At 42.2% G+C, this 265,562-nt stretch overlaps 2 protein-coding genes, 2 long non-coding RNA genes and 2 pseudogenes across 41 annotated transcripts, besides 8 other annotated features; 5 read left to right on the top strand and 1 right to left on the bottom strand.

Annotated features, from left to right (window-relative positions):
• Positions 18,233-18,362: an enhancer, noted in NCBI's record as "active region_6811". NCBI's record gives its function as "activates an Ori minimal core promoter by ATAC-STARR-seq in GM12878 lymphoblastoid cells {active_cell/tissue: GM12878}" and the evidence as "EXISTENCE:reporter gene assay evidence [ECO:0000049][PMID:35858748]".
• Positions 40,806-75,927, top strand: USP44 (ubiquitin specific peptidase 44). Of its 28 annotated transcripts, none has more exons than XM_011538800.3 (8): positions 41,011-41,215; positions 57,061-57,114; positions 58,161-59,658; positions 63,485-63,680; positions 67,699-67,807; positions 70,370-70,462; positions 71,285-71,490; positions 74,134-75,927. In XM_011538800.3, the coding sequence occupies exons 3-8, from the start codon at positions 58,231-58,233 to the stop codon at positions 74,331-74,333; spliced, it is 2,232 nt and encodes a 743-aa protein (XP_011537102.1). In that variant the 5' UTR covers positions 41,011-41,215; positions 57,061-57,114; positions 58,161-58,230; the 3' UTR covers positions 74,334-75,927. The 28 variants fall into 28 exon arrangements, 21 of the variants coding, with proteins under 21 accessions (XP_047285601.1, XP_011537105.1, XP_011537102.1 ...); XM_011538802.2 differs by lacking the exons at positions 41,011-41,215; positions 57,061-57,114 and adding exons at positions 43,685-43,716; positions 57,301-57,360; XM_011538801.2 differs by lacking the exon at positions 41,011-41,215 and adding an exon at positions 43,685-43,716.
• Positions 49,377-49,876: an enhancer, noted in NCBI's record as "H3K27ac hESC enhancer chr12:95936387-95936886 (GRCh37/hg19 assembly coordinates)". NCBI's record gives its function as "activates a minimal SCP1, AML or CMV promoter by ChIP-STARR-seq in naive H9 embryonic stem cells {active_cell/tissue: H9 hESC(naive)}" and the evidence as "EXISTENCE:reporter gene assay evidence [ECO:0000049][PMID:30033119]".
• Positions 69,305-69,805: an enhancer, noted in NCBI's record as "H3K27ac hESC enhancer chr12:95916458-95916958 (GRCh37/hg19 assembly coordinates)". NCBI's record gives its function as "activates a minimal SCP1, AML or CMV promoter by ChIP-STARR-seq in primed H9 embryonic stem cells {active_cell/tissue: H9 hESC(primed)}" and the evidence as "EXISTENCE:reporter gene assay evidence [ECO:0000049][PMID:30033119]".
• Positions 73,227-73,427: a silencer, noted in NCBI's record as "peak1899 fragment used in MPRA reporter construct". NCBI's record gives its function as "represses an SCP1 promoter by STARR-seq MPRAs in K562 erythroleukemia cells {active_cell/tissue: K562}" and the evidence as "EXISTENCE:reporter gene assay evidence [ECO:0000049][PMID:32103011]".
• Positions 76,648-118,335, bottom strand: METAP2 (methionyl aminopeptidase 2). Of its 5 annotated transcripts, none has more exons than NM_006838.4 (11): positions 118,157-118,335; positions 116,309-116,416; positions 109,207-109,272; positions 106,506-106,608; positions 98,270-98,431; positions 97,349-97,530; positions 96,389-96,483; positions 88,326-88,422; positions 80,489-80,592; positions 79,571-79,686; positions 76,648-78,835 (listed from the first exon to the last, which is right to left on the bottom strand). In NM_006838.4, exons 1-11 carry the CDS (start codon positions 118,305-118,307, stop codon positions 78,583-78,585), a joined length of 1,437 nt encoding a protein of 478 aa, NP_006829.1. In that variant the 5' UTR covers positions 118,308-118,335; the 3' UTR covers positions 76,648-78,582. The 5 variants fall into 5 exon arrangements, 4 of the variants coding, with proteins under 4 accessions (NP_006829.1, NP_001304111.1, NP_001317175.1 ...); NM_001317182.2 differs by having other exon boundaries at positions 106,506-106,539; NM_001330246.2 differs by having other exon boundaries at positions 116,309-116,413.
• Positions 118,119-118,518: an enhancer, noted in NCBI's record as "active region_6810". NCBI's record gives its function as "activates an Ori minimal core promoter by ATAC-STARR-seq in GM12878 lymphoblastoid cells {active_cell/tissue: GM12878}" and the evidence as "EXISTENCE:reporter gene assay evidence [ECO:0000049][PMID:35858748]".
• RPL29P26 (ribosomal protein L29 pseudogene 26) lies at positions 124,611-125,214 on the top strand (annotated as a pseudogene).
• Positions 139,415-139,639: a silencer, noted in NCBI's record as "fragment chr12:95846624-95846848 (GRCh37/hg19 assembly coordinates)". NCBI's record gives its function as "represses an EF-1alpha promoter that drives an FKBP-Casp9 reporter gene in an ReSE screen in K562 erythroleukemia cells {active_cell/tissue: K562}" and the evidence as "EXISTENCE:reporter gene assay evidence [ECO:0000049][PMID:32094911]".
• LOC107984545 (uncharacterized) lies at positions 143,788-184,548 on the top strand. Of its 7 annotated transcripts, XR_001749267.2 has the most exons (7): positions 143,788-144,996; positions 148,969-149,100; positions 150,041-150,054; positions 155,661-155,733; positions 155,845-155,928; positions 176,389-176,488; positions 184,350-184,548. It is a non-coding gene; the product is annotated as an uncharacterized LOC107984545 (long non-coding RNA). The 7 variants fall into 7 exon arrangements; XR_001749269.2 differs by lacking the exons at positions 143,788-144,996; positions 148,969-149,100 and adding an exon at positions 176,250-176,285 and having other exon boundaries at positions 150,003-150,054; XR_001749268.2 differs by lacking the exons at positions 143,788-144,996; positions 148,969-149,100 and having other exon boundaries at positions 150,003-150,054; positions 155,845-155,924.
• Positions 153,644-153,750, top strand: RNU6-735P (RNA, U6 small nuclear 735, pseudogene; annotated as a pseudogene).
• Positions 180,519-181,035: an enhancer, noted in NCBI's record as "NANOG hESC enhancer chr12:95805228-95805744 (GRCh37/hg19 assembly coordinates)". NCBI's record gives its function as "activates a minimal SCP1, AML or CMV promoter by ChIP-STARR-seq in naive H9 embryonic stem cells {active_cell/tissue: H9 hESC(naive)}" and the evidence as "EXISTENCE:reporter gene assay evidence [ECO:0000049][PMID:30033119]".
• Positions 184,549-186,988: 2,440 nt separating the features above from the next.
• Positions 186,989-254,917, top strand: LOC105369917 (uncharacterized). Its single transcript, XR_001749265.1, has 11 exons — positions 186,989-187,132; positions 195,487-195,672; positions 200,021-200,164; positions 203,699-203,948; positions 209,915-210,035; positions 211,529-211,629; positions 215,118-215,252; positions 233,880-234,105; positions 249,595-249,711; positions 251,998-252,114; positions 254,829-254,917. It is a non-coding gene; the product is annotated as an uncharacterized LOC105369917 (long non-coding RNA).
• Positions 256,650-257,566: an enhancer, noted in NCBI's record as "H3K27ac hESC enhancer chr12:95728697-95729613 (GRCh37/hg19 assembly coordinates)". NCBI's record gives its function as "activates a minimal SCP1, AML or CMV promoter by ChIP-STARR-seq in naive H9 embryonic stem cells {active_cell/tissue: H9 hESC(naive)}" and the evidence as "EXISTENCE:reporter gene assay evidence [ECO:0000049][PMID:30033119]".

Genomic DNA, 265,562 nt, shown 5'->3' with positions numbered 1-265,562 from the left:
CATCTAAAATACACCTTTACAGCAACATCTAGACTGGTGTCCAAACGTCTGGACACACTAGTCAAGTTGACCCATAAAATTAACCATCACAGGTCTACCCCTGGTCAATTTGGCACCCATAGACATCTCTTCAAACCCTACTTAATCTCCAAATAAAGATAGTAACAAGATTTTACTTCTGCCTAATATGATACAACTACCTTGTATACAACTGAAATTGTACTAACCCTCTCCCCAGAAGAGGATGCAAAGCCTTTAGATGATGTGCACTCATCTTGATACAATGTAACTTAAATTCTACAATGCAAAGTCAATAAATCCTATGCTGTATAATAAGTGGATAAGAGAGGGGAAGAAAACAAAGATAGTTGTGTATATATATACGTATATACATATATATATATATATATACACACAAGTGCATAAACATATTCATAACAAAGTAAGGAAGAAATACTCATGACACAGTTCTCATTTCTGTAACTGGTCACATGGTCAGAGCTGTTATTTATAACTACCTTCTTCCAAGACTTGTTCTGTATTTCCTTTGCCTTCAGCAAGCACCTCAGCTGGCTGTGGGTCTTCAGCTAGTGGAGTGACTCAAACGTTCATTCCTGAAGGGTCTAGATCATTAGTAGTCCTGCCTGGATGGAGCTGTTGTAGTTTCCCATTGACCTTAATCACAGGACATAGTGATACTAAGGGACACCCTAAAAGAGCTCCCATATTCCAGACATACTCCTCCTCACCTCTACTGTGATCCATTTTCCCCTTGGTAGTGAGGATCAGTTACCCCAGCCAGCGCAGTTAACTCCTTTGCCTTTTGATTCAGAGGTCTGAGGTGTCTGCAGTGGTCAGGTAGCAGTCTTAACTTCCAGTTCAATGAAATCATTATTGTGTCTCCTAGTGGAAGCATTTATCCCTTTGGAACTAGGATTTCTAGGCCAGCAGAGAAGGTCATGGAAACAGAAATAAAAAATTTGGCCAGTGGATCATTACAGGTAATGGTGAGTGATACCACTCCCATTTTCTCCCCTCAATACCTGGCCTCATGAATTCAGGCTATGGGAGAACAGCATCATATATTGGACACTGATTCAGAGCATGCACAGCCTCCTGGGAACCTTGTCCCAGCCCTGCAAAGTACTGCCACCTGGCTGGTGCTGTAACTGAGTCTTCAAAAAGCCATTCTACTATTCTACCAAGCTGAGTGCTTCAGAATGATAGAGAACATGGTAAGAATTCCTTGAGCATAGGCCCATTGTGACACTTTGCTTGAAATGAAGTGAGTTCTTTGGGCAGAAGCAATGCTGTATAAAGTACTATGATGGTGGTGTGAATAGGCATTCTCTAAGTCCACAGATGGTAGTTTTGGCTGAAGCATTGCATGCAGGGAAGGCAAAGCCATATCCCAAGTAAGTGTCTATTCCAGTAAGAGTAAAATGCTGCCTCTTCCATGATGGAAGCAGTCCAAGGTAATCAACCTACCACCAGGTGGCTGGCTGATCACCCCAGGAAACGGCGCCATATCAGGGACTCATTGTTGGTCTCCACTGCTGGCAGATTGAGCACTCAGCAGTGGCCATAGCTGTCAGCCTTGAAAAGTAGAAGTCTATGCTGCTGAGCCCATGCTTACCTCCAGCCTTGCCATGAAGGCCACTATTTTCATGCACCTACCAGGTGATGACATGGGTGGCTGAGGAAAGAGGCTGACTGGTATCTGCAGACCAGGGCATCTTATCTGCTTGATTATTTAAATACTCCTCTGCTGGCTGGGCATGGTGGCTCACACCCGTAATCCCAGCATTTTGGGAGGCTGTGGCAGGTAGGTTGCTTGGGCCCGGGAGTTCAAGACCAGCCTGGGTAACACAACAAAACCTTATCTCTACAAGAAAACTACAAAAATTAGCCAGGCGTGGTGGCATGCACCTGTAGTTGTGGTTACTCAGGAGGCCGAAGTAAAAGGATTGCCTGAGTCCAACCTTGGTGATCCCACGTTCTTGCTTTACCTAAACCTGCAGTGAGCCCTGATCGTGCCACTATACTCTAGCCTTGGCAACAGAGTGAAACCCTGTCTCAAAAATAAACAAATTAATTAAAAACCTCCTCTGGGCCAGGTACGGTGGCTCACGCCTGTAATCCCAGCACTTTGGGAGGCCGAGGCAGGTGGATCACGAGGTCAGGAGATCGAGACCAGCCTGGCCAACGTGGAGAAACCCTATCTCTACTAAAAATACAAAAATTAGCTGGGTGTGGTGATGCATGCCTGTAATCCCAGCTACTTGGGAGGCTGAGGCAGGAGAATTGCTTGAACCTGGGAGGCAGAGGTTGCAGTGAGCGGAGATCGTGCCATTGCACTCCAGCCTGGGCAACAAGAGTAAAACTCCATCTCAAAATAAATAAATAAATTTAGTTCATTCATTTTAACAACTGAATTACATTCCATTGCATCCTTGTACCATAATACAACTTTCCCATTATAATATATTTTCAGCTTGTCTCCAATTTCTAGTTTTTAAAATGTTCCAGTGAACATCTTTATACACATGTCCTTGTGTATCTGTGAGAATTCCATAAAAACTGGATACTAGAAATAAAAAACAAGATTTCTATTAATGTGATGATGAGATTGGCCACCCTAGAACAAAGATACCTCAGGATACTCAAAGGACTATTTTCAACACCTATTAAAGAAGGTTTCCTGGCTGGGTCCAGTGGCTCATGCCTGTAATCCCACTACTTTCAGAGGCCGAGGTGGGCAGATCACTTGAGGTCAGGAGTTTGAGACCAGCCTGGCCAACAAGATGAAACTCCCATCTCTACTAAAAATACAAAAAAATAGCTGGGCATTGTGGTGCATGCCTGTAATCCCAGCTATGCGGGAGGCTGAGACATGAGAATTGCTTGAACCCAGGAGGCAGATGTTGCAGTGAACCAAGATGCTGCCACTGCATTCCAGCCTGGGCAACAGAGTGAGACTCTATCTCAAAAAAAAAAGTTTCCCTGACTACTCAGAAAATAAACTAATTGAAACTCTCAAGAAAATACGTGTGCATGTGTGTGTGTGTGTGTCTACATACTTTATCACTTATGTATATTGTTGAGCTAAAATCTAAACCAATATAGGAGCAATTGTTTTTACCCACAATTTTGAGGTGGCTTAGTAATTATTGGCACCAAATGACTTTCGGGTATTCAACAGCCAGAATATAGTCCAAATTGTTTAAAATTACTCTGTTAGCTGCAAGTACAGGTCTACAAATTACCTAGCAAATCAGTTAGCTAAAATACTTCTAGTATTCTTTTTTTTTTTTTCCACTAATTTCTATTACAGAAGACTGTTCAATCTTGGGGATAATTGTTTAAAGAATGCATTTCAAATTCAACAGAAGTCTTATTCTTGTACTTTTGCATAAAGATATATCTTTTCTAACTTTGCCAAAGTAATGATCTTAAAATTTACACTTTATAAGTCAAAGAAACTCATTTCATCCCAGCCAACAGTCATTTTTCCAGCTTCTTTCTTGGTCTCTCTCTGTCACTCAGGCTGGAGGGCAATGACACGATCGTAGCTCACTGTAACTCAAACTCCTGAGCTCAAGCGATCCTCCTGCCTCAACCTCCCAAGTAGCTGGGACTACAAGGGCATGCCATCATGCCCAGCTAAGGTTTTCTGTTTTGTTTTAATTTTTCGTAGAGATGGGGTCTCACAGAGGCTGGCCTCAAGCAATCCTCCTGCCTCAGACTCCCAAAGCACTAGGATTACAGACATAAGCCACAGTGCCCAGCCTCTAGTTTCTTTTATGAAGGACTTCTAAGTTTCATATTTTAGTGGTTGGTTATATTTCACTTGACTGAGCTGAGACAAGCTGTTTCATACATGGGCAGCTAAAGTGTCTACCACTATTTACAGTTCATTGAGTTAGTAGAGATTTCATCTCTCACACAGCAAAAACTTCAGGCAAAGTGCCCTAAATCTTTGTCAATTTCAAAAGAAACCAATGCCTAGCCAGAAGGAATCTCTTCTTTGGTTGGTCTTCTACAAGCAGTGGTTGCTTGTTACTTATAATACCTTACAAGTAAGCCATCTTGTGAAAAATGGTCTCACATTTCTCAAAAATAGCTTAAATTCCATCATCTGAGATTTTATTTGGGGTCTATAAAGCCTTTAAGTTTCCTTCAAAAAAATCTCTTAAAATACAAATTCCTGGAAGAATTAACCCCTTAAGCTATCACCTTCGTTAAACAAATTAGAAATGAGATGCAGGATTTTGGCAAGACAATAAAACCAGAAGGGAAGAGGGCATAGAGCCAAAAGCTTTTTTTGTCAATTTTATAATTTTACCTATAATCTACCCTTGTAGGATTTCAGGTAAATATAAACCCCTACTACAAGTTAGTCTTGGATATTAATTTTTCCTCTAAATATTTCAAAATATTGACCTCATAACTCTAGAAAATATCTTTTATTTTTTATCTTTTTTTTTTTTTTTGAGATGGAGTTTCACTCTATCACCCAGGCTGAAGTGCAATGGTGCGATCTCGGCTCACTGCAACCTCTGCCTCCCAAGTTCAAGTGATTCCCCTGTCTCAATATCTTGAGTAGCTGAGACTGCAGGCACCTGCCATCACGCCTGGCTAATTTTTGTATTTTTAGTAAAGACGAGGTTTCACCATGTTGGCCAGGCTGGTCTCGAACCCCTGACCTCAAGCGATCCACCCACTTGGCCTCCCAAAGTGCTGGGATTACAGGCGTGAGTCACTGCACCCAGCACTAACTTTCATCCTTATCATATTCTTCCTTTTCTTCAGTTTTACTCCCCATAAGTATATCCTTAAATAATACAGTTTTGCCCACTTTTGACATTTCTTTAATGGAATCATACTGTATGTATGCTCTTATTTCTTTTGCTTCACATCATTGCTTGCAGCTGTAGTTTGTTTTCATTTCTGTATAATTTTCCATTTCATTTTTATTAATTTTTTTTTTTTTTTGAGAAAGGGTCTCCCCGTCACCCAGGCTGGAGAGTAGTGGTGTGATCATAGGTCACTGCAGCCTCAAACTCCTGGGCTCAAGTGACCCTCCCACCTCAGCCTCCCAAAGTGCTAGGATTACAGGCGTGAGCTACCATGCCCAGCCTCCCCATTTTATAAATACACCCCAATTTATTCCTCCCTTGTACAGTTAATGGATATTTATGTTTCCATTTTGGAGCTACAATGAACAATGCTGTTATGAACATTGTAAAACACAAACTGTAATAAACATAAGCACACAGTATATACTTAGGAGTGGAATTATTGTCATAGGATATGCTTATCTGCAACCTCATTTGTTAATGCAAACTAATTTCCAAAGTGTTGTGTCAGTGTCCACTGCTACTAGAAGTGTATGAGAGCTCCTACTGCTTCCTATCCTGGCCAAACTTTGATATTGTCAGACTTCCCAATTTTTGCAAATCTAGGGGGTATATAAAAGTATCTGAATTTTTGTGATTTGTTTTTTTATTTGTTTGTGGGTTTTTTTTTTTGTTGTTGTTGTTGTTTTATGAGACAGAGTTTTGCTCTTGTCGCCCAGGCTGGAGTGCAGTGGTGGCAACCTCCGCCTCCCAGATTTGAGCAATTCTCCTGCCTCAACCTCCCAATAGCTGGGATTACAGGCACACGCCACCATGCCCGGCTAATTTTTGTATTTTTAGAGGAGACAGGGTTTCACCATGTTGGCCAGGCTGGTCTTGAATTTCTGACCTCAAGTGATCTGCCTGCCTCGGCTTCCCAAAGTGCTGGGATTACAGGCGTTAGCCACCACGCCCAGCCTCAAAAAAGAAAAAAAATAAATCAAAAATCAAAATGAATTTAAAAGACACTGATATACCAAGGGCTTAATTTTGTAACAATTTTACAAGATAGATATTATTTTTATCCCCATTTTACAGTTAAAAAAACCCTCAGTGTTCAGGGTTAAGAAACTTGCAGTCTGCCTGGGTGCAGTGGCTCACTCCTATAATCCCAGCACTCTGGGAAGCCAAGGCAGGTGGATCACAAGGTCGGGAGTTTGAGACCTGCCTGACCAACATGGTGAAACCCCCCATCTCTACTAAAACTACAAAAATTACCCAGGTGTGGTGGCACACACCTGCAATCCCAGCTACTCAGGAGGCTGAGGCAGGAGAAATGCTTGAACTTGGGAGGTGGAGATTGCAGTGAGCCAGGATCACGCCACTGCACTCCAGCCTGGGTGACAGAGTGAGACTCCATCTCAAAAAAAAAAAAAAAAAAAAAAGCAAAAAATAAATAAATAAATTTTAAAACATTTACAGATGGGAAGGCAGGGCAAAAAAACAAATACTGAGGCTGGCCGGGCATGGTGGCTCACACCTGTAATCCCAGCACTTTGGGAGGCCAAGCCTGGCGGATCACGAGGTCAGGAGATCAAGACCATCCTGGCTAACACGGTGAAACCCCGTCTCTACTAAAAATACAAAAAATTAGCCGGGCGTGGTGGTGGGCGCCCGTAGTCCCAGCTACTTGGGAGGCTGAGGCAGGAGAATGATGTGAACCCGGGAGGCGGAGCTTGCAGTGAGCCGAGATCGCTCCACCGCACTCCAGCCTGGGCGACAGAGCAAGATTCCGTCTCAAAAAACAAAACAAAAAAAAACAAATACTGAGGCTAGGCACAGTGGCTCATGCCTGTAATCCCAGCACTTTGGGAGGCCAAGGCGGGCAGATCACCTGAGGTCAGGAGATGGAGACCATCCTGGCCAACATGGTGAAACCCCATCTCTATTAAAAATACAAAAATTAGTTGGGCATGGTGGCGCATGCCTGTAATCCCACCTACTCAGGAGGCTGAGGCAGGAGAATCACTTGAACCCAGGAGGCAGAGGTTGCAGTGAGCCAAGAATGTGCCACTGCACTCCAGCCTGGCGACAGAGCAAGATTGTTTAAAAAAAAAAAATGCAAAAACAAAAAAAAAATACTGAAAACATTTTTTCCTTTCTGTTTTAGTTTTTCACCATTTGATAATCTCCTATGACTTCTAATATTAAACTCTTAAAGAAAGTCTTTTCCTTAGGATGTTCTGTTGTAATCAAGAGTCTAATATGTGAGTTTTTTTTTCATGGGTGGGAAAAACAAAGGAAATACAATTTTAAACCTAAAAATTAAGGGATAGAAAAGCTCATGTACATTTTCCTTTAACAAGACTACTTTTTCCTCTTTTGCTTGTATCACCTCTAGGAAAAATAAAAACACACCCCATAAAGAAAACCAATTCTGGGAAATGAAACTTAACAAATATTTAAGAAAAATGTTTTTAGTTTTTTTTGTTGTTTGTTTTGTTTTTGAGACAGAGTCTGGCTCTGTCCACTCAAGCTGGAGTGCAGTGGCACAATCACAGCTCACTGCAGCCTAGCTCTCACAGGCTCCAGTGATCCTCCCACTTCAGCCTCCAGAATAGCTGGGACCACAGGTGCACACTACCATGCCTGGCTATTTTTTGTATTTTTTGTAGAGGCAGGGTTTCACTGTGTTGCCCAGGCTGGTCTTGAACTCCTGACCTCAAGCAACTGCCTCAGCCTCCCAAAATGCAGGGATTACAGGAGTGAGCCACTGCTCCCAGCAGGAAAATGTATTTTTTAAAAGTAGGTATTGGCAGCTGGTTGCGGTGGCTCACACCTGTAATCCCAGCAGCTTGGGAGGCCGAGGTGGGTGGATCACCTGAGGCCAGGAGTTCAAGACCAGCCTGGCCACATGGCGAAACCCCATCTCTACTAAAAATACAAAAATTAGCCGGGCGTGGTGGTTCATGCCTGTAATCCCAGCTACGCGAGAGGCTGAAGCAAGAAAATTGCTTGAACCCAGTTGGCAGAGGTTGCAGTGAGCCAAGATCGTCCCACTGCACTCCAGCCTGGGAAATAAAAAAGCGAGACTCCGTCTCAAAAAAAAAAAAAAGTAGGTATTGGGATGAATATATCTTGAACTTTTAAAAAGTACTGGCATAACAAGGATACTAAAGACCAATGACTAGACATTAGTCTCTCATAAAATCTCCCAAGTTAAATTATGTAAATCCTCAGCCAAATTTTCATTTTGTATATGGAGTTAAATGCTCATGAAGATGACTAAAGAAGCTTCATCTGCTTTTGCCTAATGAGATGAGTTCAGAGAATGTATATAGAGAGAACTGCTCTCCATAAGCAAAGGTGTAACATTCCTCCCAATCCCTGTGCTGTATACCAGGGCTATTTGTCACTCAGATTGGAAGGAACCAGCACCTTCAAACATGCTGCTGTCAACCCAGGGAATTCTTTTGACCAAACATTGAGGACTCCCTATTCCTGCCTCCATATTGTGGCCATTTCTCCAAATGTCCTGTTGGTGGCCTTGACGAGTTTGTTGCCCTTCACAACATCATGTGCTTAGAATAGCTGATTGCTACTGATTGCCTCTCCCAAGTACTCGCAAACAGAATTGAGTTTCCTTTCCACCTCCTCACCCCACACAATTAGACAGGAATAAAACCTAAAAATTGGTCAGGCATGGTGGCTCATGCCTGTAATCCCAGCACTTTGGGAGGCCGAGGTGGGCAAATCACCTGAGGTCAGGAGTTCGAGATCAGCCTGACCAACATGGAGAAACCCCATCTCTACTCAAAATACACAATCAGCCGGACATGGTGATGCATGCCCGTAATCCCAGCTACTTGGGAGGCTGAGGCAGGAGAATGACTTGAATCCGGGAGGCAGAAATTGTGGAGAGCCAAGATCGCGCCATTGCACTCCAACATGGGCAGCAGGAGCAAAACTCCATCTCAAAAAAAAAAAAAAAAAAAAAAAAACACACACACAAACCTAAAAACTGATTCATAAATGTGACAGAAGTGAGAATGAAATTACTTTGTAATTCTTAATTCCTATGCTTTTCCCCAAGGATGGGTTAACACTGACTGAGCTTTGTAAGAAAGCAATTTCAACCATAATGAATCTCCACAGCATCGGCGGAAAGATATAGTTAACATAATGCTACCAAAAAAATAACTAAAGTAAAAGGACAAATGCAAATCCTTTATGGCTTTCTTCTCCTAAACCAGAAGAAATCCAGTGCAGCTTCAGTTCACTGTGACTCTAATCTCTCTCTCTCTTTTTTTCTTTTTATTTTTCTTTTCTGTTTTTGTTTTTTTGTTTTGAGATGGAGTTTCACTCTTGCTGCCCAGGCTGGAGTGCAGTGGCATGGTTTTGGCTCACCGCAACCTCTGCCTCCTGGGTTCAAGCGATTATCCTGCCTCTGCCTCCTGAGTAGCTGGGATTACAGGGATGTGCCACCATGCCTCGCTAATTTTTTGTGTTTTTAGTAGAGGATGGAGTTTCACCATGTTGACCAGGCTGGTCTCAAAATCCTGATCTCAGGTGATCCACCTGCCTCAGCCTCCCAAAGTGCTGGGATTACAGGCATGAGCCACCACGCCCGGCTCTAGCCTCATTGGATATTGAGTTCCCCTATTTATTTGAGAAAAGCATCCTAATTATTAATCTACAATTGCCTTATACTAAAGGCACAATATCAATCCCACCATAGCAGTGTTCCTAAAAGGTCAGCTCTAGCTAAGGAAGTCTGAGCCCTACAAGAGTTTTCAATGTTTGTCTTTTCCTTAGCAGTCAGACACTGGTTGTTTACATTTTAAATAGTTTTCACTAATTGTTTTTCATATTTTTAATGTAAATGGACACGTTTTGAAAATTAGTGAATACAGAAGGGATGCAGAATTAATAAATGCTTGCCTTTTTTCAGTTAACAGAGCAGAAGAGACCACTGCTGTGCTGAAAAGTATTATCCCAGAGCACCCCCTTATGGTAAAATGCACTAAGGAAGTAAATCCATGGGAAAAAAAAAATCACAAAGTGTTTCGATCTCAGGAGACAGATGCTGCTTTCCTACTCTTAAGAACGTTTCACCTTTTTTTTTTTTTTTAAAGAAACAGGGTCTCACTGTGTCACTCAGGCTGGAGTGCAGTGGTGTGATCATAACTCACTGCAGCCTCGAATTCCTGGACTCAAGGGATCCTCCTGCCTCAGCCTCCTAAGTAGCTGGAACTATAGGTGCATGCTACCGTACCTGGCTAACTTTTCTGGGGGGACGGGGGTAGAGATGGGGTGTTGTTGTCCAGGCTAGTCTTGAACTCCTGGTCTCAAGCAATCCTCCCACTTAGGCCTCCCAAATCACTGAGATTATAGGCATCAGCCACTGTACTTGGGCTGAACCCTATACTCTAGATCCATTCAGTCATGGCAAACCTAAACTAGCATAGTTGTTAAACTCCTGATGAGCTTAATTCCCAGATGGATTTCTTCTACCACCAGCTGGACTTGAAGTATTTTGTAAAGTGTAATTTTTCATTAAGCCATTCATACCCACTTAACTCCTCTTGGATGCCACTTCATAGCCAGCTCATGTTATGAACACTGTATGAACTGTTATTCACTAGTAACAGTAAGCTGTTATTCACTAAACAGGATCACTGATTTCTATTGTTAAGATCATCAGTGGCCATAGCTGTAAACATGGTTCTCTGGAGGATTTTTGCTGCAGCTGGAAAGACAAGAAATGAGATAATAATTCTGACCCAAGCAGGCAAACATCTATAATAATTTAGCACATCAGGAAATTCACACATAGCTTCTTTTTTCCTGTTACATTTTAACACATTGTTTAGACTTTTCAAGTGTTCTGTATGTCTTGAGAATAAATCTCCATGTTCTTGTCTTATTCAAAAAAGGCATCAAATTTAAGCATGCTTGGACAGTAACTAGTATGATAGAACTTGGTTTACTAGCATATTTAAATGCTAATAAAGATAATAATATTAGATATTGAGTTCCCCTATTTCTTTGAGAAAAGCATCCTAATTATTAATCTACAATCGCCTTATAGTGAAGGCACAGTATCAATCCCACCATAGCAGGGTTCCTAAAAGGTCGCCCTAGCTAAGGAAGTCTGAGCCTTACAGAGTTAAATGTGGTCTACATGTTAAATATGGGATCAACACCAGCAGTGGTGACTTGAAAAACTGTCTCACAGGTACAAGACTAAATATCAGGATACAGGGGGCCAGGGGAGGAGGGACTGCTATTAGACAAAAGACGCAAACCAAATATCCAAACCAGGCCAGGCGCAGTGGCTCATGTCTGTAATCCCAGCACTCTGGGAGGCCAAGGTGGGTGCACTCAAGGTCAGGAGTTCGATACCAGCCTGGCCAACGTGGCAAAAACCCCATCTCTACTAAAAATACAAAAATTAGCCGGGCATGGTGGCGCATGCCTGTAATCCCAGCTACTTGGGAGGCTGCGGTGGGAGAATTGTTTGAACCTGGGAGGCAGAGGTTGCAGTGCACCAAGATCATAACACTGCACTGCAGCCTGGGAAACAGAATGAGACTCCTTTCAAAAAAAAAAAAAAAAAAAGAGTTCCCCACTGTAAGAGTGAGCCAGTTGCTGCCAGGGTTTGGGTCCTCATGACCAGAGCTGGAGCACGGTATCTACCTCAAAGCATCTAGGAGTAAGAACATTCTGAAAGGTAAGTCCAAGTTCTTAAAGAGTTCTAAGAATTCATTTGGGGTAATCAAGATCAATGCAAGTCCAAATGGCAGGAAACATTATCTAGAGCAAGAAAAGGAACCAGGGTGGACACACCCTGGGCAATACATGTGAATGGATCTTGTCTTTTTTTCCTGGTTGTTGAGTTGGGTTGCATAAAAGGTACAGAGTTAGGGTGAGAGAGAAAAACAGAGACTAAAAGATTGAGAAACTTTCATTTCCTTATAATCTCCTTTCCCCACCTACATATACATAGACACAACTACTAAGCACAGTGCCTTGCACATAGAAGATACTCAATAAAGAGTTGTTAAATTTTATTTTATTTGTTTGAGACAGGGTCTCCCTCTGTCACCCAGGCTGGAGTGCAGTGGCGCCATCTTGGCTCACTGCAGCCTCTGCTCCTCAGGCTTAAGCCATCCTCCTAACTCAGCCTGCTGAGTAACTGGGGCCACAGGCAGGGGCCACCACACCCAGCTATTTTTTTGTATTTTTCGCAGAAGCAGGGTTTCGCCATGTTGCCCAGGCTGGTCTCCAGCTCCTGAGTTCAAGCAATCAGCCCACCTCGGCCTCCCAAAGTGCTAGGATTACAGGAGTGAGCCACTGTGTCCAGCCACATTTTTAAAAATAACTTAAAACAAAAATCAATGTCACTGGCCAGATGTGGTGGCTCACACCTATAATCCCAGCACTTTGTGGGGCCAAGGCAGGTGGATCACTTGAGCTCAGAAGTTCGAGACCAGCCTGGCCAACATGGTGAAACCGTGTCTCTATTAAAAATACAAAAATTAGCCGGGAGTGATGGTGCACACTTATAATCCTTGAGCCCAGGAGGTGGAGGTTGCAGTGAGCTGAGACAGCACCACTGCACTCTAGCCTAGGCGACAGAGTGAGACTCCATCTGAGAAAAAAAAAAAGGTCAGTATCCCCTAGAGTTCCATCATTGACTTTCTTATCTTGTCACTGGGTGATCTCTCACCTTCACTTGTATTTTTCAAGTACCTCTCTTACACTAACGACAAAATCTCTATCTTCAATTCTAACCTCTTGCCTATTAGGTTCACCTGGATAACCTAGAGGTAACCAGATTTACCACCTCCCAAACGGAATTCATTAACTTCAGTTGTGACTTCCTCCTCCAGACCCTCCTCAAGTATTTGTGAATCACTCATTTATCCAGTTAGAAATCTGGAAGTCAGGCCAGGAGCAGTAGCTCACGCCTACAATCCCAGCCCTTTGGGAGGCCGAGGTGAGGGGATCACCTGAGGTCAGGGGATCACCTGAGGTCAGGACATCACCTGAGGTCAGGAGCTCTAGACCAGTCTGGCCAATATGACAAAACCCTGTCTCTAAAAAATACAAAAATTAGCCGGGCGTGGTGGTACTCTCTAAAAAATACAAAAATTAGCTGGGCATGGTGGTGCTTGCCTGTAATCCCAGCTACTCTGGAGGCTGAGGCAAGAGAATCGCTTGAACCCGGGAGATGGAGGTTGCAGTGAGCTGAGATCACACAACTGCACAGCAAAACTGTCTCAAAAAAAAAAAAAGAAATCTGGAAGTCATCTTGAACTCTTCTCTTTTACTCACCCCAACAAATAGTTACCAGATGCCATCATTCTGAGTCCCTGTCTCTCGAAATCAACCCATCTTTATCCCCCCTGCCACTACCTTAATTCAGGTCCTGATTTCTTTCCTGGATTACTGTGATAACATTTCAATATTGCTGCTTCTAGCTTCCAGCCCTCATCCCCATCCCAGTCATAATCTGCATCACTTGGGGACTTTTCCAAAAGGCAAATGTTTATGTTGCTTTCCCACTTAAAATCCCTCACTAGCTCCCACCAGTTATAAGAAAAAAACCCCTAGATGCTGTAGCATGGCATAAAATCCCAGCCTGGTCTTTTTCTCCATTCATGCATCTATCCAACAAATATTTCTTTTTGTATAAACATTATATTACATAAATATTTATACAAGAGCACCTTTTGTACTCCAGACACTGTGCTGATCACTGGGGATAAAATGCTGAACCAAGGCCAGGTGCGGTGGCTCATGCCCGTAATCCCAGCACTTTGGGAGGCCATGGCAGGTGGATCACCTGAGATCAGGAGTTCGAGACTAGCCTGACCAATATGGTGAAACCCCGTCTCTACTAAAAATACAAAAATTGGCCAGGCATGGTGGTATTCATCTGTAATCCCAGCTACTCAGGAGGCTGAGGCAGGAGAATCACTTGAACCCAGGAGGTGGAGGTTGCAGTGAGCCGAGATTGTGCCACTGCACTCCAGCCTGGGCAATAGAGCAAGATTCTGGCTCAAAAAAAAAAAAAAATGCTGAACCAAACAGACCTGGGTTTTGCCCTCCTAGTTCTCATAGCCTAGTATGTCCTAGAAAGGAATAGAAACCCAGTCCTGGAAAGGAATGAAAAGCTGTCTTAGGGGGCTTTACACCTCGGTTCAGAGCTGAAGGATGAGTAGCGCGTTAGCCAAAGAAAGGAGGCAGAGGGAACAAGCATATGCAAAGGCTCAGAAAAGAGGTGATCTTGATATGAGAAGAGGAGAAAGAATTAAGACTGGAGAGGTAGACAAGGATAGAATCATACAGGCCTGGAACTCAGCTAAAGGTGTTTGGAGTTAGTCCTAAAGGTCATTCAGTAGGTTTAAGGAGAGAATAACTTAATCAGATTTGTATTTTAGAAAGTCACTCTAGCTGTTTGATGGAGAATGGCTTGTGGATGAGAGGCAAGACTGAAAGCCTGCAGAACAGATAGATATTTAAAGGTAGAATGAATAAGACCTCGTGATAGACTGGATGAAGGAGGGAGGAGTGAGGAAGAGAGAGAGGCAGCTTGAATGGCCTCCAGGTTTCTGGCTTCAACAACTCAGGATGTGGCACCACCATTCTTCAAGATGGGAACAGAGGAGGAGGCAGTTATTTTGGGCATGGTGGAGAGATGATGAATCCAATTTTGGACATACTAGTTTTAGGTTTGAGGCACCTATGAAGTCATCCAAATGAAGATGTCAAGTGTTTTATACAAAGGTCTAAAGTTAAAAAAAACCAATCTAGACTAGAGATAATAAATTTGAAAGTCATAGTCTCAACTACTGGAGAGGCTGAGGTGGAAGGATCATTTGAGCCCAGGAGTTGAGGCAACAGAGCAAAACTCTGTCACTTTAGGAAAAAAAAAAAAAAGAGAGAGAGAATCAGCTATTTTTTATTTATTTTTATTTTATTATTATTATTATTTTTTTTTTGAGACAGGATCTCACTCTGGAGTTGCCCAGGCTGGAGTACAGTGGCACGATCTCAGCTCACTGCAACCTTCACCTCCTGGGTTCCAGAGACTGTCATGCCTCAGCTCATAGCTGGGACCACAAGTATGTGCCAACACTCTGCTAATGTTTGTATTTTTAGTACAGACAGGGTTTCACCATGTTGGCCAGGCTGGTCTCAAACTCCTGTACTCAAGCAATCCGCCCAATTTGGCCTCCCAAAGTGCTAGGATTATAGGCGTGAGCCACTGTGCCCAGCCTAAGAGTCAGCTACTATTGATTTGAATAAGAATGCCAAAAAAAGTACAAGAATGAAATAAAGACAAAGATCAATACAAGGTTAAAGCTGGGCAGAGAAAAGAGAAATAAAAATTGTTTTAGACTGGAGATAGGGGTTTGGAAATCAATCAGCATAGAGATGGTAATGGAAGCAGTCAGGTAAGCATATGAGTGAGAGCTCTCAGGAAGAGTGCATAGAAAGCAGAGAGGGGAGCTAGCACACAGCCCTAAGCTACAGGAAGAACTCAGAAGTAGGTAGAAGAGAAGCCCTCAAAAGAAACTGAAGCAGGCCGGGCGTGGTGGCTCACGCCTGTAATCCCAGCACTTTGGGAGGCCAAGGTGGGCTGATCACAAGGTCAAGAGATCAAGACCATCCTGGCCAACGTGGTGAAACCCAGTCTCTACTAAAAATACAAAAATTAGCTGGGCATGGTGGTGCAAGCCTGTAGTCTCAGCTACTCGGGAGGCTGAGACAGGAGAATCGCTTGAACCCGGGAGGCAGAGGTTGCACTGAGCCAAGATGTCACCACTGCACTCTAGCCTGGCGACAGAGCGAGACTCTGCCTAAAATTAAAAAAAAAAAAAAAAGAAAAGAAAAAAGAAACTGAAGCCATTGCAGTGGCTCATGGTTGTGCTCCCAGCACTTCAGGAGGCCAAGGCGGGAGGATCCCTTGAGCCCAGGAGGTCAAGACCAGCCTGGGCAACATAGGGAGACCCTGTCTCAAAAAAAAAAAAAAAAAAAAAAAAAAAAAAATTTAAGTAGCAGGCATGGTGGTGTGTGCCTATAGTCCCAGCTACTTAGGAGGCTGGGGCAGGACGATCACTTGAGCTGGGAGGTTGAGGCTGCAGTGAGCCGTCATTACGCCACTGCACTCCAGCCTGAGTGACAGAGTGAGACCCTGTCTCAAAGAAAAAAAGAGAGAGAGACTGAGAAGTAAATGGAAATATAGAAAGAAACAAAGAGAACTTTATCTCTGAACATTTCTACATTGTACTGATTCCAGCCATACAGAGCTGCTTTTGGTTCCTTGTCTGTTTCATTCCTCCACTATGCTTTTGACAGGGTAGTCCCTCAATCTAATAAATTCAAACACCTAGTCTTTCCCCCAGCACATTTCTTTTTCTTTTTTTCTCTTTTTCTTTTTTAAGACTGAGTCTCACTCTGTTGCCCAGGCTGGAGTGCAGTGGCGTGATCTAGGCTCACTACAATTTCCAAACCCGGGGTTCAAGCAATTCTCCTGCCTCAGCCTCCCAAATAGCTGGGATTACAGGCGTGCGCCACCATGCCCAGCTAACTTTTATATTTTTAGTAGAGACAGGGTCTCAACATGTTGGCCAGGCTGGTCTCAAACTCCTGACCTCAAGTGATCCACTCACCTTGGCCTCCCAAAGTGCTAGGATTACAGGTGTGAGCCATTGCACCCAGCCTCCCTCCAGTACCTTCTTAAAGACATTTCTGCAATGACCTGTGTTGTCCATTAAAGTAGCCACTAGCTGCATGTGGCTACTGCGTACTTTAAATGTGGCTAGTACAACTGAGGAACTGAATTTTTAATTTATTTGAATGAATTGAAATTTAAATACCCACATATGGCTAGTGGTTACTCTACTGGACAACACAATAGCCTGCACAAATGTTCATTCCTTTCTGATGCTGCTCCTCCCCCTTCTCTCTCCCCAGGTAATCACAGCATTCCTGGGTCCCTATAGCACTTGATTGAAGAGCCTGTCAGAATTCATCAAATCGTATGCAATAATTTATTTGCTGGAGATGATACTAAAAATAAAACTACCTCTCAGACATTTTATGAAGATTAAAATAAATGTTTAGCCCTCAGCTGGAACTTTAATAATATTAGTTTCCTTCTCTTCCTCCCACCTAAAGTCCCACCACTCAGAACATAAAATGTGGAATATTCACTCCATTGCTTTTACCTAAAATGTACATCATGACTTCAAATTATTCTTACTGCTTACTATTTCAAAGAGATGGTTTTTTGTCCCCCAAAATCAATCCAATGGGTTGGTCTATTCATGACCTAATCCTTGATCTTTCTTTAGAGAAATGTTAGTTCCAGGGTACTCAAAGTCTCTTGAAGCCACTTTGAAACAATGATGAATCTTGCTTCATTCAAATGTAGCCCCTTCATCTGCCCCAGACTTGGCATTGAAGCTGACCTTTTGCAGCCAAATAAACTTCAGTGCCCAGCAGATCTGATTTCAATAATCTGTCCCTCTACCCACAATTGACAGCTCCTTATTCCAGAATTTTCTATAAACTACCAGGAAAGTCCACTAGAGGTCACTTTACTGCCACATGCAATGAATGGGAATGTTGGAGCTCCACTTCCTCTAAAAAGGCTATGAATTAACAGAGTGTTGGTGTTGATGTTCTAGGAAAATATGAGAGCCAGTTGGAGAGTAATTACATATTCCCATGCCATGGCACACAGTGCTCCCAGATTTTCTGATATGTGAGGCTGAAAATTATGGAAAACTGAGAGGAAATCAGATTATTCCATCTCAAAAGCCACATTCACTACTGAGGTCTTCATACTAGATCAGATCTCAGAACTCCAGAAGTACGCTAGCGCAGGCAGGAATCCTAATTTGGAGACAGTACATTCATGGATATCAGAAGGTCTGTGAGTCTCTAAAATTGTGTGCATTTTTCTGAGGACAGAAAGAACCTCAAAAAGGTCTAAAAGATGAGAAGGTCTGTGAACCTCTAAAATTGTGTGCATTTTGCTGAGGACAGAAAGATCCTCAATAAGGTTTTAAAGAAGAGGGAGAAATCTGATTCAGGGCCATCTGACTCACGGCCACCATTGGAAGAGCACTTTTTTGTCTTTAAATCTTTTCTGACACGGAAGAAAATTCAAGGAAAAATCTGGACTGAGAAATCCCCTCCAACTCTAAGACATCTTGTTAGTCAGAGACTGGGTAAGCCCCAGTTTTTTTTTTTTTTTTTTTTTAGAAAGAGGCTGAATGGCGGAACTGAAAGGCTAGCAAAGCCTCAGCACTCACCACCAAGCTAAAAGGAACAGAATAAATGATAATTGTCAGTAGTTAAGGCAGAAAACAAAAGGAAGATAAATGAGAATGGCTCACCAGGACCTGAAACCCCAAGCACTTGGGACAAATGGGGATCATTGACATAGAAAAAGGGGTGAGACCCCCCAGGGTGATGCAGATTTGTTTGAGGCTGGGTGACCAGCCCCAGAGATAGGAGTCCTCACTGGCCAGCCCTCCCCTCCCCGGCAGCCCAGCGCGAGCTCACAATTTCTCTTCCTTCCGATGGCAGTCGTCGGCTCCTAGGGAATTAAACTGATCAAAATGGAAAGCTTGGGGTGAGCAGAGCCTGCCACCACCCCGGAGCCTGATAGTTCAGAACAGTCTAAACTGAGTAGACAGGCAACGCTGAAGGGAAAGAGAATTCGGGGAACTGCGATGTATTTCTGTTCCTTTAGAAATGGAAGGTTTGGGCTTTAATGTGATCTCAAGCCATTTGGGGGAAGTTTGGAGTTTAGAATGATTTGAAGAATAAAGGCCTTGTTTTTGACTGACTGTTATTTCAGATCTTACCCATCTATCAATTAAATCTGACTTATTAACAGTATCTGGCAAAAATTCTGTCCGTTTGAGGATGGTGTGTGGTATTCTTGTACCTAACTATTCTCCTTAACCTTTTGGGAAAATGACCATATCCGTTTGTCTTAGCACTGGGCCCCCTCAGGACTTGCAAGGCTTTTTTTTTTTTTTTTTTTTTTTTTTTTTTTTTTTTTTTTTTTTTGAGCCAGAGTCTCGTCTCACTCTGTCACCCAGGCTTGAGTGCAATGAAGCAATCTTGGCTCACTGCAACTTCCGGGTTCAAGCGATTGTCCTGCTTCAGCCTCCTGAGTAGCTGGGATTACAGGCGCACACCACCATGCCAGGCTAATTTTTGTATTTTTAGTAGAGACGAGGTTTCACCATGTTGGCCAGGCTGGTCTTGAACTCCTGACCTCATGATCCCCCCGCCCTGGCCTCCCAAAGTGCTGGGATTACAGGTGTGAGCTTCTGCGCCCGGCCAAGGACTTGCAGGGCTTAAGGAGAGAATTGTGTTTTCTATTATGTCTTAAAAGCCAGCAAACTGTAAATCCTAGAGAGGAATCATTTTCAGGAAACTAGAGATGTAGTCCAGCCTTGGAGTAGCTTGCCATCCATACAGTCTTAAAGGTACTATCAATTTCTTTTTAAATCAAAGCATCAAACAGGCACCACTGTTTGTAAGGACTTGGGGAAAAATGAGCCCAATTGATACTTCTTTTCAAGCAAGTAACATCTAGCAAACTACACAAGCAAATAGGAACAAAATCAAGACAACATAAAACTGATTCCAGCTCCAAAACTAGTTCTGTGGCCTTCTGAAGTTTCTTACCTTTACCACAAATATTCCATGTGATCAGACACGCAGCATATTACAGTGAAAAGAGCAAGGACTTAAAGCCAAGGCATTCATCCCATGGGAATTTTTAGTTCTAATGCCACTGTAGCCACTTTCTAGCTGAGTGATTTTAAAGAGTTATCTAACCACAGATTCCTCATCTGTAAAATGGGGATAATAAAATCTAACTTGTAAGGATTAGGAACATTGTAGATGTCCAACAAATGGGGTGTGTGCATGTGTATATGCATAAATTACCTCAGCCTCCCTCTGAGATGAGAGAGTGAGATAAAACACAATGTACTAGCCCAGGCACAGTGGCTCATATATGTAATCACAGCACTTTGGGAGGTTGAGGCAGGAGGATCGCTTGAGCCCAGGAGCTGCAGACCAGCCTGAGCAACATGGAGAAACTCTGTTCCTACAAAAAATTCAAAAATTAGCTGGGCATGGTGATGGGCCACTGTGGTCCTAGCTACTCAGGAGGCTTTGTCTTTAGATTGCTTAATCTTCATTTGTTTTTATTATAACAAAAATAAGCTTTGTTTAGAAGTCCCTTGGACAGCCAGGTGCAGTGGCTCACACCTGTAATCCCAGCACTTTGGGAGGCTGGGGAGGGAGGATCGCTTGAGGCAGGAGTTCAAGATTAGCCAGGGCAACCTAACAAGACCCCATCTCTACAAAAATTTAAAAACAAAATAGCAGGGCATGGTGGGGCTCCCGTGTAATCCCAGACACTCAGGAGGCTGGGGTGGGAAGATCACTTGAGCCCAGGAGTGTGAGGCTACAGTGAGCTGTGATGGTACCACTGCACTGCAGCCTGGGTGACAGAGCAAAACCCTCTATCTGGAAAAACAAAAAGATTCTTGGTTGGTGATGTTTCCTCAGAAATCAAATCCACTTCTGACCCTAAGCTGCATAAGACATATGCAGGGGAGACAAGGAGAAAGTCGTTTGTTCAATGCAGACTTGGAGGGCAAACATAGGCCCAGAGGGTAAATATCACAATGAAGCAAATTTTGGTTTTCTCTAAAGGAGAAATTTCTAGTAACAGGAGGAGGTTACTAAGTCACCAAATCCTGGAGGAAACAGCTCTGCCTTGGTATCAGGAAGCTAAGTAACCCACTGTGGCTCAGTCATTTCACCCTCAACTTCAACTTTCCCAACTGCAAAATTCAGACTAAAGCTTTTATCTTTACTGTTTTGGGTGCCAGTGCTTACCAGGACACTTCCTGTATCACTGAGTCTACAGAAGAAATTGATATATGACCATCAATACATTTCACATCAAATAAAGATAGAGGAAATGATGATACAGTTCAGATCAGGAAGAGGAAGTAAAACCTTGTTTATAAACCAGTTGATCCCCACCTGCATCCTTATAATGAGTAGTGTAGAGAACACATACATCTCGGTCTCTTTTTTACATTTTTTTTTTAGAGATAGGGTCTCACTCTGCCACCCAGCTGGAGTGCAATGGTGCAATCTTAGCTCACTGCAGCCTTGATCTCCCAGGCTCAAGCGATCCTCCCATCTCAACCTCTCAAGTAGCTGGGACTACAGGCGTGCCACCATGTTCAGCTTTTTTTTTTTTTTTTTTTTTTTTTTTTTTTTTTTTTTTTTTTTTTTTTTTTTTTATGTTTAGTAGAGACGAGGTCTTGCTATGTTGCCCAGGCTGGTCTCAAACTTCTAAACTCAAGCAATCCTCTTGCCTGGGCCTCCAAAGTGCTGAGACTACAAGCATGAGCTACCATGCCCAGTGAGAGCATATACATTTCTCTTTCTCCCTGAGCCCTTTCTCATCTGTTATTCTGCTCATTCTCCAAGGTCATCAGTTAAGAAGTAAATTATGGTAGAAGAGATTCTATAAATTATGATAGAAGAACATCTCAATCAATTTGGACACCTTAACATGTAAGTCAGGCCGGGTGTGGTAGCTCATGCCTGTAATCCCAGCACTTTGGGAGGCCGAGGCGGGCGGATCATGAGGTCAGGGGTTCGAGACCAGCCTGACCAACATGGTGAAACCCCGTCTCTACTAAAAATACAAAAATTAGCTGGGCGTGGTGGTGGGCGCCTGTAATCCCAGCTACTCAGGAGGCTGAGGCAGGAGAATTGCTTGAACCCGGGAGGCAGAGATTGCAGTGAGCCGAGATCGCGCCACTGCACTCCAGCCTGGGCGACAGAGCGAGACTCGTCTCAAAAAACAAAACAAAACAAAACAAAACAAAACAAAAAACCCATTATTTTCACAAGTAGATACATTGGGGGGTGAGAAGTTGTAATAACTATTCCACAAAAAAGTCACTTTCATGCCATCTATAAGGTAAACTATAAAAGAACAATGGCTGGTCATGAGAAGACTTGCTTTCTAATTCCAGATCTGATGCTTGCTGTGTGGCTTCAGACAAGTCACTTAATACTATAATTTCCTCAGCTATATAATGCTAAGTATGAAGAAAGAGGATCTGTATGAAAATCCTTTGCGAGGTAGAAATTGCTCTGCAATGAAAAACATCATTACTAATGCATAATTCTTCTTTTCCTCATTCCATTTATATTGGAATAATGCCATTAATATATCTTTGGGATAACTCATATTTCTCTCTTCCCTCCATTGATTTATTCATGAAATGACTGAAGGCATTTTGGTAGATAAAGAAAAGACAAGTGACAATAACCTGTTACAGGATTAAAGCCAAATGGCTGTGTAAAAAAGGGTACATTAAATGATCAAATCAAAGACTATACATTTGCTATTTGTAAGACAAATACTGCATCTTTATGGGTTTTCAGATCCATCAGTTAAATAACAAAGTAGTGGTATAACATACTCAAGAGGTTTAATATAACATTAAATGAAGGCTGACAACCATGAAAACCATTTATCATTGTATTTAAACCACTAATTTCAGATTAAATTTAAAACACTTAATTCCTAATTGTTAGCACTGACATGCCAACAAAAATCTTAAGGAAATATTTTGTAGCTAGATCACACCATTGTTACACATTTGCTTGAGAAAACAAAGTATGTATGTAATTAAAGTATGTAACTAAATCCTACCTTATCATTATGGTGCCTTCAATAAGATCCACTCTGCCAAAAATTGAACAATTTATAATACATAGTTTAATTGGAAATTTTTATTGTCATCTGTCAAATTCTGAGACTATACTTTTTGATGTAGTGTATGTGGTTAGAGCATTCTCTGAATAAATCCAAGGTTGCATGGCCATTCTTACAGGAGCCACTTAACTTGAAAAGGGAGAAAAAAAAATCAGTGGCATATCACAACTTGCTATCTAGCCACCTTCTCTGATTTTGGTGAAAGTGATTCAAAGGTGACCAGGTAATTGTAAATGGACAGCCTGGGTAGAAAAATTACTTGAAATGACATCTTTCCAAATGTACAGTACTTCCCAAAACTACAGATAAATGGAATAAAACAAAGTCTAGTTAATCTAAATATAAACAACATAGTATGCTGTGATCCAGTTAGAAAAAACTTTTTCTTCTTTTCCGTTGCAAAATCTAACATTTCCCAGAGCAGATCCTGTTCTGGTGTGTGAATTTGAACCCGTTGATTAAATTTTGAGCATGTTTCCTCAACTGTAAAATGGGGATAATAATACCGATCTCCTCAGGGTTGCTGTGGAAATTACAGTAAGCAGTGAAGGAAAGATGACTACTAAGTAAAAGGAGTAACAATTACAGTAGGAGCAGCAGCAGCCACAGTTCTCATTCTGTCCGGATGCATCCAGGATGATGTATGGTCTGACAGTGAAAATGAAGAGAATGTTTCAAGAAAAGAAGCACGATCAGCGTTGGCAAATAGTGAAGTAAAATCAGTGGCTTTTGAATTTGACAAGAAAGGAATTGTTGGTAGCTTTGTTTCAAGAGAACATTTCCAAAGCAGTAAGAGGGGAAGCCTCAGTGTAGGCAGCTAAGGAAGAAGCAAACATAAAGAAAATGGAGGCAGTGGCCGGGCGCGGTGGCTCACGCCTGTAATCCCAGCACTTTGGGAGGCCGAGGCCGGCGCATCACGAGGTCAGGAGATCGAGACCATCCTGGCTAACATGGTGAAACCTGGTCTCTACTAAAAATACAAAAAATTAGCCAGGCAAGGTGGCGGGCGCCTGTAGTCCCAGCTACTCAGGAGGCTGAGGCAGGAGAATGGCGTGAACCCGGGAGGCGGAGCTTGCAGTGAGCCGAGAGCCGAGATTGCGCCACTGCACTCCAGCCTGGGTGACCGAGCGAGACTACGTCTCAAAAAAAAAAAAAAAAAAAAAAAAAAAAAGACAGAAAAGAAAGAAAAGAAAAAGAAAACAAAATGGAGGCAGCAGGTATAAACCGGAGGTTTTCAACATTTTGTATTCACCAATAACTATTATAGAGTCATGATTTTAAAATATCAGAGAAAGGCTGGGCGCGGTGGCTCATGCCTGTAATCCCAGCACTTTGGGAAGCCGAGGCGGGCAGATCACTTGAGGTCAGGAGTTGGAGACCAGCCTGGCCAACATGGTGAAACCCTGTCTCTACCAAAAATACAAAAAAAAAAAAAAAAAAGAGAGAGAGAGAGAGCCGGATGTGGTGGCGCACTCCTGCAGTCCCAGCTACTTGGAAAGCTGAGGCGGGAGAATCAGTCAAACCCAGGAGGTGGAGGCTGCAGTGAGCTGAGATTGCACCACTGCGCTCTAGCCTGGGTGACAGAGTGAGATTCTGTCTCATAAAAAAAAAAAGAAGAAGAAGAAGAGAGAGAGAGAGAGAGAAATGTATGTTTCTGAACTTTTTTTGTTTTTTGTTTTTTTTGAGACGGAGTCACGCTCTGTCGCCCAGGCTTGAGTGCAGTGGTGTGACCTCGGCTCACTGCAAGCTCTGCCTCCCAGGTTCACGCATTCTCCTGCCTCAGCCTCCCGAGTAGCTGGGACCACAGGCGCCCGCCACCACGCCCAGCTAATTTTTTTGGTATTTTTAGTAGAGACGGGGTTTCACCGTGTTAGCCAGGATAGTCTCCATCTCCTGACCTCGTGATCCGCCTGCCTCGGCCTCCCAAAGTGCTGGGATTACAGGCGTGTGCCACCACGCCGGGCCTGAACTTTTTATTAAAGCTCTCGTTTACAGAAAGTTACAGGATTGAGAAAAATACGACTGAGACCGTCTTATTGCCATGGCTGTAAGTCATAAACAAGAAAAATGTTCCATTAGTGGTTGACAATATATAAAACTATTGAGGATATATTTTGCTGTCATTATTACTTCAGAGCCCATTGATAATTAATACAAACTGGTAAGTGAAGTCGGCAGGGGGAGGCGAGCCATATCTCTAAGTAGATTGGAGATTGAAAGAGAATGCATTTAGGCCGGGCGCAGTGGCTTACGCCTGTAATCCCAGCACTTTGGGAAGCCAAGGTGGGCAGATCACGAGGTCAGGAGATCGAGACCATCCTGGCTAACATGGTGAAACCCCGTCTCTACTAAAAATACAAAAAATCAGCTGAGTGTGGTGGCGGGCGCCTGTAGTCCCAGATACTCGGGAGGCTGAGGCAGGGGAATGGCGTGAACCCGGGAGGCGGAGCTTGTAGTGAGCCGAGATTGCGCCACTGCCCTCCAGCCTGGGCGACAGAGCAAGACTCCGTCTCAAAAAAAAAAAAAAAAAAGAAAAGAAAAAGAAAGAAAGAAAGAATGCATTTGTAGTGAAACACAGTATGCCCACTAGATTACTGCTATACCACTGAAATCTGCTAATACAGTTTTCTCACTGATGACGTAAGGAAGAAGAGGAATAATGTGGTTGAGACAGGAAGCAATCGGCCAAGCAATTTCTTTCAAGATATGGATAAATATGCATGCTTGAAAGCCGAAGGTAAGGGGCCAGTGAACAGGAAGAGAACGCAGAGAAGAGGAAGGGTATCTGCTTGAAGGTGATGTCTGTGTGTGGGGCGGGGGAGAGGAGGAAGGGGGAAAGCTTAGCAACAAAGTATCTCATGTATTAAGACAGCATAAGTCTTAATTCAGTAACAGTAGCAACTCCATATATTGAGTACCATTACCATATTAAAGCAGTGTCAAATATCTGTCTTATGCATAGTAACAGGTAGTGCTTAAAAGGTAATTCACATTTTTTAAAAGTCTGTTTTATCGTCACAACATATGTAATTCACATTTGATTTTTACTGGTGTAAGTATAAATCGCAAATTAAGTAGTAACATCATTTATTCACCTTTTGGACCTCAAAATATACCTCAAATTCATGGGACATTCATAGTTTACAAAAGCTTTCACAGAATCCTCACAACTTTGTGAATCTGCAGAGTCAGTTGAGTCTCCCAGGCTGGAGTGCAGTGGCACATCTCAGCTCACTGCAACCTCCACCTCCGGGTTCAAGCAATTCTCCCACACCAGCCTCCCAAGTAACTGGGATTATAAGCATGTGCCACCAAGCCCAGCTAATTTTTGTATTTTTAGTAGAGACCAGGTTTCGCTATATTGGTCAGGCTGGTCTCAAAATCCTGATCTCAAATAATCCGCCTGCCTCAGCCTCCCAAAGTGCTGGGATTACAGGCGTGAGCCACCGTGACCGGCCTATAATTTTCATATTAAGATAAAGAAATTGAGAGTCATGAAGGTTAAATGACATGCGTGAGGTTACACAGCTAGTAAATAGGAGAGCCAATATGCAAATCCACTGCTTTGAAATATCCCCTCATTCTTCCTCTCTCCATTCCTCCAGCAATAAACTCTGATTTTCCCCACTTCAGCTAGCACCCCGATAGAAAAGACGAAAACAGTAAGATATCAGCAAGACATAAAAATCAGGTTATTCCCACTCGTCAGAAAATAGATTTTAGCCTGTAAAAAAACTTCATTGATTCAAGACTAAAATGTAAATCATCTCCGATTGCACTATATCCACAGGCTTAGCAAAGGGATCAACCAGAATCAAATAGAGTGAATCTGCATTCATGTATTAAGTCTCTACCCTGTGTAATATATCTATCAACATGTCAAGTTATCTTTGAAATTTTTAAATATATATTGTTATATTTTTAACACATATATTAAATTATATTTTTTTAATTTGCCAATACTTTATTTTTGAATTTTTGTATCATTATTGTCGAGTAAATTGGTAAATAATTTACTTTTCTGGTAGCTGTATTTGGCCTTTTAAATTAGCCAGGCGTGGTGGTTCATGCCTGTAATCCCAGCTACTTGGGAGGCTGAGGCAGGGAGAATTGCTTGAATGCAGGAGATGGAGGTTGTTAATTAATTAAATGCACACGAGTTTCTTCATGTGAATTAGGAAGCTCTTTTACCTCACTCTATTATTTGTATTTATTTGTGTAGCTTAGAAATGTCCATGCTTTGGCCTGCAGAAGATCTTTTTTGGCATTCTTCGATTCTTATTCTGTTGATGATTTGTATATTGGTGTCCTACATTCATGGCTCTGAACTTTTCACTTACGATTTCCATTAATAGGTTTTCTTTGTCTTTGCTATTCTTTTTTTTTTCTTTCCTTTTTTCTTTTTCAACTTTTATTTTAGATTCAGTGGGTACATGTACAGGTTTGTTACCAGCGTATATTGGGTGATACTGAGGTTTAGGGTACAAAGGATCCCATCACCCAGGTACTGAGCACAGTAACCAACAATTGAGTTTTCAGTCCTTGGCCCCCTCACACCCTCCCCCGTCTAGTAGTCCCCATGTCTACTGTTGCTTTTTTTTTTTTTTTTTTTTTTTGAGACAGGGTCGCCCTCTGTCACCCATGCTGGAGTGCAGTGGCGTGATCTTGGCTCACTGAAACCTTCGGCTCCCGGGTTCAAGCGATTCTCCCACCTCAGCCTCCTGAGTAGCTGGGATTACAGATGTGTGGTACCACAGCCCGGCTAATTTTTGTATTTTTAGTAGAGACAGGGTTTCACCATATTGGTCAGGCTGGTCTTGAACTCCCGACCTCAGGTGATCCACCTGCCTTGGCCCCCCAAAGTGCTGGGCTTACAGATGTGAGCCACTGCACGCGGCCTTACTGTTGCCATCTTTATGTGAATGAGTACCTGATGTTTAGCCCCCGCTTATAAGTGAGAATGTGCAATATTTGATTTTGTTCCTGAATTAATTCACTTAGGATAAAAATAATTTGAAGAAAAATATGCACATTCAAATTTAACCATGGCTCTGTAACATTTTTAATAAGCAAATTTTCAAATAAGTGATAATTTGTAGAGGATTGTAATCCTAAATGCATCTGTTGAACCTTAAAAAGCAGTTAGATTACATAATTAAGTAGGGGGGTAGTTTTACCCATAAAATGCTTGTCTATAAATTAAATCATGAATATGGCTTTGAGGAGTAAGTAGGCAATCTTACTCTGACTTATCAGTTGCTTATTTATTGATAGCAAGCTATGGAGAAGCATAAATGTATTCAAGGATGCACAAATCAGAGTTACAACTTGAGCACCAAAGTTCTCCCAAAAGACAGGTTGGTGAACAAATTCCTTCCCCTTTATTAACACTTATATCACTATTTGCTAGGTACCTTATACATACTGTCTCATTAAATTTTTCACCATACTCCTGGCTAAACAGATGTAGAACCAAAGCCATATTTGAGAAAACTGAGCCTCAGAGAAGTTAAATAACTTGGTCTATTAAAACTTGCTTTACCCAATAACAGAATTTGAGATTACCTCAAAACTTTCCACTGAACCATTCTGCCCCCACCCAACGAACCTTACAAGGATGATTGTTTGCTTCAGAGCCAAGAATGACCCTGTTGTAAGAAGATACAGTTTGTTTTTGGGATTCTATTATTTTAGTACATTTTTGGAGTAAATTTGAGCTTGAAAAAAGAAAATAGGACTGGGTGCAATGGCTTATGCCTTTTTTTTTTTTTTTTTTTTTTTTTTTTTTGAGACGGAGTCTCGCTCTGTCACCCAGGCTGGAGTGCGGTAGCGCAATCTCGGCTCACTGCAAGCTCCGCCTCCCAGGTTCACGCCATTCTCCTGCCTCAGCTTCCTGAGTAGCTTGGATTACAGGCGCCCGCCACCACGTCCGGCTAATTTTTTTTCTTTTTTCTTTTTTTTTTTTTTTGTATTTTTAGTAGAGACGGGGTTTCACTGTGTTAGCCAGGATGGTCTCGATCTCCTGACCTCGTGATGCTCCTGCCTCGGCCTCCCAAAGTGCTGGGATTACAGGCCTGAGCCACCGCACCCGGTCAGCTTATACCTTTAATCCCAGCACTTTGGCAAGCCAACGTGGGCAGATCACTTGAGCCCAAGTTCAAGACCAGCCTGGGCAACATAGTGAAACCTAGTCTACAAAAAATACAAAAAAAAGAAAAATTAGGCTGGCACGGTGACATACACCTGTAGTCCCAGCTACTTGGGAGGCTGAGGTGGGAGGATTACTTGAGCCTGGGAGATCGAGGCTACGGTGAGCCATGATCACACCACTGCACTCTGGCCTAGGCAACAGAGATCCTGTCTCAAAGAAAAAAAAAAAAAGAAAAAGAAAGAAAAGCGGAAGTAGATCTGCAGCTATCATGCTACCACTATTATAGGGCTTGCCAACTATGGATTTGGGGGAGATACCCCTAAAGCAAATCTGTATGTATAAATGAATTCAAGTATCTTTCACCAAGATATATTCAGGTATGTGGGAAAAGTAATTGGTATTGGAAGAAAAAAGTAAGAGAAATTAGTAATTGAGATTCAAATATGCATACATTACTTTTTTCCTATCTTTCAGGGTTCATGGGAAGACAAGAGAGCCTCTGTAGAAACGTTTAGAAAATATTTAATTCAGGCTTTTAAAAAAATTACATGCCTAAATAAATAGTCACTGATACGTTTACGGCAGATCTATTGAGAAACAGAGATTCTGAGTGTGCTGGACTGTAAGCAACCGAAAGAGAGAGCCTTAATCCTCTTTCTACAGTGTCTGGTAAATTACTAGGCAAGGTGGGGCACAGTGGCTCATTCCTGTAATCCTAGTCCTTTGGGAGGCTGAGGCTAAAGGACTGTCTGAGGCCAGGAGTTTGAGATCTACCTGGGTAACACAGTGAGACCAAGAACCTATCTCTACAAAAAATTTAAAAGTTAGCCAGTTCTACAACTGTGGTCTACAGGTGCACGCCTGTAGTCCCAGCTACTTGGGAGGCTGAGGAGGGAAGATTGCTTGAGCCCAGGAGGTTGAGGTTACAGTGAGATATGATCATACCACTGCAATCCAGCATGGGCAAAAGAGTGAGGCTCTATCTCTTAAAAAAAAAAAAAAAAAAAAAAAATTACTGGCTGGCCCAGTAATTTTTTACAGGATCACACCTGTAATCCCAGCACTTTGGGAAGCCAAGGTGGGCAGATCACCTGAGGTCAGGAGTTTGAGACTAGCTTGACCAATATGGAGAGACCCCATCTCTACTAAAAATACAAAATTAGCCGGGCTTGGTGGTACATGCCTGTAATCCTAGCTACTTGGGAGGCTGAGGCAGGAGAATTGCTTGAACCCAGGAGGCAGAAGTTGGGGTGAGTGGAGATCGTGCCATTGCACTCCAGCCTGGGCAACAAGAGCGAGACTCCGTCTCAAAAACAAAAAAAAAATAAAAATTACGAGGCAAATAGAATGTACTCAACAAATACTTGTGGCTGGGCACAGTGGCTCATGCCTGTGATCTCAGCACTTCAGGAGGCTGAAGTGGGAGGATCGTTTGAGGCTAGGAGTTTAGGACCAGCTTGAACAACTTTGGGAGATCCCAACTCTACAAAAAATTTAACATTTAGCTGAGTATGGTGGTGCACGCTTGTATTCCCAGCTACTTAGAAGGCTGAGGTAGAAGGATCATTTGAGCCCAGGAGCTCAAGGCTAGAGTGAGCTATGATCGTGCCACTGCACTCCAGCCTAGGTGACAGAGTAAGATCCTGTCTCTTAAACAAAACAAAAAAAAAAAAGGGAAAAAAATGAAATAGGAAATACAGCAGTGCCAAGTCATGTGAGCCCTTGTAGGCCACTGTAAAGGCTTTGAGACAAAAAGCCTTTGGAGGATTTCAAGGGGAGGAGTGACATGAAAATGCCTACTGTGTTGAAAACAGAATGTTGATAGATGGTGTCTAAGGCCAAGAGAGGGAGAACATCACAGTACCTCTGATGATCATGGAACATCACCATACCTCGTATCTGGATTACTGTGATAACTTCCTGCCAAAAAAAAAAAAAATTAGCCAGGCACAGTGGCATGCACCTATAGTCCCAGCTACTTGGGAGGGCTGAGGTACTGCTGCTGCTACTACTACTACTACTACTACTAATATTAAGGGAGGAGACCACCCCTCATATTGTCTTATGCCCAATTTCTGCCTCCAAAGAAGGAAGAAATAAAAACTAAAAGGCAGAAATGAAATCCACAGGCAGACAGCCCGGCGCCACGCCCTGGGCCTGGTAGTTAGAGATCGAAACCTGACCTAATCAGTTATGTTATCTATAGATTCCAGACATTGTATAGAAACGCACTGTGAAAATCCCTGTCCTGTTCTATTCCGATCTGATTACCAGTGCATGCAGCCCCCAGTCACGTACCCCCTGCTTGCTCAATGATCAAGACCCTCTCATGCGGACCCCCTTAGTGTTGTGAACCCTTAAAAGGAACAGGAATTGCTCCCTTGGGGAGCTCAGTTGTTGGAGATGTGAGTCTTGCCAAAGCTCCCAGCTGAATAAAGCCCTTCCTTCTTTAACTCGGTGTCTGAGGGGTTTTGCCTGTGGCTTGTCCTGCTACACTATAACTTCTTAAGTTATCACAGTAATCCACATAAGAGGTACGGTGCCTTGGACCAAGATGGAAGTGATGAGAAGTAATTGAGTTTTGGATGTATTCTGAAAGTAAAGCTAACAGGATTTGCTGACCAGTTGAATATAAAGTGTGTGAAAAGGAAAAGCTGGGATTTTGGCCTGAGGGTGGAGGTGCCATTTACTGAAATGGGGAAGACTCTAGGAGGAACAAATTTGGGTGGAAATACCAATATCTTTTTGTTACATATAGGTAATAGTTTCATAGAGCTACCATAACAAAGTCCCACAGACTGGTTTGCATAAACAATAGAAATTGGCCGGGCGCAGTGGCTCATGCCTGTAATTCCAGCACTTTAGGAGGCCGAGGCGGGTGGATCACAAGGTCAGGAGATTGAGACCATCCTGGCTAACAACAGTGAAACCCCGTCTCTACTAAAAATACAAAAACATTAGCCAGGCATGGTGGTGGGCGCCTGTAGTCCCAGCTACTCGGGAGGCTGAGGCAGGAGAATGGCATGAAACTGGGAGGCAGAGCTTGCAGTGAGCCGAGATCGTGCCACTGCACTCCATCCAGCTTGGGCGACAGAGTGAGACTCCGTCTCAAAAAAAAAAAAAAAAAAAAAAAAAACAGAAATTTATTTTCTCATAGTTCTGGAGGCTGGAAATCCAAGGAGGTATCAGCAAGTTTGGTTTCTTCTGGAGCCTCTCTCCTTGGCTTTCACACAGCCACCTTCTCACTGTGTCCTCACGTGGCCTTTCTTCCTCTGTGCTCAAAAGCCCCTGGTATCTCCTTTTTGTGTGTCCAAACTTCCTCCTCTTAGAAGGACACCAGTCAGACTGGATGAGGGTCCACCCTAAGGGCCTCATTTTAACTTAATCACCGTTTTAAAAGACCTTTTCTCCAAATATTTCTAAATCTCGCATCCTGAAGTACTGGGAGTTTGGCCTTTACGTATGAATTTTGAGGGGACAAAATTCAGCTCATAATATTAAGTGGGTTATGTGAAGTGTGAAGTACTTGTTAGATATCCAAGTGGAATTGTAGAGCAAGTTTTGAATAGATGAATCTGGAGTTCCTGGGAGATGTCCAGGCTGAAAATATAAGTGTTCGAGTGATCGATGTATAGATGATATTTAAGACCCTAAGACTGGAAGAAGTCATCAGTGATCTCATTGATCACTGTGAGCAGAGAGAGTGAAGAGAAAAAAAATTAATAACTAAACACTGTAAGAATGTCTAAATGTCAGAACATCTAATAAACAACAAACTTTGTTATGACATTTAGACATTCTTACATCCAGGAGCAATTTTGCAGTGGCTAGGATTTGAGGAACCTAGACAAGGAGACCCCAGAAGAAGAGGAAGGAGGAAATCAGAGGAGCGTGGTATGCTGGAAACCAAGGGAAGAAAGTATTTCCAAGAGGGGTTAATGATGTGTCAAAACATTTGTCACATTGTGGATTTATAATGTGGAGGTCATTACTGACCTCCACAAAGTAGTTTTGATGGCATTTTGATGATGAGAGAGGGTTCAAGAGAGAATGGGAGGAGAGGGAAGCAGAGAATGTAGAAATTAATTAAAAGGGGACCAGGCACGGTGGCTCACACCTGTAATCCCAGCACTTTGGGAGGCTGAGGCGGGCAGATCACGAGGTCAGGAGTTCGAGACCAGCCTGTCCAATATGGTAAAACCCCATCTCTACTAAAAAATACAAAAATTAGCTGGGCATGGTTGAACATACCTGTAGTCCCAGCTACTTGGGAGGCTGAGGCAGGAGAATTGCTTGAACATGGGAGACGGAGGTTGCAGTGAACTGAGATTGCGCCACTGCACTCCAGTGTGGGTGAAAGAGTGAGACTCCATCTCATAAAATAATAATAATAATTAATTAATTGGAAGAGATAGGTCAAGAGAGGGGTGTGTGTGTGTGTGTAACATTTGTTTGCTGTTGGTAATGAGTCAATAGAGAGGGAATATTTGATAATACAGAAGAAAAAAGGAAATTGCTGAAATAACATCTTTGAATAAGTTTAAAAATGTGTGATCTAGCAAAAATGGGAGAACTGGCCTTAAAAAGAAGCATAACTGGAAGTGGTGGCCTGTAATCCTAGCACTTTGAGAGGCCGAGGCAGGCAGATCATCTGAGGTCAGGAGTTTAGGACCAGTCTGGCCAACACAGTGAAACTCTGTCTCTACTAAAACTACAAAAATTAGCCAGGCATGCTGGTGGGCACTTGTAATCCCAGCTACTTGGGAGGCTGAGGCAGAAGAATTGCTGGAACCCGGGAGGCAGAGGTTCCGGTGAGCCAAGATTGCGCCACTGCACTCCGGCCTGGGCGACAGAGCAAGACTCTGTCTCAAAAAACAAACAAACAAACAAACAAAAATTAGCCAGGTTTGGTGACATGTACCTGTGGTCCCAGCTACTTGGGGTGCTGAGATGGGAGGATCACTTGAGCCCTGAAGATGGAGGTTGCAGTGAGCTGAGATTGCACCACTGTACTCCAGCCTGGATGTCTCAAACCAAAAAAAAAAAAAAAAAAAAAAAAAGTAGCATGGACAGTTAATGCATAGTAACAGCAGGATGGAAGGCTAAGTAGAAGGGCAGAGAAGCAAGTAGTGAGTATATATGGGGATAAACACCCTCTTGCTTCAATTTTCAAAATGAAGAAAGGCTATCACCTGAGCGTGAGGCTGAGAGAAAAACTGTTAAAATGTTGGTGAACGACTTGAAAGTATGAAATAGTCATCTAAGAAAATGGAAGAATACATAAACTAGAGGTATACAGGAAGATTTCCAGGCAGCATGATGGGTTCACGTAAAGTGGGGTCAGTCATCACATCATGGTTGTTTTTTTCTAGCCTCATCAGCCTGCTTGGATGGAGCTGTAGAGCAGGTGGGAGAGTTGAATTTAAAGAGTATAGATGTTTGTCAAGAGAAAGGCACAAGGGAGTTGATGTATGTGTGAGAGTCATTGTAATGATGGATCATAGAATTTAAACACACATATCACTCTCATAACATTTTCCGCACTGTGCTAAAATTACTGTGTCTTTCCCACTGTTCCCAAGGCAGAAGCTGTGGCTCTTTGGTCCTTTAATCCACAGTTCACAAGCCAGGGATGAATGCACAAAATCCATCCCACAGATGTGTTTTGTTTGACCCATAGAGTGATGGAAAAAAAAAATTTGAGCAAATATTTGACAAGTAGTAAGTTTGATATCAATGAATTCATTTACATGAGCTTTTTCAGGGCATTACTACTTAACAATGTATACACAGTCACACCCAGACTGATTCACTCATTTAAATCACCTGCCTGTAGCCGAGTGTGGTGTCACATACCTGTAGTCCCAGCTACTCAGGAGGCTGAGAGGGGAGGATCACTTGAGCCTGGGAATTCAAGGCTGCAGTGAGCTATGATCATGCCACAGCACTCTAGCCTGGGTGACAGAGTAAGACCCTGTCTCTAAAAAACTAAAATCAATTATCTGCTTGGCACAGAACGAAAATTCAAATGGTTGGTTTTGCCGAAGAGAAGGGTTAAAAAAAAAAGAGTCTGGAGAACAAGGTGACCGACAGGTTCGTATAACTTTTCCTAGGGTTGGCTCTATGAAGGAACATATATTTTGACATGTATAAATGCATAAAACACCTCAGATAACTTTCAAAGGAGGCTGATCTTTTCCCTAAGCACAGAATTGATCACAGAGTCATTCTTCCCAGAGAACTGTTAGGTTGTTAGGTTTTCAGTAGATATTTAAAATGTTTAACTTCAAGGCGGGTGGATCACTTGAGGCCAGGAGTTCGAGAGCAGCCTGGCCAACGTGGCAAAACCTCATCTCTACTAAAAATACAAAAATTACTGTAATCTCAGCACTTTGGGAGGCCAAGGTGGGTGGATCACCTGAGGTCAGGAGTTCCAGACCAGCCTGGCCAACATGGTGAAACCCTATCTCTACTAAAAATACAGAAATTAGCTGGGTGTGGTGGCAGGCACCTGTAATCCCAGCTACTCAGGAGGCTGACGCACGAGAATCGCTTGAACCTGGGAGGTAGAGGTTGCAGTGAGCCGAGATCGCACCACTGTACTCCAGCATGGGTGACAGAACAAGACTCCGTCTCAAAACAAACAAACAAACAAATACAAAAATTAGCTGGGCATGTTGGGGTGCACCTGTAGTCCCAGCTACTCGGGAAGCTGAGGCAGAAGAATCGCTTGAACCCAGGAGGTGGAGGTTGCAGTGAGCCGAGATCACACCATTGCACTCCAGCCTAGGCGACAGAGTGAGACTGTCTCAAAAAATAAAAATAAAATAAAATGTTTAACTTCTTGATTATAGGTAGTCCTAGATTAAAAGTTTTGCATCTCACTGAGATCCCTCTTTGTATTTCCCCAAAGACGCAGTGAGTGCCCCAATCTTGATCTGGCCTCCCACAGGCAGCCTACTACCCATACACCTTTCTCACCCTTCCCTCTCCCTCCCAATCACAATGTAACAACATGCTTCCAACTTTCTTCAGGACATGACAAACTTACCTAACTCATTAATTTGTACTAAGGTATTAGCACTAATAAGGATTTACCAAATTATCTCCTCCCAGATTTTCATTTTACCCTAGGACCTTAAGTAGTTTAGTAATATGGGCATTTTTGACCCCAAAAACTGGGCCAGGGACATTTGGTCTCTCCTAGCATCCCATCACACCAACACAACAAAGGCCTACTGCGTAGGTTCTCTTGTAGGAATAAGTCTAGTCTTAATTACCTGTAGACTGATATTTAACAAAACAATAAGGGGAAAATTATTCACTATGAGGCTAGTCAGAATTATAATTGTCTTACACAGTTTAATTTTGTGACTAATGATAAGACCACATTTTTGTCTTAAAAAAATTTTTTTTTTTTTTGAGACAGAGTTTTGCTCTTGTCGCCCAGGCTGGAGTACAGTAGCATGATCTCGGCTCACTGCAACCTCTGCCTCCCAGGTTCAAGTGATTTTCCTGTCTCAGCCTTCCGAGTAGCTGGGATTACAAGCACCCACCACCACACCCAGCTAATTTTTGTATTTTTAGTAGAGACGGTGTTTCGCCAGGTTGGCCAGGCTTGTCTGGAACTCCTGACCTCAGGTGATCCACCTTCCTCAGCCTCCCAAAGTGCTGGGATTACAGGCGTGAGCCACTGCACCCGGCTCTTTTATCTTAAATTTAATACAATGTTATGGGCATAAGCAAATAAATGTTTAAGTCATCCTTTATTACTACCATTGATTTTTAAGAAGAGATTATTTCATAGGCATTTAATGGTAAATTTATATAAATTTCCTTCTGTGATCATTCCTGTGGCATTTTGGAGTTTTCATCCAAACAGACAAAATAAAACTTTATACTTGTGAAAAACATCCCATTACATGTCATATTTCAAGCTTTTTTTCCCCCCCCTACAATGCTTGGCTCATCCTTCATTATTTTTCTAAAGATTAGGAGCCGCATATTTAGGACATTTAAAAAAATCCAAGGACCAGACACAGTGGCTCACACCTATAATTCCAGCACTTTGGGAGGCCGAGGCGGGTGAATCACCTGAGGTCAGGAGTTTGCGACCAGTCTGGCCAACATGGTGAAACCCCGTCTCTACTAAAAATAAAAAAATTAGCCGGGTGTGGTGGCAGGTGCCTGTAATCTCAGCTACTCAGGAGGCTGAGGCAGGAGAATCACGTGAACCCAGGAGGCGAAGGTTGCAGTGAGCCGAGATTGTGTCATTGCACTCCAGCCTGGGTGACAAGAGTGAGACTCCATCTCAAAAAACATCCAAGAAATTAATATCAAGTATTCATTATGCTTAATTCTTTAAACACTAATTTCAAAACCAAAAATAAAATGAAATAGATAGGGACTATCTAACTTACACACAACCTCCCTTCCCCCAAAGAGTTTCCCTCAGAAATGTGGTTTTCAAGGCTGGGTGCAGTGGCTCACACCTGTAATCCCAGCACTTTGGGAAGTCCAGGTGGGTGGATCATTTGAGCTCAAGAGTCCAAGACCAGCCTGGACAACATAGTGAAACCCCATCTCTACAAAAAATACAAAAATTAGCTGGGTGTAGTGGCATGTGCCTGTAGTCCCAGCTACTTGGGAGGCACAGGTGTGAGGATTGCTTGAGCCTGGTAGGTCAAGGCTGCAGTGAGCTGAGATCACGCCACTGCACTCCTGGGTGGCAGGAAAAAAAATGTGGTTTTTCTAGGAGTTAATCACTGGTTAGCTAAGGAAAAGAGGCTTACAAACACTATTTACAGATGACTAAATCAATGATTGCTACCACGAGGTACCTTGGCCTAAAAAGAAGCAACCTTAAGATGGCAGAGAAAAGCAGGTTGATCATCCTAGCTCTTACACATGAAGAATTGTTAGCTCTTTTTATTGTATGCATACATCCTGAATAGACAGTTTGTGGTTTCTTTTAAATGATGCAATATCACGTTGTATTAAGGGGGCCTTCTATTTACTTTTCTTATCTTTTACAACCCAGGAGCGACACTGCAGGATTTCAATTTCCAAATGGTTTGGCAAGATGTAAATAATTATACAAATAGCTACAGTTATCCATCTACACTTTCCTCATTCTATTATTTTTTTTTAAAAAAAAGAAATGGGTTTAAAAACATGTATAGAGTATAAAAACAAAACTTGGGTACCCCAATAATCTCTTCCTCATGAAAAGTTACTAGTATCTTTTTGGCATGGTTTACTAAAACTTTAAGAGTTGAAATTTCCACCTGTAGTGCCTTTTCTTTTCTCCCCCTCTCTCCCTCTGCCTTTCCAGATCCTTTCCCTCCCTACTATGAGAGAGGAAGACTAAAATAGTATTGCCATGTTTCTCAGAGTAATAGAATTAATTTTAACCTTTATAGCACTTGTCCTTGAATTGACTATTACTTTAGTACAGAAGTAAAACTTGATTTAAGGGAATACTGCTTATCTATCCTGAGTGAGGTTCTGTATTAATTGCTATAGGGGTTGTAAATATGAACAAAAGTCTGTTTCTGACTTCAAAGAACTTTACAGGGTAATAGTAAACCTAAGAGAGAAATAATGATAAACACACTGACTTTTCTCCTTACAGTTTAGGCAGGTTCCATGGACAAAACCTCATTTGGTCCTTAAAACATTATTGTGAAGAAGATAGGACAGATACTATTTTCCAAACTCTACAAATGAGATAGAAATTTTAAAAATCCTGAAAGGATTGCAAATAACTAGATGGACAAATTGTTATTATAGCTAAATGAGTTCTAATTATATATGTGCATATGAGTATATATATGTGTGTCTGCGTGTATTGTGTGTGTGTGTGTGTGTGTGTATTCTGCTGTCATCACCTCCCATAGCTTATCCTTGGAAAGGAAGTACCTTGGCTTAGCAAAATATCTATCCCACTGATCTGTCACAATGTTTAAAATGTCATTTTAGAAATTCCAAACTCTGGGTGTCTACAGGAGGTAGAACAGTCTGAGAGAGAAATGGAAAAAAAAATACTAAACACTAATAATACAAAGTAGATAACTTTACTTCATAACTGAGCTCCTTAGATAATGACAGGTTGGGGCCAGGCATGGTGGCTCATGCTCGTAACCCCAGCACTTTGGGAGGCCGGGGCACAAGGATTGCTTGAGGCCAGGAGTTTGAGACCAGCCTGGGTAGCATAGGGAGAACCCCCCTCCACCCCCACATCTCTACAAAAAATCAATTAGCAGAAGTTGTGTCGCATGCCTGTGGTCCCAGTTACACAGGAAGCTGAGGTGGGAAGATTGCTTGAGCCTGAGAGGTCAAGGCTGCAGTGAGCCATGATCACGCTACTGCACTCCAGCCTGGTGACAAAACCCTGTCTCCATTTTAAAAATAAATAAAAAGAGAGAATGAAAGGTTGGTGTACCTGTCCTGAACAAAATGGGAAGAGTTTTGATGGGAAGGAAGAGAGACAGACTGCAGTAAAGCCCTGGACACAGCATCCTGAGGATCCCTGTAAAAGTGAGTATAGAGTGGGCCAGGCGTGGTGGCTCACGCCTGTAATCCCAGCACCTGGGGAGGCCGAGGCGGGCAGATCACGAGGTCAGGAGTTGGAGACCAGCCTGACCAACATGGTGAAACCCCGTCTCTACTAAAAATACAAAAATTAACCAGGCGTGGTGGTGCATACCTGTAATCCCAGGTACTCAGGAGGCTGAGGCAGGGGAACTGCTTGAACCCGGGAGGCGGAGGTTGCAGTGAGCCGAGATCACGCCACGGCACTCCAACCTGGGTGACAGAGCGAGACTCTGTCTCAAAAAAAAAAAAAAAAAGAAAAGAAAAGAAAAGAAAAACTGAGTATAGGGTGGAGGTGGAGTGGATGTTTATGTTTAAAAAGGGGGAGAAATGGACTCACTTCACAATTTTGCTTCCATTTATACCTAAACCCTGGGGCTCAGGGTTTCAGTTTCCAGTAGGCCTATGTTGGAAATTCACCTGCAAGGTACAAGTTTCCCTGACAGACCACCAAATAAACAATGGTCTTTTAAAAACAAATCAACTTTGGTACCATCTACTCAGCTGGCATTTACCTTCCTTACCTGCTACCAACCTCATTCTTAGAATTAAAGAAAAAAGGCGAATTCTAAAGCCCCTTCTACTCACTTTCCTCCACTAAGGCCATAGCTTACATCTGCTGCTCTTTTTTCCATACTCCTTTTTTCTCAACTCCTTTCTTTCATATTTGCCAGAAATTTAAGGTCGTTTGGGTTCCTCTCATTTAAAAAGTTCAACTGAAGTGTGTTGCTACACCTTAATCAAAAGTTTATGGCTGAGTTATTTAGCGTTTCTTTACCCACTTCCTCTGCTCAATCCTTCATCTCCTCATAACCATTGAAATGAATGCTATGAATATCTCAATGCTTAGCATGGTGCCAGGCATTTAGGTGTTGAAAAAAATGTTAAGCGAATATTAGTTATTAGGTAAGAGCATTGTCTGTAAAACTCTGAAAAGTCTTAAAAGTGATTCCTAAAATTTCACAAGCTCATAAATTCTTTAGTCTGCAATTATGATTCCTGAAATATTCTTCGATTCATGAAAGACTGGACTAGGAAATTCTAAAAATCGACATAAAGCATAAAAAGCCACTCTGAGGTTTATGAAATTTACAATGTTTTGTCTTCTTTTAATTCATTCGTACTTTTCTCTCAGGATACAAAGGGCAAAACTGTTTGTGTAGTAACTCAGAATTGAGTAGTTACACATCCATTAGGTTTCAGAATCGTTAAAATTTTATCTGGTTTAGGAAACTGCTTACCTTGGAAGGGCAAATTGCCATTTCTCTCCATCTGGGGATCAGGGAAGCAAGGGAAGCCCCCCTAAACATCACTTCCACGCTCCTATATTATGCTAAGGAACTTCTGGTTGATTCATTAGGCATTTCAGCAGTGTTTTTGGCCGGTACTAGGAACTGTGGAGAGGTATAGAAAGGGAGCAAGTGCACAGTCCCGGCCCCCAAAGAGGTTACGATGCAAATAGAAGCAGGCTCAGAACTCGGAACAAAAGCAGTGACTGCATAATAATGCACTGCTGGGGGTGGGGGATGGGGATCTGCACGCCCGGTTTGTGACTTCAGGAAAGCAGTTTCCAGGAGGTGAGAGTTTAAGCCAAACCTGAAAGAGGTTGATTTGTAATGATTTGCAGGGGGGCACTGGAGGCAGCCGCCAGGACTTTTCACTTAGGAGATCAGCATTTGCCCTGATGGAAACTGGGCGATCCTGCAGGGACTGACCTCTGAGTTATCCAAAGGCCGACCTGGGGAAAGACTGATTTTGAGGTTTTAATAGGTAAGTTTGGGGACATCATTGATGAAGGTGGGCAGGGAAGGAGGCTTTTTTCTTTTCTTTTTTTTAATGTTACAGTAAAAAGCTTAGATTCGATGAGACGGGTTAAAAAACAAATAGGAAAATTTAAGGAGAAGAATGACTATGATTGCTATGTAAAAATAAAATTGCAATAGAGAGGTTCTGGAGCTCAGGAAATGAGCTAGAGCATGCTATAATTTAGGCCTAGATAGTGAAGATCATGAATAAAATGGTAGCTGAGGAAATTTCAAAGTTGAATAAGTAGTAATAAGTATGAAGAAAAAGCTAAACTACAAACATCTGCTCTTTAATTACTAACACTAGTAATGAGAATTTGTCTCCAGCCTCTTCCCTTCCCACTCCGCACCTCTTCCTAGCTTACATCATTGTATTAAGGCATTTTATTGAAGACACTATTCAGCACTCTCCACCTATGCCTTACACAGCTTGCCTTTGCTTTTCTTCCCATTTCACTTTTTCTCTTCATTTATTCACATCATTTTAGTCCTTAAAAGACCCCGCCCAATTACTAGATCAGAGGGAGGCAACTAAGACTCTTCCTATCTCCCAAACGACCTTCCAGAATGGTTTTATGGCATTATAATAGGAAAGCAAGAGTTTTGATTTTTCTATTATTAATATTTTGCTTTCAAGGAATTACAGGAAAAACCATATTGCATGCCAGAAATACTTAAATTTTAAATATTTCATCTTAAGAGATGCCCTCATGTAATGCTTTTAATGCATTTGAGAAATTCAGGTGGTGGGCAAAAGTACAACATAGAGGTTAGATGTTTTGAGTGGGAGAAGTGCACTGGGGTCATTATTGAATCAGAATTATTATGCACTTAAATATATAGAAAAAAGAACAAAATGAGTATTAAACTATGCAAATTCATCCCTTTAATCTTTATTTGCATGACTACATTTTATGCAGTTGTAACCTTAATGTACATATTTGGTATTTTTTTCAAACATGAATTGATTAGACATTGTTGCTATTTTGTATCTATTTTGTTAACATAAGAACTTCCTGTGTTATATCAGATTTTTTTTTTTTTTTTTTTTTTCTGAGACGGAGTTTCGCTCTTGTTGCTGCCCAGGCTTGAGTGCAATTGTGGATCTAGGCTCACCACAACCTCCGCCTCCTGGGTTCAAGCGATTGTCCTGTCTCAGCCTACCGAGTAGCTGGGATTACAGGTGCCCGCCACCAGGCCCGGATAATTTTTGTATTTTTAGTAGAGACAGGGTTTCACTATGTTGGCCAGGCTGCTCTCGAACTCCTGACCTCAGGTGATCCACCCGCCTTGGCCTCCCAAAGTGCTGTGATTACAGGCGTGAGCCACTGCGCCCGGCCTCTATGTCAGACCTTAATTAGCCATTTCCTGTTAGTTAGAATCCTGTGCCGCTCCTTCTTGCCTTTTACGGTGTTTGGATAATATGCTGTGAATACCTTTGTGCACTCATTTCTTTATTCAGGTCATACCACTGAAACATACTCCCCAGAATAAAACTGATGATGAAAAGATAGGAACAATTTTATACCTTGTCTTACATATTGCAAGATTTTGCACTGCATTGATGTATTGTTAACTTTGCATGTTTGTCTTCTTTTTAAGCTCTCCTTGGAGAGTTTTTAAATTTTCAGTACACTCCACAGGGTGGCCAAAGTAGAACTGCTTTGTCATTGAGTATAGGTTCAGTTAAAAACAACAATCTGGCTCAGAGTTGAACACAAAGAATCCAATAAATATTAATGGGTTAATTTTCAGGTACCTTAGCCTTGACTTTCCTGTTTTCCAGATTTCCCCTCCTTTTCCTTTTCGGTATGTACTTCATTATTTAAATGGGCAATTTCGGGTTAGGCAGTTCTAGATAGCGGTTCCCTTCCTGTGCCCGTTCTGGAACCTCTCTCGCCCTTCTGCGGTGCGAAAAAACCCAATTCACAGCCGTCATCGCCACTGAAGTTACACCCAGGGGTCGCTTCAAGAAGGAAACGTTTTCTTTAAGAATTTCTATGCCAGTGAATTGGGGAAGGTTTTAAAGATAACGGAGTTTGCCACGCGTTTCTGCCAAACAATTCGACGTTGTGTAAATCGCAGAAATTCCAGGAAGGACTAACGACGTCCGTGGATGATTCTGCGGCTCACAGGCACACAGGACACGCTGGGTTTACCCTCCCGTGTCCCGACGGCACTACAGGTGCGAAGCCCGCCCGGGGAGGCAGTGCTTGTTGTTCGCGCAGACCCACTTGCGGCGCCGGGGACCGTCCGTGGCCCCGACCCCCCCACGAGGCGCGGAAGGCGGCCACCGGCAGGTTCTCGGTGCCCGCGAAGAGCCGGCGCAGGGGTGGGGCTGTGGGAGGGGGCGGGGCCTGCTGCGCGTCACGGCTGTCGTAGCCGCCGCACCGGGTCGTCGCGGCCGCCGAACCGGGGGGCGGGGGGCCGGGGTGAGCGCTAAGATGGCCGCCCCGGCTCGGGCTGGTGAGTGTGCGCGAGGGCGCGCGGCCGCGGCGATTGGCGGAGTGAGGACCCCTGCGGGAGCGGACGTGCGACGGCAGCCCCCGGGGCCGGGAGGCACCTGGGGGCCTATTCTCGCCGCGCAGGGCGCTGGGGGGTCCTGAGAGAGGGAGAGCCTGGGGCTGCGGGCGCGCGGAAGGGAATGAGCCGAGGGGCGCGCGGCGGCGACGCGTCCGGCGAATTTTGAATTGCCCCCCTGGGAAGTTTCGGTGGGTTCTGCGGCGCTCCGACCCTGTCCCGGCGGCAGCCTCAGAGTGCCCGGAGATGCTGCGGCAAGGCGCAGCGGGCTGGAGGGGGCGAGCTGGGGGAGAACGGGCGCGGGCGAGGGCTTCGGGGACTGGAAGGGGCTTCGCGCTGATCCCGGCACGAGCGTCGTGGAGAGGTGGGCGCGGGGCTGGCACGGGCTGGGCGCTGTGTGGAGCACGCAACGCCCGGGTCCAGCCGCATCCCTCCACCCTCCCGGATTACCGCGAGGTGATGCTCGAAGCCCCGGGGCACTTCGGGAGGGCGGTTGTGGCACTCGGTTGAGGAGGAATGCGCTTCCCGGCGTCTTGCCCGCCTTCTCTCCATCGATCGGTCCCCGCGCTGCCGGCACCTGCTGCCGCTTAAAGCTTGAAAATCAGCTTCCTAAAGCCATTCCCGATGGCCTTCGATGGGAAAGAATGCCATATGGCTGAATTCATTATGGGGGATAAGAAATATGTCAGTGTGCGCGGAGGGGAACCTGTTAATACGTTCAAATTTAAGAGTAGGTAAGACACCATACCCCGCCCCCATGAAAAAAGAAAGTGAACTATATAGTAACTGTTCCAAATGCAAGGTTGAGCTGTTGTTAAATTCTACTGGTAGCTCGCAGTTTTTATACTGGAAGCAAAACCATTTAGGAACCCTTGGGAGATTCACTTTCTCCTCAGACCAGTCCTCAAGTCCCCCACTCCCGCCACCTTTTAAGCTTTAATTGTTGTATCTGGGCAAGTAACGGGGATTGTGAAATTTGCATGGAAATAAGACCTTCAGGTCCTGCACTTGAATTCCTTATCTGTTAAGTAGCTGCCTGTGGGGGTGAAAGTAGGGGTGGTGACTTTTGGGCCTGGAATTCCATTTTGAGTTGTGTTCAAAACGAGCATTTGGTGTAAACAAGGAAAAAGAATGGGCTGTTCACTGTGGTGAAATGCGGAAAGCCAAATAGAAGTTAAGCACATGCTTAGAGAATATTTCATAATCTCAATGAGATTCAATATTCAGTTGAATCTTGAAAGAGATGAAAATTTGTATTCTTGGAACTCTAATCGTTTTGTCCTTAATTTAGCATCTCAGGATATTTTAAAGAGCGTTTAAATGTTTTGGCACATTCAAGTTTTCTCTCCCCATTCTATCTTTTTTCATAGTAGCCATTAGTTTTGCATATGTTCGATGTCAGATTTTTCAGTCCAGTATTTATCACTGTGGGCTATCCAAATTCAAATGTAGAGATATTCTAATATTGAACAGTTAGTCCAGTGCATACAGTTTAGAAAGCTGAAATATTTTGACTACTTTGTGTATCAGTCCTGTTTTTCTTCCCAAATGTTAATTGTTTGAGATTTTTTAGCTTAAAAATTTTTAAGTGATAAATGAACCTGCATTTAGTATAATATACAATGGTACACTTTTTGGAATATTTAAAATGGAAAATCTGTTGAAGATTTGGGTTAGATATTTGAAATAAATTTTCTACCCAGTTGTCTTTCTCCCTTTTCTACAGATTTATCTTTTCTGTACTACAAAGAAAGAAAGCGTCATATCCACTCTACCAAACTTCTCCTCTACACACTTGAATCTATTACAGCGTTTTGGTGCCTAAGAGAATTTTCTGCTCATTGGGTTGTTTGAGGGCAGAGTCTGTGTTTTATATGTGTATCTCTAGTACCCGACTAACTGCTTAACGTGGAGGAAAAACCCCCGTGTAAATTTGTTGAATTGGGGTTTTGAATGGTAGAGGATACAGAAATTTGGCTTCTTGGTAGCCAAAAACAAAACAAAAAAACAAACACGTGCTTTGAAGTCTCTGTCCTTCCTGCAGTGTTAGGCAGAACAAACGTGGGTGCCAGATTCTAATGGAGTTGTCTGGTCCAGGGAGATTAGCGAGAGGCTGGGGCACGGGCTCAGGAGTCTAATCAAGATAGGAAATAAATCGTGTGCCCGAATAATTCTCTGAATTCAGTAACGGGGGACAGTTTTGCTATTAGGCCCAGCCTAAATAGGTGACAAATAACTGAAATACAGGAGGATTCTACAAATAATGGCTTTCTGGCTAAAAGGTGATTGTAAAAGGTGTAACATTCACAGCAATTTTAGACGCCATAAAAAACTTTATTAGGAAGAATTCATTTTTAATGGAGTTTTACACGTCATAGGAAAAAGGTAATTTGTAGTCTAACGATATACTTGCTAGATCAGATCATAGATGTGCTGGAATGACAGAGTCTAGGCATTTTACACACAGAGTATTTGAATTCAATTTTTCAGACCCTTGGTAGGATGCTCAGTATTATTCTGAATGTTTCTCCCATTGTTACGAAGTTAGCTGCGGTAGATTGATGTGTAAATTTGTTGATGTGACACTGATGATAAATGTTTTGGAACAAAATTACTTGTTAAGTAGGGATGGGGGTGAGAAATTCAAATAACCCGGAGGCAGAAACTGCTTTCAGGAGCTTTATCTTACAACGTGTTCAACTAGATTCAATCTCTGCTTCAGGAGAGGCATGTTAGAGACATGAGGAAGGCCCAAGGGAAAAGGGTGTCCTTTATTGTTTAATGAGGAGTTCCAAGCAAGATCAGGGTAATTATAGATTCTAGATCTCTAAAGGAAGAAAGAATAACCAGGGCCTTTCTAGGGATAAAGGAAAGGAAATACATCATGATTGACATGGAGAGGTGCCAAAGCACATAATGGACATAATAGCATACCTAAGAGGGAGTAGGGGAGGGTTTGAGAGCCCATTGTGTTCATTCGCTCAGTAATTTGTTCATTCAAAAATATTGAACCCCTTTCTGTGAACCAAGCACTGTGCTTGACCCTTGGCGTTTCACAAACATTTCTTAAGAGGACAGAATACTATGGTGGTTCCGTGAAGTAAATGGAAAATGGAAAATTGCTTATACGAGTGGGTAAGATTTACCCTAATTACTGCAAACTATGGATAAAGTTGTTTTCATTCTTATCCAAATGCATTGTGGTGGTTAGTAATTCCTAAGGCCTACTTCCTACCGAAATTACCATTTCCTCCTATCTTTTATTATGGAAAATAACAAATCATACAACTTTTAATAGCCTGTAGAGGATCTGTTTGGTTTGTTACTGTTTAAAGAAAAATGTTTTGTTACAAAAATTATCTTCATTAAAATAGTCAACATATTCTCCCTCTGGGAGATTTCAAGTTTTTTTTTTTTCGTTTTTGTTTTTAATGAGATGGTTACTGTGACACTTTTATTTTTAAATGTGTTCTATTTTATGCCCAGTGGTACTTATATTTCTTCTTTCTTTAATAGAGTTAGAATGTATATGTGTTCCTGTAAAATATGAATGCCCATTTCTTATGAAAATCGTTTATATCCCAATTATGAAGAGTTTTAAAAATTAAACATTCACAATAAGATTTGTTAAAAACATCTTAACAAAAGATGTTTGGGAAGTAGTTAGTCATACATGAGAGTAGAAAAGTGTATATTGTTCCAAAGTTCAAAGGCTTTTATGTGCCATGTTAAGAAGTTTAGATTTAGCTTGTGGTCTTTCAAGACTTTAAACAATCTTAATATTTATAAAATCGTGGCTATTTTAGAAATACCTTAATATTGATAAAATTGTGGTTATAAGACACTAAGACATATAAAATGTAAATATTGTATGATGATTATTTGACTAAATATGAGCTATGGCGGGGGGAAGCTTCTTAATGAAAATGTTATCTCAGTGTCTATTCAGATTTTAACATATAGATTAATTCTTTTTTTCTTTATTTTTCCACACTATACAGATGTATAGACTAATTCTTTTTAGGAATGTATTTTTGCCATTTCCCTCATTCTGTCACTTTATTAAATAGTAATTTAATTTGACTTTTTTGTGTGTTTATTCATCATGGTAACTTCCTGACTTTCATTAAAATATTTTTTTAAAGAAGGGATCTGAAAATTGAGCTACTGATTACGCCAATTAGATCTATATTACATTATTCATACCATTGACCTTTGGTACCTGATATCCTCTTGTAAGAACCTCCAGGGCTTACAGCTGTATCGTCCCTTTCCATGCTTTCTTTCCAAGTGTCTTCATAAACTGAGGTTGAAAGAGAGTGGCTGGCTGAAAAGTTTATTATGTCAAAGATAACTAAAATTGGCTGGGCGCGGTGGCTCACACCTGTATTCCCAGCACTTTGGGAGGTCGAGGCGGGTGGATCACAAGGTCAGGAGATCGAGACCATCCTGGCTAACACAGTGAAACCCTGTCTCTACTAAAAAATACAAAAAATTAGCCGGGCATGGTGGCGGGCGCCTGTAGTCCCAGCTACTTGGGAGGCTGAGGCAGGAGAATGGCGTGAACTCGGGAGGTGGAGCTTGCAGTGAGCCGAGATCGTGCCACTGCACTCCAACCTGGGCGACAGAGCGAGACTCCATCTCAGAAAAAAAAAAAAAAAAAAAAAAGATAACTAAAATTTACAGTGGAATGTCCGTTTGTTTTTGTTTTGTTTTGGGTTTTTTTCTTTTTTTTTTTTTTTTTTTTTTTGAGATGCAGTCTCCCTCTGTCTCCCTGGCTGGAGTGCAGTGGCGCGATCTCGGCTCGCTGCAAGCTCCACCTCCTGGTTTCACGCCATTCTTCTGCCTCAGCCTCCGGAGTAGCTGGGACTACAGGCGCCCGCCACTACGCCTGGCTAATTTTTTTGTATGTTTTGTAGAGACAGGGTTTCACTGTGTTAGCCAGGATGGTCTCAATCCCCTGACCTCGTGATCTGCCCGCCTCAGCCTCCCAAAGTGCTGGGATTACAGGCGTGAGCCACCGCGCCCGGCCTGGTATGTTAGTTTTTGAAGTAAAAAAAATTTAGCTACCCTTCTGATTTTTCAGTAATTCTTGTAGCTTTCAAGTAGCTGGGGACTATAGTCATGCACTGCCACGCGTGGATTTTTTAAATTATTTGACTAGAGATGAGATCTCACAATATTGCTGGAAAAACATCCTTCTTGTCTCTTTTTTTCTTCTTTTTTTCTAGAGACAGGGTCTTGCTATGTTGCCCAGTTTGGGACTTACTATTTTCTTTTTCTTTTTCTTTTTTTTTTTTTTTTTTTTTTGAGAAAGAGTCTTACTCTGTCTCCCAGACTGGACTGCTGCAGTGGCATGATCTCGGCCCACTGCAACCACCACCGCCTCCCAGGTTCAAGTGATTCTCCTGACTCAGCCTCCCGAGTAGCTGGGACTACAGATGCGTGCCACCACGCCCGGCTAATTTTTGTATTTTTAGTAGAGACGGGATTTCACCGTGTTGGCCAGGCTGGTCTTGAACTCCTGACCTCAAGTGATCCACCTGCCTCAGCCTCCCAAAGTGCTGGGATTACAGTCATGAGCCACAGTGCCCGGCAGGACTTACTATTTTCTTTCTTTTTTTTTTTTGAGACAGAGTCTCCTTCTGTCACCCAGGCTGGAGTGCAGTGGTGCGATCTAGGCTTACTGCAAGCTCCGCCTCCCGGGTTCACGCCATTCTCCTGCCTCAGCCTCCTGAGTAGCTGGGACTACAGGCGCCCACCACCATACCTGGCTAATTTTTTGTATTTTTTAGTAGAGACGGGTTTCACCATGTTAGACAGGATGGTCTCAATCTCCTGACCTCATGATCCACCTGCCTCAGCCTCCCAAAGTGCTGGGATTACAGGGTGAGCCACCATGCCCAGCCAAGGACTTACTATTTTCAACCTCTGGTTGTTTTTTTTTGTGTTTTGGTTTTTTTTTTGAGATGGAGTCTTGCTCTGTCACCCAGGCTGGAGTGCAGTGGCTCACTGCAACCTCCGCCTCCAGGGTTCAAGTGATTCTCCTGCCTCAGCCTCCCGAGTAGCTGGGATTATGGGTGCCCACCACCACAACCGGCTAATTTTTGTATTTTTAGTAGAGACAGGGTTTTCACCATGTTGGCCAGGATGGTCTTGAACTCCTCAGGTGATCTGCCCACCTTGGCCTCCCAAAGTGCTGGGATTACAAGCGTAAGCCACTGTGCCTGGCCTACTTTCAACCTCTGATTCAAATATCATAAAGAGGATGACCTGCAGTTAATGCTAGTTGGTTGCTCCAAGAATTTGGTAGCCTGAAAAAATATAGCTGTACATCTATACAATCTTCATAAAGCCCTGAGAGAATTTTTAGGTTAAAAGATGATGTTTGGGATATAGTCTTTTCCTGACCATAAGGAGCCTACCCAACAGTTAGGTGGCAAAGTAAGGATGTATGCACACATAACACAAGGATTCACATTTGGCAAGTTGGCATAATGTTAGCACAATCCAAAGTCCTTTAAGAAATTAAAGAAGGCTGGGCATAGTGTCTCATGCCTATAATCCCAGCATTTTGGAAGGCCAAGGTGGGAGGATCACTTGAGGCCAGGAGTTTGAGACCAGCCTGGGCAAAATGATGAAACCCCATCTCTACAAAAAATATGAAAGTTAGCCAGGCATGGTGTCACACGCCTGTAATCCCAGCTACTTGGGAGGCTGAAGTGGGAGGATCACTTGGGCCTGCAACAACGGAAGTTGCAGTGAGCCAAGATCACACCACTGCTGTCCAGCCCGGGCAACAGAGCAAGACCCTGTCTCAAAAAAAAAAAAAAAAAAAAAAATGGAGATGATATTATTTTTGACTAAAAAGATTTTATGAAGGAGTTGGACCTTGGAGGATGAAGATGAGTTCTGGAAGTTAGCTGGGGCTGACTTTTGGCTGGCGTGCACATGACAGGTAGAAGGGTCATGAGGCAAAGATAGGTTAGAATCTGATTGTGGAGGATTTTGAAAGCAAGACTGACAAATGTATACGTTTTTATTGAAATATTTGTCAAACTATTATGAAATTTGTCACAATCAGCATTTTTTAAATGAAACGGAATATCAGCATACTTTTTTTTGTTTTGTTTTTTTGAGACAGGGTCTTGCTCTTTTGCTGAGGCTGCAGTACAGTGGCACCATCATGGCTCGCTGCAGCCTCGACCTCCCCATGCTTAGGTGATCCTCCCACCTCAGCCCCCCGAGTAGCTGGGCTTATAGGCACACGCAACTGTGCCAGGTAAATTTTGCATATTTTGTTTCACTATGTTGCGCAGGCTGCTCTTGAACTCCTGAGCTCAAGCAGTCTGCCCACTTTGGCCTCCCAAATTGCTAGGACTTTGTATTCTGAGCATGAGCCACTGTGCCCAGCCAGAATTAATTATTATTATTATTTTTTGAAACAGAGTTTCACTCTGTCGCCCAGGCTGGAGTGTAGTGGCGCCATCTCGGCTCACTGCAACCTCCGTCTCCCAGGTGCAAGCAATTCTGCCTCAGCCTCCCAAGCAGCTGGGATTACAGGCACCTGCCACCATGCCCGGCTAATTTTTTGTATTTTTAGTAGAGACGGGGTTTCACCATGTTGACCAGGCTGGTCTTGAACTCCTGACCTCGTGATCCGCCCGCCTTGGCCTCCCAAAGTGTTGGGATTACAGGCGTAAGCCACTGCGCCTGGCCAAAACAAATGTTTTAAATTGCTACTTCCGTATGGTGAGATCAGGGGGAATTTTTTTTCCTCTCCCAATTTTTGTGTAATGAATATGTTTTGCTTTCATAATGAGGAAATTAAAATTATAATTTTTTCATCAAAAAAAGAGTTAAAGGCTCAGAGCAAACTCAAAGGTTAATTTGGTGGGATAGTATGCAGGAGACAATCCAGATGATGGGAGACCAGTTTGGAGGCTACCAAAATATTGTACTCTAGGAACAATATAATAAAATCCATTAGAGTGATAGCTGTGGAAATGAAAAGTAATAGAGACTTAGTGAACAATAACCCTAAGTATACAGTAGTAAAAAAGATGGGAGGGAGAGCAGGGTGTGGTGGCTCACGCCTCTAATCCCAGCACTTTGGGAGGCTGAGGGTGGTCAGATCACCTGAGGTCAGGAGTTTGAGACCAGCCTGGCCAACACGGTGAAACCCCATCTGTACTAAAAATACAAAATTCGCCTTGCGTGGTGGCATGTGCCTGTAATCCCAGCTACTCGGGAGGCTGAGGCAGGAGAATCACTTGAACCCAGGAGGCAGAGGTTGCAGTGAGCCAAGATCACACCATTGCACTCCAGCCTGAGCAAAAACACTGAAACTTCACTCAAAAAAAAAAAAAAAAAAGATGGATGGAAGGGAGGAGTAAAGAAAATCCTTAAGATTTCTAGCCTAGGTCCTAGAATGATAATATAGTATCTGTTAGAGAAAAATACCCGATAAAAAGCTAATTTGGGAAGGTAAGTTGCGTAGGTAAGCTGACTTTGGGTTGTGCCTGAGACTGGTTCAGAAAGGTTAGGGCTAAGGGTAAAGTCTGGGTAGTTAGCTGTCTAGAACTGATGATCAAACCTCTGCTGGAACCTCTGTAGGATGAGTTCATTATCAGAAGAGGTTTGAAGAGCTACAAAAATACAACAGGAAGGTATTACACTACATGCGAAACTGTGGGTTGTAGGTTACAAAGGGCTGTAATTTGAGTTAATAGAAATTAATTTCAGAGAGTCCTCACTGTGGTGAGTATAAGCTGTTTTATGCTGTCGAACTGTAACAAGTTAAATATATTACCTGTGATATTTGATTTTGGAGTTTGATATAAACGGTTGATTAAAAATCCCTTATAAGATCATCTATTTCTCTCCTAATCATTTTAGCTTTTTGTTTAATAAGTGCTTCAATGATATACTAATTCTACATAAAATTAGCTTTCAATAAGTCAAATATAGTTATTTAACTTTAGAGATTTGCTAAAGGGAATTTTTAAAATGCATGCTCAGTCATAGGTGTGAAAAGTATGAAGAGCTTGAATGGCTTTGTTTGAACAAATTAAATGTTTTATTGTCTTTTTGCACTGAAGAATGACAAAAAAGCTTTTAGAATATTTGTAAATACATCTGTCTTTAAAAATGAAAATAGTATACTTGGTGTTTAAAAAGCCATTTCATTGGGCCGGGCGCGGTGACTCATGCCTATAATCCCAGCACTTTGGGAGGCCGAGGCGGGCAGATCACAAGGTCAGGAGATCGAGACCATCCTGGCTAACATGGTGAAACCCTGTCTCTATTACAAATACAGAAAAATTAGCTGGGTGTGGTGGCAGGCGCCTGTAGTCCCAGCTACTCAGGAGGCTGAGGCAGGAGAATGGTGTGAACCCAGGAGGCGGAGCTTGCAGTGAGCCTAGATCGCGCCACTGCACTCCAGCCTGGTTGACAGAGCAAGACTCCGTCTCAAAAAAAAAAACAAAAAAAAAAGCCATTTCATTGACAAGTCACACTGGTAAAAAAAGAAAAAAAAGCCATTTGATAGCTACTGATTTGAATTTGGAGTGTGAAACATTTTTTAAATGCATGAGAATTATAGCACAGATAGTTTTAATCCTTATAGATTTCATTTCAAGCATCCTATTTGTAAGGTGCTATTATATTGGTACAGGTAATATTTTGTCAGAATCTGCATGAGGGATATAAAAATGTTTTGTCAGGTAATACCTCTTTAAAATGAATATACTGCCAAAAATCATACATCCAATCTGCTGACGCCAGAGCGAATGCATAGCTTCACAGCGGTGGATTAGCAAATGAAAAGAGGTGCTCTGAACCCAGTAGAGGAATATAGGAAGTGTCAAGAAAATACTCCCATCCTCCTTTCTTTCCTCCAAGCTCTTAGATCTTTGTGTGATGAGACCCCTTTGGGGATACCCTAGTTACTGTCTGAGTTACTGGAGATCTCTAGGGACAGCAGCCTGGCTCTGCAGCTCCTGCTTTCCACGGTGCCCTTGCCTCTGTCGTCTACCCCTTACTGATTTCTTTCATAAGTAGACAGGGTAAGTGGGCCCCCTGAGCTAAAATATTAATCTCGTGATCCGTCATTCCACTATTCTGGTTTCACGTCTATTTTTAAAAAGATTTTATCTTTGAGAGACCCCCCCCTTTTAAAATGCAAATTCCCCTGGGAGAGGTCAGACCTTAGTTCTTAGCTAACATCTTGATTATCTGTTAGCACCTTAGTTGGGCTTAGTACACATTTGGCTGAGAAGAAGGAATCCCTGGCTAAAAGTGATCAACTAGAAGGAAACTAGCATTTATAATAATAATTTATTATTATTTTATTACTATTGGCAGCTAAGATGTACTCAGGGCCATATTATTAAGTGTCAGGAGTTGTTCTAAGTTAATTCCCTCAACAACCCTATTGGTATTATTACCACTGTTACTTTACAGATAAGAAAACTGAGGTATGTAGCACGTAATTTATGGTCACATAGTAAATCCTGTCAAGTGTTAAACTCGGGGATTTAGATTCCAGTGTGTGCTCGCTCACCGTTTTACTGTAATCCCTCTCTTCTACCATGATGTCTCAGATAGATGACATCTAATCAAGATTTCACCCTTTTCACAATTTTGTATCAAATAGAATGATGTGTTTAATTATAGATGCCACTTCCCTTTGAAGGTCAAGTACTTTGTTATTATCTAAATAGATTTTTTAGCAATAGCTTCAATGAAACAGGTACTTTTTTTGTATTCAAGGGAATTTATTTGCAGAGTAGAGAAAGGAGTAAAGAGGTTAGTGTACAATTTAGCACATACTTAACACTATCTGAGCTGTTTTTATTTAAAACATGTTATTTTTACAATTTTGAAAGTATAGATTAATAAAGAAAGTACAGTAATTTTCAGTCCCATTACCCAGAGGTAACCTCAGAATAAATGTATTCTCACCAGGCTTTTTCCTACTGATCCTTTTCTGAAAGTGTTAACTCATTCTACGTCTTTAAAATTTTGGAATGAAATGATCTTTTTTGCTGGCATTTCCTTCTTCACCTCTGCAAGGATGTTGAACTAATAATTATTTTCGGCCTGGCGTGGTGGCTCATGACTGTAATCCCAGCACTTTGGGAGGCCAAGGCAGGCAGGTCACGAGGTCGGGAGCTCAAGACTAGCCTGGCCAACATGGTGAAACCCCGTCTCTACTAAAAATACAAAAATTAGCTGGACATGGTGACGTGTGCCTGTAATCCCAGCTACTCGGGAGGCTAAGGCAGGAGAATCGCTTGAACCCAGGAGGTGGAGGTTGCAGTGAGCTAAGATAGCACCCCTGCACTCCAGCCTGGGCGACAGAGTGAGACTCTGTCTCAAAAAATAAAATAATATAAAAATTATTTTCTATGGTTTGCCAGAAACATGTTTAACTAAATTTTCTCTGTATTCATTTTATCATTTTGAATAAAAGGTAATACAGAGCCCTAGATCCTTCCCTTAACCTCCAAATTGAGTAAATTCTCTCAACTAATGTTTGTTAAGCACTAATTCTACCTCTGCCCCCTTCTTCAAAACTGCTATACTCCTGCAGCTTTAATTTCCTTATAATTTCTGGACTGCTAGTCTCTCTTAATCACTCGTCCCTTCTCCAGAGCTCTTTGTAATTCAGATCCCTCTGTAACCCACAGATCTGATCATATCATTCTCCTCTACAGATTTCTTCAGTGGCTCTGTGTTGCTCATAGGCCCTAGAAGCAAGCTTGGGGATGATTAGGGCAAGTAATTCTCTGAGTCCCAGGTACCAGCGAGTGGCCTTAGAAGGGGAGTTGCTGGTGTGTGCAGACTTCAGGTGGCCACATGCCCTTGGCCTTGCTGACTACACATTAATAGAGGAGGGTCACAGCAAGGATCCCCTAAAGTGGTTGTTTAGGTCTAGATGCAGACCATGCTACTGTGTGTTGAGAGTAGACTGTTGGTGGCAGTAAGGACAGAAGTGGAGAGACCATCTGGGAGCCTTACTGCAGTAATCCCGGTAAGACTTGATTGTAGCTTGGATCAGGCTGGTGGCAGTAGAGGCACTAAGTAAGTCAGATTCTCAGTATATTTTGGAGGTAGAGTCAATCATTTTTCCTGAAGGATTGATTTAGAGAGAGAGAGTCAAGGATGACTCTAAGGTTTCTTGCCTCAGTACAGAAAGATATGGGATAGTGGAATATATAAATCACTGATGTCTCAATTCTGCCATTAGCAACTATTGTCAAATCCTAGGTGTTCTAATAAAGTACCATATTTGACCAGATTTTAAACCTCTGGAAATTTTTAGAGAGAGGAGTAAATTTAAAATGTGCACTTAAAACGTGTGAAATGGGGGCTGGGCACGGTGGCTCACGCTTGTAATCCTAGCACTTTGGGAGGGTTAGGCGGGTAGATCACTTGAGGCCAGGAGTTCAAGACCAGCCTGGGCAACATGGTGAAACTATGTCTGTACCAAAAATACAAAAATTAGCCAGGCGTAATGGCACATGCCTGTGGTCTCAGCTACTGGGGATGCTGAGGTGCGAGAATCGCTGGAACCTGGGAGGTGGAGGTTGCAGTGAGCTGAGACTGCACCACTGCAGTCCAGCTTAGGTGACAGAACAAGACCCTATCTCAAAAAAAAAAAAAAAAAAAAAGGAAAAAAAAGGAAAGAAAGAAACATGTGAACATGTGAGATTTGGGACTGGTCAGTACCTGATACCTAAAAATTAAGGAACGAATATGAGATTTTACAAAAAGAGGTGGGAAGGAACCAAAAATCAACTGCTTTTGCAGTTTTCTTAAGGCCTGGAGGTGGCACTTGCAGGTACCGTTGAAATTCACAGTTTCAACTGCCCTAAAAATTTAATGCCTTGGTCATGATACATAGGGTGTTTTTAGTGTTCCGTAACTAGGTCTCCACCCAAACCCTGAAATTTGTCTTTGATTTGTATTAAATCAATGAAAAAAGTGTTTGTGATCACGGCTTTTTAAATAAGATTTCTGTTCATTACATGTAAATAACTTACAGCAGAAGTGTTCCTGACTTTAACTGATAAAGGAACAAGTTCTGTGTCAAAAATCACATAAGCTTTTTTAAAAAAATAAGCTTATAATTTCAGATAGGTTTAGGCCTGCTAGAATGTAATAAAAGCTTATTGCCACCCACTTCATATTCTTCCTTTTTTTCTCTTTATTTCCTTGTATGTTTCTGAGAATATTCAAATACAAAAGCACATTCTCCTCTTCTGTCTTTCTCTTTCCCTAAAGCCAACTGTCAAGTCTGTTCGGCCTCAGAGTATGTTATAGAGCCATGAATTAAAGGTAATTATTGATTTACCAAATGGAAAAAAATAAGTTTAATGGTAATATGATTTATTTAAATAGGGTAATAAGATTCGTTCACTATAGATACAATTAAAACTACCATTTACCATGTGTCAGATAAATATTATCTCTCAGTTCTTCAACAACTCAATTGAAGTTGGTATGATTTTCCCTCTTTTACAGATGGTTTAGAGAAGTTAAAACATTTGCTCAAAATCATACATTTAACAGTGTGTGGCAAAGGTACAATTCAAACCTATGTTTTTCTGCCTTAAAACTCACCTTTTCATCTTTGATTATGTTTTATTAACTCCACATAAGGCTCATAATGTTTATAAATATTAGTGAGATATATTTGGGTCTTGCCAACCCCTGTCATTAAGAAAAGGGGCCAGGCACAGTGGTTCACGCCTGTAATCCCAGCACTTTGGGAGGCCAAGGCGGGTAGATGACCCGAGCTCAGGAGTTCAAGACCAGCCTGGGCAACATGACGAAACCTTGTCTCTAGTAAAAATACGAAAAACAGATTAGCTGAATGTGGTGGTGCACTCCTATAATCCCAGCTACCCGGGAGGCTGAGGCACAGCAATCACGTGAGCCCAGGAGGCAGGGGTTGCAGTGAGCTGAGATCGCACCACTGCACTCCAGCCTGGGCCACAGAGCAAGACTCTGTCTCAAAAAAAAAAAAAAAAGGGAATGCAGTTTTGGAAACTGCCCTCAGACTACTGGGTAAAAAAGGATAGATCTTAAGCTATTTCAGTGGAAAGTGATTACTACCCATTTTTCACCACTAGATGGTGGCAGAAAGTTAAAAACAAAAGCTAAAGGCGCCTCATTAGAGAAAGTGAAGTGTCTGTGCTTTCAGAGCAAGGTGGATGTGAGGTTAGGGAAGTTTAGAGAAAGGGAAATGGGAGAACTGCCAATGGTATTATGATAAGCAGCCTAGAAATTGGGAGCAGAGGACACAAATCTTTATTATTCTTGGGAAAAAATATGAAAAATATTAGCATCTTGTTATTAACACTTGACATTGTTCTGTTTAGTTTTCAGATGCTTCAAGTGTTGTGAACAGAGACTTGTTTGGATTATGCATTTCTCAGCTAGACTAAATAAATGCTAGCAATGGATACGTGCAAACATGTTGGGCAGCTGCAGCTTGCTCAAGACCATTCCAGCCTCAACCCTCAGAAATGGCACTGTGTGGACTGCAACACGACCGAGTCCATTTGGGCTTGCCTTAGCTGCTCCCATGTTGCCTGTGGAAGATATATTGAAGAGCATGCACTCAAGCACTTTCAAGAAAGCAGTCATCCTGTTGCATTGGAGGTGAATGAGATGTACGTTTTTTGTTACCTTTGTGATGATTATGTTCTGAATGATAACACAACTGGAGACCTGAAGTTACTACGACGTACATTAAGTGCCATCAAAAGTCAAAATTATCACTGCACAACTCGTAGTGGGAGGTTTTTACGGTCCATGGGTACAGGTGATGATTCTTATTTCTTACATGACGGTGCCCAATCTCTGCTTCAAAGTGAAGATCAACTGTATACTGCTCTTTGGCACAGGAGAAGGATACTAATGGGTAAAATCTTTCGAACATGGTTTGAACAATCACCCATTGGAAGAAAAAAGCAAGAAGAACCATTTCAGGAAAAAATAGTAGTAAAAAGAGAAGTAAAGAAAAGACGGCAGGAATTGGAGTATCAAGTTAAAGCAGAATTGGAAAGTATGCCTCCAAGAAAGAGTTTACGTTTACAAGGGCTCGCTCAGTCGACCATAATAGAAATAGTTTCTGTTCAGGTGCCAGCACAAACGCCAGCATCACCAGCAAAAGATAAAGTACTCTCTACCTCAGAAAATGAAATATCTCAAAAAGTCAGTGACTCCTCAGTTAAACGAAGGCCAATAGTAACTCCTGGTGTAACAGGATTGAGAAATTTGGGAAATACTTGCTATATGAATTCTGTTCTTCAGGTGTTGAGTCATTTACTTATTTTTCGACAATGTTTTTTAAAGCTTGATCTGAACCAATGGCTGGCTATGACTGCTAGCGAGAAGACAAGATCTTGTAAGCATCCACCAGTCACAGATACAGTAGTATATCAAATGAATGAATGTCAGGAAAAAGATACAGGTTTTGTTTGCTCCAGACAATCAAGTCTGTCATCAGGACTAAGTGGTGGAGCATCAAAAGGTAGAAAGATGGAACTTATTCAGCCAAAGGAGCCAACTTCACAGTACATTTCTCTTTGTCATGAATTGCATACTTTGTTCCAAGTCATGTGGTCTGGAAAGTGGGCGTTGGTCTCACCATTTGCTATGCTACACTCAGTGTGGAGACTCATTCCTGCCTTTCGTGGTTACGCCCAACAAGACGCTCAGGAATTTCTTTGTGAACTTTTAGATAAAATACAACGTGAATTAGAGACAACTGGTACCAGTTTACCAGCTCTTATCCCCACTTCTCAAAGGAAACTCATCAAACAAGTTCTGAATGTTGTAAATAACATTTTTCATGGACAACTTCTTAGTCAGGTATGGATTTTTAAGAATCTTATTTTCATCATTGGGAGTTCATAAAGTGTAGCCTATAAAAAGGCATATTCTATGTACATCTAGTGTGTTGAGCTAGTACCATTTTCAGGTCAAAATAGATTGTTTTTATAAATATGTATAGAGAAATCAGCTCACTCAATTCCTTCTTTCATGAATCATTGGAAGTAGTTTTACATCTATGGTAGCAAAAGCTTTTGGAGGGAGGGAGAAATCAGGAGACGGAGCTCTCTAGGTTACCAATATTACATTCATTATCTGAGGGATTGAGAAGAGGAGGGTTTAATCCCAGAGGGAACGGATTTAAAGATGCTGCTATTCTCGGGATGAAAATGGTGCACATGGCCGGGCGTGGGGGCTCACACCTATAATCCCAGCACTTTGGGAAGCCAAGGCGGGTAGATCAGCTGAAGTCAGGAGTTCAAGACCAGCCTGACCAACATGGTGTAACCCCATCTCTACTAAAAATACAAAAGCTAGCTGAGTGTGGTGGCAGACGCCTGTAATCTCAGCTACTTGGGAGGCTGAGTCAGGAGAATCGCTTGAACCCAGGAGGTGGAGGTTGCAATGAGCTGAAATCACACCACTGCACTCCAGCCTGGGTGACAGAGCGAGACTCCGTCTCAAAAAAAAAAAAAAAAAACCCAAAGAAAGAAAGAAAATGGTGCACACTTGAGCAATTTCAGGGACCAAGGAGTAGCCCTGGAGGACTTCCTATAAAATCAAAGGGTCATGGTCTGAGAGCTTTAACAAGTAGGTAGGGAAATTTTAAGGTAAACAAATGTGATTTCATCTAGAATAATCTTATATGATTTTCCTTTATTTTAATTACTACTCAAAAGTTTCCTTTGTCATGATAAGGTGGACTATAAAACCAGAATCTTCGAAGTAAAGGTTCTCTATACTGAGTGGACTTATTGGTGAACTGTTAATAGACATAAGGTTCTCTACTTTCCCATAACACACAAATTTAAACAAAATTTTTTTTATAACTGAGGCTATTAGGCTTTTAGGTCATTTCCTTCCCCCTGCACACCTGCCTCTGTTCTTCAGTTCAACTTGCATTGTAATAAGGCCATCTTTTGTTTTTATAGCATACTTTCCTAAAATGTTGTTTAAGTATTTCAGATGTAATTCTTCTTAAGGAATATCTATGAAGTTTATTTTTCAGTGTTTCAGAAATGCAAAGATTTTGTGTCAATTAGCAAATAAGAATTGTACTGCAATTTTACTTCTCCATCTTTCTCTGTCATTTCCTTTTTATGCAAAAGTTTTAAAATACACTGTTACAGAGTGCAACATATAGTTGCAGGAAACCTATATAATATAGGAAATCTATATAGAAGGAAAGAAAAATCATTCTCTAATCCTATAACCCCACAATCCATTGGTAAAACTATTTATATTTTGGTATATTTTCTAGTCTTTTTTTCTCCTGCACATGTATAAATATTTTTTCCCATAATTGGTCATTTTGCATTTATCTGCTTTTCCCATTTAATATTGTAATTATTTTCCAATAATTAAAAATATTTCATCATTCTTTTCAAAACATTTCAATGTTCATAATTTTTTTGTGTGTTTTTTTTGGTATATGTCTGCTATTTAACATCATATGTTTTTTTTTGTTTTTGTTTTTGTTTTTTTGAGACAGAGTCTCACTCTGTTGCCCAGGCTGGAGTGCAGTGGCGCGATCTCGGCTCACTGCAAGCTCCACCTGCTGGGTTCACGCCATTCTCCTGCCTCAGCCTCCCAAGTAGCTGGGACTACAGGCGCCTGCCACCACACCCAGCCAATTTTTTGTGTTTTTAGTAGAGACGGGGTTTCACCATGTTAGCCAGGATGGTCTCGATCTCCTGACCTTGTGATCCACGCGCCTCGGCCTCCCAAAGTGCTGGGATTACAGGCATGAGCCACTGCTCCTGGCCACATCGTATGTTTATACCGTAACTTAACCATTCCCCTATTGTTGACTGTTTTTAATTTTTTTCATTATTATAATGTCATCAATTAATTTTTCTGACTTCCTTATGACAGAGTCTTAGAAGTTGACTTTGTCAGAGTAAGACTTCTGATACTTGGTGACAAAGTTCTTTCCAGAAAGTGTTTTTCTTTTATATCTATCTATCTATCTATCTATCTATCTATCTATCTATCTATCTATATTTCCAGTAGTATGAAAGTTGCTATGTGCTTATTTTTTCCTTTATAAATGTATTTTCAAATTAATAAAAATTATTGTACCAGCTTTTTGCTTCTCTTTCTTTAATACACTCTTAGGGAACTGGTTCTCAGGAGATTTAAGACAGTTGGTTGCTGTAATGGCTTTTCCTTTCTATTTTTTATTTTTTTTATAGAGACAAGGTCTCACTGTGTTGCCCAGGCTGGTCTCAAACTCCTGGGCTCAAGCAGCCCTCCCGCTTTGGCCTCTCAAAGTGCTGGGATTACAGGCATGAGCCACTACACCCAGACTGGGATGGCTTTTTGTGTGTTTTTGCTTTTGTTTTTGTTTTTTTTGTTTAATTCAAGAAAATTCTCAAAATGTCTGGCCCTGGCACTACTGAGTCCTTAGACTATAAACGCCAGGAGAGTTCTTTGTGTCAATTTGTGAAATCTAAAATCTGTATTACAACTGGCTTCTTTATTTTGTTGCCTGTGCCAGGACTATAGCTTGTATGAAAGAGGTTCTTTATAATATTTCATATCATATGTGAATTGTTAGTTCATGGAGTCTGTCTTCAATTATGTGCAGTGTTTGTTGGCATTAAATCCTGCTGAATGTTTCACTGAAGTTACTATTCATTTCCTTTCCGGTTGCTACATTGCCTATGTAAGTTGTTAAAACAGCTCCATGTTTTTCGTGTTTTCTGTGTTTGGATGGGGATTTTAATGTTATGTTTGCTTTAAGTAGGAGTATGACATCATTATTTATGTCATATATCTTGTCTTTTGAAATTATCAGTTGTCAGGGCCTTAAAATCTGCATAATGAAAAGATAGTATTTTACTTGTAATATGGTTAAGATTGGATTGGGTTAAGAGGTTATAGGATTTGGGGTTAGGAAGAAAAATCAGCAAAAGATGAAGGAGAGGCCGGGCATGGTGGCTCACGCCTGTAATCCCAGCACTTTGGCAGGCCGAGGTGGGCGGATCGCCTAAAGTCAGGAGTTCAAGACCATCCTGGCCAACATGGCGAAAGCCCGTTTACTAAAAATAGAAAAATTAGCTAGGCGTGGTAGCTGGCACCTGTAGTCCAGCTACTCAGGAGGCTGAGGCAGGAGAATCGCTGGAACCTAAGAGCCAGAGGTTGCAGTGAGCCGAGATTGCGCCATTGCACCCTAGCACTGGGGACAGAGCGAGACTCCATCTCAAAAAAAAAAAAGATGAAAGAAACAGTGAGGAACCTCAAGCCTAATGACATAAATACATTAAACTTAATGCATGTGAATGTACATCATATGTATATATCTATGTATACATAGATATATGTATATATGTATATATGTATACATAGTGTGTTTCTATTCAGTGTGTCCACAGTTTGGATTTTTACCTAAATTTAATGCCCTTAGAGCTTTTTGAATGCCCAGTAGTTAAAGCAACCAATTCATGATGGCTCTGATAACAATCTTTTGGAAGGAAAAATCATAATGAAAGATTTCCTGACAAGAATATAAAGCAGATTATTCAGAATCCTAATGGTGCATTTTCATGAGAAAAGTTTATTTAGTGGCAGTGACCTCTAGTGAAAAGAGTTAATGTTTTGATGGAAAGATTATAATCTTAGGAACTCATATTCTCATTTGCAGGTTACATGTCTTGCATGTGACAACAAATCAAATACCATAGAACCTTTCTGGGACTTGTCATTGGAGTTTCCAGAAAGGTATCAATGCAGTGGAAAAGATATTGCTTCCCAGCCATGTCTGGTTACTGAAATGTTGGCCAAATTTACAGAAACTGAAGCTTTAGAAGGAAAAATCTACGTATGTGACCAGTGTAACTGTGAGTAAAGACGTTGTGTTCTTGGTGCTTTCCTAGGAATGATAAAGAGAAACGCAGATGAGAGGAAGCTGAAAGAAATCTTTAGCAGTTATGAAAATGAACTTTTTTTCAGTTCATCAAAAGAAACAGACGTTTTCACTTTATAATTGGCATTTATGAACTATGCATTTGTTTGGCCATATTGATGGAATTTAAATTGTTTCTGATCTTGTAGACAATTTTGGAGAGAGAAGATTCATAACAAGTTTAAATATGATATGTGGAGCAAAATAAAGTAGCAAAGAGGAATAATGAAAGGAAAGCATGTCATGTAGCATGAATGAAACACTTGCTTTATGAGCTTTTTTGGCTACATATCAAAGTGATATGTAGATAAATGCGTGTGTGTATGTCTATATACATAAAATAGGAAATAATATATGCAGGACTGCTGCTGTGGAGATTGGCTTCATCAAAACAAAGATTTATTCAAAACCATGCACTGTCTCTTCTGTGTTAGTTATTCCCAGTGTCTATAGATAGAGGTGAGATACTGTCAAGGTGCTTACATTCCTAATGGAGGAAGCAGATAGACAGGATCCACTATGATAAGTGCTCTAATGGAGGAGAGCACAGGAACCTGACACTGGGGGTGAAACAGCCACTTCAGTTAAAAGAGAAGCGTCTTCGGCCAGGTGCAGTGGCTCACGCCTGTAATCCTACCACGTTGGGAGGCCGAGGTGGGCAGATCACCTGAGGTCAGGAGTTCAAGCCCAGCCTGGCCAATGTGGTGAAACCTCGTCTCTCCTAAAAATACAAAAATTAGCTGGGCATGGTGGCACGCACTTGTAATCCCAGCTACTCGGGAGGCTGAGGCAGGAGAATTGCTTGAACCCAGGAGGCAGAGGTTGCAGTGAGCTGAGATTGTGCCACTGCACTCCAGCCTGAGCAAGAGTGAAACTCTGTCTCAAAAAAAAAAAAAAAAAAAAAAGCATCTTCCTCCAAGGAAACAGTGTATAAAACCACATCAGATCTGCTGTGTTGGCCAGGTGCGGTGGCTTACGCCTGTAATCCTAACACTTTGGGAGGCCGAGGCAGGTGGATCGCTTGAGGTCAGGAGTTCAAGACCAGCCTGGCCAACATGGCGAAACCCCATCTCTACTAAAAATATAGAAATTAGCCGGGTGTGGTGGAGTGCATCTGTAATCCCAGCTACTTGGGAGGCTGAGGCAGGAGAATCTCTTGAACCCAGGAGGCGGAGGTTGCAGTGAGCCAAGATCGTGCCACTGCACTCCTTCCTGGATGACAGAACAAGCCTCTGTCTCAAAAAAACACACAAAAACATCTACTGTGTCTTTATTTCCTCTGTTGATGTGTATATGTAGTGGGAGTTAAGCTATGAGGATGCAAAGGCATAATAATGATCGAGTGTGGGCTGGGCACAGTGGCTCACACCTGTAATCCCAGCACTTTGGGAGGCTGAGGTGGGCAGATCACCTGAGGTCAGGAGTTCGAGACCAGCCTGGCCAACATGGTGAAACCCCATCTCTACTAAAAATACAAAAATTAGCTGGGCATGGTGGCGTGCGCCTGTAATCCCAGCTATTCAAGAGGCCGAGGCAGGAGAATCACCTGAACCTGGGAGGGGGAGGTTGCAGTGAGCCGAGATCGCGCCATTCCACTCCAGCCTAGGCAACAGTGCGAGACTCTGTCTCAAAAAAAAAAAAAAAGAATGATCCAGTGGACTTTACAGATTCAGGGGAGAGGGTGGGAGGGGTGAGGGATAAAATGCTACACATTGGGTACAGTGTACCCTGCTCAGGTGTTGGGTGCACCAAAATCTCAGAAATCACCACTACAGAACTTATTTATGTAACCAAACACCACCTGTTCCCCAAAAACCTATTGAAATTAAAAAAAAGAATAAGATATACTTACATAGCATCTTAGTATTTATACTATATAAACATATAGTGTAGTATAGTGTAGTGTATAGTAAACTATGCTATAGTTTATACTATGCTATATATATTTTTTCAGGTATTCTCCCTAATTTCCCTATCTCGCAAATAGATTCTAAGGCTTTAAATAACTAAACTTTTAAGGTAAACAAAAAATAGGATATTCCCACATTGAAGAAATGTTATATCAATTGATGGTTTCCTGGAATGACTTTAACACTTTTGTATAAGTGCTGTCTAATGTGAACGCATAAAGTAGCCTTAAATTTATAAGGTTTTTTTTTGTTGTTTTTTTGAGACAGAATCTCGCTCTGTCACCCATGCTGGAGTGCAGTGGCACAGTCTCGGCTCACTGCAAGCTCCGCCTCCTGGGTTCAGGCCATTCTCCTGCCTCAGCCTCCCGAGTAGCTGGGACTACAGGCGCCCGCCACCACGCCTGGCTAATTTTTTGTATTTTTAGTAGAGACAGGGTTTCACCGTGTTAGCCAGGATGGTCTCGATCTCCTGACCTCGTGATCCACCCGCCTCTGCCTTCCAAAGCGCTGGGATTACAGGCGCGAGCCACCGCGCCCGGCCTATAAGGTTTTTTTAAAAAATAAATCTTTGTCAAAGTTGTTATGATGAAGTATTATTTTTTCTTGGACATAAATGTGGTGAGTGCCAAATGCTTTCATCACCAAATTTGGGGGTGATGTTATGAATGCAGAATATGGTTTTATAGCAAATTTCTATGTGTTTACTAAAGCTACCAAATACAGGCCTAAAAGAGCTGCTTTAACACAGCAGTGCAAATGTTTACAATTATATGCCGAGGAGTTGATATCCCCTATCTGGCTACCCTTGGACCGATGTGCTAGGAGACAATCCAGAGGTAGGTCCAGGACATTCAGCAGCAGCCAGATACCTGGATCGCAGGGTTAGACACCTGGAAGAAAGGCCAGCGAAGGTGGCTTAGAGCTCAGCTTCATGGTGGACTGAGCCTGCTTCCCACATGAGAAGCAGCTGCTGCCATGGCTGGAGTCGGAGCTGGTGTACAAGTTGAAGGATAGCTCCTGGACATCAGGAGCAAACTGTAGCTGATGGCCCAGCTCCAGGACAGTCCATAGGTGGACCTCTAGGGAAGCAGAAGGGACAACAAGAAGAATCCTGAGTTCCAGCTGTCTAAGATCTAGTGCTAAAAGAGCAAAAGCAAAACGCTTGAGTGAGGGAGGCCTCAGAACTGGTAAAGTCCTGCTTTCCTAGGCCGTTGGCCAGGGCTGAGGTGGTCCCCAGGAAAAGTGGAGGGATGTTCTGGGCAATCAGGACCTTCCTCTGGGTTTCTGACTAGCCTTGGTAAATGAACTGACCACTCACTTTTTTTTTCTTTTTTCTTTTTTAAATCTTTTGACCACAAACTTTTAAATTAAGAGTTTGGGAAATGTATATTAAAATGTTTAGGGAATGTTGTAACTTTTCCTATTAATTGGTATAGCCAGTTCCATTTAAAAATATTATTATGGCTGGGTGCAGTGGCTCATGCCTGTAATCCCAGCACTTTAGGAGGACGAGGCAGGTGGATCACAATGTCAGGAGTTCGAGACCAGCCTGGCCAACATAGTGAAACCCCGTCTCTACTAAAAATACAAAAATTAGCCGGGCATGGTGGCACGCACCTATAGTCCCAGTTACATGGGAGGCTGAGGCAGGAGAATTGCTTGAACCCAGGAGGCGGAGGTTGTGGTGAGCCGAGATTGTGCCACTGCACTCCAGCCTGGGCAACAGAGTGAGATTCTGTCTCTAAATAAATAAATAAAAATATTATAGCAGTATACTTTGTTCTATCACATTATATGCAAGATTATTATTAAATCATGTACTTGATTACAGATCTGTCTAACTTGACTAGCTCCTAAGTTTTTTGGTTAATTGTGGATCATGAGTTTCTTGAGGGCAAAGCCCATGTCTATCTCTAGCACAGTACAATGCCTGGAACACAGTACATACTTTTCATTTCTGACTTAATTAAAAAGAAGGTTCACTCAGCTTTTCCCTGAATCTTTAAATGAAATTTGATTTTTATTCTTTCTTTGATGTTACAGCAAAGCGTAGAAGGTTTTCCTCCAAACCAGTTGTACTCACAGAAGCCCAGAAACAACTTATGATATGCCACCTACCTCAGGTTCTCAGACTGCACCTCAAACGATTCAGGTCTGTAGTAGGACCAGTTGCAAAGTTATCATTCCTTGTGCTTATAATGCTTCAAAACTTAAAGAATGCATGTTATAATTTTTTCCCCTTACTTTAATCACCTTTCTGACAAATGAATTAACTTTTAATATCATATACTTGGCTAGTAAATGACTTACATTTGCTTATTTGTTTATTTATTTAGAGATCGAGTCTCACTCTGTCACCTAGGCTGGCGATAGGGTTTTACCATGTTGCCCAGGCTGGTCTCAAACTCCTGGGCTCAAGCGATCCACCCACATGGGCCTCCCAAAGTGCTGGCCGGGCAAGGTGGCTCACACCTGTAATCCCAGCACTTTGGGAGGCCGAGGCAGGTGGATCACCTGAGGTTAGGAGTTCGAGACTAGCCTGGCCAACATGGTGAAACCCCATCTCTACTAAAAATACAAAACTGTAGCCGGGCATGGTGGCGCATGCCTGTAATCCTAGCTGCTCAGGAGGCTGAGTCGGGAGAATCGCTTGAACCTGGGAAGTAGAGGTTGCAGTGAGCCGATATCGCACTGTTGCACTCCAGCCTGGGCGACAGAGTGAGACTCCATCTCAAACATACATATGTACGTACATACATACATAAACATAAAAATAAAAATACAAAAATTAGCCAGGCGTGGTGACACACGCCTGTAATTCCAGCTACTTGGGAGGCTGAGACAGGAGAATCACTTGAACCCTGGAGGCAGAGGTTGCAGTGAGCCAACATCATACCATTGCACTCTAGCCTGAGTGACAGAGCGAGACTCTGTCTCAAGAAAAAAAAAAGAAAAATGTTGAGATGACAGGTGTGAGCCACCGTGCCCAGCAGAATATTTCTAATACCTTTGATGTCCCCTGTGTGTGCCTGTCAATCTTGTTCCTTTCCCCTCTTCAGAAGCAAACCATTATGAATTTTGAGTATAGTGTTACCTTATTGTTCTTTATCAGTTTATTGTATCTCTTTTTTTTTTTTTTTTTGGTAGAGACAGGGTTTTGCCATGTTGCCCAGGCTAATCTGGAAACTCCTGAGCTCAGGCAATCTGCTCACCTCAGCTTTCCAATGTGCTAGGATTACAGGCGTGAGCCACCGCACCTGGCTGAGAGATATTGGAAAAACCGAACTCAGTTTCTCCTACCATACTCTTACAACAGAGAATACGAATGTGACCTCTGCTTACCAAAATGTGTAGGAGATTTCTCCCCACCAAGCAAGTCATCAGTTCTGCAGTGGATGCGAGCTGGGTGTCCTCTAATTCAATTTAGTTCTGACACTGTCTACCTGGAGGTAGCATCAGATCCCACAGATGGAGAGCTCAGTCCCACAAGACTGACCCCCACTTCAGACCCCAGTCATAACTCCAGGTTTGTGGAAATTGTGACCAACCTGTTGGCTGTAAATGTAATGGGATTCCCACAAGCTGCTCCCCTGGTTTGATTAATTTTCCAGAGGGCCCCCACAGAACTCAGGGAAACCTTTGTGTTTACCCATTTATTACAAAGGAGAGTTTCAAGGATCCATATGAACAGCCAGATGGAAGTCATGTGTAGGGCATGGCTTGTGGGAAGGGGCATATAGGTTCCACACCCTCCCTGGGGGTGCTGCCCTCTGGGGACTTCAGCATGGTTAGCTATCCGGAAGCTCCAGAAGCCCATCCTTTTGGGTTTTTATGGAGGCTTCAGTACATAGGCATGACTGATTACATCATTCAGCCCCATTCCCTTTGGGGGTTGGGGGCAGTGTTTGGAAGGAAGCTGAAAGTCCCAATCCTCTAGTCATTCCCGGGTCTTTCCTGTGACTTGCCCACATCCTGAAGCTATCTAGGGGTTGCCAGCCACTAGTTGTCTCATTAGCATACAAAAGACACACTTTTTTTTTTTTTTTTTTTTTTGAGCCAGAATTTCGCTCTTGTCGCCTAGGCTGGAGTGCAATGGCGCAATCTCAGCTCACTGCAACCTCTGCGTCCCGGGTTCAAGCGATTCTCCTGCCTCAGCCTCCCCAGTAACTGGTATTACAGGTATGCACCATCAAGCCTGGCTAATTTTTGTATTTTTAGTAGAGACGGGGTTTCACCATGTTAGCCAGGCTGGTCTTGAACTCCTGACCTCAGGTGATCCACCCACCTCGGCCTCCCAAGGTGCTGGGATTACAGGCGTGAGCCACCACGGCCAACCAAGACACTCTCATCACTCCAGAGATTCCAAAAATTTTAGGAGATGTATCTGAGGAAACTGGAAGGAAAACCAAATATATATTTCACAACCCCACAGAGAGATTGGAATATGACTTATGGTCCAGCAGATAACATAATTTGAATGGTTCATCTTTAGTTCCGTGCCATTTTACACTGGACTAAGCATTTTCACTTTTTTTTTTCCATCATAAAACTATGTTCTTGTCTCTCCCTTCTCTACCTGCTATTGGTCTGAACCTCATGTTTTAGTACTTTACTACTATATTTTTATCTATGTCTGCCTTGTCTCTCTACCATACTACCCCAAACTGGATTATAATCTCTTGAACTACCATGTTACATTATTTTCCCCTCGTAGCACCAACTCATTATGCATATTGATAAACACATTGCTTGCCATGCTGAGATCCAGTAATGGGAAGTATGACCAGCAGACTGAGAAAATAACAGGGTAAGGGCATTCTTTCAGTTCTGTCACCAATGGGCGGTTGTGCTGACTTACACACAGCGAGGGGACACAGTTCCTGTTGTTTTAGTCTGAAAATCTCTGAAGTGTTCTGAGGAAATAGAGATGCCCTGTTTTGTTTTCCTCCATACCTGGCCAAGAAAGATCCAGATTGTAGCTCCCATCTGGGATAACCCTCTTCATATCCTGGCAAGACAGTAAGGAATTAAAAACCCTTCGGTGGGGCTGGGCACAGTGGCTCACACCTGTAATCCCAGCGCTTTGGAAGGCCAAGGCAGGAGGATCACTTGCAGTCAGGAGTTCAAGACCAGCCTGGCCAACATGATAAAGTCCTGTCTCTACTACTAAAAATACAAAAATTAGCCAGGCATGATGGCACACAGCTGCAGTCCCAGCAGGAAAATGGCTTGAACCTGAGAGGCAGAGGCTGCAGTAAGCCAAGATCGCACCACTGCACTCCAGCCTAGGTAACAGAGCAAGACTCCGTCTCAAAAACAACAAAAAACAAAAAAATCCCCAACCCTTTCGTGGCCTTGACTTTTACCTGTTAGGGGGTAAATGCCCCCATAAGGCAATACTTTCCCAAAAGTTAAATTTTTTTTTCCTACATTATCATCTAACTACAAGAAGGCAAAATAAGCCAAAATGTCTCCATTTATAGCCAGCTTCAGCATTGACATCATTTTATATTACATATGATACTTTGTATTCCATGCTGCCTGGGGTCATCTGTTACAAGTGTCTAGACCTAGTACGTGGTTATTTTCCCTTAATTGTGTGGATAATTTTACACTGGTTTGTTCACAGGTGGTCAGGACGTAATAACCGAGAGAAGATTGGTGTTCATGTTGGCTTTGAGGAAATCTTAAACATGGAGCCCTATTGCTGCAGGGAGACCCTGAAATCCCTCAGACCAGAATGCTTTATCTATGACTTGTCCGCGGTGGTGATGCACCATGGGAAAGGATTTGGCTCAGGGCACTACACTGCCTACTGCTATAATTCTGAAGGAGGTATAGATAAGAAAAAGTATTTTATCTTGGGTTGGACTTGGAGGCTGGAGTTCAGGCTTTAACCGATTTCTAAATTGACTACTAAATCATAAACAAAGCTACTCGACCACTTATTTTCTTAGGGAGAATGCCTCTGCAGGTACTAAAAAATGAGAGTTAATGCATGAAATATTTTCTGTAGGTTTTGCAGTACTTTTGACTAAGGGCTGGAGGGATATAATAATGAGGATAGTCTTGTTGCTAACTAAAAGTCAGAGTGTTAACTTTTCTTAAAGACACACTTCAAAAAGCAGATCGTATGTTTACTGGTTTACTTCAGTTAATTTCGTTAAAGAAATAGGGTACCTAATGAACTGGGGGATCATAGATATTTGGAACAAACACTGCGTTCAAGTTTAACACACAAAACTCACTTATTTTCTGCCTTCTAGGATAGTCTAGTTCTAGCAAAAGTGATTGGATTGAGATTTTATTTTTTACTCCCCCCAACACCTTTTTTTTTTGTGAGATGGAGTCTCGCTCTGTCGCCCAGGCTGGAGTGCAGTGGGACGATCTCAGCTCACTGCAACCTCTGCCTCCCGGGTTCAAGCAATTCTCCTGCCTCAGCCTCCCAAGTAGTTGGGACTACAGGCACATGCCACCATGCCTGGATAATTTTTTGTATTTTCAGTAGAGACGGGGTTTCACCATGTTAGCCAGGATGGTCTCAATCTCCTGACCTTGTGATGCGCCTGCCTCGGCCTCCCAAAGTGGTGGGATTACAGGCATGAGCCACCACACCCAGCCTTACTTCCCCTTTTGATACTTACTGTTGAACAAAGAATGAAACTCCAACTCCCCACCCCCACCCAACACAGCCCAAACAGAAAAAGAGAGGTGAGGACAAGAAGCCCAATAATCCACCAGGGTAACTCAACACTGAGCTACCAAAAACTACCAAGTTAATTGTACACTATTGGCTTTTTTTTTTTTTTTTTTTTTTTTTTTTTGAGACAGAGTCTCACTCTTTCCCCTGGGCTAGAGTACAGCAGCATGATCTCGGCTCACTGCAACCTCCGCCTCCCAAGTAGCTGGGATTGCAGGTGTGCACCACCACGCCTGGCTAATTTTTGTATTTTTAGTAGAGACGGGGTTTCACCATGTTGGCCAGGCTGGTCTTGAACTCCTGGCCTTAAGTGATCTGTCAGCCTTGGTCTCCCAAAGTGCCGGGTTTACAGGCGTGAGCCACCATGCCCGACCCAATTTGCCTTTTAATACAGATTGAGGGCCGGGCGCGGTGGCTCACGCTTGTAATCCCAGCACTTTGGGAGGCCGAGGCGGGTGGATCACGAGGTCAGGAGATCGAGACCACGGTGAAACCCCGTCTCTACTAAAAATAAAAAAAAAAAATTAGCCGGGCGTGGTGGCGGGTGCCTGTAGTCCCAGCTACTCGGAGAGGCTGAGGCAGGAGAATGGCGTGAACCCGGGAGGCGGAGCTTGCAGTGAGCCGAGACTGCGCCACTGTACTCCAGCCTGGGTGACAGAGCGAGACTCCATCTCAAAAAAAAAAAAAAAAAAAAAAAAATACAGATTGAGTATACCTTGTCTGAAATGCTCGGGACCATAAGTGTTTTGAATTTTGGATTTTTTTGCATAGACATTATGAGGTATTGTAAGGATGGGACCCAGGTTTAGACATGAAATTCATTTGCTTCATATACACCTTGTACACATAGCCTAAATATTTTATACAACACTTTAAATAATGAAACAGTTTCATTAACAGAGTGCATATAACAAAGTTTGTACATTGAGCAATCAGCAAACAAAGGTGTCACTATCTCAGCCACTCATATGGACAGTCTGGTGGTTTGGCATCACCATAATTCCTGGCTGATTTTTATATGCTAATATAAGCAGTCATTAGCATACTTATGTGCATGTAATGTACATAAGTGCATTATGCTTATGTGCCCATAAGTTTCACAGTAAAAAATATTAATACAGTGGAAAAAAATGTGTTCAGGGTTACTTATGACATCATGTTGGCACAAAAAGTTTTGGTTTGGAATTTTTTTTTTTAAGACAGTCCCTCTATCACCCAGGCTTGAGGGCAAGCTGCGCCATCCTTGCTCACTGCAACCTCTGCCTCCCAGGTTCAAGCCATTCTCTTGCTTCAGCCTCCTGAGTAGCTGGGAATTCAGGTGTGCACCACCACGCCTGGCGAATTTTTGTATTTTTAGTAGAGACAGGTTTCACCATGTTGGCCAGGCTGGTCTCTAACTCCTGGCCTCAGGTGATCTGCCTGCCTCGGCCTTCCAAAGTGCTAGGATTACAGGCATGAGCCACCATGCCTGGCCAGATTTTGGAATTAGGGATGATCATCCTGTATGATTAGTGGCAAAAGCATTAACTGGTAGATTTACACAAAGAATAAATAGTGTCAGGTACTCTAATCAGTCACATGCTGTGAAAAACTTAAGCTACTTTTAGAATAAAGGTAGATAATTCCAGGGTAACACTGCCCAATCTATATTTCTCATTAAAGAAAAATGAATTGGCTAGAAAATTATTTTCCCTTCAGAAAAAGCTTCTCACTCAATGCCTTTCATACTAGAATTTTCTAAAGTCCCTTCATAAATGTATTTCTGTGCTTCACTCTAGGGTTCTGGGTACACTGCAATGATTCCAAACTAAGCATGTGCACTATGGATGAAGTATGCAAGGCTCAAGCTTATATCTTGTTTTATACCCAACGAGTTACTGAGAATGGACATTCTAAACTTTTGCCTCCAGAGCTCCTGTTGGGGAGCCAACATCCCAATGAAGACGCTGATACCTCGTCTAATGAAATCCTTAGCTGATCCAAAGACAATGGGGTTTTCTTCCTGTGATTTATATATATACTTTTTAAAAGACTGATGTACCATTTTAAACTTCATTTTTTCTTGTGAATCAGTGTATACTACATTTATACATTTTATATCTAACAATTTTTTTTTTTACAAAGTATAAATGTATATATCAACTGAAGGTAACTACTTTTTTCATATTTGGAGTTTTAAACTTTTGGTGTTTACCTCAGACTGATGTTACCTCTTTTATATTTTTATGTCTTAATTGGCTCGGATGATGAACTTGTGCAATCTTCTACCAACAAAGTTCAAGTGGCATCATTTTATATACATGTATCTTTTTCAGGTATTTTCTATACAAATTCTTAATAGATGGAAAATTAGACTCTACTTTGGTCACTAATAGTCTTTCATTTGTATATTGAAGTTACCTTGCCCCTTGGAGTTATTGAAGTGACATGTCAAGGTATCACCTAAATATTCTTCAGTCACACTCACTGGTATTTCTGAGGCTTTGTGTGTTAACAGGCCTTGTAATTGACATTATTTTGGTTAATGTAACCCCAAAATTGCTTTAGTAATTGCTCTTTGGCATAGTCAAACTATAAATGAAAATGGCAGCTTTACAAATAGTATATTTAAGTGAACTCTGGAACTATGGACATGAAAAAAATGATGGCTGGGATTTATGATTTTTGTCTGGCAGCAAACAGGTTTGTCCAGAAGTCTAATAATTAAGCAGTCATAAAAAGTCTGAATTTAGTAAACCAGTGTATGATGTTATTCAAATAGTTTACCTTGGGTATGAGTTCATTTTATAATGTCTGATGACATTAGATCTCTTAAAACTTTATGTATTTTTTTTAGTTCAAAGGAATAGAGTCTTGAAGAGAAAAAATTATAGGGCAGAAAAGATAAGTGTTCAAAATTGGCAACTGGACTATTATTATGTCTAGCATCTCATTCTAAATAACTAAAGCTTGATTTACTCTTGCTAGGATTATGTGACTACTAGGTAGGAGCCTCTTAAAACACTGGCCCTGAGCATTAAAAAAAAAAAAAAAAACTAAAAGCTATCTATCTAAACTTGCACAAAAAAAAATACAGTGTGAGTCACTCTTTTTCTTCTTCTGATAATCTCACTGGGTTTCTTTAAAGTCCTGTTGCTGCTAACTTTATCTTATTTGGAGAGGGTAGAATCAACTAATCTCTGTAGACCAGCTATGTATCTAAGCTCTGTTAACCACAGGAAGATCATGTATCCCTTTTTTATAAGTGGGTTTATTTGCAGGTTGAAGTCTTAGTGAAAGATAGTATCCTGTAGAATGCTGTTCACCACTAGTGATCATCTGTTAAGTACAAACTTGAAAGAGGTCTCTACCAATAAATTTTTCTTAAATTTCACAAAACAAGTCATCTGGGTTAGCTGATAGTGAGGTGCAGTGAGACTTTTATCACTGAATAGACAAATCATTTGTGCCGAAAATACATCTGGAATATTAAATGGCTATGTTTAAAATTGTTCATAATACCTATGCAAGTTGTTACCTCAACTGTTACACACTTCTTAATACCTCATTAAAAATTTACATGGTCAAGATAACCAGAGTCTACTCTTTTCTAATTTCAAGGACTATTTTTAACGTTATACATTTTAGCACGTCATTTTAATGGAACTGTAAAAACTCCTGAGCTATTTGTAATGGTATCGTTGCTTGTACTTATTTCAATATAAAAACATACAAGAGGCCGGACGCCATGGCTCATGCCTGTAATCCCAGCACTTTGGAAGGCCGAGGCGGGCAGATCACAAGGTCAGGAGATCAAGACCATCCTGGCTAACACAGTGAAACCCCATCTCTACTAAAAATACAAAAAAAAAAAAAATTAGCCAGGCGTGGTAGCATGCATCTATAGTCCAGCTACTCAGGAGGCTGAGGCAGGAGAATAGCTTGAACCCGGCTGCAGTGAGCTGAGATCGCGCCACTGCACTCCAGCCTGGGTGACAGAGCGAGACTCCCGCTAAAAAAAAAAAAAAAAAAAAAAAAAAAAAAAACAAAGTGACTTAGCCCTTTACTTTTTAATCCCTTAAAACTAACAAACACCTATGGGGGGAGGCTTGGAAAAGGGGGATATTATTGGGGGGGGGTCTGGGAAATCTGTAGTACTTTCCACTAAATTTTAGTGTGAAAAATGTCTCAAAATACCAACAATAAAATTAAAACCTAAACAATAAACAGAAACTTAGATTTCTTACTATTTATCTTAAATCTCAACATGGACGTCTACATTCTGCTAAGTTGATCTAACAAAAAACAACATGTTTTAGTTGTAAAATAATTTACTAAAGGCACTATTGTTAAACATCAAACTAATAACTTGTTGCCAATAAGGTACATCGTTGTAAACATAACAAAATTTTAAGAGATACATGGCTAATAAGCAAACAATACAATTTTTAGTTACAGCTTTCCTACTTACAAGATCATGTCCCTTCCAGCCATTACAAGGGCATACAGTGATGCCATTGCTCCCAACAGTTACCTGGGAAGGGAGCTTGGAGCTCCTAATTGGTTTGAGATCATGACTGCCAAGGTCTTTAAAAGCTCCAAAAGTCTTCACTCATAAAGGTCAATTCTAAAATTGCTGGGTTTAGAAATCAAGATACTTGCTTTATACTTCCACATCAAAAAGATACGGACTCAACCCCAAAGGAGCTAGCTGGAGGGCCCAGCCCTGACAGTATGTCCAGGCATGAACTGGCGAGCTCTGCTGCTAGCCACAGCATCACAGAGAATGGAGACATTAGTCAAATGTGGCTACTGAACATTAGCACCATAATAAACATAGCTCATACAGCTAAAACCTAGATTGTTTCCCGACAAGGTAACATTCATTTATAGCTCTAATGCTGAAAGAGCAGCTTTTTAATGTAACAGATGATCTAGGTACACAAGTCATAGGTTTCTCTTCCTAGGATAAAAACGTTCAACAAAATACAAACTAAACAGCATCCCAGAGGCAATAAAATCTCATTGTACTGAAACATATACAAATTAAGGCTACCTTGATATATAAATGATTTAGAAATTATGATGGAACATTCCCATAAAATTATTTAAATATAAGAATTCAATTTGTCAAAGAATCAGTAGTGGGCCTCAGTTCAAACAAATTAATATTACCATCGTTACATTCAACTTAATACACTTAGCCGCTATAAGGAAAGTAACTGTAACGTCACTTCCTGAAATACCACTAGTAATGTTAAGAATCCAAACCTGTCAAAGGGGAAGGTATTACAGCATTTGCCTCATGAATGAAAAAGTCCAAGAATTTCAACTTAATTTTTCTAACTAGAACAAGATCCAAACATGGGAAGTTTTTTTTTTTCTTCTTTGCTTTTGTGGCTTTAATACCCTTTTGGTTTTCTGAGCAAGCTGAATACATTCCCTGATAAACACCACCACTGGACAAAGGATCTAAACATTGAGATTTTTACTAAATCAAGGTTTTGAGTTGGCACAATGTTCCTACTAAGTCAAGTTTCAATTAGCACATCTTTCCAATGTCAGGAGAAAAAAAGACAAGGACTACTATGTCCTACAAAGAATGGTGAAATATTCCTAAAGCTGTATATTTATGAAGAAAAGGTGATTGTCCCTTTTTATGCATGTGTAGATCTTGTTTTAGCCACTATGCCAGAAAAGTCTCAGTGTAGAGGTCTACATTTCAGATAAATGTCTCTGCATTTGCCTACATTAAGTTTAGCTATTTATCCTGTCCAGAATTATAACCACAGACATTGAGATGTAGCTCTCAGATCTGAAAATGTCTTTATTTTTTAGAAAATGGATTCCAGGAAGGTTAAAAAGCAACACCAGAGGGTATAGGTGCAGAACTGGATGTAGTCATTCAAAGCATTCAAGTAAGAATATGGCAATATAAATATCCAAAAAGTATCTCTTAGGTATTCAAAACAAAACGTATAAGTCATTCCTAACTAATTTGAGCTTTATAGCATTTTCCTAGACAGGAAGGGGAAAAACAGTTAGCATTTAAAAGTCCGGAAAGCTTTTTCGTTGGTTAATTACATTAGACGGTTTGCCTTTGTCCAAATTCCTTCTTTTTTAAACATGGATAAAAGTATTACATGGGTCCACTGTTAAAACAGACAACATGTGGCAAATTAATTCTGGTATCATGTTTTCCAACAAAGCTCAGAAAATAAAGGTGTTGAGGTGGCTTTGGACTAAGTTTAATAGTCATCTCCTCTGCTGACAACTTCTTTACATGTTGGACGCAACAGGATGGTATGTTCAAATTGCGCTGTATATGATCCTTTAATGTCACATAATGGTGGATATGGATCTACAATGCCCAAGTCACACAGATTCTTCAGAGCCATCAAGTATTTACTTTCTCCCAAGCGATCCAGCCATCTGCGGCAGAAGGCAAGGGTTCCAAAGTTTTCATTGATGACATTTAACAAGTGTTTTGTTCTTGGAAGCCTAAGAGGAGAAAATCCAAAATTAACTGTTGGCAAAAGAGTTACGAACTGATTTCCCTCATTAAGAAAAGCCCAGACCTTAGCTGTGTCCTAGTAGTTGAAGTCCAAAAACTTTTATTGTTGCTCTTTCAACAATCAAAAGCCAGAATGTATAATAGCCCATACCTAATTATAGATGGCAGCTGAATAGGACACCAGCTGGAGGCCATCTTATCATGTTTACGTGTCTACGTGCGCGCGCGTGTGCGTGTGTGTGTGTTATATTCCCCACTAGAGACCTACTACAGGGTATTATGATGTGAATTTCCTTTTGTGTGCAGCAAGCTCAAAGACCTGCATATAAAAGATGTAAATGCAGATTTCAATCATCTTCAAATGTTAAAAAATTTCAATGTAAATTGAAAGACGCTGTAAATGGAAGTTTACCAATGGAAAAATATTAAAGCAAAAACCTAGGAATGCTAGCAAAATAATCTCTGACATTTATGATTATCAGAAACCGGACTTGAAGAGAGCACTTGTGTGTGTGTGTGTGTGTGTGTGTGTGTGTGTGTGTGTGTGTAATTTTTATCTCAGTTAAAATGTTTAACAGGCTATTTTTTTTTCTTATTGTTGGGCTACAGAACTCTACATTCATGAATATACTATTTTGTATGTATGCCACATTTTTTAGAAATGCTGTTAACTCAGAAGAGATGCTAATTAGCCACATAAAATCAATCGTCTCGTCTCTCACCTTATTGGCACATGTCCAACATCAAAATTTTTCATGTAATGTGAACATTCCATATCATCATGAACAACACCTTTTCCTGTACTACCAAAGGTTTCAATTGCATATACTTCTCCTTCCTGAAAAATAAATAAGGGTCAAGGGGAGAGAAAGAAGAAAAATTCAGAACGAATCACAATTACCATCTCTCTTTCTCTCTCTCTCTTTTTGAGACAGAGTCTCTCTCTGCTGCCAGGCTGGAGTGCAGTGGTGAGATCTTGGCTCACTGCAACCTCCACTTTCCAGGTTCAAGCGATTCTCCTGCCTCAGCCTCCCGAGTAGGTGGGACTACAGGCACGTGCCACCATGCCTGGCTAATTTTTGTATTTTTAGTAGATACAAGGTTCCACCATGTTGGCCAGGATGGTCTCAAACTCCTGACCTCACTCAGGTGATCTGCCTGCCTTGGTGTCTCAAAGTGCTGGGATTAACAGGCCTGAGCTACCGAGCCTGGCCTACAATTACCATCTCTTGAAGTCTCTACCTGATTAAGCAGCAACATGAAATAGCCCCTGGCGGTCCTTATCTAGCCTTGCCCTGCTTTATCTCCTTAGCACTTTTTGGTCTTTCTGCTTCCCCCTATGAATTATGTTCACAGCTCTACCCCTAGAGCCTACTATAAAGAGACTGGCACCTGAGAATGCTCAATAAATATTCATTAAATGTTGAATAAACAACCCTTTCACAGCCCCAATTTCCACAACTGATTTAGTGCTGACTATACACAATTTGCAAATTCAAATGGCCCAATTCCTGGCAGGGTGAATATGGATGATAAGCAGCTAATTCTGGTCAGTATAACCATATATTTAACTACCATGACCTTCTGCTTGGAAGAAAAAAATGTCTTCCATGGAAGTAAAATGTTAGTGACACACATACCTCCATTCTTGTTGCCTCCCCTCCTTTCACAATCGGCACTGTTTTTCCAGCATGTATTCTATATTGCCCAATTGAATGTCCATTTAGATTACGGATTGGTTTCACTGTTATAAAAAATAGGGAAATAAAAGTCATTCAGGATCTCAAGAAGCAAAAACAGATCTCTTACATTTTGGTACAGAGTTCAAGCATTTATTCAAAAACCAGGTATGGCTTTACTAAATAACCTTACATTAAGGTAGTTTAATATAAACTGGAATCTAGTGGAATATAAAAAGTAGTTGCAGTGTTATTAATACTAGAAGTAGGCCAGGTGCAGTGGCTCATGCCTGTAATCCCAGCACTCTGGGAGGCCGAGGCAAGCGGATCACCTGAGGTCAGGAGTTCGAGACCAGCCTGACCAACATGGCGAAACCCTGTCTCTACTACAAATACAAAAATTCGCTGGGTGTGGTGGTGGGGGCCTGTAATTCCAGCTACTCAGGAGGCTGAGGCAGGAGAATCACTTGAACCCGGGAAGCGGAGGTTGCCGTGAGCCAAGATCACATCACTGCACTTCAGCCTGGGCGAAAGCAACTCCGTCTCAAAAAAAAAAAAAAAAAAAAAAAACGGTGCTAGAAGGGAGGATGGAAGAAAGAAATACAGGATTAAGGGCACAAGGGAGGTCATCTAAGGAGGTATAAGGAGGTACTGTTAACAACAAATAAAATGCCATGTACACAAATTATTAGAAACATAAAAAATACATATTTGTATTGTTACAGACCAAAAGATAATGTGAAAGATACTGTTAATATGACAGTATTATAAAACTTTATATCAACATTTCAAATGTTCAAAAAGAAAACCTATGTGGCTGAGACACAGTAATTAAGAAATAGAAGTAAGAAAGAAGAAAGAAAATCTAAACATCCCACTGTCATGACAGCAAGGACAGAATAGACAAATTGTGGCATATTCACGAGGGAATAACATTCAACAATCAAAACAAAAAGCTAGGAATACATTTAACAACTGGAATAAAACGTCTAGCTTTTTTATTCCAGTTGTTTTAAAACTGACAAAATGAGCAGAAAAAGGCACAATTACATATATACTGTACAATTCCACATATATATAATAGTTCAAAATTAGGCAATAAAACTAGTTTAGGGATGCATAATTAGGTAGTAAAGACATAAAGAAAAGCAAATGAAAATCCTTTCATACTTGCAGTGCTGATAAGCTAAATATATTTTAAAATTCAGACATCATTACTATTTCTCTAAGACCTGGCAAACTGACCCCACAAGCCAAGATGGTGGCTCACTAGAGGCAGGCTGCTGTAATTGGAAAGCAGTGTATTGCTGCTATGGTTTGAATGTATCCCCCAAAGGTCATGTATTGGGAATTTCATCCCCAGTGTGATGGTGTTGGGAGGTGGGACCTAACAGGAGGAGTTTGGGCCATGGAGGCACCACTCTCATCAATGAATTCAAGCCATTATCTCAGGAGTGGGTTCCCTGTAAAGGACAAGTTTGACCATTTCTTGCTCTCTCTCTCAAACTTCTCATTGCCCTTCTGCCTAATGCCATAGGATGATGCAGCAAGAAGACCTTCACCAGATGCCAGTCCCTCAATCTTCCCAGCCTCCAACACTGTGAGAAATCAATTTCTGTTCTTTATAAATTACCTAGTCTCAGGTATTCTGCTGTAGCAGCACAAAACGGACTAAGAAAATGAGACTGAGCGTCTTCTGGAATACTGGCAATATTCAATTTCTTGAGGAGTGAGGTTACGTAGCTTCTGCAATTGAGAAGCTGAGTTTTTATGCTTTGTGCATTTTGTGTTAATATTTCAAATTTTAAAAAAGGGCTAAAAACGGCCAGGTGCAGTGGCTCACGCCTGTAATCCCAACACTCTGGGAGGCCAAGGCAGGTGGATGACTTGAGGTCAGGAGTTCAAGACCAGTCTGGCCAACACAGTGAAACCCCATCTCTACTAAAAATATAAAAATTAGCTGGGCGTGGTGACACACCTGTAGTCCCAGCTATTTGGGAGGCTGAGGCAGGAGAGTCACTTGAACCCGGGAGGCAGAGACTGCAGTGAAATGAAACTGCACCACTGTACTCCAGTCTGGGCGACAGAGTCTCAAAAAAAAAAAAAAAAAAAGGTTGGGGGGGAGGTCTTAAAAAAATTTAACTCTATAACTCTAGAATCCTCAGTATGAGCTACCTTTCTTCTAGAGCAGAGTTAAGTAGTCTGAAGCAATGAACAAGTATGTTACAAACTTAGTGGGACAGCAAGAAAAACAAATCAATTCACTCTTCACAACAACCTTCTTATATAAATGTGTCAAAGTTGTCAGACTCAAACAGAGCTAGGGAAAGCCATGAAGAGAGGGTTCTCATGCTTATACACCTGATAATGAAAATGACTATGAAAACCATAACCTTGCACAAAGCCCACTGCAACCTTACACAAAAAAATACTTCTGCAAGGACATCTGCCCAACAACTGCCTGCCCAACCTCCGACTGGCGTCACTTTTGTTATTAATCTTTGGAGCCAAGGATAATTATTTCAAAACAATTATGTCATCCTCATTTTCGTCTTCAAAAACCTCTGTCTTCCTTACCTCCCTGAATATGCACAAGTTTACTATGGCATTCCCACTGCAATGCTCTATTCCCAAACATCATTTTCTTTTAGAGAGCCTCTGTTTGTTATTTAGGTTGACAAGTAACAAGCTTATTTTAAAATTCAAACTTTGCAGACTGACCCTTACAAGCCAATCAATTTTTTTAAAGAAAGTTTCTTAGCCATACCAACCTAATATGTTAGTTACACAGAAAAATGAGGGTACAGGGGAATTCATTTTTTACTTATGCAGGTTGTAACAGCACAGGCTAATTCTGGGACCAGTAATTTGTTAACAATCACTTTTTAATTCTATTGCTTCCTGATCAAAGGAGATTAAGATACTCCTTTGATGGCCCGTTTGTGCTATGTGTTTTGATTTGTTCTGGAAAGTTCAACCCGGAATCCATTTCTTCATCTCCCTATTATCATGATTTTTCCACATCCTCTCTGCTTAAACTATAAAAATGGATTGTTGCCTTAAACTAAGAACACTGATCAATAAAATAACAGGGATCAAAAGAGGGGTACTGAAATAATGAAACCAAAAATGCTGCACTAGCTTAATGGAAGAGGTAAAAGGGTAGATATTAAAAATCCCGATGTTGCAGGCTGGAATTATTATGCAGTGACTAAAACATTAAGTCAAACTGTCACCTACCATACCTTGAAAGGCAGACCACATACCAAACAAGTTGTAGAATTAGGAGAAAATGAAAGGAAAAAGAGAAGACATTGGTATATGTTGGCTAGTGTTGGAATTTACAAAAATTTCAGCAAATTCTCAAAAAAGAGAAATAACTAACTCTAGAGGTAGTCCCCCAAGCAGACTGCTACAGTGTGTACTCCAAGTTGACATAAGACTCACGAATTTGGAAATAGATTCTGTTCATTTGTAGCAGTGAACCTAGAAATCAGAAGGCCCATGTTCTAGTCCCATAAATTCCTCAAATTAACTTGGCATTTATGCTCTTAATCTCAGCTTTCTTTGGGTTAAGAATCTTGCTTCTGGGGAGCTCATAAAGTGTTAATAGAAGCAGCAACTCCTAAAACTGGTTCTAAGCTATTTAAAGAACTGGACAAAACATTTTCCAAAGAAAAGCACACTGGAAATGAGATCTTCTAAATTCTAGCCTTTAAAAATCTTTTGCTTTCCTTATGGCTTTGGCTAGGATACAAAGAAAAGTATGTTTACCCTTACTAAGGAACATAGTAAATTTAAATCATGTCTTAATGTAAAAATAAATTGTAAAAATTTCACATAACAGTAAGTAAAAGCCAAAAGTAGAATATGTGAATCGGCTGGGTGCGGTGCCTCACGCCTGTAATCCCAGACTTTGGGAGGCCGAGGCAGGCAGATCACCTAAGGTTGGGAGTTCAAGACCGCCTGACCAACATGGAGAAACACCACATCTACTAAAAAAAAAAAAAAAAAAAAAATTGCTGGGCGTGGTGGCGCATGTAATCCCAGCTACTCGGGAGGCTGAGGCAGGAGAACTGCTTGAACCTGGGAGGCGGAGGTTGTGATGAGCCGAGATCGCGCACCATTGTACTCCAGCCTGGGCAACAAGAGCAAAAGTCTCTCTCAAAAAAAAAAAAAAAATCATGAGAATCATGGAAGGTTATCTAATGCTATGATTTTTATTCTCCTCCACATGTGCTTTCACACTGAGAGGAGCCACTAGGGGAAAGGCTGAGTATGTAGAGAAAAGGCGTAATAAGGTGGTATCTCAAAGGAGGTGGAGGATTAACACTGAAAAGAAGATCCTTAACGCAGTGTTTGAGCTAACAATTTAAAAAAATTTTAAAGAAAATACTGTATAGAAGACAGAATATTTCTTCCTTGAAGAACAGAGATAAAAACATAAGAATAGGGAGAAGATGGGCAAATCCCGGCATTTGCCAATCCTGGTATTTTGCCATGTTCTTTATGCAACGTGGAAAAAATGTTAAAGAGTGTTAGGCTTGTTTGGCTATTTTTCTCATCAGGTAAGTAATTTCCTGGATGCGAAGAGCGATTTGGAAGAGCCTGAATAAGCACTGTATTTGTGGCACTAATCCCAGAATTGGGGTGAGAAGGGGACAGAATGACAAATATTTGTTGAATACTTAATAAATTCCAGGCACTATCACACAATTTACATTTCTCAAAATAAACTAGATACCATTAACCCTACTACAGTCAAGAAACTTGGGTATTCAGGTTACAGATTTATCTAAGACTCCAAGTAAAAACTGCCTGAACCCCAAAGTGTGTTTTCTTCATTATCCCACACCTCCTACCTAAGTGTGAGTAACATCAAGAGTATTCTGGGCCGGGTACAGTGGCTCACGCCTGTAATCCCAGCACTTTAGGAGGCCAAGGTGGGCAGATCGCCTGATCTGGCCAACATGATGAAGCCCCATCTCCACTAAAAAAAAAAGTCCAAAAATTAGCCAGCATGATGACACACACCCGTAATCCCAACTACTCGGGAGGCTGAGCTTATAGTGATCCAAGACTGCACCACTGCTCTCCAGCCTGGGTGACAGAACGAGTAAGACTCTGTCTCAATAAATAAATAAATAAATAAATAAATAAATAAGTATTCTGCTTTGCACTTGTGTTCACAGGATTAGAGATCTTAAAGAGAATATCTGAAAATCAAATAACAAAGAAGTTAAAGATATAGATGAGAGAAGAATTAAAGCTGCCAACACAGGGTCTAGGCAGGAGGAAGGGAAATGAAACCTTGAAGAACAATGAAATGGAAGAATATCTTGATATCAAAAAACATATATAGGCTGGGCACGGTGACTCATGCCTGTAATCCCAGCACTGTGGGAAGCCGAGGCGGGCGGATCATGAGGTCAAGAGATTGAGACCATCCTGGCAAATATAGTGAAACCCCGTCTCTACTAAAAATACAAAAATAAATTAGCTGGGTGTAGTGGCGCATGCCTGTAATCCCAGCTACTTGAGAGGCTGAGGCAGAAGAATCGCTTGAACCCGGGAAGCGGAGGTTGCCGTGAACCAAGATTGCGCCACTGCACTCTAGCCTGGGCGACAGAGTGAGATTGCGTCTCAAAAAAAAAAAAAAAAAAGCATATATATTAGAAATAAAAATAAATATTTTTTAAAAAATACAAAAATTAGCCAGGTATGATACTGTACATCTGTAGTCCCAGCTACTCGGGAAGCTGAGCGCACTCCACCGAGTGCTTGAGCAAGGGGGTTGGGCTGCAACCGTGCCACTGCACTCCAGCCTGGACAACAGAGGAAGACTCTTTTTTATTTTTTTCCCCAGACGAAGTCTCACTCTGTCGCCCAGGCTGGAGTGCAATGGTGCAATCTTGACTCACTGCAACCTCTGCCTCCTGGCTTCAAGTGATTCTCCTGCCTCAGCCTCCCGAGTAGCTGAGATTACAGGTGTGTGCCATCACGCCTGGCTATTTTTTTTTTGTATTTAGTAGAGACGGGGTTTTACCATGTTGGCCAGGCTGGTCTCAAACTCCTGACCTCAGGTGACCCACCCACTTTGGCCTCCCAAAGTTTTGGGATTACAGGCGTGAGCCACCACGTCTGGCAGACTCTGTCTAAAAAAAGAGTTGGGCACGGTGGCTCATGCCTGTAATCCCAGCACTTCGGGAGGCCGAGGTGGGCGGATCACCTGAGGTCTGGAGTTCGAGACCAGCCTGGCCAACATGACAAAACCCCGCCTCTACTAAAAATACAAAAAGCAGCCAACTATGGTGGCACACGTCTGTAATCTCAGCTACTCAGGAGGCTGAGGTAGGAGAATGGCTTGAATGGCTCGAACCTGGGAGGCAAAGGTTGCAGTGAGCCGAGATCGTGCCACTGCACTCCAGCCTGGGTGACAGAGCAAGACTCCATCTCAAAAAAAAAAATTTGGCCGGGCGTGGTGGTGGGCACCTGTAATCCCAGCTAATGAGGAGGCTGAGGCAGAATCGCTTGAACCCAGGAGGCAAAGGTTGCAGTGAGCCGAGATTGCATCATTGCATCCCAGCCTGAGCAACAGAGCGAGAGACTGTCTCAAAAAAAAGTTTAAGTCTGGTAATAAATTTCAGTATTTAGACATGAAAGAGGACTGTTACGTTGGTGGTAACTGTCTATATAGAAGGCACGGTCAGGTTCCAGAGGAAGAATCACTTCTGCTCTTGGTAGAAACACATAATGGGCAACAGGAAATGCAAAGAATGCTGAATGGTGTGAATTTACTAAGAGGCAAGAAAACAACATGAGAGTCTCCACTCACAGTCTACAAAGAGAGACAGAATTCTGTTAAAGGAAATATAGAAAATAGTCTATAAGGAAGTTATTACAGCAGGATCACAGAGAATAATGAGCACAGATGAGGGAGGAGGATGGTGGCTGGGGGATGGTCAGACAGACCTGGGAGCCAGAGGAGGACTGGACTGACAGAGGTTAACGTACAGCACCAGAAAGCACAGGGGACTCTGGGAGTATATACTTGAGGTAGTCACTGGTAAAGACTAGAAGGCAAAGGAACTTGGGAATTAAAGTGATACAGAAGGAACTGGCCTCCAAATTCTGAATGTGATTCCAAAAAACCACAGGCTAGGAGCAGTGGCTCACACCTGTTATCCCTGCACTTTGGGAGGCTGAGGTGGGAGGATCGCTTGAGCTCAGTAGTTCAAAATCAGACTGAGCAACACAGTGAGACTTCGTCTCTACAAAAAAATTAAAAATCAGCCGGGCATGGTGGCCCACACCTGTAGTCCCAACTACCCGGGAGGGCTAAGGTGGGAGGATCGCTTAAGCCTAAGCCTGGGAGGTTGAAACTACAGTGAGCTCTGGTTGCACCACTGCGCTCCAGCCTGGATGACGGAACGAGACCCTGTCTTTAAAAAACAAACAAAACAAAAAACAACAACAAAAAAAATCACAATGAGAAGTCATCAATGGCAAGAGACCTGGCTTCTCTCAGCCTTGATTTGACTAGTCACAGAAAACTGGCTGCACATTTTGGCTGCCCTAGGATATTTCCTCAGGTGTTTTCTTATCAGCTAACAGAGTGGCTTGGCAATAGTTTCCAGTTAGTTACAACACTACTCCTACCATGCTCTAAGCAGGTCATTTCCCGTCTTCTTTCCTTGAATTACCAAGATAGAAACATGAAGCAGCTGACCCAAAGAAAACACTCGACAATAGTTTGTAAAATCAATTTCAAAATAAGATATATTTTAAAAGAACATACCTTGATATGTCTTCCCATCTATTTCAACTTCATAGGACTCCATAACTTCTTGGATGGCCTCACCAACATCACACAGACGAACATCAATTCCAGCACACTAAAAAAAGAGTAACATATGCTTTATTATTCAAAGTGCAAAATTTTCATAGCAACTTAATTTTGTAACATTTAAAAACAAGGGACAATCAGAAAAACTGCTTTGTACATTGTAACTTCCTGTTTAAAATACTTTGCAGAGGATTATGGGAGGATAGTGAAGTATTAAGCACCAGGAATCTGCCTCCCTAAATAGACAACAAGTGCACTGACAAAATCTGTCTAATGTAAGTACTTGGGAACTCTGGAGTCTACTGAAGCCTTGCAACTTCCAGGGGAATAATGGGATGGTCAAGTGTGGTTATTTCCATCCATTTTAGCTCTCAGCACAGTAGCAGCACTGCTACATACCGTTCCATAAACTCATGGTTGGCTCGTGTTCCTGGAGCAACACGCACACAGCTTGGGGGTATGGGAGTGGGCAGAACAGTCTATGTCCTAAACATCAGGGATCTGTGCTTTGATCCCTGGTTGCTGCTTCTGGTCACATAGGCGCAGATACAGAAGTGGCCACTGTTGTTGCATCTCCCCTCATAGTTGCACACCTCAGCGCTTACACACCCCTGTGGCTGAAGTGACTTTCAGAGGATTTAAATGGTGAGCACCCCTTTCCCCTCCACTCCCTCACACTCAGCATGGCCTCCCGTCCATACTCATTTTTCTTGTTCTCCCCCTCTGGGGCCCAGATATTAAAGACTAGGTCATTCAAAAACAACTGCATATATGAGAAAATTCTAAAAGTGAGCACACATGCCCAGGGAAAGACCTGAGAAAACCTGAAGTTCACACCTCAGGTGGATCCTTGGCAGAGATTGGTTACAAGAATGAAAAACAAAAAAACCAACACAAAAAATCTGAAAGAAATGCTGGGGAAGGGGGAATATCTGATTTTCAGAATTACCATATCACATTGAAATAGGCAGTGTTCAACATAAAGTCACAAGGCATACAAGGAAATAAGAACACCCATCAAAGGAAAATAATAAATCGACAGAAACTATCCCTGAAAAAACACCTGATGGCAGATCTACCACTACACAAAGCCTTCAAAACAACTCTTCTAAAGATACTTAAAAAATTAAAGGAAGACATTGAGAGAGCCAAAAAAAAAAAAAATGTATGAACAAAATGAAAATATCAAAAAAGAAATAGAAAACCTAAAAGAAAAAGAAATTTCTGGAGCTGAAAAGTACAGTAACTGAAATGAAAAATTCACAAGGAGAATTCAAAAGTATTTGAGCAGGCAAAAAAAAGAACCAGCAAACCTGAAGATAAGGACAAGGGAAATCACCAAGTCTAAGAATAAAAAAGATTAAAGTGAACAGAACCTCAGGGACCTGTATATCAAGTATACCAATATATGCATTATGGAAATTTTCAGAAGAAGTAGAAAGGTAAACAATAATTGAAAAAGTAATGACTGGAAACTCCCCAAATTTGATGAAATACAAGAATATAGCATCCAAGAAGTTCAAAGAACTCAAAAAAAGATGAACTCAAAGAAACCCCCCCACACACACACACAAAATGATAATCAAACTTTCTAAAGGACAAAGAAGGAAACCTGAAAGCAACAAGAAAGAAGTGATTCACTATATAAAAGGGATGCTCAATTAGACTTCAAGCACATTTCAAACTAGAAACTTTGAAGGCTAGAAGGCAGCAGTGCAACATATTCAAAGTGCTAACTAAAAGAAAAAAAGCTGTCACCCATGAATCCTATCTGGGAAAACTGTCCTTCAAAAGTGAGAAAGAAATCAGGCTAGGCGTGGTGGCTCATGTCTGTAATCCCAGCATGCTGGAAGGCCAAGGTGGGAGGATCACTTGAACCCAGGAGCTCAAGACCAGCCTGGCCAACAAAGTGAGACCCCCATCTCTACAAAAAAGTTTTAAAAATTAGCAAGGTATTGTGGCACACGCCTATAGTCCCAGCTACTTGGAGAACTGAGGTGGGAGGATTTCCTGAGCCCAGGAGGTCGAGGATGCAGTGAGCCATGATCATACCACTGCGCTCCAGCCTGGGCAACAGAGCAAAACCCTGTTTCAATTTGGAAAAAAAAAAAAAAAAAATTATATTAAAAAAAAAGTGAGGGGGAAATTAAGATTCCCAGACGAAAGCTGATGGAGTTCATTACTACTAGACCGGGCCTGCAAGAAGTGCTCAAGAAATGCCCTGCAAAGGATACTATGTAGTAACTTGAAGCCATATGAATTTTTTTAAAATCTCAATAAAGTAAAAAAAAAAAGGCCAATTGTAACAACTAGTATTATTCTAACAATAGTCTGCAAACACTATTTGTTTTCCACATGACTTAAGGAACTAATATATTTACTTTTTTTTTTTTTCTTTTTGAAACGGAGTTTTGCTCTGTCGCCAGGCTGGAGTGCAGTGGCGCAATCTCAGCTGACTGCAACCTCCATCTCCTGGGTACAAGCCATTCTCCTGCCTCAGCCTCCTGAGTAGCTGGGACTACAGGCGCATGCCACTAAGCCTAGCTAATTTTTGTACTTTTAGTAGAGACGGGGTTTCACCACGTTGGCCAGAACAGTCTCAATCTCTTGACCTCGTGATCCGCCCGCCTCAGCCTCCCAAGTGCTGGGATTACAGGCATGAGCCACCGCGCGCGGCCAAAATTATTTTTATTCTAAAAGCTAGTATTATTATTAACTTTGGTTTATAATTCCATATTCTATTTTTTACATAATTCAAGAGACTAATGCATTTAAAAGAATTATTAGGTCGGACACAGTGGCTCATGCCTGTAATCTCAACACTTTGGGAAGCCAAGGTGGGAGGATGGCTTGTGACCAGGAGTTCCAGACCAGCCTGGGCAAGACAGCAAGACCCTGTATCTACAAAAAATTTAAAATATTATTTTATTGTTTAAATTAGCTGGGTGTAGTGGTACACGCCTGTGGTCCCGGCTACTTGGGAGCTGAGGCAGGAGTCTGCTTGAGCCCAGTAGGTCAAGGCTGCAGTGAACTGTGTTCATACCACTGTACTCCAGCCTGGGTAACAAGGGAGACCTGTCTCAAAAAAAAAAAAAAAAAAAAAAAATCCCAACAAAGGAAAACTTTGAACCTGATGGCTTCCACTGGTTAATTCTACCAAACATTTAAAGAACTAATACCTCCTCAAACTTTTCTAAAAACCTCAAGAGAATACTTTCTAAGTCATTACATGAAACCAGCATTACTCTGATACCAAAGCGAGGCAAAGACACTATAAGAAAACTATAGGCCAATATTCTAATGAACACTGATGCAAAATCCTTAACAAAATATTAACAAACCAAGTTCGACTGCATATTAAAAGGAATACACACCATGACTTAGTGGGATTTATTCCAAAGATGGTTCAACATAAGAAAAACAGATCAATCTAATAATACACATTAACAGAATGAAGAAAAATAACCATATGACTGTCTGAATTGATGCAGAAAAAGCATGACAAAATTCAACACCCTTTCATGATGAAAGGCTCAACAAATTAAGAACAGAAGTCAACCACCTCAACGTAATAAAAGCCATCTATGAAAAACCTACAGCTAACATCATACTCAATGGTCAAAGATGGAAAACTTTCCTCTAAGATCACAAACAAGTCAAGGAAGGATATCCACTTTTGCCGTTTTTACTCAACACAGGTCAGAACAATCAGGCAAGAAAAATAAAAAGGCATCTAAATTGGGATGGAAGTAAAACTATCTCTGTTCACAGATTATATGATCTTACCTAGGGAAAACCCTAAAGATTCCACACAAAAGAAGTGTCAGAATAAATTAATTCAACCAAGTACAAGATACAAAGTCAAAACATAAAAATCAGTTGCATTTCTACATACTAACAATGAACAATCTGAAAAGGAAATTACAAAAACAATTCCATTAACAATAACTAAAAAAAAAAAACTTAGGAATTAACCCCAAGAAGGTGAAACACATTAAAACACATGTACAATGAATACTATAAAACATTGCTGAAATAAATTAAAGACATAAATGGAAACACATCTGATACGGTTTGACTCTGTGTCCCCACCCAAATCTCCTCTCGAATTGTAATCCCCATGTGCTGAGAGAGGGAGGTGATAGGATCATGGGGGTGGTTCCCCCATGTTGTTCTCATGATAGGAAGTTCTCATGAGACCTGATAGTTTTATAAACATCTGGCACTTCCCCTGCTTGCAGTTCTCTCTCCTGCTGCCATGTGAAGAAGGTCTTTGCTTTCCCTTTGCCTTTTGCCTTGATTCTAAGTTTCCTGAGGCCTCCCTACTGATGTGGAACTGTGGATAATTAAACTTCTTTCCATTATGAATTACCCAGTCTCAGGTATTTCTTTATAGCAGTGTGAAAATGAACTAACACAACATCTCATGTCTATGAATTAGAAGACTTAGTATTATTAAAATGTCAATACCATCTGAAGCCATCTACACATTCAACACAATCCCTATCAAAATCCATTTGGTGTTTTTTGCAGAAAAAAAAAATCCTAAATTCGTATGGAATCCCAAGACATCCTAGATAGACAAACAATTTTGAAAAAGAACAAAGATGGAGAATTTACACTTCTCAATTTCAAAACTTACAACAAAGCTACAGTAATCAAAACAGTGTGGACATCAGACACAATAGTTCATGCCTGTAATCCCAGCACTCTGGGAGGCTGAGGCAGGAGGACTGCTTGAGGCCAGAAGTTCAAGACCAACCTGAGCAACACAGTGAGACTTGTCTCTATAAAAAACAAACAAAATTGATGGGTACGGTGGCATGAGCCTGTAGTTCCAACTACTTATGAGGATGAAGTAGAAGAACTGCTTAAACCCAGGAAGTACAGGTTGCAGCGAGCCAAGATCACACCACTGCGCTCCAGCTTGGGTGACAGAGCAAGACCCTGTCTCAAAACTAAAACCAAAACCAAAACAAACCAAAAAAACCCAATGTGGTATTGACATAAAGACAGACATATAAACCAATACAATAAAATGAACAGCCCAGAAATAAACCCTCACTTACAAAAACAAATGATTTCTTTTTTTTTTTTTGGGACAGGGTCTTGCTTTTTTACCCAGGCTGGAACGCAGTGGCGTAATCTTGTCTCACTGAGGCCTCAACCTCCCTGGGCTCACGTGATCCTCCCACCAGAGCCTCCTGAGTAGCTGGGACCACAAGGGTGCACCATCACACCTGGCTAATTTGTTTAATTTTTGGTAGAGTTGGGGTCTTGCTATCTTACCCAGGCTAGACTTTAACTACTGAGCTCAAACGATCCTCCCACCTCGGACTCCAAAAGGGCTGAGATTATAGGCATGAGGCACTGTGCCTGACCCAGATGAGCTTTGACAAGGGTGTCAAAACCATTGAAAAGCAAAAGAACAGTCTTAACAAATGGTGCTGGGAAAACTGGACATTCACATGCAAAAGAATGAATGTGGACCCTTACTTAACACCATATAAAAAATTAACTCAAAATGGATCAAAGACCTAAGTTGAAGACCTGAAACTATAAATACCTTAAAAGGAAACGGAGTAAAAGCTTCATGACATTAAATTTAGCAATGATTTACTGGATATGACACCAAAGGCACAGGCAACAAAAGAAAAAATAGACAAACTGGACTTCATGACAACATTTTATGCTTCAAAACACAATATCCGGAGTAAAAAGGTAACCCACAATATGAGAAAAAGGATTTTCAAATAATATATCTGATACAGGATTAACATCCAGAATCTATACAGAATTCCTAAAACTCAACAACAAACGACTCAATTAAAAAGCAGGCAAAGAGCTGGGCAGGGTGGCTCATGCCTGTAATCCCAGCACTTTGGGAGGACAAGGTGAGGGTGCAGCTTGAGCTCAGGAATTCAAGATCAGCCTGGGCAACAAAGCAACACCCCCAATCTCTACTGTTTTTTTTTTTTTTTGAGATGGAGTCTCGCTCAGTCGCCCAGGCTGGAGTGCAGTGGGGCGATCTCGGCTCACTGCAAGCTCCGCCTCCCAGGTTCACGCCATTCTCCTGCCTCAGCCTCCTCAGTAGCTGGGACCACAGGCGCCCGCCACCACACCCAGCTATTTTTTTTTTTTGGTATTTTTAGTAGAGACGGGGTTTCACCATGTTAGCCAGGATGGTCTCCATCTCCTGACTTCGTGATCCACCCGCCTTGGCCTCTCAAAGTGCTGGGATTACAGGCATGAGCCACCACATCTGGCCTACATTTTTTAATTAAAAAATAAATAAATAAAAATGGGCAAAAAACTTGAATAGACATTTCTCCAAAGATTAAAAACAAAAAACAAACAAAAACTACCCAGAAAATAGTGTTGGCAAGGAAATGGAAAAATTGGAGCCTTTCCTTGCATACTGTTGGTGGGAATGAAAATGGTACAGCCACTGTGGAAAGTAGTAGAGAAGATACTCAAAAAGTTTAAAAAGATATAATTACCAGATGATTCCCAAATCCACTTCTGGGTATATACCCAAGAATTGAAAACAGACCTTGAAGAGGTATCTATACACCCGTATTCATAGCAGCAATATTCACAATAGCTAAAACATCGGAGCAATCCAAGTGTCTATCAGTGGATGAATGGATAAGCAAAAATGTGGTATATACACACAATAGATTATTTAGCCTTAAGGAAGTAAATTCTGACACATGCTACAACATAGGTGAACCTTGAGTACATTGTGCTAAGTGAAATAAACCAGTCACAAAACAACAAACACTATATGAGGTACTTACAGCAGTAAAAATCATATATAGTAGAATGGTGGTTGCCAGGGTAGGGGGAGAAGAGGAAAATGGGAGTTACTGTTTAATGAGTATAGAGTTTCAGTTTTATAACATGAAGAGTAAACAGAGAAGAATGGTGATAATGGCTGCACAATATTATGAATGTACTTAATACCAATGAACAACATACTTAAAAATGGCCAGGCGCGGTGAATCACGCCTGTAATCCCAGCACTTTGGGAGGCCAAGGCGGGAGGATCACTTGAGATCAGGAGTTTGAGACCAGCCTGGCCAGCATGGTGAAACCCCATCTCTACTAGAAACATAAAAATCAGCCGGGAGTGGTTGTGCGTGCCTGTAATCCCAGCAACTCGGGAGGCTGAGGCAGGAGTATCACTTGAGACCAGGAGGCAGAAGATGCAGTGAGTCGAGATCGTGCCACTGCACTCCAGCCTGGGCAACAGAGTAAGACTCCATCTCAAAAAAAAAAAAAAAAAAAAAGAAAGAAAAAGTTAATATGGTAAATTTTATGTAATGTCTATTTTAACTGCACCTCCCTCCAAAAAAAAAAAAAATTTGAGTGGGTGGGGAAAAGCTGGGCTGTACCAGAGTTTGGTGGACAGAGAGGGATGAATCAGTTGAGCACAGAAGATTTTGGTGGCTATGAAAATACTCTGTATGATACTATAATGGTAGATGCGTGTCATTATATATTTGTCAAACCCCTTATGTATATTACTAAGAATGAACCCTAATGTTAACTATGAACTTTGAATAATTGTGATGTGGTCAATGCTAGTTCAAATGATTTTAACAAATATACCTATGTGGTGGGGATGCTGACAATGGAGGAAATTGGGGAGGGGTGGGTATAAGGGAAATCTCTGTACTTTCTGCTCAATTTTATTATGAACCTAAAATTGTTCTAAAAAAGAACCACAAAAAAACCACTGCCAACTGACAGGCAAAAATAGATCCAAACTCTGTTTTAATAAATTTTAGCAAAGTTCAAGGGAAACAAACAAACAAACAAAAAAACAACCTTTGGTACACAATCATACACTTACCCGCTTAAAACCATAAGGGAAATGGATCAATTTTATTCCTCTTAATTACCCAAAGCCCTTAAACAGGCCTTAAAAGTGCTTAAATGCTGTTAAGTGTTTAAAAGACCTTAAAGTGCTCAAAATATTGGGAATGAAATGGTGCTTACAGTTCACATACCTTTATTCCAGTGTTAGTAGCATCTTTTACAGCTTTTAATAACGTATCATATTTGGGATTAAAAGTGACAGTAAAAGCACAGTCAATAATCCTACCTGAAAGAGAAAATTCCTCTTTTAATTTTACTTATCAGCTAGTCAATTTATCTACTTTACAGCATTTAATCTATTAATCTTGCTAGTTTAACAGAAAAATAGAATGAAGGCTCAAATGAAGGCTGCACTCCAAATACCCAAAGATCATTCATAATCAAAGAGACAAAATGTAGAAGTATATAAAGGATTCAGAATAGAAAGAATTACAAGGTTAGTATATATTACCCCAAGACAGCACCAGTTCAGTGCTCACCCTGGCAGTTATACAAACATATAAACAGAAACAAAATGAATACAAGAAAAGACTAGGGAAATGAGAAATAGTAACGCAGGGCAGAGAAAGTATACAGGGCTCTGAATATACTTTTACTTTTCCAAGGTAGTGAAACCTTAGGCAAGTATTTATTCTAAGCTTGCTTTCTCACTTGTAAGTAAGATAACAAGGTGCTTACCTAACCAGGTTTTGGAGAGAATTCAGAAAAGCAAACATGTATATTAAGGCTGATAAACTTAAGTATTTTAAATAAATGTTATTATTTGAATAAAAGAGATATGAAACAATGACCTAAAGAAAGGTAGGATAATGTCTTTCATGCCTTGATACAAAGGGTAATAAACCTCAACTACCCAACAGTTTTCATTTTATTCTACTTAGTAGTATGCTTTCAAGTAAATGTCACAACTGCCTCTCTCTCCTATAAGTGCACTAAAATTTTTTTAAAAATCTGCCTCAACACACCTTTCCTAATGAAATGAGGAAGCAAGAACAAAATTTGGGAGTTCAGTATTTATCACTCCATTTAACAGAGACAAAAACTAGTTTTTCAGGAGGAGGCTGGGGTAGGAATTTTCTGCAAGAATTTACCACTTATATGTGTTCCAAAGTCTATTTTACAGATGTCATCATACTGTAATACTGTTGTGTCACCGGCATTGGGAGTATAATGGGCAGCACAATTATTGAGAGAACATCCAGTAGGAAATGCCAGGCCTGCATTTAATCCATTCTCTTTTATTAACTTGCGTGAACAGTCTTCCAACTTTTCACTAAAACAAAAAAGCAAAGGGAACTTGTTTACTTTTACATTCTTACTTTTATATATTAATACCATATAGTTCATCAAGTCCAGAAAGTTTACTAAAAACCTTAAATACCTTCTGGGAATGATCTGAGCACTTTCTGAATATAAATAAATAACAGTTCTCTGATGCTATGAAAATAGCATATCTTTAGAAGACAAGGAATTTGATTCTGCTAGAAAGTCAGAGAAACACAATCCACTTTTAACTAAATTTACTAGAAAATAAGAGTCTAACTTAGACCAATTTAAATGCTGATCTTATTTGTTCATGTTGTATATTTTTTAAATTGTAGGAATCAGAGAATTACATGTTATACTAACCATTTATCAAAAGGAAAAACTAGAGAATAATTACTTGAATTGGTTTTGTTACTGTATTATCATCATGTTCTGTATTTGGGCAATTGCTCCAATACTTTCTTATTTCTTAGTATGACTTGTTAGATAGCAAAATAACAGATTTCCAGATAGAAAATAACAATCAGTAATGACTACATGTGCACACAAAAGGGTGGCTGAGGTGCCAATGTGTACTCCTCTTCATGGTTTTCTCATAGTGACACTAAAATAATCTAGAAGGCATTTCTACAACCTTTACTTAAAGATTTAGCAAAGTGGTAATGAAAGCCAAACATTATAATTGGAGAGTTAGTACTTAATAAAACATTTTTTATCATGTTCTTACGAAGAAGTATTCCTTTTACCAGATTTCTATCATTGTCATCCCAGGCTTGATCCAGCTCATTACGTATTTTCTAACTTGTCGATGTGCTTCTGCAGCTTCTCGAAAATCATTCCAAATCTCTTCACTTGCCTGATCTAATGCTTTCTTTTCTTCACTTGTAGTTCTCCAAGCAGCTGTTCGCCTTTAGAGTGGGCATAGAATACTATTAGTGATAAAACAGCAGAACAAGCATAAAAGCTGACAACTATACTAAGTAACAAGACAGTTCAAATAAAAATACAGTACATATTCAGTTTATGTCAATAAAGTTTCTGAAATACAAAAAGCCAAACACTTGCAACCAACTCAAATGAAATTAAAAACTTTTTAAGACTCTAAGGGAGGGAAAAAAACCCTCATGTGAGATTTCATTCATAGTCAGAGGAACTAATACCCTGACAACACAAAAAGATAATAAAACAATCAGAAAAGTCTGAAGAGTCCTAGAATCAGAGTAAGTAGGAAAAAGTCATCCTTCCACTTGAGGTCATATATACTTTAGACACTTCAAAGGAGCACAACAACAATTTGCATTTAATTTTGCCAACAGAGTAACTACTAACCCAAGAAACTGACTTGGAAATCTGCATATACTTCCTCAAAACACATATTACATGCGTGTGCTGGGTTTTCCTAATTGTATACATAAATATAAGAGGTATTCTTCCTTGAAAGACATGGCTCACATTTTAAAACTGCCAGTGCTAACGAATTTCTTTTTTAAGAGACAGGGTCTTACTCTGTTACCCAGGCAGATGCAGTGATGTGATCATAGCTCACTACATCCTCAAACTCCTAGGTTCTTCCTGCCTCAGCTTCCCAAGCAGCTGGGAGTATACAGGTGCATACCAGCACACCCAGCTAATTTTTAAAAACTTTTTCTTTAAAGAAATGGGGTCTTGCTATGTTGTCCAGGCTGATCTTGAACTCCTGCCCCGAAGTGATCCCCCTGTCTCAGCCTCCTGAGTGGCTGGGATTACAGGCGTGAGCCACCCCAACTGACAGAATTTTTTATTCAGTATCTGGGAATAAGATCCATGACTCCTGTAGTAGGAAAAACATTAACTGCCTTAAAATGATATTTAAAAAAAAAAATCTAAACAATTTTCACACATTCTTAAATACTGAATATACAGTTTGCAACTTAGTGACCACTGAGTATAAATTACACAAGTGTAAAAGTGATACCTTCAAGGAATTGCTATTTGCCTCCCCTGTTTTATAAATAAAATTTTATTGCAACATGTGCCCACTCATTTATGTACTGTCTATAGCTATTTTCATGCTACAATGGCAAAGCTAAGTAACACTCAAGGCCTAAAATATTCACTATATGCCCTTTGAAGAAAAAGTTCACTCAACTCTGCCCTAAACTACAGACCCTGGCCAAGGTGGGAGGATCACTTGAGGCTAGTAGTTCAAGACCAACCTGACTCTGTCTCTGACTCTGTCTCTACCAAAAAAAATTAGCTGGGCGTTGGGCTTATCCCTGTAATCCCAGCTACTCAGGAGTCTGAGGCAAGAGGATCACTTGAGCCCAGAAGTTCAAGGACACAGTGAGCTATGATTGCACCACTATACCCCAGCCTGGGCAACAGACCAAGACCCTGTCTCTAAAAACATAAAATAAAAAATAAAAAATAAAAATAAATAATAAAGAAAAAAGAAACAGAATTAAAGAAATTCTTTTGCTCAAAGTCTCGAGTTCAGATAGAAAGTTATTAACAATAAGAAAAACCCAGCGTCAGGGTCTATAATTCCAGACTCCCCCAAAACTCCTTATAAGTGGACTAAAAATTTTTTTAAAATCTGCCTCAACACACCTTTACTAAGAGTATTATTTTCCTATATTTTATCTTATTTAGTTCAGTCAATTAAACAAAAGTATAGCAATTAAAGCCAGGTACAGTGGCTTACTCCTATAATCCCAACAGTTTGGGAGGCCAAAGTGGGAGGACTGCTTGAGGACAACAGTTCAAGACAATCCAGGGTGACACAGTGGGACCCTGTCTCCACCAAAATATATACACACACATATACATACACACACACACACACACACACAAACACACATATACATACACACGATAGGCCAGGTGCAGTGGCTCATGCCTATAATCCCAGCCATTTGGTAGGCTGAGGCAGGAGGACTGTTTGAGCCCAGAAGTTCAAGGTCAGCCTGGGCAACATAACAAGACTCCATCTCTACAAAAAGAAAAAACAACTTTAGCCAGGCAAGGTGGTACATGCCTGTAGTCCCAGCTACTTGGGAGAAGGGGTAGGAGGATCACTTGAGCCCCAGAGGTCAAGGCTGAACTTAGCTAGATCTCACCACTGCACTCCAGCCTGGGTGACAGAATGAGACCCTATCTCAAAAAATAGTAATGACCAGGCATGGTCGCTCACACCTGTAATCCTAGCACTTTGGGAGGGCAAGGGGGACAGACTGCATGAGTTCAGGAGTTCGAGACCAGCCTGGGCAACATAGAAAGACCCTGTTTCTACTAAAAATACAAAAAGTTACCCAGGCAAGACAGTGCACACCTGTAGTCCCAGCTACTCGGGAGGCTCAGGCACGAGAACTGCTTGAGCCTGGGAGGCAGAGGTTGCAGTGAGCCAAGACTGCACCACTGCACTCCAGCCTGGGCGACAGAATGAGGCCCTGTCTCAAAAACATAATAATAACAATTAAAATGTATGCATGTATCACATAAAATCCTTCCTCTAAAAACTGGTACTTAAAGGGTAAGAAATAAAGCATATTTTAACTCTGCCTATAAGAAGGAACTATAGTTGATTCCCAGTTGACAGAGAAAATTCTTCTTACAGAATAGTATCACCTAATAAATGTAGAAGGAATGAAAGAATCAAAAATCCACCATTTTGCAGTTCCCAATGAAATAACCCATAAAAGCAAGGATCATCAATGGATATTAAAAGAATTAAGTGAAAAGTTGTTAAGAAAAGGATATTCCTTTCTTCTCAAGTTTGTATAAACTAAATAGGAAGAAAAGGAAGGAAGATAGATATTCCAAATGATACCAAAGTAGCCCCACAGATTACTTGGAAACTGCAAAAAGCAAAAAGTACCTTTAAAAGAAAAAAAAAAAAAAAAGAGTTGGCTGTCACATTAATCAAGAGGTCAAACACAATAAAACTAACAGTAGGATAGCCTGAGATTACATCTAATGTAGCAGAATATGGTACAATGTGAAGGTCATAATCACTTATTTTATACCTCTGTCAAAAATGTTTAACCTAAATCTAATCTAAGCCCATTAACACCTAATTCCAGTTTACGGAAAACACAGAAATAGAGAAAAAAGTTTAACCCCCAACAAGGAAACAATCGGAGAAATCCCAGAACATGAGACCTCTACAACTGCCTGGTTTCTTCAAAGAGATGGGGCACTGAAGAGAAAGAGAAAAAGGTGAGGCCTCTAACCATATGCAATGAGAACCTCAAGTGGATCCTGGTTTTAGAAAGTAAACAAACATTACTATAACTACTAAAAATTAGTTTCAAAGCTACTTGGGAGGATAAGATGGGAGGATAATTTGAGCCCAGAAATTGTAAACCAGCCTGGACAATACAGCAACACCCCATCTCAAAAAAAAAAAAAAAAAAAAATACAGGCTTCAAGCTATGTGTGAGAAGAGTGTTCACAACAGTCATCTGGATACACTCAAAACAACTACCCACAACTTAATAATTACAAGAGGAAAAAACTAGTAACAATACACTTGAGAAACTGGCTAATACTTTAAACGAACGATAAAAATTAAATATCACCAATAAGGAGCAAATTGACAATGTATGCCTCTAGATATAACACCCTGAAAAGGATACTGTATATACATTATCTAGTATTCCAGCCGAAAATGCAGTCTGATCTCAAATGGCTCAGAAAAAAAAAAAAAAAAACTACTATGCCGGGTGTGGTGGCACACGCCTGTAATCCCAACACTTTGGGAGGCCAATGCAGGAGGATTGCTTAAGCCCAGAAGTTCCAGGCTACAGTGGGCTATGATCACACCGCTGTATTCCAGCCTGGCTGACAGAGTGAGACCTTGTCTCAAAACAAAAAAAAAAAGAAAAAAAACTATATATATACAGACTCACCAATTTAACATTTTTCACATTTGCCTTATATCTGTCTTCCAAGGAGAAAATGGAATGTTATTTGTATATGACAATATGCATACTTGTTGTATTTCATTGAGATAAAGAATAAAACAAATGTGGCAAAACAAAGGAAATCTAGGTGAAAGGTATGTGGGAATTCTTTGTACTATGCTTGTAGCTTTTCTGGAAGTACAAAATCATTTCAAAATAAGAAGTTTTTTGGGTTTTTTTCTGAGACAGAGTTTCACTCTTGTTGCCCAGGCTGGAGTGCAATGGTGTCATCTCAGCTCACCGCAACCTCCGCCTCCCAGGTTCAAGAGATTCTCCTGCTTCAGCCTCCCAAGTAGCTGGGATTACAGGCATGCGCCACCATGCCCGACTAATTTTGTACAAAATAAGAAGTTTTTAAAAATACACTTAACCTAGAGTAGTTTCAAAGGTGAGTTGTGATAATTCATTCAATTTCTAATAAAAGTTTATTAATAAAACAATGAAGGAAAGATACAAACTATACCAAATCTGTAAGAATACTGAATCTGATCTATTTGCAAATAGTCAAAACTGGTTATATGAATGTAAAAAGTATTGAGATTTATTAAAAAGCAAACACACCACACTATCTTATACTTATTCTGTATTTCTCCAGGATAACATACAATAATGCAATATTTAAGAAAATTACTTTGAGAAGTATTATAACATGTAATTAATATCTTCCTCTATTATTTCAAAAACAGAAGTTATTCTACTTATTTAATTTCAATAGAAGCTTAGAGTAAGGAAAAGGAAGTTTTTGAAGTTTACAAAATCTCATTTTTTTCATGTATTAAATACCACTTCAAGTGTTCCATAACATTCACATTGTTAAAAGTATTAACAATCTGTTAACAAGTATAAGAAATCAATGGCTTTCCTCCACTCTAGCAGCAAGTATAAAGAAACAGAAACGGGATTGAAATATTTAATTCACATCACTAACAAAAACCATAAAACACTAACAAATTTAATTAAAAAGGGCTAGAACCTACCTGGAAAAAATAAAATTGAATAAGTGAAAAAATATCAAAAACATCCCATGACATTGGATAAGACAAGGTGATAAACTGTCAATTTTCAGAAACTAATACATAAATATAAATGCAATTCTGATGAGAATTCTAACAAGGACATTTGTGTGTGTGTGTGTGTGTAAGGCTATATGACTGAGAGTAGCTAAGAAAAGTATTAAAAAGAACTGTTTGGGATATCAAATCAAAATAGTATTAGCCTAAGAAGAAACAGATCAGTGGAGCAGAGTAAATAATCCAGAAACTGATTCCATTATATACATGGGAATACAGCATGTGACAAAGGTGGTCATTCAATTCAGTAGGAGGGATTATTTAATAGACAATAAACTGACTCTGCACTGGAAAGAAAAATAAAATAATTAGTGCTCCCAACCTTACACAAAAAATTCCAGATTAAAGATGTAATAACACACAAAATACGTGTTCAAGAAAATCTGAGAGACTACTGGGAACTCAGAAGTATTTTTTTTTTTTTTTTTTTTTTTTTTTTGGTGAGACAAAGTCTCGCTCTGTCACCCAGGGTGTAGTGCAGTGGTGCAATCTCAGCTCACTGCAACCTCCATCTCCTGTGTTCAAGCGATTCTCCTGCCTCAGCCCCCCGAGTAGCTGGGATTACAGGCACGCACCACTGCACCCGGCTAATTTTTTTTATTTTTTTATTTTTAGTAGAGACGGGGTTTTACCATGTTGGCCAGGCTGGTCTTGAACTCCTGACCTTAGGTAATCCACCTGCCTCAGCCTCCCAAAGTGCTAGGATTACAGGCATGAGCCACCATGCCTGGCCGGAACTCAGAAGTATTAAACATGGACACATAATGCATTTAAAAATTTAAAACTTCTGGGAAGAGCAAAAGATATCATAAAGCCTACGATCAAAAGATGCTCGAAATCACTAATAGTATAAGAACTGGAAATTATTAATATATTCTTTGGTTAATCAATCTCACTCCTAAAAACGTATTTCAGAATATAACTACCAGTACATGAGAAAGAGAGAAAAATACCTACATATCCAGCTACCTATTTACCTAAGGAGGTTTATTGCAGAATGGTTTATAGTGGCAAAAATTATTGCAGACAAAGCAAATGGCCATCAGCTAAAGAATGGTGGAATAAAGTGTGGTACACTCACACCACGGAATATTATGAAGCCATTCAAGATAATAATAGAACTATTCTAATTGACTTGGAGGAACTTCCAAGAGTTAGCACTGAATGAGAAAAGGTGGAGGAAAGTGTGCCTATGATTCCATTTTTGTAAAACAAACAATGATCAAACATTCCCTTACATAAACAGACAGATGTATACATATATGAGCATAGAAAAAATATGGAAGGCTACCTGCTAGGTGGTTAACATGGGTCTGGAAGGAAGGAAAAGAAGAGGGAACAAGCAAAAAAAAAAAAAAATTAAGAGATTATATTTAAAAATAAATGTGATCACATCATATGTACTATAAGAATTTATTAATGTAAAATTATCTGTATCTGTGGCATTTTAAAAATAAGTGCTTTTAAGATAGGGACAATTGACGATTTCAAATTCAAAGAAAAGAAGCCCATGTCATACAATTCCAGAACTTTACACTTATTCCCTAAGAACATTCGTAACTGGAAATGAGGGAGCAGGTGGTAATGTAACAACAGTATGTTCTTTCTTTTTTTCTATGTTTTAAAAAAAAAAATGGTGTCTTTACAGGCCAAGAAAACAAGAGCTACAGTAGAAGCTTTCTTAACCAACGACTGCAACCACTGGATTAAGCAATACTCTTAAGTCCCTTTGTAAAACACACTGATCAATGTCCATGGTATTATAAATATTGTGGGTGACAGGTTATTACTTTGAATAACAGGAACTAGCTTGCTTTATGTTCACTATGCATCTACTCTTCTAAGTGCTATGCATATATCATTCCTCACAATGACCCTGCAGAGTGCCCATTTTATGGATGAGGAAATAAAAGCACAGATGTGATAATTACTTGCCCAAGTCACAAAGCTAATAAATGTCAGAACTGGGATTCAAATGCAGATAGTTTGGCCCCAGCTTCCATGCTCTCAATATGTCTTCATAATGCCACTTCTGCTAACCATTTTAAATGTATCCTTACAGAACACCTTGAAGAATCAGGTGAATTTGTTTCCAAGACTATTTAAGTCATCTGTACTTGTTATGGTAATTATGTGATTTAATAATGGTATATTGGCTGGGCGCAGTGGCTCATGCCTGTAATCCCAGCACTTTGGGAGGCCAAGGTGGGCGGATCACCTGAGGTTGGGAGTTCAAGACCAGCCTGATCCACATGGAGGAACCCCGTCTCTATTAAAAATACAAAATTAGCCAGGCATGGTGGTGCATGCGTGTAATCTCAGCTACTCGGGAGGCTGGAGCAGGAGAATCACTTGAACCCGGGAGGCAGAGGTTGCAGTGAGCCGAGATCCCAGCATTGCACTCCAGCCTAGGCAACAAGAGTGAAACTCTGTCTCAAAAAAAAAAAAAGTAACATTAAAAAAACTGTTTCCATGAAAACTAACTACCCTGATAAATCTCACTAAGGATAAGTGATCAAAAAATACTTCTGTCAAATTAAGTGTAGGTAAGAACTATCAAAAGGTTTCAGGAAAAAAAAAGTAAAGATATAGTAGACATCAACCCTTATATCACTCAGAAATCCCAAATGGAATTGTAGATAACGCATTATGAATACATATGAGGGGGGAAAAGTACTAAACCATACCCAAATTTCAAGAGAGGTGAAAAACAAATTTGTTTAAGTTAACCTTTATCTACAAGAATTTTTATTTTGTGATCCTCAGTTTAATATACTTTTTAAATGACCAATAACCTGCTATTGGTCCCAATCATTTTGGATAAGAGGGCTTCTACTGTATCTTCTTTATGACAAATTTATAAGCATTTATTAAAGTAGTGGAGCAAAGTTCTGAGAAATGTCAAATCTGCTTTATTGCTAAGCTATAACTGTCAGAAATTAAACTGGAAGTGATTTGATGATCCTTACCCATCTTGTGTGGGTGGGTATTCGCATTCTTGTCCTTTGGGAAATACACCATTAGGATACAGGTCACATATTGGAACTGAGGGAGGGTCTGTTTGAACTTTTGCTGTGAGATACAAATAAAGCATTAACTTCTGTAGTTAAAAATAAAATTAAGCAGTTATTAGAGTTTTCTCAGTTCCTAATGGTTGTTATATGTTCTGATTTTAAGGAAACTCCTTGCTGCCACAGTTAAAAGCAGAAGACACTTCATCATGCTGGCCACCTCCTCAATGATTTATTGCTGCTTGGGAAAAAGAAATTTTTAACTCCTCAGAACTCCATTATGTATTTAAACAGTATATGCCTTGGCAAAAGGCACACTTCTAATGTCTTCATCTTCACTCACTATACTAGAGATGGAACAGCATAGAGAGGTTGGCTTTCACAAATACAAACCAAAGTAGTAAGAAGTCCTATAGCAATAAAATAAAAATATAAACCTAATATATATTAATAAAATAAGAAAAACTATTATTTCAAGAGTATATAAGGTATAAAAGTTAAAAGCATACATAATCAATCATGGTTTTCTGAAATCGTAACTTTTGTCAAAGTATTTATCACTCCAACTTTATCTCATCTACAAATCTGATAAAGATGCCTTTTATATTGTGCATAAATTACATGACAAGGGACTTAAAAAGATCATTAGAGAAAAAATACACAATTTGTAATCAGAATATCAAAGTTGAAGTCTAGCCTTTACCACTTATTAGCTATGACTTGAACAAATGGCTAAATAGTACCAATCCTCAGTTTCCTCATCTACAAAATGAACGATCAGATGAAATCCTGGATAACCTTCGAAAATTATAATGTATTACATCCAAGTCATTATATAAAACTATGAATTATCTGTAATAATCTGTACTATGGTTATCATTAACTAACATTTATAATTTTCCCACTGTATAGATGAGGAAAATGAGGGCAGTGAACTGCCCATGATTATATTATTTGGCTTGTTACAGAAATGATTCAAGAAGTCTACCAGGATATAAAAAATAAACAAATAAAGAGACATTCAAAGTAAATTAGTAAAAACCAAAACAAGAACATAGAATAGTACCTGAAATGAGGCCAACACAAAAACCACACATTTGGCTCTAAGCCCTTTAGTAGCCAACATTAAAAAAAAATTATTTGCACAGGTCACAATGGTTCTGAGATGAAACAGACTGATACTCAGAAAAAAACACAATTATCCTTGATACTAAGCAGAAAAAAAAAAGAGTACCTCATAAAGAAATATAATGAACAGTACATTCAACAACATCCTCAGAGGAAGCAGAACAAATGTTAATGGCATCATACTTAAAACATCTGTCAGAAGAATTCTGTCAAGGGCAAATATAAAACAGTCCTCTAACAACACTCCTCCCTGCTGGTCTGCCTTCAGAAGGGAGCAATTTAGAGTATTTGAAGAAATAGTTATCTTTTTTTTTTTTTTAATTTAAGAAATAGGTATCTCTTAATTCATTCTCAGGTAACACTATTTCTTATAGCCAAACTTTTAATAATTTTTTTTTAATGGAAAGAATAGGACAATATAGCCCCTGGAAGATTCCTGGAATGCAAGTATCCTGTGCTCATCAAATACAGACTCATGGGCCCTCACAGGCTACGAGAATAGCTGACATCCTCTTCTTAGAGTGGAAGGATCTAGTAATGATGGACGCCTAAATGCAAAGAAGGCTATTCCACCTCCACCTGGAGACCAGGGGAATCACTACCAAGCCCCCAAAATTCTGATTCATAAAATTTTAGCCTGAAAAATTTTAAAGGAAGGCATAACCAGACATTCAGTGGTCTACAACAGCCCAAATGGCATCCAAGATTAAAACTTACATGTTGTGATTCTCAACCCAACCTTTCTTCCTCAACACTACGAAATCTCCCTTCAGCCTCCTTAATATATTTTCGGGCACCTGATGATGTTTGGTTGTGGCACTTACAGAAACTCAAAACAAGCAGGATATTTTATACAAATCTGATCGTACAATATAAAAGTTATTATTAATAATAAAGTCTCACCATATGCACACATCTTAAATAACGGGATTCCTCATTAAATACTCATCAAGAATCTCATAATTTAAAAGCTGGAAGGTAAATTACAAACAACGCTTACCCTACCACCACCATGGCACCACTTCGGCCATTCTTGACAGAATTATTCTTTAAATTATGCAAGTTTTAAATCATAAAATTTTTAGAAACTCATCCCTAACTTGCAGTAAAATGCAACCAATTCATATCGACATCCCTTAGCTAACAGCTAAAGAAAATAAAGGATTGTTAAACCAAAGTTATTAAACTAATAAATAATTATTAGTTTCACTAAATTCTGCTTCTATTAAGCCTAAGTTTATTTCCCTAACATATATCAGGACCTTAAGCAACTTCAAACCTACTCTTCAAACCTGTCAGTGAATAACCACTTCTTTTTTTTTTTTTTTTTTTTTTTGAGACAGAGTCTCACTCTGTTGCCCAGGCTGCAGTGCAGTGGCACAATCTCAGCTTACTGCAATCTCCGTCTCTTGGGTTCCAGCAATTCTCCTGCCTCAGCCTCCGGAGTAGCTGGGATCACAGGTGTGAGCCACCACACCCGACAGAATAAACACTTCTAATATATCAATTAACATTAACTTAAGACACTAACGTCCTCTCTTCTTCTTCTTCTTTTTCTTCTTCTTTCCAGTTGCTCCATCTCCATCGCCATCTCCATCTAAGAAAAGACATTTCAAGTACATGTTCATTTAAACCTCATAAGCAGAGGGACAAAGCAAGTACAAGGAGACAAGTATTTGCTCTATTCAATAAATGAACAAACGTTAGTTTATTTTATCTTGTTTACATTTATTCTTTCACTGAAATAAGAAATAGGAAGCAGCTACCAGGTGTGGTGGCACATGCCTATAGTCCCAGCTACTAGGGAAGCTGAGGTGGGAGGATCACTTGAGCCAAGGAGTTGGAATCCAGCTTGGGCAACATAGTGAGACTCCAACACTAAAAAATTTAGAAACAGGAAGCAGCAGTTTAGCAAAGTGGGAGGTAACGTGATCTAGGACTTACGTGGGTTGAACCATATGAAAATGCCAATACTTGACCATTTTTGGTCAAAATTGCCACTTCTTTTCTTTCTTTTTTTGAAACAGGGTCTAGCTCTGTTGCCCAGGCTGGAGTGCAATGGCGCAATCTCAGCTCACTGCAACCTCCGCCTCCCAGGTTTGAGTGATTCTCATGTCTCAGCCTCCACCTCCCAAGTATCTGGGATTACAGGTGCATGCCACCATGCCCATCTAATTTTTTTTTTTTTTTTTTTTAGTAGAGATGGAGTTTCGCCATGTTGACCAGGCTGGTCTCGAACTCCTGACATCAAGTGATTTGCCAGCCTTGGCCTCCCAAGTCCTGGGATTATAGGCGTGAGCCACTGTACCCAGCCTCAAAATCACCATTTCTTATGTTCAATCTTATGAAATTATCAAAAACCTAGCAGGCAGAAGAGAACAGTAGAAGTACAAATATTAGGCTAGGTAAAGTGGTTCACACCTGTAATCCTAGCACTTTGGGAGGCTGAGGCAGGTGGATCACTTGAGCCCAGGAGTTTGAGACCAGTCTGGAGGACATGGTGAAACCCTGTCTCTACTAAAAGTACAAAAAATTATCCAGGTGTGGTGGTATGCGCCCATAGTCCCAGTTACTTGGAAAGCTGAGATGTGGGAGGATCACCTGAGCCAGGGAAGTCAAGGCTGCAGTGAGCTGAGATCGAGCCACAGCACGTCAGCCTGGGTGACGGGAGGGAGATCTTGTATCCTAACAACAACAAACCCAAAACACAAATATTGCTGACTTATTCATTATGGATTTTTAGATTCAAAAGCCTAACAAAAGGCACACGAAAAATTATAATCTAATTCACATATCGTGCACTGTAACGTTAACAGTAACCTTCTTCACCCCATTAAATGTTTGTTGGGCTCTTAAGTGCCAGGCAATAGGGACAGAAAAATAAGATAGTTTCTGTTCTGGAGAAACAATAGTTTTTTCCAGACTAAAACTGGTTATGAATCTTGAAGTATTTGTTTTAGGTTGTGACTAGTGTATGTAGCACTATACCTAGTGTATGTAGCACAACCTAAAACAAATACTTGAAGATACATCACCAATTTTAAACATATACTAAAAATCTTTCCATCTGGGTGACCTTGGGCAAGTTATTTAGCCTCCCTCTACCCTGGTTTCTTCATCTTTAAAATGGAACAAAAAGGTCCTTCTTTGATACTTTCATCCTTTTGAGGCTAATTACCTTATTCAATGTCCAATGTCTGTATTCAGTACAGAAAAACAGCCACCATTTATAGAACTTTGTGCCAGGATGGCAGCAGAGCCAGGATCTGAGTATTAATCTATATATGTTTATAGTTCCAACCATTATACCATGTTGAAATTTGTGCTTTTACATGTCTTTTCTTCACAGTATCCCAGCATATTCTTCATAGGCAGAGATGGTTGGTTTTTTTGGTTTTTCTGTGACAGGGTCTCACTCTGTTGCCCAAGCTGGAGTGCAGTGGCAGGATCACAGCTCACTGCAGCCTCAATCTCCCAGACTCAGGAAATCCTCCCACCTCAGCTTCCTGAATAGCTGAGACTACAGGCACGCACCACTATACCTGGCTAATGTTTTTTAATCTTTTGCAGAGACAAGGTCTAAGTTGCCCAGACTGGTCTCGAATCGCATCTCAGCCTCCCAAAGTGCTGGGATTATAGGCATGAGCCACCAGGCCTGGCCAGCAGAGGCTGCTTATGTTTATTTGTGTTACTACTATGCCCAAATCAGTTGATATCTGTTGAATGACAACTGGAAATCATATTTTAAAAAAAAGAGTCTCAAGCTTTTAAGCTCTGCCTTGCACTATCTAGAAACATTAATTCTAAATGAACCATAGACCTAAACATAACAGCTAAAAATATATAAAACTTCTTGAAGAGAACACAGAACATCTTTGTGACCTTAGAGACAGCAATGACTTAACTTTTTAGACAGGACACAAAAAGCACTACCCATAAATTTAAAAAACAGATAGATTGGACTTTATCAAAATTAAAACTGTCCTATAAGCAATACCATTAACCAGGTGAATAGCCATCCCATAGAAATATCTGTAAAACATATTATCTGATAAAGAACTTGCAACCAGAATATACAATGAACTATTACAATTCAATAGGATGACAAATAACCCAATAAAACATGGACAAAAAATGTGAACAAACACTTTACCAAAGATAAAGGAAAAAGCAAATAAAAACATGAAAAGATGCTCAATATCATTAGGGAAGTGCATATTAAAACCACAATGACAAAGCACTACATACCCATTATCAAAGACTAAAATTTTAAAACAAATACCAAGTCCTTACAAGGATACGAACAACCTGAAACTCTCAACCATTGCTAAGAGGAATGCAAAACAGCATAGCCACTTTGGAAACCAGACAGCTTCTTAGGAGTTTAAACACATACTTACCATATGACAGGCAACCCAGTCCTATTTACTCAAGAGAAATGAAAACATATCTACACATAGACCCATATGCAAATGTTCATAGTAACTTCGTTCACAACAGACCAAAACTGTAAACACCCCAAATATTGTTCAATGTAAAAGGGTAAAACATATTAGGAATACTACTTGCAATAAAAAGGAATGTGCTATTGATAAATGCACAACTCGATGACTGTCAAAAGTATTATGCTAAGTAAAACAAGCCAAACACAAAAAACTACATACCGAATAATTCCATTTATAGGATACTCCAGGAAAGGCCAAAACTAGGGTCAGAAAACGTATCAGTGATTGCTAAGGGTTAGGTATAGTGCAAGAGAACCAACTACAAGAGACACAACTTTTTTCTGGAGATGGAAATGTTAAATGGAAATAGTCTGTATCTTCCGTCGTGGTAGTAGTTACACAATTGCATACTTTGTCAAAACTCACCAAACTATACACTTAAAAAGGATGACTATTGGGGCCAGGTATGGTGGCTCACGCCTGTAATCCCAGCACTTTGGGAGGCTGAGGCGGGCGGATCACTTGAGGCCAGGAGTTCGAGACCAGCCTGGCCAACATGGTGAAACCCTGTCTCTACTAAAAATACAAAAATTAGCTGGGAGTGGTGGCGGGCACCTGTAATCCCAGCCACTCAGGAGGCTGAGGCAGGAGAATCGCTGGAACCCGGAAGGCAGAGGTTGCAGTGAGCTGAGATCGTGCCACTGCACTGCAGCCTGGACAAGAGTGAGACTCCGTCTCAAAAAAAAAAAAAAAGAGTGGTGACTATTATTTTAGGGAAATTATATGTTAATGAGCCTGACTCAAAATGTATTGAATGAATTACCTCCAGCACACTGTCAGATGACCACAGGATCAACTTTTTATACCAATACCACAGTTTCCAATTCAGCACATCTAAAATTAAACTTAGTACCCTCTTCTTTGCCTGCAAACCTCTCCCCCAATGTCTAACTGGCTCTTTCCCAACTTCACTATTTCAGTCAACAGCACCAACATTCTGTCACCCAAGTGCAAACTCCCAGAGTCCACTAATGCCTTACTCCTGCTCCCAGAATGCAAGTCTCCAAGTCTTTTGAATTCTGCTTCCACACTACTGTTCACTGGATCCTTCCTCTCCATGCCTATTTATGACTATCAGTTTACATCTTCATTACCATATGCCTGGGCTATTTCTAAGAGGCCTCCAAAATGATCTCCTCCTTGCCTTTCCTACACACTTCCTCTCCTCTAAACAACCCTGTATACAGGTAAAGCCTAAATTATTATTTCATAACATTCCTTTTTTGTTAAGAGACAGGGTCTTACTATGTTACCCAGGTTGGAGTGCAGTGGCCAGTCACAGGTGTTTTCGTAGCATACTGAAGCCCCCTGGACTCAAAGATCCTCCCATCCCAGCCTCCCAAGTAGCTGGGATTACAGGCACCAGCCACTGTGCTTGGCTCATAACATTTCTTAAAAATCCTCTAAGGCTCCCTCAATCTATCACCTCATATGGCAAGCTTGTATTACCACAATGCTTCAAATGTTTTCTCAGCATTACCCCAACCCAAAATAGTTCCTTTGTTTGGTTTTACTCAAGTTCTATTCCTTCCAATGAGCCTTCCTTCGGCATTCAGCCCACACTTATACCACCAAATTTCAATAAATTTTATTACAGGTACCCAAATACCTTTTCACTTCTAGGTTTTGTCTGTCTACCACATCCTTAGTTTTCTTTATTTTTTCTTATTTTTTGAGACAGAGTTTCACTTTTGTTGCCCAGGCTAAAGTGCAATGGCGCAACCTCCACTGACAGCAACCTCCACCTCCTGGGTTCAAGCAATTTTCCTGCCTCAGCCTCCCGAGTAGCTGGGATTACAGGCACCCACCACCACACCTGGCTAATTTTTTGTATTTTTAGTAGAGATGGGGTTTCACCATGTTGGTAAGGCTGGTTTTGAACTCCTGACCTCAGGTGATCCACCCACCTCAGCCTCCCAAAATGCTGGGATTACAGGCGAGAGCTAACACACCTGGTCTAGTTTTCCATTAGGAGAAAGATCTTGAAACACTAGCTTTCCATTCCCTCAAAGACCTAACAACAGGTAAGTAGTATTGACTGACTCTGATTACTGAAATAACTACAAATATTCCTAAAATCTTCTTTAATACATTGAAGATTTCCAACCTGATGGGCAACTTTGTAGAGATGTAACAGAACAAGATAACACTTCAAGATTAGCACTGTGATTTTTTTTGGGGGGTGGGGGGAGGTGGACGGGTATAGACATAGGGTCTCACTATGTTGCCCAGGCTTGTCTGGATTACAGGCATAAGCCACCACACCCAGCCAATATTTTTTAACTAGCCTGACAGGCCCAGGAAGCATTATGATACCATATACACAGTGGGTCTATAGCAATCTATTATATTGCCTTGAATTTACAAAACATTTTCTTGTGAAGAGCTCAAAATAAGTTCATAATCTAAAGCATAAGCCAATGTAGAACAGAGGTTTAAGGAAGAGGAAAAGCTAGTAATTCCCTTGAATCTTGGCACTTTTTTCCACCAAATGTTCACTATAAGCTTCTTGAAGGCAGAGAACATACCACTCTAAAGGAAAACAACTACTCTACATTACCCTAACACAATAATTACAGCCCCAACTAATGGTTAAAGACCTAACCCCAGGCTGGTGGTGCTTGAGGGGGAGCAGATGTTCTCAGTAGTAGGCAGCTACAAATAAAAAGAATGGGAAAGCCCCATTTTTCCTCCGCCAAAAGAGGCTGGAAAAAAGTTAAGTTTTCTTACCTGTCTCTTCCTTCACTGTTTTACTGATAACATCAATTAGCAGTTGCTGTCTTTAAAAAAATCTTATTGTACCCAAACACCCAGAAGGAGCTAGGGTCAAGGAATTTATAATAAAACTTAGTGCACTCCTATACGATTCTTTCAGAATGAAAAGAGTTAATTTTGGTATAGAGAGTAAAAGGAACAGGCCGGACACAGTAGCTCAAACCTGTAATCCCAGCACCTTGGGAGGCTGAGGTGGGCAGATTACTTGAGGTCAGGAGTTCAAGACCAACCTGGCAAAACCCCATTTCTACTAAAGATACAAAAAAATTAGTTGGGCATGGTGGCAGGCGCCTGTAATCCCAGCTACTCGGGAGGCTGAGGCAGGAGAATTGCTTGAGCTCGGGAGGTCGCAGTGATCCGAGATCACGCCACTGCACTCCAGCCTGTGCGACAGAGCGAGACTCGGTCTCAAAAAGAAAAAAAAAAATAGAGAGTAAAAGGAACAAACGTGCAGTCAGGCACTAGGTTTGAAATTCTGGCTCTATTCTACACATATTAGCTATGTCACTTTGGGTAAATCATGTAACTACCACTTCCCTATCTGTAAAATGAGATGGCTGGGTAAAGCCATGAAGGGCTGGGTAAAGTCAAAATAAATAGGAAAAGACAGTCCATTACCAAAAAACAAAATGGATATCTAAGCACAAGTAGGTTACTTTGCTTGGTTTTGTGAGGTTAAAATGTGAATGTATGTGAAAATAACCTAGGAAAGTATCTAGTACATAGTAGTTCTTCAGTAAGTATTAGTTAAATAAACAACCCCTCAATCTTATTAATACTCACTACTTTGCCTTCTACCAAGTATATTTTTAAACTCTGAGATCTGTCCTATCTGAACAGCTAATTAACACATTGAACTTTTTCAAGACTTGCTAATAAATACCTTTTCCTTTTTAATCTGTGACATTAATTGAGGTAACAAGTGAAATGTCAGAGAAAACACTATACGAGTAAATAAATTTTGATTAAGGAATATCACATTTTCTAGCTTTTCTTTCTTTCTTTCTTTCTTTCTTTTTTTTGAGACAGTCTTACTCTGCTGGCCAGGCTGGAGTGCAGTGGTGCAATCTCAGCTCACTGCAACCTCCATCTCTCGGGCTCAAGCAATTCTCCTGCCTCAGCTTCCCAAGTTGTTGGGATTACAGGTGTGTGCTACCACACCCGGCTAAATTTTTTTTTGTCTTTTTAGAAGAGATGGGGTTTCAACATGTTGGCCAGGCTGGTCTCGAACTACTGACCTTATGTAATCCACCCGCCTCGACCTCCCAAAGTGCTGGGATTACAGGTGTGTGCCACCACACCCGGCTACATTTTCTAGCTTTTCTAACCACAAAGATCAAATTAACCATTTACCTTCATCATCTTCATCTCTTTCTTTATCTTCCAATGCTGATCTTTCCAACTGTCTTGCTACTTCATCCACTGAGGCTCCTGATTCTTTATCAGGTTCCTGTTCCCCTGCTGATCAAAATAAAATAGCAGAAATCAAATCTAATACAGACACTTTCCCACTAGAATATGCTCTAATGATCTTGGAAAACTTACAAATCCTTTCCTCAGGAAACAAAAACAGAAACATTATTGTGAACATAACAGAATTCGTTTAATGACAGAAAAATCTTCCATACCTACACAGTATTGTCCATTCATTAATTTACTCAACAAAATATCCATTACACACACTAGCAGCTAAAAGATAAACAGCGTGAACTGGTCTCTATCCTCAAGTAGTTTAACTTGTAATAGTGGTCAGCAATTAGACTTAACAAATACTTAAACACCAGATAGGTAATAAATGCTGAAGGCCTTAGGAAAAAGATTCATGTGCAACACCCCGGGGCAGCCTGGTTTCATGAATAAGGATATCACGATGGGCTGGGTAAAGTCAAAATAAATAGGCAAAGACAGTCCATTACTAAAAAACTAAAACGCTCAAATATCTAAGCACAAGACCAGGCCCCTGCTCTGGAAGTGATTATAACCTACCTATAAGAGCAATATGTTACATGCATTAATAGTATCAGGTAGCACGAAATGAAGTGACATTCTGGCTACTGGAGAGAATTCATATTAAGAAATACAACTGTTAAAAATACATTAGGATCAGTCAGCTTAACACCTTACAAGACAAACAGCAGTGTTTGAATTTCACTCGAAATCCAGGAACAGCCACCAGAGTAACAAATTTTGCTCTGGAAGAGTTCCAGCAACGCTACAACTCTCCTTCCATTCCTATCTAATCAAAATTTCAGAAAGATGAAGATTAGCTCTCTTCGACCTCTCTCAATTCCATCTTAATCGCTTCTGACTTCTCCATTTTCTGTTTCTCTGGCGATTTTAATTAGAAACAAGTAAAAATAATTTTTATTAAGGTGAAGGAGCTTGTGCAGCAAAAACACAGACTTCTCAAAATATGTAAGTTCCTAGTTCATAATATCCAACTGTAAACTCTCAGCAGTTCTCCTTGCCTTACCAGTGGATTTAGAGGTTAAGACCTCAGAAGTTCCATTCTGAGCCACAGAATATCCTATCTGCACTGCCTGCAATTGGTATCATAATTCAGGTCTAAAGGCCCTAAAGCTTGGCGATGCTATGGGATTAGGCAGGTGAAAATTCGTTATCACCACCACAAATTCTGCAATTAATGACATGAGCGCGCGGGCAAACACACATGTACACACACCCCAAAAGTGCAGGCTGCAACAACCCCAACGTGAAACGGGATAGTGGGAGGAGGTGTGCTCTCCATTACATTTGCCCACCCCCAAAGAAAATAAGTCCTAGCTTGCTCCAGCAAACCAGCAAAGACGCGGCAATACGGATCAGAATCGGATTTTTGAGGCGGCGGCCAAATCGCGCGAAAGATGGTAGGGCTGTGCTCTGCGCACAATCTCAAGACCGTGCCACGATGTGCGTGGGAGCTGAGTTCTGGTAATACAGGGGCTCGGGCCCAGCGACCCCAGAGGTACCACACGCCAACCTCAGGCACTCTTTTCTCCCCCACCAGCCCTCTAGTCCCACAGGAGGAGATGACGCCTCTTCTCAGACTAGGAATCTATAGCCCGGCTTTGCCACCCTGTCAGGCCCAAGAATCAGTCTAGTCGGGGCTCTGGGGCCCCGGTCCCGGCCCCCTCAACGGGCCTGAGCCAAACAGTTCAGCCGTTCCCGGAGGGGACTGGGAAAACATAAAACTCTCTTTACCTGCAGAAGGCCCTTTGCTCTTCTTCTTCTTTCGTCTTTTTTTCTTGGCTGCTTCCTCAGCCGTAGAGGCAGCTCCTTCTTCCCTGTCGTCTGGATCCAGGTCGCCATTCAGGTGGCTCCCGGAGGCCGCTACCTCCTCCACACCCGCCATGTTGCCCGAGAGAGCGCGAGGGAATGAGACAGAGCGGCGAGGGCCCCGATCCTTCTCCACCCGCCTACACCAGCCACGCCGGAAGCTGCTCTCGATGGTAGGGACGCAGGGAATGCTGGGACGGCGGAGGACTCAGCTGAGGGTGTCGGGCTAGCTTCGGGCCGGGCGTGCAGGAGTCTCGGCTTGGAGCCCCGCCTGGCTGGAGTCGACTGGGGCCAGACCCGACTGCTTCGTCCGGTGCCTCGGGCATTCCCGAAGCAAATCGGCAAGCGCAGGGTGAAGTTTAAAGGGGAAGTTGAGCTCTAGAGTCAGCCGGAGATACCTGTGGAGACGGGCAACCCGCCGTAGCAAGCGGCGTCTCTGCTGGAACGGAAATATTTTATATTTGCGTTTTTATAAATCACACAGGCAGTGGGGAAACGGGCTAAGAAATGTGTTCACTTGTACACATTTCTATTGTCATGACTCCACATATCTCTTAAATCTAAGAGATTTAATCAAATCTGCGTTGACATTCACAATCACAGCTCTCCGCGAGGCTCTGTAGGCACTGGAGAGAATTTTGGAAGCTGGAGTTCCGTGTTAGTTTATTGTACTACTCAACCCCGGACGGTTCAAGATGGGAACCCGTCACACTCCGCTCACTTTCCAATTCAGGACAAGAATGACAGGTTTTAACACACGGGGACACGGTCTCTCTCATTAATGCAAAAGATCACACTCCGTTTTCTCTATTTCTGGTCACCTTTCTTTTGGATTTAGGACGTTTCACCAGAAACTAATTGAATTTTGCCCATTTCTTTACTTCTTATGTTTTGAGCCTCATGTTCAAACCGCAGTTTGAGATTTAGTTTGTGGCGTAAGTGGATTGTGATTGGCTGCCTGCACCAACTCCTTCTCAATTTCTCCTGAATATGGCTTTGTCCACCTGGAGAGTTTAGGTGTTTTCATTAGTTTTAAACTAGGCACCAAGCTTCATGGGCATCAAAATGTCGTTAAGAGCCTTATTGCCAGTGAGTTTACAGTAAACCTCACACAGGCTCTGACTGCAGCTGCATAAATGTACATTCTCTGTCTTAAAGCTTCAGGCAGCACCTATCCAATAGTAATAAAAACTGTTCCTCTTATTCTTGTACAGATCTTTATCTCTTTAAATCTATCCCTATTTAGATTTTAAATTGTTTTCCCTAGTTGATTGCTGGCAATATAAAAGTTGGTAAACCGGCCGGGCGCTGTGGCTCACGCCTGTAATCCCAGCACTTTGGGAGGGCGAGGTGGGCAGATCACAAGGTCAGGAGTTCGAGACCAGCCTGGCCAATATGGTGAAACCCCGTCTCCACTAAAAATACAAAAATTAGCCGGGCGTGGTGGCAGGCGCCTGTAGTCCCAGCTACTAGGGAGGCTGAGGCAGGACAATCGCTTGAACCCCGGGGGAGGTTGCAGTGAGCTGAGATTGCGCCACTGCACTCCAGCCTGGGCGACAGAGCGAGACTCCATCCCCCCCAAAAAAGTAAATAAAATAAAAAATAAAAAGTTGGTAAACCAAACATAATACCACAAAAATAAAAATAGAAGTAGCTTCCATGTGTCCAAAATCCTTTAAAATGCCCGGCAAGACCCAGCCATATCTACTTCTCCAATGTCTCCACTCTCTTACTATTATAGCTCCAGCTCTCAAAGCTCTTTCTGACCTTGGAGCATTTCAAACTCACTGTTACTTTTATCTGGGCTGCTCTTTGCTTGGCTGACATATTCACTTATTCACTCATCCATCCATTCGTTCAATGCCTACTATAAACCTAGATCTGGCAATATTTAGAGAGCAAAAACAGAGATGATCCTTGTCATCATAGAGCCAGTTAACAAAAATAGACATCAAGCAATGATGCTAATAAAAGCAAATTTACAACTGCTGCTATGAGAGCATATTACAAAGGGACTTGCCTAGGTAGGATGGCCTGGTAGAGTTTCCTGAGGAAGTAGCAATTAGGCTGAGATCTGAAGGATAAATAGGCAAAGGGGAGGGGAAAGGTTTAGAGAGAGTATTTTTTTTTTTTTGAGACGGAGTCTCGTTCTATCACCCAGGTTGGAGTGCAGTGGCCTGATCTTAGCTCACTGCAACCTCCGCCTCCCAGGTTCAAGCGATTCTCCTACCTCAGCCTCCCAAGTAGCTGGGATTACAGGCGCCCACCACCACACCCAGCTAATTTTTGTAGAGACGGGGTTTTACCATGTTGGCCAGGCTGGTCTCAAACTCCTGACCTCAGGTGATCCACCTGCCTCAACCTCCCAAAGTGTTGGGATTACAGGCATGAGCCATTGCGCCTGGCAGAGTATTCTTGGCAAAGGGAAGGTAAAGAAAAATTTAAGAGGTATTTAAGAGGAGACATGGATTCTAATACTAGAATGGTCATTTGGCTATAATTTTGTGACTCTGGACAGCCCATATATTTTTGAGCCTTGATTTTCTCATCTGTAAAACAGTAGGGAGTATAACACATTTAAAGAACTAAAAAACATCCAGAATGGCTGGAATGCAAAGAGGTGGAGAAGGGAGTGAGTGTGATGAGATGAGACTAGAAAGGTAAGAGCCTTGCAGGAAGGAAAGGGTAGGAGAGCTGACAGAGCCTTTTAGATCATACTAAGGGCTTTATACTTTGTCCTAAGAACAATATAAAACTCTTAAGTATTTTATTTTACTTTTTTTATTTATTTTTCAGACAGGGTCTCATTCTGTTGCTCAGGCTGGAATGCAGTGGCGTGATGTCAGCTCACTGCAACCTCTACCTCCTGGGTTCAAGCAATTATCCCACCTCAGTCTCCCAAGTAGCTGGGACTACAGGCACATGCCACCACACCCAGCTAATTTTTGTATATTTTGGTAGAGACAGGGTTTCACCATGTTGGTCAGGCTGGTCTCAAACTCCTGACTTCAGGTGATCCACCTACCTCCCTTAAGTATTTTATTTTTATTTTTTATTTTTTTCTGAGATGGAGTCTTGCTCTGTCGCCCAGGCTGGAGTGCAGTGGTATGATCTCGGCTCACTGCAACCTCCGCCTCCCGGATTCAAGCAATTCTTCCACCTCAGCCTCCCGAGTAGCTGGGACTACAGGTACGCGCCACCACACCCAGTTAATTTTTGTATTTTTAGTAGAGACGGGGTTTCACCATGTTGGCCAGGCTGGTCTCAAACTCCTGGCCTCAGGTGATCCGCCCTCCTCAGCCTCCCAAAGTGCTGGGATTATAGGCATGAGCCACTGTGTCCAGCCCCCTTAAGTATTTTAATGGTGAGGAGACAGTTAACCTGATGAGAGTTGCAATTAACATGATTAGATTTTTGAAAAGATCACCATGGCTGCAGTGTACAGAGTAGAGTTGAGGGTGGCCAGAATGAAAGCAGGGAGATCAGTTTAGAGGCTATTACAGTCAATAGGTTATAGTGGCTTGAAAGGGAATGATGATGGGTATGACCAAAAAAATGAATAGATTTAAGAGATATGTGGGAGATAAAATGGGCAAGACTTGGTGATGAATTGTATAAGGGATTTGAGAGAGAAGAAGATATCAAGGAATCCCCTTCGGTGTGTGCTGGTGAAACTGGATTGACTGGTAATGTAATGTAAATAACAGAGATAGAAAAACATTTCAGATTTGAAAGGGAAGATTATGAGTTAGATGTGAGACATGCTGAGTCTGAGGTGTCTTGGGGCATTAAAGTGGAGCTGTGAAGAAGGTGGATAACTATAAGGAACTGGAGATCAAAAGAATAGTTGGAGCAGATATAAAAATTTGAGTCATCAACTAATAGATGGGAATTGGAACTTTGACACAGATAAGATCATCCAGCAAGTGGATCTAGACATGAGAGTCTACCTGTACTGCACAGCATGGTGGCCACCTACCACGTTGCCACTGAGCACTTAAAATGCTGCTAGTTCAGGCCGGGCGCGGTGGCTCACGCCTGTAATCCCAGCACTTTGGGAGGCCGAGGCAGGCGGATCATGAGGTCAGGAGATCGAGACCATCCCGGCTAACAAGGTGAAACCCTGTCTCTACTAAAAATACAAAAAATTAGCCAGGCGTGGTGGTGTGCACCTGTAGTCCCAGCTACTCGGGAGGCTGAGGCAGGAGAATGGCGTGAACCCAGGAGATGGAGCTTGCAGTGAGCGGAAATGGTGCCACTGCACTCCAGCCTGGGCGACAGAGCAACACTCCATCTCAAAAAAAAAAAAAAAAATGCTGCTAGTCCAAATTGAGTTATGCCATAATTTAGAATACACACTGAATTACAAAAACTTAATACAAAAATACTAAAGTTTCTCAATAATGTTATATTTATTGTTGAAATGATAATTTTTATATAGAGTTAAATAAAAACATCATTAAGATTGATTGTTACCTGTTTCTTTTTACTTTTTAAAATGTGGCTACTAGAAAATTTAAAATTACGTGAGTGACTATTGGAAATGTAAATTGTCAACCTTAAAAAAAAGACACTAGAGGCTAGGCATGGTTTCTCACACCTGTAATCCCAGCACTCCAGGAAGATCACTTGAAGCCAGGAGTCAGAGACCAGCCTGGGTTACCAAGCAAGACCCCCTCTCTACAAGGAATTAAAAAATTATCTGGGCGTGGTGGCATGTGCCTGTAGTCCCAGCTACTCGGAGGCTAAGGTGGGAGGATTGCTTGACCCAGGGGAAGTCAAGGCTGCCATGAATTATGATCACACTGTCACAGAAGGGCTGGGCTCCCAGCTAAACCCCACCCTTAAGCCTGGAACCATGGCCCTAAGTGAAAACAGCTGACCCCATTTTTCTGCCCAAATGTTGCTTTTTTGGCCTGCCCCACCCCATCCTGTGCCCATGAAAGACTTAAGCTGGCAAAGCAACATAAGCGGCTGAGCGTCGGGAACACGAGCGGCTGAGTGGCAAGCAAAGAAACAACTAAGTGTTAGAGAGTAGATGCAGCTAATTTTGGACGTGCAGCTTCCGAGAGGGGCCTAGCCAGAGATGGGTGGGCTTCAGGTAAAGATCACCTTCCCACCCCCTTTCCAGCCTCTCTTTCCGCTGAGAGCCACCCACTGCTCAATAAAGTTGTCTGCATTCATTACCTTTCAACCCGTTCATGTGACCTGATTCTTCCTGGATGCCAGACAAGAACCAGGAAGCCCCTGAGAGTATAGGGGCTGCCACCCTGACCCTCCACTGAGCTGGTTGGCACTTGGCCATCCCTGGAAGGCAGAGCGGACAGAGCATTGGCTGTAATATGCTTGGATGCTGCTGCAGGGCCCACATAGAGCCTGCTCCCACCAGAAAGGAGCAACTGGCTGGTTCCAGAATTCGTTCACTCCAGTTCCCACACTCGCTCTCTCGCACACTCCCTCCCGTGAGGAGTGGCCAGCAGTGGGCTTAGTGAAACCAGTCACTCCACTTCCCACCCACCAAGGGGGTCAAGGGAACTATCCCATCTCATCACCACTGCACTCCAGTCTCGATGACAGAGTGAGACCTTGTCTCAAAAAAAAGAAAAAACGGCCAGGTGTGGTGGCTCACACCTGTAATCCTAGCAATTTAGGAGGCCGAGGCAGGTGGACCATTTGAGATCAGGAGTTCGAGATCAGCCTGGCCAACATGGTGAAACCCTGTCTCTACTAAAAATACAAAAATTAGCCGGGTGTGGTGGCATGTGCTTGTAGCTCCAGCTACTCGGGAGGCTGAGGCAGGAGAATCACTTGAACCCGCAAGGCAGATTGCAGAGGGCCGAGATTGCACCACTGCACTCCAGCCTGGGTGGCAGAGTGAGACTGTGTCTCAAAAAAAAAGCAAGAGAAAATTATCTCTAACATGTTGGGTTTACTTGGGAATAGAAATAAGGATTATAATCCAGAATGCAGGAAATGGCAAGCCTCCAGTGCACTCAGTGAGGGAAGGGGAGCTTTTATTAACAAAAAAGAGATTTATATAAACTGCTTAGAAACAGATCATTGTTTCTAGAGGCTCAAAGCCAGAGTTGTCATTTCATTGGTGGAGACACCTTACTGGGTAAGTGTTCTGAGAACATTTTACCTGAATTACAGCAGTCCTAAAAAATGTCTAGTGATAAACCTTATCAAATCAGGAGATGCTTGAAGGATGCGGAAGAGCTTTTTGAACATCCTTGGAAACAATTCTTAGACATATAAGCATAGGCCTCCTCTCCTTTCAACCTTCCTGGCCCTTTTTTGTCTGTGTCTGACAAAACCGATTTCATTTTGGCATCTTCAACCTTCACAAAGTCTAGAGTAAGAAGTATGGAAGTTGTCAGCTTAAGGTGCAGACATGGCCAAGTCCAAGAACCACACCACACACAACCAGTCCTGAAAATGGCACAGAAATGGTATCAAGAAACCCCGATCACAAAGATACGAATCTCTTAAGGGGGTGGACCCCAAGTTCCTGAGGAACATGCGCTTTGCCAAGAAGCACAACAAGAAGGGCCTAAAGAAGATGCAGGCCAACAATGCCAAGGCCATGAGTGCACGTGCCGAGGCTATCAAGGCCCTCGTAAAGCCCAAGGAGGTTAAGCCCAAGATCCCAAAGGGTGTCAGCCACAAGCTCGATTGACTTGCCTACATTGCCCACCCCAAGCTTGGGAAGCGTGCTTGTGCCCATATTGCCAAAGGGCTCAGGCTGTGCCGGCCAAAGGCCAAGGCCAAGGATCAAACCAAGGCCCAGGCTGCAGCTCCAGCTTCAGTTCCAGCTCAGGCTCCCAAAGGTGCCCAGGCCCCTACAAAGGCTTCAGAGTAGATATCTCTGCCAATGTGAGGACAGAAGGACTGGTGCGACCCCCCACCCCCGCCCCTGGGCTACCATCTGCATGGGGCTGGGGTCCTCCTGTGCTATTTGTACAAATAAACCTGAGGCAGGAAAAAAAAAAAAGAAGTATGGAAGTTGTCAAAATCAAAATGGAGTCACTAGTGTTAAAAAACTCACACAAAAAGAGCTGAGGAAGGCTATAAAAAGAGGGTTCTCACACTTGGATGCCTAATAACAAAAACTATCACAAAAGACTCTGCAAAAACCACAACTTTGCATAAAGGCCATCCCAACTGTACACAAAAAAATACTTCTACAAGGACATCTACCCAGCAACTGCCTGTATGACTCTGGACTGGCATCACTTTTTTTATTGATCTTTGTAGCCAAGGATAATTATCTCAAAACAATTATCCTTCTCATTTTTCCTTTAAATACCTTTATCTTTTTTTAAACCTCCCTGGATATGCACATAATTTACCACATATCTTTTTCTTTTACAGAGACTCTCTCTGTTATTTAGGCTGACAGAAAAAAAGCGAACCTGAGACTAAGCCTTGGGGAACATTTAATGAATGAGTGGGGTAGATGAACCTTCAAAGAGGACTGACGAGGTAACCAGAGAGGGAGGAAATGATCAGGAGGCATTTCTTATTAGAGAAGCCAAGGGAAGACCTTCTCAAGAAGGAGGGCATGATTAACTGTGTTAAGTGTAGCTAGGAGGTCACGCAAGAGGACTGATGTACATAGTAATTTGGATGCCATTGGTGACCTTAGCAAGAGCTATTTAGGTAGAGAGATGGAAACCAGACTAAAGAGTGTTGAGGAGGCTGGGCGCGGTGGCTCACGCCTGTAATCCCAGCATTTTGGGAGGCCAAGGTGGGTGGATCATGAGGTCAGGAGTTCAAGACCAGTCTGGCCAACATGGTGAAACCCCGCCTCTACTAAAAATACAAAAATTAGCCAGGCATGGTGGTAGGTGCCTGTAATCCCAGCTACTCGGGAGGCTGAGGCATAAAATTGCTTGAACCCGGGAGGCGGAGGTTGCAGTGAGCCAGGATTGTGCCAAGGCACTATAGCCTGGGCAACAGAGCGAGACTCCATCACACACACAAAAAAAAAGTGTTGAGGAATGAGTTGGGGGGGTGGGGAAATAGAGAACCTCCCCATCCTTTAAGTTTCAGCTTCAGTGCCACTTTTTCAGGGAATCCTTCCATAATTTTCTAAATCAGGTCCTCCTCTCACAACCTTTCATTGAATTCTTAACTTTTTTTCATGGTACTTATCACAATGTGTAATGAATTTATTTATGTGGTTATTTGTTTTATGGCTGTCTCCCCAGGAGCCCTGCATATTACATTTCCCTTTCCTTTTCTTTCTTTCTTTTTTTTTTTTTTTTTTTTTTGAGACAGGTAGTCTCACTCTGCCATCCAGGCTGCAGTGTAGTGGTACAATCACAGCTCACTACAGCCTCAACCTCCTAGGCTCAAGTGATTCCCACTTCAGCGTCCTGAGTACTGGGACTATAGGTACATGCCACCACACTTGGCTAATTTTTTTTTTTTTTTTATTTGAGATGATGTTTCAACACATTGCTCAGGCTGGTATTGAACCCCTGAACTCAAGCAATCTGCCCACCTCGGCCTCCAAGTACTGGGATTACAGGTGTGAGCCACTGCACCCGGCCCCTGCATATTTTCTGCACTATCACCAGCACCTGCCTCAAACCTAAGGCATAGTAGGAGCTCAGTAAATACTCACTATATAAATAGCACTTAAGCACCCAGCATATTACATTCATTATCTCATTTAATCCATTTCTGAGTTGAGGAAATTACAGAGAGAGTTTAGGCAACTTGCCCCAGGTCATACAGCAAGTGAATAGTGGAGTCAGAATCCAAAGCCAGGTTATCAGATACCAAAAGTTTAATGATTTTGAATTCTACCTTCCCAGTTGAAATTTCAAATCAATTCAGTAAATATTTATTGAGGTTGCAGTGAGCCGACATCACACCACTGCATTCCAGCCTGGGTAACAGAAACTCCATCTCAAAAAAAAAAAAAAAATGCCAGGCACGGTGGCTCACACCTGTAATCCCAGAAGTTTGGGAGGCCGAGGAGGGCGGATCACGAGGTCAGGAGATCGAGACGATCCTGGCTAACACAGCAAAACCCCGTCTCTACTAACAATACAAAAAATTAGCCGGGCATGGTGGCAGGCGCCTGTAGTCCCAGCTACTTGGGAGGCTGAGGCAGGAGAATGGCGTGAACCCGGGAGGCGGAGCTTGCGGTGAGCTGAGATCATGCCACTGCACTCCAGCCTGGGCGACAGAGCAAGACTCTGTCTCAAAAAAAAAAAAAAAATGTTTCTTGCCTGTAGTCCCAGCTACTCAGGAGGCTGAAGCAGGAGAATTGCAGACTGGGAGTAATTTTGCTTGGTGAAAAACACAAAACTGAATAAGACAGAAATCTGTACGCTCAAGAAAGTTTAGAATTCAATGAGACAGATGTGTAAACAAATGAAATAAGATGCTAACACTTTACTTATTTATTAATTCTTTTTTATTCTAAGATAGTCTATCACAAAGCTGAGGGATTTTTCCTTTCTTTTTTTTTTTTGAGATGGAGTCTCGCATTGTCACCCAGGCTGGAGTGCAGTGGGTGCGATCTCAGCTTACTGCAACCTCTGCCTCCCAGGTTCAAGCCATTCTCATGCCTCAGCCTCCCAAGTAGCTGGGATTACAGACGTGAGCCATCGTGCCCGGTCAGCTGAGGAATTTCTCAAGGGATCTAAAAGATCTTTAGACTCAGGGCAAAGATGTGCCTGGTCAGCCTCAGGACAAATCTCAAAACTTTGGGAGGCTGAGGCAGGAGGATCACTTGAGCTCAAGAGTTCCAAACCAGGCTGGGCAACATAGTAGAGACCACATCTCTACTAAAAAAAAAAAAAAAGAAGAAAAGATGAAATTAACTAGGCATAGTGGTGGGTGCCTGTAGTCCCAGCTACTTGGGAGGCTGAGCCGGGAGAATGGCTTGAGCCTAGGAGATAGAGGCTGCAGTGAGCTATGATCGTGCCACTGCACTCCAGCCTAGGCGATCCTGTCTCAAAACTAAAAGAAATAAAATAAAAAGCCAAATATATTTAAAGAACTGTCTTCTGAGAGTATGGTTTTTTTTTATTTTTTGAAGTTAGTCATTTTACATTATTATTATAAAATGACAGTGATAATAGATACTGTTTTTCAGTGCCTTGACAACATTTTTTAAAAGGCAAAACTATGTTAGTTCTCAAAACCACTTTTTAAACATTTCTTAATAGTGACATCCCTAAGTCCGATGGTCTCTATTCTAAAGAAATAATTGGAGATGGGAGAGCCTAGTGTTATGGGAGAACTGCCAAATTATTGCTGATAACAATATTGATGGGAACTTATGCAAAGGCTGTGGTTGGGGTCTAAGAGGAGAGGCTGCATCACAGAAACTTTTTTTTTTTTTTTTTGAGACAGTCTTGCTCTGTCGCCCAGGCTGGAGTACAGTGGCGTGATCTCAGCTCACTGCAACCTCTGCCTCCCGGGTTCAAGCAATTCTCCTGCCTCAGCCTCCTGAGTAGCTGGGACTACAGGCGAGAAACATTTTTTTTTTTTTTGAGATGGAGTCTCACTCTCTTGCCCAGGCCAGAGTGCAGTGCAGTGCAGTGCTGCGATCTCGGCTCACTGCAACCTCTGCCTCCCGGGTTCAAGTGATTCTCCTGCCTCAGCCTCCCAAGTAGCTGGGATTACAGGCGCCCACGACCACGCATGGCTAATTTTTGTATTTTTAGTAGAGACAGGGTTTCACCATGTTGGCCAGGCTGGTCTGGAATTCCTGACTTCAAGTGATCCACTTGCCTTAGCCTCCCAAAGTGCTGGGATTATAGGCGTGAGCCACTGCACCCGGCCTCCACAGAAACATTTCTAAAGAGATATTAAGAGAACTTAATAGTGCACTGAGCACAGAGAGAGAGGAGTTGAGCATGAGACCCAGGTTTCTGGCTTGGGTTGCTGGGTGGAGACGGGTACCGCTCCCTAAGATAGAGAATGAAGGAGGAGAGGTAGGTTTTGGAAGAAGTGGAATGGAAGATAAGCTTTGGGTATTCTAAATTTGAGATGCCTGCAGGGCACCCAGGCAAAGATATCTGGTAGTCAGTTAGAAATATGCATCTAGAGATACAGACACGGGAGTAATTAGGCCCTCCGTGTGGCAGAGGCTATGAACAAGACCATTCAGGAAGACAGGAAGGGGACCAAAAAACAAAACACAACCCACAAGGACACTAATGTTTTGGAGATTTTGTTTGTTTGTGGGGAGAGTGGGACACTACAAGGGAATGGTAAGACAAGAAGGAGAAAATGCTGTAGAGAAAAATCACATGAAGGTAAGGAGAGAAAATGTTTCATGAAATAGTTTGATCACCTATGTCAGCTGTTGTAGAAAGATCAAGTAGTACAAAGTCTCACAATAGACTGTTGACTTCAGATAGAGCAATTTTGTTAGGGGGCATCAAAACAGGCTACGTAGGAGAGATTGTGATGTACTTTCCTGGACACCAACTCAAGGGACAAAGTGTGAAAGTTGTCAGAATCATAATGGAGTCACTTGTGTTAAAAACCCTTACAAGGCCGGGGATAGTGGTGCACATCTGTAATCCCAGCACTTTGGGAGGCCAAGGCTGGCATAACATTTGAGTCCAGGAGAGTCCAGGAGTTCAAGACCAGCCTAGGTAGCATGGTGAAACCCTATCTGTACAAAACATACAAAAATTAGCTGGCATGGTGGCCCATGCCTGTAGTCTCAGCTACTTGGGAGGCTGAGGAGGATGGTTTGAGCCTAGGAAGTGAAAGCTACAATGAGCTATGATCGTGCCACTGCACTTCAGCCTTGGGGACAAAGTAAGACTCTGTCTCAAAAAAAAAAAAAGCCAAACAACAAAACCCTGAAAAATAGAGCCTCAGAAAGCCATGAAGGGAGGATTCTCATGCCCAAAGTCTGATAACAAGAATTACGGTAAAAGACTGCAAAAATGACAGCCTTGCACAAAGGCCATAGCAATCTTGCAAAACTAAACAAAACAAAACATTTCTGTGAGGACACCTGCCCAGCAACTGCTTGTCCATACTCTGACTGGCTCCACCCTCGTTATTGATCCTTTTAGCCAGTGATCCTCCTCATTTTTCCTTTAAAAAACTTGTCTTCCTAGGCCGGGCACAGTGGCTTACACCTTAATCCCAGCACTTTGAGAGGCCGAGGCAGATGGATCACCTGAGGTCAGGAGTTCAAGACCAGCCTGGCCAACATGGTGAAACCCCCGTCTCTACTAAAAATACAAAAAATAGGTGGGTGTGGTGGTGGGCACCTGTAATCCCAGCTTCTCGGGAGGCTGAGACAGGAGATTTGCTTGAACCCCAGAGGTGAAGTTTGCAGTGAGCTGAGATCGTGCCATTGCACTCCAGCCTGGGCAACAGAGCAAGACTCCGTGTCAAATAATAATAATAATAAAATAAAAAGCTTGTCTTCTTTTACTTCCTTGAAATACACATTCTTTCTCAATCATAGTTGTATCCAATAACATCCTAAATTACTTACTTTTTTTTCTTTTCCATTCAAGGTGACAGAAGTGGAACTAAATTACTTATTAATCTTATAATTTATCTCCTTTTGTAGTTGGAATAAAGTTAGATACCTAATAGTAGAAATTTACCTTCTGTGGTGTCCACGTATTGAGGCTTACGCTTTGGGGAAAACATATATGGTTCAAAGCAGTATTCTTTTTTTTTTTTTTTTTTTTTTAGTAGAGGCGGGGTTTCACCATGTTGGCCAGGCTTGTCTCAAACTCCTGACCTCAGGTGATCCACCCACCTTGGCCTCCCAAAGTGCTGGAATTACAGGCGTGAGTCACCGCGCCCAGCCCAAAGCAATATTCTTATGCCCAAGATGTCAGGAGTATCGTTACCCACATGAAAGTTTTCTTTTTTTTCTTTTTCTTTTTTTTTTTTTCTGAGACAAGCTCTTGCTCTGTTACCCAGGCTGAAGTGCAGTGGCACGATCTTGGCTCACTGCAGCCTCCACCTCTAGGTTTAAAGTGATCCCATGCCTCAGCCTCCCAAGTAGCTAGTAGCACAGGCATGTGCCACCACACCCAGTTAATTTTAGTATTTTTAGTAGAGACAGGGTTTCACCATGTTAGCCAGGCTAGTCTCTAACTGCTGACTTCAAGTGATCCTCCAGCCTCTGCCTCACAAGTTGCTGGGATTACAGGCATGAGCCACCACACCCAGCCCTCATGCAAATTTTCAAGTGCTTATTGGCCAGGGCTGTGTAGGATTTAATATCAAGTGTTCATGAAAGAAAGCTTAGAGCTAGATGAAATACTTTGCCTAGACTCATGGAGTCTTTCCCCGAGCAGATTTCTGGAGTTCCTTCTCTCTATTTTTTTTTTTTTTTTTTTTTTGAGACAGAATCTCACTCTATCACTCACTCTGTCACTGTAGTGCAGTGGCACAATCTTGACTCACTGCAGCCTCAGCCTCCTGGGCTCAAGCAATCTTCCCACCTCAGCCTCCTGAGTAGCTGGGATTACAGGCGCATGCCACTGCAATCGGCTACTTTTTTTTTTTTTTTTTTTGAGACGGAGTCTCACTCTGTCACCCAGGCTGGAGTACAGTGGTGTGATCTCAGCTCACTGCAACCTCCACCTCCCAGGTTCAAGCAATTCTCCGCCTTAGCCTCCTGAGTAGCTGGGATTACAGGTGCATGCTACCACACCTGGCTTATTTTCCTATTTTTAGTAGAGATGGGATTTCACTATGTTGGTCAGGTTGGTCTTGAACTCCTGACCTCAAGCAATGTGCCTACCTTGACCTGCCAAAGTTCTGGGATTACAGGTGTGAGCCACTTCACCTGGCCTGGAGTTTCTTTTCTGTGCAGCTTCTTTCTCTCTGATATGTCTCCTCAGCTCAGAGATACCACCACACAAGACAGTGTTTCCACACAAAGAGCCAGGGTGATTGTGAATCTTGCATCATTTCCCTGTCATCTGGTATCACAGTTCTGTGTTTCCTATTGGTGGATGTCTAAAAGGACTTATTTCTTTTTCCAACTTTGACAGCTGCGTATAATGGGAAGTCTTGTCCAGTATCAGTCCTTTTCCTACATCAAGGCTGAAAGTGGAAGCACTTCCACATTGCAGGCTTTCTGTCAACATCTGGTGGGCTTTGCTTGCCAGTTTTTATTTATATTTATTTATTTATTTATTTAGTGAGATGAAGCCTCACTCTGTCACCCAGGCTGCAGTGCAGTGGCACGATCTCAGCTCACTTCAACCTCTGCCTCCCGGGTTCAAGTGTTTCTCCCACCTCAGCCTCCCGAGTAGCTGGGACTACAGGTGCCCACCACCATTCCTGGCTAATTTTTCTATGTTTAGTAAAGACGGGGTTTCATCATCTTGGCCAGGCTGGTCTCAAACTCCTGACCTCAAGTGATCCACCCCTGCTTCAGCCTCCCAAAGTGCTGGGATTACAAGCATGAGTCACTACACCCAGCCCAGTTTTTTGTTTTTAAATGATGCAGTAGAAAAACTGACTGGGAACTCAGTATTTTTAGGTAGAGCTTTGTCAATTAGGAGGTTTGCTTTAGTGTGAATGGATGAAAAGCAGACCATGTACTTTGGAAAACAGACATTGTTGGATGCTTACCCAGAATTCATTTTTAGTTTTTCCCTTGCTAACATAATCCTTCTTTGGGTTCAGGTGTCCACGCTTTTCTGCCTAGCTAGGTGAACCTGTCCTTAACTCAAGGGTAAATCCTGATTTGGCTAAACTAATACATGAGAATTCCAATTCCTCTTGCCAGTGGTTTGTTTAGGCATCGGCTTGTGTTGCAATTTTGGTCAATGAAACATGGAGGGCCAGGCATGGTGGCTCACACCTGTAAACCCAGTGCTTTGGGAGGCTGAGGTGGGAGGATCTCTTGAGCTCAGGCATTCAAGACCAGCCTGGGCAATATAGCGAGACCCAGGCTCTGCAAAAAATACTTTAAAAATTAGCTGGGTAGTGGCACAAACCTGTAATCCCAGCTACTCAGGAGGCTGAGATGGGATGATCACTTGCACTCAGGAGGTAGAGGTTACAGTGAGCCAAGATTGCACCACTGCACTCCAGCCTGGGTGACAAAGCGAGACACCCTGTCTCAAAAAACAAAAACAAAAACAAAAACATGGAGGTAAAACCGTTGGGAACTTCTGGAAAAAGTGCTTCAAATTAAAAAAAGAGACCAAAATATCGTTTCTTTTCTTCTTTAGATGTTTTCAAGTCTATGAATAATCCCTGGGGATATGAAGAGCACAGGACAGAGAGGTGGAATGATGCTGGGCCCTTGATGGTGTCATTCAGCCATTGAATTGGGAAATCCTAGTCACTCTACATTCAAACATGTAAGATATCACATCTCCACATTTTTAGAATTAGAGATTTCTGATACCTATAAATAAAGTCATCCTAAGTGATGCAAACTCCAGAATACACAGGACTTGGTGCTTAAATGTGAACTTCCTTTCTAATTTCCATAATGCTTCCAGATTATTTGTTAAATTTCTTAGAAGAGAACACTCTATTTTTTTTAGCTTTGTTGCTGTTGTTGTATTTTTTCCTAGAAGATGGAGAAACACCTAAACTGCAGACATTATGCTTGTAAGAGTAGACTTGCTGACTTAATTCTTGATATAAACTTTAAGTTAATTCTTCCTTTTTAAGCCCCAGGTCCCACTCTCTGGCCTGCTTAGTGTTTCCAAGTCCTGAATTTCTCAGAGGTTTTGCAGGGCTAATTGGGTCCCTTTTCAAAGCATCTTATTCTACTGACTTCTTGGCTGTGCTTCCTCCACACTATTTCATGACTTTTCTCTCCTTCATCAAATTTCAGTCAGAACTTTTATAACTCTCATCCCCAGAAGCCCTGCTCCTGTCTTATGTGTTGTGGATTGATTTAAAAAAAAATTCCTTTAGTATCATTTTAATAAGGTCCTGGTGAGAGGTGAGGCCAGCTGGACTTCCTGGGTCGAGTGGGGACTTGGGGAACTTTCCTGTATTACAAGAGGTTTGTAAAATGCACCAATCAGCACTCTGTAAAATGCACCAATCAACGTTCTGTAAAACGCACCAATCAGTGCTCTGTAAAATGCACCAATCAGCGCTCTGTAAAATGCACCAATCAACAGGAGTCTAAAAGTAGCCAATCACGAGGAGGATTGAAAAAAGGGCACTCTGATAGGACAGAAATGGAACATGGGAGGTGACAAATAAAGGAATAAAAGCTGGCCACCCCAGCCAGCAGCAGCAACCCGCTCAGTTCCCCTTTCATGCTGTGGAAGCTTTGTCCTTTTGCTCTTCACAATAAATCTTGCTACCACTCACTGTTTGGGTCCGTGCCATCTTTAAGAGCTGTAACACTCACCGCAAAGGTCCATGGCTTCATTATTGAGGTCAGCAAGACCACGAACCCACCGGCAGGAACCAACTCCTGACATATCTTGTGGGCTCGTCCAGGATATTGCCACGTGGTGAGTACCATCAGACCCCTTTCACTTGCTATTCTGTCCTATTTTTCCTTAGAATTCAGGGACTAAACACTGGGCATCTGTTGGCCAGTTAAAAGCAACTAGTGTGGCTGCTGTACTAAAGACACGGGTGTCAGGCTTTCTGGGAAAGGGCTCTCTAATAACCTCTGACTCTTTGGAAGCGGAAGTGTTGGTTTGCCTGCAACCAGCTTCTGCTTTTCCTGCACTTCTGGGCTGAGCCAAGGGTCAACAGAGAGGAAAGCCATTCAGCTCCAGGGTCCTGACAAAAAGTGGTTGACCCTGCAGCCATGAGTGGAACTCTCAAAGTTATGTCACCCAAGCGAGACTTGCCCACCTATCCTATCTATCCTGACCCTTGCCTCCTGGGTCCTAATGCCTGTCAGACAAACTTCCTCCCACCTCTCTTTTCTGAGGCTAGTCCTGAGTCTAAAAACCACTCCCTGTCCCTGGTGCTCTTCTAGTTTCTCCTATAAGGATGATTTATAATATAAATTTCGGGATTCTGCTCCCTTTTTTAGGCACCTGGGCTCACCAATCAGAAAGACATAATTTTTGCCTGAAGCCCCATCAGTGGGGGCACTATCTGGAATTTTAGGATCCCTCGTCAGACTAGCAGGCCTAACAAAGCCTATTCCCGAAGCTAGGATATGGGGAGCCACAGAAATTACAGACTCCAAATTTGGGGGGATATCCTTCCTATTCATATGATGAGAAGTGAGGACAAAAGGAGTCACTCTTCCAACCCTGGAGATCCCTTCTCTCCCTCAGGGTATGGCCCTCCACTTCATTTTGAGGCATATCATCTTTATAGGACAAGGGTAAGGTCCCAATACCAACAGGAGAAATCGCTTAGGACTTTAACAGGTTTTTGAGAATACATTGGTAAGGGCCACTAAATCCAACCTTTCTCAGTCCTCTTTGTGGTCTAAGAGGAAAGGCAAGGGTGCAGGTTTTCAAGAATGCATCAGTAAGGGCCACTAAATCCGAACTTCCTCAGTCCTCTTTGTGGTCTAGGAGGAAAACTAGTGTTTCCACTGCTGCTTCGGTGAGCACAACTACTCTGAATAGCAGGGTCTAGGGACTGTTGTGGGTTCTTGGGCGGGGAAAAAAAAAGCAGACCAAAACAGGGGCAGTTTTTTCTTTCAGATGGGAAACACTCGGGCATCAACAAGCTTACCCTTGAGATGCATCCTAAGCCATTGGGACCAATTTGACCTGCAAACCTTGAAAAAGAAGGGCTTTTCTTTTTCTGCACTATGGTCTGGCCCCAACATTCTCTCTCTGATGGGGAAAAATGGCCACCTGAGGGAAGTATAAATTACAATACTTTCCAACGAGAAACAAGCCACCCCCTCGCTCATGTCCACTATGCCAAGGCAATCACTGGAAGGCACACTGCCCCAGAGGACAAAGGTTCTCTGGGCCAGAAGCCCCCAACCAGATGATCCAACAACAGGAATGAGGGTGCCTGGGGCAAGTGCCAGCTCATGCCGTCACCCTCACTGAGCCCCGGGTAAGATTAACCACTGAGGGCCAGGAAATTGACTTCCTCCTGGACACTGGCGTGACCTTCTCCGTTTTAATCTCCTGCCCTGGACGGCTGTCCCCAAGGTCCGTTACCATCTGAGGAATCCTGGGACAGCCTGTAACCAGGTATGTCTCCTACCTCCTCAGCTTGACCTTTTCTGTAAGAGGGAAGGCAAATGGAGTGAAATACGTTATGTCCAAGCTTTCTTTTCATAGAAGGATAATCCAAAACTATGCAAAGCTTGCAATTTACATTCCACAGGAGGGCCTCTCAGCTTACCTCCATATCCTAGCCTCCCTACAGCTCCCCTTCCTATTAATTGTAAGCCTCCTCTAACTTCCCCCACCCAGAAGGAAACAACCAAAGAAATCTCTAAGGGGCTACAAAACCCCTCAGGCTATCGGTTATGTCCCTTTCAAGCTGTAGGGGGAGGGGAATTTGGCCCAACCAGGGTACACATCTCCTTCTCTCTCTCTGATTTAAAGCAGATCAAGGTAGACCTGGGGAAGTTTTCAGGTGATCCTGATAGGTATATAGATGTCCTACAGGGTCTAGGGCAAACCTTCAACCTCACTTGGAGAGATGTCATGCTATTGTTAGATCAAACCCTGGCCTTTAATGAAAAAAATGTGGCTTTAGCTGCAGCCTGAGAGTTTGGAGATATCTGGTATCTTAGTCAAGTAAATGATAGAATGACAGCTGAAGAAAGGGACAAATTCCCTACTGGTCAGCAAGCCATCCATAGTATGGATCCCCACTGGGACCTAGACTCAGATCATGGGGACTGGAGTTGCAAACATCTGTTGACCTGTGTTCTAGAAGGACTAAGGAGAATTAGGAAAAAGCCCATGAATTATTCAATGATGTCCTCAGGAAAAGGAAGAAAATCCTTCCGCCTTCCTTGAGTGACTACAGGAGGACTTAAGAAAATATACTCCCCTGTCACCCAACTCCCTCGAGGGTCAATTGATCCTAAAAGAGAAGTTTATTACCCAATCAGCCACAGATATCAGGAGAAAGCTCCAAAAGTTAGCCCTGGGCCCTGAACAAAATTGGGAGGCATTATTAAATCTGGCAACCTCAGTGTTCTATAATAGGCACCAAGAGGAACAGGCCGAAAAGGAAAAGCGAGATAAGAGAAAGGCCACAGCCTTAGTCATGGCCCTCAGGCAAACAAACCTTGGTGGTTCAGAGAGGCCAGAAAACGGAGCAGGCCAATCACCTGGTAGGGCTTGTTATCAGTGTGGTTTGCAAGGACACTTTAAAAAAGATTGTCCAACGAGAAACAAGCTGCCCCCCCACCCCCGTCCACTATGCCAAGGCAATCACTGGAAGGTGCACTGCCCCAGAGGACCAAGGTTCTCTGGGCCAGAAGCCCCCAACCAGATGATCCAACAACAGGACTGAGGGTGCCTGGGGCAAGCGCCAGCTCATGCCATCACCCTCACTGAGCCCCAGGTAAGTTTAACCACTGAGGGCCAGGAAATTGACTTCCTCCTGGACACTGGCGTGACCTACTCAGTTTTAATCTCCTGCCCCGGATGGCTGTCCCCAAGGTCCGTTACCACCTGAGGAATCCTGGGACAGCCTGTAACCAGGTATTTCTCCCACCTCCTCAGTTGTAATTGGGAGACTTTGCTCTTTTCACTTGCCTTTCTTGTTATGCCTGAAAGTCTTACACTCTTATTAGGGAGGGACATATTGGCCAAAGCTGGAGCTATTATCTATATGAATATCGGGAACAAGTTACCCATTTGTTGTCCCCTACTTGAGGAGGGAATTAACCCTGAAGTCTGGGCATTGGAAGGACAATTCAGAAGGGCAAAAAAATGCCCACTCAGTCCAAATCAGGCTAAAAGACCCTACCACTTTTCCTTATCAAAAGCAATATCCCTTAAGGCCTGAAGCTCATAAAGGATTAAAGGACATTGTTAGACATTTAAAAGTTCAAGGCTTAGTAAGGAAATGCAGCAGTCCCTGCCACACCTCAATTTAGGAGTACAAAAACTGAACAGTCAGTGGAGACTAGTGCAAGATCTTAGACTCATCAATGAGGCAGTAATTCCTCTATATCCAGTTGTACCCAACCCTTACACCCTGCTCTCTCAAATACCAGAGCAAGCAGAATGATTCACTGTTCTGGACCTCAAGGATGCCACCTTCTGCATTTCCCTGCACTCTGACTCCCAGTTTCTGTTTCCCTTTGAGGATCCCACAGACCACACATCCCAATTTACATGGACAGTCTTGCCTCAAGGGTTTAGGGATAGCCCTCATCTGTTTGGTCAGGCACTGGCCCAAGATTTAGGCCACTTCTCAAGTCCAGGCACTCTGGTCCTTCAGTATGTGGATGATTTACTTTTGGCGACCAGTTCGGAAGCCTTATGCCAGCAGGCTACTCTAGATCTCTTGAACTTTCTAGCTAAGCAAGGGTACAAGGCATCTAAATCGAAGGCCCAGATCTGCCTATAATAAGTCAAAAATCTAGGCCTAATCTTAGCCAGAGGAAGCCTGGGCCCTCAGCAAAGAACAAATACAGCCTATACTGGCTTGTCCTTGCCCTAAGACATTAAAACTGTTGCAGGGGTTCCTTGGGATCACCAGCTTTTGCTGACTATGGATCCCTGGATACAGTGAGATGGCCAGGCCACTCTATACTCTAATCAAGGAGACTCAGAGGGCAAATATTCATCTAATAGAATGGGAACCAGAGGCAGAAACAGCCTTCAAAACCTTAAAGTAGGCCCTAATACAAGCTCCAGCCTTAAGCTTTCCCACAGGACAAAACTTCTCTTTATACGTTACAGAGAGAGCAGGAAGGGCTCTTAGAGTCCTTACTCAGACTCGTGGGACAACCCCACAACCAGTGGCCTACCTAAGTAAGGAAATTGATGTAGTAGCAAAAGGCTGCCCTCACTTTTTACAGGTAGTTGTGGCAGTGGCCAGCTTAGTATCAGAGGCTGTCAAAATAATATAAGGAAAGGATCTCACCGTCTGGACTACTCATAATGTAAATGGCATACTAGGTGCCAAAGGAAATTTATGGCTATCAGACAACTGCCTGCTTAGATACCAGGAGCTACTCCTTGAGGGACTGGTGCTTCAAATATGCATGTGTGCGGCCCTCAACCCTTTTCTCCCAGAGGATGGGGAACCAATCGGGCATGACTGCCAACAAATTGTAGCCCAGACTTATGCCACCCGAGAGGATCTCTTAGAAGTCCCCTTAGCTAATCCTGACCTTAACCTACATACCAATGAAAGTTCATTTGGGGAGAATGGGATACAAAGGGCAGGTTATGCCACAGTTAGTGACAGTACTTGAAAGTAAGCCTCTTCCCCCAGGGACCAGCACCCAGTTAGCAGAACTAGTGGCACTTACCCGAGCCTTAGAACTGGGAAAGGAAAAAAGAATAAATGTGTATACAGATATCAAGTATGCTTATCTAATCCTACATGCCCATGCTGCAATATGGAAAGAAAGGGAGTTCCTAACCTATGGGGGAACCCCCATTAAATACCACAAAGAAATCATGGAGTTATTGCATGCAATGCAAAAACCCAAGGATGTCACAATCTTACACTGCTGAAGCCATCAAAAAGATGAAGGAGAGAAGGCAGAAGGAAACTGTCAGGCAGACGCTGAGGCCAAAATTGCTGCCAGGCAGAACCTCCCATTAGAAATACCTATGGAAGGACCCTTGCTATGGAACAACCCTCTCCAAGAGATTAAGCCCTAGTATTCCCCAACCAAAACAGAATGGGGACTTTCACAGGGGGCACTTTCATCGTTTTCTCCCCTTGGGGTGGTTAACGACAGAAGAGGGAAAGGTACTCATACCCGAAGCCAGCCAGTGGAAAATACTTAAGACCCTCCACTAAACTTTTCATATGGGTATTGCGAACACTCATCAAATGGCCAAATCCCTATTTACAGGGCCAAATCTCCTCTGGACCATCCGACAAGTAGTCAAAGCCTGTGAGGTGTGCCAAAGGAATAATCCTTGGTCCATTGTAAGGCCCCTCTTGGGGAACAAAGAATAGGGCACTATCCCAGAGAGGATTAGCAGTTAGACTTGACCCATATGCCTAAGTCAAGGGGATTTCAATACTTGTTGGTCTGTGTTGATACCTTTACAAATTGGACAGAAGCCTTCCCCTGCAAGACAGAGAAGGCTCAGGAAGTGGTTACAGTCCTAATTCATGAAATATAGATTTGGGCTTCCCTAAAGCTTACAAAGCAACAATGGTCTGACTTTTAAAGCCACGGTAACTCAGGGAATTTCCAGGGTGCTAGGGATACAATATCACCTTCACTGCTCCTGGAGGCCACAACCCTCAGGGAAGGTCAAGAAGGCAAATGAAACACTCAAGAGGCACTTAAGGAAACTAATACAAGAAACTCATCTCCCATGGCCTACTCTTTTTCCCATGGCCTTGTTAAGAATCCGAAATTCTTCTCACAAAATATGGCTCAGTCCATATGAAATGCTGTATGGACGACCTTTTCTCACAGATGACCTCCTACTTGATCAGGAAACAGCCAACTAGGTCAAGGATATAACTTCCTTGGCAAAATATCAACAAAACCCTAAAAACCTACCCGAAGGATGTCACAGAGACAAGGGAACAGAATTGTTCCAACCGGGAGATCTAGTGTTGGTCAAGTCCCTCTCCTCTACCTCCCCATCCATGAATTCCTTGTGGGAAGGACCAAACTCAGTAATCCTCTGTACCCCCACTGCAGTTAAGGTGGCAGGAGTGGAATCTTGGATTCACTACACCCAAGTTAAACTTTGGACACCCCCTGAAGAACCTGCGGGATCATCAGCTCAGGCGTCCCAAGTTCAGCCAGACCAGCCTCGATACACCTGTGAACCATTGAAGGATTTGCGTCTCCTATTTTGGAAGGAAACGTCCCAGATTAAAAAGGCTCCCACAGCTGATCCTGAGGAAAAACCCCTTCCTACTTAAAAAGATAAGTGAAAACCTACATAATCTTTAACACCTCTCCTTTCCCCTTTAATGGAATCCTTTTACTGTTTCATCACGTTATTAAGCAGTATATTAACCATACTCTTTGCAGCAGAACTATATACTGTAGCTCCTGCTGGGACAAAAATCCTAATCACATCAACCTTTTTTCTATCGTCCTTCCCTCTAACAGCAATTTACTCCTACCTTTAACTCAGACTGAATAAAATGACCTCATCTTCCAGGGGACCCTCTTTATCTTCCTACTTACTCTTTGCCTATGTATCCCTCCTGCTTCCTTGGATACCCCACATAGTCGCCCCTCCCCTTCCACTAGCTCCTAATTACCTCTACAAGACTCTCAACTTAACCCACTCTCTGTTAAACCAGTCCAATCCTTCCCTGGCAAATTACTGTCAGCTTTGTATCTCTCTATCAGCCACTGCTTACGTTGCCACTCCCATTCCCGCAAAAAAAAAAGGGGGGGTTTTTACTAACATAACCTACCACCCCCATTATGAAAGAAGACATCCTTTCCAACTTCTAAATATATAATCATTAGCCGACTTCCTCATCTTTGATAGGACCAAAAATACCGTAACAGGATGTGTAATCCAGCTTTTATGTTCTTACGTTGCCAACCTCACCTATTACACGAGCAATGAAAAGCCCATACACGGCCCTGTAACCACGAATATGTCTTAACTTTCCAAGCCCCTTTATGCATCCAAAGCAACCTGTTATCAGGCCTGCCCCTGGAGCATCTACTATCCCATCAGTGTAATTACACCCTACAACTTCAAGCCCCAACTGATCATAGTAACTTCCGAGTCACCCAAACAGCTCCATTCAGATGGCTTGTCTGGTTCTCAGGGCCTCCAAAAATCATCACCTCCTCCCTGCTTAACAAACAGTCCAGGTTTTATAATGGCAAACATACTCCCTGCACGACCATTCACCCCTGGACCCCCTGCAGCAACGCCCCCACCACTAGTGAATGTCTTCTCATCCCCTCTTTCAGCTACTCTCTTGAATGGTTCCTAGTAGATAACAAAATGGTTTTTTCTCCAATGGGAAAATAGAACACAGGGAGCCACTCAGTTTGCTCCCAACACCTCTTTCCAGCCGCTCACCAGAGCTACCTTGGCAAGTACTCTATGAGTATGGGAAAATGAAAACAACAAACTCACACACCTTTTTAACATACACAGTCATTTCTGTCTACCCAGCCAAGGCATATTCTTCTTATGTGGAACTTCAACCTATATCTGCCTCCCCACCAACTGGACAGACACCTGCACCTTAGTCTTCCTAAGTTCCAACATTGACATTGTCCCAGGAAATCAGACCCTATCAGTGCCCCTCAAAGCTCTAGTCTGTCAGCACAGGGTCATACAACTAATACCCTTACTTACAGGGTTAGAAATGGCCACAGCTACAGGAACTGGAATAGCCAGTTTATCTACTTCATTATCCTACTACCATACACTCTCAAAGGATTTCTCAGACAGTTGGCAAGAAATAACAAAATCTATCCTTACTCTACAATCCCAAATAGACTCTTTGGCAGCAGTGACTCTCCAAAACCGCTGAGGTCTAGACCTCCTCACTACTGAGAAATGAGGACTTTGCATCTTCTTAGGGGAAGAGTGTTGTTTTTACACTAATCAGTCAGGGATAGTATGAGACGCTGCCCAGTGTTTATAGGAAAAGGCTTCTGAAATCAGACAACGCCTTTCAAACTCTTATACCAACCTCTGGAGTTGGGCGACATGGCTTCTCCCCTTTTTAGGTCTCGTGACAGCCATCTTGCTTGGGTCCCGTATTTTTAACCTCCTTGTCAAAATTTGTCTCCTCCAGGATTGAGGCCATCAAACTATAGATGGTCTGACAAATGGAACCCCAAATAAGCTCAACTCACAGCTTCTACCAAGGACCCCTGTACTGACCCACTGGCTCTTTGACTGGCCTAGAGAGTTCCCCTCTGGAGGACACTACAACTGCAGGGCCCCTTCTTTGCCCCTATCCAGCAGAAAGTAGCTAGAGCGGTCATTGCCCATTTCCCAACAGCAGTTGGGGTGTCCTGTTTAGAGGGGGCATTGAGAGGTGAGGCCAGCTGGACTTCCTGGGTCGAGTGGGGACTTCGGGAACTTTCCTGTCATTTTTTTTCTTTTTTTTTTTTTGAGACAGAGTCTCACTGTCCCCCAGGCTGGAGTGCAGTGGCGCAAACTCGGCTCACTGCAACCTCCACCTCCTGGGTTCAAGCCATTCTCCTGCCTCAGGCTCCCAAGTAGCTGGGATTACAGGCACCCTTCACCACGCCCAGCTAATTTTTGTATTTTTAGTTAGAGATGGGGTTTCACCATGTTGGCCAGGCTGTTCTCGAATTCCTGACCTCAGGTAATCCGCCCGCCTCAGCCTCCCAAAGTGTTGGGATTACAGGTGTGAGCCACCATGCCCGGCCATGAACTTTCCTGTCTTACAAGAGGTTTGTAAAATGCACCAATCAGGAACTTTCCTGTCTTACAAGAGGTTTGTAAAATGCACCAATCAGTGCTCTGTGAAAAGCACCAATCAGCGCTCTGTAAAATGCACCAATCAGCAGGATTCTAAAAGTAGCCAATCGTGGGGAGGACTGAAAAAAGCACCCTCTGATAGGACAGAAACAGAACATGGGAGGGGACAAATAACAGAATAAATGCTGGCCACCCCAGCCAGTAGCAGCAACCCGCTCCGGTCCCCTTCCATACTGTGGAAGCTTTGTCCTTTTGCTCTTCACAATAAATCTTGCTACCAATCACTTTTTGGGGCCACGCCATCTTTAAGAGCTGTAACACTCACTGCAAAGGTCCGAAGCTTCATTCTTGAAGTCAGCAAGACCACGAACCCACTGGCAGGAACCAACTCTGGACACACTGGGAGCAACAAGAAAGTTACGTGTGCTCAGTTCAAGTTTCTCTCTCTTTTTGTAGAGATTGGGGTCTCGCTATATTGTCCAGGATGGTCTTGAACTCCTCCCCTCAAGCAATCCTCCCACCTTGGCCTCCCAAAGAGTTGGAATTACAAGCATGAGCCACGGCACCCGGCCTTCAAGTTTCTTTTTTTTTCCTGAGATGGAGTCCTGTTGGGATTCGATCAGGCTAGTTGGAAAAATATTAGTTATGATAGCCACAAAATCCTTTTGGAAGGCCTGAGGGTTTTCGTATGACTTTGGTAATAGACCAGGCTGAAGGCGGCCTGGTCCCATTACCTTTAGTTAAATAAATTAGAGTAGTCAACAACGGGATGTGGGGAAGTTATCTAGTTAACTTGTTCACTCACGTGGTCTTAAGCCTTAAGCCTTTGATGTATGCTTCTCACTCAGGAAGTCCACAATGTCAATTACCCTCTAATGGTGTTGACTCAAGTTTTTGTTAACTATTTTTAATGAATTAATGCAAGCCTGCCCAGCTGAGGCCGGCCGCAGTGACAAACCTCTCTTGGTGTGCAGGTGGGTCGGACACTCAGCAGGACTGGCAACACAGAATATCTGTGTGTCAATGTACATGTTATTCATCCATCGTTTGGGTCAGGGTCTGTGGGCAGACCCCCGCAGCTAACGCCCTCTTGTGAGGAGCAATACCTCAATTGGTGCCCCGTGTGAGGAAAGTCAGCGGTCTGCGGAAACAGACCCCCCACAGTTGGAGCCCCTTGTGAGGCAAGCTGTGAAGGAAGTGTGAAGAACGCGATGGACCCCCGAAAAAGAAGGTGAAGAAGGACCACGCGGTCAAGTCAGTGAGTAATCAGTAAGTCGTTGGTGCCCACTCGAGGTTACCAAGTTCTTGGGGAAGTTGGTTCAAGCTGAGTTTTCATTATGAGACAACAGTTATCAGCTCAACAGAAACAGTATATAGAAGTGTTAAAACACTGTTGCTTAAGGCTAGTGGAGCATCAGTTTCGCAGGCTCAATTAAGGGACATAATAATACAAACTGCTGTAATCCCAAGACCATGGTTCCCAGAAGAAGAAACGAAAGATGTAGAACTCTGGAACAAGTGGGGAGAAATCTTAAGCAACATCATGCGCAAAGGCAACAGGTCCCAGTAAAATCTCTATAACGTTATGGGCTTTAATTAGAGCACCCCTGGCTCAGTTACCCACAGAAGAGCCTAAAAACGGGAAGGAGGAGGAAATGTCACCTGCCTTATCACCTCCTCTTCTTTCGGCCCTAGTATCACCCGGCCGGCCGAAATAACAAAGAGGAAACGGAGTAAAGTCTCCCTTTACCTGAGCCTCCTCCTCCAATAGATAAGAAAAAAAAAAACCAGGGATACGCTACAGCTATCAGTCCCTATCTTAAGCAGGCGGAATTAAAAGGAGAGCTTTTAGCCTGCCCGGTAATGCAACATTAACGAGGTAATCAGGTACATAAAGAAATAAGAAAAAGCATTAGAGGCTGGAGCTGCGCGGCCAAGCGAGCAGTAGAGGGAAGGAAAGGCTCAGCATCAAGGAAGCTCCCAAACACTGAGCTGGCGGATCCTCCTGGGAACTAGGCCTGCGCTGAGGCAGTAGCAGCGGGGAGCCAGGCCCAGTGCGCCAGTGTTAGCCTGCTGGGGTGGGGCAGGAGGCGCGCGCGCGAGTCCACCCAGCCGGGGACAGCCGCGCCTTGGCAGTGGGAGGGGGCGGCACAAGCGAAAGAAGTAGCACAAGCTGAAAGTGGCCGCTGCCCCAGGGCCCGCCCTCTCAGCTCTCTAGCTTCGCAGGCGGCCCAGGACAAAATTCTGTGTGTCCCTTGTATACAAAGGACGTCCCAGATTATAACTCTCTGCTAAGATTTAAGTAAAACGTAAGAATTTGGAAAACCTCTTTCTGATCATGGCAACTGTTATCTCTCTCCTACCCTTAACGTGATTTTCTCAAAAACCAATTTAAGTAAAACAGTAACCTCTAAAGGGAGAGACATTACAAAAGGCCCATGAGTTAGTTTAGGAGCAATTAAAAGCAAACTTTGCTCCCCAGTAGAAAAAAAAGTTTCGTAATTTCAAGGTTATTCATTTTGCAGGTAATATTCTACTACCAGCCCTTGGAATTTACCTATTTTCATAATTCCCAAAAAGTCTGGTAAATGTTTTACCTACACAAATAGTTCAGTCCCCCATACCTAATGCTTTAACACTGTTGACTGATAGGGCTGGTAAACATGGAAAAGCGGCAATCTGGTGGAGACCACACAATTCAATCACTCTATTTGGATGTACTAGCACTCAGAGAGCTACGATTGGGGCTCTGATTTTGGCCTTAGAAACGTTTTCCACTCAGCCCATAAATATAGTTAGCGATTCTGCATACTCCATTTAATTTATTACAAAACATTGAAACAGCTTTAATTAAGTCCACTTTGGAGCCAGCCCTGTTTACTCTTTTTCTCCGACTTCAGTAATTGCTAGATCAATGTACACATCCTATTTTTATTACACACATTCGAGCCCACAGCTCTGCCTGGCCCATTGGCTTATGGCAATGATCAAGCATACCTTCAGGTTATGACATCACTGCTAGACCAAGCCACCCAATCTCATCAATTTTTCCACCAAAATTAGAGAAACTTACCTAAACAATTTTAACTTACTCAGAGGCTGGCTAAACAAATTATCCTACAATGTGCCCAGATTGCCAGCTCACAGGGATGTCCCCTCCTTCAACAGGTGTTAACCCTAGAGGATCAGAAGCTAATCATTTGTGGCAAACAGATGTTACACACATCTCTGAATTTAGGAAACTAAGATAGGTGCATGTATCCATTGATACTGAGAGGTGAAGCCAGCTGGACTTCCTGGGTCGAGTGGGGACTTAGAGAACTTTTCTGTCTTACAAGAGGATTGTAAAATGCACCAATCAGCACTCTGTAGCTAGGATTGTAAAACGCACCAATCAGTGCTCTGTAGCTAGCAAGAGGATTGTAAAATATACCAATCAGTGCTCTGTAAAATGCACCAATCAGCACTTTTTAAAACGTACCAATCAGCACTCTGTAAAATGCACCAATCAGCAGGAGTCTAAAAGTAGCTAATCACGGGGAGGATTGAAGAAAGGGCACTCTGATGGGACAGAAACAGAACATGGGAGGGGACAAATAAGGGAATAAAGCTGGCTACCCCAGCCAGCAGTGGTAATCCACTTGGATTCCCTTCCATGGTGTGGAAGCTTTGTTCTTTTGTTCTACGCGATAAACCTTGCTGCTGCTTACTCTTTGGGTCTGTGCCACCTTTAAGAGCTGTAACACTCACCGTGAAGGTCCGCAGCTTCATTCTTGAAGTCAGTGAGACCACCAACCCACCAGCAGGAATCAACTCCTGACACAATACCAACACTCATTTAATTAGTGCACATGCTTTGCCTGGAGAGTCTACTCGATATGTCACTAAACATCTTCTTTTAACTTTTGCATTTATGGGGCAACCCACAAAAATTAAGACTGATAATGGTCCAGCTTACCAGCTCACAATTTCAACAATTTTGTCACATGTGGAATATCCAGCATTCCACAGGCATCCCATATAACCCCCAAGGACAGGCAATAGTAGAATGAGCACATTTCACCCTTAAAAATATGCTCAAAAAAATGGAAAAAAGGAAATATAGGTAAGTACACTGCGACACTACTGGCATAAGCTTTATTTAACCTTAATTTTTAAAATTTATATGACAAATTTCAATCAGCTGCAGAAAAGCACTTTGCTAAAACCTCTCAAGGCATAAAACCTACAATTTTATGGAAAGATGTGAACAGTAATAAATGGCGTGGTCCAAGTGAATTATTAACATGAGGAAGAAAGTATGCTTGTGTCCACAGCTAGAGAGAGAAATAAAAGGAAAGAATGAGTAAGAAAGAGACTAGAAAAGACAGAGATCAGAGAAGAACACAAAAAGAAGTACTAAGGAGAGAAATAAAGCAGGAAGAAGGGAAAGGAAATATTAGAAAAGTTATAAGAATGCACCTTTAGTAAGGAAGGTTATAAAACATAGAAAGGTAAGGCACGTTGAAGATTGTCTGTGAAAGTCATGAAAAAGTTATAAAAAGGAATTTATGCAGGAAATGTACGATTTTTGTTTTGAAGGTCTAAACAAGTTTTAAAATGTTAATTGCAAAAAAAAAAAAATTCTGTGTGTCAACATATTGGCTAAAGTTAGAAAGTATCATCCAGTTTTTCTGTAAACTAGACATTAAAATAAAGCACAACTAGTTTTTCTTAAAGCACTAACCTGCTCTTTAAAGAATGTAAAAGGTCTCTTAGCACAGGCAACACCCCTAGAATTTCCAGCACCAGCCTGGAGACTATGTCCTCATCAAGGGATGAAAAAAAAGAAGAAAAAACTCAAGCCAGCCTAACAAAAACCCTACAGGACCCACAGCCTCAACAATGAGGCTTCCACGAACAACACAGGCCCCAGACATTATGCTGAAGAAGCAGAAGGCTAAACCAGATAATTTACTCATTTTTATTCTCTCACTTTGCCTACTACCTATAGCTGCTAGACTCTATTAAGCTCCTCTCTTAAATCTGCCTTTTTTCAGCCCTGTTATCTAAGCAGACACTCCCTTTCCAGCTTCTGACAATGTAACTGCCTGGCTGGAAGGAGTTAACATACCCCCAGTGGGGTTCCTTAGTAATGGCACACATCAAACTAAGATGCCAAGTAACACATGTCACTCTTTGACTAGAAAAGAATGTTGCTAATTGTACTCATGATTGTTTTGTGTTATTTGCTAATCCTAGGATGCAAAGCCGGAATAAGAGCAGTGACCACCTCGCCTGACAAACCTGTGGCTGCACCTATCTGCGCTCTCCAATCAAAAAATTTGATGTAGCAAACAAAAAAGGGGGAGATGTTGGGATTCGATCAGGCAGGTGGGAAAAATATTAGTTATGATAGCCACAAAACCCTTTTGGAAGGCCTGAGGGTTTTCATATGACTTCGGTAACAGACCGGGCTGAAGGTGGCCTGGTCTCATTACCTTTAGTTAAATAAATTAGAGTAGTCAACAAGGGGATGTGAGGAAGTTATCTAGTTAACTTGTTTACTCATATGGTCTTAAGCCTTAAACCTTTGATGTATGCTTTTTACTCAGGAAGTCGACAATGTCAATTACCCTCTAATGGTGTTGTCTCAAGTTTTTGTTAACTAATCTTAATGAATTAATGCAAGCCTCCCAAGCTGATCGAGGCTGGCCACAGTGACAAACCTCTCTTGGTGTGCAGGCGGTCGGACACTCAGCAGGATTGGCAACACAGAATATCTGTGTCTCAATGCTCGTGTTATTCATCTATTGTTTGGGTCAGGGTCTGCAGGCAGACCCCCACAGCTAATGCCCTCTTGTGAGGAGCAATACCTCAGAGTCTCGCTTTGTCACCCAGGCTGGAGTGCAGTGGTGGCATCTTAGCTCACTACAACCTCTGCCTCCCGGTTCAAGTGATTCTCCTGCCTCAGGCTCCTGAGTACCTGGGATTACAGGCGTCTGCCACCATGCCTGGCTAATTTTTGTATTTTCAGTAGAGACAGGGTTTCACTATGTTGGTCAGGCTGGTCTCGAACTCCTGACCTCAAGTGATCCACCCACCTTGGCCTTCCAAAGTGCTTGGATTACAGGTGTGAGCTACCGCACCCTATCAAGTTTCTCTTGATCCAGAAATTCCAAGCTTACACTTTTGGTGACTGAGGATCACTAAGACAAAAGGCATGAACGGAATCAACTGGTCTTGAGGTTCTGCATGGAACTCTGGTATAAAGCAGTTTTGGGGTCAGAACCAACAGATCTCTAATATTCTTTGGTCTGAAAACTGGCAGCAGCTGGTGATCCAGAGGTAGGTAATTTTTAAGGTGCTCAGATGTTTTCGAGGAGCTGATCTTTGGCAGTTCATATCTCTAGATGGGTATGGGTGGAAGCTGGAACTGGCTGAGATTCTTCAGTACTCCTTTAAAACAATTATGATAATTCGCATGTAAGATTCACCATTTTAAAGTTTACATTTCTGTGGTTTCAGTATATTACAGGTCATACGACCGTCACTACTACCTAATTACACAACATTTTCATCAACCCAAAAAGAAACCCTTTACTGATTAGCAGTCATTCTCCATTTCTCCCTCCCTCAATCCCTGGAAACCACTTATTTACTTTCTGTCTCAATGGATTTGCCTATTCTGTATATTTCATATAAATGGAGCCATGCAATTTGTGGCTTTATGTCTGCTTCCTTTCACTTAGCATAATGTTTTCAAAGTTCATCTACGTTGTAGCATATATCAATACTTCTTTCTGTTTTGAGGCTGAATATATTCTGCTGTGGCCAGGCATGGTGGCTCACACCTATAATCCCAGCACCTTGGGAGGCCAAGGCAGGCAGATTGCTTGAGCTCAGGAGTTCAAGACCAGCATGGACAACATGGTGAGATCCTGTCTCTACAAAAAAACACAAAAATTACCTGGGCATGGTGGCGCACGCCTATAGTTGCAGCTGCTTGGAGGGCTTAGTTGGGAGGATCACTTGAGGCTGGGAAGTCGAGGCTGCAGTGAGCCAAGATCGTGCCACCACACTATAGCCTGGGGGACAGAGTGAGACCATGTCTCAAAAAGAATTAAAAATATATATATTCAATTGTATGGATATGCCACATTTTGCTTATCTACTCATCAATTGGTGGACATTTGGGTTGTTTCTACTTTTTGACTGTTGTGAATGATACTCCTGTGAACATTCCTGTGCAACTTTTGTTGTGGACATCTTTTCATTTCTCTTGGGTATCTATATAAGAGTACCATTGCTAGGTATCTTCGTCTGTTTGGGCTGCTGTTAACAAAATGCCTTAGACTGGGTAATATATAAAGAACAGAAATTCATTTTTTCACAGTTCTGGAAACTGGGAAGTCCAAGATCAATTCACCATGAGATTCAATGTTTGATGAGGGCCGGGCACAGTGGCTCACACCTGTAATCCCAGCACTTTGGAAGGCTGAGGCGGGAGTTTGAAACCAGGCTGGCCAACATGGTGAAACCCCATCTCTACTAAAAATACAAAAATTAGCCAGGAGTGGTGGTGCATGACTGTAATCTCAGCTACTCGGGAGGCTGAGGCAAGAGAATCGCTTGAATCCGGGAAGCAGAGGTTGCAGTGAGCTGAGATTGTGCCACTGCACTCCAGCCTGGGTGACAAAGTGAGACTCCAGCTCAAAAAAAAAAAGAAGTTTGATGAGGGCTTACTCTGCTTCAAACGTGACACCTCTTGCTGTGTCCTCACATGGCAGAAAAGGCAAGGGGGATCCCTGAAGCCTCTTTTATAAGGCACTGATCCCCCTCATGATGGCTCTGCCCTAATGATTTAATCACCTCCTTAAGGCTCCAATCATACTATGACATTGGCAGTTAAGTTTCAACATACGAATTTTGAAGGAACACATTCAGACTATATAGCACAGTTGATAAACTGCCAGACTGTTTTCAAAAGGAACTGCACGATACTACATTCCCACCAGCAGTGTATGAGGCTTTTAATTTCTCCATATCCTCATCAACACTGTTTCTTGTCTTTTTCATTATAACTATCCTACTGGATATGAAGTGGTATCTCTTTGTGGTTTTGATTTGCATTTATCTGATGACTCATGCCATTGAGCATCTCTTCATGTGTTAGTGACCATTTGTATATATTCTTTTTTTTTTTTTTTTTGAGACAGAGTTTCACTCTTTTACCCAGGCTGGAGTGAAGTGATATGACCTCAGTTCACTGCAAACTCCGCCCTCCAGATTCAAGCAATTCTCCTGCCTCAGCCTCATGAGGAGATGGGATTACAGGCACCCGCCAACATGACTGGCTGATTTTTGTACTTTTAGTAGAGACGGGGTTTCGCCCTGTTGACCAGGCTGGTCTTGAACTCCTGACCTCAGGTGATCTGGTCCACCCGCCTCGGCCTTTCAAAGTGCTAGGATTACAGGCGTGAGCCACCGTGCCTGGCCCATTTGTATATATTCTTGGTAGAAGTGTCTATCCAAATCATTTGCCCATTTTTACATTTTACATTGGCTTGTCTTTTTTTTTTTTTTTTTTTTTTTTGAGACAGGGTCTCATTCTGTTGCCCAGGCTGGAGTGCAGTGGTGCACACTGCTCACTGCAGCCTCTACGTCCCAAGGCTTAAGAGATCCTCCCACCTCAGCCTCCTGAGGAGCTGGGACAATAGGCATGTGCCGCTACGCCTGGCTAATTTTTTATTTTTTTGTAGAGACAGGTGGTGAGAGGATGGGGGAGCTCTCACTATGTTTCCTAGGCTGATCTTGAACTCCTGGGCTCAAGTGATCCTCCCACTTCATCCTCCCAAAGTGCTGGGAGTAGAGACGTGCACCATGGGGTCAACTCTTTTTTAAAAACTCAAACATTAAAAATGAGCACTAGTAGCAAAGCCTCCCTCCCCAGAATGGTGCACTCCCAGTCTTCCACGGCTCTCTGATTCTGGCAGGTTTCACTTCCTTCCCTGCCCACCTTAAAGTTGAACTCACTGGCAAGGAGCTCCACTTCCATCCACATTATCTCAGTACCCATAAGTTTGCATTTATACTCTGTTGATTTTTTTTTTTTTTTCATATCTCCTGAAGCGGTCTCTGGCCACAACCGGCTGCCTGGACTATCTAAGTTTCTCCTGCCATACCAATTATTATTTTCCTTTTGTGCTCTGGTTACAAAGTGGCATAGGTTTTCCGTGGTCTGCCCTCACACTACTTTTCCTATAAGTCCTATTAATTTCAGTGCACACAATTTTGCAGGATGTGACGTTTTTCATGAATGCATACAGCATATTATAGCATAAATGCCTAAATTTACATTTTAATCAGGGATTTTGGAGATATGGGATTCATGCAAAGTGGAATCTTCAGTTACAGTGGCAAGACAATGAGATAGGGAACTTATTTATTTATTTGAGACAGTCTGGTTCTGTCACCCAGAGTGTAGTGCAGTGGTGCTATCTTGGCTCACTGCAACCTCTGCCTCTCAGGCTCAAGCCATCCTCCCATCTCAGCATCCTGAGTAGCTGAGACTACAGACATGTGCCACCATGCCTGTCTAATTTTTGTATTTTTTTTGTAGAGATGGGGTTTCACCATGTTGCTCAGGCTGGTTTTGAACTCCTGAACTCAAGTGATTTGCCCCCACTTGGCCTTCCAAAATGTTGGGATTACAGGTGTGAGCCACAGTGCCTGGCTGAGAAATTTATTTTTCCCTCTCTAGAGAGAAAAATTTAGATAAACAGAAGCTTTAGGTGTCCCTTAAATTTCATTTTAAAGCTCTTCCCAGGCCGGGCATGGTGGCTCATGTCTGTAATCACAGCATTTTGGGAGGCCAAGGCAGGAGGATAGCTTCAGGCCAAGATTTTGAGACCAGCCTGGGGAACAAATAGAGTTTCTGTCTGTACAATGAGCACATATAGTAAAATTGGAATGATACAGAGAAGATTAGCATGGGCCCTGCACAAGGATGACACACAAATTCGTGAAGCGTTCCATTAAAAAATAAAAAAAGAAAAAAATAAAGGTGTTCTCCTACTCCTCTTTAAGGAAGGGCTAGTTTAGTCTGAGCCTTAAAATTTTCTTTTTTTTCTTTTTTTAAACTTTTTTGGTATATTCGCAGAAAATGATTATTATTAATAATCAAATAATTATTTTTGGTTTGTTTTGTTTATTGTTTTTGTTTTTATTTTTGCTTTTTTGAGACAGATTCTTGCTCTGTTGCCCAGACTGGAGTGCAGTGGTGCGATCTCGGCTCACCACAGCCTCCACCTCCCAGGTTCAAGTGATTTTCATACCTCAGCTTCCCGAATAGCTTACAGGCATGCACCACCATACCTGGTAAATTTTTTGTATTTTTAGTAGAGACGGGGTTTCGCCATGTTGTCCAGGCTGGTCTCGAACTCCTGAGCTCAGGCAATCCGCCCACCTCAGCCTCCCAAAGTGCTAGGATTACAGGCATGAGCCACCACACCCAGCCAATAATCACAATAGTTAATAAGCCTCAGTCCACCATGTGTCCCAGTCCTCATGTTGTTGCTGGTGCCCTGTCCTCCGCTGGGTGGTCACTGCAAATCCCTGAGGCCATTTAGCTCTGGTTTAGCCAGCCCCTCAGTTCCTCTCCAATCACAGTCATGTGCTTTTCACAACCTGCTTAGTAAAATGTGTCCCTTTTTATTGTCTTTTTCATTATAACTATGCTAGTGGCTATGAAGTGCTTAGTAAAATGTGTCCCTCTGGTTAGGACTTTGCAAACTTGAGTGTTCTCAGAATCCCATGGAGGGCTTGCCCACACATAGATTCCAGGTGCCACCTGCAGAGATTCTAACATTAGGTCTGGGTAAGGCCTGAGGATTTGCATCTCTAACAAGGTCCCAGGTGATGCTGATGTTGCTGGTCCAGGGACCACATTTTGAGTGTCACTGCTTTAATGACCCTGCCATCATCAGTGCCACCCATCCTCACAGACAACAGTTCCTCTTTTCACAAACCTTTTTTTTTGTTTGTTTTGGCCATTGTGCAGTGTTCTCAACCAGGGGTGATTTTTGACCCCCAGGAACCATCGGCAATGTCAGGAGACATTTTTTGTTGTCACAACTGGGTGAGAGGTTATATTATGGCATCTGACGAGGTAAAAGCTAAGGTTGCTGCTAAACATTCTGCAATGCACAAAGCAGCTCTTTGCCACAGAGAATTATCTGGTCCAAATGGCAGTAGTGCTGAGGTTGAGAAAGTCTCTATTAATATGCCATTATTGCTTTGTTTGCCAATAGCTTTCAGTTCTGATTGTATCTATGTCAAGTCAATAGTGTATGAAATAAAGTTGGAGATAAAGGAACAGTGGCGTCCCTCTCCCCCCAGTGTTTTTATACTTCGATGAAAATAAAACATTTGTCTGGACATGATGGCTCATGCCTGTAATCCCAGTGTTTGGGAGGCTGAGGTGGGAGGATTGTTTGAGGCCAGAAATTTGAGATCAGCCTGGGCAACATAGTGAGACCTCATTTTTTTTGAGACAGGGTCTCACTCTGTCACCCAGGCTGGAGTGCAGTGGCACAATCGCAGCTCACTGAAGCCTCGACAACCTCCCAGGCTCAATTGATCCTCCACCTCAGCCTCATGAGTAGCTGGGAATACAGGTGTGCGCCACCACGTCCGGCTAATTTTTGTATTTTTTGTGGAGACAGGGTCTCACTGTGTTGCCCAGGCTGGTCTTGAACTCCTGGTGTCAAGCAATCAGCCTGCCTTAGCCTCCCAAAATGCTGAGATTATAGGCATGAGCCTTGGCACCTGCTGAGACCTCATCTATATTTAAAAAAAAAATGAAGAGTTAAACTTTAAAACCATAAAGTACTTTGAAATATCATCCATGAACATGATCATTTGTCTTCAGATTTTCAATTGCTCTGTCTCAGGTCTCATGGCAGAATGAAGGAATTTACCAAAGCCAAGCCCTTTGACTCTGGGCCTATCTATTTCTTTGATCAGGTAATAATACTGCTCCTTCTCATCAAATTATAATTTACTTTTTAAAAATCAATTCACTTTTGACCAGTGTTTCCCCCTACATTTTACTCAGAACATTTTATTTTATTTTAGTTGAAACCTGAACGGAAAGATGGGAAAAGATAACCTGTGAAGAAAGTTATCCCACCCAAAATGCACCTCAAGAGCTAAGTGTAGGTAAAACATTTGGAATCATTCTTTAATTGTTGGTGTTACTTTACATCTTTAGAGGCTCGTAAGATGCTCAAGACCAATGGTTTCCCATTCCCTCATCCGCTGAAAAACTATACCAAGGAGTTGCCATTTCAGATTTGACCATGCAGTCATTCAGAGAGCTTTATTTAAGTCAGGCCAGTGGTTACTTTAAACATAATTGTTCATATTAACCACTCATCCTGGTTTCCCAGCTATTTTGCAACAAACCCAGCTCTGCTCGTGCCTTAGGGAGTTTGCACTAATGTTCCTTCTGCTTTCTGCACAACTTTCTCCCTATTCCCTTTAACTCTTTTCTTAAATATTACTGTTGCAGTAGGACTCTATTTTAGATTTCTTTTTTTTGAGACAGAGTCTTGTTCTGTCACCCTGGCTAGAGTGCAGTGGTGCGATCTCGGCTCACTGTAGCCTCCGTCTCCTGGGTTCAAGGAATTCTCCTGCCTCAGCCTCCTGAGTAGCTGGGACTACAGGTGCACACCACCACGCCCAGCTAATTTTTTGTATTTTTAGTAGAGATGGGGTTTCACCATGTTGGCCAGGCTGATCTCGAACTCCTGGCCTCAAGTGATCCACCCACCTCAGCCTCCCAAAGTGCTGGAATTACAGGCGTGAGCCACTGCACCCAGCCTCTATTTTAGATTTCCATCCTGCTCCATCGTGGCACTCCCATCTCTTTTCCCAACTTAATTTTTCTATTGCACTTATCACTTTCTAGTATTCTAAATGATATACCCATTTATTTGTTTACCCTCTCTCCTCTTATGAGAGTATAAGTTCCACAAGGGCAGGATATATATATTTTTTAATGTACATGATCACTTCTCTATCCCTAGTCCCCAAAAACAGTGCTTGGCATATAGAATGCGCTTAATAAAGATTCTTTATTAACCACCATAGAATTGTGTCAAGCCCACAAAAATGAATGAAATAGTGAGTCATTCCACATTTTTTTAACCCTCTAGTTACTATTAGGTTGGTGCAAAAGTAATTGCGGTTTCAGACCATGAATTTTAAAACATTATAACTAGGCTCACACACATCTTTATTAATCAAAATAGGAACCATTGCAATGAACACATTTTTGCCAACAAGAAATAAGTTTGTTTAATCTTGTAGCGTAAAAATCTGTGCTTTGGGATTTGATGAACTCTTGGAAAGCATTTTCTGCATCCTGCTGGTTGTGAAAGCATTTTCCCTGCAAAAAGTTCTCGAGATGCTTGAAGAAGTCTGTTGGCTAGAGGTCAGGTGAATATGGCGGATGAGGCAAAACTTCATAGCCCAGTTCATTCAACTTTTGAAGCATTGGTTGTACAACATGCGGTCAGGTGCTGTCGTGAAGAAGAATTGGGCCCTTTCAGTTGACACTGCAGTTTTCTGTGCATCGCATCGATTTGCTGCGAATACTTCTCGAATGTAACGATTTCGCCAGGATTCAGAAAGCTGTAGTGGATCAGACCGGCAGCAGACCACCAAACAGTGACCATGACGTTTTCTCGGTGCAAATTTGGCTTTGGGAAGTGCTTTGGAGCTTCTCTGTGGTCCAACCACTGACCTGGTCATCGCCGGTTGCCGTATACAATCCACTTTTCATCGCACATCTCAATCCGATCTAGAAATGGTTTGTCGTTGTTGTGTAGAATAAGAGAACGCGACACTTCAAAACGATGATTTTTAAATTTTCACTCAGCTCATGAGACACCTACTTATCAAGCTTTTTCACCTTTCCAATCTGCTTCAAAAGCTGAACAACCATAGAATCGTAGACACTGAGTTTTTTGGCAATTTCTCGTGTACTGCAAGAGGACCAGCTTCAGTGATTTTTCTCAGTTAGTCGCTGTCAGCTTCCAACGGCTGGCCGCTATACTCCTCATCCTTAAGGCTCTCTTCTCCTTTGCAAAACTTCTTGAACCCTCGCTGCACTATATATTCATTAGCGTTCCTGGGCTAAATGCATTGTTGATATTTCAAGTTGTCTCCGCTGCTTTATGACCCACTTTGAACTTGAATATGAAAATCACTCAAATTTGCTTTTTGTGTAACTTCATTTCCATAGTCTAAAATAAACATAAAATAAATGGCAAGTAATAAGTCATTAGCAAAAAAAAAAAAACAAAAAGCAAGAAATACCCATTAAAATGATGTATAACATAACCACATTTATTTAAGAATGTATTCCAATGTCAAATGGTAATTTCCAACTGCCAACACTGCAATTACTTTTGCGCTCACTCATACAATTTCTTTTTCTTTTTGGGTTTGTTTTTTTTTTTGTTTTTTTTTTTTTGAGGCAAGTCTCGCTCTGTCGCCCAGGCTGGAGTGCAGTGGCCTGATCTCAGCTCACTGCAAGCTCCGTCTCCCGGGTTCACGCCATTCTCCTGCCTCAGCCTCCCAAGTAGCTGGGACTACAGGCACCCGCCACCACTCCCGGCTAATTTTTTTGTATTTTTAGTAGAGACGGGGTTTCACCGCGTTAGGCAGGATGGTTTCGAGCTCCTGACCTTATGATCCTCCCGCCTCGGCCTCCCAAAGTGTTGGGATTACAGGCGTGAGCCACCGCGCCCAGCCCACTCATAGAATTTCTTTGCTTGTGAAGGGAAAATTAAAATACTCAAACCTGTCTTAGAACATATATCACAAAAGTATATTAGATTAAATGTTGTTGATTGCATCAGTGAATTTTCCAACAGAGGCGATTTTGCCCCACAAGGGACATTTGGCAATGCCTGCAGACATTTTTGGTAGTCACAACTGCTGGTTGCTATTGTCATCATAGGTAGAGACCAAGGATGCTGCTACACATCCTACAATGCACAGGATAGCACCCCACAATCGTGTGGTCCAAAATGTCAATAGTGCCAGGATTGACAAACCCTGCTTTACACTAATCTGTATTTGGGTTTTTTGGAACCTGCCATACCTTTCCTCAACATCACTGCAAGGATGGGCATGGTGGCTCGTACCCGTAGTCCCAGTGCTTTGGGAAGCTGAGGCAGGAGGATGGCTTGAGACCAGCCTGAGTAACATAGCAAGACCCCATCACTATTAAAAAAAAAAAGAAAACCACTGCAATTTGCTTCTGTTTTTATTTTCATTTATTTTTTTGAGATGCAGTCTCCCTCTTTCGCCCAGCCTGGACTGAGGTGGCGCGATCTCAGCTCACTGCAACCTCTCTCCCCTGGGTTCAAGTGATTCTCCTGCCTCAACCTCCTGAGTAGCTGAGATTACAGGCGCCCGCCACCCTGCTGGGCTAATTTTTATATTTTTAGTAAAGACAGGGTTTCGCTGTGTTGGCCAGGCTGGTCTCTAACTCCTGACCTCAGGTGATCCACCCGCCTCGGCCTCTCAAAGTGCGAGGATTATAGGCATGAGCCACTGCACCCAGCCTGCTTCTGTTTTAAAAGTCCACTATCTCCTTTCCCACTTTCTTTTTCATGTTTTTTGTTTGTTTGTTTGTTTGTTTTGAGATCAAGTCACACTCTGTCATCCAGACTGGAGTGCAATGGCACGATCTCAGCTCACTACAACCTCCACCTCCTGGGTTCAAGTGATTCTCCTGCCTCAGCCTCCCGAGTAACTGGGATTACAGGTGCTTGCCACCACATCTTGCTAATTTTTGTATTTTTAGTAGAGACAGGGTACTACCATGTTGACCAGGCTGGTCTTGAACTCCTGACCTCAAGTGATCTGCCGGACTCAGCCTCCCAAAGTGCTGGGATTACAGGCATGAGCCGCCATGCCCAGCCCCCAATTTCTTTTTAAAAAACAATTCAGCATAACTCCATCATTTTGTGTTTATATTGCTTGGCTTATCATTGGCCCTCAATCAATGGGGTCCGCTTATAATATGAGCAGTATGCAGCTGTGTGTATTCTAGAGCTCCAGGGGCGTGCTGGCTGCCACGTTTCTCATTTGATGCCCTCCTTAGGTCTTGAGCGTTGCTTCTGCCCGCTCTGCTTGGAGACACCCCATTTCTTGCACCTATTGTCCTGCCGTTGCTATTGCACCGAGAATAAAATCCACACTTCTTTTTTTTTTTTTTTTTTTTTTTTGGAGACGGAGTCTCGCTCTGTCGCCCAGGCCAGAGTGCAGTGGAGCTATCTCGGCTCACTGCAAGCTCCGCCTCCCGGGTTCACGCCATTCTCCTGCCTCAGCCTCTCCAGTAGCTGGGACTACAGGCGCCCGCCACCGCGCCTGGCTAATTTTTTGTATTTTTAGTAGAGACAGGGTTTCACCATGTTCGCCAGGATGGTCTTGATCTCCTGACCTTGTGATCCGCCCGCCTCGGCCTCCCAATGTGCTGGGATTACAGGCGTAAGCCACCGCACCCTGCCAAATCCACACTTCTTACCTTGATCTGCAAGCCCTTCTGAGATTTCCTCTCCGTGCCTGCCTTCTGACTTCCTCACAGGCAGTTTTCCCTTCCACTCCCTGCTCCCCAGCTGTTCTGGCCTCTCTGTTTTTTTTGTTTTGTTTTGTTTTTTTAACCAACCAAGCTCATTGCTGCCTCAGATTCTTTTCTTCTTCTTCTTCTTCTTCTTCTTCTTCTTCTTCTTCTTCTTCTTCTTCTTCTTCTTCTTCTTCTTCTACTTCTTCTTCTCCTTCTCCTTCTCCTTCTCCTTCTCCTTCTCCTTCTCCTTCTCCTTCTCCTTCTCCGTCTTTGTCCTTCTCCTTCTCCTCCTCCTCCTCCTTCTTCTTTTTTTTTTTTTTTATAATAGAGACAGGGTCTCACTATGTTGCCCAAGTTGGTCTCGAACTCCTGGGCTTAAGTGATCCTCCAGCCTCAGCCTCCCAAAGTGCTGGGATTGTAGGTGTGAGCCACCGTGCCCAGGCTGCTTCACGTTCTTTACATTTGCTGTGCACTCTGCTTTGGATGTTTTCCACTATTTTATGGTTGGCTTCTCCTCATCATCATCATTTGGGTCTCAGCTCAAATGTGGCCTCCTCAAAGAGGGTGTCCCTGACTCCCAGTCCAAAGAAGCCCGACATTCATACCCCCATCACTGTTACGGTGGCCTGTTTTATTTTCATCATTGCAGTTATCGCTATCTGTAATTTTTTATTTTCCTTTCTTTTCTTCTCCCTCTCTCTCCCTCCATGCTTTTCTTCCTGTCTTTCCCTAACTGGTCCATGTAGGCAGAGATCTACCCTCTTCACTCTGTCTCCACAAAAGCTAGAACTGTGCCTGATGAATATTCGTGGAATGAATGAATCATTCCTCTATATGTGCTAAGCCTAGAGAAGTGAGCTACTTTAAGACTGGGCCAGTCTTCATTCTTCTTCAAGTCCTTCATTGGTGATTATCTCTTGTTAAGATTGTTAAGTCTGGTTTTGAACTGGACAGTCCATTATTTGAGCACCCTATCTGAAAAATTAGCCGGCATATAAATATTATTTTTAAAAGTGCACATTAAATTTCTTAACCTTAAAACCCTCTGAAGGAGGTATACTTATCGGCCCCATTTTACATATGATAAAAGTAAGGTAATTGGCCAGACACAGTGGCTCATGCCTGTAATTCTAGCACTTTGGTAAGCCAAAGAGGAAGGATTGCTTGAGCCCAGGAGTTCAAGACCAGCCTGGGCAACATAGTGAGACCTTGTCTCTACCAAAAATAAGAATTAAAAATAAAAAAAATTAGCCAGGCATGATGGTGCCCGCCTGTGGTCCCAGCTATTTGGGAGGATCACTTGAGCCCAGGAGGTCGAGGCTGCAGTGATCTGAGATCACACCACTGCACTCCAGCCTGGATGACAGTGAGACCGTGTCTCAACAAACAAACAACAAAAAGAAAACAAGACAGAGGCAATTAATAAATAGTATCTGTTACTATTACTATTGTAAAAAGCACAGCCTTTATCATTGTATCTGAGTAATAATAGTTATACATGCATATTTTCAGAATGTTACAAAGAATATACCATAAAATGGAGATAACACAATAAATGCCACATGGCATTAGCATTAGGGTTTGGTGAAATGATATTCATGAGGGCAACTTTCAAACCTATAAAGAGATATACAGGCTGGGTGCAGTGGCTCATGCCTGTAATCCCAGCACTTTGGGAGGCCGAGGTGGGTGGATCACATGTGGCATGTGGCCAGGAGTCCGAGACCAGCCTGGCCAACATGGTGAAACCTCGTCTCTACTAAAAATACAAAAATTAGCTTGTAATCCTAGCTACTGGTGTGGCTGAGGCACGAGAATCACTTGAACCCAGGAGGCAGAGGTTGCAATGAGCCATGATCATGCCACTGAACACCAGCCTGCACAACAGACCTAGGCCCCAGTCTCAAAAAAAAAAAAAAAAAGAGCAAGAATTTTTCATCTCTATGAATTTTTCATCTCTATAAATTTTTCATCTCTATAAAAAATTTTAAAACTTAGCCAGGTGTGGTGGCATGCACCTGTAGTCCAACTAGTCTGGAGGCTGAGATGGAAGGATCACTTGAGCCCCGGAGTCTGAGGTTACAGTGAGCTATGATTGCACCACTGCACTCCAGCCTGGGCAGCAGAGCGAGAGCCTGTCTCTAAAAAAAATAATAATAAATAAGTACAAATAAATAAATATTTCTTAAATGGCCTTTCTGTCTTTTAAATGTCAACATGAATATATAACCAATGCCCAATTGTCAAAGATTTGAGATTTACATTTAGAATTCCTTTTTTTAGTTTAGAGATGGGGTCTTGCTATGTTCCCCAGGCTGAATTCAAACTCTGGGGCTCAAGCAGTCCTCCTACCTCAGCCACCTGAATAGCTGGGACTACAGGCACATGCCACTGCACCCAGCTGTCATTTAGACTTCTTATGCTAACTCAAATACTTTTTGTTCTTTAAAAATTTTCTCTTTTATTTCACATTAAACACTTATTGGAAAACCAGTGTTATTTTTCAAAATATGCTAATGGAGCCATCATTTAGAAGAAAAAGACAAGTAGCTCTTTAGTGGTGTGCGCCATTTTATAAAAATTCTATTCAGGTGAAACTCCATCAAATTTCTATATGTTTCACCACATTGGCTTGTGAAAGAAAACACTGAAATAGTGACGACGGGGGCAGCTGCCTTACTTAGAATTCTTTGAACAACTGGTTTGGAGAACATTTCAGAGGAGAGTTCATTTAAAGTTCTCTTGTTCATGCCTCGGGCAGTGCAGTGAAATCTGTTTTGGTTCCTTGTGCAATAGACATTTGTTGAATGAATGAATGATGACAGTCGTCAGATTATGAATTTTAAGCTCCAGATAGAGAAGGACTGGCCGGGCGCGGTGGCACATGCCTGTAATCTCAGCACTTTGGGAGGCCGAGGTAGGCAGATCACTTGAAGTCAGGAGTTTGAGACCAGCCTGGCCAATACGGTGAAACCTCATTTCTACTAAAAATACAAAAATTAGCTGGGCGAGCTGGCACATGCCTGTAGTCCCAGCTACTCGGGTGGCTGAGGCAGGAGAATCGCTTGAGCCTGGGAGGCGGAGATTGCAGTGAGCTAAGATTGCGCCACTGCACTCCAGCCTGGGTGACAGAGCTAGACTCTATCTCAAAAATAAATAAATAAATAAATAAATAAAAGAGAGAAGGACTCTGTTGTCCTCTCTTTGTAATCCATGTAGTGCAGTGCCCCCACCATGCTATCTTGATGACCGCTATAGTTTAGATGTTTGTCCCCTCCAAACTTCATGTTAAAATTTGATCTCCAGTGTCAGAGATGGGACCTAATGGGAGGTGTTTGGGTTATGGGTGCAGATCCTTCATGAATAGACTAATGCCCTCCCTCCGGGATGAGTGTGTTCTCACCCGATTAGTTCCTAGGAGAGCTGGCTGTTAAAAACAGCCTGACACCTCCCCACTCTCTCTCTCGCTTCCTCTCTCATCATGTGATCTCTGCGTACACAGGCTTCCCTTTGCCTTCTGCCAGGAGAGGAAGCAGCCTTAGGTTCTCACCAGATGAAAGTGCCCAATTGTAAACTTTCCAGCCATCAGAATTATGAGCAAATAAACCTTTATTCTCTATAAATTACCCAGCCTCTGGTATTCCTTTATAGCAACACAAAATGAACTAAGATGATTACCTTCCTAGATTTTATTTATTCATTTATTTATTGAGACAGAGTCACTCTGTCACCCAGGCTGGAGTGCAGTGGTGCTATCTCAGCTCACTGCAACCTCTGCCTCCTGGGTTCAAGCAATTCTCTTGCCTCAGCCTACTGAGTAGCTGGGATTACAGGTGCCTGCCACCATGCCTGGCTAATTTTTGTGTTTTTTGTAGAGACAGGGTTTTGCCACGTTGGCCAGGCTGGTCTCGAACTCCTGACCTCAAGCGATCTTCCCGCCTTGACCTCCCAAAGTGCTGGGATTACAGGTGTGAGCTACCGTGCCCGGCACCTTCCTAGATTTTATTGTGTCAACTATCTAGAGGCTTGGAGACACCATTGATGCTGTTCAGTAAAATATATGCTTGGGATATAAATGTTCTGTATCCAACTCATGGCTCTTGTCTTGAAGGAGAATTGTATCAGAGCAAGGCTTGAACTCACTCAATTCAGCTATCTGGTCCTAAATGATTCATTCTTTGTAATACTTTTTTTTTTCTGCCAACACTTGAAAATGTAAGATTATTCTACTACTTGTTGAGCAAATATGTACTAGAGAAACAGCAGTGAACAAGATAAAGTCTCTGCTTCGTGGAGACTTCAGTGGAGTAGAGGGAAACAAATAAAAAAGTAAATATAGGACAACAAATAGTGGTATGTGGAGTGCAATAAAGCAGGATTAAGGAAATGGGACTGATGCTTTTTTATATACAGTGTTCAAATGGCCTTATTCTACAGTAATATTTGAATGAAACTTGGTGGATATGAGGGCCTATGGGATGTGTAGGAAGGACATATCCTTGGTATGTTTGAGGACAGCAAGGGGGCCAGTGTGACTGAAGCATAATGTATTGAGAGAGGATAGTAGGATATATAATAAAAATCAGAGGAAGGGGAAAGGGTCAGATTATGAAAGACCTCGGAGGCCACTGTTATACAAGTTTTTTTTTTTTTTTTTTTTTTGTTGTTGTTGTTTGAGACAGAGTCTCACTCTGTCACCCAGGCTGCAGTGCAGTGACACAATCTCGGCTCACTGCAACTTCCACCTCCCAGGTTCAAGCGATTCTCCTGCCTCAGCCTCCTGAGTAGCTGGGATTACAGGCACATGCCACCATGCCTGGCTCATTTTTGTATTTTTAGTGGAGATGAGGTTTCACCATGATGGCCGGGCTGGTCTTGAACTCCCGACCTCAAGTGATCCACCCACCTTAGCCTCCCAAAATGCTGGGATTACAAGCTTTTACACTGAGTGGGATTAGAGTCTGAGCAAAGAGGGGCATGACTTAATCTGAGTAAAGACCTGGCTCCTGTGTTGAGATTCCATTTTAAAGAGTGGAGAAATGGTCAGAAAAAAGACCAGGTATGAGGTTATCTATAGTAATGATCCTTGAGGGATGATGGTAGGTCAGCCAACAGTGAAAGAAGGTAATGAGATTGCATTTCAGATATAGTTTACTGATTAGACTAGGGGATGGATACAGGGTGTGAGAGAAAGCGAGGAGTCAAAGAAAACTCCAGAGCTTTTGGCCTGAGCAATTGGAAGAATGGAGATTCCATTTATTGAAGTAAATAAGAACTAAAGGAAAACTCATTTGGAGAGGAAAACCAAGAGTTCAGTTTTGAACATGTTGGATTATTTAAATATGAGATACCTATAAGATACATTATATAGGAAGTAAGATATTTAAGTCTGGAGTGCAGATGAGATGTCAAAGCTGGAAATACACATTTGTGAGTTGTCAGATGGTTTTTAAAGCCAGTGAATTGGCTGGGCGCAGTGATTCATGCCCATAATCCCAGCACTTTGGGAGGCCGAGGCGGGTGGATGGCTTGAGGCCAGGACTCCAAGATCAGTCTGACCAACATGGTGAAACCCTGTCTCTACTAAAACTACAAAAATTACCCAGGCGTGGTGGTGCACATCTGTAATCCCAGCTACTCGGGAGGCTGAGGCAGGAAAATCGCTTGAACCTGGGAGGTGAAGGTTGCAGTGAGCCAAGATCACGCCACTGCACTCAAACCTGGTTGACAGAGTGAGACTCCATCTCAAAAAAAAAAAAAAAAAAACCACTGAATTGGAGAAGATCATCCAGGGAGTATAGGTAGAGAAGAAAACAAAAGAGGCCTGACGGGGAGAAGTCGACCCATGGGTGAAACCAGTGAAGAGCTGGAGAAGGAATAACCAGTGAGGGAAGAAAACCAAGAGAAAGTGGTGTCCCGGAAACCAAGTGAGGAAAGAATTTCGATTGTGTCAAATGCTATATGGGGATTGTATTATGAGTTGGGGGCTGAATAGTGACCTTTGGATGATGCGTTATAAAAGACTCCAGTGACCTTAAAAGAGGTTTATCTGTGAAGTGGTAGAAAAGTAGACTGGGTTGAATAGAGAAGGAAATCAACTTTCAGAGTTTTCTCGTATACCACTTCACACTCGTTAGGATGGCTATTATTTTAAAACAAAACAAAACAAGAAGTATTGGTGAGGATGTGGGGAAGTTGGAACGCTTGAGCATTGCTGGTGGGAATTTAAAATGGTGCAGATGGTGTGGAAAATGATATGACAGACCCTCAAAAAATTCAACATTGAGGCCGGGCACAGTGGCTCACGCCTGTAATGCCAGCACTTTGGGAGGCCAAGGCGGGCATCACTTGAGGTCAGGAGTTTGAGACCAGCCTGGTCAACATGGCAAAACTCTGTCTCTACTAAAAATTAAAAATACAAAAATTAGCCAGGTGTGGTGGCGGACATCCACAATCCCAGCTACTCGGGAGGCTGAGGCAAGAGAATTGCTTGAACCCGGGAAGCAGAGGTTCCAGTGAGCCAAGATCGTGCCACTGCACTCAAGCCTGGGCGACAGAGTGAGACTCCATCTCAAAAAGAAAAAAAAAAATTAAACATAGAATTACCATATGATCTATCAATTTCACTTCTAGGTATAAACTCAAAGAAGTGAAAGCAAAGACTCAAAACAGATGTTGTACACCCATGTTCACAGCAGCTTATTCACAGTAGCCAAAAGGTGGAAGCAACCCAGGGTCCATTGACAGTTGAATAGATAAACAAAATGTGGTATATCCATACAATGGATGATTACTCACTTTTAAAAAGGAAGGAAATTTTACAGCATGCTACAACATGGGTGAACCTTGAAGACATTATGCTAAGCAAAATAAGCCAGTCGCAAATGGACAAATATCATATGATTCCTCTTATATGAAGTCCATAGATTAGTTAAATTCATAGAGACAGGAAGTAGAATGGCGACTGTCAGAGAGGCTGGAGGAAACGGGGAATGGAGAGTTAGTATTTAATGGGTGCAGAGTTTACATTTCACAAGATGAAAATGGTCTGGGGGTGGATGGCAGTGATGGTTGTTCAACAATATGGATGGACTTAATGCTATAGAAATGTGTATTTTAAAATGGTTAACATGGTAAACTTACTGTTGTGTATATTTGATCACAATTTTTTTTTTTTAAAAAGAGTTTTAAAAAAGAGGGAGCAAACAGCCTGGCCAACATGGTGAAACCCCATCTCTACCAGAAGTACAAAAATTAGCTGGGTGTGGTGGCAGGTGCCTGTAATTCCAGCTACCTGGGAGGCCGAGGCATGAGAGTCACTTGAACTCGGGAGGCGGAGGTTGCAGTGAGCCGAGATCATGCCACTGCACTCCAGCCTGGGCCACAAGAGTGAGACTCTGTCTCAAAAAAAAAAAAAAAGGTCCTAAAAGGTTATGGAGGAAGGAACTGAAGAAACTTGTAGAAGGAGATTGCTGGTCACATAGCTAAGGGAGGGTCAGCTGGAGTCTCACCTTCCTTTAGCCTCTGCATTCCAGATTCAGACCCTGTGCTTCTAAGGGCCCAGAGATGGCTCTTATCAAAGACTAAGGTAATCAGGACCTGAGATATGGACTCGAGCCAAGCAAAATATTTGTGAGACTGGGAAGGCCTGTGGGTGCCAAGTCATGAATTAATTTCTGATTGTTTTGAAAAAAGTCTCTAGGGAGGCACAGTACTTACATACTCTTGGGTCAGCAGCACATTCTATCTCCCGGAGTAGGCCAGATCTTCATTGCAATCACTTTGGTAGCAGAGTTAAACATTCAGAATTCAGTGGGCCATATCAAAAGTGAACCGCTTTGGCACAAGGAGCGCCAAAACAATCCCTTGACTGGAACTCTCAGGATAGCAGTGGCCATGGAGTCTGTTCCCTTTTATAGAAATTTCACATTCGTATAAATACTAGTGTGAAGTACTAGTATAGATACAGCATAGCTCTTTATCTCTCTAGATGTGTTAATACCACTGCCCTGTCACAGCCTTAACATAACGACAGGAGGAACCAACTTAAATGATATTTCTACAGCAATGCAGCCCATCCTTTTTTTTTTTTTTTTTTTTGAGACAGAGTCTCACTCTGTCACCCAGGCTGGAGTGGAGTGGCATGATCTCCACTCACTGCAACCTCTGCCTCCTGGGTTCAAGCGATTCTCCTGTCTCAGCCTCTCAAGTAGCTGGGACTACAGGCCCGCGCTGCCACGCCCAGCTAATTTTTTTATTTTTAGTAGAGACGAGGTTTCACCATGTTGGCCAGGATTATCTCGATCTCTTGACCTAGTGATCCACCCATCTCGGCCCCCCAAAGTGCTGGGATTACAGGTGCAGCCCATACTTTTTTAAAAAAAAACCTTCTTTAAAAATTTTTTTGAGACAAGGTATTGCTCTGTCACCCAGGCTGGAGTACAATGGCATGATCGTAGTTCACTGTAACCTAGAACTCCTGGGCTCAAGCAATCCTCCCACCTCAGCCTCCCCAATAGCTGAGACTACAGGCGCACACCACCACACCCAGCTAATTAAAAAAAATTTTTTTTTGTAGAGATGAGGTCTTGCTATGTTGCCCAGGCTGGTCTTGAACTCCTGGGCTCAAGCAATCCTCCCACTTCAGCCTCCTTAAGTGCTAGAATTACAGGCATGAGCCACTACGCCCGGACCCATTTTTTAAGAGAAACCTGGAATGTAAATGTTTGCAGCATACTTCTAGTCCTCAAATGCTGGCAATAAATCCAATTTTTTTTTTTTTTTTGAGACAGACTCTCGCTCTGTTGCCCAGGCTGGAGTGCAGTGGCACGATCTTGGCTCACTGCAAGCTCTGCCTTCGGGGTTCATGCCATTCTCCTGCCTCAGCCTCCTGAGTAGCTGGGACTACAGGCTCCCACCACCACACCTGGCTAATTTTTGTATTTTTTTTTAGTAGTGATGGGGCTTCACCATGTTGGCCAGGTTGGTCTCGAACTCCTGACCTCAAGTGATACACCGCCTTGGACTCCCAAAGTGCTGGGATTACAGGACAGAGCCACTGCTCCTGGCTGCCTCTAGGTTTTTTACAGTTAAAATTAAGTTTACTATTTTTCTCTCCAAAAATTGATGCCATTCTCAGATGCTAGAAACATTTGCAAATACCAACCCCAGGAATATAAATAAAGGCTTAGTAATCTGAAATCTTTACTGATTGTAACTTCAGAAAACTTGATAGTTTTCAGGAAAAATGAGTGAGTGAAGCAGCTCTGTGCAATTAAAGAAGGATGAAGAACCTCATCTGAGATTAGCACTATGCAATGAAGAGCCCTGGGAGACCCAGCTTTTCTCCCAAGAATGAAACTTTATATTCAGGACTTGACGATTAAAAGAACTGATATTTTCAATAATAAAATCATATTCACTTATAGTATTCCACAGATCACAGGGAGCTTTCTAGCTATTGTCTAGTTTAGTCATCCTGATATCACTGTGGGATGATAATAGAATTTAGAATTTCTTTTTTCTTTTTTTCTTTTTTGAGACAGAGTCTTGCTCTGTTGGCCAAGCTGGAGTGCAGTGGTGCAACCTCAGCTCACTGCAACCTTCGCCTCCCAAGTTCAACCAATTCTTGTGCCTTAGCCTCCCAAGTAGCTGGGATTACAGGCGTGAGCCACTATGCCTGGCTTTTTTTTTTTATTCCAGGCTGGAGTGCAGTAGCACAATCTTGGCTCACTGCAGCCTCAAACTCCTGGGCTCAAGTGATCCTCCCACCTCAGCCTCCCAAGGAGCTGGGACCAGAGATATGTGCCACCATGTCTGGCTAATTTTTAAATTTTTTTGTAGAAACAGGGTCTTGCCATGTTGCCTAGGCTGGATTTCCATTTCATTGAGGAAGAAAACTGAGATTCCAAGGGGCCGAGTAACTTTCCCAAAGTCATATGATTGCTGATAGAGCCATGACCCCAACCCTGGTCTCCTGACTCCCGGGATAATGTTCTTTCTGTAACTTTATCCCTAATTCTCATTCTGCTTGCATATAATGAAAATAATATTAGCAATAATAAATGGTAGTTGTAGTTTTCCCTACAACAACCCCTCTGAGATACGGAAGTAACCTCATCAGTGGTTAAGCCTTTGCTTTTAGAATTCCTGGACTCAAATCCTGGCCTTGGCACTTGCTAGTGATACAATTTTGAACATGTTACTTAGCCTTTCTTTGTCCCAGTGTCATTGTCTGTAACATGGTGCTACGAATGGTGCTTCCTCCAGGGTTGTTCTGAATATTAAGTAAGTCAACACTAAGGCATTTGGAAAAGTATCTGAACATAGTGGATATTACATGTGTTTATTGTTACTATTATCCCCATTGTCTCATATGACCCTCATTGTTACCCTTGGTTATATAGGTATTAATATTGGTACCTGACGGCTCATGAGGCCCATTACATTTGCTTTTACAAGATAATTTCAGCAATAAGTTTTTTACTTTAAAGAACAAGCTGGCCAGGCATGGTGGCTCACGTCTGTAATCCCAGCACTCTGGGAGGTTGAGGCAGGCAGATGGCTTGAGGTCAGGAGTTTGAAACAAGCCTGGGCAATGTGGTAAAACTCCATCTCTACAAAAAATACAAAAATTAGCTGGGCATGGTGGTGTGCACCTGTAGTCCCAGCTACTCAGGAGGCTGAGGCAAGAGGATCAGTTGAGTCCAGGAGATTGAGGCTACAGTGAGCTATAATTGTGCCACTGCACTCCAGCCTCGATGACAGAGAGAGACTCTGTCTCAAAAAATAAAAAAATAAAAAATAAAACAATTTTACTATCACAGAAAGTTTTAGGAGATAACATATTTGTAAAACAGGTCCACCATCAAATAACTAGTAGATAAATTAAGCTTAAAAATTAAGACACATTTACTAGAATGGCTATAATTGGAAAGATAGGCAATAATAAGTGTTAGACAAGATATGGAGAAATTGGGGCCCTCATACATTGCTGATAGGAATGTAAAATAGTACAGCTGTTTTGGAAAACAGTTTGGCAGTTCCTCAGAAAATTAAACAGAGAGCACATGACCTAGCAATTCTGCTTCCAGGTTCATATGCAAGAAAATTAAAAACATGTCCAGATAAAATCTTTTTTTTTTTTTTTTTGAGATAGAGTTTCGCTCTTGTTGCCCAGGCTGGAGTGCAATGGCTCGATCTCGGCTCACTGCAACCTCTGCCTCCCGGGTTCTAGCAGTTCTCCTGCCTCAGCCTCCCAAGTACCTGGGATTAACGGGTATGCGCTACAACGCCCGGCTAATTTTGTATTTTTAGTAGAGACAGAGTTTCTCCATGTTGGTCAGGCTGGTCTTGAACTCCTGGCCTCAGGTGATCCGCCAGCCTTGGCCTCCCTAAGTGCTAGGATTACAGGCATGAGCTACTGTATCCGGCCACATGAAATCTTATAAACAAATGTTTATAACAGCATCATTCATGGTAACCAAAATGTGTAAATAACCAAAATGCCTGTCAGTTGAAAAATGGATAAATAAAATGTGGTATATCCATGCAATAGAATATTATTCGCTCATAAAAGGGAATGAATGAGGCCAGGCACAGTGGCTCATGCCTATAATTTCAGCACTTTGGGAGACCAAGATGGGAAGATTGCTTGAGACCAGGAATTCAGGACTAACCTGGGAAACACAGTAAGACCCTGTCTCTACAAAAAAAAAAAAAAAAAAGCCAGGTGTGGTGGCATTGCCTGTAGTTGCAGATACTCAGAAGGCTGAGGTGGGAGGATCAATTGAGCCCAGGAGTTTAAGGCTACAGTGAGCCATGATCATGCAACTGCACTCCAGCATTGGCCACAGAGTGAGACCCTTTCTCAAAAAAAGAAAAGGAATGAATGAAATACTGATATATGATACAACATAGATGAACATTGAAAACATTATGCTAAGTGGAAAAGGCAAGTCACAAAAGGACACATATTGTATGATTGCATTTCTTTTTTCTTTTCTTTTTTTTTTTTTTTTTTGAGACGGAGTCCCGCTCCGTCTCCCAGGCTGGAGTGCAGTGGCGCGATCTCAGCTCACTGCAACCTCCACCTCCCAGGTTCAAGCGATTCTCTTGCCTCAGCCTCCCAAGTAACTGGGACTACAGGCACCTACCACTATGCCCGGCTAACTTTGTATTTTTAGTAGAGAAGGGGTTTCACCATGTTGGCTAGGCTGGTCTCGAACTCCTGACTTCAGGTGATCCGCCTGCCCCAGCCTCCCAAAGTGCTGGGATTACAGGCATGAGCCACCATGCCCAGCGTATGATTGCATTTCTATGAACTTTCCAAAAAAGGCAAATCCATAGAAACAGGATGTGGATTAGTGGTTTCTAGGCTTTGGGGTGAGAGGGAATTGAGGAGTTACTGCTAATAGGTATGGGGTTTCTTTTGGGGGGTAATAGAAATATTCTGGAATTAGATAGTGGTGATGGTTATACAACTTTGTGAACGTACTAAAAAACCACTGAATACTTTAAAAGGGTGACTGTCAGGCAGGCACAGTGGCTCATGCCTGTAATCTCAGTACTTTGGGAGACAGAGGTAGGAGGATTGCTTGAGTCTAGGAGTTTGAGACCAGCCTGGGCAACATAGTGAGACCCTGTCTCTATAAATAAATCAATAAAAATAAATAAGTAATGGATGCCATGGCTCACACATATAATCCCAGCATTTTGGGAGGCCAAGGTGGGAGGATCACTTGAGCCCAGGAGTTAGAGACCAGTCTGGGCAACATAGTGAGACCCCTGTCTCTCTTTAAAAAAAAAAATTAATTAAAAAAAAGTGGAGAAGCTCCGTAATACTTAAAATAAATAAATAAATAAATAAAATGGTGAGTTTACAGTATGTGAATTATAACCTAAGTTTTAAAGTATGAGAAAAAAAGGAAAAAGAATAAAAGCCTATGAAAACAAAATAAACTGTGGTATTCCAATTCAAATAGACAGCATTTATAATAAAAACTTTTTCCATCCTGGCTAACATGGTGAAACCTTGTCTCTACCAAAAATACAAAAATTAGCCGGGTGTGGTGGCGGGTGCCTGCAGTCCCAGCTACTCAGGAGGCTGAGGCAGGAGAATGGCCTGAACCCGGGAGGCGGAGCTTGTAGTGAGCCGAGATCGCGCCACTGCACTCCAGCCTGGGCGACAGAGCGAGACTCTGTCTCAAAATAAATAAATAAATAAAAATAAAAACTTTTTAAGCCAAGAGACAGAATTCATAATCTCTAAAACTCCAGGCTCTGGAGGTGTTTTGGAATCTGTAGCGAGCATATAAGGGGGTGGCTGTTCCAGCCTGACCAACATGGAGAAACCCCTTCTCTACTAAAAATACAAAATTAGCCGGGTGTGGTGGCACATGCCTGTAATCCCAGCTACTCGGGAGGCTGAGGCAGGAGAATCGCTTGAACCAGGGAGGCGGAGGTTGCAGTGAGCCGAGATCGTGCCATTGCACTCCAGCCTGGGCAACAAGAGCGAAACTCCGTCTCAAAAAAAAAAAAGGGGGGTGGTGGCTGTTGCTTAAACCAAGAACCTTAGTGATTCTTGCAGAGTTTGAATGGAACATGGGCTTTTAGACTCCAAACCCTAGGCTAAATATATTCCATTCTTTTTGCTTCCCTTTATCCAGTGTGTGTGATTACAACAGCTGGCGATGGTTTAGGTTTCTGTAAAAGGGGAGCGAGGGAAAGAAAGAGAAAAACAGCCTTCCTGGAGGAATAGTCTTACCCAGCCTGTTGAGTTTTCTGTGGCCAACTCTGCCCCTGCAACAATAATGTGACTGTGAGTTGGGAGAGGAGTTTATTTTTGTCCTCATGATCTCTCAGGACCTGGCTTCTTGGCATTCTATCAGTGACTAAAAACAGATAGGCTCAGCAGTGCATAGGAAGTCCCAGGAATAGGAAATTTACATGTTTTTGTTTGTTTGTTTTATTGGTTGGTTGGTGCTTTCTTACATTTCTAATTTAGTGTTTTCCTTTTATAGATCCATGCTCTCTTTCTTCTCTCTCTCTGTCTCTCTTTTTTTCTGTTTGTTTTTTTGGGACAGTCTCGCTCTGTTGCCCAGGTTGTAATGCACAGGCGCCATCTCGGCTCACTGCAACCTCCACCTTCCGGGTTCAAGCAATTCTCCTGCTTCAGCCTCCCAAGTAGCTGGGATTACAGCACACACCACCATGCCCTGCTAATTTTTGTATTTTTGTAAAGACGGGTTTTCACCATGTTGGCCTGGCTGGTCTCAAACTCCTGACCTCAAGTAATCTACCTGACTCGGCCTCCCAGAGTGCTGGGATTATAGGCATGAGCCACTGTGCCCGGCCAACTAATCACTTTCTTCATGGCAATGATGAACTTGATAGTTATGAGCACCAGGGGGCTAAGGAAGCACTGAATATTGTCTCTGGGTATATTTTTAACTTTTATAACAGCCAGTATAGAGGGCATGGTGGGTAGAACCACATTATTGGAGCTAGAAAGACTCTAAAAGTTTTCGAATCTCAGCTCTACTGCCAACCAGTTCTGTGAATGTGGGGAAATCTAAATCTTGATTTCAACATCTGTAAAGTGAGGATGACTAAGGGTAGAATGTTGTTGGGAGAATTAAATGATAGCATGCGTATAATTTTCTTGTATTATTTCTTTTGATGCAACCTATTTGTTATGGGAATCTGGACTTATGGACCTCCTAATTCATTTCTAAACTTTAAAAGGCTCTCATGAGTTTTGCTTTCTCTTCAAATGTGTCTTTTTTTTCTTTTATACAGCTTATAAAATATTTTTTTCTCCATAGGATGAATTCATTCTACTTCATAGATTTAATATAGTTTCTTGCTTTAGATTTATAGTTTAGCACAAAACTTAATAATGACACAGAGGGGCATTGTATCCTGGAAGCCTTTATGTGGGTGTGTGTGTGTGCTTTTACTGTTACTCAATTGCTAAAAGAAGGAACAAAAATAAAACATGAATCCTTTATGAGTAGCCTCATGTGGAAGGGCAGTTCTTAGAACAAAAGCATAAACAAACAGTCTTTTAATAAATCAAGAAATTATGCAGCCAAGTTTTTAGTTTAGAAGGCAGATTCATTTCCAGAGCAAATAATACACATTTTTTCTTTTTGAGATGGAGATATGCTGTGTCGCCAGGCTGGAGTGCAGTGGCATGATCTTGGCTCACTACAGTCGCCGCCTCCCAGGTGTGATCCTCCCACCACAGCCTCCTGAGTAGCTGGGGCTACAGATGTGTGCCACCACGCCTGGCTAATTTTTGTATTTTTGTAGAGACAGGGTTTCATCATGTTGGCCAGGCTGGTCTCAAACTCCTGACCTCAAGTGATCCTCCTGCCTCGGCCTCCCAAAGTGCTGGGATTACAGGCATGAGCCACTGTGCCCGGCCTCACAGATGCTAAGTACTCAGGCTGGTTAATGGGAGAGTCAAAAACAGAACTCAAGTCTATTGACTGCTGAGAATGTGTTTTCTCTGGTAGATGGGAATCTGTCTGAAACTGGGAGAAGCTAAAGAGCCTTATCTGTAGGTCCACACAGTACGTAGGGATTCTTGAAAGGCCTCAAATACTTGAGACGCCATCATAAAGTTTTTTTTTTTTTTAAGAGATGGGATCTCACTATGTTGCCCAGGCTGGTCTCGAACTCCTGGGCTCAAGCAATCTGCCACCTTGGCCTCTTGAAGTGCTGGGATTACAGGCGTGAGCCACTGGGCTCAGCCCACCATCATAGAGACTTAATTACTTAAGGTTAAAGCTTCGATCCCATTTCAGTGCAAATCCCCTTGAGGAGAGGTTATTCTTAGGCTGATGATTTGCATACTTTGACACAAATGGATTTTGGTTCCTTTTACACATAGGCTTTGGTAGACTGATGGCTGGGCAGGATTTACACAGTGAGTACTGAACTGGTATAAATTTTGAAATATCCCTTTTCTCTTTGTTTGTTTATTTATTTATATTCTTTTTGTATTTAATATGTGTGTCTTCTTTTTTAAGGTTGGATCTTTCAACATCCTTACTCAAAATGGGAAATTCTGAAGTGGAAGACAGTCCCCAGTATAGCTGTGAAGAGACTACAAGTAGCCATAATTCAAATGTAGGAAGCCCTCCATAGTCTTTATAATCATAGACTTTTATAAAGCATATGGTTTGATGGGCAAGAAGAAACGCAGAGCATGTGGCCCCCCAGACAAGTCACCTTATCACGATACCTGCCTATTGTATCTGTAATATGAAAACATATATACACAGCTGCACACACAAACTCCTCTCTTCCTGGTAACTTATGGGAAATTCACTATATGGCACATGAACTTATCAGTGCATCAGCCTTGTTAGGTGACTGGTACAGGATTATATGTGAAAATAGTGGGGAGTAAAAACAAACAAAAAAGGAAAGTAGTGGGGAGGAGGGAAGGAAGAAAAGAGGAAGCCAGGGAAAGAAAAGTCAGTTGTAGGCAAAGCACCGTTCTAAGAAAACATAAATCCAGTCCCTATATTCAAGGAACTTATCTCCTAGAATGGGAAACTAAGCATTTCAGCAAGCTAACAATCAACAGAGGACAAATCAAATAATCAGGAGGTAACAATAGAAACCACTGACAAAATATCTAGTCTGTGCTAGACAGCAGACCTGATGCTTTAAATAGGTCATGTATACTCCTCACAAAAACCCCATGAGACAGGTATGATGACCCCACTTTACAGATGGTACCGATGTACCATAAAGTGTGGCCATTTGTTCACAGTGATACAGCTAGAAAAAGGCAGAGCCAGAGGTAAAACCCAGCTTTATGTGACTCCTAAGTCCATTTATTTATTTTTCTTTTTTATTTATGTTATTATTTTTAGAAACAGAGTCCTGCTCTGTCCCCCAGGCTGGAGTGCAGTGGCACAGCATGGCTTACTGTCATCTAAAACTACTGGGCTCTAGTGATCCTCCTGCCTCAGCCTCCTGGGTAGCTGGGACTACAGGTGTGTGCCATTACACCCAGTTAATTTTAAAATTTTTTATAGAGATAGGGTCTTGCTATGTTGCCCAGGCTGGTCACAAACTCCTGGGCTCAAGTGATCTTCCTGCCTTGGCCTCCCAGGGTGTTGGGATTACAGGTGTGAGCCACTTTGCCCGGCCCATTTTTCACCATGAATTGTTTCTACTCCAGTTCTTCACCTAGCATCTGGTGTGAAAAAAACCACTTATCGCTTTTCAGGGTGTATTTTAAACATAAAGATGCTTGGTATTTAAATTTTTCAAAAATTTAGAAAGGTGTCAGAAAGAAATTAAAATCACACAATATTATCACCAAGAGAATACCGTTTCAACATTTTGGCATATTTTCTTCCAAACTTTTCTCCAATATACATACACACACACCCCACGCATACATATAGTGAATATATACTATGTATTTGTGTGTGTGTGTGTATATATATATATATATAATATACTTATTTTTTGAATAACATTTTTGTCCTGCTTTTTTATTCTTTCACTTGATCATTAGCATTTTCCTGTGATATTAAGTTCTTCAGAAAAAAGATTTTGAATGGCTGCTTTGAATTCCATTGCATGGATGGTCTATGATTTTTTTGAACCATTCTCCTATTATTGAACATTTATGTTTGTACAACTATCCTACATTTTTTTTGTTTCTTTGGGTCCTTCCTAAAGCTAGATTTCTCAAAGTGAAATTTTGTTAAAGGATATGAACATTTTTAAGGCTCTAGAGATGTACCACAAAATCGCTTTTCAAACAAAAATGCCAGCTAACTTTTCATAGCAAAGTATGAGAGATCCCATTGCAGCATTCTTTTTTTTTTTTTTTTTTTTTAAGAAATGCAGTCTTGCTCTGTTGCCCACGCTGGTCTCGAACTCCTGGCCTTAGGCCATCCTCCTGCTTCAGCCTCCCAAAATACTGAGATGACAGGCATGAGCCACCGCGTGCAGCTCCATCACAGCATCCTTAGCACTGAACAGAATTAACATGCTTGTTCAACTTTGCAAAATTGGTAGGCAAAAAATACTCTTTTAAGTGTCTATTTCTTTAATAATTAGAGAGATTTAACTTTGTATTTCTTGATCTTTTAAGAAATTTCTGGCTGGGCACAGTGGCTCACACCTGTAATCCTAGCCCTTTAGGAGTAGGTAGCATATTTTAATGGAAAGAAAACCAAACTTGCAGGGAGTGTACAGGAAGTGTGTGTGTTTTCTGCTTTATTTTGCTATGAACCTAAAACTGTTCTGAATAATGAAGCATTTTTTTTATTTGAAAGAATGTAAAACCCCAGTTGAGGTCAGAACACTCAGGTTCCTTAGTCAATGGGTGCGGGATCTTGTGTAAGTTACTTGGACTCCCTGAACCTCAATGTCTTCAGTCAGTTAGGGAAAATAACATGTCTCTGTTTAGTACTGCGGGTTATAAAGCTGAAATCAACACAATATACATAAACATGTTTTGTAGACACTAAAGCACTAAGCAAGTAAAAGGTATTTTAAAAATAATAACGTAATACCATCAGAGGTTGTTTCTTTTTTTTTTTTTTTTTTTTGAGACGGAGTCTCGCTCTGTCACCCAGGCTGGAGTGCAGTGGCATGATCTTCGCTCACTGCGACGTCCCCCTCCCAGGTTCAAGCAATTCTCCTGCCTCAGTCTCCCAAGTAGCTGGGATTATAGGCATGCACCACCATGCCCAGCTAATTTTTGTATTTTTAGTAGAGACAGGGTTTCACCATGTTGGCCAGGCTGGTCTTGAACTCCTGACCTCAAGTGATCCACCCCCCTCACCCTCCCAAAGTGCTGGGATTACAGGCATGAGGCACTGTGCCCGGCCCAGAGGAGCTTTCTTGAAACAAGTGGGTTTAGAACCAAGAAGAGATGGCTTGACAGAGATGATGATAGAGGAGGAGAGTTTAGCTGGCACACAGCAGCAGGGATGAGTAAGAGGCCATTATACATGACCCATAATAACAAACTCTCACGGCAGTGGTTTTTTAATGAGATTTGCTGAAGTTGCTAGAATTCATTCCCAAGGGATCTGTCATGCGTAGACTCCAAGCTTTAAAAACAGCACATGTAATTTTATGTGTATGATGAAACATTTCTGTAAGAAAAGCAGCAAAATCTTAACATCCCCAGGTTACTGGCATTAGAAATACCATGGAGATTAAATTAATACTTGCTGGATGAATTGCAATTTTAGGCAAATCAGAACTTTCAGCCTAGTTACCCTACCAAATTTCTATGTTTGCTCAACATGGAACATTATAGAACTTTACTATTAAGTCAGGCCCAGGGAGATTAAGGGCAGGAAAAAAGACAGAAGCTTCTCTAACTCCAGGGGCAAGTCTACCCTGGGATAGACTCTGTGGATTTATCACAAGAAGTCTGGTCTGACAAACATAGTGAAACTATCCCAGACCAGTTCCCAAGGTACTTCTGAAAGCAGAGCTCATTCCCCAGGAAGGGTCTATGTGGACCTTCTGTCTGGTGCTGAATCAGATCTCTGGTCTGTAATTGATGACACTCAAGTTCTCTGATTTTAGTCATATTCACTGTTGCAGCATGGCGGTGCAAAGCAGGGGAATTCTGGGCTTGCTTCTAATCCTGATCCTACTATTCTTTAGGTGTGCGACCAGGGATATAAGAGTCAATATAGCATAAAGGTTTAGAACCCAGGCTCTGGAGTCCACATGACTCTCATTTGCCAATCATGGGATTTGAGACATTTAGCTTCTCAAAGCTCTACTTTCCTCGTGTAAAATGGGAATCCTAATAGAATCTGCCTCATAGGGTTATTGAAAGCATTAAATGAAATCATAAGCTAAATACCTTAGCACAGTCTCTAGAGTATAGCAAATGTTTGATAAGCAGTTAACTATTATGTTGCAATTATTGTTCCCTTTTCTGCATTTGGCTCCCTCATCTGTAAAATGGGATTAGATATTCTCCAAGCATCCTTCAGCTCTTACATTCAACGAGTGCCCCTACCATATTGAATTTAGCTTACTATTAGATTAGAGCCAATCTGAGATAAAGATTGGCTTTGAGATGTAGTTTGAGATTTGAGATATAGTTCCTTTTTGAGATGTAGTTCCCTTTTATTCCAGCCTCTGTCTTAGAGGGCTAGAACAATTGGGTAACTTGTGAGTTAGAGAATGACTGTTCCGTAAGACCTGAAAATGGCTTTCCCTGGGAATGACCAGCTGCCTGAAACTTCCAAGAAACCATTTTGTGCAAGTATTAGGGTACCTTTGACAAATGAATAAACTTGGTGATAATTGTCACCTGTTGGAGAATCCAGGGATCAACTTCTGGCCCTCAGGCAAGAGGAAAGCAGGACAACTACCACTGTCAACCTTGAGAAAAGGCAGAGAAAAGGCCGTCTTTGTTGGCACGCCAGGCTGATTGGCCTTGACACAATGACTAAAAGACTCTTTGTCTAGGGCATGTTAAAGGGATTAGAAAAGGAAGCACTGCTTTTAAAAAGGTAATGGGGAACTTTCCCAAATTACAGCTGCCTACTCAACGTATTTGATTAATGTGGCATTTATAGAATGTGAGAGATTTTGCCTGGGTTTTTTTTTTGCACAAGGGCTTTTGTATCTGAATTTTTGGCCTTGTTAGTAGGGAGGGGAAGTGTGCCTTTTTTCTCCCAATGATTATAGGTACTCATACTTTAGAGTACTTAGCTTTCTTTTAAGAATAATCCAAAAGGTCCATTTGTAGAAAGTCAGAAAAATAGAATCCCGTATAGGCACTGAATGAAAGGGCTGTGGTGTAGGCTTGGAAAGTGGTCATTAGGCTTGGGCTTGTAAATATGTGTTGTTAGGCTGACATTCTGCCAGCCTTTGGTGCTTTTCAATGGAGTGGCATGCGTGTGTTCTGGGGTGGGGAAGAGTGGCAATCTATAAGTGCTTTGCTTTTGTCACATTGTTCAAAAATTCTGCCCGCTCACCTCATTTTTGACAGTGGGATACATTTTCATGAGAATATGGGAAAGAAAGGAAGGAGAGTCAGGAGGAGGGAAGCAAGAGAAGAGACAAAAGGGAAGGGAGAGGGGGCAGTTGTTTTAACCAAGCATTTCTATTTTCCAACTACTCAGTGAGTGGCAGATCTGGCCCTTATCCACCCTTCTGGCTCTAGTTCCTTCCCCAACAATGGTGTTGCTATTATACTTTTCCCTGCTTTCTTAATCAGCTGTATTATTTCCAAGTACTTATTCTTTTTTTTTTTTTTTTTTTTTTTTTTTTTTTGAGACGGAGTCTCGCTCTGTCGCCCAGGCCGGGCTGCGGACTGCAGTGGCGCAATCTCGGCTCACTGCAAGCTCCCCTTCCCGGGTTCACGCCATTCTCCTGCCTCAGCCTCCCGAGTAGCTGGGACTACAGGCGCCCGCCACCGCGCCCGGCTAATTTTTTGTATTTTTAGTAGAGACGGGCTTTCACCTTGTTAGCCAGGATGGTCTCGATCTCCTGACCTCATGATCCACCCGCCTCGACCTCCCAAAGTGCTGGGATTACAGGCGTGAGCCACCGCGCCCGGCCCTTATTCTTAATCCTTTAAAAAGTTTCCTTTCAGCATAGCTCTTCCCACTCCCCAAGCCCCACACCCATCCAGTAAATGTGCCACATGTATACACACACACACAAAACACAGAGACCAATTCTCCTCAACACTCCAAATCCTCCTTGACATATGTAAGCTCAATTTTAGGAAATTTTAAGCATGCCTTAAAAATGAAAACTACTGGGGATTCCCAGTGGACTCTGCTCTGAATCTGAAGGAACTCTCCAAGGGTGGCTTCAGAGATTTGTCTTCACGCTGTTGCTGAGATCTAGTTGTTTGTTTTGAGCTTTACTCTATGTCCACATTGGAAATGCACAAACTGCTGACTTCTTTGAGAAGAAGGCTCCCAAGTCTCCTAACTTCTCCTAACTAGGGTCCTGGTACTTCTGGCTGTTCTCAAGGGTTGGTCTTCATTCTGTCCGGTTACATCCCCACACTGTGTTTTGTTTTGTTTTGTTTTGTTTTTAGACGGAGTCTCTCTCTGTCACCCAGGCTGGAGGGCAGTGGTGCGATCTCAGCTCACTGCAATCTCCCCATCTCGGGTTCAAGCGATTCTCCTGCTTCAGCCTCTCAGGTAGCTGGGATTACAGGCGTGCACCACCATGCCCGGCTAATTTGTGTATTTTTAGTAGAGACAGGGTTTCACCATGTTGGCCAGGCTGCTCTCGAACTCTTGGCCTCAAGTCATCTGCCTGCCTTAGCCTCCCAAAATGCTGGGATTACAGGTGTGATCCACTGCACCCAGCCCCCACATCTGTTTCAATGAGTGAGAAGCCCAGCAGCCTGCCTTTGGGTGCTGGGGCCAAGGAGTAGAGGCAAGCCAGCCAGTCTATGCAGATATTAAACAGGTGATGCTGGTGTCCAAGAGAGCTAAGCATGTCTCTCCAGTACATGACCTCTGCTTTACCAGCTTGACTCCTGGAGGCTTCTCCTTTTAATTTTTATTATACTATTATTTTTAGAGACATGGTCTTGCCGTGCTACTCAGGCTGGTCTTGAACTCGTGGCCTCAAGCAATCCTCCTGCCTCGGCCTCCCAGTGTGTTGGGATTACAGGTGTAAGCCACTGCACCTGACTGAGGCTTCTAATGGAATGTTGCTAACAGCTACTGTTTGGCATGCTTGGGTACAGGAGTGTCTGTGGTTGTGTTTATAAGTATGTGCATACACACACGTGCACGTGTGTGCATGTGTGTTGGGATTGAAAAGCTGGGCTGGGCAAGAACTAGGAAGGTCTGCTTCATCAGCTTTATCCTCAGATACAGAGCCCGGGGAGGTCTAGTAATGAATTTGGAATTGGGGTGTGCATGACATTGAATCCTGGCTTTACCACGTAGCCACGTAGCCGTATAACTCAGGCACTTCTTTTGTTATGAGTCTTGCCTGTGGAAGAAACCTAATGAATATTTGTGAATGATACATGAATATTCTAAGATGCTACCTTCATATCAGGGTCTCAGTGTAAAACCTAGGAATGACAGGTATTTTTTCCTTTACCACGTTATTATTAACAAATGTGTAGGTTCCTCACCAAATTGTAACCATAACAACTAGGATTTGTAGGATGCATACTAAAGGCGGGGGTCTATGCGCAGAGGTTTGTATTCATTAATCAGATAATTCTTACATTTCCAATAGGTATTAGCGTCCCCATTTTACAGATGAAGAAACCAAGACTCAGAGGAGTTTAGTAGTCTGTCCTCATTCCCGTGGTGCCAAGTGGCAGAGTCAGGATTCACATTTAGTTTATTTTTTATTTTTATTTTTTTTAGACAGAGTCTTGCTCTGTTGCCCAGGCTGGAGTGCAGTGGTGTGATCTCGGCTCACGCAGCCTCTGCCTCCCAAGTTTGAAGCAATTCTTGTGCCTCAGCCTCCTGAGTAGCTGGGATTACAGGCGCATGCCACCATGCCCAGATAAATTTTTTTTTGTTGTTGTTATTTTTAGTAAAGACAGGATTTCACCACGTTGGCGAGGCTGGTCTCAAACTTCTGGCTTCAAGTGATCCACCCACCTCAGCCTTCCGAAATGCTGGGATTACAGGCATGAGACACCACGCCCGGCCTCACAGTTCGTTCTTATCTAGAGCCTGTACTGCTCCATGCTGCTCCTGTGAGCACAGGGACGATGCACTATTCCTTATATTTCCTACAGCCTCTGGTACAGTGCTGCACACACAGGAGGTGCTCAATAACTGTTTAAATTGGAAGCACTCAATACACACTAGCTAGGGACTCAGGATGAATCTTGAAATCCAGCTCTTCCGACTTAAAGGAAGCTTATTACATCCATGTAAAGGTGAGGCTCCAGGGGCCTCAAACAGAGCCCCTGGCCCTCCTGCAGACCTTGATAAGACCAAGAAGCAAGCCGTGTCTTGAATTCTCTTCTTTTGAACAGCAAAATAGAAGAAGCAAAGCAAAAAAAAGAGGGCGTCAACAAACAACTTATCCGGCGCCGCTATGAGGACCTGGAAGGCGTGGAGGAGAGCAGGGATCAGCAGTGCTCACAGAGTTTCTGGCTGGAGCTGCTGGAGAAGAAGCCTCAGATGCCAATTGTCAAAAAGGCTGACCCCAACATGAAAAAATTCCATTACGCTCTGGTGGATGGCTCCTCTCTGACCTAATATCCTTGTGAAAATCCCAGGCGGGAAGGAGGATGAAGGGGGCAGGTCGTGATGGAAGGGGCTGACAGCTGGGGGTTTCCATTTCAGCAGAAAAAACCCAGGAAGGATTGGGAAAAGAGGTCTCAGACCTTGAGTTTGTTAATCCCTTTTTACCAATGGTCCACATCCCCACAATCTGGGGGCAAGAGAAATCAACCCAAAAAAGAAGTTGGGGCAAGTTCCTCACTTTACAACCTTCTTTTTTTATTTTTATTTTTTTTCCCCACAGGATCCTGCTCTGTTGCCTAGGCTGGAATGCAATGGCACAATCTTGGTTCACTGCAGCCTCAGCCTCCCAGGCTCAAGCCATCCTCCCATCTCAGCCTCCTGAGTAGCTGGGATTACAGGCACATGCCACCATGCCCGGCTAATTTTTGTATATTTTGTACAGACAGGGTTTTACCATGTTGTCCAGGCTGGTCTCAAACTCCTGGCCTCAATTGATCCTCCTGCCTCGGCCTCCCAGAGTGCTGGGATTAAAGGCGTGAGCCACTGCACTCAGCCCAAGCTTCCTTCTTTTTAAGGGAAGCTCTGGTCATCGTGCATATATTTTTTTGCACGTTTTTGTTTGTTTGTTAATTCTAATTTTTTAAACAATGTTTTAATATTACATTAAAATAGAGACAGTGTCTCACTATATTGCTCAGGCTGCTGTCAAACTGCTGGCCTCAAGTGATCCTTCTGCCTCAGCCTCCCAAAATGTTGGGATTACAAGTGTGAGCCACTGCACCCAGCCATGTAGCTGATATTTGTGTGAAGTGCCTGAGGGCTCAGGTGATTCTGAGAAACAAGTTGTCCTTGGTTTATTTTCCTGCTTAGAGAGAATGCCATGGGGATTTAGCATCTAGAGAATCTAGCTAAGAAAGAAGAGAACTTTTATAATCAGCTCCTACAAATCCAAAATGAAAAAGGCCTCAAGAGTCCATTGCAGACAGTTTTGGAGAGGTCGGTACAGGTAGGTTTTGTGAAATTGTTCGCATATCTGTAATCATCCTCAGCCCCTCTTTACCCCTACCTATCCACAGATGTTGTCAGGACAACTGATCCTCCTGCTCTATGCTGGAACGAGCTCATTGAGAAATACTAGGTCACAATGCACAGCTTTGGTTTCCAGCACTCTAGCCATTAACAGGACCAGTCTAACCAGACTCCCTTGTTATTATTCACAGATTGGCTTCAAAGAATTTAGGATTAAAATGAGGGTGCAGAAATACGCATGGATGGGAAGAACATGCTGCTGAAAATCATGAAGCCTGTGTGCTGGTCTGGCGCTACCGTTATCACGCTCAGAGACTATGGGAGTGAGAGGCACCCTCTCTGGCCCTCCCATTGCCTTATCTGTAAATTGCTGATTTTTTTTTTTCCCCGAGATGGAGTCTTGCTCTGTCACCCAGGCTGGAGTGCAGTGGCGAGATCTTGGCTCACTGCAACCTCTGCCTCCCGGAATCTAGCAATTCTCCTGCCTCAGCCTCCCAAGTAGCTGGGATTACAGGTGCCCACCACCACACCCGGCTAATTTTTGTATTTTCAGTAGAGACAGGGTTTCACCGTGTTAGCCAGGCTTATCTCGAACTCCTGACCTCATGATCCGCCCACCTCAGCCTCCCAAAGTGCTGGGATTATAGGAGTGAGCCACCGTGTGCAGTCTGATTTTTTTTTTTTTTTTTTGAGATGGAGTCTCACTGTGTCACACAGGCTGGAATGCAATAGTGCAATCTCGGCTCACTGCAACCTGCACTTCCCAGGTTCAAGCCTTTCTCCTGCCTCAGGCTCCCAAGTAACTGGGATTACAGGCATGTGCCACCATGCCCAGCTAGTTTTGTATTTTTAGTAGAGACGGGGTTTCAACATGTTGGCCAGGCTGGTCTTGAACTCTTAACCTCAAGTGATCCACCTGCCTTGGTCTCCCAAAGTTCTGGGATTACAGGCATGAGCCACGGTGCCTGGCCTGTAAATTGCTGATTAAAAAATAAAATAGGCCGGGTGCGGTGGCTTACGCTTGTAATCCCGGCACTTTGGGAGGCCAAGGCAGGTGGATCACCTGAGGTCAGGAGTTCGAGACCAGCCTAGCCAATGTGGTAAAACCCTGTCTCCACTCAACATACCAAAAAATTAGCTGGGCATGGTGGCACACACCTGTAATTCCAGCTACTTGGGAGGCTGAGGCAGGAGAATTGCTTGAACCGGGGAGGTGGAGGTTGCAGTGAGCCGAGATCACACCACTGTACTCCAGCCTGGGTGACAGAGCAAGACTCCATCTCAAAAAATAAATAAATAAATAAATAAGGACGTATGTATGACAGCTAACATCTTTCTATATAAGAATTATTATTGTTAATGAATATCAATTCCTTAACCTGGATTGTATCTATCCTTCTGGGCACCTAGCTGTCTGTCAGAGCTATTCTGACCTCCCTTCAGGTGGTGTGTACACCAGCGTATTCAGTGACTTGCCAAATCCAGTTATCCTTGGAACCTTTACACCTTTTGGATGTGGCAGCATTTCTTTTCCTAAGAGGTACATGAGATTCCAGACAAACTAGAACTTTGGGGTAAGGTAAGGGGGTGGGTATGGGTGGGGGGGGTGGCAAGGGGTCGGGGGTAGGGCAGAAGAAAAGCTAACTCCTGACAAAAGGGAAGCAATCTTTCTAATTCTCACTCTAATTGGGAAAGCAGGTAAGGAAAAGGAAACGTACACACGTGCCCAAGGCTGTTCCTTGTACAGATTTGCATTAGCTTAGGTTGGAAGACCATGGGTCTCAATCCAGTTGCACCACCTGTGTGGAGATCTGTGGCTCTCTAGAGCAGAGGGACCTGCACAAAGGCAAGACCCTAGGAAAGCACAGACTGGGAGCTGAATACGGAGGCTGTCATTTCAGAGAGCCAGGTATCAGCTGGGCCTCCCTCACCCTTAAGAACTAGATAACACTGGCAGGACCCCCATTCCCTGCCCCAAGGATTGTCTCGTATCCCCCTTGAGATTTTTTAACTGGGCATGGTGCTCATGCCTGTAATCCCAGCACTTTCAGAGGCCGGGGCAGGAAGTCTGCTTGAGCCCAAGAGCTCGAGACCAGCCTGGGCAAAATAGTCAGATGCCCATCTCTACAAAAAAATTAAAAATTTTAGCTGGGTGTGGTGGTGCATACCTGCAGTCCTAGCTACTAAGGAGACTGAGGTGGGAGGATTCTTTGAGCCCAGGAGTTAGGGGTTGCAGTGAGCTGTGAACTGCACCGTTGTGCTCCACTCTGGGTGACAGAGCGAGGCCCTGTCTCAAGTAAAAATAGATAGATAGATATAAATGATAGAGATAGATAGATAGATGATAGATAATAGATAGATAGATAGATACATACATACATACATACATACATACATACATACATACATACATGCAAGATTTCTGCAAAGTTCTTAGGGATTATGATCTCATGGTCTCCTCTGGCTTTGACATTCCGCCTCCTTGGAATCTGTTTCTCTCGTCTGTGCCTTGTATCTGTAGGTTTATTTTGGCTCCTTTTTGATTTGAGGCAACTGGGGAATTTGCTCCTTCTCTTAATTTTCACATATAAAAACTGTTCACCCAAGGCCTGTGAGGGTAGCCGAGCATCTTGATGTTTGGGTCATGGGGAATTTACAGTAGAGTAATACAAGTAATTTCCTTGGAGTGTAAAATGTATTGAAGTGTTCATTTTGTCCTAAAATGTTGCCCAATATTTCATGTTTTCCTCTCCTGGATCCTCTTTTTTCTCTTTTCTAAGAGCCCCCTTTTCCCCCCTCTTATGCCACCCCTCCTCTCCAAGCCTTTCCATTTTCTTATGGAAGATATATTCAACTTATTATAGCTGTACACCCAAATCAGCTAACTTTTACTTGGTGAACAATTTGGATGAGCCATCCTGAGGTGGGGGGTGGCAGTGAGAAATCAAGGAAGAGAGGTGCAGTTACTTTATCATCTCACCCTGCCCTCAGCCATAACATTACTATAAGTTTTATTCATTTGCTTACATATTTTTTCCTTCTTCCTTTCCTGTAGTAAATATTTATTGAGCATCTATTACATTCCAGACACTCAGAATAAAGAGTAGTGTAAGATGCAGTTCCTGTTTCTCAAGAGCTGTCTTGTCAGGAGCCTACAGGCAATATTTAAAAAGAAAAAAAGGTCAGGCATGGTGGCTCACACCTGTAATCCCAGCACGTTGGGAGGCCAAGGCAGGTGGATCACTTGAGGTCAGGAGTTCAAGACCAGCCTGGCCAACATGGAGAAATCCTGTCTTTACTAAAAATACAAAAATTAGCTGGGTGTGGTGGCGCACCTGTAGTCCCAGCTACTGGGGAGGCTGAGGCAGGAGAATTGCTTGAACCCCGGAGGCAGAGGTTGCAGTGAGCCTAGATGGCACCACTGTACTCCAGCCTGGGTAACAGACCAAGACTCCATCTCAAAAAATAAATAAATAAATAAATAAAAAGAAAAAATACAGAAAATTGAAACAAAAAGCCATCTGTAGAAGATATTTATATATATTGATTCAACAAATATTTGCAAAGTACCTAATAATGTGAGTACTGTTTAAGCACTGGGGAGATAGCAGGGAACAAGATAAAGTCTCTGCCCTTGTATAGCTTACGTTTTAGTGAAGGGAGGCTGAGTAAATAAATATATTCCATATCGGGTGGAGAAAAGTGCTGTAAAAAAAAATAAAGCAGGAAAGAGGGACTAGAGGATAGTGGGAATGGGGAGATGCTATTTTGGGAGTGGCCAAGGAAGGCCTGTTTGATATGGGGACATCTGAGCAGAACCTGTGGAAGTGAGGGGCAGACATGCTGTTGTAGGCAAACTGTTCCAGGCAGAAGGAAATGTCAGAGCAAAGCCTTCCGGTAAGAGCACGCTTTACAAATCCAAGCAAAACCATGACCTCTAGAATGCTGGCTCCTGGAAAATATCACCCAAATATCAACCTGTTGACAAGAAAAAAGTGAGTTTATTCATACCAAGGGAAGGGAAAGCACTACCTTGCCACGGTCTTGGTATTGGTAGCTTCCCGTGAGTGGGGAGGACAACCTAAGTATCTACCAGCTAAGGAATGGGTGAGTAAGCTACAAGGTACTGTTGTCATGGATACAAATCTCCATCCACACATCCAGGTGAGCAGGAAAAACAACTTTTTTTTTTTTAATTGAGACAGGGTCTCGCTCTGTTGCCCAGACTGGAGGGCAGGCCACTACACCTGGCTAATTTTTGTATTTTTTGTAGAGATGGGGTTTCAGGATTTCTGCTATGTTACTCAGGCTGATCTTGAACTCTTGAGCTCAAATGATCCTTTCACCTCCCAAAGTGATGGTATTACAGGTGTGAGCCATCACGGCCGGCCAAAAGCAACTTGGAAAAAAAAAATTCTGCCACTCAACTTAATTTCTAGGTAAGCCCCTACCAGTAGGTAGCAGAGACTTGCAGCCCTGGAATCCTCTCTCTATGAGTTCATCTCAGCTCCAGCGAGCTGAAGAAATGACAAGGCATTGGCGGTTGGGGGATTGACATCTGATACTCAGGCACTTTCATTCCAAATGGTCTGCAGTGATTGGTCCCTGAAGCTGACAGCTGTGTCCCCTGGACCCCAGTTTCCCCGGCCTCTCAGGGCAAGCTCACTCTCAGCTGCTTCCACATCCTTGGCACAAGAGAAACACTTGTTTGTTCCTGTCCTGGGCAGAACGTGGGGAAATGGAGACTGTCTTGCACACAACCATCTGTTCTCCTTCTCTTGAGTTATGTTGGGCCTGAGGTCAGCTTCCAGGCTTTCCAACCTGGGGCCTCTATTGAGTTCCCCCATCCTACCTACAACTTGGCCTAAGGAGGACAGCACACGGCTGTTTCTCAGGGAGCCTCTCACACCTGGATCTCATCCTCCCACACTGCTTCCCATCCCCTACTCCTCTGGGGTGGAAAAACCTGCTCCTGATATTACATATTCTTCCACATCCCCTTTGCCATGTGTCTAGATCTCAACTTCTTAAACTCAAAAGCCAAGAATTTGACACTTCTGTTCTCATAACCCTTTCCAGAAGCCTTAGGTGATGTCCAATATCTTAGTTGAGTAGGAGAAGGTCATGGGTAAAAAGGAAAGACTGGGAAGAGAAAACATGGCAAATTTCTCCCACTACATTACATAGCATGCCCAAGTGTTAATACTTGGAATATACATATATGTGTATATAAACATATATATCTCCAAAATAAATTTAATTAATTATTTTATGTATATGTTACAATAAAGAACATGTAACAATCTACACACTGTGTTTATAGTCAGTTAATAAGGAGTGCATAGGTATCATTGCATTTATAATCAGAAAAACCTAAATATTATTTTTAAAATCCATATTTTATATATATATATGTATATATATGTGTGTGTGTATATATATATATACATTGTACCTATCCCGTAGTACGATTGTAAGATCTAAACAAGACAAATTACCATGGAAGTTTTTAGTGTGTTATAAGATAAGAGATAGATAACTTTTGGAGATGATAGATACGTTTATAGCATAGATTGTGGTGATGGTTTCATGGGTATGTACTTACCTCCAAATTAATCAAATTGTCAACATTATATACTAGAGCTTTTTGTATGTTGTTCATACCTCAATAAAGTAGTTTTAAAAAGATAGAGAGATAATAGGTAGATGATAGACAATAGATAGACGATGGGGAGATAGGTAGGTAAGTAGATGATAGATAGATAGATAGATAGATAGATAGATAGATAGATAGATAGACAGATGTATAGATACACAGATACAGATACATAGGTAGTAGGTAGATAAATGATAGATACATACATACATTCATAGATAGATATGGAGATAGGTAAGTAGATGATAGATAGACAGATGTATAGATACACAGATACATAGGTAGGTAGGTAGATAAATGATAGATACATACATACATTCATAGGTAGACAGATAGATATGGAGATAGGTAGGTAGGTAAAGACCTGAAAACTCCATGAAGCAGTGATTCTGAATGGCAGAAAGAGAAGGCAGAGGGTGGTTGGGTGCAGTAGCTCACACCTGTAATCTCAACACTTTGGAAGACCAAGGCAGGAGGATTGCTTGAGGCCAGGAATTCAAAATCAGACTGGCCAATGTAATGAGATCCTCATTTCAAAAGAGAGAGAGAGAGCAAGAGAGAGAGAGGGAGAAGGCAGAGGGTGTGTGGAATGGGGAGGTTTGAGAATCCCCAAGCGTAATGGGAAACACCAAGGCTGAGAATGTGCCCTTGACAGTGCACAGGCAGGAACGAGATGAAGGGATACTGCCATAGGAGCATGAAAGTTGGTGTTTCAAGGTACTACAGCTTTATCGTGCTTTAGGAAATGTGCCATAGCATAAGTGTTTCTTTGTGAAACCAGAGATGGCTGGGTGTACACTGCCCAAGAGCGGCGACTGACCAGGGAGACCTCTCCTGTTCTCTATCATACCAGGGCATTTTCTGCATCCTTGGGGATTGCTCATGAGGCTGTTTCTGGAGGCAAAGGCTGGGAAGCAGTGGATAGCTCCCCCACAGCAGGAGCATATCAGTGGCCCAGGAGGAGAGTTTTCTATGATTGCTATAACAGACTACCACAAACTTAGTGACTTCACACAAATTCATCCTTGTATGGTTCTGGATGTTGGAGGTCCAAACTGAGTCTCACTGGGCAAAGTCAAGGTATCAACCAGGCCACATTCCTTGGGAGGCTCTGAGGGAGACTCACACCCTTGCCTTTTCTGAGAGAGTGAGTCTAGAGATGGCCTACATTGCTGGGCTCCTGGCCCCTTCCTCCACCTTCAAAACAGCAGCATAGAATCTTCAAATTCCTCTCTCTGCTTCTGTTACTACATTTTCTTTCGTTTTTTTTAATTTTTTTTATAAGGTCTTGTTGCTGAGACTGGAGTGCAGTGGCACAATCACAGCTCACTTGCAGCCTTGACCTCCTGGGTTCAAGCGATCCTCCTGCCTCAGCCTCCTGAGTAGCTAGGACTACAGGCATGCACCACCACACCTGGTAATTTTTAAATTTTTTGTAGAGATGGGGTCTCCCTATGTCACCCAGGCTTGGTGAGCTCAAGCAATCCTCTTGCCTCAGCCTCCCAAAGTGTTGGGATTACAGGTGTGAGCCACTGCACCCAGCCAATAATACTTTATAGTGTTGTTGTAGTTTGTTTGTTTGTTTTTGACAGGGTGTCATCCTGCACCCATGCTGGAGTGCAGTGGCCTGATCATAGCTTACTGCAGCCTCAGACTCCTGGGCTCAAGTGATTCTCCTGCCTCAGCCTCCCAAGTAGCTGGGATGACAGGTGTGTGCCACCACACCCAGCTAATTTTTTTTTTTTTTTTTTTGTAGTGAGAGGGTCTCACTATGTTGCCAGGCTGGTCTCAAACTCCTGGGCTCAAGCAATCCTCCCACCTCAGCCTCCCATAGTGCTGGGATTATAGACGTGAGCAACCACACCCGACCACATCTCCTTTTCTGACTGATTCTCCTATCTCCCTTTTCAGAAGGACCCTTGTGATTACACTGGGCCCATTCAGGTAGTCCAGGATAATTTCCCCATCTCAAAATCTTTAGCTTGAGAGGCGTTCGCAAAGTCCCTTTTGCCATGAAAAGACATATTCACAGATTCTGGAGATTAGGGAATGGACATATTTGAGGGACCATTATTCTACCTACTACATCAAATGAAGGCTATCAGATGTTTGTGTTGCAAAGCCTGCCCTTTTGACCATTATTTTTGGCTTTTAAAAATAGTACCAGTCTGTCTGCGCCACAGTAGCTCACACCTGTAATCCCAGCACTTTGGGAGGCTAAGGTGGGAGGATCACTTGAGCTCAGGATTTCAAGACCAGCCTAGGCAATATAATGAGACCCCCGATTTCACAAAATATTTTTAAAAAAATAGCCCAACATTGTGGCGCACACCCGTGGTCCCAGCTACTTGGTAGGGAGAGAGATGGGAGAGTGGCTTGAGCCTGGGATGTCGAGGCTGCACTGAGCCATGATTGCACCACTACACTCCAGGCTGGGTGACAGAGCAAGACCCTGTCTCAAAAAAAAGAAAAAAATTTCCCAATCAATGTGTGCCCACATAGGCTCATCCGATGCTTGACCTTGATCCTTTAACCAGTCCCAGCCTTGACTAACTCATGCCTTATCCAAAGTTCCTCCTGACATACACAATATCCCACAGCCTCCCTGACTCCAATCCCTCCCCATGTCATACTGCAGAGGCTCAGAAAGAGGAGGATAAGAGATGGCATTTAATGTTAGTGAGGGTCAGGATAAGGTCAGAGGTGGGCTGAAGGAGTCAGGTAAGAATGTCAGAGTGTCCACAGACAACCAAGTGCAGGTGGCAGAGGCTGCCGGGCTCTTCAAGACTACCTGCAGCAGGTGTTAATTTACTGTATTTGTTTTGCAGGGCCGACATGACAAATTGCCATACATTGGGTGGCTTAAAACAACAGAAATATATTCTCTTACAGTTCAGGAGGCTAGAAGTGAGAAACCAAGGTGTTGACAGGATTGGTTTCTTCTGGAGGCTCTGAGAGAGAGACTCTTCCATGCCTCTCTCCTAGCTTCTGCTGTCGCCAGCAATGCGTGGCGTTTCTTGGTTTGCAGATGCTTCACTTCCATTTGCTTCTCTCTTCATTCACATTGCCACTTCCTCTGTGGGATCTCTGCTCTGGTCATAAGCACTCCAGTCATTGGATTTAGGACCCACCCTAAATCCAGGATGATTTCATCTCAAGATCCTTAACTAATTACATCTGCAAGGGCCCTATTTTATTTTATTTTTTAACTTTATTTTTAGAGATGGGGTCTCGCCATGTTGCCCAGGCTGATCTCAAACTCCTGGGCTCAGGCAATCCTCTGACCTCGGACTCCCAACCTGCTGGGACTACAGCACGTTTCAAATAAGATCACATTCTGAGGTTTAGGGTGGACATGCATGGGGAGGACCAGTGTTCAACTCACTGTAATTACTGTTTCTCTGTATTTACTTTTCCTTAGGCTATTACTTACCCCACACCTCTGCCTAATCCTCTTCCATGCGCTCGCTTTCAGTTTAGTAGATGATTCATATTTAAAGCTCCTTAGATGAAAAATGTAAAACAAAGACACCTCAAGCGTATAAATGCAGCAAATGAAAAAAAGCATGCAATGGGGATTTAGAAAAACATGCTCTGGCCCTTGGATCTTTAGGAAGAGATTGACATTATAACTTATTCACAAGGCAGCCTCTCAGTGAAATAAAGCACCATGAGGATAAATCCACCCTCCAGATTTGCTGAATTTGAATTTATTGATTGAGTTCCAATCACATATTTCCCAACCCCTGTATTTTGACTTAAGTCTTCAAGATGAAGGGAGTTGAGAATCAGGTCATCCAGAGAGCAAGAACCTTTTTTTTTTAAAACCAGTTCATAAATATCCTTTTGTGTGTTTCTACCACATTCAGCATTTCATATGTGCTGACCATGCTCCTGGTGAAGCCCCTTCTCACCATTTCCCTTCCCTGGCTGTTTTTATGAGCCAAGTCACCTGTCAAAATGTGTCAGCAGCTTGCCAGCAAAGAGTACAGGCCAGCAAAAAGCTAAAAGAAACAAAAGACTAACGCTTGATTCTGAAGATCCAAATATATAGAGAGAGACAGATTAATAGGGTAGCAAAGTACCTGGATGAGCTGCATGTAAACACCTGCCCTTGGTGTCAAAGAGTCTTTCCCAGCTTAGATGTTGAAATGAAAGGAACATGACAGAATCTGGAAGCATTTCAAAAGTTGAGAAAGCATTTACTTTCAAAAAGTCTTTTCATCTCCCAACTCTAGTCATTCAACAGTTTCGAAAGACAGATGAGCAAGCATGATGTAATTTTACGGCATTTTAATTGAACATCTTATTCTGTGACACTACAGACAAGATGGAAAAGTAATCATGACTTTCACGAAGAAAAAATGGATTTCACTTGATATTCCAGGGATTGTTAAAGTTAGGTTCTTTTGACACTGTTTCTGGTGAGTTTGATTCATGTTTCACCCTTGTTATTTGCTGATATATATCACTTTAGTGAGCACTTTTGCAAGTTATCTAGTTTTCCCAGGAACGCTATGACTAGGTGTAATTCCCAGAGGAGGAAACTGAGGCTTGGAGAAGATGGATACCTTTTCCAAAGCTCAGAGAAGGGCACTGAAGTCAGTTTTCAGATCCTAATTCCAGTGCTTTTTTACCTTCCAACCCTGAACATGTTGAGAGAAAGAGAAGCCTGGAGCTGAGTACACACCAGATGAGCAATACTAGGAGATTCCTTGGCCAGGTGCAGTGGCTCACACCTGCAATCCTAGCACTTTGGGAGGCTGAGGCAGGAGGATCACTTGAGGCTGGGTGTTTGAGACCAGCCTGAGCAACATAGTGAGTTTTTTAAAAACTAGCTAGGCATGATGGCATGCGCCTGTGTTCCCAGTTACTTGGGAGGCTGTGGTGGGAGGATCACTTGAGCCCAGGAATTTGAGGCTGCATTGAGCCGTGTTCATGTAGGTTAGGCTGGGCACTTTAGGTTGCACTTTAGGCTGGGCAACAGAGCAAGACTGTCTCAAACAAACAAACAAAAAGAGCCGTCTGATAGTAACGATAGATAGAAAACTTACTCATGTATCTGGCTATTGGCTAGAGAAACAAGGTAGCTGGGCCATGTGTCTCCAGTGTCTAGCAGGCTAGCTCAGGCTTTTTCACATGGTGCCTGGGTTCCAAAAGCAGCAAGAGAGAAGAAGAAGCCCAATGCATGAGCATTTTTCAAGACTTCTCTAGCATCATGTTTGCTAATGCCCCATCAGTTAAAGCAAGTCACATGGCCAAACCTAGATTCGGGAAGTGGAGAAATAGACTCCTGCTTTTCTTCAGAAAGCACTAAAATATTGCAGTCATTTTTGGCAATCAACCAGAAGGGAAACAATTGAATCTAAATTATTCTCTGTCTACTTCACTGCCTTTTTCCACCTCCAATACTGTTAGAGGTTGGATGATACATGCATAGGGGAATTTGAGAAGTGTAAATACATATAAGATGGATGACCAGGCCAGTATTAGTGTGTTTATCAAGGATGTTGATGAAAACTTGTAAGGATTGGTTATCTTCTCTTTCCTGGATATTCATATATTCTCACTTGGAATTCTGTTTCATCCTCTGATCCCTTTCTACATCCCATGCTGGTGCAACCTGGATTGATCTCCTCCTTTTATCTCAGGTCTCAGATCTGTCACCTACAGCTACTCACAAAGTTCAGATACTATGAAGTCTGTATTTATATTGCTTTATTGATTTCTGTTCCTGTTTGGTGTTCTATAGGACCCAACACATTAACAACCTTCTAGAGATGTGAATTCTTTATGAGCTGGCTACAGAAATTGATCTTTATGACAATGGTGGGAGTAATTTAATGAACTTCCCTGGTTATAGGCTAAGTGTTGTTTTAAATATTTTCCCTTTTAAAATTTGATGATACCTCTTTTCTCCACAGTCAGGTGTTTTGCAGCTGTAGAATTTGGGGTTAACAGCTTTTCACTTGCTGTCCCATCCATGGGTTTTGCTGTTAACATATTTCATGTTGACTTCCATATGAATGATACTGTCTGATTATAGTTTGTGTCTAAATGGAACGTGGTGACCTGGAAAGTTTCAGAAGACGCTGCCTGCTCTGGCCCCTTTCCAACCTTGTCTACGATCTGCCCCTTCTTTATGAGCCTTCTTTCTCTCTCTCTCTTTTTTTTTTTTTGGCACGGAGTCTCACTCTATCACGTATGCTGGAGTGCAGTGGCAAAATCTTGGCTCACTGCAACCTCTTCCTCCCCAGCTCAAGTGATTCTCCTGCCTCAGCCTCCCGAGTAGCTGGGATTATAGGTGCACGCCACCATGCCCGGCTAATTTTTGTATTTTTAGTAGAGACAGGGTTTTGCCATGTTGGCCAGGCTGGTCTTGAACTGCTGATCTCAAGTGATCCTCCCAACTTGGCCTCCCAAAATGCTGGGATTACAGGCATGAGCCAGCACACCTGGCCCTTCTTTCTCTCTTTATGACCATTGCACACATTGTGCCCTGTGCCTGAAAGCTCTTGTCCCCACTCTTTGCATGACTGGTTTCTTCTTATCTTTCAGGTCCCAGTTTAAATATCACCTTCTTGGAGAAAACTTTTCTTTTTTTCTTTGTATTTTAAACAGCTTATTGAAACATAATTTACATTCCATTAAATTCACTCATTTAAAGCATACAACTCAATAGCTTTTAGTATGTTTACAGAGTTTGGCAGCCATCATCATCATCTAATTTGAGAACATTTTCATTATCCTAAAAAGAAAACTTGTACCAATTAGCAGTCACTCATCATTTCCCATCCTATCTCCAACCTTAGGCAGCCACTAACCTACCTTCTGCCTCTAGAGATTTGTTTCTTCTGAACATTTCATACAAATAGAATTATACAACATAGAGTCTTTTGTGACTGGCTTCTTTCACTTAGCATAATGCTTTTGAGGTGCATCCAGGCTGGGCACAGGCATAGGAACTCATGCCTGTAATCCCAGGACTTTTGGGAGGCCAAGTCGGGAGGATCACTTGACCCCAGGAGGTCAAGACCAGCCTGGGCAACATAGGGAGACACTGTCTCTACAAAAAAAAAAGAAAGCCAGGCACGGTGGCATGCGCCTGTCATCCCAGCTACTTGGGAGGCTGAGGCAGAAGGAGAGCTTGAGCCCAGGAGTTCAAGGCTACAGTGAGCCATGATTGTACCACTGTACTCCAGCCTGAGTGATACAGCAAAACCATGTCTCAAAAAAAAGGTATATCCCTGTTGCAGCATGTATCAGTACTTCATTTCTTCTTATGGCTGAATAATATTTCATTGTATGGATATATCGCACATTATTTTTCTGTCCATCAGTTAATGAACATTTGTATTTCTACTTTTTGGCAGCTGTGAATAATGCTACTACATTCTTGTACAAGTTTTTGTGTGGATTTATGTTTCCATTTCCATTTCTAAGACTGGAATTGCTGGGTCACATGATAACTCTATTTTTAACCTTCTGAGCAACTTCCAGATAGTTTCTCAAAAGAGATTTTCCGATCATCTTAAGAAGCCCTGTCCTGCCCTTTCCTTTACTCTTGCCCATCACTTTATTCATTTCCTCTTAGCACTATTCACAATCTGAAATTAAATTTTCATTTATTGAGTTTAGTTTTTGCAACTAGAATGTGAGCTGTGTAGTGCGAGGGAGTCAAAGCCCTGTAACTCAGTCACAAGAAATATAAAAGCACATACAGGAAGCTATATGGATGTAATAACCTTAGTTAAAAACATTTTTTATATGTCGGTTTTTTTCCTAAGCAAACCAAAACTTAATATGACAACCTGATCATTTAAAAGTTTTTGGATTTTTAAAAAATATTAATCCTCTTATTGTGACTTATACCAACCATTCATGACATGCTTGGACTTTCTAGTTTGTCCTGAACATCCCTCCTTCTTAAACAACTAGTTATTTTATTTTAGGACTAAATTTACCATACAAGATTCTTCCACAAATAAAATTATTTCTCTTTAAGCTTTCTTACCAATAAAGAATACCTCTTTATTTTTGTAACTGTCTTTGGCTGAGCACAGTGGCTCATGCCTATAATCCCAGCACTTTGGGAGGCCAAGGCGGGTGGATCACCTGAGGTTAGGCGTTCGAGACCAGCCTGGCCAACATGGTGAAACCCTGTCTCTCCTAAAAATACAAAAATTAGCCAGGTGTGGTGGCACGCGCCTGTAGTCCCAGCTACTCGGGAGGCTGAGGCAGGAGAATGGCGTGAACCCTGGAGGCAGAGCTTGCAGTGAGCCGAGATTGCGCCACTGCACTCCCGCCTGGGCCACAGAGCGAGACTCCGTCTCAAAAAAAAAAAAAAAAAAAAAAAAAAAAAAAAAAAACTGTCTTTATATCTCTTTTATTTCCTGGTTCCTTTTACCTTGTTTTACACATGATCTTTAAATAAGCTTTGAATTAGAAAAAAACTGTTCAACTTTTTTAAGAGGAAACACTTTTTTTTAGAAAGAATGTTTTCCTACAATTATATTTTTATTGGAAAATACCCAAATAATGAAATTTCTATTATTTAATTTAATAAAACTTTATATTCTAAATTATGATGAATTTGTCTGCAAGTATCCTATTACATTTACCTAATTATTTTGTTTTAATATATTGTTTACCTAGATTATTTATGAAAACTGCAATAGTCATTTAAAGTTATGGAACTACTGTTGCAAAACTGTAACCGAGACAGTGAAAAAGATATGACCTAACTAACTCCATTTGCTTCTAACCTCCAAGGTGTCCTTGTTCATTCCTGGACTTTGGGAGAAATTTAATTTATAGTTGAGCTTTGAAACAAAGGCAATAACAATCCTTTCCCAAAACAGACCTCCTTACTCCATGTGGACTAGACTGCCTGAAGCCACAAGATTAGAAGTTACGGTAATTATACTAAATAATTCAAGATGTAGCTATTTTCATTAAACCAATATCAATGTCTTATTTATTAAAGATTACACAAGCAAAGATCATTCTGTCTTGAGATGGGCTTATAGTTTTGTAACCTCTGTGACAAATTTTGACACCTTATAGTATTTGGCCCGGATAAGTATGAAATTGCTTGATTAATAAATGCAAACAAAAATGTATTCTGGTAATTCTTGAGACATTTCAACTATTACTTTACCAATAATTTTAAAGCTAGCTTATTTATTAATTTTACTTGTTACATAACTTGAAAAAGCATTTGACTAGTCTTTTCCTTTTTAGTATCTGGCTTGTGTTTTTATTTTTTAAGCTGATTAATTAGAACTCTTTTATATATTTTTAGGAATGAAACACTGTATATGCAAAACACAAATACATAGACATACTAGGCATGCCAATGGAAATACATCTTATAGAGTCATAAAAACCTTTTATTTTCCTATGTTAGACTTTCAGATTCTTGATGACTTGTTTCACAACCCTCGGTAGTTGTCAGCTAAATAGCCTTACATTTGTATATTAAAGGAAGCAACTCAGGTGAAAGTCAAATAGCAAATTTTACATTATAAGGTGCAGAGAGAAAAAGTTTGGTGTGCTGGCGGGAAATTAAAATGGATTTAATTGCCAATTAAACAAATTATAGGAATTATAAAGGCCTTTGAAATATATATGCACACACATACACACACATACATACACACAAAGATCCTATAGCTTTTACTTCAGAACTTTTAGCCATGAGATAAACACAAATTCACCAACTTGCAAAAAGAACTTGTTGGATCTAAACAGTGGTATTTATCTTAATACAAAAATAACAGCAGATTTAGAGTAGGCAGAAAAGAAAAAATAGAGAAAAAGAGGACTTAGGAACACTGTAGTTTGCAGATTGACCTTAGGGCTCTTTTTCCTTAAGTAAATGTGTATAAAGACCATATTATTTCCATTTTACATAATCTTTGGCAGGTAGATGTGTCGGAAAATCCACAGACTGCTCCAAAGGGGGTCATTCTCCTTGCTTTCTCATCATTCTTAGATTATTTGTTTCCCACTTTCTTTTTTCTTAAAAGGAGGAACTGAGCTGTGGCCTAGGGTTTTGTGTGGTGGATCAATATGTGCCGCTTGTGAACAGGACTCCACAGTGTGTTACCACTGAGTTGTTTCCACCCTCTTATGTGTCTTAGTTTCTCTCTCTAGAGGTCTATGACCTCAGAGAAGGCTCAAAACGTTGGGTGATCAGCCCTTACATGCATTTCTTGGATGAGCCATTTAAAAAAATTGTTTTTGAGTGATTTCCCTGCAGGGCCACTGCACATTGAGGGGGGTCAACCCCCAGACACTCCCACAAGGCCCCTGGTCACCCAGGGGCAACTTTCAACTAGGAGGAGCAAATGCCTTTTCTCTTTGAAGCTGAGAAAACTCAGTCTCTCATTAACGTATGAAAACAACATGCTGGCCAACATGGTGAAACCCCATCTCTACTAAAAAGACAAAAATTAGCTGGGCGTGGTGGCACGCGCCTGTAGTCCCAGTTACTCAGGAGGCTGAGGCAGGAGAATTGAACCCAGGAGGTGGAGGTTGCAGTGAGCCGAGATCACGCCACTGCACTCCAGCCTGGAGACAGAGCGAGACTCCGTCTCAAAAAAAAAAAAAAAAGAAAAAAGAAAAGAAAATAACAGTTCAGTTCCTCATGCAAATGCACACACAAACCGAATTAAGATTAAATTTGCAAGTAAAAGCAATACAGAAGACCCTTTAGAATGCATCTCTGAACTAGAATTAGGATCCTTAAACAACAGCTTCCTAGGAGAGAAAAGAAAAATAAACAGCCAAGACCACTTCCTGTAAACTGTGCTCAACCACCTGTAACTTCACAGCTGTCATTTGCCACTGTACATGTCAAGGGCAAATCATCTCACAGTGCAAAGTCATCTCTGGTACCCCAAAGCCAAAAAAGTCAGGTCATGCAATCCAGGAAAACAGAGCTTTAGACCTAAAAAGAATCTGCCCATGACTCTTGAAACTCCACAAAGAAGACAGAACACCCTAAAAGGGGGTGAGAGCACCTTTGTTCTGAATTCTTTAAAAGGGGTTCAAGGTTCAAGTCATTAGACGCCTTCTCTAGATTTTTTGGTACTGCAAATGGCAAAAGGGGGAAGGAGGTATAGGGTGGAAGAAAAGTAGATGAAAGGACGAGTTTTTTGTTTGTTTGTTTGTTTGTTTGTTTGTTTTAAGACAGGCTGCAAACACAGAAACCAAACACGTTTTTTTCGTTTGTTTGCTTTTTGCAGCTGCAAGGAATTTTAGCCAAATTAGAGAGGCCATGTAACCCATAATTTGGAATTCTCACTCAGATTTGACCAAGTCAGGTAGAGTTGGTCAAATCCATTGGGAGAAAGACTGGAACAAACAACAACAAAAAATCCCAACCTTATCATCACTGAGCGCGCTAATGGTAAGGGGAAATTAAGACCAGCTGTTTGTTAATCTTAACTTTAGCCAAGACAAACACCAATTCAGTTACTTACCTAGGGATGGGTCTCAGGCTGAGGACTGCTCTCTACCAACCTAGAAGCAGGAAAAAGTAAACTGATCTTCCCTGTTGGATGCGCGCTCAAATTCCATAAAGGAGTTATTTGTCTTACATCGTCATGGAGGCAGGAAAAACTTGCCTTCCTTGTGTTGGAAGCAAGTAAAACTCCAAAAAAAAAAAAAAAAAGCAGGAATTGTACAGCAAAATAAACTTTAGATCTCGACCAAATTTTGGGAGATCAGGGACTTTCTGGAGGGCGTGCTCTCAGACCTCAGCAAATTGTCCTATTGGTTTGAGACATAAAGTTAGCTCATGCTGGTACCAGGCACCGATAGGAGATTTGTCAAAGGCAGGGGCATCTCTACTCAGAATCCCTTTGTGGTTACCAAAATGTGAACGCTGAAAATTTGAGACAGGTCTCAGTTAATTTAGACCATTTATTTTGCCAAGGTTAAGGATGCATGCCTGTGACACAGCCTCAGGAAGTCCTGACAACATGTCCCCAAGGTGGTCAGGGCACAGCTTGGTTTTATACATTTTAGGGAGACATGAGACATCAATCAATATATGTAAGATGTACAATGGTTCCATCCAGAAAGGCAGGGACAACTCGAAGCAGGGAGGGGGCTTCCAGGTCACAGGTAGGTGAGAGACAAATGGTTGCATTCTTTGGGGTTTTTGATAAGCCTTTCCAAAGGAGGCAATCAGAATATGCATCTATCTCAGTGAGCAGAGGGATGACTTAATAGAATGGGAGGCAGGTTTTGCCCTGAGAAGTTCCCAGCTTCACTTTATTCTTCAGCTTAGTAATTTGGGGGCCTCAAGATTTTCCTTTCACAGGGTCCATCTAATTGAGATGTCAATATGTAGTGACACTTGGGACAGTGTAGAGATTGTAAAGAATTGGTTGAGAAGATCTAAGCCTATAAACTATAGTGATAAACTCCATATTATAGGTACTGATATGAAGTGAACTGCCAAGGATGTTCAGAAGCATCTGAGATCAGTGTTCAGTTTCATCTGTAGCAGGACGAGCTACAGACAAAACCCCTCAGACACCGAGTTAAAGAAGGAAGGACTTTATTCAGCCGAGAGCTTCGGCAAGACTCACGCCTCCAACAACCGAGCAATTCCTGTCCCTTTTAAGGGCTCACAACTCTAAGGGAGTCTGCGTGAGAGGGTCGTGATCAATGGAGCAAGCAGGGGGTACGTGACTGGGGGCTGCATGCACCGGTAATTAGAATGGAACAGAACAGGACAGGGATTTTCACAGTGCTTTTCCATGCAATGTCTGGAATCTATAGATAACATAACTGATTAGGTCGGGGGTGGATCTTTAACTACCAGGCCCAGGGTGTGGCGCTGGGCTGTCTGCTTGTGGATTTCATTTCTGCCTTTTAGTTTTTACTTCTTCTTTCTTTGGAGGCAGAAATTGGGCATAAGACAATATGAGGGGTGGTCTCCTCCCTTAATCCAGCTAAGAAGGTGAAAACATCTCCCTGGCAGGACTGAAGCCTGAGTTCAGTGCAAACTGTGTCCTACCACACTCAACTCTGGAGAATCAGACTCTGCTGAGATGCCTCTTCTTGTGGCACCATCCTTATAATTGGGTCTAAATCTTCACTTAAGTATCATTTATTAAAGTTGAGTCCTTACGAATTGATTCCTGTGTGATCCTCAACGTTCCTCTGACCTGTTGCAAATGCTGGCTCTGACTAAGGGCTCCTACAGCTTTCTGCTTCTCTAACCAGAGAATTTACTGTTTATAACTTCTCAGTGAGAAAGCCCACTCTGACACAGGGGTGAAGGTATATTGATTTTTGTATACATGTATTTTAATAAAAGTAATTCATGCATGTGGTAAAAAATTAAACTACAGAGTATTACCTGGAAATTAAAATTTTCTCTTCCTCTCAACCTCTTAGCCATTCTGCAAATATATCCATGGCAAAGAGTATTTTGGGCCAGGCACTATGGCTCACGCCTGTAATCCCAGCACTTTGGGAGGCCAAGGTGGGTGGATCACTTGAGGTCAGGAGATCGGGACCAGCCTGGCCAACATGGCGAAACCCCATCTCTACTAAAAATACAAAAATTAGCCAGGCATGGTGGCCTGTGCCTGTAATCCCAGCTACTTGGAAGGCTGAGGCAGGAGAATCACTTGAACCCCGGAGGCAGAGGTTGCAGTGAGCCAAGATCATGCCAGTGTACTCCAGCCTGGGTGACAGAGTGGGACTCTGTCTCAAAAAAAAAAAAGTATTTTATATAGTCTTAAAAATACGGTGAGTTTATATCCACATACCCACATCTATATATGCATATGTTTGCTTACTTTTCTCTCTCTTTTAAATTCCCAATGAAAAAAAGTACTTCTTGTCCTGAAGTCTGAGCTAAAAACAGAGTCACCATTTGTGAGGCCCTATGATAATTTCATTACAGTACCATTAACACATCCTCAAAAGGAGCACTCAACTGACAAATAACTGATAACTAAAATGTGGTATAGCCATACAAGGAAATATTATTTCATTCATAACACAGAATGAAGTATTGATACATGTTACAACGTAGATTAATCTTGAATGCATTGTGCTAAGTAAAAGCATAGTCACAAAAGACCACATATTGTATGATTCCATTTGCACGAAATATCTAGATTAAGCAAATCTGTACAGAAAGCAAATAGATCAGTGGCTGCCCAGAGGCCAAGGAGAGGGAGCGATGCGGGTCACTGCTAGTGGACACATGGTTTCTTTTTGGGGTGATAAAAAATGTTCTAAAATTGATTATCATGATTGTTGCACAACTCTGTAAATATTCTAGAAACCATTGAACTCTATACTTTAAATGGTGACTAGTATGATGTGAGAACTATATTTCAGTAAAGCTATTATATAAAAAAGGGAGGTATTTTTAAAAACTACTGTTGTTCACACGTGTAATCCCAGAACTTTGGGAGGCCGAAGTGGGCGGATCACCTGAGGTCAGGAGTTAGAGACCACCCTGGCCGACATGGTGAAACCCCATCTCTACTAAAAACACAAAATTAGCTGGCCATGGTGGTGCATGCCTGTAATCCCAGCTATATGGGAGGCTGAGGCAAGAGAGTCACTTGAACCTGGGAAGTGGAGGTTGCAGTGAACCGAGATCACACCATTGCACTCCAGCCTGGGCAACAAGAGCAAAACTCCGTCTCAAAAAATAAATAAATAAATAAATATAAATAAATGTATTTAAAAAATAAAGAGAGACACAGCTCAATAAATTAATATATAATTTGCTGTCTTGTATTGCATGATTAAAGTAGGTGTCATTATTTCCCTTTCACCTAATAAGAAAATTGGACCTGCACTTGGTATTTCTTGTTCACTCCAATTTTATGAAATTTAAAAGAATTATCATTCCAGGAATACTAAATTAAAAATAAAAGCTATACATGAAAAAATTAATAGGTAGTGGTTGATGCAAGAGTTGAGCAACATGATTCCTGAGATGTCCTTTATGACTAATTGACAGTCTTAGAGAATTAGAAGTCAACAACGTTAAAATGGAAATAAAAATACATCACAAATCTTCACTTTCTAGGCAGAAGCTAGAATGTTCAGTGCCCTGATCAGACTTTTCCCAACAGTTAAATTTGCACTGGGAAATTGTTCCCTTTATTTGACACATAAAATTAAATGCCCAAGATGAGAATTATATCTGTGAAATAAACAGGAGATGAAAAAATTTTCTCCACTCGCCCCTCCGGGGTGGTTGCCTTCCTCATCCTCCCCCTGTCTTCTTTGATAATAGCATCTAAGCAGATAAATGCAACACCATCTGCTGATGGTATTTTGGGAACTTCACACAAGTCCAAAACACTAAGCCAAAACGCTAAGTCCTGCCCCTGTGTAATGTTATCCGAGCCTCATAGCCCATTTCTTGGCAGAGAGTAATGTCTACTTTCAGCAGAACTGAAGACTCTGAAAGAGACAAGGCAAAACAAAAAGAAAGCTGCCTTTAAAGGGATTTCAGTATTTCACTATTAACGATCTTTTAAAAGAATCCTCCTTTTGGGCATCTGCCCTCCCACCAAAGGGGGTCTTGGTGAGAAGGCTCAGCAGCCCATGCAGTTAGGAAGAGGAATAAAAGAGGGGTGTGGAGTGAGACCCCTGTTACTGGGATTCAGCGGATAGGGAAACACCGTGTGGACAGGAAGACAGCTGCTTTAGCCAAAGCTCCTACCGAAATGCACGGTGGATGGGTAAGGTCTTTCCTGAGGCTTCTGGCAGGAACGAGAACAGCTGAAGGCTAGACCGCTCAGGGTGAGTGAAAGGGTAGGCTGTTCAAGAAAGGAATGTACTCTAGGTGGCCAAGACTTGGCACTGCTGTTTCTGCTCTTTTTTTTTTTCCACTGGCTAGGTCGCTTTGCTCCTCCAGCCCAGCTTGCAGGCTCCTTGGTTAAGCCCAAAGTGCTCCTTTTATACTATGAACTATTCTCATCCTTCTGGTAGAGGGTGAGCCTATCAAACTTTATATTAGGCTGCAGGTAGTTTATTAACTAACCTCTCTCAGCCTCTGTTTTCTCGTCTATGAAATGGGACTCATAATACCTATAGATGGGATTGTGAGGACTTAATCATGAAAGCCAACATTTTTATAGAACTTACAAGGTGCCTGGCTCTGAAGTGTTTTACACGTATTAACTCATTTAGCTCTCACAACAGCCCTATGAGGTAGGTGCTATTGTTATCATCACTTTTAAGGCAAGGAAACTGAGCCACAGAAAGGTTGAGAAATATGTCCAAGTCAGGCCGAGCATAGTGGTTCATGCCTCTAATCCTAGCACTTCGGGAGGGTGAGGCAGGAGGATCACTTGACCCCAGGAGTTCAAGACCAGCCTGGGAAACATAGTGAGAGCGTCTCTGTAAAAAATAAACAAAATTAGCCAAGCATGGTGGCATGCCCCTGTAGTCCCAAATACTCAGGAGGCTGAGGCAGGAGGGTCACCTTAGCTTGATCATGCCACTGCACTCCAGCTTGGGCAACAGATCAAGAAAAAAAAAAAAAAGGAAGGAAGGAAAGGAGGGAGGAAGGAAGGAGGGAAAGAAAGAGAAAGAAAGAAAAAGAAAGAGAGAGAGAGAGAAAGAAAGAAAGAAAGAAAGAAAGAAAGAAAGAAAGAAAGAAAGAAAGAAAGAAAGAAAAAGAAAAAAAGAGAAAGAAAGAAAGAGAAAGAAAGAAGAGAAGAGAATGGAGGGAAATCCAAATCTACAAAAATAGGATGTGGCAGACTGCCATGGTTACTACTTGAGACCATCACTACGACAGTTACTACTGTTACTACTTGAGACCATCATTACGAGACCGAACGAAGGGGGACGAACGTAGAAATGAAAACTTAAGACAAAAGAAACTGTTTTAAAGGAAGGGGCCAGGGGAAGAAGAAAAGGGCTCCCTGCTTCTAGTGAGCAAAGGCAGCAGCCACCCTGAGTTTCTACAGCCCTTCGTATTTATTGGGTAGCAAGAGCAGGGAGGAGCGGGTAACGACTGGTCAGCTGCTTAATTGATCACAGGTTCACATTATTGGTAACAGGCTTCAGATGCGCCTAATCACAAGAAACACTGTGCTTGGGGCTTGACTGCCCTCAGCGTTCCTTCTGGGCAGCAGACGCAGTTTGTCAGTTTGCCAACATCCTGCTTTCATGAGAACAGTTTGCTGTTTACTCATACAGCCTCCAGTGGTATACTGAGTTGATCACAACCCTCACTCAGCCTTCAACAATAGCACACAGACGAACCAGATTCAATATCATACCAGTCTGGCCGTATAGGGTTTGGAACCATTAAGCAACACTACCTACTAAAAGCCTGTAGTTAAGGCTCTCATACAACACTCAGAGCTTAGTAGGCGCTATAATAAATGTTGTCTATCAAAATAATTATTACCTCAAGACAGAAAATGTCCTAAGTGTAGAGAGAGAACTGCAATCAGGGCATCCCTGGAATGCCTAAACAGTGTCCTGCGTCTAATAATTATTCAAAATATATTGGCTTAACAATCCATTTTGTCAACATGATTCAACAGACTTTCTTTAAGCTTCTTCTCTGTGCCAGGGGCTCTGCCCAAAAGACAGAAGGCCCAAAGATGATTTGGACAAGGACTCATAGTGTGATGCTACTGATCTGAAACTAATAAAATGCTTGGCTGCATTCACAGACCAAGAGAGTATAGTGGAGATAACATCAACACATTCCTCTCATTCACCACCCAAATCCCATCCATCCAAACCCTAGATGGTTCTTGAATCCATACCTGGGTCTCCGTCTTTCTCACCTGTACTCGCATCCAAGCTGCCATCTTCCCTGGACCACTCAGCTAGTCATGACCTCTTAACTGGTCTCCCAGCATGTACTGTGGTCCCTCCCTAATCCACTTGATCATGTAGCCTCCTTGCTTAGTTGTTAAAACCCTTCTATTATTTTTTGCTCTTTTTTCTTTTTATCATTATTATTATTATTGAAATAGAGACGAGGTCTTGCTTTGTTGCCCAGGCTGGTCCTGAACTCCTGGCTTCACGCAGTCTTCCCACCTAGGCCTCCTGAAGTGTTGGGATTACAGGCATGAGCCATTGCACCCAGCCTGGTTTTTTGCCCTTAAGATAAAACTCATGCTATGGCCAAGGATTCCTGCATATCTGACCACTGCCTGCCAATCACTCCCATCTAATTTACGCCACTCTTGACCCTAGTCATGCTGTCTTCCTTTCAGTCCTTTGAATGCACTATGCCCACCTCCTCTCCTAAGTCCTTTGACACATCTGGGTGTATCCATTTGGAACACAGCTGTGGTTAAATGTCCACCCCTGATTCAATCAGCCATAGCCAAGGTAGCAGGCCCACATGGTATGATAATTGTGGCTGGCAGGATCCATTCCTATGACCCTATAGATGCAAGGGGAGGGAGAAGGCATGTCTCAGAGAAGGGACACTAATCAGCTGAGCAGGTATGTATCAAGCTTCCTTCCAGAAAGATATTCAGGCAGAGAGAGTGACTATCCTCCAGGAATGTGACAGGAGAGATTCCCATGCTCTTAAAAGCTGTATCTTGGTGACTTCCATCACCTCAGCCAAATCAATGAGTGCATGAATTTTTCTTGTTCTAAATGGGTCAATTTCTGTCTTTTTTGTAGACAAACAGTAGCAGTGATGTTTAATTAGGAAGGAGGCCTGGTGATCAGCAGAAAAGGAAACATCATAAGGGAATGGACCTGGCCTTCAAAAGGAAAACTTGATAATCCAGTGGAAATTTGGGTATTATTTTACAATTAGCATTCTTATGGTTATTTTTATGTTGCAACAGTAATTTACTTTGGGTATCTAAAATATACTATTATGGGACTAGACACAGTGGCTCACACCTGTAATCCCAGCACTTTGGGAGGCTGAGGCAGGTGGATCACCTGAGGTCAGGAGTTCAAGACCAGCCTGGCCAACATGGTGAAACTCCATCTCTACTAAAAGTACAAAAATTAGCTGGGCATGGTGGCACATGCCTGTAATCTCAGCTACTTGGGAGGCTGGGGCAGAAGAATCACTTGAACCTAGGAGGCAGAGGTGGCAGTGAGCCAAGATTGCACCACTGCACTCCAGTCTGGACAACAGAGTAAGACTCCATCTCAAAAAAACAACAAAATAAAAAATAAAAAAATATATATGCTATTAAAGGAAACAAGGTTGAGAAGACTGAATTAATTTGCTGGCTATAAATTTTTTTATTTGTACAAATTTATTACATGTATATTTATTACATGTACAACTTTGTTACATGTATATAATATGTAGTGGTCAAGTCAGGGTATTTGGGGTGTCTGTCACCCGAGTAAAAAACAGTTTTGGGGTTTTCTGTTTCTTTGTTTTTTTATAGAGTCAAGATTTCAGTATGTTGCCCAGGCTGGTCTCAAACTCCTGGGCTCAAGCAGTCCTCCAGACTTAGTCTCCCAAAGTGCTGTGATTACAGGCATAAACCACCATGCCCAGCCCAAGTACAAAACATTTTTGTTAAGTATAGTCACCCTACTGTGCTGTCAAACATTTTATGTATTCCTTCTTACTGTGTGTTTTTACCCTTTAACCCGCTTCTCTTCATCCTCCCTTTACCCCTGCCCCACCCCTCCCAGTCTCTGTTCTCTATTTTCCACTCTTTACCTCCATGTGATCCCATTTTTTAGCTCCCACATATAAGTGAGGACATGCGATATTTGTCTTTTTGTGCCTGGCTTATTTCATTTCAGATAATAACCAGTTCCTGGATGTGATACATTTTTACTTCAGTTCTTCATTTCACTTGGCAAACTATACTTGGCCCTTTCTTAATGGATTTATCTTTGCTAAACAGCAGTTGCTTTAAACAGCAATTTTTTAAAATTGTTATTAGAAAAGCAGTTCATGCCTACTGTAAAAACATTTCTAAAATAGGAAAGTATGGTGTTCAAAGTGAAAGTCTCCTCCTCCTCAATTTCACTCTGCAGAAATCAACCATATTCATAGCTTGGTATGTATCTCTGTAGGATCAAAGATTCCAAACTGAGATAATATAAGAGTGAGTCTACCAAGTAGGAACGGCAGTGAACTGGAAGTGTCCCACCTGAGGGGGACAGCCTCTACTCAGGGCCAGAAGGTTGTTGCCACATGGGAATACGGGCCTGGGGTTACTACATTTTACGGTTTTTTCCAGCTAGAAATTCAGACTTTTATGTGAAATATCCTGAAATTTAACTGCTGACAATTAATTCAAACTTTGACAGGATTAATTCAAACACTTCTGAGCTGCCAGTCTGAAACTGTGTCCGGAATTGGTGGATTCTTGGTCTCACTGACTTCAAGAATGAAGCCGCGGACCCTCGCAGTGAGTGTTACAGCTCTTAAGGTGGTGCGTCTGGAGTCTGTCCCTTCTGATGTTCAGATGTGTTCGGAGTTTTTTCCTTCTGGTGGGTTCGTGGTCTCGCTGGCTCAGGAGTGAAGCTGTAGACCTTCGCGGTGAGTGTTACAGCTCTTAAGGCAGCGCGTCTGGATTTGTTTGTTCCTCCGGGTGGGCTCGTGGTCTCGCTGGGCTCAAGAGTGAAGCTGCAGATCTTCGCGGTGAGTGTTACAGCTCATAAAAGCATCGTGGACCCAAAGAGTGAGCAGTAGCAACATTTATTGCAAAGAGCGAAAGAACAAAGCTTCCACACTGTGGAAGGGGACCCGAGCAGGTTGCCAGTGCTGGCTAGGGCAGCCTGCTTTTATTCTCTTATCTGGCCCCAGCCACATCCTGCTGATTGGTAGAGCCGAGTGGCCTGTTTTGTCAGGGCGCTGATTGGTGCATTTACAATCCCTGAGCTAGATACAAAGTTTCTCCAGGTCCCCATCAGATTAGTTAGATACAGAGTTTGGACACACAGGTTCTCCAAGGCCCCACCAGAGCAGCTAGATACAGAGTGTTGATTGGTGCATTCACAAACCTTGAGCTAAACACAGAGTGCTGATTGGTGTGTTTACAAACCTTGAGCTAGATACAGAGTGCCGATTGGTGTATTTACAATCCCTGAGCTAGACATAAAGGTTCTCCACAGCCCCAGCAGAGCAGCTAGATACAGAGCTAAACACAGGGTGCTGATTGGTGTATTTACAATCCCTGAGCTAGATATAAAGACTCTCCACGTCCCCACCAGACTCAGGAGCCCAGCTGGCTTCACCTAGTGGATCCCGCACCGGGGCTGCAGGTGAAGCTGCCTGCCAGTCCCGCACCTTGCGCTCGCATTCCTCAGCCCTTGGGTGGTCGATGGGACTGGGCACCGTGGAGCAGGGGGTGGTGCTTGTTGGGGAGGCTCGGGCCGCACAGGAGCCCATGGAGTGGGTGGGAGGCTCAGGCATGGCGGGCTGCAGGTCCCGAGCCCTGCCCCGCGGGAAGGCAGCTAAGGCCCGGTGAGAAATCGAGCGCAGCGCCGGTGGGCTGGCACTGCTGGGGGACCCAGTACACACTCCGCAGCCACTGGCCCGGGGCCAGCAGGGCTGGCCGGCTGCTCGAAGTGCGGGCCCGCCAAGACCACGCCCACCTGGAACTCCAGCTGGCTCGCAAGCGCCGCACGCAGCCCCGGTTCCCGCTCACGCCTCTCCCTGCACACCTCCCTGCAAGCTGAGGGAGTGGGCTCCAGCCTTGGCCAGCCCAGAAAGGGGCTCCCACAGTGCAGTGGGGGGCTGAAGGGCTCCTCAAATGCCACCAAAGTGGGAGCCCAGGCAGGGGAGGTGCCGAGAGCCAGCGAGGGCTCTGAGGACTGCCAGCACACTGTCACCTCTCAAAACCTCTGCGCTAGATTTTCTCCTTTGTATATAGTTACCTCAAGTGTGTGTTTGTGTGTGTGTGCGCACGTGCGCACACACACATGCATGTTTATATGTACAAAATGGGATGCATTAGTCCAGGCTCACTGTATACAGATGTGCAGGTGCCTCACTGCACAACCAACCTTCACGGCACCATTTATAGAGAGCTATGCTATCCAATATGGCAGCCACTAGGCATCCATGGTTATTGAAGCATTGAAATGTGCTGTAAGGATAAAATACACACCAGATGTCGAAGACTTAGTACAAAGAGAATAGAAACTATCATATTAATAATTTTTATATGTAGTACATGTCAAAATGCTAATACTTGGAGATATTTGGTTATAAAACAAAGTTATTCATTTCACCTGCTTTTTATTCTAACCTGTCTACTAGAAAATTTAAAATTAGGCCAGACATGGTGGCTCACACCTGTAATCTCAGCACTTTGGAAAGCCAGGGTGGGAGAAGCATTTAAGCCCAGTAGTTTGAGATCAGCCTGGGAAACATAGCAAGACCCCATCTCTACAAAAAACTTTAAAATGAGCTTGGTGGTGTGCATCTGTAGTCCCAGCTACTTGGGAGGCTGAAGTGGGAGGATCACTTAGGCCAGGAGTTCAAGGCTGTGGTGAGCTATGATTGTGCCACTGCACTCCAGGCTGGGCGACAGAGTGAGACATTGTCTCTTAAAAAAAATAAAGGGCCGGGCGCGGTGGTTCACAGTTGTAATCCCAGCGCTTTGGGAGGCCGAGGCGGGCGGATCACGAGGTCAGGAGATCAAGACCATCCTGGCTAACATGGTGAAACCCCGTCTCTACTAAAAATACAAAAAGAAATTAGCCGGGCGTGGTGGCGGGCGCCTGTAGTCCCAGCTACTGAGGCAGGAGAATGGCGTGAACCCGGGAGGCAGAGCTTGCACTCCAGCCTGGGCGACAGAGCAAGACTCCATCTCAAAAAGAAAAAGAAAGAAAGAAAGAGAGAGAGAGGGAGGGAGGGAGGAAAGAAGTAAATAAGGAAGGTTGGTTAAAAATTACTCACTTGCCTTACCTTTGTGGCTTGCATTCTATTTTGACTGGACTGCACCATTATAGGCTACTGGATAGGGAATAACCTCTAGGTCTCTGTTCTAAGCGACTTACAAAATCATCTGTGGTAGCCACATGCTCTGCATGGACTATTTAGATGGTAACTTTTAAAGAAGTACTGTTTAACTCTGGAGGCTTAGGAAAGTAGAGTAGATAAAAAGGCTGTACCAGGATTCTATATGCAAATTTCCTGACACTTTAAAGTCAGAATTTCCTCACCTATCATCTAAAAAACAATCAGGATCACCAATGAAGTAGGTTATTTAGCTTAGATTACTTCAGCTAGTAGCCTTCAGGAAGCAAGGGAATGTAAACTATAACCAAACCAAGAGTCTTTGCCTGCTTAGAGCAGCTGACTTAATTAAGATGCTTTATTTACTGAAAGCCTTTTAAATATGCTCTACAAATCTGCCGATGTTCAAAGTTGTTCGTTTATTGTTACTTTCCCATTCTTGTCCTTTGTAAAATCTCTCCAACTTTAATGGGTTTCACAGGAAGATTAAGGCTTGTAAAACATCTAAGCACTTGGCAGCCATTGACTTTTCTCAACACCAAGGGAGTCAGATGTTGTTAATCGGATTTTACAGGTGAGACTGACTATGTCTCAGGGGCTAGAATTAGGGCTCAGAAGTGCCTGTAGGTTGACCTAGCATTTTTTCAATCTAAAATGGACCTGATGTTCTTTACCAGACATGACTACATTACTTGCAAAATAGTTTCTCCTCCCTTGTCTTTTTCCCTCCCTAAGTCATAACAACACACGAAATTGCAGCACAAAGCCCAAAACTCAAAAATGTAATAGTATTAAATCAAGAGACTGCAGCTGTCTGTGAATGTCAGTCCCAAATTTCCATCCACATGTCATGCAAATACATGATTTCCATCTGAATTATGAGAATGAGGATTCCACGCAGGAAATGACCCTCCTTTCTGTTACCCCCAGGTAAATAGGTTCATCACTGTGAAGATTTCTGGACATTCTGCCACCACCTTGGTCTACAAGTGGCATTCCCAAAGCCTGAAGCTATCTTTGGCACCTGTAAAACGCCAGCCTTTCCCTCCATGCCTACCCAAAGTGGTAGGTCCAGAGATGTCTTGATCATCTTCATGCCACCACTTTGGCCGGACAGAGCGGGAGCAATGTTGACTGATGTCATATTCTTAACTTTTAGTATCACCTGGTAATTTCTACAATAAGGATGCTGGAGTCTTGCCTAGTTAGAAATCCTACCAGGGCTGTTTATGAACCTTACTCGTGAAACAACTAAAAGTTTAGAAAGAGGAGAGGTTAGAAGGTAAAGGTAGAATTGGGAAAAAAAATGAATACCTAGTTTATTCTAAGGCTGTGATTCCTAAGCTTTTAGAGAAAGGTTAGGAATCTTCTGGCCGGGCTTGGTGGCTCATGCCTGTAATCCCAGCACTTTCAAAGGCTGAGGCGGGTGGATTGCTTGAGTTCAGGAGTTTTGGATCCGACTGGGCAACATGGCGAAATCCCATCGCTACAAAAAATACAAAAATTGGCCGGGTGCGGTGGCTCACGCCTGTAATCCCAGAATTTTGGGAGGCCGAGGCGGGTGGATCACCTGCAGTCAGGAGTTGGAGACCAGCCTAGCCAACATGGTGAAACCCTGTCTCTACTAAAAATACAAAAAAAAAAAAAAAAAAAATGAGCCGGGCGTGGTGGTGCATGCCTGTAGTCCCAGCTACTCAGGAGTCTGAGACAGGAGAATCTCTTGAATCTAGGAGGTGGAGGTTGCAGTGAGCTGAGATCGCGCCACTGCACTCTAGCCTGGGCAACAGAGCAATACTCTGTCTCAAAAAAAAAAAAATTACAAAAATACAAAAATTAGCCAGGCATGGTGGTGCGCCTATAGTCCCAGCTATTCGGGAGGCTGAGGTGGGAGGATCACCTGAGCCTGGGGAGGTCAAGGCTGCAGTGAGTTGTGATAGGACCACTGCATTCCAGCCTGGGTGACAGAGTGAGGCCTTGTCTCAAAAACAAAACAAAATAAAAAAACCCAAGAACTTAGTAAACATTAGCTAGTAATAATTTTTTAAAAGAGAGAATTAATTTCTTCTGTGCTACTTGGTTGAATTGTTTGCATTATATAATCTATTATCTCTTAAAAATAGAAACAGCATAGGGCTTACATATTGTTTTATAAGTCAGATGAAATTAAATCAATTTAAAGTTACTCTTTTAAGACATTAGTAACATTCCAAAAAACATGGAGATGTTAGAGCATTGTTAAAATTGTGGCCCAGAATAACTTCTCTAAATAATCATTTCACACTCACTAAACCTCTGTTGAGGAAGTCTAGGCTAAAACCTTTGTTTGTCAAGAGGTGAAACACTTAACATGAATATCTCTACTTTCATGTAGATAAGTAGTGAGCTAGCTTGATTGATTTTGATCAAACTTTTGAAACTTTTTTTTGTTTTGAGACAGAGTCTCGGTCTGTCACCCAGGCTGGAGTGCACTGGAGTGATCTTGCCTCACTGCAACCTTCGCCTCCTGGGTTCAGGTGATTCTCCTGTCTCAGCCTTCTGAGTAGCTGGGATTAGAAGAGTGAGCCACCATGCCCAGCTAATTTCTTTTTTTTTGTATTTTTAGTAGAGACGGAGTGTCACCCTGTTAGCCAGGCTGGTCTTGAACTCCTGACCTTGGGTGATCCGCTGGCCTCGGCCTCCTGAAGTCCTGGGATTACAGGCATGAGCGACCACACCTGGCCAAACTTTTGAAACTTTTACAAATGTTGAGTGCATTTATGTGAATGTGACACAAAATACAGAAAGAATATGAGCACATATGAGATTTGTATTTTTAGGGACTGACATCAAAACTGTGTTACTCTTTAGAATTACTATGGTGATTTTGAATATGCTGAAGTTATATACTTTTTGCCGTGATTAGCGTCTTTATGTCAAGCTGTCTTGCCTCTGGGTTTTTATGAACGATGTCATCTGAAAAGACCTTATACTCTCTCTCATTCATTCCCTGATATCAATTCCATCTCCGGAGAAGCCAGGGAGTTGTTCAAGGCCTATAAAATGAAGTACAAGTGACTGAGATTCACAACACAGAACTAAAACATGTGAAATATTTTGATACTGTAGGCAAAGGAGGGTTGTAGTTTTCATGTTACTCTAGAAATGGTTTTCTCTTCCAATGTAAGCTGGATTTGTTTTCGAGAGCCAAAGAGCCAAGCTATTGAACACAGGTAGGCCCATGTATATACTCACAGAAAGGAGCATTGGCTGACTTCTGTTTGTTTGGTTTTTGTTTGTTTGTTTGTTTGTTTTTGATATTTCACTTTTCCCCACTAACCATTGTAACAATTTTTAAGTGTATAATTCAATAGTATTACATACATTCACATTGTCATGCAACATCACTATCAATCTCTAGAACTTTTTCCTCTTGTAAAACTGAAACTCTGTGCCCATTCATTAAACACTAACTCTCCATTTTCCCCTTCCTCCAGCCTCTAGTCATCATGATTCTTCATTTATTTATTTATTTATTTGAAACGGAGTCTCACTCACTCTGTTGCCCAGGCTAGAGTACAGTAGCATGATCTCGGCTCACTGCAGCCTCCACTTCCTGGGCTCAAGCGAGCCTCCCACCCACCTCAGCCTCCCAAGTAGCTGGGACTACAGGTGCACACCAACACACCCGACTATTTTTTTTTTTTTTTAATTTTTTTTAGTGACGGGATCTAACTATGTTGCCTAGGCTGGTCTCGAGCTTCTGGACTCGAGCAGTGCACTCACCTTGGCCTCCCAAAATGTTGGGATTACAGGCATGAGGCACCATGCCTGGCCTTCATTTCATTTTTCACTGGGCTTTTTTGAGTTGTATTCCTATCACTTACTTGATCTGTACTATACTTTCCCAACCCCCTTCTTTTTTTATTATTATTATTATTATACTTTAAGTTTTAGGGTACATGTGCACAATGTGCAGGTTAGTTACATATGTATACATGTGCCATGCTGGTGTGCTGCACCCATTAACTCGTCATTTAGCATTAGGTATATCTCCTAATGCTATCCCTCCCCCTTCCCCCCACCCCACAACAGTCCCCAGAGTGTGATGTTCCCCTTCCTGTATCCATGTGTTCTCATTGTTCAATTCCCATCTATGAGTGAGAATATGCGGTGTTTGGTTTTTTTGTCCTTGCGATAGTTTACTGAGAATGATGATTTCCAATTTCATCCATGTCCCTACAAAGGACATGAACTCATCATTTTTTATGGCTGCATAGTATTCCATGGTGTATATGTGCCACATTTTCTTAATCCAGTCTATCATTGTTGGACATTTTTCCCAACCCCCTTCTGGACTTCATGATTGGCTTAATTTACAAACATATTGGGTAGAATGAGGGGTCTGTGAAAGGTAATGAATTTGGAAAGTAGCTTGCCTTTCACATTGGGCTGCAAAGAAAGTAGGTTGAAAGAAATGTTTGGGCCAGACGCAATGGCTCATGCCTATAATCTCAGCACTTTGGGGGGCCGAGGCAGGAGGATCACTTGAGGTCAGGAGTTCGAGACCAGCCTGGCCAACATGGTGAAACCCCATCTATAATAAAAATACAAAAATTCGCTGGGCATGGTGGCACATGCCTGTAATCCTAGCCACTCAGGAGGCTGAGGCAAGAGAATCACTTGAACCTGGCAGGCAGAGGTTGCAGTGAACCAAGATCACGCTGTTGCACTGCAGCCTGGACGACAAAGCAAGACTCCGTCTCAAAAAAAAAAAAAGAAAGAAATGTTTGGCATGAAAAACCATTTCCTAAGTGTCAGACATCTATCTGTGAATTATGTGTATGGCTCCAAAAGTAGAAGACTCAGTGGTATGCTTGTTACAATTGTTAGTGTTTTGGTATGCTGGAGTTAGCCCATCAGATATTCATGTGAAAGCTCACACTACTGGGAGAAAATTAAACAAACAAAAATCTACCTTGAAAATGTCATGCCTTAACATTCTCCTTTGGAAATACTGTACAAAGATAATATAAAACATCTAAAAATAACGCATATTTTAAAAAGATTTGAAAAAAGAATACATTTTCACAGTTTGAGAAGTTGATTCTTGTTATGCAAACTTGAACATTTATTTTTGAGGGGTGGGATGCCTGGGAAAATTACAGATTGTAGGAGTTGTTTATGGAAGTTACAAAAAGGGACTCTGATGATTATTTCATGCCATTTTTGAATGTGAGAAATAAATATGTCAATATTTATTATGAAAATAGCATAAGGAAGATTTCCATGCATATAGAGAGGGTGTCTGCATTCACAGCCTTTGGAAAATGGTCAATTTCATGGCAGAAATGAATATAAATTGTTCCACTCAAACCTTCAGAACTGCAGTCCTTTGATAATTACAATGTTGTTTTCTGATTTGGTTTCTCTGCTAATATTACCCATAACGTTTTCACGTTTGTGAGTTTCCTTACACATTTCACAAGTATCTTCTTTTCTCATTTCAAAAGTAATGTATTCAACACAAAAAATTAATGATGCATTTTCCCAGTCTATATAAATGCATATAAGAATATTTTTTCTTTGACTCAGTACGGAATCATATAGTACATGCTACCTTGACATCTACTTTTTTCTCCACACTTAACAACGTTCTATGAACATCAAAGGGCCTTTGTGATACTACTTTCCTTAGAAGCTAAAGTCCATACATATGAAAAGGAAGCAAATTCCTCACACTGAGAAACCGTGACTATAAGCATATTTCATCAATTTATAAACATTAAAAAGTATAATTTCTAAACATTGGTTTATATTAAATATCTTTTAAAAAATGATCACCAGTTTAACAGTGCCAAGTTCTTTTGACAACTTAAGAGCTGAAAACTGGCCAGGAACAGTGGCTCATGCCTGTGATTCCAACACTTTTAGAGGCAGAGGTGTGAGGATTGCTTGAGCCCAGGACTTCAAGACCAGCCTGGGCAGCATAGTGGGACCCCATCTCTACCAAAAATAAAAAAATTAGCTGGGCGTGGTGCATGTGCCTGTAGTCCCAGCTACTTGGGGGAGCTGAGGTAGGAGGAGATTGCTTGAGGACAGGAGGTTGAGGCTGCAGTGAGCCATGATTGCACCACTGCCCTCTAGCCTGGGTGACACAGTGAGACCCTGTCTGAAAAACACAGGCATAAATCTTTACAATCTTGGATTCAGCAATGGTTTCCCAGACACAGTGCCAATAGCACAAGTGAGGGAAGATAAAGTAGATCAATTAGACTTAATGAATTTTAAAACATTTGTGTTGCAAACAATATAATCAAGAAAGTGAAAAGACAATCCAAAGAATGGGAGAAATTATTTGTAAATCATATATCTAATGAGGGACTTGTATCAAGAATATATAAAGAACTCTTACAACTCCACAATGAAAAGATAACCCAGTTTCTTCAGTGGGAAAAAGATCTGAATAGATATTTCCCCAAAGACATATAAGCAGCCAATAAGCCTGTGAAAAGATACTCAACATCATTTGTCATCAGGGAAATGCATACCAAAACCACCATGAAACATCACTTCACACCCACTAGAATGGCTAAACTATTTTAAGTTACTATACTTAAAAAGACGGGCAACTAGTTTTATTTATTTGTTTTATTTTCATTTTTTATTTTTTTGAGACAGAATCTTGCTCTGTCACCCAGGCTGGAATGCGGTGGCGTGATCTCGGCTCACTGCAACCTCCGCCTCCTAGGTTCAAGTGATTCTCCTGCCTCAGCCTCCTGAGTAGCTGGGATTACAGGTGCCCACCACCACACCCAACTAATTTTTGTATATTTAGTAGAGACGAGATTTTGCCACGTTGGTCAGGCTGGTCTCGAACTTCTGACCTCGTGATCTGCCTGCCTCGGCCTCCCAAAGTGCTGGGGATTACAGGCATGAGTCACCACGCCCGGCCCAGACAAGCAGTTTTTGTGAGGGTTTGGAGAAATTGGAGCCCTTATTCTTCATTAGTGGGAATATAAGTTTAGCCACTTTGGAAAACAGTCTGGCAGTTACTAAAAAAATTAAACATGGAGTTACCATATGAACACCAATTCTACTCCTATATACTCAAAAGAAATGAAAACATACATCCACACAAAAATTTGCATATGAATGTTCATAGCAGAATTATTCGTAACAGGCAAAAAGGGGAAACAACAAAAATGTCCATCAACTTAGAAAAGGATAAACAAAATGTGGTATATCCGTGCAATAGAAGATTATCCAGCCATAAATGAAGTACTGATCGATGCTACAACATGGAGGAACCTTGAAAACATGCAAAGTGAAAGAAGCCAGTAAAAAAAAGATGACAGGTTGAATGATTCCATTTATATGAAATGTTCAGGATGGGCAAATCTCAGGTTTGGGCCATAATCCCAAAAGGCACAATCCTGAGTGCTGTGACCTGGAATGATCAAAATCCCTAAAGTCTAAAGTCCCAAAAACCACAATCCCAAAAGATCAATATCTCAAAATTAGAATTCTGGAAAAAATAGGCTGGGCGCAGTGGCTCACACCTGTAATCCTAGCACGTTGGCAGGTCAAGGCAGGCAGATCACTTGAGGTCAGGAGTTCAAAACCAGCCTGGCCAACATGGTGAAACCGTGTCTTTACTAAAAATACAAAAATTAGCCAAGCGTGGTGGTGGATGCCTGTAATTCCAGCTACTCAGGAGGCTGAGGCAGGAGAATTGCTTGAACCTGGGAGGCAGAGGTTGCAGTGAGACGAGACTGTGCCACTGCACTCCAGCCTGGGCAACATGAGTGAGACTCCATGTCAAAAAAAAAAAAAAAAAAGAATTCTGGAAAAAATAATTTTTAGAAAATACAAGGACATTTATTTACATTTTTAAAGGAGATTCATTTGAGAAACATAGAAACACAACAGAATACACAATAAAAGACAATAATAATATACATATTTTTAAGCATAAACATCTAGGTATACTAACTACAGTTGCAAGAGTACAGTTACAAGTGGATGAAATGTATTATTAAAGAAATAGGTCAGAAAGCAAAATGAATAAATACATCACTATGGTTGGTAATTGCATGCACCCAGCTTTATAACCTCAGTCATCTGAAATACTGTGACCGGCAAACTAAGTCTTTTGATGAGACTGATCAAAAACCACGATGGGTCAGCACCACATATGCAGCCACCCAAAGAGCCAAGATCTCGAGAAGTTTTCTCTTTCACAAATGCATGTGCACAGAAAGGACATCTCTTCATCTATTGAGGAAGATTCAACATTTTTGCATACACACGTGACGCTTACACACAGAGTCAATGTGATAATGTACTTTTGTGAAGTCAAATTTGTAAAAAACAAAATACATAAAATGAATTAGAACTCTAAAAGTCTTTACACAATTTATACCTCCAGTATTGAAATAATGCAAAGATGAAATCCATAGCATAGCAAATTGCAAAAAAATAATGTTGACAATTTAAAATTGTGGGGAAGGGCTGGGACTCCGTGGCTCATGCCTGTAATCCCAGCACTTTGGGAGGCCGAGGTGGGCGGATAACCTGAGGTCAGGAGTTTGAGACCAGCCTGGCCAACCTGGAGAAACCCTGTCTCTACTAAAAACACAAAAATTAGCCGGACATGGTGGCGGGCACCTATAATCCCAGCTACTTGGGAGGCTGAAGCAGGAGAATCACTTGAATCTGGAAGGCGGAGGTTGCCATGAACCAAGTTTGGACCACAGCACTCCAGCCTGGGAGACAGAGTGAGACTCCATCTCAATAAATAAATTAATTAATTAAATAAAATAGTGGAGAAAATACTAAAAAAAGAAAAAAAAAACTAAAAAAATTAAGAAGAAAATTCGGCATGTGAAAAAGTATATCGATTATGGGCAATTGCACAGAGGTTGTCCATAGAGCTGACCAACTTTCACAATCATTAACTATATTTGAAGCCTCTCATGTCCATGAATACCTGCTTTCTTTTTCCCCTTTTAGGGTATGAATACATTTACAAAGAATACATTCACATTGCTTTTCTACGTGGCACTGCTCTTTTTGAAATTCTTCTGAGTTAAGATACACCAACATGAACATTCCTGTATAATGTTCACATCTTTTGTGCCATACTTCTGTGTAATTTTGGGTATACAGTAATCCACTCCACAAGCACTTTTATGGAGACCACAAATTTCACAGAAACCATGTTGTTGATTGAACTCCAACATCGTTGTGCATTCTTTTATCCTACTGTGCACATGATTATTTTTGAACCAGCCAGTAACTTTGCTGGCTTCTTCAAGCAAATTTGGCTTTAATTCATTAAAAATTCCTAGAATTTCATCAGCTGGAAGGGCTGCCAATGCAGACAAAGGATGCATTTTTATTTTTATTTTTCATTTTTTTTGAGACAGGGTCTCACTCTGTCACACAGGCTGGAGTGCAGTGATGTGATCACAGTTCAGTGCAACCTCAACTTCCCAGTCTCAAGTGATCCTCCCACCTCAGCCTCCTGAGTGTAGGACTACAGGCATATGCCACCACACCTGGCTAATTTCCTTTATTTTTTGTAGAGTTGAGGTCTCGCCATGTTGCCCAGGACTCGAACTCCTGGGCTCAAGCAATCCTCCCGCCTTGGCCTCCCAAAGTGTTGGGATTACAGGCATGAACCGCTGTGCCCAGCCAATGATGCATTTTTAAACTGAAGTTTTCATCACTGCATTATAATGTGGCCAATCCACTCACCTGAATTTTCCACCAAATGCAAATAAAGACAATGAGAAGGTAATAGTTCTGCATAACATGATGCAACTAACATGACTCAACTGTCCTAAATACAACCCAAAACGCATTAATTCCTTCCCTAGAATTCAGCTTTCTAAGATTTCCAATTTCAGGATTTTGATCTTTCAGGATTACGATTTTTGGAATTTTAGATGTTAGATATTTTAGACTCTAGGGATTTTAATGTTTCAGGCTTGCAACGTTCAGGATTATGGCATTTGGAATTGTGTCTTCAGGGATTATGACTGGCACTAGCAAATCTCTAGAGGCACAAAGTAAGTTAGTGTTTGCCTAGGGCTTAGGGGTTGGGAAAGAATGGGGTGACTGGTAATTGGAATAGGATTTTTTTGGGGGGGGTGTCAAATATGTTTTGAAATTAGATTGTGGCAATGGTTGCACAACTCCATGAATATACCAAAAACAATTGAATTCTACACTTTGAAATGAAATAAATTGTCTAGAATGTGAATGATATCTCAATAAAGCTGTTTAAAAAAAAAATCTGGCCTGGACAGCTTTGCTTCTATTTATATAGCCGAAGAGAGATTCTGAGAAGCCCTTTTATTGCAAAACACCTGGATACTGAATACATTATAACTAAGAAAATTTTAAATGTATTACTGAGTTACAAGAAAGTAAGGAAACTAGTCTTATTGTTTAATAATTCATACATAAGAAATAAAATAATGGTAAAAACAGAATAAAACCGCTAAAACCAAAATTGTAAATAATTTTTTTTTTGAGACAGAGTCTCACTCTGTCACCCAGGCTGGAGTGCATTGGTGCAATCTTGGTTCACTGCAACCTTTGCCTCCTGGGCTCAAGCGATTCTCGTGCCTCTGCCTCCTGAATAGCTGGGATTACAGGCACCTGCCACCATGTCCAGCTAATTTTTTGTGTTTTTAGTAGAGACGGGGTTTTGCTACGCTGGTCAGGCTGGTCTCGAACTCCTGGCCTCAAGTGATCTACCTGCCTCGGCCTCCCGAATTACTGGGATTACAGACATGAGCCACCACAACCGACCTATATTTTCTTTCTTCTTTAAATTTAATTTTATTTTTACTTTAATATTTTTTGGGAAACAGGTGGTGTTTGGTTACATGAATAAGTTCTTTAGTGGTGTTTCTGAGACCTTGGTGCACCCATCATCTGAGCAGTGCACACTGTACCCAATGTGTAGTCTTTTATCCCTACCCCCACCCATCCTTTCCCCCTGAGTCCCCAAAGTCTATTGTATCATTCTTATGCCTTTGTGTCCTCACAGCTTAGCTCACGCCCAGCCTATACTTTCTTATGGGGAGAGAGGGAATATGAATTGGGAGGAGTGCATCGAGGCCTTAAAGTTATTGGCATTGATAATGTTCTCTTTATTTTGCTAGGTAGTGGGTACATGGGTATGTCTTTTATTAATAATATTCTTTTTCCTATATTCTTTAAATTTCATTTAAAAAGTACACATCGCCAAGCACAGCGGCTTACGTCTGTGATCCCAGCACTTTGGGAGGCAGAGGTGGGAGGACTGCTTGACCCCAGGAGTTCAAGACCATCCTGGGCAACATAGGAAGACCCCATCTGTACAAAAAAAAAAAAAAAAGAGCCAGGCCTGGTGGCACATGCCTGTAGTCCCAGCTACCCGGGAGGCTGAGGCAGGAGGATTGCTTGAGCCCAAGAGGAGGCTGCAGTGAGCTGTGTTCCTGCCACTGCTCTCCAGACTGAGCAACAGAGTGAGACCCAGTCTCAAAAAAAAAAGAAGGAAACATATACCCTGGAAAGCATGACATTCCTATGCACAAGATCAAAAGTAAAAATTTACAGTGAATGTAATAAAAAGCCAGTAAAATATGTGTACTCAGGCTTTAGCCCATTTAAATCATTCTGTAGCAATATAAAGGTCATCAGTACTTTGGCCCAGAGTAGCAACTACACTTCATTTCCAAAGAAACTTAAGGGAACTTGATAAATTGGACTCTGAAAATCAAAAACAGAACAAAAAAACCTTGAAAATACTAGCAAGAAAATGGAAAGGCAAGCCACAGAAAGGCAGAAAATATACATAATATACATGTCTGACAAAGAACTTGTGTCCAGAGTATACAATGAATTTTTATAACTCTATAATAAATCAAATGACCCACTAAAAATACAGAAAAGATTTGAACATATTTCACAAAAGACGATATCACCAACGAACACACAAAAAAGGTTCAACGTGTTCAGCATGAGAGAAATGCAAATTACAACCACAGTGAGATATCACCTAATACCTCAATTAGAATGGCTGTAAGTAAAAGACTAACAAGACCAAGTGTTGACAAAGATGTGAAACAACTGGAACTTTCATACACTGCTTGTGGGAACAGAACATGTTATGGTGATATGAATAACATTCTGGCACTTTATAAAGTTAAACTTCTACCTACAATGTGACCCAGCAATTCCAATCCTAGGTATTTATTTACTCAAAGCTGGACACCTATTTTCACAGACTTCTACGTGAATATTGATAGCAGCTTTGTTCATAATACCCCAAACTGGAAACAATCCAAGTGTCCATCAGCTGGTAAATGGGTACACAAAATACGTGCATACAATGGAATATCATGCATCAGTACAAAGGAATGAACCACTACACAAAAACAGATCAATTTCAAAAACATGCTGAACAAAAGAAGCCAGACATGAATGAGAACGTATGGTATGATTCCGGTTATCTGAAACTCTGGAAAGGACTCGGGGGCCAAAGCGGAGTTTCTTGCAAAGGGGAAGGAGGAAAGTTTGGAGGCTAATGGAAGGGCTCTCAAACTTGATTATGGTGGTGCTTACAAGGGATCAATATTTCACCAAATGATACACTGTATTATTTTTTATTTTGTTATATTTAGAGATGGGGTCTCATTCTGTCACCCAGGCAGGAATGCAGTGGTGCCATCATAGCTCACTGCAGACTCAAACTCCTGGGCTCAAGTGATCCTCCTGCCTCAGCCTCCCAAAGTGTTGTGATCACAGGCATGAGCCACTGTGCCTGGCCTGAATGACACACTTTAAAAGGTGTGGTCATTTATATGTAAATTATACCTCCAAAAAGTTGATAAACTAAAAAACACTTCAGGAAAGAGTATAGATTCAGTGAAGGGTCAAGTAGAAGAAGAGATCCGTAAACTAGACACACTTTGAGCATCAGATATGAAAAATGAAGCTGGGTGTAGTGGCTCACGCCTGTAATCCCAGCAGTTTGGGAGGCCAAGGCAGGCAGATTGCTTGAGCTCAAGAGTTCGGGACCAGCCTGGTAACATAATGAGACTGCAACCAGAAAAAAAAAAAATTAGGTGGGTGTGGTGGCAAGCACCTGTACTTCCAGTTACTTGGGAGGCTGAGGTGGGCAGACTGCTTGAGCCGGGGCAGTGGAAGTTGCAGTGAGCCAAGACCGTGCCACTGCACTCCAGCCTGGGGGACAGAGTGAGACCCTGCCTCCAAAATAAGAAAAAAAATGTGAAAAATGAAATTTTGCTGTATATATGAAGAGACATGGACTAGAGAGTACTGGGGGATGTTGCCAAATCATAATGAGTTCTTATTTGTTGAAGTGGTTCAGACAAAAAAAAGTGCAGTTGTTTTCTGTTATTTTATTCATTCTTTTTATAACTGCTACCTCATTATCTTTCTGGCTCAGTCTGTTAATTATATAAACTCAAAGAAACAATCCCTGGCCGGGCGCGGTGGCTCACGTCTGTAATCCCAGCACTTTGGGAGGCCGACACAGGTGGATCACAAGGTCAGGAGTTTGAGACCAGCCTGGCCAACATGGTGAAATCCTGTCTCTACTAAAAATACAAAAATTACCCGGGCGTGATGGCAGGTGCCTATAATCCCAGCTACTCCAGAGGCTGAGGCAGGAGAATCACTTGAACCCGGGAGGTGGCAGTTGCAGTGAGCTGAGATCATGCCATTACACTCCAGCCTGGGTGACAAGAGCAAGACTTTGTCTCAAAAAAAAAAAAAGAAAGAAACAATTCCTACAGGGCCCATGCACCTGTGGAGGGAGATAGTCATGTTTCAGGAATTTGGGGGTTTCGTATATTATTTTTTTGGACCTAATATTTGCATTTACTAATCATTTGGGGGGGAAAGCTTTTTCTTGGTCCTTTTGCCTTTATATTTTTCAAAGATTTATTTCTCACGATTAGTGGTCATGCCTGCAAAATATCATATCTTGTCAACTCCATTTATTGTCTCTCTTTGATAGCGAATTGTGTTTTTCAGCAATGCAGGGAAAATTTTCTGTCAATTTCACTCTATTTAAATTGGCAGAAAATTAAAAGAAAACCTCTCAAGGATTCAGTTTGGTTGTGATTAACCAATTCAGTAAACATGTAACAGGGAGAGGCCTTAAAAAATGCAGTGCCAATGTGTGGGGTTTTGATGTTCAAGATATTTTTGTGCATAGAAAAATGCAATCACTTTGGTTTTAAAAGTAAAATTCATTTTATTAGCAACCCATTAAAAACCCTCTCTTCACTAAGTTTTAAGGCCATTAAAAATCTATCTATTTTATCTGTAAACTCTAAGGTAACAATTGTCTTTACCTTTTCCTTGATAAATGTTTGTTTAACGCAAATTGAGCTGATTAAACTTTCTATAAAAATTAGACTCATATACAATTTAATGAATAACAACCCTTCATATATGTGTGTGTGTGTATATATATACACATATATATACATATATACACATATATACATATATACACATATATACATATATACACATATATATACATATATACGCATATATATACATATATACACATATATACATATATAAACATATATACATATATACACATATATATACATATATACACATATATATACATATATATACACATATATACATATATACACATATATATACATATATACATATGTATACATATATACATATGTATACATATATACACACATATATACATATATACACATGTATACATATATACACATATATACATATATACACATATATACATATATACACATATATACATATATACACATATATACATATATACACACGTATACACATATATACACATATATATACACACATACACATATATACACATAAACACACATATATACATATATACACACATATATACACATATACACGCATATATACATATATACACACATATATACATATATACACATATATATACACATATATACATATATACACATATATACATATATATATATATATATATATATATATATATATATATATATATAGTGCTTGTGTGTGTGTGTATGTGTAGATGGAGGTCTCACTGTGTTGCCCAGGCTGGTCTCCAATCAATTCTTTTTTTTTTTGGAGACGGAGTCTCATTCTGTTGCCCAGGGCTGGAGTGCAGTGGCACAATCTCAGCTCACTGCAACCTCGGCCTCCCTGGTTCAAGTGATTCTCTTGCCTCAGCCCCTCAAGTAGCTGGGAATACAGGCACCTGCCACAAGGCCTGACTAATTTTTGTATTTTTAGTAGAGACAGGGTTTCACCATGTTGGCCAGTTGGTCTTGAACTCCTGACCTCAGGTGATCAGCCCGCCTCTGCCTCCCAAAGTGCTGGGATTACAGGCATAAGCCACCTCGCCCAACCTGGTTTCCACCTATTGGGCTCAAGCAACCCTCTCACTTTGGCCTCTCAATGTGCTGGGGTTACAGGTGTGAGCCACTGCACCTGGCCCCCTTCATATATTTTAAAGTGCATTTATATTTTGAATATATTTTGTTCCCCTTTAAGTACTTCCCCTTTAAGTATTTATAACCCTAACAAGAAAAACATTCTCAAGTTCTTAACTTTGATAAAGCAAATAAATTAAATTTGGAGGAATCTCAAGTTCTCTTAAATATTCCAATTATATTTTTGAACTTAGTCAAACTACCTTAAACTTATAAACTTAATAATCACAAATCTAAAATCAGTTTACTCAAATTTAAGTTGAAAGCCCAAAGGAAATCTCTCACATTCTCTAACTGGCTGAAATCTCTTTAATATTTCAAACATAATAAATACACAAGATTATCTCATAACTCAAAATTTATTCATATACGTTAAAGTTTTAATATTGTGGGATTAATTTATCTCTCTACTTAAATTTTAAACTTTTCTGAAGTTTATTTACCCACCAAATTTTGGAGGCTGAGACTCAGGAACTAATATACACATTTTTTAGTGATTTTTATCAATCCCACAAATGGGTTCTCTGAGTCTTTTTTGAATTCATTATGACAAGGAAGTTCAAGTCCCTGCCCTTCAGATGTGGTTGATTTTTCCGGGATTCAAGATAAAATCTCAACTTTTATTGCCTGATTTCTGTAGACCAAATTCCCCAAAACTCTCCCTATTATCCACTTCAATAATCTCTTCATGGGTCGTTGAATCCTGTGTTCTCTTCATATTCTTCCTGGTTTCTGCACACTTTCCTCTGGGTCTGCTGTGACGTGCCAAAATTATGCAAATTACACCTGGATAATGAGTTAAGTATACAATCATGCCTAATTTTATATGTAAGTATGTAAATGTCCAAGCCGAGGTCATGCCATTGCACTCCAGCCTGGGCAACAAGAGTGAGACTCTGCCTCAAAAAAAATAAAAAATAAAAACCCCACAAAAAAACTAAATTATCAACAATTTTTCTAGTCACATGAGCTCATCCAAATGAAAATAACTATATACCCAATATGTTTTGAAAAGATCACACATACTACTCACTATAACAATATACTTTAATGTCTTCATGATGTACTTCTTAGAAACTTCTGCTAAATAGAAAGTCAATATTACAAACATTAAATTTCCTACTTATGCTCTGGTAACATTCTACTTCCATCTAACACAGCCCCTGTACTGTATGGTAATTGTTAACCCAACCAGTTCTTCACTGACTGTGAGCTCCTTGGTGGAGGGAAATGGCTTTTTCTTACCCCCTTTTTATTGCAGTCAGATATACATGACATAAAATTTACCTTCTTAACATTTTTAAGTTTGTAATTCAGTGGCATTAAGTATATTCACAAGGGAATGTGGATCTTTTGTTTTGTTTTGTTTTTTGTTTTGAGATGGAGTCTTGCTCTGTCTCCCAGGCTGGAGTGTAGTGGCATGATCCCAGCTCACTGCAACCTCCACCTCCCGGGCTCAAGTGATTCTCCTACCTCAGCCTCCCAAGTAGCTGGGATTACAGGCGTGTGCCACCACATCCAGCTGAGTTTTGTATTTTTAGTAGAGACGGGGTTTCACCATGTTGGCCAGGCTGGTCTCAAACTCCTGACCTCAAGTGATCTGCCAGCCTTGGCCTCCCAAGGTAATGTGGATTTTTATATATGTCTTTAGTCTTAGTTTTTGTACCTGGCCCATAAATGGCATAAACACTTGTTGAATGACCTACCTAATGAATGAACAAGTGACAGAATTGATGTTTGCTAATCATGTATATAGTAAATACTCTCTCTCTATATATATGTGTGTGTGTGTGTGTGTGTGTGTGTGTGTGTGGAACACACATCTTTCTGTTTTGAAGCCTTCAAGTTTAACAGACCCAGTGGATACAGATACATTTGATCCAGCAGTGGACATAAGCCCCATGCGTGACATTGCCACAGCTATCAAGCTAAGAAGACTGTAGAGAAAAGTCCGGCACATCCTCATTCACTGGCTATAATCAGTACAGATTTGCATTGGGTCAGTTATGGAATCCATTGTGTTGCTTCATAATAGCCGGTTCCCATCATTCAGACTTCCAGAGAACCAGCATTTAAATACCTCTTCCCTCCTTCCTGAGGTGGTGAGTTTGTAAACTGTAAAGCCCTATGCAGAAGGATTCTTGTCATGGATGCAGGTGATAGACTGTAGCAGGAAAAGAGAAGCAAACTTGATTTTATTTCCTTTCTCTTTTTGAAGAAAAGAATATATCTGGCCACTTCTGTGTTTTCTTAAGGAGAGGTGCTTTCATACTCATTTTTTGGATTGGAAAATGCTCTCACCCCTCAACCATCACCTCTTAGCGTTCCCACCAAAACCTCAATCCTTGCCCATGTCTTTGGTTCACCTGCTGTGTTGAGAAGAGGCCTGTGTTCCCACAGTGGAGTGTGCCGTTGCAATGTTAACTCGTAGTTGGTGTTAACTACAGAGCCTATCACAGTTTCAGTTCTTGACTGATGATATAACACGGTTTATTCTCGTTATTCATGGAAATTAGGTTCTGTAAAGTCTTGGCAAACACTAAGCAAATACTGAACCATTGCTGGTAGGGGTAGCTCCCAGGGTCACAATATTTTCGTCAATTGATCAATACATAACCTCATTTTACGTGTTTCTCTTTAAAAACACCTTATTTACTAGATATCGTTGATACATTAACATTGACTTTATGGCCAACAGCACTTTAACTCACCCTGAAAGTTTACTTACCACGTGTATTTTTTCTGTAAGGCACATCACAGACTTCTTGAGCTTAGAACACTAGACAACACATCAGTATTGCACTTGCAGCTCATTTTAAACAGCATCACCAACAACAGCACAGAAATGCAAGAAACACGCCACTAAACAGACCACAAAGAGACACGTTTACAGTATCCCTGAAACAAGAAGAGCGTAGGCTTGTTCGACCTCAGCTGGGAACATTCACAAGAGGTAACTCAAATTTTTCACTGCTCTGCACCTATCTGTGAATGACAACAAGAGTGCCACCAATACTGACACTGAGGTTTACAAATAAATTTTAGCAAGCAGTCAAAGACATGATACACAATCTGTGAATAGTGCACGTTGACTATATGCTAAATCCAAAGGCAAGCTTCTCCATTTGGGGAGGTAGTTTGCTGTATACTGTGGTATAGAGTAGAGCTTCCCAAAGGGTGTGCCTCAGATGTTGTACACAGGAACTGAAAAGTGGACATTACCAGCCTTCAGGGCCACTCAGCTGGGCTGGGGTGATTAAGCCACTGGGATAGTTGCTTCCACCCACAAGCAGCCTAGTAAATTTATCCCAGTGTGCCACACAAATACATCATCTTTTCTTTTCTTTTTCTTGTTTTTTTAGACATGATCTGGCTCTGATGCCCAGGCTGGAGTGCAGTAGCACGTCAGCTCACTACAACATCCGCCTCCTGGGCTTAAGTGATCCTCCCACCTCAGCCTCCCAGTAGCTGGTACTGCAGGTGTACACTACCATGCCCAGCTAATTTTTTTTTTGTAGAGACAGTGGTTTCACCATGTTGCCTAGGCTGGTCTCAAATTCCTGGGCTCAAGCAATCCACTCACAACCGCCTCCCATAGTGCTGGGATTACAGGCATGAGCCACTGCACCTGGCCTTCTTTCTTAATAGTACATTTTCTATGATAAGGATCTATATGTATATGTGCTTTACAATTTACACTTTTCCATGTGATGTAAAAAAAATGGGAAGCACTGGTCTCTATAGAGCATGGTAAGTAAAAGCTCAGTCTGGAATCACATAGGCCTGTCGAAATCCTGATTCTGCCTCTGTCTAGCCAAGTGACTTGAACTTATCTGTGATATCATGAAAATAAGAGTATTCAACTCATGGGGGCACTTCCTTCAATGGGATAATGTATTTAAAGTGCCTGGCTCATTTCCCGGTACAAGATAAGTGCAATCAAACTCTTACGGTTTAGATTTGTTGATAGCCTGGAAACTTTCTTTATTACATAGATGCCATGTGTCCTCTGAGTAGAACAAGAGGTGCATTTAAAATTGAAGAACGAACAGAAGGAACTTCTGTAAATGGGTGAAGGAGCATCCAGACTATAGCAGCCAACTTAACCCAAACAGCTCAGCCTACAGATGCCTTGGTCTACTGAGGCTGCTGGGAGGAATACATTTTGTTTACATTTCAGGAATGGAACCGCAGCACATTTGCAAAATAACCAAGTTTCCACAAATAGTACCCAGGAAAGAGAACGCCTCATCAGCAAAAGTTTCTCTGAAACAAGGTGCAAAGGAGAAAGGCGAGGATAAGGAGTACCTTCAATGCCGAAATACCTTCCTAGAACAAAAGGGTGTCTTGAAGCCTTTGCCTCTTTGTCACATCCGGAAGGCCCCAGCCGGCAATCAGACCTTCCGGTAACCAGCTTCCTTTGCCTTAATAATTCATAGCCCAGCTCATGTTTGGGTTAAGGAGTGGCCACTTTCATGCAATCAACTGAAAATCTTTCCTAAAACTGGGACAAATGCACATGCCCAGATTCAAGCCTTTGAGCTCTCCTCAGTCTGCTTGCTAAGAGGCTTCCTGTTTAGCAGTGGAGCCACATCAATCTGGGATCATGACTCAGTTTGTTTTCATTTCTTTAGTGAATGCTTGTTCAAAACCTGGCCCTATGCTGAAAAGTCCTTAATCTATACTTGGTGATAGTATATAAGTGCCACAAGTTCCTGCTTCTCTTGCCTTCTCATACCAACTCTCCTGGGGGAAATGTGCCCTTATTATCTTCACCAGCATAAAATGCCCTGTTCTTTCTGCATTTGTATCTCCAGGACTAGCCACCAAACAGGGCTGCTTCCTACCTCAGGCAGAGAAGGCCGTGTGTCACTCTCTCCAGGTTTAGGTAGCATGTGGGAGGGAAGGGGGTTGCTGCAGGAGCAGCTTGGTCTCTCTACTGCGTGGCAGCCTTTGGAAGCCTTAAGCGAAGCCTTGCCCCCTAACACCACACATGCTGTAATTTAGCTGAGCACACATCTTCCAAGACCCCCCAGGAGCTGAGACTCCCTCGAGCTCCCAAACCTAATATCGCTTCAGTAACATTTGGTGCAGACTGTGCATTGAAAGAAAAGTTGTAAATACAATGAGGGCAATGTTTCCTGTATTCGAAGTATTGCCATGATACTTTACTAACGCCACTAAAGCAAGCAGTGCTGTCAGACCCCTGACCGTGGTATGAATTCATGCAACCAGTGGCTGTTATCCGCTACTGACAGGTGTGTGAGCTAGGCCCAGGGGGCAACATAAAGACTTGGCCCCAGTCTTCCCAAGGCTTCAAGGCTGCAGGAAGACGTAAGATAGTGTATACTATTAATAAATGAAAAATAAGGAAGGAGGCCGGGCGCGGTGGCTCACGCCTGTAATCCCGGCACTTTGGGAGGCCGAGGCGGGCAGATCACAAGGTCAGGAGATCGAGACCATCCTGGCTAACACGGTGAAACCCCGTCTCTACTAAAAATATAAAAAATTAGCCGGGCGCGGTGGCGGGCGCTTGTAGTCCCAGCTACTCGGGAGGCTGAGGCAGGAGAATGGCGTGAACCCGGGAGGCGGAGCTTGCAGTGAGCCGAGATCGCGCCACTGCACTCCAGCCTGGGTGACAGAGCGAGACTCCATCTCAAAAAAAATAAATAAATAAGGAAGGAACTGCTAGCAGAGCTGTATAGATAGAACGCTAAAGAAGTTTTGGGGAGGGAGAGTATTTTTGGAAAGAAAAGGTTATTTATTTATTTATTTTCATTTATTTATTTATTTTGAGACAGGGTCTCACTCGGTCACCAGGCTGGTGCAGTGGTGCAGTCTCGGCTCATTGCAACCTCCACCTCCTGGGTTCGAGTGATTCTCCTGCCTCGCCTGCCGAGTAGGCGGGACCACAGGCACCTGCCACCACGCCGGCTAATTTTTGTAGTTTTAGTAGAGATGGGGTTTTGCCATGTTGGCCAGTCTGGTCTCGAACTCCTGGCCTCAAGCCATCCGCCCACCTTGGCCTCCCAAAGTGCAGGGATTATAGGCGTGAGCCATCGCACCTGACCAGAAAGACAGGATTATTTTATAGTGCATTTTTGACCAGAGTCTTGAGTGAGGGGGAGAATTGGGATAGGCAGGTAAGGAGGGTTGGGTATTCTAGGTGGAGAGATGAGTGATGAGAAGGATAGTAATGACCCTAATAATGTTAGGGATGGTTAACATTTGCTGACCAGTTACCATACACTAGACACCATGCTAAACACTCTACTTGCAGGATTTCATTTAACGTTCACAACACACCTAAGGGATTAATTATAATTAGTTAATTATAATTATAACCCTCACTGTCCTCCCCAGCCCCCATTTTAGAGCTAAAGCAACTGAGGCTCAGAGAGGTTAGGTAATTTGCCCAAAGACACAGCTAGTGAGCAGCAACACAGGGGTTGGAGCAAAGTCACGTAGGAGGGACAATGCAGGCAAATCGTAGGAATGCTGAGCAGTTTGGTTTTGCTGGGTCTTAGGGCGACACGAATGATAGGCAGGGTTGGGGCCATATCATGGCCCCTTGACCTCAGGCCAGAACTGTGTGCAAATAACAAAATTATCCCAATCCTTTAAAATCTGCAACGATGAAGCGAGCAGGCACTGTGCAAGGCAGCTCCAAAATGTTTATTCAGACTTTCGAATTTACGAAGTCAAAACCCAATCATTTCACATGTCACTGTAAAATTATTTTTATGGCTCAGTTACTCAAATAGCAATGACATTTGAAGAGATTAATACCAATTCAATAAGGGCTTTATTTATTTCTGCAAAAACTTAACTGCAACTTTTAAATCCACAACTGGACTCTAAATCTTGAATTAAAAAACATAAAGACTTCACCTAACCTATGAATTAAAAATAAGCACCATGTGCAAGAACATCTATCTTTCCTGTGATCACTCCTCTGTATGGTTTCCATGCTGGAGTTCCATTTCCAACCAAATCCTGTGTTTGACTTGCGATGGATAGGCTGATACCTGGTGGAGGGACAACAGCATAATGTCCTGATACGACACAAGTAGAATGTATTCGCTACGTGAACTTCTGCAATCATGTGCCTCTCTAAGCTTCTCTTCCTCTCTTCCTTCCTTCTTTCCTTCCTCCCTCCCTCCTTCCCTCCCTCCCTCCCTCCTTTCTTTCTTTCTTTCTTTCTCTTTCTTTTTCTTTCTCTCTTTTCTTTCTTTCTCTCTTTCTTCTTTCTTTCCTTTCTATCTTCTTTCTCTTTCTTCCTTCCGCACCCGGCTATATTTTATTTTATTTTATTTTATTTTTGAAATGAAATCTCGCTCTGTCACCCAGGCTGGAGTGCAGTGGCACAATCTCAGCTCACCAAAACCTTCACTTCCCGGGTTCAAGTGATTCTTCTGCCTCAACCTCCTGAGTAGCTGGGATTACAGGCGTGAGCCACCGTGCCCAGCTAAATTTTTGTATTTTTAGTAGAGACAGCATTTTACCATGCTGGCTAGGCTTGTCTCAAACTCCTGACCTCAGGTGATCTGCCTGCCTCAGCCTCCCAAAGTGCTGGGATTACAGGCGTGAGCCATCGCGCCCAGCTTCTGTTTCTTTCTTTTGCTTTTTACTTCCTCTGTAATTGCAGAATAAGCTTCTGTTTCCTTATGTGTAAAAAGCACAATAATAATACCTACTTCACAAGGTTGTGTAAGGATGAAATGAGACAAGCTTATCAAGTTTTTGGCACTGTGTCTACCAATCTGTAACTCCTCAGTGCAAGATGGTTAATGTTATATTCCACCTGTAAGTGAGAGATGTATGCTGTTTTATCATGTGTCTGAGAAACTCAGTGAGATTCCCTATATCTATGGGTATACGGAGAGGCTTGTTAATTTCCCTAACTTTAAAAAAATGTTTACTTCTATTTTAAGTAGCCCAAAGACCCAATTCGTGGAGGGCTGAGCCAATTTCTTTTTAGGACGTGGTCTGCGGATCCTCCTCATGGTAACTTTGTCTTTCCATTCCCTTCCAATAAACTCAGCACCTTCCACCATGATGCACATTGAAAGCTGAAGTTGCCGATACAACCCTCAAAATGCAAGTTTATTGAAAAACCTGAGAAGAGCACTAAACAGACCAAAAATACCTTCATCCAAACTTTAAAATTTATTTTTTGCCAACTTCAGTAACTGTTTTCACATGAGAAGTCAATGCACAGGAAAATGCTGGTTTTATGGTAGTATTTAGATGTCTTGAAATGCTGAGGGCAATGAGCAGACACACAAACACATTAAGGTTTAGCTGCAGATCAATTAACAAACCTACAAGGTCCCTATGTAATCACACTTTCTAGTTCCAGTTGCTCCTTTTAGACACAAGCAAGTTGCCACATTTTTTGTAATGATTCACAGTCACCATTTATGGTATTGAAATACAGTGGCAAGGGTAAACATCCCTTCATTTCCAGAACCATCCATCCCAGTATGCAACATGCTTCTGAGAATAAGGACAGAATTATTTTTAAAGCCCATTTACTACTGATAAAAAAGAAAAAGGATGTCTATGCAACAGTGTGCAGGTTTTTTGACAAGGCTAGAGCAGACTATAAATTAAAAGTGATATTCAGTCAGATAACTTACTTTGAGCACTGTCTATATAAGTGCTATTTGACAAAAGGAATATAGTCACTCATAGTGTGAGGCAACGCATAAGCAGGGTATCAGAGAGTTTTATCTGCTATCACGGTCTATACAAATAACAATTTACCAGTGAACGAGTATTAACATATCCCTTTCCCTAACTTTTTATGCTTTGTTTCTAATTTTTTCAGAAAGTGCACATTTTAAGTGGTGCACCAAATATTTGTGGTGATATTGGTAAATATTTGTTTTTCTTTTAGAGATGGGGTCTCACTCTGTCACCCAGGCCAGAGTACAGTGGCACAATCATAGCTCGCTGCATCCTCAAACTCCTGGGCTCAAGAGATCCTCCCACCTCAACCTTCCAAGTAGCTGGGACTACAGGTATGCACCACCAGGCCTGGCTAATTTTTTTATTTTTTGTAGAGACAGGGTCTTGCTATGTTATCCAGGCTGGTTTTGAACTCTTGGTCTCAAGTGATCCTCCCACCTCAGCCTCCCAAAGTGCTGTGATTATAGGCATAAACCACCATGCCTAGCCAACATTTTAAAAAAAGTTTCCACATACAGCACTGAGTGAATATTTTTAATTGAACACCTGGAGTCATTTCTGTCTTCATCCTTCCTCATAGAACCCTGGGTTTATTTAGTGTCTGCCCATTCCCTCAATCACCCAGATGCATCGGGGGCAGTTGACCACAGCCAAAGCTCCAAGGATGAGCCTTGGGATTTAAGGCAATTGAGAATTTTCATGTATCTGGCAACAGTCATTGGTCGGTGGGGTTGGGGGTGAGCATGTGACACAAGACATAGTGAGTCCCAGGCTTTTGGTTTGGAATGCTGGCATCAGAAGCCCACTCTCCTCTGTAATGGTTGTTCTGAGTAGGTGTGAGACCTGGAGCTGGTTGGCCATCTGTTACCTTCCTGCAGAAGAAGCTGACACAGAAGACGAGGGGGATAGATCTGGAGCCACTGGGCAGTGCCACCTGCAAAGCCCTGCCTCTAGACTTCCAATTGTGGGAGCCCGTAAGTGTCCTTAGTAAGCCAGTTTGAGCTGCATTACTTGCAGCCAAAGAAAGGCATCCTTACTGATATAACACGTGATACAATAGGCCTCTAGGTTTTTACCTTTATTACCCTTTAATAGTCTCTGTGGTAAGATATTAGCAAGGAGTTAAAGTAAACCTGAGTGTTCAATTCATCCTATGGTAACTAAAAGTCTTTTAATCCTTTTTTTCAGTTATTTATTCCGTCATTTTTTATGTTTAGGATTCTAAACATACATTTTTAAAATAACTTTTAAGGCCAGGCATGGTGGCTCACATCTGTAATCCCAGCACTCTGGGAGGCTGAAGTGGGCAGATCATGAGGTCAGGAGTTTGAGACCAGCCTGGCCAACATGGCGAAACCCCGTCTTTACCAAAAATACAAAAATTAGACAGCGTGGTAGTGCATGCCTGTAATCTTAGCTACTCAGGAGGCTGAGGCAGGATAATTGCTTAAACCCAGGAGGTAGAAGTTGCAGTGAGCTAAGATGGCACCATGACTTGAGGTCAGGAGTTTGAGACCAGCCTGGCCAACATGGCGAAACCCTGTCTCTACTAAACATACAAAAATTAGCTGGCATGGTGGCAGGTGGCTGTAATCCCAGCACTTTGGGAAGCTGAGGCACATGGATCACCTGAGGTCAGGCGTTTGAGATCAGCCTGGCCAACATGGCAAACCTTGTCTCTACTAAACATACAAAAATTAGCCAGGTGTGGTGGCGTGTGCCTGTAATCCCAGCTACTTGGGAGGCTGAGGCAGGAGAATCGCTTGAACCCAGGAAGTAGAGGTTGCAGTGAGCTGAGATCGTGCCACTGCACTCCAGCCTGGGCAACAGAGTGAGACTTCGTATAAAAAAATAGAATTAGCTTTCTCTGTATGTTTTGGAATTTTGGATTCTGGGCTCATCTTGAGTGGAAGGTTTTTCCTTTCTCTTTCTCTGTGTGTGTGTTGGGGCAGATGGGTGGGTGCGGGTGTGTGTGCGCATGAGCAAGGTTTCCTCCCATTTAGTGGTTGAACCAGGTCTAATAATGGTGGCTTGGATGTCTCACTTCATGAATATTAGAACTATTGCAGATCCAGTCTCCAGGCCAGCAAGCAGTTTAGCTTAGTCCTGGTTGGGCGGCCGTGGCCATGTTCTCTCATCTGCCTGGGCACGAAGCATCCTGTGAGCCATCATGTGGCCAAGCAGGAGTAGACAGCAGCTATTCTAGCCTCATGCGGAGTAGTGGAAGCCCTACCCTGGTTCTTGGATTCAAGAAGCAAAACAGGCAACATCCCCCACCCTGCTCTCCAGCCTGGAGAGGGGCATTTTATTTTATTCTGTTTTCCCACAAGAGCTAAATTCATATCTGCTTTCGCTGCTTCTAGACCTAGAGCCAAGCAAGCCTGTGGCTTCAGCCCCGCAAATCTATTGATTTGGCTTCCATGCACAGGGTGTTCATCTTGGTTGGAGTGCAGCTTTGTCCTTTAGATTGCTTCTTTTTCTCTTTTACCTCTCATTGCCATGTGTTTGAGGCAGGAGGTTGGAAGCTTTGCTCAAAGCAAGGACTTAAAATGCCTTTTTGAGCAGAGGTAGAGGGTTGTAGCTTGAAACTTGACTTTTAGTGATTCCACAGACACCAGCTGACACATCAGAATTATTCAGGGATGCTCAGAATGCCACTCCAGGAACCTGATGTTGCCACGCTGTGTTTACCTGCCGTAAACCCCAGGAAAGGAAAGGTGGGGATGGAGGAGTCAGTGGTCATTGGAAAACAAGAAGAGTGTCACTGAAGCTGGGAGTCTTAGAAGCCTGTTCTTACAGGGTGGAGATCAGAGCTTTAATTCAAATGCATCTGATTTCTTTGATATAAATCCCTGCCTCTGGCTCTCAGCTCTCTGCAGGCACCTAGCCACTGGTGAAGGTGTTGTTGATTCTCTTGCTACTTCTTATGGCCCACTCATATTTTATACCAAACCATACACTCTGAAAGTTCTTTTCTCTTTTTTTTTTTTTTTTTTTGTCATTGTGCTCTTCAGGATATAAGATAGCTAATAGCTCACTCTGGAAATAGCATTAATACATTGGGGTGAGGGGGAAGTGGAGGACTCATTTTATCAGATGTTAAGGTTTTTATGACGTGATAGTAACTAAGATATTGTAGTATTGGCACCAGGCTAGTTAAATAGACCAATGGAACAGAAATAGAAAGACCTGACTGACCCAGGAACATGGGGAAACTTGATTTACAACAGAGATCGAATTACAAACCAGGAGGAATGGATTATTCAATCAATGGTGCTGGGACAACTGATTATCTATCTTAGATTCCTATTTTCCATAATAAACTCCAGGTAAAGAGCTAATCATTAAAAGCCAAATAATAAAACATTTAGAAGAAAACATCAGGATAATTTTTTCTTATCACCTTCAGGTAGAAAATTGTTTTGTTTTTTTTTTGAGACAGTCTTGCTCTGTCAACCAGGCTGCAGTTCAGTGGCGTGATCTGCTCACTGCAACCTCCACCTCCCAGATTCAAGCAATTGTCCTGCCTCAGCCTCCCAAGTAGCTGGGATTACAGATTACAGGTACACACCACCACACCCGGCTAATTTTTGTATTTTTAGTAGAAACGGGGTTTCACCCTGTCGGCCAGGCTGGCCTCAAACTCCTGACCCGCCCGCCTCGGCCTCCCAAAGTGCTGGGATTACAGGCATAAGCCACCTCGCCTGGCTGAAAATAAATTCTTAAACCAAATGCACACCAAAAAATCACAAACATAAGGGATAGGATTAATTAGTTTAACTATATTAAAATAAAAATCTTCCATATAAAAAGGACACCATAAGCAGAAGGAAAAGACAAGCCACAGATGGAGACAAATGTTAGCAAAATATATGATTGGCAAATAGACCCTTTGCTGAACAATATGGCAATGTCTAGTAAAATTGAAGGCACGAATAATCCAGAGAAATTCTATACCGTAGGAAATGTGCAAAAATTTCATTGCAGCAGTTCTCTGTAGTAAAAAATTGGAAATTATGTAAATGTCCATCAACAAGAGAATGTATCAGTTGTTTGTTGTGGACAACTGCCATTGGCTCTTATCATGCAGCATCTATACCTCCCTCCTAAGTTTGGGGACTCCCCTACCTGCTGAGGCAGAGTCCCCTCCCACAATAAAAGCCAAAAATACCACTTTTTTTTTTTTTTTTTTCCCTGAGACAGCCTCCCTCTGTCACCCAGGCTGGAGTGCAGTGGCGCAATCTTGGTTCATTGCAACCCCTACCTCCCGGGTTCAAGCAATTCTGCCTCAGCCTCCCGAGTAGCTGGGACAACAGGCATGCACCACCATGCCTGGCTAATTTCTTTGCATTTTTAATAGAGATGGGGTTTCACCATGTTGGCCAGGCTGGTCTTGAATTCCCGACCTCAAGTGATCCGCCCACCTCAGCCTCCCAAAGTGCTGGCATTACGGGCATGAGCCACCACACCCAGTCCCATCTTCTTGATTTCCCAGTTTCTCCTGCAGCTAGGGCCCAGGCACATGACCCAGGCTCCAAAGATCAGATGCGCCTGCCCCAGACTTTCATGCAGCTGCAGGGGCTGCCCGGACTTTCTGGGAGGAAGAGCAGTGGTTCCGCTTGGCTTCTAGTGGCTGTAATGGCTGTGGTTCCTGCAGCTGTGTTTTGGGTCAGGAGGACCAACAGTGCAAGCCGTAGGGTCTGTCCAGCAGCCGTTGTTGTGGTGTTGCTATTGGACACATTCTACAGCATGATTAGGGACATTTTCCCTGGCAGTGGAGCCTCCAAACCCAAGTCTTCCACTCTTGCAAAGGTCTTCCAAGTTATTGAATACATTCCTTTTTGTTTGTTTGCTTAAATTAACCAGTTTGTTTCTGTTGCTTGCAAATAAAAACCCTCATCCTAACAGATTATGGGTTATTACATACTTATATGACATACATGAGAATGACATACACCAAAATTAGGATAAAACGTTGAGTGAAATCAGGCAGGAGTCCTCAGGGACTTTCAGTTGTGTCTCAAATTGTAACAATGGAAAAAATATAAACATATATAGCAAATGGAGTAAAGCATTAATTTGTATTAATATTTGATATTAATACAATAAAGCTCGGTGGTGTGCATGGGGGTGTTATATTATCTTCATATTTTTATGAATATATTAACTACTCCATTATATGCACACACCAACACACATATGTAAACTTTTACTATAATTCAAAATGTACTATTCTGAACATTTCAAAGAAACAATATTCTGCTGATATTATGTGTTTGTCTTTCCATGAAAGAAGATCCATCTCTAAGTTAGCCTGCATCTAAATTCACTAATAAACATTATGCTGAAAAAGGAAAAAATATATTGAAAATAGGTCTGGTGGGGCATTAAGGCAAATGCTGAAATAATGTATTATATTTGCATGCATGGGTTTTCTTAAGCCAAGCAGATACCGTAAATCACCATCATTTTGTAGAAATGCGTTTCTACTGAGGAAAGGCATCAAGACATTTCAAAAAGCATGGCTTCAACAAACATAGCTGATCATTCATCACACTAAGTTGCTTAGTGCATTTGTTTGCTTCAGTTGCTTTAACAAACTACCAGAGCCCAAGGGACTGACATGACAGAAATTAATTTTCTCACAGTTCTGGAAGCTGGAAGTCCATGATCAAGGTCCGTAGCATCAGTATCTGATGAAGGCTCTCTTCCCGGCTTATGGATGGCCACCTTATTGCTGTGTCCTCACGTGGCAGGCAGCAAAAGTCAGCTCTCTGGTGTCCTCTTCTTATAAGGACACTAATCTTATCAGATCAGGATCCCACCCTTATAACATCATTTAACCTTAATTACCTCCATAAAGCCTCTATCTCCAAATACATTGAGGTTTGGAGCGTCAACATACAAATTTTGGGGGGACACATTGAGTCCACAGCACTCAGGTTAAGGGTAAAGAAACTGAAAACACCCAGCACTTTGGAAGGCTGAGGCAGGCGGATCACTTGAGGTCAGCAGTTCGAGGCCAGCCTGGCCAACATAATGAAATCCCGTCTCTTCTAAAAATACTAAAATTAGTCGGGCATGGTGCCACACGCCTGTAATCTCAGCTACAAGGGAGGCTGAGGCAGGAGAATCGCTTGAACCCAGGAGGTGGGGGTTGCAGTGAGCCAAGATCGCTCCACTGCATTCCAGCCTGGGTGACAAGAGCAAGACTCTGTCTCAAAAAAAAAAAAAAAAAAAAAAAAGGCCTGGCACGGTGGCTCACGCCTATAATCCCAGAACTTTGGGAGGCAGGCAGATCACAAGATCAGGAGTTTGAGACCAGCCTGACCAACATGGTGAAACCCTGTCTCTACTAAAAATACAAAAAGTTAGCCAGACATGGTGGCGGGTGCCTGTAGTCCCAGCAACTCGGGAGGCTGAGGCAGGAGAATCGTTTAAACCCGGGAGGTGGAGGTTGCAGTGAGCCAGTATCGCGCCACTGCACTCCAGCTTGGGTGACAGACAGAGACTCTGTCTCATTAAAAAAAAAAAAAAAAAAAAAAAGGACACTGAAATCAACAGTGAATATTTTAATGATAATAAAATGTACTCCTGGCCAGGCACAGTGGCTCATGCCTATAATCCCAGCACTTTGGAAGGCCAAGGTGGGAGGACTGCTTGAGGTGAAATTTGAGCCCAGCCCGGGCAACACAGCAAGACCCCATCTCTGTATTAAAAAATAAAAATAAATAAGATGTACTCTTCTAGCTACCCAGGAATGCCAGTTTAAAATAACCTAATTAAAATACTATATTTTTAAACAAATTTCAGCGTCTCATAAAATTCTTTAAGCTAATTAAAATTCATGAAAGGTTGGTTTTATATGCTTCATAACCCCCCTGGAAGTTTTGTGGAAACACAAACTTACCCCTACATAATAGATGTTAATACTGAAGCACAAAGAAATGAGAAGATTTGCAATCACATTAAGAGTGAGTGACAGGCCAGGTACGGTGGCTCACACCTGTAATCCCAGCACTTTGGGAGGCCTAGACGGGTGGATTACTTGTGGTCAGGAGTTCAAGGCCAGCCTAGCCAACATGGTGAAGCCTCATCTCTACAAAAACACAAAAATTAACTCGGCATGATGGTGGGTGCCTATAATCCCAGCTACTTGGGAGGCTGAGGCGGGAGAATCTCTTGAACCCAGGTGGCGGAGGTTGCAGTGAGCCGAGATTGTGCACTCCAGCAGCCTGGGCAACAGAGCAAAAATTCTGTCTAAAAAAAAAAAAAAAAAAAAGAGTAAGTGACAGATTATGAATCCAAATTTAGCTTTCTGATTTCCATTCTAGCTGTTGGGCTACATAGCTTATTTAGTAGAGGCAATAAAACCAACTCATAAACACCTTACAGATATTTCAGGATCCAGCAAGATAGCAGTATTACAATAGAAAAAATATATGCATGTGTTCAAATCACAGCTGTCATTTACTGCTTGTGTGTTTTTGGTATAATTACTGAATTTCCAGAGCCTCAGTTTTCTCATCTGTAAGGGAATAAAAGTAAGTAACTTACAGACCAGCCTTGTATGCATTCTTCTTAGGTATGTTACAGTGCAATTAACATTCTAGTAATTGCTGGTCAATTATTTGCAATCATTTGGATTCATTGGTCCTCTGAACACGTATTTTATGTTTCTTTCAGAGCCATCGGTGCCTGTATAGCTGAAAAGGCTTATGTTTAACTCTTTTAGTGTATTGACAAATATTTTAACATGTTGGTAAATAAAATCCTGTCCAGAATTAAATGTCAATGCTTTACTAAAGTAATCGCTTGTATATCAGGGGTGTCCTTTCTGTCCTTTCATTTCTTTAATGTGATTTCTAACCATTATATTTCTAGGGTTCCTTTTCCCATTGAAAGCAAGGATACCTGGTTTGCTTCCCAGCTGGTTTGTCCCATGGTCCTAAGGAGAACACTGTGCAGGGACACAGGGCACACGTGCCAATGTAGCTCTCACAGCATCCTGAAAGTGACAGACCTGGAGTATGATCACCTTAGAAGCAGCCAGATGTCCTCTGCGGACCAGGTCATCATAGTCTATGTCTTCTCCTTCAAGCAAAAGGACAAGACTATCAAAGAAGTGGCCAAAGTATATAGGGAGCTATATACTTTTTTTTTTTCTGTTGGCTTCTCAACACACTTTTTTTTTTAACTGAGATATGACATTCGTATAATAAAGATCACAAATCTTAAGGGTATATACCATAATGAATTTTTATGTATATACACACCTGTGTAATCACCACCCAGATCAAATACAGAATTCTTCCAGGCTTGAAAAATCTCTCTCCTACTCCTTCTCATTGAGTAACCTACCCACCTGCCCACCCCCAGGAAACCACTATTCTGCCTTCTATCAGCATGAATTACTTTCATCTGTTCTAGATCTTCATGGACTCACACAGTATGCACTTGTTGATACACAGTTCATTTTAATGCTTCTTCTACCAGAGAATGGGAATAGTAAATACCAGTCATGAGCCAATATTCCCCCATTCTGTGTCTATAGCAGACATCACTAATCCATCATTCTTTTTTTGTTTGTTTGTTTGAGACAGAGTCTTGTTCTGTTGCCCAGGCTGGAGTGCAGTTGTGTGATCTCAGCTCACTGCAGCCTCCACCTTCTGGGTTCAAGTGATTCTCATGCCTCAGCCTCCGGAGTAGCTGGCAAGCACCAACCACGTTTGGCTAATTTTTTTTTTTTTTTTTTTTGTATTTTTAGTAGAGATGGGGTTTCACGGTGCTAGCCAGGCTGGTCTCAAACTTCTGACCTCAAGTCATCTGCGCCCACCTTGGCCTCCCAAAGTGCTGGGATTACAGGCGTGAGCCACCATGCTCAGCCCATCATTCTTTTCAACTGAGCCTAGACTGGGCCCTAAACTCTTTTTTGCTGATTGCACACCAAATAGCCACCACAGACTGATCTCAGAGGCCACTTATGAAACTGAGTTTGGAATCTATCACCACGACTTTCATTTCCTGACTGTCCCTTCTTTCCAATCCCACTGCTTCTGCCTACTTCAGGCCTTCATCACTCCCGAACTGATTTTCTCCAATGCTCTAACTAGTTCTTGCTTTTAGTCTTGAGACCTCTAATATTTCCTACCCATTTCAGGGTGTTTTTTTTTTTTTTTTTTTTTTTTTTGAGATGGGGGTCTCGCTCTGTCGCCCAGACTGGAGTGCAGTGGCGCGATCTCAGCTCACTGCAAGCTCCGCCTCCCAGGTTCACGCCATTCTCCTGTCTCAGCCTCCCGAGTAGCTGGGACTACAGGCACCCACCACCACACCCGGCTAATTTTTTGTATTTTTAGTAGAGACGGGGTTTCACCATGTTAGCCAGGATGATCTCGATCTCCTGACCTTGTGACCTGCCCACCTCGGCCTCCCAAAGTGCTGGGATTACAGGCGTGAGCGGCGCCTGGCCTTTTTTGTTTGTTTGTTTTGAGACGGAGTCTCACACTGTCACTCGGGCTGGAGTGCAGTGGTGCAATCTCAGCTCACTGCAACCTCTGCCTCCCAGATTCAAGTGATTCTCCTACCTCAGCCTCCCAAGTAGCTGGGATTACAGGCACCTGCCATCACAGCCCGTTAATTTTTTGTATTTTTAGTAGAGACAGGATTTCACTATGTTGGCCAAGCTGGTCTCGAATGCCTGACCTTGTGATCCACCCGCCTCGGCCTCCCAAAGTGCTGGGATTACAGGCGTGAGCCACCGTGCCCAGCCAGGTGTTCTTTTTAATATCCGAACATGTCTGCATCATTCTTCTGCTTATAAGTCTCTAAGGACTTCCCTTTAGGCCAAGTCCAAGTTCCTTAGTCTGACATGGAGGGCCCACTCCCACTGGGGCTCTCTCAGCCCTGCCTGTAGATGGCAAATATTTCTTTCAGATCTTTAAAATGTCAGAGTCTCAGTTAATCTTTCCTCAATCGGACAAGAGAAGGCCTCAGAGAAAGCCCTCTTCTGCCTGCATCAGTGCAGATTCTCTGCAGATGCAAATCTCCCCCACAAAAGACAGTTCTGCAGGGTGACTTCTATTCATTGGCTCTCTGAACAGCCACCTCAAAATATGCCAAAGAAGTATATTTCGGGGTGAAATATTTTTATTTCCTTCAGTCCTCACTTTGAAACTTGAAAAAGTTTCACATCTGAAAAGCTAAATTGATAGCTTTGCAGAGATTTGGGTGATAGGCTGCAGAGATAAAGATAGGCAAAGGAGTGGAAAAAAACAAATTGGGATAAGCAAAAACGGGCAAATTTAAATATATCATTCCGTGTCTTCTTGAATCAGTCTCTTAGTCCTAAGAATAAATCAGTTCAGTTAAACAGCTGTGTCCCATTCAGGAGGTGGCATTGCAGATGGGCTAGGCCTTTAGAGATGACGCAGGCAAACAGACAGATCTTTAATAAGAGGCACAAAATGTAAATTTTGACCAAGGACATATTATTTTGTACAACGGGGCTGATAGCAACCTTGCAAGGAGGTCACATGTCATTCTGTAACTGAAAGCTAAAGAAGGAGAATCACAACAGCATTGGCTGAGTCCCCTAAATTTCCAGAAAGTTGATTATTTTTTAGGTCAGCAAGAGGAAGGGAATAATCCCGTGACCAGAGAACCTAAAGAGAATACAAATAAGAATGAAGAAGGTTATAAAACACAGAAAACTTAGCAAAGACCTCTAGTGTCCTCCAAAAGAGTTGCGTGGCTGGATGAGGGCCTTAGCTATCTCTTAATTCTCTTTCATTCCACCTAACCAGGGAACCACAAGTCCTGCATGATAGTGAAATGATTGAGCTGTACCTGGAAGGTGAACAGCAGTAGATACTCTGGTGGAAGCATCAGGGTGTAGACAGAGCTCTTACAAGGGTGGCCTGAGCCACAGAGAGTGTGTCGTGGGTTCTGGGAGTATAGGGAGGACAGCCTTACCTTCCCAGCCTGCTTTGAAGTTGGCTTCCTCTGCCCCTAGGCTGGAAGCTTCTTGATGGTAAGACTGTGTCATGTTCACCATTGTAGCCCCAGTCCCTATCCCTGGGCCCAGCTCATGGTAAACATTGAAAACATATTTGCTGAATGAATCAATGAACCAATGAATGAGTGAATGGTCTCTCAGTCTGATGGCCATGGTCACTGCTAATTCTTTCTTGGTCTCATTGCAGGTGTTTCTAGGACTATGGGCTTGTAACCTGCTGAGCTAGGTTTCACCTGCAGATACAAAGAAGCTGGTTCACCTGCAGATACAGAGAAACTGGGTGGATGGGAGGGTAGAATCACAGGTAAGAGGGGTCAGACTTCTCATTGGGACAACAAGGTGCATCAAATCCCACGATATCTTTGGATGTAGAGAGGGTCTTATTTATGTACCCCATGTACCCCCTTCTTTTTTTTTTTTTTTTTTTTTTTTGAGATGGAGTCTTGCTCTGTCACCCAGGCTGGAATGCAGTGGCACGATCTCCGCTCACTGCAACCTCTGCCTCCCGGTTCAAGCAGTTCTCCTGCCTCAGCCTCCCGAGTAGCTGGGATTACAGGCGCCCACCATCACGCCCAGCTAATTTTTGTATTTCTAGTAGAGACAGGTTTTCACCATGTTGTCCAGGCTGGTCTTGAACTTCTGGCCTCAAATGATCCGCCTGCCTCAGCCTCCCAAAGTGCTGGGATTAAGGCGTGAGCCACCACACCCAGCATCATTAAAGGACCTTAAACAGACAAGTGACATGCAGAGGTTTTTTTTGTATTTTAGAAAGTTTATTTTGTTTATTTTGGAAGAATGGTATGGAAAGGGTCCAAGTGACAGAGAGACCTGTTAAGCTTTTAACTAGGAGGGAAATGATTAGGCAGTAACAGTGGGTGGGAATGGAAAAGGATGCTGGGTATGAGTAACAGTTAGAAATGAGACTCTATAAGATCTGATATGTCAGTGAAGGAAGAATTTAAGGTATCTCCAGCTTCTCACCTGGGCACTTAGAACAGTAGCACTATTTTTTGAGATAGAGAATTCAGGAGGAGGAGGAGAAGAAATGTCTTGTTATCTATTACTGCACAACAAGCCACCCCAGGCTGGGTATGGTGGCCCAGGCCTATAATGCCAGCACTTTGGGAGGCCAAGGTGGGAGGATTGCTTGAGCCCAGGAGCTCAAGATTAGCTTGGGCAACATAGCGAGACCCTGTCTCTATAAAAAAAAGCAAAAAACAAAAAACAAACAAACAAACAAACAAACTTGGAAGCTTAAAAACAACAACCTATATTTATTTATGACCCTGCAGGGATGGCCTGACTCTTTCATGTAGCACTGGCTGGGACAGTTTGAGTACAGCTGAAAAATATCCTCCTTCACAGGGCTGGCAGGCAGTGCCACTGCCATTGGGAGCTGAGTTATGACTGTTAGCCAGTGGGCCCCATTCTCCTTATGAAGGCCTCTCCACATAGCTGCTCGGGTTTCCCCACAACGTGGCATCTGTTTGAAGAAGGAAGACTCCAAGAGGTGAAGATGGAAACTATACATCTCTTAATGCCTGGCCTCAAAAGTTACACAGTCTGCCATTTTTCAAAGCCTGTCACAGGCCAGCCCAGATTCAATGGGAACAGAAATAGCCTTCCATCTCTTGATGGGTAGAGTGGCAAAGAATACACAGCCATTTTCAATCCACCATAAGAACATTTGAAGAAAAAGATGAAAATTTCAGGTGGGACATGTTGAGTTTGAGGTACCTGAGTGACATCAATGTAGAGACATCAAGAAGTAGGCAAGTCAGCGCACAGGTCTGGTGATCAGAGGAGAGCACTAGCTTTGATAGACATTTGGTCACTTGGTAGACATAAATAGTAGTTAGAATTATGCGTTATCCAAAGAGTGTGTGAAGAGAGTGAATGGCAGGAGACAAGATGCAAGCTTTTAGTACAATAGATATTTAGAGGTCAAGTAGAGAAAAAGTCTTCATGAAATGAAGACTAGGAAGCAAGACCTAGAGAAACAGAAAGAAGACAGAAGAGAAAGTGGCCATAGAAGCCCAGCAGAGAGTTGGAGGAGACACTGTTCAATAATTTCAAATGTCATAAAGAGGTCAAGTAGGCCAGGTGCAGTGGCTCACGCCTTAATCTCAGCACTTTGGGAGGCGAAGGCAGGTGGATCACTTGAGCCCAGGAGTTCCAGACCAGCCTAGGCAACATGGCGAAATCCTGTCTCTACAAAAAATACAAAATTTAGCCATGTGTGGTGATGTGTGCCTATGGCACTAGCTACTAGGGAGGCTGAGATGGGAGAATCACCCGAGCCCCAGTAGGGCAAGGCTACAGTGAGCCGTCATTGCACCACTGCACTCCAGCCTGGGCGACAGAGTGAGACTCTATCTAAATAAATAAATAGGTCAAGTAATATTAGAAACATGAAAATGTCGACTGGTCTTGGCAATACAGAGGTCTTTGGTGAGCTTATGAAGGCATTTCTAATGTAGGAATGAGGATAGAGTTTTAAATTTTTTGTTCAAGGATGCAAATATTGCTGAATGAAGCAAAAGATTTGTTGCCTGGAATTTAATATCTTTACAACTCTTTGTTCTTTTAGAGTCATTCGGATTCCTTTCGGTTGCTCAAATATAACATTGTATCTGCTTCTAAATTCATGGGCAACAATTGTCCTCTTCTGGTTCAAAGGCACAATATAATCCCAGGAATTTTTTTGGTATGTGCTTTGAGATATAATGACTCTTTTGACTGGGCTGTTGTGTATGATGTTTGCATGACTTGGGGATTATTCATAGGGTCAACAGAAGGCTACCAAAATAGCTCAGCTTAAATCACAACCTTGGGATAACCCTTGACTTCAGGTCTTCTTATAACTGCAGATTTAACACTGTTGCATTATCTTTACTGTTACTCTAATGAATTTAAAAATTGAATACTCTGTTAAAACTGAGGTGGCCGGCCGGGCGCGGTGGCGCACGCCTGTAATCCCAGCACTTTGGGAGGCCGAGGCGGGAGGATCACGAGGTCAGGAGATCGAGACCATCCCGGCTAAAACGGTGAAACCCCGTCTCTACTAAAAATACAAAAAATTAGCCGGGCGTAGTGGCGGGCGCCTGTAGTCCCAGCTACTTGGGAGGCTGAGGCAGGAGAATGGCGTGAACCCGGGAGGCGGAGCTTGCAGTGAGCCGAGATCCCGCCACTGCACTCCAGCCTGGGCGACAGAGCGAGACTCCTTCTCAAAAAAAAAAAAAAAAAAAAAAAAAAAAAAAAAAAACTGAGGTGGCCATATCATTCGCCTCATGAGTTCATATAAAAATTAAGTGCTAAAATTTAATTCCCACCTTTATGAAGCTTATAACCTAGTTGAGGAGATATGGCTACATAAAAATCCATAGTGTAAGACCTAGTAGAATAACTACCATAAGCAAGACAGCCTGGTGTGGTAGAGAAAAAGCATGAACTTTGAAAACAAACACACTTGAGTTCAAACCTTGATTCTACTATTTGCTTGCTGTGTGACCTTTGGTAAATTACTAAGCTTCTCTGAGCTTGTATCCTCCCTTTCAAAAGGGAGAAATAATAACCAACTCATAAAATTATTGTAAAAATTCAGTGAGATAATGTGCACAAAGTGCTTGTTTCAATTCCTGGCACATCATAGGCAATGAATGCTAATTCCCTTCCACTGGTTTTTCAGTTCAACAAATGTTTATTGACTGTCTGCTCTGTGCCAAACACAAGTACTGAATACTGAAGATACACTCACCCACTCACTCAGTCAATAAAATGAGCCACAGTTCCTTCTGCCAAGGAGCTCCTAGTCCAGTGGGGTGAGCCACAGCCTGAGGCTTCCTGAGAAGTGTCATATGTGCATAGCCACTTGGGTTTCCTCATAGCCAGTTGGGTTTCCTCACAACATGGTGCTGGTTTGAAGAAGGAATGTTCCTGGCCGAGCATAGTGGCTCATGCCAGTAATCCCAGCACTTTGGGAGGCCGAGGTGGGAGGATTGTTTGAGCCCAGGAGTTCAAAACCAGCCTGGGCAACATAGTGAGACCCTGTCTCTACAAAATTAAAAAAATTAGCTGGGCTTGGTAGTGTATGCCTGTAGCCCTAGCTACTCAGGAGGCTGAGGCAAGAGGATCACTTGAGCCTGGAAGTCAAGGCTGCAAGGAGCTGTGATTACACCACTGCACTCCAGCCTCAAAAGTTATGCGGTATGCTATTGCTCATACTATTGGTTAAAGCCAACTGTATACTAGCCCCTAAGGGTAGGTAGGATTTTGTCAGAGAGATGAGAAGAAGGAAGAGAAAGAGGTTCCAGGCAGAGGACATGTTGTAAGTAAAGATAAGGTTTGGCGCACAAGAAACCAGGTGACCTGAATTTTAGTCTAAGACCTTCCCCTTTAACCAGCTGTATTTGTTTGGGTTCATGTCATCTGGAAAAAAAGAAGACTGAGTTAGATCAGTGGCTCTCAATCACAGCTGATGCTTTGGATACATGAAAAAAAAATGACTTCTGGGCTTCACCCTCGAACAATTAAATCAGAATGTCTGTGGATGAGACCCAGCATCAGTATTCTCTTTATTACAATATAGTTTACATACAACGTAATGCGTTCAAGTGAATATTTTAAGCGCCAATGAGTTTGACAAACGTATGTACCCATGTAATCACTTCCACAGTCAAGATAGAAAACACTGCCATCACCCTAAAAGTTTCCTTTGGCCCATTAGCTGCCAGTCCTTCCAACATCATCCCCAGATCACCACTGATCAGTGTTCTGTCACTATAGATTAGGTTTGTCCCTTCTAGAATTTCATCTAAAAGGATTCATATGCCTGTAATCCCAGCACTTTCAGAGGCTGAGGCAGGTGGATCACGAGGTAGGGAGTTCAAGACCAGCCTGGCCAACATAGTGAAACCCCATCTCTACTAAAAATACAGAAAATTAGCCGGGCGTGGTAGCAGGTGCCTGTAATCCCAGCTACTTGGGAGGCTGAGGCAGGAGAATCACTTGAACCCAGGAGGCAGAGGTTGCGGTGAGCGGAGATCATGGCACTGCACTCCAGCCTGGGTGACAGTCCAAGACTCCATCTCAAAAAAAAAAAAAAAGGATTCATACAGTAAGTATTATTTTGTCTGGCTACAATGAGGTATTAGCGTTTGTTTTAAAAGTTTCTCTGGGTGATTTTAATGAGAAGCAATGACTGGATGATCTTTCAGGACCCTTCCAGCTAAAAAGATGCCATGATTTCATCTGCTAGCCTAGAGGCACTTTATGAAAGTTGCATTTTGGGAATAATATATATGATAGATATCATTATAATAATTATGACAATGGTAATACTAATGTTTATTGATCTTTAACTATGTGCCCAGGCACTGTGCTAAGTTATTCATGTGTATTTTCTTATCTAAATCCTCACAGCAATCCAGGGGGTAGGTACTAATTTTATCCCTGATAACAGAGGTGGAAACTGAGACACAGGTTAACTTATCTAAGGTCAAGGAGCTCGCATGTGGTGGGATCAGAATTCAAATCCAGATTTTCTCACTATGAACAGAGACTGCTTTTAATCAAAATTCTGCAAGAGTTTCTACAAGGTGAAGTCTCAGCCCCCACTTCCTCGGACATGCTCGTAAGAAGTGTAAAGTGTTCCCAGATGAATGCTTTCAGCTTGTTGATGAGTTCCAGCTGGGGAGAAGAAATAATTCAACCGTACATTTAGCAAGAAGGCACAGAGCCTACCTCAATATGCAAAGGAATCCAGCTTGTTTCAAGTGTCAAGTGACAGTTTAGACAAGAGAAAAGGACTCAGTACAAATGAGATGGGACAGAGGTTGCATCCCGTGCATGTCTTCTGAGATATATACAAAATAGAGAAACAAAGACTAACTCATCCACTGATTTCACCGTAGTAATGCAGATTATTTCCTGACATTTCAATACACAGATACACACACACACACACCACACACACACACACACACACATCTATTTTCAGTTTTCAAAATATTCATCACTGTCACTACGAACAATGAACAACTAGTCTTATTTTGTGGTAGAGGAGTCTTCCCAGAGTACCTGACAGGTGACCAAATATCACCCTGCTCCTGCAAACCTATTTGATTCTGGGAGTCTTGGTAGACATGCTTGGTTGGTTTACAGCCTGTGCTTCTTATAAATTCACTAGTGGCTTAAAAAAAAAAAAAAGCATCAGCACGATGAAAATATATGTCTTTCTTAAGTTGCACTCACCCATGACATCCAAATCAAAGGCTTGTCAGCTGAGGTTGTCCCAGTTCCCTCCAAGAGAATATTAACAATTAATCCTGATCACCCGAAACAAACAGGTTCCTATTCAAATACTGGCTGTCAGTATCTGGCTGTCAAGCCAAGAGCAAGGCTAAGGCCTCAGCCTGCCCAGCTGTCTGCCCGCTGGGTGACAGTGTTGATCCATCTGAAATAAATGCGCTTTGTCCCTGGGCCAGAAAATACCAGGTCCCTAAAAGGAAAGACTGCAGCCAGATGGTGTTCTGAGGGCCTGGGGAAACGCTTTGCCTTCCTTCCCGGAGAGAAGCAGAATGATTCTGTGTTTTCTTTATCTTTCAAAGGAAGATGTGAGGTGAAGCATTGTTCTGATGTTACCATATTGGGCTAGGTTTCTCTGGGCGAAGTGCTACCGCGAATGATGTGATTACACATAATAAATTACTTGCATTTTCCTGATAATTTAATGAGGGCAAAGAGCTTGCAATGAGCGTTGTGAAAACTCAGCTGAAAATTCATTTCAGCTGTTTGTTCGGATGCATGGGGCTGGAAGGATTCTTTAACTGAGGTGTTCTTTTTTATACACATGTGCATCCAGGGCTCTGGGGTGGGACAAGATTGTCTCTGTGGAATATTATTTCCAAATTGCCAGCTCACATATTTACATTATTCTATCTGTTCTGACGTGATCCTTGACTTCAAGAGGGAAGAGAGTTCCTGTCCAGATACAAATACTGTTCAGATGCAAATACAGGAACAGGCCAGCTGCAGTGGCTCATGCCTATAATCCTAGCACTTCCCTGGGAGGCTGAGGTGGGAGGATCACCTGAGGCCAGGAGTTCAGGACCAGCCTGGTCAACGTGGTGAAACCCCGTCTCTAATAAAAACACAAAAATTAGCCAGGCATGGTGGCGTGTGCCTATAATTCCAGCTACTTGGGAGGCTGAGGCAGGAGAATCACTCCAGCCTGGGTGACAGAGTGAGACTCCATTTCGAAAAACAACAAAAACAGGAACAAATACTGTAGTCTGTAGTTACAATTCCAGGTGACCAGTGGAAATGGTGGAAGTGTGTAGTGACACCGCAGTAGAGGAGAGAGAATGATGGAACCAGCCATGTCTCTCCTTTAAAGGGACAAGACAGAAAATGAATTGAGTGCTTCAGGAGGCTTTAAAAGGCTTGGTTTGGGCCATTTTTTGTTCTCCTCCACCGTACCTCTCCAAAGATGGAGTAAAGAGAATAGTGACTCAAAACATTGTGACTCTTCATCACAATGTTTTATGAGGAATGAAGCCATGTTAATTTTTTTTTAAGCGAGACAGAGTCTGTCACCTAGACCGGAGTGCAGTGACACAATTATAGCTCACTGCAGCCTTGACTCCTGGGCTCAAGGGATCCTCCCGCCTCAGCTTCCTAAGTAGCTAGGACGGCAGGCACACACCATCACACATGACTAATTTTATTTTTTGTAGATTTGAGGTCTCACTATGTTGCCCAGACTGGCATCAAACTCCTGGCCTTAAGTGATAGATCCTCCTGCCTCATCTTCCCAAAATGGGGGGATTACAGGCATGAGCCACTGCCCCGAGCCAAAGTCATGTTTACGTGAGCCTTTGTCCCAAATTCTTATAATCAGGTTGAAAGACTAAAATAGAATTATCAACTTAAGAAATTATATCACAAAACTTTTAGTACTTAGTATATGTGCTGCCGAAGCGAGCACAACAAAACTTATAGTACTTAAATAGTTTCTTGGCTGGGCATAGTAGCTCAGGCCTGTAATCTCAGCACTTTTGGAAGCTAGACAGGAAGATTGCTTGAGACCAGGCATTCAAGACCAGCCTGGGCAACATAGTGAGATCCCATCAAAAAAAAATTATTTTTAAGTTTCTTTTTTCACCTTTGTTTTATTTAATATTATTTGATCCAACTTATTTGAGCCAATTTAGCACATTTATATTTTATTACAAGTGACATAATAAAGGTTTGGGTTTTTTAATAACAAAGGTTTTTGATATTTCAACTACACTACAACTGCAGTCATATTTTCTAAAGGAGCTCTCCTTGAGTTCTGAGAATCTCAAATGAGGGTGAAGAATACAAACAGGTGGGCTGTGGATTGGGCTTTTGCTCTCTGAGACTCACACAGACACTGAGCATCACGGAGCCAAGGACCATCAAAGCCAGAGGGTGAAGCTGTTGAGCTGTGAGTCACTTCCCTGTCTCTCCTCTTCAGACACTTCAAAGCCTTTTCTAACTTTAGCTACCGAACACCCAGACAGCATGGGCCCTCTTAGGGCAAACTGCAACCACACGCATTTTTTTTTTTTTTTTGAAAGGGAGTCTCACTCTTGTTGCCCAGGCTGGAGTGCAGTGGCATGATCTTGGCTCACTGCAACCTCCGCCTCCTGGATTCAAGCGATTCTCCTGCCTCAGCCTCCTGAGTAGCTGGGATTACAGGTGTGTGCCACCATGCCTGGCTAATTTTTGTATTTTTAGTAGAGATGAGGTTTCACCGTGTTGGCCAGGCTGATCTCAAATTCCTGACCTCAGGTGATCCACCTGCCTCGGCCTCCCAAAGTGCTGGGATTACAGGCATGAGCCACCGTGCTCCACTCCACATGCATTTTTGTATCCTATTCAGTATATATTAAGGATATTTTATCAGAGTTTTGGTAGCCTCTACCCTGCAGGGACCAACCACATGATCAGCAGAGAGGGTAAAAGGATTTATGAGAGGAGGCCTTGGGCAGCAGAGATTGAGAACTTTCTGGGACTTACCAGAACAGAGCAGTAAGCAGCTCCAGGAACACCCATATCTTTCTGTCCCTGCAGAGATGTGCACACATCTACTCATCTTCCTATTTCTTTTCTTTTCTTTGAGACAGTCTTGCTCTGTCACCCAGGCTGGAGTCCAGTGGCACAATCTCGGCTCACTGCAACCTCCACCTCCTGGGTTCAAGCGATTCTCCTGCCTCGGCCTCCCGAGAAGCTGGAATTAACAGGTGCCTTCCACCAGGCCGGGCTAATTTTTGTATTTTTAGTAGAGACAGGGTTTCGCTATGTTGGCCAGGCTGGTCTCAAACTCCTGACCTCAGGTGATCCACCGCCTAGGCCTCCCAGAGTGGTGGGATTACAGGCGTGAGCCACTGCACCCAGGCCACATCTTCCAATTTATTTTACCTTCTTAGTATTCCGATCCTGAAGGTCTTTGGAGGCTTATATGACTGCTTTGTGAGAAGTCAGCACCACAGATTATTTGCAGGGAGGGTCCTCTGGTATACTTTGATTTTTGAAAATGCAGAAAAGCATAAAGAAAGAAATTAAAAGCATTCACACTTCTGCTACCCAGAACTAAGCACTGCTAATGGTTAGGTGTATGAGCACACCTCATTCTACTGTGCTTTGTAGTTATTGCATTTCACAAATATCGTGATTTTTACAAACTGAAGATTTTTGACAACCCTGTGTCCTGCAAGTCTATCAGCACCATTTTTCCAACAGCATGAGCTCACCACATGTCTCTGGGTCACATTTTCGTAATTGTAGCAACATTTCAAACTTTTTTTTTTTTTAAGGACAGGGTCTCCCTCCCGTCACCCAGGCTGGAATGCAGTGGTGTGATCTTAACTCACTGCAGCCTCCATTTCCTGAGCTCCCACCTCAGCCTCTCGAGTGGCTGGATGTACAGGCGCGCACCCCGACACCCAGCTAATTTTTTGTATTTTTATTAGCTATGGGGTCTCGCCATGTTGCCCAAGCTGGCCTTGAACTCTCAGGCTCAAGCGATCTGTCCACTTTGGCCTCCTGAAGTATTAGGATTAAAGGCATGAGCCACAGCGCCTGGCCTCAAACTTTTCATTATTATTATATTTCTTAGAGTGATCTGAGATCAATGATCTTTGATGTTACTATTGTAACTGTTTTCAGGCACCACAAACCAAGCCCATATAAAATGGCTTAATTTTGATCAATGTTGCGTGTATTTTGACTGCTCTGCTGACTGGCTATTTTCCCAATCTCTTTCCCTCTCCTCTAGCCTCCCTATTCCCTGAGACACAACAATATTGAAATTAGGGCTACAGTGGCCTTTAAGTATTCAAGTGAAAGGAAGACTTGCCCAACTCTCACTTTAAATCAAAAGCTATGATTTAGCAATGATTAAGCTTAGTGAGAAGGGCATGTTGAAAGCTGACATAGGCCGAGAGCAAGGCTGCCTTTCACCATTCAGTTTAGTCGAGTTGTGAATGCAAAGGAAAAGTTCTAGAAGGAAATGAAAATGCTACTCCAGTGAATACACAAATGATAATAAAGCAAAACAGCCTTACTACTGACAGGGAGAAAATTTTAGTCATCTGGATAGAAGATCAAATCAGCCACAACATTCCCTTAAGCCAAAGCCTAATCCAGAGCAAGGCCCTAACTCTCTTCAATTGTATGAAGGCTGAGAGAGATGAGGAAGGTGCAGGAGAAAAAGTTGAAGCTAGCAGATGTTGGTTCCTGAGGTTTAAGGAAAGAAGTGGTCTCTGTAATATAAAGGTGCAAGGTAAAGCAGCAAGTCCTAAATATAGAAGCTGCAGTAAGTTCTCTAGATCTAACTAAGATCATTGGTGAAGGTGGCTACACTAAATAACAGATTTTTAACATCGATGAAACAGCCATATATATATTTTTTTCTTTTTAAGTGAAAGCAAGTTTATTAAGAAAGTAAAAGAATAAAGAATGGCTACTCTACAGACAAAGAAGCCCCAGGGGTTGCTGGTTGCCCATTTTTATGATTATTTCTTGATTATATGCTAAATGAGGGGTAGATTATTCATGCCTCCCCTTTCTAGACCATATAGGGCAACTTCCTGACATTGCCATGGCACTTGTAAACTGTCATGGCGCTGGTGGGAGTGTAGCAGTGAGGATGACCAGAAGTTACTCTCGTCGCCACCTTGGTTTTGGCTGACTTCTTTACTGCAACCCGTTTTATCAGCAAGGTCTTTATGACCTATATCTTGTGCCTACCTTTTAACTCATCCTGTGACTTAGAATGCCTAACCGTCTGGGAATGCCACCCAGGAGGTCTCAGCTTTATTTTACTTAGTCTCTATCCAAGATGGAGTCGCTCCAGTTCAAATGCCTCTGACATTTCCCCCCTCTCTTTTATAAGAGAAACTTTAATCCTAAGGGTTGCAGAGGGATGAAGATCCATCTTCTATAACTTATTCAAGCTGAATAGGCGCAATGATATTCCTGCCTAACTACTGGGTCTCTTGCATTCAGGGTAGAGAGGAGCTCAGTCAAAAGCATTAGTATGTTGAGGTCCATTCATAACTTTGAGTTCTGACCAAACGTGATATCTGGAAGATTAATAAATGTTCAATTTAGGTAAACGTTGAGTAAGTTTATTCCTCATTCCTATACAAAGAGTACAATAGCAATATATTCCACAAGAGTAAAGCAAAATAAGTAAAATTATCCTGAGTAAACTAAATAAGAAGGCTTTCTATGAACTGGGCAACTGCTGGAACCAAGCTGATATGGGGTCGCTAGTTGATTCCAGTATGTGCCCAGAATTAGAATATTGATCTAGATTTTTTATACTACCCATCCCTCTGGTTTCTTCTGAGCTGCAGTTGGAGATCACTGATTGGTTCACAGGAATAAGCAAAGTTAGCCTAAATTGCAGTGGAAAAAACCCCTCAAAAACAACCAATGAGACTAGAATCTAATATCAGGTGTACCATAGTTCTTGAAACATTAATTTTTTCTCTCTCCAGTCTCCCATTTTTACTAAAGACAAATCATGGTAAGACTGATTTGCTTTATTATACTTGGCCTGATTATTTGTATAAAGTACAGCAAGAATAATTTTTTTTTCATATAGGATTTTAAAGTTGGCGTTGATGGAACTCTGTTCCATAAGGAATCTCAGATAAGACCTTTTTAAAGCTGAGCCCAGCCATGGGTTTGTATCCTCAAATACCTAGGAGTTGAGTAAATTCCTCTCCTCTTGAGGTCCCAAGATAGCTTGGGGCTTCTGGGCCTGTTAGAAAGTGACATCTTTACTTACCATACGTTAGGAATCCTGTACAGAAACAGCCTTGTATTGGAAGAAGATGCCAGCTAGGACTTTTGTAGCTGTAGAGAAGTCAATGCTTGGCTTCTAAGCTTCAAAAGACAGGCTGACTCTATTGTTAAGGGCTAGTGCAGCTAGGGACTTTAAGTTGAAGCCAGTGCTCATTTACCATTCCAAAAATTCTAGAGCCCTTTAGAATTATGCTAAATCTACTCTGCCTGCGCTCTATATAGAACAACAAAGCCTAGATGACAGCACATCTGTTTCTACCATGGTTTACTAAATATTTTAAACTCACAGTTGAGACCTAGATTTAGAAGTGACACTTGATTTAGAAGTGGAGCCTAGCCAGGCGCGGTGGCTCATGCCTGTAATCCCAGCACTTTGGGAGGCTGAGGCGGGCAGATCACCTGAAGTGGGGAGTTCGAGACCAGCCTGACCAACATGGAGAAACCCTGTCTCTACTAAAAATATAAAATTAGCTGGGCGTGTTGGTGCATGCCTTTAATCCCAGCTACTTGAGAGGCTGAGGCAGGAGGATCGCTTGAACCCAGGAGGTGGAGGTTGCAGTGAGCTGAGATCATACCTTTGCACTCTAGCCTGTGCAACAAGAGCAAAACACTGTCTCAAAAAAAAAAAAAAAAAAAAAGAAAAAGAAAAAAAGAAAGAAATGGAGCCTAAAGATGTGCATTGCTGCAATCTCATAAAACTTGAATGGATGAGGAGTTGCTTCTTATAAATCAGCAAAGAAAGTGGTTTCTTGAGATGGAATCTACTTCTGGTGAAGATGCTGTGAACATTGCTGAAATGACACAAAGGATTGGCATTTTATATAACCTTAGTTGATAAAGCAGCAGCAGGGTTGGACAGGATTGACTCCTTTTTTTGGTGGGGGCACAGAGTCTCACTCACTCACCCAGACTGGAGGGCAGTGGGACGATCTTTTTTTTTTTTTTTTTTTTTTTTTTTTTTTTTGAGACAGAGTTTTGCTCTTACTGCCCAGGCTGGAGTGCAATGGCACAATCTCAGCTCACCACAACCTCCGCCTCCCAGGTTCAAGCAATGCTCCTGCCTCAGCCTCCCAAGTAGCTGAGATTATAGGCGCACACAACCACGCCTGGCTAATTTTTGTATTTTTAGTAGAGACGGGGTTTCACCATGTTGGTTAGGCTGGTCTCGAACTCCTGACCTCGTGATCCACCCACCTCGGCCTCCCAAAGTGCTGGGATTACAGGTATGAGCCACCATGCCCGGCCAGTGGCACGATCTTGGCTCACCGCAACCTCCACCTCCTGGGCTTAAATGATTCTCATGCCTCGGCCTTCTGAGTAGCTGGAACTATAGTTGTGTGCCATCACGCCTGGCTAATTTTTGTATTTTTAGTAGAGATGGGTTTCTATTACACCTTTTTTTTTTTTTTAAGTTTCACCATGTTGTCCAGGCTGGTCTTGAACTCCTGATCTCAGGTGGTCTGCCCACCTCGGCCTCCCAAAGCAGTGGAATTACAGGCATGAGCCACTGCACCTAGCCAATTGACTCTGATTTTGAAAGAAGGTATACTCTAAGGAAAATGCTATCAAACAGCATTGCAGGCCACAGAAAAATCTTTCATGAAAGGAAGAGTCAATCAATGCAGTAAACTTCATTGTTGTCTTATTTTTAAAAATTGCCACAGTCACAGCCTTCAGCAACCACCACCCTGATTAGTCAGCAGCCATCAACATCAAGGCAAGACCCTCCACCAGCAAAGAGATTATGACTCACTGAAAGCTCAGATGATCCTTAGCACTTTTTAGCAATAAAGTATTTTTTATTTAAGGTATGTACCTTTTTTAGACAATGCTATTATTGCACTCTTTATAGCCTACAATATAGTATTAGCATAACTTTTATATTCACTGGAAAACCAAGAAAAATCTGTGACTCATTTTATTGTGATATTTGCTTTATTGCAGTGGTCTAGAACCAAACCTGCAGTATCTCTGAGGTGGTGCTTGTAGAACCTCCCAATATTTATAGACACACACACATACACATATACACATGCCAAATTAGGATTCTGGAGTACATAGAACAACATATTATAAGCATATTATAGGGAAGTCCTTATATCACTAAGTATTGTTACTACATTCTTTCATAGTAGCATCAATTGTGTGGGCTGCATAATATTCCATTATGTGGATATCCCATAATTTATTATTTAACACATCATGTGTTGCTGGATATTAAATTACTTATTTATTTATTTATTTTTAAAGATAAAGTCTCACTCTGTCACCAGACTGGAGTGCAGTGGCGTGAGCATGGCACACTGCAGCTTTGACCTCCTGGGCTGAAGTGATCCTCCCACCTCAACCTCTCAAGTAGCTGGGACAGCAGGCACATGCCACTATGCTCGGCTAATGTTTTCATTTTTTGTAGAGAGGGGTCTTTTTTTTTTTTTTTTTTTTTTTTTTTGAGATGGAGTCTCGCTCTGTCGCCCAGGCTGGAGTGCAGTGGTACGATCTCGGCTCACTGCAAGCTCCGCCTCCTGGGTTCACGCCATTCTCCTGCCTCAGCCTCCTGAGTAGCTGGGACTACAGGCGTGTGCCATTGCCCAGCTAATTTTTTGTATTTTTAGTAGAGATGGAGTTTCACCATGTTAGCCAGGATGGTCTCGATTTCCTGACCTTGTGATCTGCCCACCTCGGCCTCCCAAAGTGCTGGATTACAGGCGTGAACCACTGTGCCCAGCCTAGAGATGGGGTCTTGCTGTGTTGCCCAAGCTGGTAAAATATTTTAAAGAAGAATGTTTAAAAAATTAGAGTTGTCCAAATGTTGGAATGAATAGCCTTATAAAGCAGTGAGCTCTTTTTTCCAGAGGCTAGAATATAATTTTTAAAGGAGATATCGCAGAAGAAATTCCTACCCTGAGGGGGTGCCTTCCTTCTATTCTCTGGGCCCCTTTTTTCTTGGCAATTACTTTTCTTCCCAGGGTTCACCCTCTTCCCCTATTCTTCAGTCTCCCCTTGACCTTATGATCCTGAACATCTCCTTTCCCCTCCTTAGTACCAGATGCACAAAACACTGATTTTGCTTCGCTGTCCCTACCATAGAGTTTTGGAGCCTAGGAAGAAAGTCGCTTTCCTGGCCAATAAGACCATATACACACTCTCTAGGTCCAATAGCCTTTTTTGTTTAATAGTTAAGGAGCTCAGCATCACGTCATAAAAACACCATAGGCCTTTGGTGTCTTTAAAAATGGGATACTACTGGCAGGGCGTGGTGGCTCACGCCTGTCATCCCAGCACTTTGGGAGGTCGAGGCAGGCGGATCACCTGAGGTCAGAAGTTCGAGACCAGCCTGGCCAACATGGTGAAACCTCATCTCTACTAAAAATACAAAAAATTAGCCAGGCGTGGTAGCGCACACCTGTAATCTCAGCTACGCAGGAGGCTGAGGTAGGAGAATCTTTTGAACTTGGGAGGCAGAGGTTGCAGTGAATCAAGATGGTGCCACGGCACTCCAGCCTGGGCGACAGAGTGAGACTCTGTATCAAAAAAAAAAGAAAAAAAAAAGGGCAGGGATACTACTTAGGATAGATGCAGAAAAGAGTTGCCTGAAGAAATATAAGTGCATGTGAGGTAAGAAAAAAATGAGCCCAGGAGTTTGAGGCTGCAGTGAGCTGTGATTGCATCCCTGCACTCCAGCCGAGTGATAGAGCAAGACTCTGTCAAACAAACAAAAAAGGGTAAGAAAATAGTCTTTCGGGGGATGCCACCTTATCCAGGTTAGTAGCATTGTTTTAATCTCGTGAGATCCTCAGTGTTGACTTTGATCAC

The sequence above is a fragment of the Homo sapiens genome, chromosome 12 (genome assembly GCF_000001405.40).
Source record: "Homo sapiens chromosome 12, GRCh38.p14 Primary Assembly".
Lineage (NCBI taxonomy): Eukaryota > Metazoa > Chordata > Mammalia > Primates > Hominidae > Homo > Homo sapiens.
Note: the sequence above shows the minus strand (reverse complement) of the source record. Positions and strands in the feature narration are given on the sequence as shown.

Excerpts from the sequence above, each read along its gene's own strand:
- USP44 (XM_011538803.1), top strand. The coding sequence starts at position 58,231 with ATGCTAGCAATGGATACGTGCAAACATGTTGGGCAGCTGCAGCTTGCT. Across the intron at positions 63,681-67,698 it reads CGTATGTGACCAGTGTAACT|CAAAGCGTAGAAGGTTTTCC; the intron begins GTGAGTAAAGAC and ends TTGATGTTACAG. Across the intron at positions 70,463-71,284 it reads CAGACTGAGAAAATAACAGG|GTGGTCAGGACGTAATAACC; the intron begins GTAAGGGCATTC and ends GTTTGTTCACAG.
- METAP2 (NM_006838.4), bottom strand. The coding sequence starts at position 118,307 with ATGGCGGGTGTGGAGGAGGTAGCGGCCTCCGGGAGCCACCTGAATGGC. Across the intron at positions 98,432-106,505 it reads TACCCACCCACACAAGATGG|GCGAACAGCTGCTTGGAGAA; the intron begins GTAAGGATCATC and ends CCCACTCTAAAG. Across the intron at positions 88,423-96,388 it reads CTACTAACACTGGAATAAAG|TGTGCTGGAATTGATGTTCG; the intron begins GTATGTGAACTG and ends CTCTTTTTTTAG.